Source organism: Peromyscus californicus, unplaced genomic scaffold (assembly GCF_007827085.1).
Source record: "Peromyscus californicus insignis strain IS unplaced genomic scaffold, ASM782708v3 Scaffold_7__1_contigs__length_154581171, whole genome shotgun sequence".
NCBI classification, from domain to species: Eukaryota; Metazoa; Chordata; class Mammalia; order Rodentia; family Cricetidae; genus Peromyscus; species Peromyscus californicus.
Window position 1 is genome coordinate 127,041,531 of NW_026294595.1, and position 265,817 is coordinate 127,307,347.

Genomic DNA, 265,817 nt, shown 5'->3' on the forward strand with positions numbered 1-265,817 from the left:
ACGTCGGAATGGGTTCTAATTCTTCGACTCCCTTTCACAAATGTGTTGTTTTGCCATTTGGGTTGGATGGTCAGTGGTGTGATATTTTGTGTTGTTCTTGTATTTTGATGGGATCTTGCTGTGCAGCCAAGGCTGCACCCAACTCAGGATCCTCCTGACTCAGTCACTTGAGTGCTTGGATAATAGGTGTGCAGCACCATGCCTAGGCCACTCTGTAGTGTTTTTAAGGTCCGGACACATTATTATGGGAAAACACAGCTTATTGCATTCAACAGCTGCCAGATATTCCAAGTTAAGTATTCCCTCTCTTTTTCCAGTCCTGATGATGGAAAGTTTGCTTTCAACCCTCTCATACCACAAACACTGCTGTGAGGAACATCTTTGGCCCCTGTGGACCCATGTGAAGATTCCTTTGAGCTCTGCCAGGAGTGGAATTAGTAGATCCCAGACACACGTGTGTAAATTTCACAAAACCCTTCCAGAATGGTCTATCCACAGCTTTCAAACAATGCTGTTGTCTTGCGCATCCATCTGTTTTCTCTAGTGCTTGGCTATAATATTTGTCTATCAGTTTGGATGTGGCATCTAAGCAGGACTCAGCCTCAAAATAAAAAAAGCCTAAGAAATACTGGGATATAGCTCAATAGAAGAATGTTTGCCTAGTATGTATGTGACCCTAAATTCAATTCCCAGTAACACACACAAACACACACAGAGACAGACAAATACACATATACCATGCACTCTTGCATTTCTGTGTTAATCCTGAGATCTGTGTTGTTGTTGTTGTTGTTGTTGTTTTGCTGTTAAGATAGTGCCTCATGTAACCCAGGCTAGCTTCAAACTTCTGATCTTCCTAAGTTCTAGGATTAAAGATGTGCACTGTATGCCTGGCTTGTGGAACGCTGAGCATCGTGAATGCCAGGTGAGCACTCTCCGAACTAAGCTACATCCCTAGCTAGCTCCTGAGATCTGAGGCCTCCTTCTGTACCTATTGGGCACTGGGCTTTCCCTGCTATGAACTGCTCCTTTACTGTTTGCTCACTTCCATTGGGTTTCGTGTGTTTTTTGCATTCATTTGCAAGAATAGCATTCAAATTTTAGATATCACTCCGGTGTCGGATGTTGGTGTTCCACATATCGTCTCCCAACATGTTGCCCATCTGTTAAGTTTCTCCGTAGCCTTGATTGACTAACTCCAGTGTGCCCTGGAGCCTCCAGGAAGGCTTGCTAGAACAGACTATTTAGCTGCTTACCCAGAGTTCTTGACTTGATACGACAGAGTTGGGACTGGAAGTTTACCTGGCCAACATGAGCTCTAGTGGTGCTAGTGACCAGAAAACTCACGTGGAGAGCAGCTAGTCCACGGTGCCTGCTGTGGAACAAATGTGTTCTCTTGAACATGCTCTTTAATTCTGATGTTGCCAGGTGTCTTTCCTTAGCTTGTGAGGAGTGGCCTGGAGATCAAGGAGGAGACCCCAAGAAGGAAGCCATGTTGCACAGTGAACTGCAACATGGACTTAATAACAGAGTTCATTTTTCAGCCTCCCTCCTGCCTTGCCTCCTACCCTAAAGGATGTGGCAAGGCTAGCTAGGTCACACTGGGATCTGAGGCCCTAGGAGTCTTAGGAAGATACTGAGGGAGGCAGCCTCTCTTAAAGTCTTCAGCTTCTAAGAACTCAGATTTTGCCCACAGTCCTAGCCAGGGTACCATGGCAACACTTTGAGAGGCACTAGAATGGTTCTTACCCCATATCCCTGAGGATGGGGCAATTTCCCTCACAGGCAGGGAAGTTCATGCTTGCCCCAGAACTATCGTATTACTAAAGTCATGTGACCACTTGCTGTCAGAAGGCCTACAGGTCTGGCTAGGGTAGCCTAATCCATGAGCCTAGGAACTCTGGCGACACTTCCTCCTGTGACAGGACACGCAGACACCCTGCCAGGGTCACTTCCCACCATGGTTCAGTTCCTGGCATCGTAAGAGGGGGAAATCCCCTAGGGTAGGGCAGCTGGCTCCCAAAGACCTCTGGGGTCATGCAAGTGTGGAACTTCATCACCAGCTGGCCCCTCTGGGGAGCTTGATCCAGTGGTAAGATCAGTAAAACTGTCTCTCAGAAAGTGTCCCCTACATGGAGATCTCTCCTACCTGAGGACTCTACAGCTTCCTCCTCCTTCCCTGCTTCTTTCCAGCTGGACACTCATCTTCTGGAAATTTCTAACAGTGTTCAGGGATGAGTGCTGAGGCCCCTGCCATTCAGGCCTCAGGCATTTAGAGAACACCCATTTCTGTGCCCAGTTTTGTGCTAGACACTAGAGGGAGACAGAGCACGTTTCCTGCCAATGACACTCCTGGGTGTGGGTGGGTTTGGATGGGTGGAGTGGGACATGGAGTCTGGAGGGAGGTCTCAACACAAGCTGAGAGTGGTGGCATATGATGGTAACTTCAGCATTTGAGAGAGTGGTGTAGGGGGATCATGAATTGAAGCCCACCAGGGCTATGGAGCTGTCGTGGAGGATGATGATGATGATGATGATGATGATGATGATAAGTGGCATTACAGAATTTTCTCAGTTATAAATTAAAGAGTGAGAAATCCCCTGTTCTTGGGGAATCTGGAAAGGACTTTGAAACAGAGGTGACTTAGGACCAAGACCTTCTATGACAAACAAGGCTTGGGGCAGGTGGACAAGGGAGAGGAAGAGTCCTCCAGGCAGGGAACTTAGCATGGGCAGAGGAAGAAAACTCAAAGGAGCATGGCAAGCAGTTAAATGTAGAGCAGTGAGTGGGTGCTATGGTGGAGGATCAGACTGAATGGGTTTGAATCTCAGAGCTGTTATCTGCTAGTCGGGTAAAGTTGGGGAACCCCTTGAATATCTGTGGTCCTTGAGTTCCTTATCTGTAAGATGGAGATAGCAACACATCACAATCATGGAGTCTTGTGCAGTTTGAACAAGATAGGTCCTACTATGTAGCTGGGCTCTCTGGGTCTCACGTTCAAGACCAGCCAGGGTTACATACTAAGAAATAGCTCAAAAATAAATAGATAGGCCGGGCGGTGGTGGTGCACACCTTTAATTCCAGTACTCGGAAGGCAGAGGCAGGTGGATCTCTGAGTTCAAGGCCAGCCTGGTCTACAGAATGAGTTCCAGGACAGCCAGGGCTACACAGAGAAACCCTGTCTCGAAAAACCTAAATAAATAAATAAGTAGGTAGGTAGTCAGGTAGGTAGGTAGGTAGATAGATAGATAGATAGATAGATAGATAGATAGATAGATAGAGAGATAGAGAGATAGATAGATAGATGATTACTCAAAAAATGTAGTAAATGCAGATGTTATTATTGCTGGAGGAGCAAGGGGGTGAGGTGGTATCTGAGTGGGTAGAGCTTATAGAAGAGGAAATCAGAGAAGCCTGAAGATTGAGGAGCCCTGCAGGGGCAGGCCAGGAACTGCTGGAGAGGAGGAAGAATCAGAGAGCAGAGGAGAGTGGGGGTGGGGCCGAGGCTGGAGCAGGGGTCGGGTGGTAAGATCTCAGACAGGGGAGAGGAAGAAAAGTGAGGGTCCATTCAAAGAGGAAAGAGGACTACTTAGCCCTTAGACGCTGACCTCTTGGAATTTATAGTCTAGTAGTTGACATTAATGGGTTTCAGTTTTTGGTCTTTTGAGGCAAGATTTCACTCTACAGCCCAGGCTAATGTCAAACCCTCAGCAATGCTCCTGCCTCTGCCTCTGGAGTACTGGGATTACAATTGTGAACCACTACATCTGGGTTCACTCTACTGTCAAATGGTGTTCCTTGGAAATTCTGGGTCCAACTACTCCTCATCCAGGCCCAAGGGACAGGTTTGAATGACCCCACTCTTACATTTCCATCCTCCCGGGGTGTTTCAGATGCAAGGCAAAGAAGCTGAGGCCATAAAGCCAGGCCAGCCTGTCCTGCCTGATATCTGCCATGCTGAGTGCACAGTCTTTAGCACCAGCCCCCGCCACCATGTGCAAAGCTGACAAGTGTCCCCATTCCTTCCACCACTGCAGGCTCCAGCATCACGTGGCAGGCTCTGCGCAACAATACGCAGACAGTGATGTGACCGTCAGAAGCTTCTTTAAACAGACAGCTGTTTCCAAAGAAAATTAATTTCTCGAGTTCATCATATAGACAAATGTGGCTGCATTCCTGCTGAGCTACTCCTGGCCCGGCTCCAGAGAGCAGCACCTAGCCCTAATCCATCCTTGGTTTAACCAAAACCTTTTGTTTCTCTTATCGCCCTATGTGAGTCTTGTCTGAGAGTCTCCCAGGGATCAAAGGCCCATGCAAAATTTGGTTCAGGAAACCCGGAAAACCGTGGTACCTGGGAAATCGAGGAATTTGCACTTGGCATTTTATCTTTGGGAGCTCCTTTCAGGTTGCTTTGAAGATACGGAAATTAACTGGCTAAACTGTAAATAGAGAGAAAATAAAAATGCTTTGGGCGAAGGGAAAGTGCTTCAGTCCTTAGAGGCTGGACCCCCCCCTGCAGCTGCAAAAGGCTAAATTCATTCTCAAGGTGCCTCTGAGTCTTCTTTGCACAGATCCGCGTGAACCCGCACACCCGTGCCGTGACAATCCACGACAGACAAGGGATAGAGCTTTTAATGAATAACGAGATCCACCAATATGTAAGATCCTAACAGAAAAGCAGGAGGTGTTTTCATACAGTTTGCGGAAAACAAACTGTGAGTGACCCTGAAGCTTGTGGTGAAATAGTCAACCTCACTCATGAAAACAGGTCAAAATAGATACTATCCAGGGAAGCCATTTGCCAGCTGTGGGATCCGGCAACGTTCAGAACATTTGGTGACTGCCTTTGAGGCTGCGGCTGTGAGGATCAGGCCCTGATGCCGGTGACCCAGGGCAGCTCCCCGCCTGGAAGCCCATTCTTTCTCATATTCACACAAGTGCATGTCGATGGACATGCGACTGACTGGATGTTAACATAAACCAAAGAGTGGGTGACAGGGGACTGGCTAGATAAACTGTAGGTCCTGAAGAAAATGGAATACCATACAATCATAAATAAGGATTTGGTAGCTCTCTGTGCTGACACAGAAGTATTTCCAACATAATGTAAGTGGGGGGAAAACAGACAAGTTACTGAACAACGAGCTATAGAGCATCGTGGGAAATACCTTCGTGTGTTGTGAAATGGTTCTGGACAGATACAGGGAAAAGGTTGCTGTTGTCAGCTCTGAGCTGGGACGTGGGTTGGCTGTGGAAGGGGAGGAAGGAGATTTTCTCTTTGTGAGCCGTGTATCTACATCATAGCGAAACTATCCTTAAGAACCACTATTCTGCTGCCGCCCCTGCAGCAGTGTGGGTGGGGAAGAGATGCCTCCTTTACCCTCTCTGCCTACGGCCTGCAACAGATGAGAGCTGACCCTCCCCATGACCAGCTGCGGCACTCAGGAAGGCGGGCCCTGCTCCTCACTAGACAGCACAGCAGAGCTGTCCAGGTACTTGGAGGTGAGATCGACCCAGCTCCTAGGTTGTGAGCAAAGGACAGCTGTGCCCCCATCTCCCATCAATGCCTGAGGCAGGTGGAGGAACTGGCCCTGGGGTCCTAAGAGCAGGAGAGCTGCCCCTGCCCCTCACCAGCAGCAGCACTAAGGAGAGTGGTCCCTGTACCTCAGACAACAGACTGGCCCTCATGGTGTAGATGTGGGAGAGCAGACCCTGAGAGCCTGAAAAGAGGAGAACTGGCCCCGCCCCTCACTCATTGCTACAAGAGGTGAATTAGACGAGGCGGGGGTGGGGGGGTGGTGGGGGGGGGGTGGCGGCAGTGCTGGAGAGCTCACCCTGGTGGTGAGGACAGGGAAGAACTGGCAGGCAGACCAACCCTGCAGCTGCCCAGGCCCAGTACCAAGGTTATGACTTGGCCCACCCCAACATCCACCCCATCCATGACCTACTAGAGCACGTGAAGAGGCCTGACCCATAGACCCAAAGCTGCAGGATCTCCACAACACAGGGCAACAACAGGATATCCAAGAATATTCCTAGTGAGGGCCTGCATCGAGAGTGTAGTAGAAACCAGAGGCCTGGAACCAGACTCTGCAATGAACACTTGCAAGTAAAGATACAAGGAAAAAGTAGTTTAATTCAAAACTCACTGTGTCACACAGAGGCTTCCATCATGAGATTTTAATTGTTTTCCTTTCCCTTTCTTCTCTAAATTTTATTTTATTTTGAAAGGGGATGCAGGGATGGAGGGTGGATGCAAAGGGACGAGGAAATGAATGGGATCAAGATACGATGTAAAAGACACATAGAATAAATAAAGAAGGAAAAGAACCACTATCCTACTGTTGAGCGGTTTATTGAGCTCGATAGACACCATCTGTTTCCATACATTGACTTGCCACCCCCACCCACAACTCGCAGGCTCACTTACATCTTGTAAGGGAGGGCTACTTCTGAGTCGCTCCTTACTCCCTGGAGCTCGGCATCACCCTTGGCACGCGGCAGACATTTGGGATAATTGAAAGTGTATTTACACAACCATGTCCTCCAGTTAATCTCACCTCCTGGTAGTCATGCTCTGTGCAGACCCCTCCTGCAACTGAACAGAGATGCCCTGTCTAGCCACTGAGATATTCCTTCTGGCTCTCGAGGCTCCCTCGCTCTGGGGGGAAACCTGACACCACCCAAGAACACATGCAGAGGTCTACCTGAGGAGGGACTAGGGTTTCCTGCTAACCGCCTTGTGACTGAGATATCTCAGAACAGCGAAAGCTTCAGACGACAGCGGATCAGCTTGACAAGAGACAGAGCCTCCCCCAGCCAGAACCACAAAACTAAGCTGCTTCCAGATTTGTGACCCAGAGACACTGGGTGACGGTAAACATGCCTACGTTAAGGGCACTAAATCTGGGGTAATTTGTTACACAGTGGTGTATAACTAGCACAGTCTTTTAAGCCCTCACTTCTCACTGGGTGGCTGGCCTGTGCTGAGTGCTGATATGAGCAACATGAACACACTATAGGACAATATGGAATGTTTTGGAGTCACGGAAATATATTGGTTAATAGGTTTAATTTGCAGAGCTTTATATGGATTTTTTAAAACTCAGCAAATGAACATTTACTGTTGTGTACTTGATTATACTGAAATAATCTACTATGGGGCTAGAGAAACGGCTCAGCAGTTAAAGAGCACTGGCCGCTCTTCCGGAGAACAGGGGTTGTGGTAGTTTGAATGTAATTGGCCCCATAATCTCATAGGGAGTGGCACTACTAGGAGGTGTGGCTTTGTTGGAGTGGGTATGGCCTTGTTGGAGGAAGTGTGTCACTGTGGAGGCGGGCTTTGAGGTTTCCTATGCTCAGGATACCACCCAGTGTCTCAGTCGACTCCCTGTTGCCTGTAAGACGTAGAACTCTCAACTACTACTCCAGCACCACGTCTGCCTGCACACTGCCATGCTCCCCATCATGATGATAATGGACTGAACCTCTGAAACTGTCAGCAAGCCACCCCAATTCAATGTTTTTCCTTATAAGAGTTGCTGTGGTCATGGTGTCTCTTCACAGCAATAAAAACCCTAACTAAGACAGGGGTCAATTTCCAGCACCCACATGGCAACCGTCTGTAACTCCCGTTCCAAGTGTCCTTTTCTGACCCCCATGGGCACTGGGTATACACTTGGTACACAGACATACATGCAGGCAAAACGTCTATACAAGTAAAATAGAAACAACTTAAATTTAAAGAAAGAATTTACTATGAAATGCATCTAAAAATAATATTAGCAGGGTCAGCAAAATGGCTCAGTGGGTAGAGAACCTGCTGTGCAAGCCTGGTGCCCCGAGGCTGATCCCTGGAGCCCATGGGAAGGTGGAAGGAAAGAAACGACTCCACCAAGTTGTCCCCTGACCTCCACGCTCGTGCTGTGGCATGCTACACAAACAACGCCATCATACACTCTCACAGTAATAATAAATAAAAATGCCGTTTAAAGAAAGATACATTGGTGCTGGAGAGGTGACTCTGGGACCAAGAACACTTGCTGTTCTTGCAAAGGACCCAGGTTAAGTTCCCAGCACTCATGTGACTATTCACAATTACCCGTAACTCCAGTTCCATGGGGTCCAACACCCTCTTCTCACGCCAGGGGCCCTACATGCATGTGGTACAGTTGCACACGTGCAGGTCAAAAAAACTCATAGACACAAAATAAAGACAAGTAAACAAAGCCAGGTGTAGCGGTGCACACCTTTAACCCCTGCACTTGGGAGCAGAGACAGGTGGACCTCTGTGAGTTTGAGGCCAGACTGGTCTGTATAGCAAGCTCCAGCCAGCTGGAGTATACAGTGAGACCCTGTCTCAAAAAAAAAAAAAAAAAAAGAAAGGAAGGAAGGAATGATAAATTGGAAGGGATGCTTGGCTCCGTGGTAGAGTCCTTGCCGAGTATTTAGAAGTTTCTTCCAAAAATGTTAACTGGGGTCTGGGGAGATGGTTCAGCCAGTGAGAGCGCTTGAGGCACAAAGATGAGGGCCTGAGCCTGAATCCCAGGCACCCACATGAAAAGCTGAGCATCGCTACGCATGTGCCTGTGACCCCGGCACCATGGTGGGACCTTGCTGGCTGACAATCTAGCTTCAGGTTCAGTAAAAGACTCTGCCGAAATGATTGGAGAATGTTCTCAAAGGTCAGTGGCCTCTGTGTACACAGAACACAGGCATACAAATGATGTACACACACACACACACACACACACACACACACACACACACACACGAGGAATTGGTGGACATGCATGTGATAAAGAAGGTAATATATTGATAGAAAAGAAGCAATAAGTATAGTACTGCAGAATTCTTTCAATTCTGTTGCATGTTTTAAAACTTCATAGTCAAGTATTTGGGAAACAGGACATTTTAATATCCATGTGCACTGGTTCCTTCGTTTATTTTTATTATTTTAATGGCACAAAAGCATTCTAGTTAAAAAGGAAAAATAAAAGCTAAATATAGGGGGCTGGAGAGATGGCTCAGAGGTTAAGAGCACTGGCTGCTCTTCCAGAGGACTTGAGTTCAATTCCCAGCAACCACATGGTGGCTCATAACTGTCTGTAATGAGATCTGGTGCCCTCTTCTGGCCTGCAGGGATACATGCAGGCAGAGCGCTGTATGTATAATAAATAAACAAATTTTAAAAACAAAAAAAAAAAAAGCTAAATATAGAAAAAGTCCCTCCCCTCTCTGACCCCACACTCGCTCCTCTTCGCTGTTACCTAGTTTCCTGTGGGCTGGGTACAGCTTCCAGACTTTTCCCTTGTCCCATACATTCAGAGGGCTTAAAGGACCTTAAAGGACTGCACTGTGTGCTCTTCCTTGTTTGGGGAAGGGAAGGAAAGTTGAGAAAGGATCTCATTCTGCAGCCCAGCCTGGCCTGGAACATGCGACAGTCCTCAGGGTCAGAGTTGCAGGTGTGAATGAGCCATCCTGCCCAGCCTTTGCGCGCTCCTCTACACACGTGCCCCTTGGTGTTAAGTCACACACATCACCAAGATGCCAAGTTGGGGAGGTGACTTCTCTAAGAAGCAGGCTGAGAGAAGAGGAGCTTCACCTGGCACACACAGCATGTTAGATGTGCAGACAGGGGCAAGAAGGTTATGGGTGGGCCTGGGCTTCCTGTCAAGACTGGACCCCAGTCTCCTACCCTCGCTGTCACCCCTGAAAATAAACCAAAGAGATGGGATTGTTCTCCCAGACCTGGCAGCCCTGCCAGAGGGTGTTCTAGCCAAATGGTAGTGGGGAACACGGCCATGCCCAGGCCCTTGTTGTAGAAGAACCTGCAGGCAAGTCTGGTTCTGCCTCTTCGGGGAGGAGCCTGGTTTGGTATGCCCTGACCAAGAGGAAGTCCACAAAGTACTTCCTCTTTTCTTGCCCTCTGGGGACACTGGGGGAAGGGGAGAGGGTGTTATGAAACTCAACCCTCCCCCAACCTCCTAGGAGGACCTATCAGCTGGAGGTGGCCACACAGATGGGGGCAGAAAAAGCAGTTTCAAGGGATTCCCCCAGCACTGTCCCCCCCCCCCCCCACCTCCTATCCCACCTGGCCCTGAACTGGCCCCTGTCCCAGGAGCTAAGCTTTGAAGATACCCTAGACCAGTCTCCACATCACCTCCTCACTGTGGCCTGTACCAGGTGGGAAGTGGGGAGTTCACAAGCAGACCAAGCCCCTCCCATTGCTAGACTTCCCAGGCTGCCTGTGACACCCTGTGACACCCCGACTGTCTTGTTATTTTACCATCACTGTGACTGAACACCCCAACTTCAGGGAGGAAGTTCCAGGGGAAAGCAGGGTGGCAGGAGGCGACAGGTCACGCTGCGTCCACAGTCAGGAAGCAGAGGGAGAAAGGCTGGTGCTCAGCTCCTTTCCTCGGTTTTATTTCATCTGGGACCCCAGCTCATAAAATGGCGTTGCCCACACTGAGGGTGAATCTTCCCGAGTCAGTGAACATAACCCAGATAATTCCTCACAGACATGTCCCGACATTTGTTTCAATGGTGAGGCTGGATCTCATCGGGTTGACAAGATGAACCCTCCTATCAAGCATCTGCCCTTGAACCTTGGCTCATCCAACAGACGTCTCAGGAACTCCTCCTTGGTGCGACCCAGGCTGGACTCCACGTCCTCCACTAACATCACTCATAGTGTTCGTCCCCCACCCCCACCCTGACACACACACAGTATTGTCCCCTCTCAATCTAGATTACAGATTTCTGTGTTCGCCTCTGTTATTGAATGGTTGGAGAGAAAGGTGGGAAGTTGCTTGGGCACCAAGACCATCCTGTCCATCTTTGTGCTCCCAAACCCCAACAGAAACACCCTGTGGGACCAGTGGGTAAAAGTGCTTGCTTCACAGCGTGATGATCTGAGTCAAACCCCAGAACCCATGTTTAAAAAGAAGAGTTGGAGGCAGTGATAAGCTTGTGTAATCCCAACAGTCCTACTATGAGATGGAGTCGAGGCAGCAGAACCTCCTGGAAGCTCGGGGCCAGCTAACCTGAATTATGAAGCATAGCGGAAAGGAGGAGACGCTGCCTAAGAAGGTGGAGGAAGGGAAGAATTGACTCCTGAAACGTGTCCTCTGACCTCCATTTGCACACTGGGGCACATGCACACACGATGATGGAAAAAAAGAAATGCATACCATAAGCCTCTAATATATATTATCAGAACTGGAGAGTGAAGAGTTGGGCTACCATCCTAACATTCACTGGTGACTCCTACCTAACTGAGCCTCAGTTTCTTCACCTGTGAAATGGGCACATGAATACTCCCCACACAGACCTTGAAAAGCAAGAGAGGAACAGGCCACCAACAGATGAAACATGTGACTGTGCAACAATGCCCACTGGTGACAGGTGACAAGTTCTATGGTGACAAGTGGAGCTGGGGATGAAACTTGGAGACAGTTGGAGGAGGGAGGAGCTTTTGGGGGAAGCAGGGTCAGAGGGTTGGTAGGGGTTGCTGGGAACATCTTAAAGCTTGTCTTCCAGGGCTAAGGCTTGCACCTCTTGTAAATGAGGGCAGCTGTGACCTTCTGCCAGCACGAATGTGTGCAAAGTGACTGACTGCTTTGCAAACAAAAGGGGAAATACCGGAGGCCTGAAGTAATGATTGCTGCACCCCTCACCCCACCCAGCTTGTTTTGAATAGGAGATAATCAACAATGGTCCCAAGGAACTTAAAATATGAAATGCAAATGCCCATGGACATAGGAAAATGTATTCTGGAAGTAGCCAGCATCCTGCCCACTGCTGGTGAAGCCTGTGCTGTTTCCTGGGTCCTGACCTTCTGGGATGAAATCTGTCAGAGTCCTCATTCACCAGTCCCCCGCCCCCCATCCCCTGATATATTGATTGTACACACCACAAAACTAGCTGTTGAAGGCACATTAAAGCATACCCACTGGCCATGAGAATGTGAGTCCTTGCTCCGCCACGTTTTGACTATATGACCGTTGTCAAATGCCTTTACCTCTGTGAGTCATCCATTTAGCACCATTTCAACTCATTAAAAATAACGAGCTAATGCAGCTGAAGGCAGAGAGATCCCGACTGGTGAGCGGCAGTGAGTCCCAGCCTCTGCCCTTCGCTCTGTCTCCCCGCCTCCCCCTGGGTCCAACTGTCAAGGACACCATCAGAGCAACTTACCTGATTCTTCATCCTCTGAAAATCCTGCCCAACCTCAATTCTATTTTGTTCACCCAGTCTCTGAGGTGTTTGTGTGTTCCAGGGTCTCTTGTAGTCCAGGTTGGTCTAGAACTCCCAATGCAGCTGAGGATGACTCATCATCCTCTGGCCTCTACCTCCCAAGCGCTGGGGTTACAAGTGTGCACCATGACACTAAGCAAGACGTTTCTGACTTGGTCTTTCTTTAAAAAGTCTATGGGCTAGAGAGATGGCTCAGCAGTGAAGGAGCACTTCCTGCTCTTCCAAAGGACCTGAGTTCAGTTCCCAGCACCTACACCAGGAGGCTGGCAATTACCTGTAACTCCAGCTCCAGGGGATCCAACGCCCTCTTCTGGCCTCCTCAGGCAGCCACACATGTGGCACACAGCCACACACACACATAAATAAAAATAAATCTTTAGAAACATTAAAGAAGGTTTTATGCTGTCTGAGAATAGCTAATATATTCACATGGCTCACAAGTGACACGTGAAAAGGGCGTCCTACAAGTCCCCTCCCAAGGCGGAGGCCATCCAACTGTTCCTCTGCCCATCCTAACTCAGCCCAGTATGGTCTTTAGCTCTTGCTCTATGTAACTAATAAACAGTATAACCATCGTACACTGTTTTGCTTTTTTCCCCAATTACCCACGTATCTTGTCATTTGGACTCTATTATTACATAAGAAGCTTCTCATTCTTTTCTTTTTAAAAAAAAATGTGTTATTAGGGCTGGAGAGATGACTTGGTTAAGAGTACTAGCTGTGCCTGGCAGCGGTGGCACACGCCTTTAATCGCAGCACTCAGGAGGCAGAGACAAGTGGATCTCTGAGTTCGAGGCCAGCTTGGTCTACCGAGCGAGTTCCAGGACAGCCAAAGCTACACAGAGAAACTCCGTCTTGAAAAAAAAAAGAGAGAGAGAAAAAAAAGAAAAAGAAAAGCTACTATCGATACTATTCATGCCCTTCACAATCCAGCTCCACTGCCTCTATCATAGTACCTCCCTCATTCTCCCCTGCCCCCCCGCACTCTGGCCATGCCGACCCCTTGTACTCACTGAACACAAGGGCTGCAATTCTTCAGGTCCCTTGCTAGTCCTGTTCCTTCATGGGACTCTGCTGGGTCCTACCTGCTCCACTTCCTCACCGCAGCAGGTCTTGCCTCAGAGAAGCCTTCCCTGACTTCGAGTCCCGCAGCCTGTGGCCTCTTGCCTTGGCCTCTCGTATTTTGTTATAACCCATATCATCCCCAGACAGAAGATGTGCTTGTAATCTCCAGTTCTTGTCTACCTTCCCCTCCAGAAGGTCAAGTCCAAGAGCACAGATACTGGCTTTGTTCACCACTTGCATCCACAGCATCCAAACTACAGTGCAGCATGTAGTAGGTATTTCACACACTGTTGAATGAATGACCAATGCTGCCCATCTATGTAAAACAATCCAGCAGCCTCCTATGGATCTTACTAAACTGGACCCTCCTGTAGAGGTCTACAAGGTCCTAATCGCTCAGCCAACCTTGTGGACTTCACCTTGGGCCTCTAGCAGTCACACTGGAGCTCTTCAGACACACAAAGCACCCTCCAACCTTGAAGATTGAATCTCACATTAGTTCTCAACATTGTACAACAAGTTATCCCAAAACACAACTGCTTCGAATCATAAGAACTTAACCGTCTTACCCAGCTCCCACAGTTCACGAATCAGGATGACTGCTGAGGCTTTGGCCAAGGTGTTGCCAAGACCACATCACTCCAAAGCTTCATGGAAGGATTCACTTACCAAGAAGCTTGGAATGTGGCTCCCAAGCTGCTTGTGGTTATTAGTGGGAGGCCTCATTCCTGCGCAGCTATGTGGAGTTCTGCACACAGCAGGGTGGTTGGCTTCCCCCAGAGGAGACAAACCAAGAGAAAGCCAGGCAAAAGCCATGTGGCTTTTACTGAGGGCGGATAGAAGGACAGGAACAATGCTAGCAGACCTAATTTACTGCTCCCTGGAGTACACTCAATAAACTGTTCTTCCTTTAAAAGATAAGAGAGAGAGAGAGAGAGAGAGAGAGAGAGAGAGAGAGAGAGAGAAGAAGAAGAAGAAGAAGAAGGAGGAGGAGGAGGAGGAGGAGGAGGAGGAGGAGGAGAAAGAGGAGAAGGAGGAAGAGGAGGAGGAGAAGATGAAGAAGAAGAAGAAGAAGAAGAAGAAGAAGAAGAAGAAGAAGAAGAAGAAGAAGAAGAAGAAGAAGAAGAAGAAGAAGAAGAAGAAGGGAAAGAAAGAAACTAATGAGGAAATCAAGGAGACCCAGGAAGGGAAGCCTCTTGCTTTGGAGTCTGGATGAAGTGTCTCTCTGGCTGCCAGTCAAGAATCCCAGCCAAACACACAAATGTGGTGTGAAGGTGGACTACACAGAGATCACCACATACAGATGCTTCAGAGAAGCATGCTGGACGCACCATGTGTGGGGCCTGAGTGTGGTCTTCCTCCCCAGCTGTAAACCTGCACTTTTCTAGGAAACAAAATTCCTAGAAAAATTCCATTTATAGTAGAAGGTGTCTTAACCCTCCTCTGGTGAGCCTGCAACCAACAGTTTCCCTTCTCAGACTGTAATCTCACCCAAGGCATCACAAGCCACTTTATAATCCCATTTACCAGGGAAGTTGGAAGGGCTCCTTAGCAATTCTTTGAGATGTAGCTTGAGAGACACCAGCTGTTGACATTTAAGTGCATCTCTCTTGGGAAGCCCCCATCCACACTTGAGTGTGTCTTTTCCTTTCCATTGCTAATAATGATAGACTCCAGTTCTGCTTCATGTTAACCCATCCCATGCTAGGCCAAGTCAGGAACCTCAGCTGCACCCGATGGGAGAATTCTATGAAGAAGCTAGGCTGCTCCTGGCCGCAGCTCGGAGCTGGGGGTTTCTGGCCCACACCCTTCACCAATGATGTAACCTAACCATAGAAGCCATAACCTAACCTTTCTTGATGTCTTGGTGACACAGTTCAGCTGTCTTCAGAGGGGCAGGGAATGCCAAGGGGGCATCTTGGAGAATGAACATCACATACCCATTGCTCCCATTCAGCCTTCTGGTCTCAGCTTACATGTTGTTTCCTCTGGGAAGTCCTTTCTTACTTCCCCTGTGGATCCCTGCATGAATTCCCACCTTCTGCAATTCTAATCTACCCTTGTTTGTGCAGCTACTTACACAAACTTCATTGAGACGAAGCTCCTGAGGCTCGGACTAGGAGCTGCCTCTTCCTCTGATTTCTGCAGCTCCCAGCTAGGTACTCATTACTCGGTGAGGGCTCCACAAAAGTGTGCTGATGGGCCAGGCGTGGTGGTGCACACCTTTGATCCCAGCACTCAGGAGGCAGATCTCTGTGAGTTCGAAGCCAACCTGGTCTACAGAGCAAGATCCAGGACAGGATCCAAAGCTACACAGAGAAACCCTGCCTCGAAAAACAAACAAAACAAAACAAAACGAAGAGTGTGCTGATGGAATGAACTGGAGACATTGGTGGCACACTCGAGGTCACTTCTGGAGACAGAAGGACACTAGAATCTAGTTTAGACACACCCAGCCAGGATGGCTTCCCGCCCCAGGTCTGCTTCAGTCACCAGACGTCAATGGCAGCAAAAGTCTTTGCAGGGTTCCCACAGCCCACGGTCCCAGGGCCCATCTTCCTCCTAGAGACAGCTTCTTGCTCAGCTGCATGCTGCTTTTTGTCATTGAACGAGGCAGGCAGGTCAGCACTGACTTCCAAACGCTGCTCCATTAGCAGTTTCAAGTCTCAACGGTTCAGGCAACTGTAGAAACCAGCCCAGGCTTTGACTCTTTGATTCTCTCAGTGACCTCCTTAGGTCAAGGCCATTTTCATCCCCATTTGACGTGAGGAGACTGGAGCTCAGAGAGGCTGATTATTACAGAAGCCAGTGGGCCGGCGGCAACGCTAAGGCCTCTGAGCTTCCCCAATTCTTCTGGTAGTCAGCCAGATTGTCTACGACAGTGACGGGATGGATGGATGACGAGAAGGTTTGCCACTTCAAAGACTGGATACACATTGCTTTACCATAAAATCTGTAATTGTATAAATGTTTTAATGTAAATATCAAAGTTAGGTGGGATTTTTTATTATACTTCGTGTGTGTGTGTGTGTGAGAGAGAGAGAGAGAGAGAGAGAGAGAGCGCATGCACATAAGGAGAAGAGAAGAAAACTTAAAAGAATCATTTCTCTCTCTCCACCACAGATCCTTGTGGGGTCAAACTTGGGCTATCAGGACTGGCAGCAAGCATTTTAACACCCAGCACCTCCATCCCCCGCCCCTCCCCCAGCCATCTCAATAGCCCTAGATGGGATTTTTAAAAAATAAATGATTGAACTAAAATTGTTATTGTTGTTGTTGTTAATGTTTTGCCTGCATGTATGTCTATGCACCGGGTGCATGCCTACTGCCCATGGAGGCCAGAAGAGGCTATGGGACTGGAGTTACAGACAGTTGTGAGCCACCTTGTAAATGCTGAGGATGGAAACTTGGTCCTCTAGAAAAGCAGCCAGCGCTCTTAGTCTCTGAGCCATCTCTCCAGCCCGGGGACTTTATTATATTAAAAAATGACAGCATCAAAGGGCAAGGATGTGAAGTGACTAAAATTCACACGCTACTGATGGAAACACGAGTCACGGAGACACTTTGTCAACTCAATAGTTTATGGTGCAGTTAGACAAGCACCTGGCTCCAGACCCAGCGAGTCCAGTCTGAAGGCACTCAGGAGAAATAAAAACAAGGCCTCTCAAGGCCTTTAACATGGCACCTATCACAGCTTTATTCATACGGTAAAAGAACTAAAGACAACACAAATTCTCCCGGCAAGTAAATGGATGGCCAGCGGCACATCTATGCTGTAGAACACTACTCAGCCATGAAGAAGGACAAACTAGTAGATTATGTGACAATGTGGACAATCTCAAGAGAGCAGTAAGTGAGCAGAGAGAAGGGAAACAAAAGAAGCATATCATGGTTATGCTCATGTGAAATTATAGAAAGCACAAAGCTAATCTCTAATAAAAAATGAGTTCACAGGGACTGGGGAGCTAGCTCTGTTGGTAGAGTGATGGTCTAGTACAGATAAAGCTCTGGTTCCCATCACCAGCACCCAATGAACCAAAAATACTGATGCACACCTGTAAGGCCAGCACTTGGGAGGTAGAGTCAGGAGGACCAGGAGTTCAAGGCCATGCTCAGCTACATGGTAAGTTCAAGGCTAGCCTAGGCTGCATGAAATCCTGTCTCAAAAAGAAAAAACAAGTCTATTGCCAGTTACCTGGAGTCACCTAAGAGCTGGAAGAATTGACTGGAAGAGAGCTTAAGGAAACCTTTGGGCCATAAAAATGTGTTTGCTTTTGAGGCAGGATCTCAGAATGTAACCCAGACTGGTCTCAGACTCACCATGAAGCTGAAGATAACCTTGGATTTCTGCTCCCCTCCCCAAGTGTGGGGATTACAGGTGTGTGTCTCTGTGCCCCATTTATTTGGTACTAGGGATCAAACCCAGGGCCTTGTGCATGCTAGGAAAGCCCTCTACCAACTGAGCTGCAACCCCAGCCCAAAACATTCTGTATTCTCACTAAGGGAATGGTTCCATAGCCAAGTATTGCTTGCCCAGATTTACCAATGCTTAATAGTTATAACTGTACCTTAAATTTATTTATTTATTTATTTATTTTGGTTTTTCAAGACTGAGTTTCTCTGTGTATCCTTGGCTGTCCTGGAACTAGCTCTGTAGACCAGGCTGGCCTCGAACTCAGAGATCCGCCTGTCTCTGTCTCCCAAGTGGGATTAAAGGCGTGTACCACCACCACCTGGCAAATTTTTTAATTATATTTATTTATGAGTGTGCATGTGGGTGGGCGTGACATGACATGTATGTAGTGCTCAAAAGACAACGTGTGGGAGTCTGTTCTCTTCCTCTCCCAGGATCCAAATCAGGTCATCAGCTTGGTGGCAAGTGCCTTAACCTGCTGATCCATCTTTTTTTGTTTTGGTTTTTCGAGACAAGGTTTCTCCGTACAGTTTTGGTGCCTGTCCTGGATCTTGCTCCCTAGACCGGGCTGGCCTGGAACTCACAGAGATCCGCCTGGCTCTGCCTCCTGAGTGCTGGGATTAAAGGTGTGCGCCACCACCGCCCGACCTGCTGACCCATCTTGCCAGCCCTAATTATGCCTTTTGTTTGTAAAAATTATGTCACAACAGGGTTGGTAAGATTGTTCTATGGCTAAAGGCGCTTGCTCTGCAAGCCTGATCACCTCAGTGCAGTCTCTGGAACCCACATCAAGGTAGAAGGAGAGACAGGGTTCCACAAAACTGTCTTGTATGCACACAGTAAATCTTCTGGGCCAGAGAGACGGCACGGCTCAGTAGGTTAAAGTCCTTGCCATGCCACACTGACAACCCAGTCCGATAGAAGGAGAGAACGACTCCCAAAGGTTGTCCACACACATGCCAAGGCTCTTCTGCATCCACACTCACATGCATATCATGCACACATACACACAGTGAGAACAAAATTTGAAAATATTTTTGAAACAGAGTCTCACTGTGTAGCACTGGCTGTCCTAGAACTTGCTGGGTAGACCAGGCTGATCTGGAACTTACAGAGATCCACCAGCTTCTGCTTCCGAAGCGCTAAGGTTAAAGGTATGCACCACCACACCCAGCCTAATAAAAATGTTTTCAATTATGCCACAATAAACATGATAGGAACTTTAGAGACATGAATGAGGATTTTTATGGCAAAAACTTCTGAGAAATGGTTTAAAAAGGGAACATGTTGGCTCTCCGTGGTTCTTTGCCATCAAATGGCACCTTGTCAACCGTGATGTAACTGATGCTGGTCACATCTAATATCCCCTGGACCTGCCCCAGGACCTACCTTTCTCTTCCTGGAGGCCCTGAGAGCAAGGTTGTGGCAGGCCAGAGGACTGGAGGCCTAATGCCCTCTGGGCATTCCCTCACCTAACAACCCACAAGAGTGTTCAAATGCCCAGGCCGTTATCAAAGCAGATAACGTGTGTGTGTGTGTGTGTGTGTGTGTGTGTGTGTGTGTGTGTGTGTGTGTACACTACACTGTCTCTAGTCTTAGCAGGACAGAATCTGAGTTGCAGGTGCCAGGAGTTAGCTCTGTGATGCTTCCTGGCTTCCTTCCCACCTCTGCCTCTTTCACTCCATCCATAACCCGTACTGTTTACTTCTGCACAGACCAATTCCACTTCTGTGTTGAAGTCAATTAAACCCGCTCAAAACTCAGTCTATTTTTATAAATAGGGCATACATACATTAAAGTACATAACAAGCACATCCGTGCAGAGTGAGTGTCTTTCTCAGTGGTTGTGTCTTGAGGGGAGGGGCAGAGGACAGTTGGCCAGGCTGTGAGGCAGCTCCTGCTGTCAGGACTGGGGGAAGAGTGCTAATGGGCCTGATGGGTGGAACTCAGGGGTGCTGCTAACACTGGGTGGTGCTCAGAAGAGTTCATACCCAATACACAGTACTGCTGAATGCTTGCATACACGCATACCTAAAGGAATGAGTAAGGGATGCTGGTGGTCTGGCCTGGCTGGAGTACCACGGAGTGTCGGACCCTGTCTTTTTGAATGGATGTTCTCTGCCCCTGTCTCCTGCCGGGTAGAATGCCATGCAAACAGGGCCTCAGTGGTCTGCCAGTCAGGCTTTCTTCCTCTTCAACTTGGGAGGTCCTCTGAGCAATCCCGAGTTCTGCCCAGAACAAGGCAGAGAACTCCCGCGTGTGGGCGCCAAACTTTGCATGAGTTTGAATAAGCACCGGGAGGGTAGAGGGAAAATCCGTTGCGTGTGGGAGGGACTGAAGGAATGTGGAGACCCACCAGACTCTCGAGGGGCGTGGTTAGACGTAAAGGAGGCTACATTCCTACCGTGGCTTGTTGAGAACCTTAAAAGTGAAGGACAGGAACGTTTTACAGCTCAAGTGCAGGATTTGCGATTTGGGACCTATGGGATTAGAATCCCAGAGACAGCTAGTGGTGTAGCACATTGTCTGGAGCGAGGCCCTAGATTCCATCCTGTACAACACACACACACACACACACACACACACACACACACACACACACACACACTCAAGATTAAAATCCTTTCAGAAGGTTGGATTACAAATCTAGAAAACAAGGATTGGGACCCTTCACTTGGGTGGATTAGAATCCTTGGGGGCAGAAGAGAAAGTGAGACTAAAAATACTTTGCGGGGGGGGGGGGGGGGGGGAAGGAGGCGGAAGGTTTAGCTTGTAAAGGCTCCTTCTGCCAAACCTGGCTATCCGAATTCAATCCCATCTCACCACGCTGAAGCACTAACGTACTTATACACGTACACGTAATCAATCAATGAATGTAAAACAATAAAATCCTTTAGGGCCTTCATGAGTCTTTGGGTATTGGGTCTCTTGGATGGGGAGTCTGAATCGAGGGGGTTTAGAGTTCTTTGCACCGATTCAGACCGTGAGGCGTGGTTTAAGTGCATTAGTTGGGGGACTGGGAATCTTTGGAGAATAGGTCAGACTTTGGGGTCTGATTCACTCCTTCAGGGACTGGTTAGGATCCTTGAGGACAGAGTTAGCAAGGAAATGTTGAAATTCTTTGGAGGTGGATTAAGAGCTGGGGACAAGAGGGCCGGAGTAGGGTTAGGCTCTTAGGGGGCGGAGTCTGGTCATTTGGGGGCGGGGTTTGCATCGCCCAGGGCGCGGCTAAGGCTCCCAGATGGCCAGTGAGCGCCACAGGGTCTCAGCTTCCAGCCTGTGCTCACCCTGGTGGCTCTCAGACGGGTGGGAGGGAAGCAGAGTCGTTGGGACAAGCAGCTTCAAGCTCCTCGGAGCGCCGTCGCAGCCTCCGCAGTCCTCAAGTCTTCGTCGTTTGCTCCAGGCTTGCGATTCCAGGGCCGCCAGGGACCGCGGAGCTGGGGGGTCGTTCGAGCTGCGAGGATCCGGGCTGCCCGCGAGGCGAGGGGCGGGCGCCCAGGTGAGTGAGGGTGTGGGATGGGACTCCGAGAACCCGAGGACCTTGAGCACCAGGAAGCTGGGGTCCCAGGCGAGCTGCCGGGGCGGCGAGGAGAGAAGGGACAGTCCCGGGAGCAACCGATTGGTGGTGAGATGCGCCGTCTACCGCTGGTGGGGTTGCCCAGGTAGCCAGGTGAGGCGAATTGCCGCGGCCCAAGGCGACCATGGGATAACCCTAGATAGAGGAAGCTCAGGCAGGGGAGTGACAATGCTGAGCTGACGCTTCTCTGACCGACCAGGTTCCCCTTCTGTACACACACACACACACACACACACACACACACACACACACACACACCAAGAAGAAGAAGCAGCAGGAGGGGCGGGAAATGCCCGTTCAGTTCCCAGTGGGGGTGGGGGTGTGGTAGGTCACGCAGGGTAGTCAGAGGGCAGGGCTAAATGAGCAGCTGGGGCAAGACATGCCCATGCCCACCACACCCAGGCCCGGCTGCAGCTGTAAGTCTGAGTCCCCTCTTCCCCTGCTCTCCTGGCTTCCCCTGCCCTCCTGGCTGACCTCTAACAGGTCTACATCAAACTCCAGAATCTCTTACACAAGGACCATAATCTACCGCAATCTCCTGCTTGTGAGACCCTGGGCAGGTCACTGGCTACTCTCTGGATTCCAGCTTCCTCCTCTGTAAAATGGGCTATTTAAGTCTCCTGTGGAAGCTGAGTGGTCCAGGGAGAGAAGCAGGTCTGCATGATATTGGGCAGGGAGTCTGGCTTTTCTGTGCCTCTGTTTCCATAGCTGCAGGATGGGAATGGTAATAAGATAGGTTGAATGTCCCCTATTCAAACTGCTTAGGATTAGAGGTGTTTAGGATTTCAGATTATGGCAGAATTCTGGCTATTAAGTGCACAGGGAGGCATCTGAGGGAAGGAACCTAAGTATAAAGGAAATTTGTGTATGTTATACATACTTCAGTGTGTGTGTGTGTGTGTGTGTGTGTGTGTGTGTGTGTGTATGCAATTTAGTGTGTGGTTGGGTGTTCATTCACACATGGAGGTCAGAGGACAACCTCTGTATTGTTCTTTGAGCAAAATCCATGTTGGTTTTGGAGACAGGTCTCTCATCGGCCTGGGGCTTGCTGGGTAAGTGGGGCTGGCTGGCTAGTGAGTCTCAAGGGTCCACCTGTTTCCACCTCCCTAACACTGGGATTAGTAGAACTCCCAGTTTGCTTTTTTCCCCATGGATTCTCGGGGTATAACCCCATTCCCCCTGTTTGCAGGACACTGACTTTACCAGCTGAGCTATCTCCGCAGCCCCTGATTTTCACATATCGTATATTCATTGCCCAGAAGTAACTAATGTCGCATTTTTAATAGCATCTACATTTTTATGTCAACTCATAGCCTCAGATTAGGTATAGACTTTCGCCTTGGATCATCCTGTCGGTGCTCAAAGTATCTCAGATTTTAGAGTGTTTCAAATTCAGGGTTGGGGATGCCCCCTCGCTTTTGAAGACGAAGCTAAGAACTGAAGGCAAGGGGCTGGGAGGGGGCTCTGTGGTCCAGAGCACACACTGCTCTTCCAGAGGACTCTAGCTGGGCTCTCACCAACCACAACAGCACAACAAACGCCTCCCAGCTGCCTGTAACTCCAGCTCCATGGAATCCCATGCCTTCTTTTGGCCTTGTAGGCACTAGCACACATGTGCTGTGACACATACACACGCTAAATCTGAGAGAGAGAGAGAGAGAGAGAGAGAGAGAGAGAGAGAGAGAGAGAGAGAGAGAACTGGAGGAAAGGCCCTTGGAGCACTGATTATCAAGTGTACTTTCCACTGTTCCCATCCAGCCCTGAGATTCTCACACCAGCATCACCAGGGAAGTGAGTTAAAATGCACATTGCTAAGGCAACCCCCAGAGGAAGGTCTGGGGCACGGTACTGAGGATTGGCAATCTCAGGACTGCTGATGCCGTCCAGGAATCCCACTTTGAGAATGCTGGCCAAGCCTAGCACTGACCCAGAGAGGCCTCACAAGATAGCGCTTACTATCTAGTGGCCTTCTCACTGCTCTCCTTTTCTGGAGGATGAAGGGTGCTGTTTAAAGAATGCATATCCCGTGTCCCAGGAACACGCCACCCAGAATTAACTAATGGCGGGGCATGGGCATGTTTGCCTTAGAATTTTAAAAGAATAAAATGGCTAAGTGTGATGGGTAAAATCCAAGTCCCCTGCCTGGAATCCCTTTCAGTCTTCTTTCTCCCTCTATAGGAAACCCCAATGTTGAAAACTAGTCCTTCCTGTCTTCGCTGTGATAAACAATACACAAACGTGTCCTCTGTGCTATAAAGATCACAGCAGAGCTGGGTGTAGTGGTGCACAGCTGCAGTCCCAGAACTTGGGAGAAGAGACAGGAGGAGCAGGAATTCAAGGTTGTCTTCGGTTATATAGCAAGAGTTTGGGGCCAGCCTGGGCTCTGAGACTTTGTCTGTAACAAAACAAAGCAATCTATAGTCGTTCACCTTGATCGACAAGAGATGCATTCCAAGATCCCAGCAGATGGCTGAACGGCAGGCAATACTGAGCTCTAAGTATATCTTTTGCAGATATATGAAAGCTTTTCTTTGGCAACTCTGAATTGACAGCATCACTGCTCCTGTGCCTGGGGCTATGATTTAAACAATGAGCGTTGATTGGACACAAGCATAGTAACTACCGAGTCGGCAGTGCATATAGCACGGATCCATTGGATAACAGGATGCTTCCATCTTGGGGAGGACAGGGGTAGACTGTGAGATTTCATCACTCTGCTCAGAAGGACATGCAGCTAAAAAGTTAGGGTTGCTTATTTCTGGAATTTCCCATGCAACAGTTTCAGGTTGTGGTTCACTCTGGGCCCGAAACTGTGCAGAGCTAATCCTCTGACTGCGAGTGTAGAGGAACTACTCTACATGAGTACTGATCTAACTGTGGGGTTCTTCTGCAACTTGTCTTCTCCCTACTGATCATCCAACTGGGATCTATCAAAGATGAGGACTTGAGGCCTGATTTATTCCCTGCTAGCTGTAGTGGAATCATGCTAGTCAGCAACGGCGGGACATCTTTTCCCCACTCACCCATTGTCAGACATTCAGGTTGCTGCCAGTGTTACTACAACAAATAATATTGCTGGGACCATCCTGTGTGTGTGTGACCTTGGGCATGTGTGCAGGTGTTTCTTGGGGGCAACACTAAGGGACTGGATGGCTCTCCGGGTGGTAGTGTCACCTGTCCCTTTTTATAAGAGTATGGGGGCTTGGACGGCCACTTGTGGAGTCTGAGGACCTCTCAGCTCAGCATGGCCAGTTTACCAGGCCACATGCGCTCTGCTGTGACAAGCTTCAGTGGCCTATTTCACTCTGCCTGGTGCACAGTAGATTTGCAAGAGCTGGCAGCGTGAATTTTGTTACTGCCAATTTCTTCTACACACCTTTTATTTAACACAACCTTTCCCGTGCGTGATGCTGTGTGTGCAGTTTTTGTCCTGCTTAAGAGTTTTAGCATTACACTGTTAACATTTTCCCATTCACTAAGATCCTGAATTTTGAAATGACTGTATAATATTCCAATATTTGGGGTGAATCACTTTTAATCTGTCTAGACTAACACAAGGTTTTGCAATTTTAATGTGTGTAAGTGTTTGCGGGCATGTCTGTGTGTGCCTGGTGCCCTCAGAGGCCAGAAGAGGGCATAGAATCACCTAGAGCTGAAGTTGCAGGTGGTTGTTAGCTGCCGTGCAGGTTCATAAAACTGAACTTGGGTCCTCCACAAGAGTAACAAATGTTCTTAACTGCTGAGCCATCTCTCCAGCCCATAATTTTTCAACACTTTTAATTGAGACATGAGCTGCCTTTCCAGTGGCTGGTTTTATTGTGGTTTGAGGGTGTAGTCTAGCATGGAGGAGCAGGCATCACAGCAAGATTGGCTCTAGCTGCAGTGGTAGGAGCCACCGCCACCTCGTCCTGTTCATAGAAGAGCCTAGAGAGGGTAAGTAATGTTCTCAGAGTTACACAGCCAAGTCAGTAACACAATCTCCCTCAGCCTCCATTTTTCAAAGCAAGCTTCGGTCCCCACCCTGTTGCTACAGGCCGGCGAGTGGAGTGAGTCCATTCCACTATAGGTGCAGATGATGATGGAGAAGAAGCCATTGTTCGGATTTAAAATGTGTCCTTGCTCTTGGCCTGTGGCTGTGGCCACACATCCTGAGTGTCACCATAGCGCTGCATGCCCAATTCCTTCTGTGATGCACTGACTGAGCTCCCAACACCACCCTGAAGTGCTTGGGCCCAGGAGAAATGGAGAGATGAACCATAGATAGATACACGGCAGATAGCCTGAGTTTGAGGGTCTGCTTGAGGGCCTGTCTTATACAACCTGCGGCTCACCATGCTAGCCCCTTCTCTATGGCTCAGTCTACTCAGCTGGAAAATGGGCACAAGAAGGATACCATGCCCACAACACACACGTGCACGCACACACGCACGCACAAACTCACTCACAATTTCAATGGGTATGCAGGCCTTAATGTGTGTTTTCTCAGAAGCAGACCCTAGGCAAAGTTTCAACTGCAAACAGTTTACTTGGGAGTTGATTCCAGAACCCTTGATAGAGGAGTAGGAAGAGGGGGCAACCCTGCAGTTCCCACCGTGGCCCCCAGAGCCCCATCCCACAGGCTGTCTGGATGCAGCACAAGGCTAGTTCAGAGGTGAGAGAACTGGGACGTTGGCCTCCTGCCTGTCAGTCCTTGGTTGAAGGCTGCTCCTGTGGCTGTGACGGTTTGCTGACTTACCAGCTTGTGAAGCTCAGACAGAGCAGGCACCTGTAGCCACAGAGAAATCTCTGTGGCACAGAGGTGCTGGGGCCGGCAGTTGGAAGTCCAGCCAGAGTGTTCCAGAATGGTTCAGTGCCGAGGGTCAAGGACAGGGCTTGCACAGCACCTGCTTCCACATCCAATGCACAACTGTCAAGAAGGCCCAGGCCAGATGTTAGCAGAGGTTACCCAGGTCAGGGAGTGGAGGGGTCCTGGAGGGAGTGAAAGGAGTGACCTGTAGAGGCCTCAGATTCACTTGTGATATTTAGACTTTGACCAGGCATGTGCTACTGTCTCATTAGAGGATAACAGAGAAGTTTCACTGCACTTGTTGATCTGCGTGTGTCTAGATACACGTATGTGGGTTGCGGGGGTGGAACTAGAGGACAACTTGTGAGAATCAGTTCTCTCCTTCCAACACGGGGGTCCCAGGGATCAAACTCAAGTCCTCAGACTTGGCAGGAGGTGCCTTTACCTTCTGAACCATCTCCCCAGCCCCAAGAGCTGATGTTTTAAACCAAACATGTCCATTCCATAGGATGAAAGTACATTATATACATGTATGAAAATGTCACCATGACACCGATTGTTTTGTGCAGTTAATGTATCCAACTAAAACGTTCTGAATCTATACCCTCCTTGGGACTGGAGAGATGGCTCAGTGATTAGGAGCATTTCCTGATCTTCCAGAGGACCGGAGTTCAGTTCCCAACACCCTCATCAGGCTGAAACTCTAGGGGATCCATCATCTCTAGCCTGCACAGGCATACGTCCTCACGTGCACATACCTACATGTAGATAATACATAATTAAAAGTAATAAAAATTGATCCTTAAAATAATAGCACACCCTCCAAAATATAAAGGAAACCAGAGCCTAGAGCTCTATCAACTGGAAGATGTAAAAATGTGTTCTTGTGACTTTCCCCCGCTTTTTTTTATATGCATGCGTGTGTGGGGGGGGGGGGGCTGGAGGTTAATGTCAACAATTTTCATTGAGGCAGGGTCTTTCAGTCAACCCCAGAGGTTGCCAATACAACTCGTCTCCCTACGCAGTTTGCTCCACAGACTCCCTGTTCCGACTTCTGAGGCTGGAATTACAGACAGGCTGCCACGCCTACTCTGCCTTTATAAAGGTTCTGGTGATCAAAGGCCAATCCTTCTTGCTCACATAGCAAGTGCTTTAACCACTGAGCCCCACCCCCAGCTCTTTTCTTTCCTTCCTTCCTTCCTTCCTTCCTGCCTGCCTTCCTTCCTGCCTTCCTTCCTCCCTCCCTCCCTTCCTTCCTTCCTGCCTTCCTTCCTTCCTTCCTTCCTTCCTTCCTTCCTGCCTGCCTGCCTGCCTTCCTTCCTTCCTGCCTGCCTGCCTTCCTTCCTTCCTTCCTTCCTTCCTTCCTTCCTCCCTCCCTCCCTCCCTCCCTGCCTTCCTTCCTCCCTTCCTTCCTTCCTTCCTCCCTTCCTCCCTTCCTCCCTCCCTCCCTTCCTCCCTCCCTCCCTCCCTTCCTCCCTCCCTCCCTCCCTCCCTTCCTTCCTTCCTCGTAAGGAGGGCCTTGAACTTTTGACTCTACTGCCTTCCCCTCCTGACTGCTGAGATCCTGGGTGCACGCAGCAACCCTCAGCTTCTGTGGTACTGGGGGTGGAACCCAGGGCTCTGTGTATGCTAGCTGAACACTCTACCAGCCCAGCTACATCCCCAGATCCTGTTCTTGTGGCTTTGAGGATCGCACCTATGAGACACGGTTGGATGTCTGACTTGGGAACAGCACGGCAGACGAAAGTGAGAAGTTGCCTGTCACCAAGCTGGCCACCACGTCCTGTGTAAAAGGGACAATCAGCTCCAGCCAAGGAGCACCTGGTTTTGCTAAGGAAAAATGAGCAAACTGGAAAGTTCTCCCCACCCAGACACCTTTTTAACTGTTGCTAAGAAACCTGGGTACTGAGGAAGCTTGTGTCCACTGGTGCCACAGAAATTGCCTAGGTTCACTGTGCTTTCTTCCCCCCCCCACCCCGCATTCTCCCCCTTATTCCCTTGAGGCAGGGTTCCTCACAGAACCTGAAGCTAAGCTGGTGGCCAGCATGCCCTAGAGATCCTCCTAGCTCCTGTCTCCCAAAACACTGGGGTTACAGATACGTGCTGCCATACCCGAGTGCTAGGGATTCGAACCCAGGTCCTTATGTTTGCATAACAGGTGCTTCTGCCCACTGAGCCATCTCTTCAGCCCTCTGGGCTACATTTTAAAGAACTCTTGTATTTTTAAGAGAAAGAATGGAGATTCCTATCCAAGTGATTTCAGGTCTCATCCTGTACTTCTCCAACTACTGGCCTCAAGACAGATAAAATGAGATGAAAAACATCCCAGGGAAGTTCACAGATGCTGCAGATCTCTGGGGCTGACCAACAGCCTAAGGGTGAAGTCCTAAGAATTTGATTGGCAGTTGAGCCAGCCAATGGGGCTCAAGCATCTCCTACCAACTTTCCAGCTGGGCCACTCTTGGAAGCAGAAGTCAGAGTCTTCCTCTAGGTGGTGGGGTCCCTGGCTTTCAGGGGACCCAGGGCCCACTGTGCATCTTCTCTGGAGATTTTACTTCACCTGAGAATGAAGGGCTGGACCTCCAAGACTCTTCCTGTATGCACGAAACTCATAGCTTGGCCAGAGGAAGCTAAGTCTCCAAAAGGAGGTATGTGAGGAGTGAGGCGTGACCCCCCAAATGTCCACCAGAGACAAGTCATATAGCGCAAAGGTGGTTCTCTCAGAATGTGGCCAGGATGCCTGAGGGGACACTGTACCCCAAAAACTGCTTTAGAAAGGAACTTCTGGTTAGAAAGATGCCCCAGCCCCCTGGCTGAGCTGTTCCAAGAACAGAAAGTTCCTCTAAGCAGACAGTTGTAAGCCACGGGCCCACAGTAGTCGCTGGCTCCCTGAGCTTCCTTTTTGGGTTCCTTGCTCCCCCACACCTTGTCCAGTAGCCTTTGTTGCTGACCCCAGGGGGAACAAGAGGAAAGAGAACTCATTCTCCCTGCCACTGCTCCTTGACACAGGAATCCCTTCTTTGAGCCTTCATTTTCTGATCTGAAGAATGGGTTTCTAATTCTGGTCTATGGGTTACAGTTATGTATGGTAAGACCTGTAGAGAGAAGAACACAATGTGCTCGATCCTCAAACCTGCATGGTGGGCCCCTCAAAGGCCAGGCACTTATTAGGTAGCTACGGCTTTAGTGCCTCCAGCTGGACAAGATCCATATTCCCCATCTTCACCGTCTGTGAGCTTAACTTCTAGTAGCTTAACTTCTCTATTACCAAAGCCTGCTATCAGAGAAGTTAATCAGCCATTTGCTCTTGAGTTTACATTGCAACCCCTCCTAAGAATCTCCTATGTTCTGGGCAGAACTCTATGTATGGTATTAAGGAGCAAAAATATAATTCAAATTGGCCCAAGCAGTAGAGGAGGTTATTGGAAAGCCCACAAGACCCCAACTTCAGGCCAGGTTGCACTTGAGTTGGGAGTCTGGATGTCTCTATTTCTTGGCTTTTTTCTGGCTACTGAAAACATCTTTCCCAGACAGAGGTCCCAGACTGATGCTCCTTGGTCAGAACTGAGTCACACCCAACTTGGCTTCTGTGGCTACAGCTCTGATTAGTCCAACTTGGTCACAGACCTGTACCTCCACAAAATGCGGAAGACTGGAGTCAAGGCTACCTCAGTCCATGAACTGAGCCTGAGGGAGGGGTCCACAGAGGAAAATTGGAGAGCTGCTGCTAACAGGGGCAAACAGGCCCTACGTTGGAAGAAACTACAGTCGTCTCCCTCAGAAAAATGTCTCATTTCACTTTGGAGAAATGGAGACTTGTCTTAGGCCACACAGTGAGCTTTTGGCAAAGGTGGGGCTAGAGAATAAATGCTTTCAGAATCCCATGCCCAACCCAAGGATGCTCAAGCAGTCCCAGCCTTCTCCTTGGCTTGGAGTCTGAGAGGACCTGCAGCCAGCATTATAGCGCTGGGAAATGGCCAGCCAGAATAACTGGCTTTTTTCTTTCTCTCCCATGGAGCCCCTACAGAACTGAGGCGTCTTAAGAGTAGAGAGGGCTAGAGGATTGTCCTAAACACAGTCAACAGTTCTGAGTCAGTGTGGGACTGGAGGCTACTTCCACTCTCAGTGCCTGATTGGGAACCACATTAGACAAGAAATGTTCATGTGGAGGTTTTGAAAAGTTTGTCACAGCTTTGTCTCAGGAGACCTCAAGTCCAGTCTGAGAAGCAAGTGCCTCCTAACTACAGAAAAGAAAATGAGGGGCTGGAGAGATGGCTCAGCATTTAAGAGCACTGGCTGTTCTTCCAGAGGACCGGGGTTCAATTCCTAGCACCCACAAGGCAGCTCATAATTCTCTGTAACCCCAGTGTCAAGTGATTTGACACCTTCACATAGACAAATATTCAGGAAAACACCAGTGCACATAAAATAAAAAATAAATAAATCATTAAAAAATAAGAACATTTTTAAAAAATGAAAATGAAAATCGGAGAGGGAAGGTGACAAGGTGACTCGTCCAGGCTCACAGTCAGTCTGCGGCAAAACCTTGAGACCCAAATTCCCAGGTTCAGCCTTCACTCCGCTACATTTGGGGGTCTCAGATTTCAGTGTTTCCTCAAACTGTTCCATAAGATAGAAAGGAATGAGAACTAATCTCACAGTACAAAACTAGCTTAACCCTGATGCAAAATGAGACACACACAGCCACGTTCTTCACAAACATGGTTGAAAAAAAAAAACCTCAATAAAACCCTTGCAAACCAAATTCAGCACACCTAACAAACCGTACACTACATCCAGGTTGGTTTCACTCCAGGGATGCAAGCATGGCTCAACAGTCACACGTCAGTAAATGTGAAATAATTCTATGTGTGATTAACACAAAGCTCATCTCACACCAGCATCTCAGCAGATTCGGAAAATGCCTTTAATGAAGTTCAACATCTCTTTGTGATAAAAACCCTGAAGAAACTAGGAGTAGAAGGAACAGTCCTCAACAGAACAAAGGCTTTATACCACAGATTAACAACCAACATGACATTAAGTAAGGGAAAAACTGAAAGCATTTCCTCCCAAATCAGGAACAAAATAAGGGTGCCTCTTCTGTCCACTCTTATTCAGTGTGGTGCTTATAGTCCTAGCCAGAGTAATAAGACAAGAAAAAGGAACGCAAATAGAAAGGGAACAGCTCAAATCATCCCTATTTGCTGATGACATGATCCTATACTCTTGGGTTTGTTTGTTTGTTTGTTTTAATTTGGTTTGCTTTGTACATTTTTTTCTTTTTTTTCTTTTTTATTTTATGTGCACTAGTGTTTTTCCTTGCATGTATGTCTGTGTGAGGGTGTCAGGTCCCCTGGAACTGGAGTTACAGACAGGTGTGACCTGCCATGTGGGTGCTGGGAATTGAACTAAGGTCCTCTGGGAGAGCAGTCAGTGCTCTTAACCACCAAGCCATCTCTCCAGCCCCCACTTTGTGCATTTTATGAAACAGGGTCTCTCTGTAGTGCCAGGCTGGCCTTGAACTCTCTGTGTAGCTCAGACTAGCCTCAAATTCATGGTGATCCTCCCAGCTCAATCTCTCAAGTGCTGGGTTTACAGACATCAGCTGCCATGCCTGGTTTATGGTCTTAGAAGCTTCTGTATATTCCAGCAGAAAACTCTTAGCACTTCTAGCTAAACTGCTCTAGCATGACAAAAGGTCAACATTAAAAATCAGTAGCTTTCCTATATCTGAATAATGAACTTATAGAAAACTAAATCAGGAAAAAGAATCTTATTCACAACAGCTTTTTAAAAACACCCAGGAATAAATCTAACCAAAGAGGTAAAAGGCTTCCATAGTGAAAAACTTCAAGACACCAAAGAAAGAAAATGAAGAAGACACACTGGAAGATGGAGAGACCCCCACGCTCAGGGTTAGCACACCCATGAAAATGGCTGTGTTACTGAAAGCAATGTATGGTTTCAACAAAATCCTCCATCAAAATCCCAATGCTGTTCTTCACAATGGCGTTTCTTTCTCCCCTTCCCATCAATGACCCCTTTCTAGTTTCCTGGATCCTACAGGCACTTCAAGTTAAACATACAAGTTTAAAGATTCAGGGCTAGGACCCACGTGTGAGTGAGAAAATTTGATATCTGTTTTTCTGGGTCTAGGTGACAATTTATAGCCATGGGGACAATAATGGTATAAATGGTAGAGGAGTAACCAAGAACTTTATTATTGGATTTAAAACCTGTTCTGCAAAAGGAAACGCATGCCTACTCTTTTGTGAACCTGGCCAAGAACCCACAGTTGGGGGAGCTCATAGGCTCCAGGGGTGAACATACTACTATTGTTTTGCTAATGGACACCAAACTACTTATAGATTAGTGCCAGGTCTCGTCAGAGAAGTTTCTTTGTTCAAGGTATGATGGTTAACGCTGAAACTCACAGTTGATAAACTGAGTATGCACATGTAAAAGAATGGAACTAGATCCATATGTGTCACTCTGTACAAATATCAACTTGAAATGGACCCTCATGCAAGACATGAAACTTCCAGTTAAAGCATAGGCAAAGCACTTCAAGGCAGAGGCACAGGAAGGACTTTCTGTAAAGGACTCCAAGAATTATGAATGGGCGCGTGTGAAATTGCTCTGCTCTGTGGAACTGAAAAGACATTTTCCAGCCATAAGTCAGAAAAGTGATTAGTAACTATAATATTAAAAACTGCAAAAGCTAAATGTCAAGAACCCAAATCTATAAGTGGGATATGAACCGAATAGGCATTTCTCAAAGAAAGAAATACAAGTGGCCAATAGTATTTGAAAAAAAAATCTTCAACATCTTTAGCCAACAGGGAAATGCAAATTAAAACTCTCACCCAATCTGTCATCAGGAAAACAAATGAGGTGGAGGTAGGAGGATTGTCACGAGTCCTAGGCTAGCCTGGGATACATAATGAGAGCCTGTCTCAACAAACGAAAACAAAAAGATGATGACATGCTGGTGAGGATGTGAAGAAAGAACCTCCATCACTGCTGATGGGAGTGTAAGCTAGTGCAGCCACTCTGGAAATCAATATGAGGGTTCCTCAAAAACACTCGAAATGGAGCTACCGTCTGACCCAGCTGCACCACTTCTGGGTATATACCCAAAGGGTTGTCGGTCAACACAGTTGCACATCCTTGTTTATTGCTGCACTAGTCACAGTAACCAGGAAATAGAACCACTAGAGGTCTATCAGCAACTGAATAGATAAAGAAAAAGAAATAGGTATACAGAATAGAGTATTACTCTGCTATAAAGAAGAATAAAATTATGCAGGTTTTAGGAAAGAGGATGAAACTGAAGGTGTTAAGTGAAATAAGCCGAACTTGGGAAGGCAAATACCATGTATTCTCTCAAATACAGAATCTAGATATAAATTTGCATATACATGTATGGTGGGGGGGGGGATGGAGAAGCCTAAAGGGAGGGAGGCGTGGGGAAGAGAGATGATATATGTGACATAGAAGCAAGCTGCAGTAAATACATGTAACACAGAATCTCTCACCATAACCATTTTAAATGTGTAGTTCAGTGGCATTTAAATGCATTCATAATGTACCCACCGTTGCCATCATCCACCTTCACAACCCCCATCATCTTCTAAAGCCAAAGATGCTTCCATTCAACAAAACTCCCCACATCCCACTCCAGGCCATAACCAATCTACCACAGTCTCCACCAGTGGCTTCTCCATGAGATGCCATTCTGTGTGCTCAGATTTCACTGCTCAGCTTGATCCATGGAGCGAAAGCCATATCCCGACACCTCACTGTAAAGAACGAGGTGCTCTGAGCAGGCGATCAGTCACTAGAAGATGGCTCAGCAGGAAAATGCTCACCAGCAAGCCTGACACCCTGAGTTTGGATCCACAGAACTCCATAAGGCTGGACACAGCAGCACATGTGTCTAATCCTCGTGTGCCCTTATGGGAGAATGGGAGGTGGAGGCAGGAGAATGAGTCACCTGAAGCTCTCAGGCCAGCTAGCCTGGCAGATACAGCAGTGAACAAGAGGCTATGAACATCCCTTTTGTAAGAGGTGAGTTTATTCTGGAGCTGAGTGACCATAGTCAGGAATGCAGATTAGGTCATCCCAAATTCCATGTTCCAACATGAAGCAGTCTCATGAAGTTTTTTATAGTAATGAGACAAAGAGAATTATGAATTGAGACACTTTTTAAATACCCCGGGGGGAGCATGAGTTAGGTGGTTACGGCAAAGCAGGAGAATCTCCACTGTAGGCTTCAGATGCTGTCGGCTTGCTTTCTTAACCCTTCAGTTGGTGGAAAAATTGAAGGGTTTTGTTAAGTCAATACATTGCAGAAGGTTTTTATCTGTTAGCCACAGGGTGTTAGAGGTGGTCAAGGAATGGCTATTTAGGAGACTCAAGTTAGCCTGTAATTAGGCGCAGCTGTTACTAGGCTCTGGCCCTGCTGGGCTGCAGCCTCTGAACATCACTGGGGATCTAATCGGTTAATCCGCCTCTGTAGACACCGCTTCTTTCCAGGAATACTCCTTCACAAGGCCCTGTCTCCAAACACAGTGGAGGGGAGTGCCAGTTGCCAGGGCTGTGCCCTGAAGCCCCTACACACACATGCTGTGGTGCATGCGCACCTGCTCCAAGGTGATGGGAATTCCGTCTCAAAAGTTCCTGCTGTGTGTGGTGGCTGTAGCTCCTGGCCAAAGGGACTGCAGACGCCCCTTGCCTCTAAGCCACTGGTTTGTTTCGGATCTGGTAGGGAGTGGGGCTTGAACCCAAGGCTCCTCTATGCCTAGCAAGTGCTACACCGAGTCACACCTCCCACCACACCCCCCCATTTCGTGGCACATTTGCTCGTAAATAGAAATATTAGGGCTGAGGTTTCTGTGGGGTTCACTGTGCCCAGTACTTTCACTTCCGTCAGCTCCCTTAGACACCCCCCCACCCCATGGGACAGAGCCTGCCATCCAAGCTGGGGACATAGCTCAGTGGTCGGGCTCTTGCTCAACATTTATGCTGTCCTAGGTTCCATCCACAGCACCAGGAAAGAAAGGAAAAAAAAGAGGACCCCACCATCCTTTCTGAGAGGGGCCTGAGGTGGGATCTTCATGAATATGTAAATCATCCTTGTAAATGATGCTTACTATGCACTCTGTGATTGAGGCATCCGTGTTGCATTGGTGCACACAGCTGCATCTGTCTACTGCCCATGCACAGGGGATGGAGCTGCCCTTCCTCACACAGCAGTTCCTCTGACCAATCAAAACATGCCAGTGTACTGTGATCTTATGCAATGTAAAACACACACACAAGATGCCGCTTAATTTCCCAGGGCTTTTTCTCACAAATCAAGAGATGTTGGTTTCAGGTTTAAATTATAAAGCAGTTGATTCATTGTGATGAAATTTCAGATTAATGATCTAGCATTCCAGGAATCTGAATGTGTTCTCTCCCAGGATAGACAAATACTGGTAAATAGAAGAACTCATACTGGGTTGGGTTTTTTTGTTTTTGTTTTTGTTGTTGTTGTTGTTTTGTTTTGTTTTTTGCTCTTGCTTGAGACTTAAATTGTTTGTTTTGAGACAGGATCTCATGTAGCCCAGGCTGACTTTAGCAACTCAAGTGTAACTGAATTTTCCCACCTGAATACTATCCAGGCCCAACCCTTCTTAGCTTCTGCGATCCGACGAGATGCAGTGTGTTTGGGTCGCGTGGCCACAATGGCGCCGAATTCTCTCTCACTGGCCCAGAGCCGTGCAGTGCCGGGAAACCGGCACTTCCTCCTATAGTGACTGGCAGCCTGTTTTCTCGGCAAACACGTGAGGGAAGAAACTCTTCGGCCACTCTGCGATGAAGTTTTTGAGTATACAGTGCTGGGATCCATCTCTGGGTCCCCATCCCAGGGCCTCACACATGCTAAGTCAGCCCTCTACCGCCAAGCGATGCCCTTAGCTCCCTACAGTTAAGGTTTGACTCCAGTTACTAGGTCAGCATCGAGGTGTGGTGACACACAGCTACAGCTCTTGCACTACGGGGCTGAGGCAGGAAGAATGTGAGTTTGAGGCTAGCCTGGGCTACATAGCAGGACAGTCTCAAAACAAACAGGTGAATGTGTTTCCTCTTAATACAGCCGCAAAGCTGGAGTGGTCTGCCTCTAAGAGGTAGGGTTCTATCCCCCCTAACGTCCCTCAGAGCTGCCATTACCCATGGCCAGACATCACAGCATTCTCCTCACAGGGTCCATGCACTGCTTCCATAATCCTCCACACTTCTCCCGGTAACCAGTGATTCATCTCAAAGTACAGCTGATGCCCTGGAGATACAGCTCAATGGGGTAGTAGCCAGTCTGGAAAATAAAAGTAAAGTAAAAAAAAAAAAACCCACAAATTGAACCCCAAAGTCTCCACGGTTCCCACCTCCTTAGAGTAAAATCTAATTCCTCCCTGGCCTGTGAGATATGGTGGCCTTGGCACATACCTTTCCTGCTTGGAGAGGTCCACCCCTCCAAGCACATCCTAACCTCAGGACCTTTGCACTTGCTGGTTCTGCGACCTGCCATACTCTACCTTCAGAGAGCCAGTTGTATTACTCAGAAACCTGGGCTAATGTCACCTAAGAGAGGCCTTCCCCAGCTGTTCTGTCTCCAGAGCCATGCCCAGCTGTCCCCTACAGCATCCTCTGTACCACTGCCCTCACACTTGTCACTAAATTCGTCATGTCAGTTTCCTGTTCACTAGTTTGTTGTCTGTGTCTCCTTTTCATCTCCAATTGAGCTCCAGAGGACGTGAACTGGCCTGTCTTATTCATGGTTTTAGAAAAATAACATAAATGTTGGCAGGGAATGGGGCTCAGTTGGAAGAGTGCTTACCCAGCATGCACAGAGTCCTGGGTTCCACATAAATTGTGTGTGATGCTGCATGCTTGTAATTGGCAGCACTTGGGAGGTGGAGGCAGGAGGATCAGAAGATCAAGGTCATCCTCAGCTACATGACTGAGTTGGAGGCTAGCCTGGGATATAGGAGAATCTGTCTTTAAAAAAAAAAAAAGAAGTGTAAACTTGAATGAACAAGTGAATGAATGAATGAATGACCAGATAAACCCACTAGAAAGAGGAGAAAAGGAAGGAAGGAGGGATGAGAAAGAGGATGGATGGATCTATAAGCCAATCATAACACAAGGAGTATGATGCTCAGTTATTTTTCTGGATTATTTGAGCCATGTTATACATTTTCATTGTTGGGACTTAACACACAGTAACAATATAGTTTTATCTCATGTCAGGCTCTTCGGGGGCTGGGATGCCATCCAGAGGCAGCTGAGTGTTTCCCATTGCCACAGGTTTCCCCATCCTTCCAGCACTCTGCAGGAGGGGTAGAGAGTTTGCTGGGGATGGGGGTGGGGATGACAGATGAAGTGCAGTGGTGTGCAGGGGTCAGGGATCAGCTCGGTTTCCTAACCCCAGGCCAACACTACCCACCACCCACATTGCCCCATACTGCTCCACAGCTCTGCCATGCTGTTTCCATTAGTCTTGTGATTTTCCTTAGTGGACTCCCCATTCTGCTGGTCCTTAGAGCCCAGGACTAGAACACCATGTGAGCTCTGACCAAGCAGCATGGCAGACGGGCCAGAGAGAAGCTGAGGACCCAAGCAGTTTCACTCGGGGCTGGCAGGCAGGGTGGGGATGTGAAGACTCCTGTCTTCCCTTCTTTTGGCTACAGGATGGGATGCATGAAGTCCAAGTTCCTTCGAGATGGAAGCAAGGTCTCAAAAACAGAACCAAGTACCAATCAGAAGGGTCCTGTGTATGTGCCAGATCCCACGCCCTCCAACAAGCCGGTGAGTAGGGCACCCAGGGAGCTATCCAGCACTTGCCATAGGGCCTTGAAACCCTTTCCTGCCCTGGCCCAGTGAAGTGAACTTGGGTGAGATGGAACCCGTGAGCCATTTCCAGGATGCTTCCCTAGGCATGGAAGCTGCTTCTTATGTGGCAACCAGGGCCTGGCCCAGGTCTCCGCCTCTTAATCAAGTCAGGTGTGGACCTTGAACCTGGACCCTGTCCACAGCAGTACAACAGCAGCAGCATGGCTGTCCATCTGCCTGACAAAAGTATAACAGCAATTCCAGCAAGGGGAGCAGCAAACAGCAATAGTAGGGGCTGAGGGATGGCTCAGTGGATAAAGTACTGTTGCTCAAGTGTGAGAACCAGAGCTTGGATCCCCAGTAGCATCTACGATCCCAGCACTCAGAGGCAGAGACACAGGCTCTCCAGAGTAAGCTGGCTAGATAGACTTCCCATCAATATATAAGATGGAGAGGGAGGGAGGAAGACATCAACTTCAGGGGCTCCATACATGTGTGCACCCACGTACACACATACCTGTACACAGATGTGCATCTACATACACATGAACACACATAAATGTACATCACACACATGCAAAACAAAAATAAAACCCCAGCAGTAGTGGCTATATTAGTTACTTTTCTATTACTGTGATGAAACACCACAACCAAGGTGACTTTTAGAAGGGGTTTATTTGGACTCATGGTTTTCGAGGGTTAGAGTCCATGATGGTGAAGCAGAGGCAGCAGGCGGCAGGCACGGCGACTGGAGCAGCAGCTGAGCACTCGCATCTTGAGCCATAGAGAAGGAATCAGAAATGGTATGAGCCTTTTAGCTCTCAAAACCTACCCCCAGTGACATACTTCCTCCAGCAAGGCCACACCTCCTCAGCCTCCCAAACAGTACCATCAGTTAGAGGCCGAGTGTTCAAATGCATGAGCCTATGCAGATCCCCACAGTGGCTGTAGGGGCATCAGTGAGAGCAGTCAATAAAATGAAGGTATATTACAGGAAGTGGGAGACAGCTCAGTCCATTCAGTGCTTTCCACACAAGCGCAAGAACCCAAGTTGCATCTCTAGAACTCATGTTTAAAGACAGGAAGAAAAGAAAAGAAGCCAGGTGTGGTGGTACATGCTTATAACCCCAGCACTGAGGAGGCAGAGGCATGCCGACCAGACAGCCTAATCTAATCAGAGAATGCTATGCCAGTGAGAGATCTTGCTCCAACAAAACAGAACAAGTGCATGGCCCCGGAGGAAGAATGACCTAACAAAGACCATGTGGTCAGCAAGAGCACAAAATCAAGAGCTGCTGAGGCAGAGGTGAGCACTCACTCTGGGTGTTGTGGTTGAGGTGGTGCTAGGGTAACAGTGGTCCCACACAGCCACTGTGACGGTCCCCATAGGCTCATGCATCTCAGAGCTCAACGGCAGGGATGACGGGAGCTACGGCCATGGCTGTAATCACAGCAGCATAAGAGGTGTAACTGTTGCCCTCTTCTCTAGACACCCACTCTGTTCTGGGCACAAGGAGCAGGGGTGTGTCCCTGAGAATCTTCACCCTAGCCTGGGAAGCAGGAGGATGCTGCTCACCATCAGGGTGACTCAGATCCAAAGAACTTGAGTGGTCCTGGGGTGAGGAGATCAAGCACCTGGGAAGCCATCAAGTTTGGGGCCTTTCAGCTCCAAACCTGGAGCTCTGTCTGCTTTGCAGCCCTTTGGTCCTTCCCTTCATTTGCTAGTGGTGAGGGAGCCCACCATTCTTAGTGTCTCCCAAAGTGGAGTGCATCCCTTCATCTGTTGGTCCCTTAAGAAGCTCTTCCTAAGTCTGTGAGGTGGGTCTGGGGAAAAGGCTCTTGCATCGCAGGCCTGGCAGCCTGAGTCAAAGCCCCATAGAAGTGCGAGGAGAGAAGTGACGCCACAGAGAGAGCTATATGCACACCATGACAGGGGCATCCACACTCACACACCATGCACTCACAGAACACACACAATAATATTTTAAGTTCTTCCTCAGCCGGGCGGTGGTGACACACACCTTTAATCCCAGCATCCTGGAGGCAGAGGCAGGTGCATCTCTGAGTTCGAGACCAGCCTGGTCTACAGAGTGAGTTCCAGGACAGTGAGAGCTACACAGAGAAACCCTGTCTCAAAAAAAAAAAAAGTTCTTCCTTATTTAAGGGAGGTCAGTTACACATAATCTTTATCCCAAGGCTGCCCCAAATGCATACAGTCGCTTCACCCAGTGACAGCCCACTGTGAAGGCAAAAGCTTGCCCCAGGTCCACCCCTCTGAGCCTTCTCAGGATGTGAGCCCTAGACTTCTGTCCTACGTGTCCTTCTCCGAGTGTGAGGCTCAGAATAGGACTATTCCTGAGAAGAGGAAATAATGCAATGGCCGCCCCCCCCCCCCCGTCCCTTTTTGACCTCTGTTAACACAGCCTGTGGTTACACAAATGTCTCACACTGGTGACATCCTGAGTTGGTTACATCCCTGGGTCTTTTCCTCACTTACGAAGCCCTGCTTCTGAAGGACAGCTTTGGGTTGTCCTTCCTGAGAAGGGGTGCAGTTGTCAGAGCTCACGCTGTTCCCTCCTCCTTGGTGCTGGCCCAGAGGTGGAGGTAAGTAAGAGAATGTTTCTAGGAGAAGGCGTTCCCAGGCCAAATCTGTTCGAGAAACCCTGGATGACACAGGCACCTTCCTTAAGGACATCTCGGAGCCTTTAAGAATCTTTCAAAACAAACATCAAGTATCCCTCAATGCTTCCTTAAATGAACGTGTAAGGGCATGTGTGACAGGAGGCACACTCTTATTGAAGATAAAAAGTCATGAATTGGGCTGGAGAGATGGCTCAGAGGTTAAGAGCACTGGCTGTTCTTCCAGAGGTCATGAGTTCAATTCCCAGCAACCACATGGTGGCTCACAACCATCCATAATGAGATCTGGCGCCCTCTTCTGACCTGCAGGTGTATATGCAGACAGAACACTGTATACATAATAAATAAATCTTTAAAAAAAAAAAAAAAAAAGTCATGAATTACGGAGCTGGGCAAGTGACACATCCCCTAAAAGCATCAATCATTATCAGTTTGATATGGACATTTAAAAACACTTTTTCATGCATTTACCAATCTACGACCAAGGACGTGTCCACAGGAAATATGTATCCGTGTTTGATATAAATATATAATGATTTGCTTGTTTGTATGCTTACTTTTGAAGACAGGATCTCATTCTGTAGTCCAGGCTGCTTGGCACCCAGTGTTGGCATTATATGTGTGCACCACCATGCCCAGCTTCAATAATGTAATGTCCAGCAGATGTCTTAGTTAGGGTTTCTGTTGCTGGGAAGAGACACCATGACCATGGCAACTGTTATAAAAGAAAAACATTTCACTGGGGTGTCTTACATTTTCAGAGGTTTAGTCCATTATCATCATGGTGCAACATGGTAGTGTGCAGGCAGACATGGTGCTGGAGAAGTAGCTGAGTTTCCTACATCTTGACTTGCAGGCAACAGGAAGTGGTCTGAGACACTGGGCATAGCTTGAGCACATGAGATCTCAAAGCTTGTCTCCTCGGTAACACTTCCTCCAACAAGACCACATCTACTCCAATAAGGCCACACCTCCTAATAGTGCCACTCCCTTTGGGGGCCATTTTCTGTCAAACCACCATAGCAGAAGAAGCTGTTTTCACTCAGCAATGCCTGTGAAGTCCTCTAAGTGATACTTAGAGCCCCACAGCCCTGGTGACCACGCCTCCTTCACTGGGCTCTCAGATTGCTCCACAAGCATGATGAAGTCTGTTCACGAGAAACCTGGTACCCAAGGTACCTTCAGATATCAATCAAAAACACTGAGGTGGTCCAGTTCTCTCACTTTGTGGGAGGAGCAATCCAGCCTTTTCCAGTATTTCAAGACAAAGGCCCAGGTCACAAGCTAAGAGATCTCCATCCTTGAGCAAGCTCTGCCCCTTATTAAGCCACGTGACTCCACCTATGCCTGTAATCCTCTCCTCTCAGGACCCAGGGCCAGAGCAAGATGTCCTTAGATATCCTTTCAATACAGGCTCCTCATACTTTAGACCCATGTCCTTTTCCTGTTTCTTCCTGCAGGGGTCAAGCAACAACAACAGCATGCCCCCAGGGTTTGTGGAGGGTGAGTATCTGGAGGCAGGGGTCACCGGCATCATGTACCATCTATTAGCTTGGGTTCTGAGTTGTAGCTGGTGGGAAAAAGTCAAAAACATCTGTAGTAGTTTGGTTTTCTTTATTTGGCTTAAGGGTTTTGTTTTTGTTTTTGTTTTTTTTTTTTGTGATGCTGTGAGAAAACACTATGATCAAAAGCACCTGGGGGAGGAAAGGGTTTATTTCATTTTACAACTTGCAGATCACAGTCAGTCACTGAGAGAAGTCAGAGCAAAAACTCGGCAGGAAGGTAGAAACAGGAACTGAAGCAGAGATCACCCAGGAACAGCGCTTATTGCTTGCTCAACCTGCTTTCTTATATATTTCTTATATATATCTAAAACCAGCTGTCCAAGGGAAACACAGCCCTTAGGGGCTGGACCCTCCCACATCAACCATCAATCAAGAAAAAAAATGCCCTACAGACTTGCCCACAGGTCAATCTGATTTGGGCAATTCTTTCTGTGAAGTTCCCTCTTCCCAAGTGACTCCGGTTTGTGTCAAGTTGGTGAAAACTAACCAGCACTCCATCCTTGAGTATCCTCTGAATTACTCCTGAGTCCGTTGCCGGAGCTCTTGTGTTTCGAGAACGTCACCCAGTGATGTGGACAAAGTCCTATGGACTTTAACCAGCATCACACCCAGCACTGGAGGCTACTCAGTCATCTATGAGACAGGCAAAGGAGTGGGTCCAGAGTGGGGTGCTGGGAGCCGGCACGGGGTCTCATCCTGGCATCTCCTTCCCTGGCAGGCTCTGAGGACATCGTTGTGGTTGCACTTTATGACTACGAGGCCATTCACCGTGAAGACCTCAGCTTCCAGAAGGGAGACCAGATGGTGGTCCTGGAGGAGTGAGTTCTAGCCTGGCCCTAAGACACACCCACCTGCGGGGTTTAGCTACACTCTTGCTCTGCATCATTAAAGAACCCGAGAGCCTGTCTAACTCTGGCAGTAAATGACAGATGAGAACTTGGGTGCATACCACAGAGGAGGAGGGCTTTGCCACCTCTTAGGTAACAGAAACGGTGACAGGGACTGTCCCCTTCCAGGCAGGCTCTCTGCAGAGCCTTCCTAAGGCTCCTGTGACTGGGCTCCAGGTGTCCCTGCAGGCCTGGCCCCTTCAGGAGGCTTTGCACTCAGACATCCCGGGGTCTCTGAGTTCCCCACCTGGGATGGTCACAGCTTTCAGCATCGGGCTGCCACAAGAGTTCAGATTGTACTGAGATCCCAGAGTGGGACCTGGCCATGCACAGTCAAACCCTGAGCCCAGAGCCTTCTCCTCTGGACCCCTGCTGAACCAATCAATGTGAGTGCTTCCTGGACACAGGTCCTGGATTGGGTAAGGGTAGTCCAGCCAAGGATAAAAGTCCAGGAAGGAGAAGGGATCCAAAGACCCAGGATGTAGTCTGTGACTCAGGGACAGACTTCACCCCAAATTCCTGTGGAGACTATCAGCTCTTCTACCCTAGTCCAGGCACATGCTGGGTGCCCTGTGCCTCACCCTCCTGGCTTCCTGAGTGTGGGGAGGGTGAGCTTTCTAGGCCTAAGTGGGGGCCACAAGGGACTGAAGGGTTCCTGCACCCACTGACCCTTCTTTCCCTCCTTTTCCTTAGGTCTGGGGAGTGGTGGAGGGCACGATCCTTGGCTACCCGTAAAGAAGGCTACATCCCAAGCAACTATGTGGCTCGTGTTAACTCTTTGGAGACGGAGGAGTAAGTGTTCTATCCCTGTCTTCCAGAAAGTGGCCTGAGCAAAACGGGCCGGCTCCCACCTCAGCACCATTGCACGATCTCTCCCCTGTTGGCACCCTCCTCCTGGGGCTCTTGGTTTGGCTGCTTCTTCTCTTGCTTCAGGCTTCGGAGGCCTGTCCCAACACCCTGTCCAAGATGGCTCCCAAGAAGCCTGTTTCTACTTCTTTCTGAACATATCCCACTGGCAAAAAGGAACATTGGGTTTTTTGGTCATCTGCACATGCACTATCTGCCTCCCTCTTGAGTATGAGCTCTCACACCTGGGCTCTGGAAGGAGACTGTCTGGGTTCTAATCCTGTCCCTTTCACTTCCAAGCTGTGTGACCCCAGACAAGCTACTTGTCCTCTTGGTTCTCCAGTTTGATCACTATAAAATAAGAATAATAAAGATGACAATCACATAGTGTTAGGTCTCTTGGTAAGCTGGGGCTGGAGGCTCAGTGGTTAAGAACACTGGCTGCCTTTTCAGAAAACTGAAGTTTAGTTCCCAACGCAGGGGTTTACAACTGCCTGTAACTCCAGCTCCAGGGGATCTGACACCCTTCTGGCCTCCATGGACACACCAGCTCTCTCTCTCTCTCTCTCTCTCTCTCTCTCTCTCTCTCTCTCACACACACACACACACACACACACACACACACACACACACACACACACACAAATACACGCACACATACACAAACACACACAAGAGGTGGCGGGAGAGAAAGAAAGAATTTATTTTTAAAAAACAAATGAGCCGGGCTTCGTGGCACACACCTTTAATCCCAGCAGTCAGGAGGCAGAGGCAGGCGGATCTCTGTGAGTTTGAGGCGGGGGGAGGGGGGGGACGACTGATGAATATTAGCTGTCTTTCTCCCTTGTTGATAACTGAGGAAACAGAGAATAGAACGAGAGTCACCCAGCAGGGTTGAGGCATGCTGACATCTCAAGGTTCCCTGCCCATTGTGGTAGCAAATTGCTCCTTATCCTAGTGAGAGTGAGAACTGCTTCAGCCTTTACAATAGGAACTTTTCCATCTGTACCCAGAAATAGCAGGGGGAAGAGAAAAAGGGAGGAAGAGAAAAAGGAAGGAAGTGAGGGAGAAAAGGAAGAAAGTGAGGGAGAGAGGGAGGAAGGAGAGAGAGACAGACAGAGAGAGAGAGAGAGAGAGAGAGAGAGAGAGAGAGAGAGAGAGAGAGAGAGAGAGAGAGAATAGCTGTTTCCCACCAGCCCACCCCCCAAAAGTAAGAAAAATGACGAAATTGCTTGGACCCTGACTTCTGGGTGGGCTCTTCAAGGTATGGCCTGGGCATCATATGAGCAGGACAGGCTGGTCCATCTTGAGGCTCACACTGTACTCATTAATTCCTGGCAGGTGGTTCTTCAAGGGTACCAGCCGGAAGGATGCAGAGCGCCACCTCCTGGCTCCCGGCAATGTGCTAGGCTCCTTCATGATCAGGGACAGTGAGACCACCAAAGGTGATGCCAGCCCTCCCTGCCTTCCTGTGCCCCATGGTGCTACCTCTGACCCCTAGGGACATTCTCTGAGGAGGGCTGAGCAGCCCTGTCAAGTGGCCGTGCTGCCAGGTGTTCTCCTGTCGTTTGCTGCTCTGAGCGATGGGAGGGCGAAGGGTCTTTGCTGGGTGGCTCTCCTCAGTCCTGGTAGATGCAGGCTGAGGTCACCGGAAGTGGTTTGAGCTCTGACAGCAAACAGACATCCTGCTGACCCTTGGTGCCCAACTTTGATGAAGTTCTGGGTTTAATTCTTTAAATAGCCAACCTACTGTGTCCTGCCCACAAGTCCTGTTTCTCCCTGGTGAGGAAGCAGTGTGCCGTGAGGTAAGGCTAGACCCAAAACAACCTCTGGGACTCACTTAAAGTTCTGTCTTGGTGTGGGCAGCGAGATGGCTTAGCCAGATGCCTGATGTCGAGTTTGACAACCTGACTTTGATCCCCAGGATCTACTTGGTAAAAGGAAAGAACCAACTCCTGAGTGTTGTCCTCTGACCTCTACAAGCATGACATGACCTGCATGTGCTCTATCCCATAAAGACATAGTGGGGGGAAGCTCTTGGAGGCATGTAGATAGGAAGATGTCATGGATGGGTAGATATCGGGGGTCTTGTCCTGAAATTTCTGTACTAAAAAGGTGGCATCTGGGCAATGGTGGCGCATGCCTTTAATCCCAGCACTTGGGAGACAGAGCCAGGTGGATCTCTGTGAGTTCGAGGCCAGCCTGGTCTACAGAGCAAGATCCATGACAGGCACCAAAACTACACGGAGAAACCCTGTCTCGAAAACAACAAAAACAAACAAACAAACAAAAAACAAAAGAAAAAAATAAAAAGGTGGCATCTTTAGTGGGTGACCAGAATTTCAAAAAAAAAAAAAATTACCTCAAATCACAGAGAATGGTTCCAGCTAGCACCGCCCAGGTGAGTTTCCCAGAGCGGCACACAGGTGCTATGTGAGTTCAGACTCCACGTGTCCAGCTAGCCTTGGGCTGTCGCTTGCTCTCAAAGTCACTTGAATAGGTCAGCCAGTTGTATAAGGTGTGGCCTGGTTGGGACTGTGAGGCACATAGGTTTGGGGACAGTGAAGGCATCTGTGTGTCTGGGATCAGTTCTTCCATCCACGTCTGAGGTCAGCAAGCACTTACACTGAAGGGAGGCACAGCTTCTTGCCTCCAGCTGTGCCAATGATAGCTTAGTGATTGGGCTGTCCAGTTCTGCAGGGAAGCAGAGAAATCAATGGCACCATGGCAGACCTATGGTTGAGGAAGGGGGCGGGAGGGGGGCTTGGCTAGCTTCCATAGCCCTCTGGGGAAGGGGGTATGCTGGGGATCAAATAGATTTAGAATGAGGCCCCGAGCACTTGGCAGCTTCCCAGAGCCTGCATATTCTGTCTAGCAACAGCTACTCCGGGCCGCCCCCTTGACTGGGACAGAGTGGCCAAGAAGGGGCCCTGGAGCCAACTGGCCAGGTTTGGAACCCAAATGAGCCACTGACCAGCTATGTGACTCCGAGTAAGTTATGTTGACACTTCAGTTTCCTCACCTATATAAAATGAGGCTGATAATACCTCAGGAGGCTATGCACTATCATGAGTAATATAATCCATGTCATTTTAATTCATTAAAATGCATACTATTCCCATTCATTCATCGTGTAATTTTAACTTACTGAAATGTGTACTATTCCTATTCATTTGCTGTTCATTTGACCAGCATGCTTAGAACAGTGCTTGGCATGTACAGTCAGCTGTCATTCAGCAATTTAAACCTCCCCCAAAGCCTATGACGTGCTATTAAAAAGAAAAAGAATGCAAGGCAGAGAGGCTGGTTAGCCTAGCTCACACATGGCAAACTGTGGCCATGAACTGGAAGACTTGTGTGTCTCTGGTCTATGTGACAATCTGTGTCATAGCTTACTGCAAGCTTGGTGATTTAGAGCAATGTATCTATTACCTCACAGTTCTGGAAGGCAAGTGTCTGCGCTCACTGGGCTCAAGGTGTCTGTGGGACTGGCTCCTTCCGGAAGCTTGCAGGGTGGGGGTGGGCCCCATATCACTTCTGTCCTTTGGGGCTTTGAGAGGCCACCAGCATGGCTTGGCTCGTGGCTTTTCCTCTTCAGCACCTGTTTCCACCTGTACGTCCACTAACCTCCTCCCTCTGACAAACACCCTCTGGATTCACTTGGAAGCCCTTGGATTCTATGTCATATATGGTCACATATTCCCAGGTGCAGGGATTCACATAGGACTATCATGGACCATGATGCAGCTGACCACAGTGCATTTTTCACATTTCATAATCAGACTAGGTTTTCTTTGTTCTTTCTTTTTATTTGTATATTTCTCTCTCTCTCTCTCTCTCTCTCTCTCTCTCTCTCTCTCTCTCTCTCTCTCTCTCCCAAATTAGTATGGCATCTGGGCTTTTTCTTCATTAAATAGATGATGGATGGATAGATAGATAGATAGATAGATAGATAGATAGACAGACAGACAGATAGGTTGATAGATAGCTAGAAGGTAGATGATGAGTGGATGGATAGATAGCTGATAAATCAGAAATAATGAAGTGGTAGTGATGACCAGCTTACTGACTGTCCCAAGTCATTTACAAGCATTACTTCTGTTTGCCACTGGGCAATGTGATGAGATGGCATGACTACTCTTGTTTTACAGGTGAGAAAACTGAGGCATAGGAAGGCCATGCAGTCATGTGTCCAAGGGCTCATAGCTGAGAATAGCAGAACTGGGATGGGAACCCAGGCAGCCCGATGCCTCAGCCCACTCTTAATGACATGAGCATCTGCCCAGGTGTGCATGTGCTCATGTGATGCCAGCAGAGGCCTCACAGGGAATCATAAGGATGTCAAGGAACTGACATCAGGGGGCCAGGCCTCTGAGGTACCATTCTGAGGGGCTTCTCTTGGAACAATGCAGGGAGCTACTCATTGTCTGTTCGAGACTACGACCCCCAGCACGGAGACACGGTGAAGCATTATAAGATCCGGACCCTGGACAGTGGAGGCTTCTACATCTCTCCGAGGAGCACCTTCAGCAGCCTACAGGAACTTGTGGTCCACTACAAGAGTGAGTCCTGCCCAAGGCCTTGCCCCACATTTGACTGCAGAGCCTAAGCAGGTCACCTCTGCACAGTGCAGCCCAGCTGGGATGCTATCCCTAGCCACAGCCTTTATTCCTCAACACCTTGGCTGTGTTTTACAATGGTTGTTTGGTTCTGGGGAAGGACCCAGAGTCTGGCACATGATAGGCAAGTACTGGATCACATCAGGCCCCACTAAGAAGGGCCTGTCTCTCAGAATCCCAGTCACATGGGATTCTGAGTGACAACCTTGAGGCACCCAGAGGTCTTCCTGTCCTTGTCAGGTGAACAGTCACTCAGGGCAGTCCTGAAGGTTTGGGCTTGTTGGACGTGGAAGTGGAGGTACACAGGTAGCATCTCATCATGCTCTGTTCTTTGGGGAGTGTACCACCTGCTGAATGGGCACTCTGTTTCAGAGGGCAAGGACGGGCTCTGCCAGAAGCTGTCGGTGCCATGCGTGTCTCCCAAACCCCAGAAGCCATGGGAGAAAGATGCCTGGGAGATTCCTCGAGAATCCCTCCAGATGGAGAAGAAACTTGGAGCCGGGCAGTTTGGAGAAGTGTGGATGGGTAAGGAGATGGGGCCGGAATCTCCAAGGCCGTGCTGCTGGGAGGGCCCTGCCAGTGCGGGAGAACACACAGCAGAGGAGATTTAAATAATAACCCCAAAGGGCCACTCCTCAGATAACAAACCAAATTGTCTACTGGGAAATCACTATTTTGCCTTTGCGGCCAGGCTTGAGGGTCAAGGAACTGCCCTCTAGGAGGCCGGAGTCCTGGGTGGCAAAGGCCCTCTGTTGTGTGGAGTTGGGCAGCCTACCATCTGGAGCTGGCATAACCAGCCTCTTGGGATGATGAAAATTTATAGTGGTGGAAAGAACTTGGGTTTTCAGATCCAACGCTGACAACTGAGGACTACGCTGTTCAGATCATGAGCCATGATGCCCAGTGACATTTCAGATGTGCTGGGGCGCCAGAAAGGCCTGGCACACCCCTGTGGTCCTTGCCCCAATACTTTAAGAGCAGCAATTCCTGTTTCATGGGGAGGGAGGGGGTCACAACATGTTTACACTCCCCTGTGTGGCAGATGGGAGGGAGGCAGCTCTTCCAGATAAAGTAAGTTGTTTGGTTGGTTGATTGGTTGGGTTTTTCAAGACAGAGTTTCTTTGTTCAGCCTTGTCTGTCCTGGAACTAACTCTGTAGACCAGGCTGGCCTTGAACTCACCTACCTTTGTCTCCCAAGTGCTGGGATTAAAGGCATGCACCAACACTGCCCAGCAATAAGTTTTCAAAGTCTGTGTTTCACTACATTTACTGCCAGCCTGCTATACGTCAGGTGCTGAATAAAGGGATGATCCCATCAGGAAATGCAGGGAGGAAAGGCAGATCTGAGTAGCAAAGGTGGGGCAAATGAAAACACTGTCCCATGAGGGCCCATGCTCTCACCACCAGAAGCCCACAGATCTGGATTTGAGCTTCCTGGCCATCAAAGCACATGTGGAAAGAAAAGCAAGAGCCATAAAATGAAGCAGGGTAGGATGGAGCAAGAGAACAGCGTGTGGCAAGTCCCCACAGCGGAGTACTTGAGGGACAGGTAGATGCAGGGTGGTTACTGTATAAAAGCCAGAGTGAGGCCAGTGAGATGGTTCAGCAGGGAAAAGGCTTGCTGCAAAAGGCTGATGGTCTGAGTTCAATCCCCAGAATCCATGGTGGAAGGAGGGAACTGGCTGGCAAAGATTGTCCTCTGACCTACACACACACACACACACACACACCCCACCACCACCACCACCACCACTACCACCACCACCACACACAGGGATGGGGGGAGGATTTAATTAAATTGTTAAAAAGAAAGCAAGAGTAATTTAGTGACCCAGACCTATAATCCCAGCTACATATTGAGACAGAAGGGCACAAGTTCAAGGCCAACCTGGACAACTTAGTAAGACCCTGTTTCAAAATAAAAAGTGAAAGGGGGCTGGGGATGTAGCTCGGGAGTAGAGCACTTTATTAGTATGAGGCCCTGGCTCAGTCACTGGTTGTGAGTGTGTGTTGGGGATGAACTTGGTGGAAGACAAGGATAGAAAAGTGGGCATGGCCAAGTCACACAGGGCCTGTGGGGCATAGTGAATCTGGTATTTGTTTCAAGGCAGAGTTAAACACTGTGTATGCAGGTTCATGTCATGTGGGAGCCCATTTTCGGGTTCCTCGTGGCTTTACTCAGCAGGTCTGCATAGAGAGGTTGATTGGACCATGGGCCTGAGTGCAGGTGTCTGAGATGGTCTGCACTTGGCTGTGCTGGGGGAGGAGGTCTTTTGCGCCACCCCTTGGCGTTTCTATAAATACCCTAGGGCAGAGACAGTCAGGGCCCATTGGAATAGGTTCAGGCCCTCTTGAGGCTATCCTGTATTTTTTATCTGCTTATCTCCACACTCTAAATCCTTCTATCTATTATTTCCTGCTGCTTGCACTCAAGAAAACGCTGGGGAACTGTGAGGTTGGTGGGTAAACGCCCCGCAGTGTCACAATCTAATTAGTGCTGCCAGTCCTTCTTCGTCACAGCCTTGGGAGTTCTAGGGTGACAGGTGTGTGCCCCAGGCCCAGATACAAGACTGTTTTTCACTCTTGCGAAAAGCCCTTCAGAGTGAGTTCTTATTTTCATTTCCACCTGGCAGATGAGGAAAACACAGGTCAGAGAACTGACGCCGTTTGTTCAGTCGTTCTCTCTCGGCTAGGAAGCAGGGAACCGGTCTCCAGCCCACAGCTGGTGGTGCCCTCTCTCTGTTTAAAGGACTAGGTGGGCGGGGAGGGTTCCTCCAGGACTGCTGGACCCTAACCCCACCTTCCTTGCTCCGTGCTTTCTCCAGCCACCTACAACAAGCACACCAAAGTGGCGGTGAAGACCATGAAGCCAGGGAGCATGTCTGTGGAGGCCTTCCTGGCAGAGGCCAACCTCATGAAGACGCTGCAGCATGATAAGCTGGTGAAGCTGCATGCTGTGGTCACTCAGGAGCCCATCTTTATTGTCACGGAGTTCATGGCCAAAGGTGCGTGGGCTAGGACGGACTGTGGTCCAAGCAGACTTCTTTCAGACTCAAAGATGACCTTGACCTGGCTGGCTCTTCGGGCCCTTCCAATAAGTCCTCGCAAAGCACCAACAGTCAGTCTGGCCTCCTGGCTCACAGAGTGAGACCATGTGAAGGGTGGTTATGGAGAGGAAGGGCAGGGGCTTCAGAGCAGGGAGCAGGCAGAGCCTCTGGGACAACAGAAGAGGTACATGGCTTCCTTGTGACTTGTACCTTGGAACCTTGGTACTGGACTGTAATGAAGCCCTGTTTGGAGTATTAAGGGACAAGAAGCCACATGGAGAGAGACCATAAAGATAAGACATCATCTTGAATGTTCCACTCTATCACCTCACTTCACAGTGTGGTCCACCTAGACTACTATGACCAATGCACAGCATCATGGGAAATGTTCATGTTGTCACTCCAGGGTACTAAGCTTTGGGCTACCCTACCCGTGATCATTCAGCATATCTCAGGAATGTTTGAGACAGGATTTCACTCTGTAGCCCAGGCTAGCCTCAATCTCACAGCAGCTCTCTGCCTCAGACTCTCAAGTGCTGGGATTACAGCCTCACAAATGCTTGTGTCTCCACACCTGGCTTTTCCAGGTTTCTTATTTATTTATTTATTTATTTATTTATTTATTTATTTATTTATTTATTTATTTATTTATTTTAAGATAGCTGTTCTATAGTCATTTTCAGCCCCTGCTCATTTTTGGATAAACATCTCACCCAACATCATCCAATGTGATTTGAAATGTCAAAACCTTTTCCATTTTCCAAATCTACAATCGGCCAGTTTTCTAAAGCCAGGCCCTGGGCACCAATCTCATGAGTCTACCTCAGTCAAAGAGTCCAGCTAGCAACCGAAAAGTCCTTTCAGAGAAATTCAGGCTCTAGCACTCGGACACTAGGAGCAGTAAGCAAGCATTCCTAACTCTAGCACTATGGCTGGGCAAGAGGAAAGCTTGTGGTCATGACTATTTTGCTAGCTGAAGTGGAAAGATAGCTGGAGCCCAGGAATGAGAGATCAGCCGGACAATATAGCAAGATGCCATCTCAAAAAGAAAGTCGGCTGGAGATGTAGCTCAGTGGTAGAGCACTTGCCTCTCATGTGTGAGGTCCTGGGTCAATCCTTGCACTACAAAGAAGAAAATCGTCTAGCGCTATGAGAAAATGTTGGCTGGTTTTCACTAAGGTCCGGTAGACAACGTTGCCTCTTGCTCCCCTCTGCAGGAAGCCTGCTGGAGTTTCTGAAGAGTGAGGAAGGCGGCAGGCAGCCATTGCCAAAACTCATTGACTTCTCAGCCCAGGTAAGCCTATGCCAGTGATGGTCAGGAAAGGTGGCCTCACTTGAGCGCTCTGTGTCTGTTATGTGAACACTTATCCCCTCCACGTGCACATGGATTGTTCCAGGACCCCACAGACACCAAAACCTTCTGTATGCTCAAGTCCCTTATAGAAAATCATGTATTTACAAATAACCTAGGCACATTTTCCTGTGTACTGCTTAACACATTTCTGGAGGCTTATGGAATCCAACATAAATGCATGTAAATAGTTGTATTGTTTAGGGGATAATGGTCATTTAAAAAAGTCTGTAGAGACTGAATGCAGATGAAATTGTTTTTAGAATATTCTTGATGTGCCGTTGGTTGATTCTGCAGATGCAGAACCTGCAGATATGGACTGTTCTTCATATGGACCAATTCATACAGAGCTCACATCAAAACTGTGGAATGGGTTTTTTAGAAAATATTTCTTATTATTATATGTATATGGGTCTTTTGCCTGAATGTAAGTCTATGTATGCCTAGTGCCCTCAGATGCCAGAGGAGGGCATCAGATCCTCTAGAACTGGAGTTACAGATGGTTATGAGCCACCCTGCATCACTGGGACCAGTGCTTAAGCAGCCAGTGCTCTTAACCACTGAGCTAACTCGCCAGCTCCTGGAATAATTTTCTTGGTTCGTTGGTTTTTGGTGTGAGGCATGAAACCTAAGGCCTTCCTTGTACATACCAGAGAAGGGCTCTACCTGTGAGTTTCATCACCAGCTGTGGAAGTTATCCATTCTTTATGTAACAGATCACCTCAAGGCTTAGTAGTCTGAAATAATAACTTTGAATATTTCCCATGATTCTCTGGACTGACTGTAACAGGCTAGGTGGACCACTCTGTGAACTGAGGGAACATGAGTAGAATGTCCAAGGTGATCCTTATAGTCTCTCTCCGTGGGGCCTCTCATCACCCAATATCAAAGCTCCAGGAGAACCCATTCCAGGAGCAACTGGTGCTTAAGCCCCTGTTTGCACTGACTTGTCAATACCCTGGCGGCCAAAACCAGTTGCAGCAGCCGAGACCAGAGTCAGTGCAGGACCAGAGGGATGAGTCCTGGCGGGCAAATAGAGCCTGGTCACTGGAAGGTAACTCATCCCATTTTACAGACCTGAAATCGAGGTGTAAAGACTTACGTACAAAGGGCATGATAGGGAATGACTAATCCTAACATTCAGGAGGCAGGAGATGGGTGGTCAGGAGTTCCAGGCTAGATCGATCTGAGCTGCAGACTGTCTTTAAAAAAAGTTAAACTCAAATGAGGAAACTGAAGCCCAGGGCTCTGCAGCTGGCCTGGGACTGATTAGGGGGAGGGGCAGGTGATGAAATGATGAAAATGGCAAGCACTGCTGGCCTCATACAGGTTGCTTGCAGGTGAGAGCATGGGTATTAAACAATGGGCTCTCTTGACCTACCACCCCATGGCCCTGGCTCGCAGTCTGAAGAGCAAGAATTCAGCAAAGAGAAAGGGATATGTAAGCCTTAGGGACAATCCTAAAAACCCATTAAAAATAACAAGCACAACAAAAATGACTCAGTGGTACAGAGCTTTGCTAGGTGCAGGGCACACTGGGTTCTATTCCCAATGATGTACAAAAAAAAGAAACAGTCATCTCATCTGCCCCCCGCCCCCCCCCACACACACACAAGGCACAGATGTTGTTTTTCTCCAACCCTGTCTCATGCTTTCTGCTCTCTGTGAGAAAACATGGCGGACAGTGGTGCTATGGGAATGCACGGCTCGGTCCAGGAGCCGTCAAAGAAGGACTCACCAGGAAGTGGTCCCTAGGAGGAACCTGGGGATTAGAAATTCTGCACATGCAGAGGAGTAGGGAGGAGGTCTAGACAAAAGAAACAGCCAGTACAAAAGCCCAAAGAGAAAATGAAGGGGCTGAGTCTGGTCAGGAAGGACACAGATGAAAGAGATATGGCGTGCAGCCTGCTGGGAGCTGAAGGAGTCTGCAGCTTAGCCTAGGGTTGAGCCTGGTGGAGAGGCCCAGGTCAGCGCTCATTTGAGTATGCAAATACCTGGGACTCAGAACCACTAGGGAGGTCTAAGCAGAGGCTCTACTTTCAGAGCCCTGAATGTCAGAGACATATGGAAATCAAGGCCTGGCGCTTCCGTCTCAGTGGGCCCCAGTCCTCAGGAAAACAATAGTGTGGCCTGTTACTAAAGTATAACCATCAAACCAGCAGGAAACTTGCTGGACAAGGGTCAAAGGCTGCAGAAGGAGCTATTGTTGGGGCTGGGGTCATAGCGGAGTCAGTAGAGTGCTTGCCTAGCATGCATGAAGTCCCAGGCTTGATCCCCAACCCCACCAAAAACAGATGCAGTGGTGCACATCTGTAACCTGAACATTTGAGGGGTGGGAGCAGGAGGATCAGACGCTCAAAGTTGTCCTCGGTTATTTAGTGAGTTCTAGGCCAACCTGGGCTACATGAGACCATCTCAGAAAATAGAGCCACACGCCCCCTACTTCACAGTTGAGGAAATCAAACAAGGCCAGAAAGACATTCCAGTCTTGGTACATCCAAAAGCAGAGGTTGATTCTGAGCCCGGGGCGAACAGGCTACTACCTGGGGACCTGGCTTTGTGACCTCGGTCCTAATCTACTTCTCGGTCTCCCTGTCCAATGAGGAAATTGCATCACAAATGTAGCTTTGTGTTTAATATCTGTTTTTAGTCCCAACTTTATTGGTGAAATAAAATTTTATATAGTAGATTTTTTAAAAGGTCTTAAGAGAGCTATTCCTGGGCTGGAGAGATGGCTCATCATTTAAGAGCACTGGCTGTTCTTCCAGAGGATCCAGGTTCAATTCCCAGCACCCACATGGCAGCTCACAACTGTCTGTAACTCCAATTCCAGGGGATCTGATACCTTCACACAGACATGCAGGCAAAACACCAATGCATATAAAATAAGAATAAATAAACTATTAGAGAGAGAGAGAGAGAGAGAGAGAGAGAGAGAGAGAGAGAGAGAGAGCTATTCCCATTGAAGTTGGCAGAGATCGGCCTTATTTGTGATCTTTCTTCTGACTACTCCTAGACAACCTGAGGACAAGTCCTGGGCTAGAGGCTGGGGATGTAGCTCTGGGGTAGAGTGCTTGCCCAGCACACAAGGTACTGGGTTTCATTTCCAGCAGGATACACATAAACACAAAAGAGCCTTGGATTAGACTCTGCTTACCAGTTCTTCTGGGACTCCCTCATGCTCTCAGAAGCAGATCCAAGTTCTCCTGCCTGACTTCATGGGGACCCGCCTGGTGGTTCTGAAACCTCATCCGCTCATCACCATCAAGTCCCAGGGGCACCTGGACCCAAGTCACCTATCCTTACATAGTTGACAAACATTTGAGAAGCAGTATCCCACAAGGGTGGGGTTTGAGTGACATGTAGGGTGTATGGGTTGGTCCTAGCTCTGCCGGTGAGGCTCTGAGCAAGACACTCGGCCACTCTGTTGGCATTACTAGCCACTTCTGAAGTGACTACTATATGGAAGACACTGTCCTTACCCGTGGTATAAGCTTAGAGGTTAATCTCCCTATGAACTCTGGGAGAAAGGCTTGAGGTCACAGAGCTTGGGGATCAAGATGAGCTGGCCCAACTCTGGAACCGTATAGCAATGATGCTCCGTTATCTCCCAAGTGGAGTTAGTTGTCCTGCCTCCGTTGAGCTCACTTAAGAACCACGGATGTAGGAGTGTCAGCCAGCAGGAAAGCACTAGACACAGAGGGTGAGTGGACTCAGCCAAGCCGTAGCTCATGGCCCTGGTTCTGGATCTTATGTGCTATGTAGCTATTGACTCGTTATTTACTTCTCTGGGCTTTCATTTTCCCTCCTGTGGAAAGAGATAACAAAATTACCTCCCCAAGCCCATAGTAAACAAACAAACAAAAAGTCTCTGTTTATCAGTTTATAGTGAATAAGCTGCATGATCATCCTAATAACTTTTGCAAACTAGTCTTCTAAGGATGCCCTATAAATTTCCCACACTCTCCAGGTCAAAACCCAGCTCATTCCACTACAACCTCTATTCCAGACAAAATCACTCTTGAGATTGCAGTCTGAAAATTGGACCTGTTTCCACTGCCTTTGATGCCCCCTGCTGTTCATTCTTTAAAAGTGCACTACGTGGTCCCTTCAGGCTTTGATCAGACTCAGCCACCCTGAGTTCCCCAGATAATCTCATCTGATAATTCAGTTCTGGGCTACCTAGAGTCAGCCTGGTTTGATGCTGATATTTGGGGCCAGTATCTCTGTGAAATGGATCATGATGAGTCTACCTTCACAAAGCTCCAAGGTAGTTTTGTAAATTGTACATGCTGCTTTCTGGACAACCGAGATTCATCTTCTGCCTCTTCTAACCTTTGTAAGAAAATCTCTAAGTCACAGCCATGAATCTTTCTACCAGAAGCTTCCAGATAAGAATTCTCCACACTGGCCAAATGCCATGGCTGGCCAACTCGACTGCCGTCTTGACTGAGATCTAGCGCTTTGAGTCGGTCTATCCCAACATCTACTCCATCTATGAGCTGCTGGAGCATGCGGAGGAGCTGGTGCTGCAGAACCAGATCCAGGAGCACGTCATAGCTATAGAAGATGAAAACTGGAAGCATAGCTCTGATCGAAGATGGCTATGGCCTCCAGCACCCGCTGCAGGACCATGGAGTAGCTCCAAGGAGCCTGAGAAACCTATGGAGGCTCACAGGGTAGACACATCAGTGCAGGAGGAGTCTGCAGAGCCCACGGTATCTGTGGAACAACTTAAAAAAGGCAGGTCCTATGGGAAAATGCTTTTAAAGAGTGGACTCATGAAACTGGAAGACGGCAGAGCAGAGACACAAGGAGAATGATAAAACTAAGACACAGAGATGAAGGGTACGGGAGCAATGTGGGAGAGAGCCACAGGAGCTACCACAGCTGCTTACCCTGCCGGGACAAGGAGAGTGTGTTGGCCGGGTGAGCCTCTGACCTGCCAGCATTGAGAGCAGGGAGGTGTGCAGTGGACTGGAGTTCTCTTGGATCCTGCCCCTGGATGCTCTGCCTAGCCACAAGATCATCCTGACTCTGAGCAACAGCTGGATATTCAAAACAAGTCTCAGTGATGGTCCAGTATTTATGGTGCTTCAGACCAATGACTCATTGCAATGAATATTTGCATGTAAAGCTGTCTGGAATATATATATATATATATATATATATATATATATATATATATATATTTGTGTGTGTGTGTGTGTGTGTGTGTGTGTGTGTGTGTGTGTGTGTGCTGTGTGACACACTGCATAGTTGATGCCTTCTGACAGGGGTTGGGGTGGGGAAGGACTCAGTTTTTTTTTAAGGAGCTGGCTGCTGGGTGTTTGACCATGCTACAGTGAATATATAGGAAACACAAATGGACTTGGGTTTTCTTTTTTCTTTTCTGGGAGAAGGTCACAAGGGTGGGGGCAGACGTGGAAGGACTGGGAAGTGAGTGATCAGGACGCATTATGTGAAATTCCAAAATAATCGACAAAAATATTATGCTGGAAGAAAGAATTCTTTACTAGAATTTAGTATGTGAGGGTGACACTGTCTCTTCCGGGCGCAGATCTCAGAGGGCATGGCCTTCATTGAGCAGAGGAACTACATCCACCGAGACCTCCGGGCTGCCAACATCTTGGTCTCTGCATCACTGGTGTGTAAGATTGCTGACTTCGGCCTGGCACGGATCATCGAAGACAATGAGTACACTGCTCGGGAAGGTAGGGAACGCAGTCCTCCCGGAAGGGCTGTGAGATCAGAGGGTGGACACCTGTGGGAGACTGGAAAGAGCCAAGATCTGTCCTCGACTAACTCTTGCATCAAGTTTGGCTGGGTCCTTCTGCACAGTGCATTAGTTGGCAAAATACTCAACAGAGGCTACGTAAGGAAGGCTTTAATTTGGTTTCTAGTTAGAGAGGACAGTCCATCCTTGTGGGTCAGTAAGGATATACAACTGGTCACATCGTATCCACAGTCAGAAGGCAGACAGAGAAATGCTGGTATTCAGCTCGCTTTTTTCTTTTTCTTTTTCCTTTTTTTTTTTTTTTTTGTTTTTTTGTTTGTTTTTTGTTTTTCAAGACAGAGCTTCTCTGTAGCTTTGGAGCCTGTCCTGGAACTTGCTCTGTAGACCAGTCTGGCCTCAAACTCACAGAGATCCACCTGCCTCTGCCTCCTGAATACTGGGATAAAGACGTGCGCCACCACCACCTCATGCTTTTTTTCTTTTTATGTGGTCCACAGCCCACAGTCAGGATGGGTCTTGCCACCTCAATTAACCCTATGTAGGAAGTCCTTCACAGACACGCCCAAGGGCTCTTCTCCTAGGTGATTCTAGATCCTGTCAGGATGATGATGTTAATGTCACATCAGACTTGAAGAGGAACATTTCAGATTAGACTGAAGTGACAGCTTCGGCAAGTACAGGTAGTGGTGAGAGGTGAGAGTAACTTTATTCACAGAAGACAAAGTAAGAGTGACCTAAATGTCCACAGACAGGGTGTGCATACCAACTGTATCACTCACACAGTGTGGCATCATACAGCAGTGGAAAAACCCACACCGGGGGCTGGAGATGACACTCAGTGATAGAGGTTTGACTGACAGACACAGAAGGCCACAGGTTCCATCCCCATCACACCACACACCAATGCCACCTGCAGCTAAAGGGGAGGCGTGACATCCAAATGAAAGAAATGAGTCTAAACAGAGCAGATGCTAGGAGGTTCCACAGACAGGGAATCCAAAAACAGGCAAAAGTCATTTGTGAAGTTCATGGTGTTCTTCATAATAGCCCCAGACTGAAACACCCTAACTGATGCCCATCAGCTGATGAACAGATGAAGAAAATGTTGAGTATCCATACCACAGAAGAGTGTTTGTGATAAAATGGAATGAAGTGTTGAAAGGTGCTGCAACATATGCAAGCTTTGGGAGCAACATATGCAAGCTTTGGGAGCATGCTCAGTGAAAGCCAGGCACAAATACAGATATCTGTTACCCTTGGTATGAAATTCCCAAGTGAAACCAAGACGGCTGTGGAGGCTGAGAGTGGAGCAGTGGTTGCCTAGGGCTGGGTGGGGGACTCAGGAAGAAGGGGTTCTGAGTGCTAGGAATGGGACTGGATGACATGTGATGAAACAGCCTAAAATTCACAACTCTTCCACTATTATGAAAGCCACTGGAGTACACACTTTAAATGTGTGGATTTTATGGCCTGTGAATTATATCTCATTAAAGCTGTAAAATTCACTTATGCTGACAAAGCTGTGAATAGGGGCTAGCTGGAGCAGAGAGGTACTACCTGGGAGGAGCCTTCTGAAAGGCTGCAAATGTTCTCTGCCTTAATCTGATGATGATCACAGGGGCTACTCAGCTATCAACTACCAAGTTAGACCTTAAGTGTCTGTAGACTTTAGCCGAGTCTAGAGGTACAGGCTTGTAACCTCAGCCACTCTGGAGACTGAGACAACAAGTTCAAGGCCTGCCAGGGCAAGTTAATGACCCTGTCTCAAAATAAAAAGTAAAGGGGAAGTAGTTCTGTGGCAAGAGCACATGCCTAGCATGTGCATTGTGCTAGACTCAATCCCTAGTAACACACACACACACACACACACACACACACACACACACACACACACACCATTCGATTTCTGTTATGATTGGATAAAGTTTAAACTAACTACAAAAATATAAAATGAAAAGTTGGATAATAATCTAAGTCTGTAGGGAATAAGTGAGATATGAAGAAAACTCTCTGGATATAAAAGATGGCAGTTGAGGATGTGGCTTGGTAATAGAGTAATGCCTACCAAGCATGTTCAAGGCTCTGGGTTCAAGCCTTAGTACCACACAAAGCAAAAGTATGAAATAAAGAAAATTACTAACTTAGAGTAAGAGCTGTAAATCCCAGCACTCAGAAATCTGAGGGTTATCATAAGTTGGAGCCAACCTAGAATATGTAGATCCTGTTTCTTGAAAAGAAAGGAGAGTTGGAGAGACGGCTCAGGAGTTAAGAGCACTGGCTGCTCTTGTAGAGGACCTGTGTTCAGTTCCCAGCACCTACATGGTGGCTCACAGCCATCTATAACCCTATTTCCATGAAATGGAATTTGTTGTTTGTCTAAATTGTTCTATTATTAATAACTTGGGAGTCAGATATTGGGGTAAAAACCTGATAGAACAAGAAAGCAGCAGAAGAATGACCAGCTGACCTGTGTCCACACTTCCCAGGTCAAAAGGCCTGCGAATCTTTCTAAGCCCCTCCCTATTTCTTCCTGTGTCTCTCTATTATATCCTATGTCCTCCAAAATCTCTATGGGTAATTCTGGTCAGCTAGTCATTGACTCTGCCCCCTAATTCAAGGTTAACTTTATTTACAGTCTCAGAGTGTCATAATGTGGTCAAATATCCTGAAACATTTCCCTCCTTTTGTCTAAATAAAAAGGAAAAGTTTCAACTCTAACACAGTAAAACTATATACAATAAGAAAAATTATCAGGTATTGTCTAAATAAAGAGGAAAGGTTTTAACTCTAACATAGCAAAAACTATATACAATAAAAACAATTATCAGGTAAGAATTACATTGACAATATCCAGTCCATCTGTATTTAGTAAATTCAGAGAAATTACTCCATTATCTATCCTATTTTGATGAGTCCTAAGTTTTATACCTAAACCACTTTCTATCATAACTTCTATTACCATCCTAAAAATATCCTTTTAGACCTTAAATCATTTTCTTAGATAAACAACTTCAGCTTTTATGTCTCTCAACCTTATAAACTTTACATCTCTTTTGTAAGTTCCTTTTCTGAATTTGATAACAAAGAAAATGGTATAACTATCTATCTTCAACCCCTCAGAGACCCAAGAAGATATACTATTACCCAAATAAACAGGAAGTACAAAGCAAACAACTTCCTAAACTATAGAAATGACAGGGCTGGCTGGCTGCCTGGACAGTTACCCAAAGTTCCTCTGCAACATTAGGGCATCTGTCTTTGACTTACAGGCCTAGAATATCTGATACACTTTCCTGTGAAGCAGGAATTTTGAAGGACTGTCCTACCTTGTCTTGGCAAAGTTTGGCAGTTAACTTCCTTTGTGTCCTGCTTGTCCAATTTGGACAGCATAGTGTCAGAAAAAAAGCTGCCCAAATGGCTAGCTTTTGCCACAAAGAAAGCAAACCCCATATGGAGGTTCTTCAATGCCCATCATCTTCTCTGAAGTAGTTTAGTGCTGTCAGGAGCAGATGTGTCTGTCATGAAAAGTCTTACGGTATTAAAACATCTTAAATGCCATTTTTTGTAGGTCTCTGAATTGTTTGAAGACTATCTACCTATTTAAAATATATCTCTGACCTTGAAAACATACCTAACATGACTACAAGTTTGATCATTATAGATGACTAACTACTAACCTGAATTTCTTAATTATTCTGAATAGTTTATAATAATAGCTTTCAAGAACTATAGTTGCTTTTTAGTTTAAAAGTAAATTCAACAATCTACACTTTTATCCCATCATTCTTATATCCTCCCTTTTTTATCTTTTCAAAAAGAGATCCCTGAATCTAAACTCCTTTCCTTAGTTTCCTCCCTGACCATGACCAATAACAACTTGAAACCCCCTAACTGATGATAAACATCTATAACCCACCAAACAACCCCACACACACCTCTTGGGAATGTGGGTGTCATGTTCTTAAAATTCCTTCCTGTCTGTCTGGGGGTGATGGTATCTTTAGGGGACCCTGAAAATTTGAGATAAAGATCAATTCCTGGGAGAGCTAGCTGTTGTCCGGTCTTGGTGTGATGAGAAAGTGCAGGGCTTATCTCAAGTTCTGGCTGGAGTAGTCTATGAGGCTGGACCATCTTAACTAACTGCCTTGGATTGTCCTGAGAAGTTTGTAGTCCAAAGCTGATCTTTGGGTTGTATTTGTCAGCTTAGTGGCATTATGACAATCTAGGTGGATCTGTCATTGCAGGGCCCCATCATCTCCTTGGAGACCTCAAAGGTCACTATCAGGGATGGTCATGGTTCACTGCAGAAAACTTAAACATGTTAAATGTCATATGCAGGAGATCTCCAAGAGGTTAAAGAACCACAATCTGTTAAATATATATGGGGTACACAAACTTAGTTCCTAGTTACTTGCTTCAGACTCAAGCCCAAAATGATGTAAGCTAGATAAAGTTTATTTCTAGAATTAGTTAATACTCTATATGACCATTAATATCATGAAAGTTTAAATATATGTATAATAATCTTATAAATTTTGAGATAATATTTATACCTTAAGAAAAGTATTAAATAGAAACCAAAGGATGATGAGATTAATAGCAATAGAATAGTCCCATAAATTTTGTTTTCTTCTGTCCCATACCAGGTGGCTCTTGTGACATGAGACAGAGATTTTGGATTTTCCTTTAACCAATGTGTGTGGGTTTAGAGAAGGAGAGAGCCATGCTCCAATTCCAAAGCCAGCTTTAATTTTTAATTGAATTGGGACCACAAAAGGACCACTTGCATTATATGTCTGTAGAGCAGCTGCAATGTTAGGGAGCACTAATTCAAATTAGCATCGTGTGACAGAGTCCTGAGGGTGGAGAGTGGCACGGGGGAAGAAGGCCTCAGTCGCTGGTGTTGGCAGTGACTCTGGCTCTTTCCACAGGCAGGATCCAACCCTAAGAGGAAGCATTAGAGTCAACATGGCAGTTTGGACTGCAGCAAGAGTCTGGGGCTATGTGTCCTCAGTTCCCTCCCTGGGTCCTGGTTAAATTGCTTTCTTCCCCTGATTCGGCTACTTCCATGATGAAGCCAGTCAGGTTTATTTGCGTCCAGCTCTGAAAGGCTCCCATGCTTGTGTGTGCCTTGTGGACATTAAACCTTTAGAGACGGTGGCCTAGCTTCTCAGCCCACAGGGCCACTCTGGCCATGAAGCCAAATGCCCTGCTGAAGTCTTTGAAATTGAACTGCTTGAAGCTTTCTAGCTCTTTCTACCCCACAGCCCTGCTGTTTGGCAGCTACTGGTCCTGCTCCTCAGCTTGCAGCCTATGTGCTCTGCCAGCCATGATGAAGCATGGACAGCAGGTGGCAGCAGAGAGTGATTGAGAGCTGGGCCATGATCTCCAACATTGTGATTTCCAACATTGTGATGGTGCAGAAATAGTTGCATTCAGAAGAAATGATGCAAAGGTGGGCGTGGTAGCACATGCCTCCAATCTGGGCAATAGGGAGGTGGAGGCAGAAGGATCAGGAGTTCAAGGCCATCCTCTCTATGTAGTGAATTGAGGCCAGGCTAGGCTATGTGAGAGCCTGTCTCATAAAAATGAATGAATCAATGAATCAATCAGTCAATCAATCAATCAATATGCTTCCCCTTTGGATATTGATCTCTTTTCCAGTCTGTTGATAGGCTGTCCCCCACCCCACCCCACCCCACCCCCCACCCCCGATGATGCTAAGCCAGAGCAGTGAGCTACAGCTCTGATTTACTCACCAGAGGAAACAACAAAGAAGCCATGGTGTGAAGTTCCTGAACTAAGTGTTAAGTGAGCCAAGTGGTCAAGGTGTTTCTGACTTCTGGTTTTTGCCTTACAATGGGTTTATCAGAGAATAATCCTAAATCAAGGAGCAACTGCAGACCATGTTCACCAATGAGACTGTAATTAAGACAAATACCCACCAACAGCTAACCAAACCCATCCTAGAAGGAAAGGGGGAGGGGTAGACAAGGAACATCCAGTGACTAGGTCCAGCCTCGGCCAGCAACTGAAGTCCTCTCCTGTAGCCAGAAGTTTTCCTGTGTCCCGCAGCTACTCGGTCCAAAATAGAGGCTTATTATTAATTATAAACTGCTTGACCTATGGCTCAACCTTATTGCTAGCTAGCTCTGACATCTTAAATTAACCCAACTCTATTAATCTATACTTTGCCACGTGGCAGTGGCATTACCAGTCTGCTGGCATCTTGTTCCTTGGGCAGCTGGATGGCATCTGCCCTGACTCTGCCCTTCTTCTCCCTGTTTCTCCACTTGGATTTCCCACCTGGCTCTTATCCTGCCTTACCATAGGCCAAAGCAGCTTTATTTATTAACCAGTGGGAGCAACATATATTCACAGCATACAGAAAGACCATCCCACAGCATTTCCCCTTTTCTGTCTAATCAAAAAGGAAGTTTTTTCATTTGAACATAGTAAAATTATATATAACAAAACAGTTATAAAGTAAGAATTACAGTTATAATATCTAGTCTATTTGTATTTGGCAAAATTAAAGAAAATATTCTATCATCTATCTTTGTGAGTCTAAAGTTTTATATCTAATTTACCTTTTATCATAACTAAGGAAAATTATAATTATAATTGTCTAGTCTTCAACTCCATCAAAGACCCCAGAAGGATATAATATTACCTAAGTAAACAGGAAGTGCATTGTAAGCAACTTCTAAAATTCTGGAAATGACAGAGACATCTGGCTACCTGGACAGTCATCCAAAGTTTCTCAGTAACATTGGGGCATTTCTCTTCAGCCTACAGGCCTAGAGTCTCTGGCATATTTTTCAGGAAGTGGGAAATTCGAAGGACTATTCTGTATAACAGCAAAGCTCATCAGTCACTTTCCTCTGTGTCCTGCAGAATGTCTGGCAGTTTCTTCTGCAAAGCAGGAACCTGAAGGACCATCCCACCTTATTTGGCAAAGTTCAGTGGTCATTTTCCTATGGGTCCTGCATGTCCCATACAACATACTGTCAAGCAGTTCAGGCAAGAGCAGTTTCTTGCCCAAATGACTAACCTTTTCTATATTGTAAGCAAACCCCATAACAAGTTTCTTCAATGCCCATCATTCTCTTTGAAGTAATTGGTGCTGCCAGGAGCAGACATGTCTCATTGTCCAGAAAAGGCTAAGTTCTTAAAATATTTTAAATGCCATATTCTGAATGCCATATTCAAATATTTTGAAGTATTTGAAGATAATCTATCTAATTGATATATCTTTATATATCTAAAAAACTTAACTAACATGACTATAAGTTTGATTATCATAGATGATTATTAATTTGTGTTTAATATTACAATTTTAAATGAGTTGCATTAACATAATACCTTAAATAAGAGCAGAAATACACATACAGTATAACAAAATAGACCTTAAATTTATATTAATAAACCCAATGTAAAGTATTTTGAGATTAACAGTTGTTTTTTGGATTAAAGTAGATTTAATTTTCTACCTTTTTTCATCATTTCTATATCATATCCCCCTTTAAAAAAAAACAAACATTCATAAACAATATTTTGGAAATTTAGGCATGGGCTTTCTATACTACTTCCTGCTGATTGGGAATGCTGGCAATCTTCTGGGGATCCTGAGAAAATTTAGGATTATGGTCAAGTCCTGCCTGGAATCATCTATGAGGCTGCATCATTTCAGCCAGTTGCCTTGAAGCTGTTCTGGATGTTGGATCATCCATTGGAGACCTCTCAGGGGGTCTTCCTTGATGGAACCATATTAACCTGGAAGGAATCTATAGCTTCTCATCTTCTGTCGAAACAAAAGCAGAACCTCTTTTCCAAAGCAACATATCCTTAGACCCAAATTTTGAAATCAAGATACCTTTAAGATATATATGTTGGTTTAACTTAGCAGCCCCTACAATCAAATGTCTCTCTGCAGTTAAAAAAAAAAAAATCCCAAAGATAACAGAATAATATACAGTATCCAAACTCTGTGTATTTTCCATCTTTATGTGTTTTTTTAATTTTTATTTCTTTTTAAAGGACTTTCTCTATCCTTTTTCTTTCTTCTCCCAAGTCTATGTATATTTTTAAATACATTGTAACCCATTTAGAGGTTTTTACCATCTGAATCTGTTTTATTGTGTATCTTTTAAATACAATGTAACCCATTTAGAAGTTTTTTTTTTTCCATCTGAATCTGTTTTATTGTGTATCTTTAATCCTTTTTTGACCCAGAGAGTTTTTAAACTGCTAAGCTGTGTGACTAAAACCCAAGCGGCGCCCTGCTGTTGGCTCTGCCCTGTTCAGCTTTTCAACATGGCAGAGGTACATTCACTGCCAATTCTGGGAAGCAGCAGGTCTATGCCACCATCAAGCAGCTTGCAGCACATTGCCCACAAACCCCATTTAAGTGTTCCACAGCAGAATCTCTAGAAAGAGCCATGAGTGCCGCCAGCATGAACCAGGAAGCCGTCTCTTAAAGGAGCCACACATCTGTTAGCCACCAGCAAAAGAGCCTATCTGAAAAAATGCAGCTACCAAGAAGCTGTGTTTGACTCATGTTTTTGTGAGTCTAGAATCCTTTTTTAAGCTTTTGTCAGTTTTTTTTTTTTTTTTTTGGTTTTTCGAGACAGGGTTTCTCTGTGTAGCTTTGCACCTTTTCCTGGAACTCACTTGGTAGCCCAGGCTGGCCTTGAACTCACAGAGATCCGCCTGGCTCTGCCTCCCGAGTGCTGGGATTAAAGGCGTGCGCCACCACTGCCCGGCTTTTTGTCAGATTTTTTGCAGAAATTCCAGCCCCATGTTGGGCTCCAGATGTAGCCAGAAGTTTTCCTGTGTCCTGTTGCTGATTGGTCCCAAATAAACACATAGAGGCTTATTATTAATCATAAACTGCTTGGTCTGGCTCAGGCTTATTGCTAGCTTGCTCTGACATCTTAAATTAACCCATTTCTATTAATCTATATTTTGCCACATGGCCATGGTGTTAGTGGTCTGCTGGCATCTTGTTCCTTGGGCAGCTGGATGGCACCTGTCCTGACTCCACCCTTCGCCCTGTATCTCTGCTTGTATTTCCCACCTGGCTCTTATCCTGTCTTACCATAGGCCAAAGCAGCTTTATTTATTAACCAATGGGAGCAACACATATTCACAGCATACAGAAAGACCATTCCATAGCACTCTCCTGCACCCCATGGCTGGAGGGTGGGCTGAGGTATCAGCTGTGAGCTGGACTCAAGCCCCCTGAAGCTCCTCCATCCCCAAAGACCTCTAGGATTCCACTTCCCAGAGTTATAATTCACCAGGTATCAGCTGAATCAAGGAGGTGGTCCCCAGAGTGAGCACCTGTATTACATCCCTATGCCCATTCCTCCTTGCTTCAGCTGTCTATCCTCAAGACAGATGTCTCTTGATACCATGGATCTGGGAGGCACAGTACAGGGCCATCACTGTTTGCAGGGGGCAGCATGTGTCCCTGTCCTGATTCCTCTACCCTAACGGAGCCCCAGTCCTCACAGGTCCCCAGATTCACCCTGATTCTGCTCTGTCTAACCCTGCAGGAGCCAAGTTCCCTATCAAGTGGACAGCTCCTGAAGCCATCAACTTCGGTTCCTTCACCATCAAGTCAGATGTCTGGTCCTTCGGTATCCTGCTGATGGAAATTGTCACCTACGGCCGGATCCCTTACCCAGGTAGGGAAAGGGACCTGAGTTTAGGGGTGTGTCTAGAGTTCAACCTGGTCATGGTCTATCTTGTCAGCATGTCTATTAAGCTCAGCTCTTGATCATCCCCCAACCTCTCTTCACCTTTCCCATTTCAATCAGAGGTACCACCATCCACTATTCCTCAGCCTGCACATAAAGGATTTGTTGGCTGTTTGGGTTGCTGTTTCATCTTTCACACACCCTATTGCTCCTAAGCAATCAGAGCTCAGAGCAGGAAGTGGATGCAAAGATCTGAAAAAGCCAGAACTGGCAGGGCCTGGGCATGGTGATGAATGTAGGTATTTGCTAAAGTATCTAGGAAGCCATAAGATGGCATGTGGCTGGGAGGAAGTCAAATGCTATTTTTTATTTTATTTTATTTTTTGAGACAAGGTCTTACGATGTAGCCCTGGCTGGCCTGGAACTTGCTATACAAACCAGGCTGGCCTTGGAGACCCATCTGTCTCTGCTTTCCAAGTGCTGGGACTAAAGGTGTACACCACCACACCTGGATGATTTCTCTCTTTGGAGAGATGGATCAAAGGTTAAAAGTACTTGCTATTCTTGCAGAGGATGGAGGTCTGGTTCCCAGTACACATGTGGCAGCTCACAACTATCACTCCAGTTCCATGGGATCTGATGACCTTTTCTGGTCTCCAAGGATACCAGCATATATATACACATGTACATATGCACATATGTATACAGAAAATAAAAATAAATAAATATGAGGGGGCAGGCTTTGGTTCAGTGTGAATGGATGAGAGTGCGTGGCCAAGGTGGCACCAGGCAGCAGAGAGAAGCTGATGAACTGGGCCACATTTCAAAAGAAGGAGAGAGAGTCAAGGATGGTTGTCCTGGCGCTGAAGTTGCTGTGGATGTCGAGTTGATTCACTTGGGGTGATATATAGACATCCAAGCAAGATGTTTAAGGTTTCTTTGTTTTTATTCTTAGTCATTGACCCATCTCTTCAAAAAAAAAAAAAAAAAAAACCCAAGTTAAAAAAGAAAACTAGCCGGGCGGTGGTGGCGCACGCCTTTAATCCCAGCACTTGGGAGGCAGAGGCAGGCGGATCTCTGTGAGTTCGAGGCCAGCCTGGTCTACAGAGCAAGATCCAGGAAAGGCGCAAAGCTACACAGAGAAACCCTGTCTCGAAAAACCAAAAAAAAAAAGAAAACTAAAAATAAAAGTAAAGTTGGTGATCACAGGTAAAAAATGTAAACTTAGATAGAATAAGGAAATGATCCTATTCAGAGTGACCACTTGTTTTGTGGGTATACTAGTAAAATCCAGGCAGAGGATTACATAACTACATCCATTCAGATGCTTGAGGCTGCAGTTAACAAAACTAATGGACAGCCAGCTGTGGTGGCGCACACCTTTAGTCCTAGCAGAGGCAGAGGCAGGTGGATCTCAGTGAGGTTGAGGCCTTCTGGTCTACATAGTGAGTTCCAGGATCAGAGCTACACAGTGAGACCCTGTCTCAAAAATAAATAAAGATAAGGGCTGGAGAGATGGCTCAGCCCTTAAGAACACTGGCTGCTCTTCCAGAGCATCCAGGTTCAATTCTCAGCACCCACACGGCAGCTCACAACTGTCTGTAACTCCAGTTCCAGAGGATCCGATACCCTCATACAGATATACATGCAGGCAAAATACCAATGCACATGAAATATAAATAAATAAATAAAGATAGATAGATAGATAGATAGATAGATAGATAGATAGATAGATAGATAGATAGATAGATATAGATAGATAGATGATCATTGTATGATACTTGTTTGTGTTCTGACAAATTACACTTGCCTAGAGATCAGAGAAGCAGAGCAGCCAGCCACCGGAGAGTTCTTACCTCTCTGCAATCTCAGACCAAATGCATGGGCTCCTCAGACTGAATGGGAGCCCCATCCTGTCTCCACCTCCCTTATATTCCTGTCTCCACCTCCCTAGTGCTGGGATTAAAGGTGTGTGCTACCACTGCCTGGCCCCTGTGGTTAACTGGTGGCTAGCTCTGCCCTCTGATCTCCAGGCAAGCTTTGTTTGTCAGAACACAAACAAAATATCCCACAACAGATAGGTAAAATGACGACCTACAGTGGCAGAAACAGTAGGTTGTTAATGCTCTGCCTCCTGCGAGATCTGGCATGGCTTGGTGGCTGGACAGACTCAACAACTGGACAGCTATTAGGACTTAGTTTCCATATCTTCCCCAAACAGTCAGATGGTAACTACAGCTCCATTTGCCCCTCCCCCCCACACACACACTAAATTCCACGCCTCTTTCTCAGGCATGTCAAACCCAGAGGTGATCCGCGCACTGGAGCATGGGTACCGGATGCCTCGACCGGAGCACTGCCCAGAAGAGCTCTATAGTATCATGACCCGATGCTGGAAGAACCGACCAGAGGAACGGCCCACCTTCGAGTACATCCAAAGTGTTCTGGATGACTTCTACACAGCCACTGAGAGCCAGTATCAGCAGCAGCCTTGATGGGCAGGACACGCCCCAGGAGTGCCTGTGGCATGCTTAACCTTCTGGGCTCACTCCCAGACACCAACCCCCACTTTACACACTCCAGCCACAGATTCTTCAGCTGTCGAGTGGGTGGGGTGGACTTCACAGTCTTTTTTTGACTCTAGTCATCCGCAATCTGCCGTTCTCAGGGACCCCAAGTTGGTATTTCTTATTTGCCTGAGATGATTGAATTCAAGCTATAGCTGTGGTTTAAGTGGGAAGCTTAAAATAGTATTTAAATAAAGATGTGAATGTCAAAGGTTTTTCCCAAAGGTCAGCTTCCCTGTTCCCAATGTCTATTTGCCTCCTTGCTGTGTGACATATCAGAGAGAAGAAGGACCTTCCCAGAGGCCAGAAGTATGAAGAAATGAGAGAATCTGGGGGGGCGGGGAATGGCTCACTCAGCAAAATGCTTGTCCTATAAGCACAGCGACCTGAGTTCAATCTCCAGAACTCATGTAAAAATGCTGGGTGTGGTGGTGTGCATTTGTAACCCCTGTGTGTGTGTGGTGGGGAGAACCAGAGGATGCCTGGAATTCAGTATCCAGGCTGTCTAGCCTAAGTGGTGAGTTCCAGGTCAGTGAGAGACTCATTTCAAAGGAGAGTGATGCCTTCTTGGAGAATGAATGACACCTGAGGGTGCCCTCTGACCTCTACATACATGTACACACACACACACACACACACACACACACACACACACACAACCTATAAGAAAGGGAAAGATTAGAAGCAATGCTCAAGCTTTTCTAACCATCCTAAAATACGTGCTGGCTCGACCAGCTAGCTTCCTTTTGTTTCCTTAACAAATCTCCAAAGCTCGGGTGGCTGCAAACACCACATGATTATCATCACACAGTGGGGAAGCCAGGAGTGCCAAATGGGCTGACAGGGCTTTGTTGCTCCGGAGATTCAAGGGGAGGGATTCCTTCCTTGCCTTCTCTGGCTTCCAGAGGCTGCCCTCTCCTGTGACTCAGGTTTCTGCACACCACTCTAAGCTCTACTTCCGTCCTGTGGTCTCCCCTGCATCTTCAGCTGCTGCACCCTCTAAAGTAATCACACTGGACTCACCTAAATAAGCCAGAATAGACCTTCCACTTCATGATCCTTAATCACATTTGCAAAGTCCCCTTCACCAGGCAGCATTTTTCTCAGCTTCTAGGGGTTCACACACGCACACCTTTGAGGGGCCATTACTCTGCCTACTACACTGGTGCCTGGATGCTATATGGTTTTGCCCAGAAGCTGGGTCTGTCAGGGCACCACATATGGTTTCTCTTCTGTTGAAGCCATACTGATCCGTAAGCTAGACCTCCCTCGGGGATGGTGGCCATTTCCCATGGCCACACAGCCATCATGATTACTAAGATGGTCTTCATCACTGCAGGAGATCTTGGGTCTGAAGGGGGGACTGCTGATAAGAGGACCTGGTACTTTGTAAGGGATGCTCTTGGTGACCAGGAGGGAGACCTGACAGGAAGTAGAGGGGACAAGAAGGTAGTGAACACTGTCTGCATCATCACCTCAGCTAAAAGTTCTTGGCAGTCAGCTTTTGTCATGGGGAGAAGAGAGGGCTGGTGACAGTGGGACATTGTGCAATGACATTCTGTATCACTGCATCTCCCAAAGGTCCTACATCACAGCATCCCCTAGGGTCACATGAAACCCTGAACTTGCCGAAGCCAGTCTGCATCATCACTGAGGAGCTCATGGGTCTACCCTTAAGAACTGTGTCTAAGTACCGTGGAGACCAAGGCCAGCTGGGTTTTAATCTACATTCTCGGGAGAGAAACAAAGTGACTGTTCTCCCATTTTCACACTACAACCAACGTTTCTATGAGCATGAAAGGTGCAGAGATCTCTCCTTAACAGCTGCCCTACAGCAAGGGTCACCCACTGGGAGGGGTATCCTTTCTTCCAACTCGGTTCTGACCCTAACTAGCTGGAGGTACTGTCAGATCCCACAGGTTGGGGACTCAGTCCCCACGATTTCCTCCCTTCTGCCTTAGATGGCAGATGAAATTGGCAGGTTGTTTTATGCAGGCTCTCACTGGCTGCCTGTAATCCAGGCTCCCCACGGCTCCCTCCTTAGGTCCCATTAATTTGCTCAAGATGCTCAGGGGACTCAGGATGAGAATGAGGTTTTACTGTTTTATCATAAACGATACAACGAAGGAAAAGATGACAAAATGCACGGTGGGAAAGGGGCCACGTGGCACTTCCGTGTCCTCTTTAGACCTGCCACTCCACAGAAATCACCACATATCCAGCTATCTGGAAGCTCTCTGAACCCTGTCCTTCAGAGTTTTATGTAGACTTTATTGTCTAGGTGTGATTGCTAATAAACTAGATGGGAAAACCCAGCAAGGCCTGTCTTCGATTTGTGTGTGTGTGTGTGTGTGTGTGTGTGTGTGTGTGTGTGTGTCCTCTCCACGGGGCTTTCCTACCTTCAGGCTATGGGTTAGGATCCCACTGGAGTGAGGAGGTCCTTATCACATACTACACAACAAGAGTATTTATGGCCAGCTCCCAAACAGAAAGGCAGGGGAATGATAAGGGTTGTTATGACCTACTTAGAGAAGACATAGTTTAGCTTTTATGACTTGATTTCAGGAGGGAGTTATAAAGTGGGAACCATGGACAAAATCTAAAACCAGCATATATATATATATTATATATATATATATATATATGTTTACATGTATATCTCATTTATAATACACACACACACACACACACACACACACACACACACACACACACATACACACACCACAACTTACCTCGTCTGTAACCTAATTGATTGCACTGCTGCTTTGTGGTTTGGAATACATACTTTGGAGTCTGAAAGCAAAGCCCAGGATCTTACTCACAACTTTGCAATAAAAATTTGTTCTCGCCGGGCGGTGGTGGCGCACGCCTTTAATCCCAGCACTTGGGAGGCAGAGCCAGGCGGATCTCTGTGAGTTCGAGGCCAGCCTGGACTACCAAGTGAGTTCCAGGAAAGGCGCAAAGCTACACAGAGAAACCCTGTCTCAAAAAACCGAAAAAAAAAAAATGTGTTCTCTTTCCATTCAGTAATCCATGTGAAGAGCACCCGTCCCCGTCCTGCTGATGTTGAGCTCAGCCATGAGACTTGTTTCAGCCAATGGAACATTAGCAAAAGCAAAGGAAACAGGTTTAGAATGTTGTTTCTGATCTCATCCTCCAGCCTTCTTCCTGATTAGAATGTGACCTAAGGAAAATGAGTGACAGGAGGAGCAAACCTGGACCAGCCTTCAGGCTGGCACCAAACCCAACCGAGCCCAGTCCAGGCTGAACCCCAGCTGGTCTTCAGACACGCGAAGGAGAAATAATTATCACGAGCTTTTGCTTTCTGGGGCTGTTTTGTTACATGCATATTATGGTAATGGCTGACTAAGACAGTCCCAGCTTCGTTTTCTTAACAATTTGTCCTTTGCAAAATTTTAAATTACTGTTTTTGAGACAGGGTCTCACTGTGTAGCCCACACTGGTCTCAAACTCCTGATCCTCCTGCCTCTGCCTCCTGAGGGCCTGGATTATAGGTGCAGGCCAGTTTTTAATTTTTTTTTTTTTTAAAAGATTTCTTTTTTTTTTTTTAAGATTTATTTATTTATTATGTATACAGTGTTCTGCCTACATGCATGCTTGCAGGCCAGAAGAGGGTGCCAAATCTCATTTCAGATGGTTGTGAGCCACCATGTGGTTGCTGGGAATTGAACTCAGGACCTCTGGAAGAACAGCCAGTGCTCTTAACCTCTGAGCCATCTCTCCAGCCCCAGTTTTTAATTTTTAAACCTATTTATTATTTATTTAGTTGACATGTGTCGCAGCACTCATGTGGAGGTCAGAGGACAAATTGTAGAAGTTGGTCCTCTCCTTCCACCATGTGGGTTCCAGGGTTGAACTCAGGCTTGGCGGCAACTGCCTTAATCTGCTGAGCTATCTTGCCAATCCCACTTTTTAATTGTAATGAAGTGCAGTTAACCAAAACATACTGTGTTGGGGGCTAGACAGCTGGTTAAGAGCTTACTGCTCTTGTGGAGGACCTGGTTTAGGCTCCTAGTCACAACTATCTGTAACTGCAGTTCCAAGGAATTGGATGCCCTCTTCTGGCCTCCTCAAGAATGGCAGGCATATGGTGCACCAGCATGCAGGCAAAACATACATACATATAAATAAAATCCTTTAAAAAATTGTGTGTCTGTGTTTGCGGGCGGGGGCACACCACAGCAGTACACATACGGAGGTCAGAAGACAACCTCAAGTGTAGGTCCTCACTTTGACCTTTCACCTTATTTGAGACAGGGTGTCCTCCTGGGCGGTGGTGGCGCACGCCTTTAATCCCAGCACTCGGGAGGCAGAGCCAGGCGGATCTCTGTGAGTTCGAGACCAGCCTGGGCTACCAAGTGAGTCCCAGGAAAGGCGCAAAGCTACACAGAGAAACCCTGTCTCGGAAAAAAAAAAAAAAAAAAAGAGACAGGGTGTCTTGATGTTTTCATCTCTGTGTGCCAGGCTAGCAGCCCTGAAAGCTTCCACAGACTCTGCTTCCATTTAGAGGGGTGCTGGGCTACTGATGCTTGCACCTACTTGCATACAGCTACTTTTTCAGCGGGGGAAGGATGTGGGACAGGGTCTCACTCTGTAGACTAGGCTGGCCTCAAACTCACAGAGATCTGTCTGCCTCTGCTTCCCTGGGGTTAAAGGCGTGCCCACCATGCCTGGCCCATGCCTAGCTTCTTATGTGGGTTCTGGGGATCTGAACTCAGATTAACTCAGTCTGTCAGGCTTGCACAACAAGCACTTTACTCAACACTCTGTCCCCTCCCTCCTCCTTTTTTTAGGCAAGGTCTTGCTATGTTGCTCAGGCTAACCCCAAGTTCCTGAGTACTAGCAATCCTCCTGCCTCAGAATAAATTTTCTTTCACAGACTATGCTTTTGGTATTGTATCTGTCTCCATGCTTTCATCTGTCTTTTCTGTGATCAGAGGGATGAGTCAATGTTAGATAAAATAGTAGGAAAGAAGGAACTGACTCAATGACCTTGTGTATAGTCGGAAGTTCTGATCCCTGTAACTCCAGCACTTGCAAGGCCAAAGCAGGAGGATTGCTATGAATCCCATGCCAGCTTGGGCTACAGAGCAAATGTCAGGCCAGCCTGGGCAAAAGGGAAGAAAGGAGAGAGACAAATCCTAAGCTTGAAGAATATGTTTTCAAAACATGTATCTAATGCAGGACTAGTATCTAAAATATGCAAAGAGTTCTCATGACTCAATAATAAGAAAACAACTCAATTTCAAAATGAGCACGATTGGAAAAGGCTCCTCATTGAAGGCACACATACAACAGAGAAGCATGAGAAGGATGTTCTACATCATGTGTCATTGGGGAGACAATAACTAAATGACAAGAACACACTTAGAGTGACGGAGACTCCAAACGCTGATGACACCAAACCCAGCTGCAGGACACAGTTGCCCAGTGCTGCAGGAACTCAGGACCCCGCAGTCACTTGTGAAGATGACCCAATATCTCTTCTACCAAAATCAAACAAGCTCTTAACTGCATGAGTCATCAGCGGGTATCCTGCTGTTTCACATGAGTCGAAGATGTGTGTCCACACAGGAATCCACACAGGACAGTCAGAGCAGCTGCCCTCATTGTTACCAAAGCAAGCAGATGGCCTTTCAAAGGGGAATAAGGAAACTCTGTAACGGATTAGTAGCACTAAAAAGAAATCAGGTATTAAACCACGAAAAGAAAAAAGGGAATCTTAGGAAATTCCTGGAAGAAGCCAAGTTGGTTCTGGGGATCTCAGTGGTTGAGCCTTTGCCTGGTATACACAAGGTCCTAGGTTCCACCCCCAGTACAACGGGGTGGGGGGAGAACCAGTCTGTAAAGCTACACTCTATAGATCTCAGCCACATGACATCCTGAAAATGGAAAACCTGGGAGACAGTTGCTAAGAATTTGAGAAGAAGAATCGAGGAACAAATAGAACACAGGCAGTTTTTAGGGCAGTGAACTGTTCTGTATGGTACCATAGCAGGGGCTACTTACCAATTAAGCCTCTGTCAGAACTCATTGAAAGTATGTCACAAAGAGTGGACCCAAAGCCAGGTGTGGTGGCGCACACCTTTAATTCCAGCACTCGGGAGGCAGAGTCAGGCAGATCTCTGTGAGTTCAAGGCCAGCCTGGTCTACATAGTGAGTTCCAGGACAGCCAACGCTACAAAGTAAGACCCTGTCAGGAAAAAAAAAAGGAGTAAAAGGACAAGGAGAGGAGGAGGAGCAGGAGACCCTGAGGTAATGTATGGACTGGAGTTGGTAATACATCACGATTGATTGATTAGCTTCCACAAATGGACCACCCATGCAAGGTGTTAATAACAGGGGAAAAAAAACAAGTGTAGGATGGAAAGTTACATGGACCTCTGTTCTATCCACTCAATACTCTACACTTAAATTTGCTTCAGTTCATTTGGTATTGCTCTAACAGACTTACTGAGGCTAAGTAATTTGTAAAGAGTAGGAATTTATTTCTTAGGCGTTCTAGGGGCAGAACTCTCACTTCAGCAACATGTATAATAAGATTGGAACAATAAAGAGATTAACACAGCCCCTGTGCAAGGATGGCACACATATCTGTGAAGCATTTCATGTCAAAAAATAAAAAGCTCTAGAGGCAGAGATGTCTAAGGTTGAGGGGCCCGCATATAGCAAAGGTCTTCTTGTATCATCCCACTGAAAATGGAAGTGCACCTGTAAAGGTGCACAGGTATGTAGGGGCCCAAAGTCATCCTCCCATCGGGAACCAACCCTCTTGTTTGTTTATTGAGACAGGAGCTCCCAGGGTATCCTGGTACTTGCTATGTAGCTGAAGATGACCTTGAACTTCTGGTCCTCCTGCCTCCACCTCCCGAGTGCTGGGATTGTAGGCATGCGTCAAAGGTTTACACAGTGTTGGGAAATGAACCCAGGACTTCATGCTTAGTAGGCAAGCACTCTACCAATTGAGCTATATCCCCTGCTCTCTTTCACCCCTTAAATGTCAGGTCTTTAGGCACTGTTGCATTTAGAGATTAAGTTCTCAACACATGAGCTTTGGAGGACACATTCAAATCATAGTACTGATGTTAAAATTAAAAAAATTAAAAATTAAGTCTAGGCTGGGTATGGTCCCAGCACTTGGGAGGCAGAGGCAGGTGGATCTTTGTGAGTTCAAGGCCAATCTGGTTTACCTGGTGTAGAGTTCCTGGCTATATAGTGAGACCTCATCTCGAAAAAAAAAACTTCTATCTATTAAACAAACCACAAAATGTGGGGACACATCTCTTGTTTCCCATTCTGCAGGAAAACAGTAAGCATTCATCCCCTAGGAGGTGGCGGCAGGAAGGAAAGTCACAGGTGGCCTACTTCAACTGAGTGCCACTGAGCCAAGGTGCAGGAGCAGCATTTGGTTCATCTTACCCTGTGATCTAGAACGAATCTACCTCCACATTCCCTACCTGGGGCCTCAATTTCTTCATGCATCTGTCCCCACCATGGTATATTGTGACATGAGGCTCTATCAGTTTTCCTTCTGTCTCCCTCCCTTTCAAGGGTTTGCAGGGATTGACTGTTGTCTTCATATCCAGTCTGGTTCTTCTAGAAAAAAAAAAAAAAAAAACATTTATTTTTCAGGGCCACGTGATCACCTAGGATGAAGGTCATACTGATTCTCCCTCTCAAAGCAAAACAAAGACGTGGAATTAATGAGAGATGGCTTAGCAGTGAAGAGCACTGGCTGTTCTTCTAGAGGTCCTGGGTTCAATTCCCGGCACCCACATGGCAGCTCATAATTGTCTGTACCTCCAGTTCCAGGGGATCCAACACTCTCACACAGACATAATGCAGGCAAAACACCAATAAAATAAATTTTTTAAAAAATGTGGTCAATGATTTTTAAGTAAAAGTGTATGCAGTCATTTTCAGGAGCCCCCCTCTCACCCATACCATCGAGACAGGAGACAGTAAGCGGCTGAGGCTCCTCTGGGAAGCATTATGTACTCCAAACTAGTGAGCTTCTTGGCTGATCCTCTTGAGTTTTAGGATTACAGGCATGAACCACACCCTATGGCTTCTGGAGTCTTTTTCTTGTTATTAGTTTTACAGATTTATTTTTAATCACAGGTATATGTGTATGTATCTGTGTATGACTATCTGCATGTGAGTTTGGGTACCTGAACAGATTACAGGCATTGGGTCACTGGAATTGGAGTTACAGGCAGTTGTGAGGCTGGTGGTACCTAAGAGAAAGTACTACTACAGTTGTTGTTATTGTTGCTGTTGTTTTGAGACAAGGTCTCTCTCTGTAGCTATGGCTGGCCCAGAACCCACTGTGTAGACCAAGCTGGTCTGAAACAGAGATCTGCCTGCCTCTGCCTCCCAAGTGCTGGGATTAAGATTGTACACCACCACACCTGGCTAAATAAATAAATAAAGATGTAGTGTGTGTGTGTGTGTGTGTGTGCGTGCGTGTGTGTGTGTGTGTGTGTGTGTGTGTGTGTGTGTGTGCGCGTGTAGTACCCACAGATGCCAGAAGAGTATATTAGGTACATTAGGTCCCCTGGAACTGGAGTTACAGGTAGTTGTGAGCTGTGAGTGGAAACAGCAGGGGGCATTCCTAACTTTTTTTTTTTTTTTTAAAGATTTATTTATTTAGTATGTATACAGAAGAGGGCGCCAGATCTCATTACAGATGGTTGTGAGCCACCATGTGGGTGCTGGGAATTGAACTCAGGACCTCTGGAAGAGCAGTCGGTGCTCTTAACCTCTGAGCCATCTCTCCAGCCCCATTCCTAACTTTTTATAAGTCAGCTGATATAGGCTGTTTGTCCCTTATTTTTTACCTCGGCCTTCTGCCTATAACAGCTTTCTTTAGCTGCCATACTAGACTCTGAGGAAGATGAATGAACCAACAGGCTGATAATGCTGGGTGGAGACTAAATCCCCGAGTAGAGTTCAGAGTACTGACACCATTTCAGCTTGGTCTGTCCTGCCCCTGGCTTTTACCTCCTAGGCCAGGACTCCTTTCTCTTAGAATGGGCTGGGCTTTCTTCTGCCTTGGTATGCATTACTGTGCCTGGGGTGTATGTATTATGTATATTTTATACTGCAAAAGCCTCGGGAGCTAGTGTTTCCAGAATGCTGAAAGTGCCATGGAATTAACACCCTTTGGGAGCAGTGCTCCTTTTTTGAGTCCAGCTTCCTCTCCTGGATGGGCAGGCTCTAAGGCAGCGGTTCTCAACCCGTGGGCCACAACCCTTTGGAGGGTCAAGCGACCCTTTCACAGGGGTCACTTGAGACCATCAGAAAACACAGATGTTTACATTCCAGTTCATAACAGTAGCAAAATCACAGTTATGAAGTAGCATTGAAAATAATTTTATGGTTGAGGGTCACCACAACATGAGGAACTTATTAAAAGGTTACAGCATTAGGAAGGTTGAGAACTATTGCTCTAAGAGATGTGTCTTCCCAGATTGCTCACTGAAAAAGCTTCAGATATTCATGATACTAACTTGCTTGATGCCATACCCTTTCTAGACAGAGTTCCAACATGAATACAGGTTTAGAACTTGTTCATATTCATGAATGATATAAGAGAGAATGCCAGGTATGGCAGCACATGCCTATAATCCCAGCACTAGGAAAGCTGAGGTGGAGATTGTGCAACTGAGGAACTGCTTTAGCACAGAGAACATCAAGAGACGAAACTCAAAATAATGAAGACCTGTCAGGACTCTGCTCATCAGTGACTTGAGCAACTATGTTAAGTAAGCTGAGAGTTTCAAACTAGCATATATGTTTGTGGTTATAATGTAACAGCAATAGACACTACATGCTGTGAACATAATCTACAATACTGAGCAGACCAGATGGTTCAGTGAATAAAGACACATGCAGTCAAGCCTCAAGATCTGAGTTCAATCCCTGGGCCCCACATTGTAGAAGGAGAGGATTAACTGCTGAAAGCTGTCCTCTAAATTCTGTATGTGCAACAAGGCATGTAGTCATATGTGCACTCTCAAACACACACACACACAAAATATGTAATATATGTAATAAAAATGTTTAAAAGTCAACAATATTGGAGCTGAGCAGTGGTGGCACACACCTTTAATCCCAGAATTCAGGGGGCAGAGGCAGGTGGATCTCTGAGTTTGAGGCCAGCCTGGTCTACAGAGTGAGTTCTAAGACTACACAGAGAAACGCTGTCTCGAATATATGTATTTATTGTTATAAATATATTCTTTTACATTATGTGTAGGGTATTTTGCTGCACATATGACTGTGCACCATTTGCATCCCTGGTGCCTGCGGAGGCCATAAGAGGGCATCAGATCCCCTAGAAACTGGAGGTACAGAAAGTTATGAGCAGCCATGTGGGTGCTGGGACTTGAACCTTGATCCTCTGGAAGAACAGCCATCTCTGCAGCCCTGTCAGTATTCTTCTTTAAGCAGATGTAGTCGTAAGAGACTTCCAGGATTTAAGCTGCAGTAGAACTGGTCACAAGTCTGCAGTGTTACTGCAAGACTCTGGTAAATCCTTCCCATTTTTTCTAGCTCCCTGCCCTTTGGGAATATATCTGCTCTTTGGGATGGTTGTGATGAGCACAACCATTTACGGGTTTGTGTTTCAGGCTACATGACAAGCCATCCCCTAAATCAACTAGGTTCAACCAAGTAGTTCTTTTGTTCTACACAGTGTCAATAAGGTTAGTCACATCACATTATCTTTAGTTAGTAGTTCAGCTAGGTTTGAACTTCCAAACTAATTTCATTCATATGTGTAATGTCAGGTAGAGCTTCTAGAATGCCTTGAGGAACAAAGAGGACCTGTCTCTTTATAGGGCTCTCCAGCAGGACACCTAGCTGTTGTTAGATTTTCTTTTACTCTAGCCCCATGTTGGAATGCCAAAATGTTGTTTGTTTTTGCTCTTTTGGGGGGGGCCCACCACCCAGCTCCCAAATAAATCACATATGAAGGCTTACTCTTAATTATAAATGCCTGGCCTTAGCTTGATGTTGTATGATATTTTGTTTGTGTTCTGACAAATAAAACTTGCTTGGAGATCAGAGGGCGGAGCTAGTCACTGGTTAACCATAGAGGCCAGGCAGTGGTGCCACACACCTTTAATCTCAGCATTTGGGAGGAGGAAGCAGGAAGATGAGGAGTTTAAGGCCACCCTGGGCTACATGAGATTGAGCCAGTCTGAAAGAGAAACAGAGCTGGGTGGTGCTTGGTAGCTCATACCTTTTATGCCAGCACTTGGGTCTCATGCCTTTGATCTCAGTACTTGGGAGGTGCATGTCTTTAATCCCAGCACTAGGGAGGTAGAGATAGGAATATAAGGTGGGTAGATACAGGATGAGCCCCCATTCAGTCTGAGGTAAGAAGGATCTAGTGACTGGCTGCTCTGTTTCTCTGAACTTTCCACTTTCACCCTCGATGTCTGCTTCCAGGATTTTATTGTTAAGTCTAATTAGGTTCATGCTTCAGCTTGGCTTGTTTCTTGCCAGCTTTTCTTAACTTTAAACTATCCTGTCTCCTTTTTGCCTCTGAGCTTTTACCTTTTCTTACTTCTGTATATTTTGCTTTCACTCTTACTGTGTGGCTTTTGTGGCTGGGTGGCTGGCCCCTCACATCCTCCTCTCCTTGTTCTCTTGCTTTCTTCTCCTCCTAGATTTCTCCTTCTATTTATTCTCTTTGCCTGCCAGCCCCACCTATCCTTTCTTCTGCCTACCTATTGGCCATTCAGCTCTTTATTAGAATCAGGTATTTTAAACAGGCAAAGAATCACAGCTCCACAGAGTTAAACAAATGCAACATAAAAGAATGCAACACATCTTTGCATTATTAAACAAATGTTCCACAGCATAAACAAATGTAACACATCTTAAAATAATATTCTACAACACCTAGCCTTATTTATACCCTTGGGTGGAAGTAGCTGCCAAATCTCTTAAAGCCTAGGTGCAGAACTGAAAGACACTTGTACCTCATTCTATTGAGTACTTGACCATCATATTCAACAAGAGGGAAAAAGTCCACCTTTTGATGGGAGAACCAGCATGCTCAAACAAGGAGGAGAAGACTGTCAGTAGACATTTATGCAAAAGAATCTACTACAGTGGTGATCAGGGTTGACCACAGTGGTGGTCAGAGTTCAACTGATCCCTGCCAAGATGCAGAATGAGATATCTAAAAATCTTAAGAACTGTTTTGGCACAGTAGCAAGAGCTATAGCATTCAGCAATGCTGAGTGTTCTTTTGGGGGGCATGGTTTTAGCCAGTGGCTTTCTCTATAGCTCAGGCTGGACTAAAACTCACTATCTAATGCATGCTGGCCTTGAACGCACCACAGCCATCTTTCCTCAGCATCCTGAGTGCTAGGATTACCAGTGTAAGCCACCAAACCTGGCTGATTTATCATCATCATCGAGACAAGGTCTCATGTATCCCAAGATGACTGTGAATGTTTCTTGCCTCTACCTTCAGAGTTCTGGAATTATAAGTGTGCTCTAGCATGCCACATTTATGTGGTGCTAAGGATTAGGCAGGCGCTCCACCAAGTGAACTATATCCACAGACGTCGTTACTACTCTTTTTTTTTTTTTTTTCCAGAGCTGAGGCCCGAACCCAGGGCCTTGTGCTTGCTAGGCAAGCGCTCTACCACTGAGCTAAATCCCCAACTCCGTTACTACTCTTTTAACAACTTTTTGGATCCATCTGAGAAGACAGCGCTCACTCGGTACACACTTTACAATGATATATGTGAACCAAATGAAGTCTTTCTCCATGATCCTGAGTCATTTCCCTCCCACCCCCAAGCCCCACCTCCACCTTTTTTTTGTTGTTTTTGTTCTTTTAAGACAGGGTGTCTCTATGGAGCCCTGGTTGTAGCTCTGTAGACCAGGCTGGCCTCGAACTCACAGAGATCCACCTGCCTCTGCCTCCCAAATGCCGGGATTAAAGGCTAAAGGCGTATGCTACCACCTACCCCTTAAGCCAATACTGGAACCTGAAGTTTAAGATGGTTAAGTGATTTACTTCATGTCATACATTAAGCCAGTCAGAATTGAGAAGTCCGCATTAAAAGATGTCTCCTTCCAAACTGGTGGTGCATGCCTCTAATCCCAGCACTGGGGAGGCAGAGGCAGGCAGATCTCTCTGAGTTCGAGGCCAGCCTGGTTTACAAAATGAGTTTCAGGACAGCCAGGGCTGTTGTTACACAGTGAAATCCTGTCTCAAAAAAAAAAAAAAAAAAAAATTGAACAAAGTAAAATAGAAGAATTTTGTTATCATTTAATAATCAAGAAAATGCCACACAGACATGCCCAGAGGCCAAACTGATTGAGGAAATTCTTCGGTTGGCATTCCCTCTTCCCAGGTGTCTCTAGGTTGTGCCAAGTTAACAATAAAAACTAACCAGGACATGTTAGTCCCACAGATAAGAGGAGAAAGAGCACCCAACCAAATCATCACGGCCAAATTAATCAAAGCAAGCCTTTTTTATTCGTGTACATTGGCGGTCTCTCCCTAAAATCAGGTCAGCATTGGACATGAGGAAGACAAAGGTTTTTACAGCTCAGAAGTGGAGGTTTCCAAACCGGGGAGCCGGCAGGTAAGCAGACGGGGCTACAGAAGCAGAACACAAGCAGCACAAGTTCATTATATCAACTTTCTGAAACGGCAACAAAAGATGTCTTTACAAAAGATGTCCTTCCGCTAACCCATTCACTCATTTAACAAAGTGCGTTGTTTGAGGGACCTACCGTCTGTGTGAGGGAATGTACACAATCACATAATAACATTTATTTATCGAACACTTCCTTTGTAAGATTGTATCAGTGAATACTCAACGTAATTCAATTATGAAAGTAATCTAGAAATCTCTGCCCCATTTTACAGATGTGAAAAAGGCAGGGCAAGGTAAAAAGATAGACTGAGTCCTACCTTCATAGGGATTACGACCGATCAGTATTATGGGATACATAATAGTCAAATAAATATTTAAACACATAATTACAAATTACTTGGAATCCAGCTGCTGTCAGAGACGGTTTACCAAGCCTTCTGTCTCACAATTAAAGTCTCGGGTAACCCTGGCAACGGATCTCTCTGCCAATAATAAAGATGGCATCCAGAGAGCGCGCATGTTTCCACACACCCCAATTACCCACAGTGCAAAAGGAGTAGGGGGAGGAGCGGTGTCTGCCAGGAGTTAATATGGCTCCAATAGCTGCACCGCCCTCTCTCTTCACCTAGTCAGAGACCTCACTGCTAAGACCAGTTTGTCAAGGAGAAATTAAGTCTCCTTTACCTCTTCACTGCTGCGGCTACAGAAGCAACCGAAGCGAGGCGACCCGCTCGTGGAGTTACAGTCCGTACCCACGGAAGCACCACTTCCGCTGACGTCATCACGGCGACACGTGGATCCAAGATGGCGGCGGCGATGGTGAGTGAAGGAGACTCCGGGAACCGGACCTGGAGCAGGGCCCCCTGGATAGCCCAGGACCTTCCGGCACCCCATGCCTGGTCCCCAGCCTCCTGCAGAACCCCTGCTCGGGTTACCTTTGACTGGGGTGGCCTCTCACAAAATCCCTTTTTCCAGCCTTGGCTTCCACCTAGGCTTGTCAGGGCCTGGAGTTTTAGGGGAGGTGCCGCTTGGAAGGAAGACCTCAGCTAATGTCTCCGCGGTTCTCATTTCGGCTTACGTTCCCGCCCCCTTGTCACCTCTATTTCCCAATTTTCACCTCCGGGCCTTGTCTCATTCCGAGAATCCCCCGTTATTTCTGCCTTCGCTCCTCCTCCTCACGTTCATCTCTCCCCACATGCCCATCATCTTGACCAGTCTGCGGATGCTACCTCACTTCGGAGCAGCCTCTTAGCCCAAGCCCTGTCCTTAAATGCACCCTCAGCAGTCCCCATACTGCACCCGGCTTGATTGCTGCCGTACCAGGGTATCCTGTGCCCATCTTCATCCCCAGGCCCTTCCCTCCTCCTGCCTTTCTGTCAAACTCGTTACCTCTCCTAAAGTGCTTTTATCCGATTGGTTCTTAAACTTCACTGTGCATGGAAATCTTGGGTTGTGGGTGAGGAGGCATGTTAAAATGCAGTTTCCTGAGCCTCACTCCCAAGGAGTGCAATTCCTTGAGGTTAGGCAATGCTCAGGAATCTACACTTTCACAAGTTGTCCTGTGATTATAATGGAGGTGGTGCCTGTACTACCGTTTAAAAACACCTCTGGCCCTACCTGTCTGCATCCTCTTCCCATGCCATGCCATACAGCTCCTTACAGGTGAACGGCTCACTCTCATGAAGCTGACTAGAATTAAGTCTCTCTACGGATGAGAGTGGAGGTAACAGAGCTGTGCCTGGAGAGTGGGTCACAACTTGCTGGCTTCTGTTATGGAACCACAGAGTTAAGTTTTTGAAGGACTGGCTTTTTTTTTTTTCCCTGAGAAGTTCAGCTCAAATTCTATTTGCCAAGGAATAAGAACAAAGATCCAAAGTGAATTTTCCTGGGTAGTCCTGTATATTGCTTCCTCAGAAGATAAATTTTGTTTCATCCTGGTAGTGAATGACAAGAAAGACTCAGAGAAAAAGCTTGTTGACATTTGACTCTACCAAAGGAAAATTCTTGCTTAAACTATTTGGTGTTGGTTTACTCTAACCAGGGCCAGGTTAATTAACTGAAAGGATTCCCTTCTGTTAGCAGATTGCTAATTTATCTTATTCTTTTTTTTTTTTAATAAAATTCTTTGTTTATAAACTCAGAAGTTGGGTAAAAGATTTCATAGCTTGGGGGAGTGTAGCTCATTGGTAGAGCACTTGCTGAGCCTACACAAGAGCCTGAGTTTGATCCTCTGGCACTGTTTGAGGGGGGAAATGTTTCAAAGCTTTAGCTGGTTTCTGTGGCCTCAGGCTTTAGTCTGAATGAATGAAGTGGGGCAAATCCTCAGAGTGTAATGTTGAACCTTTTTCTCCTTTATCACCTTCAGAGCAAGGCTGATGTGAGGACAGGAAGTCACACCTTTTCTTGGCCATAGAGAGTTCAATAAAGTGTCATTTATAGCACTGCACTGGGAAATTCCAGCCCTGTACGGAGTTTTAAGAGTTTATAAGTTAGCGATGTGTATTTCTAGTATGCATTTATTTAATCAGCAAATATTTGAGTGCCCAGTTAGTGCCAGGAACTAGGTGTATAGTTATCAGAGGGTCAGGGTCCCACCCTTGTGGGGTTTCTCTCATTCGAGGAAACCTGCAGTGAGCAGCGCCCAAGTAGAATAATGTCTGGTTCTTTGAAGACAGCACGGTGAAGTGGTGATTGGTGCTGACATACCTGGGATTGTCAGAATCTCCTCAGAGGAAGTGATAGGAATTGAGGCTCCGTTGACCACAGAGAACCAGCCACGCAGAGAATGACCCAGGCAAAGTGTGAAGATCCAATGGTACTCTAAGGAATATACAGAAGGCTAGAACACCAGAAACGTGGGGAAAGGTGGGGCAGGAGACTGTGATCAAAGACAAATTGGAGACAGATAAGAACAATGGTTCCTAGAAGTGTGCTTGTGATTGGTGTGGGTTGTAGCTCACAATTTGCAGTCCGTGTACTGTGTTTTGAAATAGATGGTTCTGTTAGGCTGGCTTCACTTCCTTCGGGGAACACATTAAGGGAGCCATCTTGTTCTTAGTGTACAGACAGACCATGGAAACTAATTTAATGCATTTCAATAAATGGAGAATGTAGCACCTGGGAGGCTGAGGCAGGTGGAGCTCTGTGAGTTCAAGGATAGCCTGGTCTAATGAGTTCCAGAAGAGCTAGTGCTATAGAGAGAGACCCTGGCTCTAAATAAATAAATAGATATATAAATGGAGACTATGTTGTATGCAGAGGCAGTTTAAAAGGCACACAAGAAACTGCATGTTTAGTGAAAAGGCACAGAAGCAAGTTTGTATAGAGGTGTATGTGGAGTCACAGGTAGGTGTGAAATTGGTCTGTGCCAAGCACTTTACTGCACAGAAGTCAAAACTGTCCCCACGCCCTCATACACATAAGCTATTTCACAACCATTTTGGGAGGGGCATATAGATCTAATTTGGGGTGAATCAGCTTCTGAGGCAAGTCATGCGAAGAGGAACTTAGCTAGTGGACTCAGTGGCCATGTGAACAGGCTAGAGTTTGGGGAGGTTGTTTGCTTTGAAAGTTAGAGATGTGGGTATACAGTCAAGGGCTTTCCCCCTCCCTCTCTTAACCAGTTGTGCAGATGTCTCCCAGGTCTGCTAAGCATAACAGTGTTTCCTGAATCTACAGAGTAAGACTTCTCTGGCTATAGGGAAAAGAAGCCAGGAGTTTGCCTTCTGCCCTGGATTTAGACCACCCTATAAAGTTACAGGATAGAATTCATCTGGCTGGGTCAGAATTGAGAAGCAGGCTCATATCTCATTACAGAAAACTGCTCTTGGGAATATTTTAATGGAACTTGGGAAATACCCATTGAGTACATTCATAGGCACATAATACTCTATTTCCCTTAGATATCTCCTCCCTCACACTGTATCAGCTTTTGTTATAGTTTTATCTCTATGGATATTACTCATATACCACAAAATCGCTCCTTATTAAAAGATCTTTTTAAATTTTATGTGTTTGCCTACATGTATATATGTGTACCATATGCATGCCTGGTGCCTGAGGGAACCAAAAGAGATTATTGGAACTGGAGTTACAGATGGTTGTGAGCCACCTTGTGGGCTCAGGGATGAAAACCCCATCCTCTGCAAAGGCAGTGAATGCTTCTAACACTGAGCTCTTTTAAAGTTCACAGTTCAGTGGGTTTTGGTGTATTTAGAGAATGACTGTTTAATTCCAGAACATTTTCATCAACCTAAAAAGAAGCATTCATAGTCATTCCCAGGCTTTGCTCCCCCTAGTCCCTGGCAAACACTGATTTTCTGTGTCTCTGAGGATTTACCTTTCCTCATTTCATATAAAGAGAATGTATAATATGTGGTTTTTCTTAGGTAGCTGCATTTACTTTCCCATGATACTTTCAAAGTTCATCATGTTGTATGTAGCATTCCTAATACTTTATTCTTCTTTTTAAATGGCTAAAACATTCTGTTGTATGGATAGAACACAGTTTCTTTATCTCTTTATCTGCTGATTGGGACTGTCTCATGTATTAGCTGTTTGGAATAATACTGCTGTGAACTTTGTGTGCATTTTTACATAAACATGTTTTCAGTAGTCTGGGATACATGCCTAGTAGTAGAGTTCCTGGGTCAGTTTATTCTATTTTGCAGGGTTTATTCCATGTAGGACAGAGTAATGGACTGACTGACACCAAGGTTCCTTGGAGCCAATAGAGGCAGTGCTAATAGTGCAGTTGGATGGATGTGTCCTGGAGCAGGAGGCAGGAAGTTTCATGTGGTGGCAGCTGCTGTCTCCTTTGGGCTTTCAGAGCATCAGTCAGCACTGGAGTAGGAGGCCACAGCCTGGCTCATTGTAGTCCAGTCACTGATTTCATGTGTGGCCTGGCAAATGGATTTGGCTTTCTTGGTCTGTTTTATGTATATGTCATATGTGTCATTAATATTTGAACTTCAACTGGGGGTGGTAGCACTCAGGAGGCAGAGGCAGATGCATTGCTGGGAGTTCTGCCAGCCTGGTCTACATAGGGAGTTCCAGGCCAGCCTGGGCTATAGAAAGAGATCTGCCTTAAAAAAAAAAAAAAAAAAAAAGACTTCATGATTTCTGAGTTCAAATGGAACGTTCTGCAACAAATACTTACATTGACGGCTACTTTTGCTAATGTCCTGTGCAGTTTGATTTGTATGGTACCTGTCACCATTCTTGTGCTCCCTCCAGGGTGTTGTGTTGGGGATATTTTCTCTCTGGTTCCTTGAGTTGCCTCACCTGGCACATATTCTGCAGGAACCACTGTATCCTGGGAACTGAGTGCCTGTTCCAAGCCTTGGTTAATGTGTTTCTCTTTTAAAGGAGGCCCTAAGCCCCCGGGAAATGCAGAGGAGATGGCATTTAGTTGCCTCTTGGTCTGTTTTACAACTTGGACAAAAGGTCCCCTTTGATCTTGGAATTAGAGAAGCAGGTTGCAGAATGTTGGAGAAGGTTGAGTTTTGATGTCTGGGCACTGGCAGGGAGGTGGGAAGAACCCAGGATGAGCAGGGCCATCTGGCCACAAATGGATGGTAAGGGCCACTACCTTCTAACTTGCTTTGATCCCTGAACCATTTGCTGTCACTATTGTTCCCCAGATGGAGTGGGGGGGGGGGCGCCCGAGACCTCTCAATTCCACCCCATTCCTCTTCATTGCTTCCTCTGTGCTGTCCAATATGTCCAGTATGATTTCTCACCTACATCCAATGCCTTAAACTGACAGACCTCCCAGGCTTTGAGGTTCAGGTCTAAGGCTGAGTATACAAACCAGGGGTAGAATTACTTTTGTGACTGAGCAAACTTCTTGCCTCTTTTAAGCCTGTTAATTTTTTCTTAATATTTTCATTGTGGTGAAATAGACATAACATTTGCCATTTTAACCATTCGGACAAGCTCAGGACATTCAGTATATTCACAGTGTTATGCAGCACCACCTCTACCCATCTCCAGCGCTTACCCGCTATCCCATACTGAATCCACTCCCATAGTTCTGAACTGGGCATGGGCCTCTCCTCTAAAGACTTGGTGTAATAATGAATCCTGGTGCCTAGCACTTTGTAGCCTTAATCCCAGATTTGAAGGTCGTAGGCCTGCCCTGTCTGGGCCAACTGCCTGCGTAGCTGAGAGCTCTTTGTAAATACCCCTGAGGGCAGGGAAGAACAGTAATTTCTGCACGCCCTCTCCTTCAGGAGTAAGTCTGGCTGCTATAGCTTTGTGGAGATAGTTGCTTTCACCTGGACTTCCTCTTGACAGGCCTTCCCCTAACCTTCTCCACCCCTCACTCCCCAGCAGTTTTTGTGTCTGTGTGTCCCTGTCCCACACCTGTCAGGTATGTGTTCTGAAATAAAGGCTGCATTTTCCTCACTAGTAGCTAATTTGGTTCTGGGTATTTTGTTTTGGTTTCATGTAGCTGGGTGAGTTCTTTAGCCCCACGGGACTTCTTAGTAAGTGGTCCTTAGCCTTCCTTCACATGTGACTGAATTCTTAGGGAGCTGTCACTGATTGGATAATTGATTTCAGTTAACTGTTGGCAAACAGTGCCTTGGAAGCCTCCCTGCCCCCACCCTGTGGCTCGGTTCCTTCATCTGTGGAGTAGTTACCAACTGACGTGAAAATGGTGCAGCGTTTCGAGAGGAAGAAGGTTTTGTAGCAGTCTGAGGTGGGAACAGCACTGCTCCCGCTGCAGGAAGGAGCAGGAATGGCCGGGTCAAGATTGGCCCAAGCTGGGTGGCTAGGTGATGCTATTTATAGGAAAGAGTTGGAGAGGCAGAGAGGGCTCCAGAAAAGAAGTCGTTAACCTCTGGTCACAGAAATGCCATTGAATGAACAGTTTTCAGTTCTCAGGAGAAGCTCCCGTTTTCTTTGAGAGAAGGTAACTGTCCACAGCTTTCAAAAGGGCAAAATTGGCAGGATGAATTTTTTTTTTCCTAGTATCCTTCCCTTGGGTTACTAAGGGGTAGAGGGGGGTGTTGTTTCTGAATGTCCAGACCCCAAGAATTAAAACAAACAAAAACAACAACAACAAAAACAAAGTCAGGGAGAAACTGATTCTTAGGTCCCTTGAGCTTCTCAGCTTCCCAGGTCACTGGTACTTTTGCCAGAGGTGGAGTGTTAGATTACCTGCAGAGAGTTCTCGATTCCCTTCATCTGGTTGCTTGATAGGCTGCCCCTGTAGTCTTGTGACTTGGACACCAAGTAAAGCAGAATGCTGTGGAGTGGGCTGCTGTTTATCTCTTAGAACTCACCCTCCTTTTAGGGCTCTGGGCACACCTGAGGCTTTATACTGAGCTTCATCACAGTTACTGAGGTGATCAATTAAAAGTCAAGGGACAGGGCTAAATGGATGGATGGCCCAGTGGTTAGGAGCACTTGTTCTTGGAGAGTACCATCCATATTCCAGTTCTGGGGGAACCAATGCCCTCTTCTGACTTTGGGCACCAGGTATACAGGTGGTATACAGTTACACATGCAGGCAAAATACTCATTCATAAAATAAAATAATCTCATAATAATAATTTTTAAAAAAAGGTCAAAGAACAAGACAGAGAAATTTCCCAATAAGCAGGGATTCTGCTATCTTTTACAGAAGTGAACTGGGAGCTACATCCTGTTAAGCTCTCAGGAACCCATAAACTGCTGCTAAGTCTTCAAGTCTCCTTAAATAATGTAACATCTTACATATTGGGACTTTGACATCAGGACTTGTAGCTTTTATCAGCTCTCATGGGAGTTTAGGACACTCTTCCAAGGTTAGAATTGCTGATTTAATTATGGAAAAAAAAACCTTCACACCTGGTGGCCAGATTTTCTATGCTGGACATTCCATATGTCTCCATCTAGGTATTTTTATAAGCAATGAATTTCCTTCCCTTGAAATACAAATATAAGCCAGGTGGTGGTGGCACACACTTTTAATCCCAACACTCGGGAAGCAGAGGCAGGCAGATCTCTGAGTTCCAGGCCAGCCTGGTCCACAGAGCAAGTTCCAGGATAGCCAAGGCAATACAGAGAAACCCTGTCTTAAAAAAAAAAAAAAAGAAAGAAAGAAAGAAAGAAAGGAAGAAAGAAAGAAAGAAAGATAGATAAATGTATTTACTGGGAATGTTGCTCAGTTGGTAAAGTGCTGACCTAGCAAGCATGAGACCCGGGTTCCACCTCCATCCAGCACTGTATAAACTGGTCACGGTAGTACACACCTGTAATCTTGGCATCTGGATGATGAAGGTAGGAGGATCACAAGTTCAAGGTTTCTTGACTATATAGCAAATTCAAGGCCAGCCAGGGCTATATGAGACTGTCTTAATTTTTTTAAATATGTATGTATTATAGATAATGATGACCCATGTATATGGGAAAATGCATATGAAAATATAAAAATATGAAGAAATACATAATCAATGTGTACATTTTAATTTGTTAATTTTTTTTAAAAACCTGGGTCAAAAAAGCTGAATAAATTACTTGCCTTGCAAGCCTGACTACGTGAGTTCAGTCCCTGGAATCCAAGCAAAGGTGGACGGAGAGAATGGATTCTACAGTTCTCTTCTGACCTCCACACACACTGTAGCACATAAGCACAGATATCATGCACATCACAGACACACAATAACAATAAAGGAGAAAACAGAAAAGCTAAAATAAGTCACTTGGCTGCCCGTAATACATTTATCAGAAGAAATTGTCTTTGATTTTAGAAACTATCTCTATAATATTTTATGCATATGTAATTCCTACTTTTAAAACCTTGTTGTAGGTTGGATGTGGTGGTACAAGCCTTTAATCTCTGCACTGGGGTTGGGGAGTGCAAAGGCAGGTGGATCTCTATGAGTTTAAGACAAACTTGGTCTACATAGGGAATTCCAGGCCAGCCAATACTACATAGTAAAACTCTGTCTCAAAACAAACAAAAATACAAGCCCAACTTGTTATAGTAATTTCAGCATACACCAGCATAGACGAGTACAGCCATTGTCACTTATCACCCAGCTTCACCAGTTGTAATCACATTGCCACATCCTTTCACCTCTACCCTTCCCAACTAGTTCCCTTTTCTTCAGGCATATTAAGCTATACTTTCGTACTACAAATCACCCTTGTGAATGTCCAGGGCAGTGACCTTTAGCTATGTATAAACTTATGCCCTTGTCATTACTGTGACACAATGTTATAGAACAGTTCTGTTACCCCAAGTTCCCTCACATTGGTCAAGGGAGTGATGCAATCAGGCCCTTGTTCCCACAGCCAAACCACCACTGATCTGATATCTGTCTCTGTAAATTTCCTTTGCTGGACATTCCATGGAAATGGAGTCATGTGTTATATGGACTTCTGCATCTGGCTTCTGTTACTTAGTATAGTTTTTTTCCTGGGTTGTTCCTTCTTGTAACCTGTATTGGCAGGTTTTGGTTTTGGTTTTTGTTTTTTTTCTTGCTGATAGTATCCCAATTCTTTTTTTCTGCTTTCACTAATGATTGTGTCTTTGAATTATTTTCAGTTTTGAACTATAGTAGTCCTCCCAATCTGAGGGTGTGTGTTCCAAGCCCTCTGAGGAGATGCTTGGAATGCAGCCAGTATGGAACTCTTTGTTTTTGCTGTTTTGTGTACTAGGAGTTGAACCTAGGGTATGTGCCAGGCAAATGGTATGCCCATACCTCTTTTTACTATTTTGAGAGTCTCACTGAGTTGTGCAGGCTGAGTTTGAATTCACTCAGTATGGAGGCAGGCCTTGAGCTTGGTGATCTCCTGCCTCAGCCTTTTAAGTAACTAAATTATAGACCTGTGCCATCAAGTCCAACCCCATACTTTTCTCTTTACTTGAATATCTTACAATAAAGTTTAATTTGTAAATTAGACACAGTAAGATCCAAAGAGCTGGTGATCTAAGTTGGGTGGTAGACTGCTTGCCTAGCATACATAAAGGATTGAGCAATAGTCCTCAGTACCACATAAACCAAGTGTGGTGGTGCACTTGGGGTAGAGGCAGGAAGATCAGCAGTTCAAGATCATTCTGGGGTACATGAATCCCTGGGGCAGGGATGAGCAAGAATGCTTAATAACAAAGTAGAACATTTATACTAATATATAGTAATAAGAGTTAAAGGATTGGGTATCATTTATCTCTGGAGTTTCCTGTTTAGTGTTTTCAGACCTTGGTTGACTGTAGGTAGCTCAAACTGTGGAAAGTGAAACCAGGGAGGAGACAGCTATTGTGGTTAAAGTTGCTATGAACACATGCAAGTCTGAGTACACATCTTTCTGTTCAGTTGATGCCTAGAGTTGGGAGTCCTGGCCAGTAAGTTTATGTCTAACTTTGTAAGCTACTACCAAACTTTGCAAAAGTGCCTGTGCCATTTTCACATTTTCATCAGTGAAATGTGAGGGTTTCTCTCCATGTCCTGGTTCACACTTGCCTGGTTTTTGTTTTGTTTTGTTGTTTAGTCATTCTGGTGTGTTGTGGTACCCAGTATAGCTTTGGTTTGCATTTCCCTGATGACAGCTGATAGTAAACATCTTCTAATGTGCCATTCGTGTATCTGTGCACATCTCTGGTGAAATGAGCGTGCAGATCTTTTATGCCATCTTCCCACTTCCCACTGAAGCACACCCCCAGGCCTTGCCCACTTGTTAACTGGGGCGTTTGCTTTCTTGTTAAGTTGTGAGAGTTCTTTACGCATCCTGAACTAGTCCCTCATTACATACATCATTTACAAAGATTTTTCACCTGTCCATGGCCTAGAAGTGTAAAATGTTTTATTTTTATGAAATGTATTAATTTTAATGGGTTATATTTTTGGCAGTATATTTAAAACATCTTTATTTTACTCAAAGTGACAGTTTTCTTCTAGGAATTTTAATTTCAGCTTTTGTTTTAATCTATGGTTCATTTTGAATTTATTATTTTTGTGAATGGTCTAATGTTACTTGTGAATATGGTTACCACATAGTTAAAGCACTTTGTCCTTGTTGGATTGCCTTGGCATCTTTGTTGAAAATCAAATGACTGTAAATGGAAAGACTTATTTCTATGCTTTTAATTTGGTTGGATTAATATATATATTTATATAAGCCTATCCTTACCAATTATCTTTTCCGTTTGTTTGTTTTTAGACAGAGTTTCTCTGTGTAACAGTCCTAGCTGTCCTGGAACTTGGTTTGTAGACCAGGTTAGCCTTGAACTCACAGAGATCTACCTGCCTCTGTCTTCCAAGTGTTGGGATTATGTGCCACCATACCCGGCTTACCAATTATCATTATTATTATGTTTTATGGTATATTTAGAAAATTGTATGAATTACCCAATTCTGTTTTTGGATCTGCGTTGGATATTCTGGATCCTTTCTATTTCTTTATCAATATTAAGGCAAATTTGTGCTTGGCATGGTAGTGCATACCTTTAATCCCAGCACACTGGAGGTAGAGGCAGGTGGATCTCTGTGAGTAAAGACCAGCCTGGTTTATATCTATAGCAAGCAAGACCCTATCTCAAAAAGCCAGTGTGTGTGTGTGTGTGTGTGTGTGTGTGTGTGTGTGTGTGTGTGTGTGTGTGTGTAATAGGGCAAATTTGTCAGTTTGTGCAAAAACCATGCTCAGATTTTGATGGGCATTAAATCTGAAGATCAATATGGAAGTGGGATTTTCTTTTCCTTTTTTTAGTTTTTATTTTTATTGTATTATGTGTATGGGTGTCTTGCCTGGATGTATGTCTGCACCACCATGCCTGGTGCCCACTGAAGCCTGAAGTTGTTGGCTCCCCTGGAACTGGAATTATAGGCAGTTGAGAGTCACTGTGGGGATGTTGAGAATTGAACCTGAGTCCTCTGGAACAGCAGGCAATTCTCTTAACCACTGAGCCATCTCTCCAGCCCTGGAAGTACAGTTTCCTATCTTATCTCTGTGGAGTAGTCCAGTTTGTCAACCTGGAATGTCTGTAGTTATTTAAATCTTTCATTTCTCTTGGCAGTGTTTTGTAATTTTCAATAAAGAAGCTCTTAAAAGTCATTTTCATGTACCTAGACATGGTGGTGCATGCCTGTAATCACAGCATTTGAGAGGCTGAGGCAGGAGGATTACCATGAGTTTGAGGCCAGCCCAGACTACATAGAGAGCACCAGACCAGCCAGGGCTACACAGCCCTGTCTCGAACCAAAACAAAATATGAATTTGTTTTCCTTTTTTTCTTTATTATTTGTAGTATTGAATGTAGCTTGTGTTGAGCATGCTCAGCAAGTGCTTTACTACTCTGCTTCATGTTGTGTAATAGTTTGTTTGTGTTCTGACAAATAGAGCTTGCCTGAAAGATCAGAGAAGCAGAGCAGCAACCACTAGAAATTTCTTACCTCTACCAAATCCTCAGACCAAATGGGGGGCAAGATCCTGTCTCTACCCACCTTATATTCCTGTCTCCACCTCCTTAGTGCTGGGACTAAAGGGTGCACCACTACCACCGGCTCTGTTTCTCTTTTAGACTGGTTCAGTCTCATGTAGTCCAGGGTAGCCTTGAACTCCTGATCTTCCTGCTTCCTCCTCCCAAGTGCTGGGATTAAAAGTGTGTGCCACCACTGCCTGGCCTCTATGGTTAACTCTATGGCTAGCTCTACCCTCCGATCTCCGATCTAGGCAAGCTTCATTTGTCAGAGCACGAACAAAATATCACACAACAGCTGCATCCAGCCCTAAGTCCTTTCTGATACATTCTTAGGGCTAGAAAGGTGTCGGCAGTTCAGAGCACTTGACTACTATTCAGAAGACCCGAGTTTGGCTTCCAGCACCACGTGGTGGCTGACAGTCTTCTGTAACTTAAGTTCCAGGGGATCCAACACCTCTTTAGAACTTCTTAGGCTCCCACACACATGGTACACAGACACTCAGGTGTGCACATGTACACATATAAGTATTTTTAATATATATTCTTAAATTTTTTCAATACTAAGTAGAACCATGTTTTAATTTTATTTTTAAGTTGCTTATAGCCAATATGTAGAAATACAGTTATTTTTTATATATCGATCTGATAGTCCATGCCTGTCCTCAGCTTAATTCTAGTTAGTTATTGCATAGATTTCTTAGAGTGTTCTAAATGCAAGGTAATATTATCTACAAATAAAAGCATTCGTTACTTTTTTTTCAGTTTGGATGTGTTTAAATTTTATTTCTTTTATGCACACTGGCTTATAGTATAGAATTGAATAGACATGGCAAGAGTGTGTATCCTCTTTTGTTCCTGATCTTAGGGGAACTTAGCATTTAGTTTTTCAACATTGTGATGATTGCCTGTGGGTTTTCATAGCTGCCTTTCATTTGGCTGGGGAAGTTCCTTTTTAGTTGTACTTGAAGTTGTTTTGATGACTGTGTTGGATTTTGTCAGCTGCCTTTTGTGTCAGTTGTGATGCTGGTGTGTTTGTCCTTATGCTGCTTCTATGGTACACCATAGTAATTGACCGGCTAGAAAGCCGTCCTTGCATTCTTGGGGTAAGTCAAACCACCACGGTACACAGGCCAGAATGACCTCAACTCATTCTCCTGCCTCTGCCTCCAGAGTGCTGAGGTTGCAGGCGTAATTCACCATACCTAGCTGCAGATGTTTTTAATGTGTTGTTAGTTACAGGACACTTTTTTTTTTGTTTTTCAAGACAGGGTTTTTCGAGTAGTGTTGGTACCTGCCCTGGATCTCACTCTGTAGACCAGGCTGGCCTCAAACTCACAGAGATCCACCTGCCTCTGTCTCCTGAGTGCTGGGATTAAAGGCGTGAGCCACCACCGCCCAGCTATAGGACACTTTCTTAAAGGTATTTCCATCTGTGTTCATGCTAAAAATTTTTGGTAGTTTTCCTTTTTGATTACTTTGTTTGGTTTTGGTATATACAAAAACAAAAAAAAAGGACGGGGTCTCATTGTGTGTTCCTGGCTGGCCTCTAACTTGCTATGTGAATCTGGGGCCTCAAACTCACAGAGATCTACCTGCTTCTGCTTCTGGAGTGCTGGGATTAAAGATATGCCACCAGGCCCACTGGTGTATGCTTTCAAACATTTAAACAAGAATAGGCTGGGCGTACATCAACTAGGATCATTTTTCATACACCTAAGAATTTGTGGTGACAGTACTTGAGAATAGCTCTGCCTCTCACATTGCCAATTCTCTCCTCAAAAATGATAGTTTTTCTCCTTCTAGCATACTCTGACGTTTTTTGTTTTGCTTTAGAGACAGGGTTTATTTATTTATTCATGTGATGTATATGCATCTATGAGAGTTTATGTACACCATGTTGTGCAGATGCCTAGGAGGCCAGAGGGCATTGGCTCCCCTGGAACTGAAGATACAGGCTGTTGTGAGCCTTCTGACATGGGTGCTGGGAACTGACCCCAAGTCCTCTGCAAGAGCAGTAAGTACTCTTAACTGTCTCCCTGCCACCACCACCCCTTTTTTTTAAGATGGGATTTTGCTATGTTGTTTAAAGGTTGGTCTTGAACTCAGGCTCAAGTGAGTCTCCCATCTCAGCAGCCTCCCGAGTCATTGGGATTGCAGGTACATACAGCTCCCCCTCTCTTACCCCCTAGTTATGAAATGGGAATACAGGTTTATACATAAAAAGAACCTAAAACTGTGCCTCACACATATTGGCATTCAGTAAATATTAGCTGTTGTCATCAGCCTCATACATTCATACATTTTAATGTATGATGCTGACCAGGCTATAGGCCAGGCTGGCCTCAAACTTAGAGATCCGCCTGCCTCTGCCTCCTGAATGCTAGGATTATAGGCGAGTGCTACCAACCACCTGGCTCATCATCTTATATTGAAACTCACCTGCCTCAGCAGGGGACACATATTCCATCATCACATTTGGGTTGCATGGCCTGGGATAAGTTATTATTTGAGGGAGGGGAGTGAGTTAAAATGGGATCTCACATAGCCCAGACTGGCCTGGAAATCACTTTTGTATCTGAGGATAACCTTGAACATCTATCTATTCCTCCTGCCTCCTATCTTCCAAGTGCTAGGATTAGAGTGTCTGCCATACCTCTAATGTGATGCTGGGAATCAAACCCAGGGCTTTGAGCATGCTGGGCATGCTCACTACCTTCTAAACCACATCCACAGCCCCCAAGTTATTTCATCTCTCTATCTCAGGTTAACGGACAGTCCACTGCAAAATGGTGTCAGAAGTGTACAGGTAGTTGTCATTGTGAGATAAGCAATGAGTGTGGGAGGTGCTTAGCACAAAGCAGCAGCTAGGTAAATAGAAGGAAGTTGCTGTGCCTGTGCAGTTCTGTGTTCTTCATGGGTATTAGTGGCTCTGGTTCCTTGTTGCTTTTTAATGTTACCTTCCTGCTGGGGTGAGCATGGATCTCACTGTTTATTTTTGGGTTTTGTTTGTTTGGGGAGGAGGAAGAACTTCATTGGTTTGAGACTTTGGAACCAAAGGGAATTGAAGTCTTCCTGGACTTACTTTTCATTCCTCTGCAACTCGAGCTCCCAAGGGAGCATTGTGCTCTGCGGGGCAGTGTTCTCAGTTCAGTCTGAGGGTTCTGTTTCTGAAGGAGGTAGAACGAAAGTAACCTCTTAGATTTAATTGACCTGATAAACTTGGAAGATTGTAATCCTCTGCCCCTGCTTCAAGTCCCCATCAGATAAGGCTAACGTCCGGTGTCAAGCTTCTTAGGAGGGACTTCAGAACACGTTTTCTTTACATTAACAGGAACAGTGATCTTGGTGCCTTACATGTGAGCATAGCGGCTTGGGGCTGGAGAGATGGCTCAGTCACTAAAATGCCTGTCGTGCAAGCATGAGGACCCTGAGCTCAGGTCCCCAGCACCCACACAGAAAGTGAGCAGGCACAGTACTGCATACCTGAGCTGGTCTAGCTCGGTCCATGCGCTTCGGGTTCAGTGAGAGATCTTTTTTTTTTTTTTTTTTTTAAAGATTTATTTATTTATTATGTATACAGCATATATGACTGCAGGCCAGAAGAGGGCACCAGATCTCATTACAGGTGGTTGTGAGCCACCATGTGGTTGCTGGGAATTGAACTCAGGACCTCTGGAAGAGCAACCAGTGCTCTTAACCTCTGAGCCATCTCTCCAGCCCCTCAGTGAGAGATCTTGTCTCAAAGAAAAGGTGGGGAACAATTGAGAAGACACCAGATGTTACACATATGTACACACACGCATGTGTATGAATACACACACACACAAACACAAAAGTTATTAAAAAAGTAGTTGGGACTAGAGAGAGAGCTCAGCAGTTAAGAGGTCTGTGGTTCATTTCCTAGCACCCACATGGCAGCTCACAGCTGTCTATAACTCTAGTTCCAGTGGTTCCAACACTATCTTCTGGCCTCCACTGGCATTGGGCATATATGTGCAGAGAGGTATATACAGGCAAACACCCATATAATAGTAATAATAATAATAATAATAATAATAAAGAGTGGTGACTTAAGAGGTCAGTAAGTGGTTTCAGGTGCATATAGATTCACCCCACTTCTCCTACGTGAATCCTTTTATAATAAATGAGGACACAGGAGCGTTGATGGGTCATAACTGCATACCTGAGGGGTAGGATACAATGCCCTGCCAATGTCTGAGGGCCCCAAATTTAAGTCCTTCTCTGCATATGGCGGCCACCTCCCTACTGATGGTCAGGATGCACTTTTAAACCTGACCAGAGAGAATTAGAGACCTATACTTCCTCTTTCCCAGTTGACTCTCGGACACTCCTCCCCACTCCCCCAGGAATAGTTCTTCACCCTGACTGCTAGGCCATCCTGCAGAATTTACATTGATTGCCAGGCCCAAGGCATAACCTGAGTGTCTGTGCTTTTAAGAAACTTCCAGAAAATGCTGTTTCTGCTGCTCCCCACAGATCTCACTTTGAGTGTGAGCACCTAGATACGCTTTAAACTTACTGAAACTCAGACACTGACTTCCAGACATCCAGGATGATCCATAATCTGGATGAAGCTAAATGTTGTGGTGCATATGTTTAGTCCCAGCAAACAGGAGGCAGGCAGATCTCTATGAGCTCAAGTCCAGCCCTGTCTACATAATGAGTTCCAGGTCAGCCAGAGTTATGCATTGAGACCTAAAATAACAACAACAGTAATAATAATGTAGCATTGGTAGGGCTTTTTTTGTTTTGTTTTGTTTGGAGGGCGGGGAGTTGAGACAGGTTTTCTCTCTACAGCCCTGGCTGTCCTGGACCTTGTTATGTAGACTAGACTGGTTTTGAATTCACAAAGATTACCTGGCTCTGCCTCTTGAATGCTAGCATTAAAGGCATGTGCTACCATGTCCCCTCCTACCCCCCAATCTCATGCAGTCCAGGCTGGCCTGGAACTCGGGATCTTCCTGCCTCTAATTGCTAAATACTGCTAGGATTGTAGGTGTACATTGCCACACCTGGCTAATTGTTTTTCTAAAGTAATGTAAATATATAATTCTATATAAAACATTAGAAAGAACACTATCACTCAATCCATTTAACATTCTGGTAAATGTCCTTCCTTGTATATTTGGTAGAGTTGCCATATCTTTCTTAACATGTCTAGAAATAGAGTCCAGGAGCTGGAGAGATGGTTCACTGGTTAAGAGGGCTTTCAGCTCTTCCAGAAGACTTTAAAAAAAAAATCTTAGGAATAGAATTGCTGGGGACTCTAGGAAGTAGGTGCTAAGTTGCCATCTAGAAATGCCCCCTGTTTGTAATGTGCCCACCATATCAGAGCACAGAGTGGCATTTTAATATCTCAGACTAGCAGCAGTCTTACTCTTCCTTCCAGATAGTAATAGCTTGACCCATCTTGTCGCCCATCTCTGGAAGTGCAGAGTCTTGTTCCCTGTAGCATTCTGGGAAGGCATTTGGGAAGCAACTTTACAATGACCTCAGGCTTCCCAGAAGAGAGGTGAAAACACTGGCCAGTGCAAGCAGATTGGAAGGTTCCCACTTGATCTGTCCTGCAGGAAAGTTGACTGCTCTCTCTGCATTCCAACTGTAGTCTCTCTCCGCAGCAGGTTTGGTGGCCAAGGTTCCTGCTGCTTCTCTGTCTCACATGTAAAACAAGCACCTTCTATGTCCCTGGAGTCGCGCCAATCAACTTCCACCAAAACGACCCAGTAGAGATCAAGGTGAGTGCTACTTGGATCATAGGAGCACCTGTGCCTAGCAGCCTGGCTGGAGAACTGTGTTGAGCTGTGTGTGTCCATCCTGAAAGGCTGCCTACAGTTAGTTCTACCTTTCCATTGTTCCCCTGTGCCTCTGGTCTCTGTCTCCTCGCTCTCGCTTTTACTATGAAGTGTGTCCCATGCCACCCCACCCATCTCTGTGTTACTCTGCTTGCTTCCTTCTGTGGCATCCCTCCTCATCTGCGCCATCCTCTTTTCATTACCAACTTTCTGAGTCACACACAGCAGCTGTTCAAATGTCGGTGTTGTAAGAAGTGCTCTTCCTTATATCTTGCAGGAAAAACATAAAAGTAACAACTGACTGAGGGTTAGTACATGCTATGCATTGGGCTCTGCTTAGGTCAAGATGCTCCCAAGAACCTTCTGAGGGAAATTTTATGTTTTACAGAGTTTCTGTGTGTTTCACAGATATGGAAATTAACGCATAAAGAAGTGAGCCAAGGTCCCATGCAGAGAAATGCAAATATTGACACCAAGTAAGATACATGGAGCTTTGAGAATGCCAGCTTTCCCACCGCAGTGCCCTTTTGACCTCTCAATTTTGACCTCTGTCCACAGCCCCGAACAAAGCTTGGTGCAGAGGTCCAGTGGTATCTGGTCTCTAACCCTGCCAAACCGGAGTCAGAGAGGACACCTGGGCTGGAGGAGAACATAAAGGTGGAATGCACCTCTTTGTAATGGGGGGGGGGGTTGTGACTATACCCCGCCCCAACCCCACTCCCATTGTCCAGAGAACAAAAAAAAAGAACTAGCAACAGTGAATTTGGGGGTAATTTTTCCTTAAGTAATTCGTAACTTGATTTTGTTGGTTTGTTTGTTTTGATTACTTGGTTTGGTTTTAAGACAGGGTCTCATGGAGCTTAGGTTGGCCTTGAACACTGGGTAGCTAAGGATAGCTTTGAACTCCTGATCTTCCTTCATTCACCTCCCAAGCTCTGGAATTATAGTCTGTGCCACTACACCAGTTTATATAACATGTATAACCCAGGTCCTTAGTGTCTTCAGGCTGATATCCCAAAAGCTCTAAAACCCAAGGTTTCCTAAGGGCCTTGGAGTCAAGAGCTGACCTCAGACTGATGTGATGCCATTTGTTCACTTCAAGTATTTCACTTAGTGTCAATATGTTTGCATTTCTCTGCAAGTGGTTATGGGATATGAGGTATTATTCCAGACCCATCTAGGGATGTGATACAACCCATGGTGTGTATACCATACTGCCTGTTTAAATGCCTTCAAATTTCTTAATTCCAAAATAAGAGTTTTAAGTAAGGGTTGTAGAACTATTACATTTAAAATTTAATAAATTATTTACACTTTTAGATGGTATCTGAGGAATAACAGGTAGTTCCTAAGTAGTTAAAAGTAATTTCTTTAAAGGATTTTTTTATTACATTTTATTTATTTCTGTGTGTGTGAGTAGGTGTGGGTTCATGCCACAGCACACATGTGGAGGTCAGAGGACAACTTGGAGGAGTTGTTTCTCTTGTTCCACCATGTGGGTCTGTGGGATAGGAACTTGGGTCATCAGGCTTGGCAGAAAGTGCCATTATCTACTCAGCCACCTCAGTGGCCCTAAAGTTTTATTTTTTTATAATATTTTCACTGGTTCTGTTTTAGCTATGATTTAACAGTTTTCTTTTTTGTTTGAGATGGGCTCTCATGTAGTCCAGGCTGGCTTCAAGCTTATGTAGCCAAAAATGGTCTTGAGCATTCTTAGAAATTTGTGTTTGTTATTATTAATGTCCACATACATAATGTATGTGGGGTAGGCTGGGCCACAGCAGGGATGTGGAGCTCCCAGTGAGTTTTGTGGAGTTTGTTTCCCCCTTCCGCCTTTCCACGAGTTCTGTGGATCAAACTCAGGTCACCAGGCTTGTGTGGCAAGCACCTTTACCCACAATGCCCTGGGTTTGATCCCCTGGACCACCATGCCTGGCTTGTAGCTAAGAATAACCTTGAACTTCTGATTTCTCCTGCCTCTACCTCCTGAGTGCCAGCATGCCCATTTTATACGATGCTAGGGATCAAACCTGTGGCTTCGCATATTCTAGTCAGGCATCCTGCCGACACAACTAGACTGTCTTTCTGTCTCTGTTCCTGTCTTTCCTCCCTCCCCCTGCCTTCCTTTCCTTTTTTCTTTTCTTTCTTGGTTTTACTCTGTAACTTGAGTTCACTTTCCTCCTGTCTCAGTCTTGAGTAAATCATGATTGATCAGTTTCCCATTGTAGAAGGCTTTCATTGTTTTTATGTTTTTCCTCTTTGGTCATTTAGCAGACATTAAATGAACGTCTACTGTGCTGTGATCTTAAGTGGGAAAAACTGATTTTTAAAGTTGTAGGAAAGACTAGGGTATGGTGGCTCACATTGGTAATGAGAGCACTGAGGATTTTGAATTCAAGGCCAGCCTGAGCTACAGAGTAAGACACTGTCTCAAAGAAAAAGAAAGAAATTAAAACAGTGTACAATAATCGCATTTTATGTGACATGCTCTGGTGGAAGCTGAGAGAGTTGAAATGGAATGATGGGGAGTTCATTTAGATACAGTGGATAGGGAAGGGCTCATGGGTTGAGAATTTTAGCTGACACCTAGATAGGAGAAAGCATCATATGAGCACAGAGGAGAGCTGAGAGGAATGGCAGGGGGGAAGCCTGAAGTAAGAGAGAGCTCTAGGCCCAAAGAACTGAAAGGAGAGGGCTACATGGATTGCAAGTGAGGTGCAGACCCCTTTGTTCTTAAAGCCTACTGCAGAAGGGTACTCAAGAGCCCTATCTTGTCCAAGGGCGACCACATGTTTATGACTCAGTGAATAAAACTAAATCTGTGGTGCCATCTACAGCAAAATCCAGAATTGTGGGCAGTACAGGAACGGCATGCTATAGTCCTATCTCCTGCAGTGAACTTGCTAAAGACATGAGTGCCAAGGAGACTTCTTGGAACAGCCTTCTGTTTCTGGTGGATTGAGGAATAACAGTTTCTCTCCTTCCTGTAGGCCGTGAAGCTTACCAGCTCTCGAACTCAGCTTCCTTATGAGTACTACTCATTGCCTTTCTGCCAGCCCAGCAAGATAACCTACAAGGCAGAGAATTTGGGTAAGCCTCGTGTACTGCTTCAGCCTGTCTCACAGGGGACCTGGCATGGTTTTCACTTGCTATGTGCTAGACACTGTTGTAAATAGTTTATGTGCGTGTTAGCTTATTGAGTCATAATGACCCTGCAGAGGTAGTGATTGTGTGTGTGTGTCTATTTTGTAGACTGACTTGCCATTGGTTATATTGTTCGGTAATAGCTAACCTGGGCTTTACCAGTTTTCAGGGTTAGAGTACTCAGCTTCTAACCATAGCAGCTTTCCCTTGGTTTCTAGATAGACATTTCTTTTCTAGTGACTTCTGTTACTTGCTCTGCCCTTATTCTGCTTTTGGTGTGTGTTGGCCAGAGGTTGACATTAGATGTCTTCCCGGGTTGCTCTCCACAATATTTATTGGGACGTGGTCCCTTGCTTGAATCTAAAGCTCACTGATTTGGCTAGTCTAGCCATCCAGGTTGCTCTGGGGATCCCCTGTCTTTGTTTCCCTAGTGCTGGGGTCACAGGCTAGCCACCACATCCACCCAGTATTTCTGTGCTGAGGAGCTGAACTCAGGCACTTCACCCATTGAACCATCTCCCCAGATCATTGCTGTACCTTTAATTAAAAGATTGATGTTAATACAGTCCTTGTATATGAAACTCTTAAAAAATAAAAGAAATGTAAAAAAGAAAAGTCTGGGCAGTGGTGATGCATAACTTTAATCCCAGCACTCAAGAGGCAAAAGCAGATTGATCTCTGAGTTTGAGGCCAGCCTGGTCCACATAGTGAGTTCCAGGACAGCCAGGGCTACACAGAGAAGCCCTGCCTCAAAAACCCAAAAAAGAAAAGAAAAGAGTGATTGTCTTTACCTTGAAGCAAGCAAAGACATTGACATTCTGCAAGACTTACTCAGAAAGTGTGTGAAACACCCTTCACAGTGTCTGGCACAAGTGGTAAATACGATTCTAGGTTAAATATTCTCTGTAACATGAATCTTTTTTTGTTTGTTTGTTTTTGTTTTTCGAGACAGGGTTTCTCTGTGTAGCTTTGCGCCTTTTCCTGGAACTCACTTGGTAGCCCAGGCTGGCCTTGAACTCACAGAGATCCGCCTGGCTCTGCCTCCCGAGTGCTGGGATTAAAGGCGTGCGCCGCCGCCGCCGCCGCCGCCGCCGCCGCCGCCGCCGCCGCCGCCGCCGCCGCCGCCACCACCACCACCACCACCACCACCACCACCACCACCACCACCCGGCTGTAACATGAATCTTAAAGGGTCTTATTAATAAAAACAAACCCGGAGCCAGGTATTGGGGTGAACACTGAAAGATCAGAGAGACCGAACAGGCCACAAACTAACCTTACCTGGCCAACTTCTCAGCCGATCCTGTTTCCTCAAACTGAAAGCTTCTGAGTCCTCATCCGGAATGAATCTCAGCTGAACTGCTGCTAAAAGTCTAAAAGCTTAACCAGGCTCTAGTTCCTGGTCCTCACGCCTTATATACCTTTCTGATTCTTGCCATCACTTCCTGGGATTAAAGGTGTGTGTCACCATGCCTGGCTGTTTCCAGTGCAGCTTTGAACTCACAGAGATCCATACGGTTCTCTGCCTTCGGAATGCTAGTATTAAAGGTGTGTGTGCCACCATTTTCTGGCCTCTGTATCTAGTGGCTGTTCTGTTCTCTGACCCCCAGATAAGCTTATTAGGGTGCAATATATTGGGAAACACGATATCACCACAATTCTCTGACTGAAGTTACTGAACTGTCTCTTCAGGACAGTTGACTAAATAATACATGCTAATAAAAAATTTTCAAAAGAACTAATTCTCAAGGGCTAGGGTGTAGCTCAGTAGAGCTTGTGCTTCCTCTCTGCCTATCTCTCATTAAATCCTAGAGAAGCAAGCAGACAGACACTCCTTGGACCTCAAGGGCCTCAGCAGATTTTCCTCTTCTGTCTTAGCAAGGAGAAGGAAGATGCTTGTTCTCTCTGGCTTTTTGTTGTTGTTCTTGCAATTGTCAAAAGGTCTGCTTTATTTAGTGTGTGCTCATCGGTGTGAGTTTATGTAAGTACACTTGGAGGCCAGAAGAGATGCCTCAGAGCTGGAGTTACAGGCATTTTGTGGTACACGTGGATTGTGATGTGGGTGCTGAGATATGAAGTCTAGTTCTCAGGATTGTGTAGCATGTGCTGTTTTCTGCAGAGCCATTTCTTTGGTCCCTCTTTTTGTTTTTTTGAAATAAGATTGCCACCTTCCGAAAGCTGACCTGGAATCTGCCATGATGCCCATTGCCCAGACTGTCCTTGAACCTATGATCCTCCTGCTTCAGCCTTCTGAGTGCTGGGATCTGAATCCGGTCTTCATGATTGTGCAACAGTTGTTAACCACTGAGACATGGTGTGCTGGGTATCAAACCCAGGGACTTGGGTATGCTAGGCAGGTGCTCTACACTGAGCTACACCCTAGCCCTTGAGAATTGGTTCTTTTGAAAATTTTTTATTAGCATGTATTATTTAGTCACATCATGGCTTCTGGTACATTGTTAAAAGGAAGTGACACAGGCCTGCTGTCCCGGCTACTTGAGTACATAGTGAGACCTTGTCTCAAAAAAAAAAAAAAAAAAGAGGGGGGGATTTAGCTAGGCATGATAGCCCATGCCTTTAGTCATAGCACTCCAGAGGCAGAGACAGGTGGATTTCTAGGAGTTCAAGGCCAGCCTAGTCTACACAGTCAGTTCTAGATTAGCCAAGGTAATATAGTGAGACCCTGTCTCAAAAAAAAAAGAGGAATAGTTCTGTGTTTTTCAGAAATGAGCCATGCTAGCCCAGGATGTCCTCTCTCTCTTTCCTTCCTTCCTTCTTTTTTTTCTTTCTTTCTTTCTTTTTTGGTGGTGGTGGTTTTTTCAAGAAAGGGTTTCTCTGTGTATGTATCCTTGGCTATCCTGGAACTTGCTCTGTAGATCAGGCTGGCCTTGAATTCACAGAGATCCACCTGCCTCTACCTCCTGAGTGCTGGGATTAAAGGTGCGCCCCACCCCCGCCCAGCACCTTCTTTCATAATTCAATTTACTTTCCAGATTTAAGAAGTGGCACAGCCTTACTTAGTGTGTGGCTCTTCTGGCTGCAGTTCCTCCTCTCTTCAAGTCAGCGCCTTACTGACCTGCAGAGAAATGAGCAGTAGGACATGGTGTAAGGAAAGAGCCCACTCCAGGGATCATGTTGAGCTGTTGTCTCTCTGGTTCTGGCTGTCTATAAAATGTCCTCAGCCATGAGCTGTGCAGATGTCCTGTTGATGTCCTCACTCTTCACCACTGACCCCAGACTTTGAGGCTCACATGCACTGTCAGGCATCTGATAGCAGCTGAGGGACAGAGGCTTCACCTTCTTCACTCTCTGCCTTTTCCTCTCCTGCATGGCCTATGCCATACTCAGGACACCACCTAGGCCTTCTACCTTGCACAGCTGCGTGCTCTCTTGAATACGGTAGAGTTTGTGGCTCTGTCACTTGGCACTTACCTACCAGCAACTCATAGCATCCAACTGCCTGACCTTTCCTGTGGACAACTCACAGAGCTTGGTCATGGAAACCTTCGTGTCTTTCCTGCATGCACCACTCCTTCCTCATCCCTAGTATCCAGTAAGCAGCTGGTTCCCACAGCTTTACCACCTTCACTGCTCTTGAATCTGTGTGCTGTGATGGTGGCCTCTGCACACACTCTCTTCTTTGTTTGTTCTTACTCCATGACTGGTGCCATCACTACTGCCAACTTCTTACATCCCTTTTTCTGCACGAAGCAGTGAGAGTGATCTTTCCATAACAGCAGACAGGTAATGTCTTCTCCATCCCTGTTGGAACCCCTCATGAACTTGTTTGTTTTCTGGACAAAGATCAGATTGTGTGTGATCCACCCTAAGGCTAGCCCCTACCCATCTCTTAGCCATCTCTCCAACTCTCCCAGGTTACTCCCCCGCCACTCTGCTTTGCCACCACACAGGTAATCTCAGTCACCGCCCCCTAAGCAGCCTTTGCCTCTGTGTAAACTGTTCTCCATCTCTTTGCCAAGTTAGTACTGCTCCTCCTTCAAGCACTACTAGCTCAGTAAGACTTCCCTAGATCTACTCCCCATGACAGTACTTACACAGTATATTTTCACTTTGCTGATTATTTAATCCATCTGTTTCACTAGAACTTAGGGTCATGAGTTCCACAGATATGTCCGTCCAACATTGTATCTTCTGGCCTGGCACATAGCCAGTTCCCAGTATGTGTTGGTGAATGAATGAGTAAGTGAGTAGATAAGACAATTTGAGTGTGTCAAGTAGATCCACAGGCATATGTGGAGGTGGTAGTCCTGCCTGTTGTCATGGTGTGTCTCCTTCAGCCTGCCCCAGTTTCATATCATTACTGTTGAACTAATGAGCTGCTCAGAGTGAAAACACAGTTGGGTTTAGTAGATGCTTCCCAGCTGCTCAGTGCCTGTGAGTGTAACACTTGGCTTCAGGTTCCTTGGAGGAAACAGGCATGAGATGCCAGTACATTAAGACGTAGGTTTTGGCTCAGAGAGCTCCCTGGTGGTAGGGGAGTCAGACCTACACTTATTAACATACTGCAAAGTAATGTCATTGATGTAGAGGAGCTTCACAGAGATAGAAAGGTCGTGGGTAAGAGGCCAGCTGGCTGCAGAGGTGATGCCAGTGATGCAAACGATGTTCTTTGTCGCCTACCTGCTCTGTGCCTGGGAGGGGATTAACCTCTCAGTTCTTGGTATGTCTGTAAGGAGAATACATACAACTGCCGTCTCATTTTCTGGAGGAGGAAATTGAAGCTCAGTGAAGTGACGTGTGGGGACTAAGCTGGTAAATATCAGGCAGAGTGCATTAGTAGGTAGCCTAGAGTTAGAATATTGTCTTCACTGTACAGTACTGTCACTGTACAGAGCGGGGAAAAGGAGGTCAGCAAAGGCTGCTTAGGGGGCGGTGACTGAGATTACCTGTGTGGTGGCAAAGCAGAGTGGCGGGGGAGTGACCTGGGAGAGTTGGAGAGATGGCTAAGAGATGGGTAGGGGCTGGCCTTAGGGTGGATCACACACAATCTGATCTTTGTCCAGAAAACAAACAAGTTCATGAGGGGTGGAGAAGACATTACCTGTCGGCTGTTACAGGGTCAGGAAGGGTTATCCGAAGAAAGGGGAGCCTGGGGCAGGATGACACATGAGGCATAGGAAGCCCCCCAGGGCTCTAGTGGCATGGGAGGATGTGGAGCATCTACCAGCAATGGAACACCGAGTAGAGAGGGTGGTGGGACCGTTGAAACAGTGGGGCAGAGCCTGACAGCTAGTCTGTGGCACTGCTGACATCCTTGGAGCTCCATTTTGTCCTGCTGTCTACAGCCCTGTGACTGCTGACCTCAGCCACCACAGGGCTGAAGCTCTGAGCTCCATCTGTCTCTCTTATGGCAGGAGAGGTGCTGAGAGGGGACCGGATTGTCAACACCCCTTTCCAGGTTCTCATGAACAGTGAGAAGAAGTGTGAAGTTCTCTGCAGCCAATCCAGCAAGCCAGTGACCCTGACAGTGGAGCAGAGCCGGCTGGTGGCTGAGCGCATCACGGAAGACTACTACGTTCACCTGTAAGTTACCCACTACATCCTGCTGGTCTTGAACTCAGCCCAGGGAGGGTCTGGTGGGAGTGTGGTACTGAGAGACTGAGTGAGGCCTTCCTTGGGTTTCTAGCATTGCTGACAACCTGCCTGTGGCCACCCGGCTGGAGCTCTACTCCAACAACCGTGACGGTGATGACAAGAAGAAAGAAAAAGATGTGCAGTTTGAGCATGGCTACCGTCTTGGCTTCACAGATGTCAATAAGGTAGAGTGTCTGGCATGCTCAGAGGCTGGGTCAGCAGGTTGCTGAGATGGCGCAGCAAGTGAAGGTGCTTGTTCCCAAGTCTGATGACTTGGGTTCAGTCCCTTGTACCCAAGAGGCCGAAATCACATGTGCTGAGATGTGTATACACACACATAAATTTATATATTCTTTTAATGGGCGTCAACCAGAATACATTTCTGCCAGTGCCTCATGGTGTATAGCCTGTGAGAATTCTGTGGCTTTGGACTGGCTCCAGCATACACTATAAAGAGATAAAGGGATTGACACTAGAATATTAGATTCTGTTTCTGTAAGATTAAAACTAGAAAGGAAACCTGGAACTTCTAAAGTGCATGGGAGAGAAGACCACACGATGATCAAGAACACACTGTAGGCTTCCTGGGCTGAATCCTGCATCCACCTTTGGCTAGTGATCTGAGTGTCCTTAGCCCAGTGTCTCAGTATCTCACTTGTGCAGTTTTGACAATCAGTCTGTATGTACACTTCATGACACAAATCCTGGGAGTAAGCTAGTAATGACATAGACATAACTGTGTCCTCTTCATCTGATTTCCCAGGGAATAAAAGGCTGACATTCCTTTGTGGCATAGAGGCCTTGTCCTAATTTGGCGAGAACTGGTGGTGTGAGGCCCTGAGTCTTGATTCCTGGTTGCTTTCCACTAGCCAGGGAGCTGTTGTGCATTCGGGGCCTCGTGGAGGACGGAGGGGCTTAGAAAAGAGTTGGGCTGAGTAGAGTCGAGGAAGGACAGCATCCCCCAATTGCTGGGATGCTGTGGGTAGAAGTACAGGGTAGGGACTGCTTGTGAGGCAGGGACAGGCTGAAGAGCCCAGGTGAGCTAATGTGACAATTGGTAGGGCATTGGTTGAGTAAGACAAGAACAGAATATGTATGAAAATGCCATAATGAAACCATTATTTTGTATGCTGTCTTTAAAAAAAAAAAAGGACAGTTGACAGCCAGGCCAAGGAAACTTGGTTTTTTTTTTATCTGAGTCCTAGGAAGCCATAGTAGGTGTCAGAGCAAGAGTGGAATATGACCAGAGCAGTGTTTTCAGAAGGCTGATCAGTCATGAACTGGACAGAGGAAGGCTCTACTGTTTGGGGTGGGCTTCCTGAGTAACTTTCTGGTTTGGGGCTGCTAGCTCTTTGTTATTCTCTGTTCTGCTATAGATCTACCTGCACAATCACCTCTCATTCATCCTTTATTACCACCGGGAGGACATGGAAGAGGACCAGGAGCACACATACCGTGTCGTCCGCTTCGAGGTGATTCCCCAGAGCATCAGGCTGGAGGGTGAGTGGGGAGGTGTCACCAGAGGGGCAGGGCTGGATGGGCCTGGGCTTCCGTACAGAGGGTCTTCTCACGTTCCCACCACTTCACTGGCTGGTAGGCCCAGGTATGGCACATAGGTTCATCCCGAGAAGGCCACTGTACCCCAAGAGAGCAGGTTGGGAATGAGGGAGAGATGTACCTGCTGTCTTGTGGGCTGGGGACCATGTAAGCCTACCACCTCCCAGCAACTCCAGGAAATTAGAGGTGCTTGTAGATGAGGAACCAGAGGCTCACGAGGTTAGTGACTTGGCCAAGACCAAAGAGCAGATTAAGGCTTTGTGGCGCCTCTTCCCAAGAACTAGTGTGCCTGGGTGAAGAACAAGGGATGAAAGTACAGGGAAAGCCCCTGGGAAGCAGGTCGCAGGTTACTGTCTCCCTCCATGTGGGTGATGGGCCAGACGAAAATTGCCCAGGGTCAGCAGTAGACCAGGAATTGAAGAGCTTAGCCCAGTCCCGATGGCCACACAGGATTTGGTAGAACGTTGCTTTTTTGTTCTGCTGCTGCGGCCGCCGCCTCCTCCTCCTTCTCCTCTTTTTTTTATTTTTACTTTTTTTTTTTTGGAGACAGGGTCTTTCTATATAACCCTGGTTGTCCTGGATCTCACGGAGGTCTGCCTCTCTCTACATCTGGAGTCTGAGATTAAAGGCTTGCATCACCGTACTCTGCCTTTTGTTTTCTTCTCACCATGGTGAGCAGGGTCTCACCATGTAGCCCAAACTGGCCTTGAACCCATGGATCCTCCTGCCTCTGCCTTTTCTTTTTGTGTGCTAAGAGTCAAAACCTGGGGACTCACATATTCTAGGCAAGTGCTCTACTGAGCTCTGTCTCCAGCCTACCTCTGGGATCACAGGCATGAATCACCACTCCAAGCCTTTTGTCCACAGTAGTGATTTTCTGGCTTTTTGAAAAAGTGTGGAACATGACTTTCCACATGAAGCAGTCATAAAGCATGGGACCTGATCTCTAAGGACTGTCCTGCCTCTCCTGTGAATGTCACAAGCACAGTTCAGCATTTACAGATTTTTTTTTTTTTTTTTTGAGGTCTCTTACGTCCTCGGTAGCTCTTCAGGATTACACTCTGTCCTTTTCTTGACAGCACGGTGCTGACCCATGGTTGGTGTTCATATGTTGGTTGACTAGATGAGGTGATGAATGGCAGCAAACAAATGAGTGAAAGAGGAAGGCATGGGAATGTTGGGTTCCTGAAGTAGTAAAGATGACTGAGTGAGTGAGCAAACAGAAGGAGCCACAGTGGGCGTGCTGAGTGGGCCTGATTGAATGGCGATGAGTCAGTGGAGCTTTGGGTCCAATGTAGAAGGCTAACCGCTTTTTGGATGGAGGGAATTAGACTCTCCCTCCCTCCCTCCCCCATGTAGATACCTTTTTACTCCTGGAGTCCCTTAGGAAAGCCAGGGCTCCAGGGAGTGTAGCTATAAAAGTCAGTTACCTTTATGCTCACAACTTCCACTCAACCCTGAAGGCAGGGCCACCTTGAGACCTCTGCAGAGCAGCCCTGTCTGGGGAGTAGCACTGGCCACTGTGAGAGCAGACTGGATCTCTGTCTCTCACAGACCTCAAAACAGATGAGAAGAGTTCATGTATTCTACCTGAGGGTACCAGCTCCTCGCCCCAAGAAATTGATCCCACTAAGGAGAATCGGCTCTACTTCACCTACTCTGTACACTGGGAGGTGAGACAGAATGCCTGCTCTGGCCAGGGAGGAGGCTTTGCTCTGGGCTGGGATTCTCTGCCCAACAGTAGGCCTGACTCTGCTTCCTCCTGCCTGCTAGGAAAGTGACATCAAATGGGCCTCTCGCTGGGACACTTACCTAACCATGAGTGACGTGCAGATCCACTGGTTTTCTATCATTAACTCTGTCGTCGTGGTCTTCTTCCTGTCAGGTGAGAGCTCTGAGTAGTGAAGGTGGAGTGGTGGGTCTGAGGCGGCCCATGACTTAAGGGGAATTTCTAGGGTGTTGTCAGGGTCAGGTGTGGTCAGACGCAGTCAGTCACCATGTCCCTGTGCCAGGCCTCATGTGTACGGCAATGCACAGGAATTGGTCTCTGCTCTGATGAGCTTGCTAGAGAAAAGCAGATACGTTTGTCTGTGCAGTCATTGACTCATTCAACAACCCCCAGAAGCGTGGTTCTGCCGTGAAACAAGCTTGGCAGACAGCCGGGTGGAGAGAATGCTGGGCAGAGGTAGAATGAGGACAATTGTTTCCATCCTGTGAGAGGCAATGGGAGCAGCAGCTCCTGCTTATCCACTGCCTACCCAGGGGCTGGCTGCCGCCCTGGCTTTACGAGCTAAGCCTAAAAGCATAAAGTGAGCTCGGGGTCATGAAGCCCATTTCCTGTCCATGCTGCCACCTAGAGAGGGAGACAGGACAAATAAGGCAGTGTGATGGTGGTGTACCCTGAACTGTTGAGGGATAGAGAGAGGTAAAGGTACCCCAGGTGAGTCTTGATGCATGGGTGGAAGTCCATCGTTCAGGACATTTCCAGTCAGCTCTCCTCCCTGACACAAAGAGCAGCATCCTGCAGCCATCTCTCCCGTCTCAACAGCCTCCTTCTCTTCACACCCCCTTCTCAGCTGGGGTGGACTACTTGTGTGGGAGGGTTTGGGGTGGCCTCCTGACCAAGCCCTGTTGGAAAAGGGCCTGGGGCTAGACCACTGTTAGCAGTGCTTCCCCCCCCAACCCCTGTCGTTCACAGGCATCCTCAGCATGATTATTATCCGGACCCTGCGGAAGGACATCGCCAACTACAACAAGGAGGATGACATTGTACGAGGTCTTGGCTGGGGCGGGATGGACTGGAAGAGGGAGGCCGAGCTAACAGTAGGGCTCTCCACCTGCCAGGCCTGCGTGCTCGCATGTGCATGCACACGTGTGTGAGAGAGATCATAGAATAAACCTCAAAGGCATTGAAAAGGAAAAACAAAAACGTTTCCTAATCGCCCAAAGAGGTAGATTTGGAAGAATTCACAGAAAGAAAACTTGGTTAATTTGTCATTTTAAATTTTTAAAGTAGTTTTTGAGATGGCACATCATGGTAAAGGTGCTGGCCCCCAAGCCTGACAACCTGAGTTTGAGTCCTAGGACACACATGGTAGAAGGAGAGGACCAACTCCCACAAATTGTCCTCTGACAACATTGTTATGCATACATGTTCCCCACACACAATTCAGTACATAAATAGAATCTTTTTTTTTTATTCAAAACTAGAGCCAGGCATAATATTATATATTGTGATCCTAGCACTCAGTAGGCTGAGGCAGGAGAATCTCTAATTTGAGATGACTTGGCTCCATAGCAAGACCCTGTATTAAAAACAGCAAGGCCCAGCATGGTCATTCATGCCTATCATTTCTTGGGAGTCAGAGGCAGATGGAGCTCTATGAGTTCAAGGTCAGCCTGATCTCTATAGTGAGTTCAAGTCAACAAGTATCCAAAAAAAGAAAAAGACAAAAAAAATCACCATCACCATGACCAATAAAAAAAAATAAAAAATCCTAAATTTCTTATGTACTGAACATTTCTTACGTATTTACAGACAAGAAATTACACATAGACAATAATGACATGATGCTTCAATATTTGTTGTTGAGATTAGTATTGGTGGTGTTATTATTACAGACATGAGCCAACATGTCTTGTTTAAATTTTTTTTTATACTTCAGGAATAGCGCACCCCGCCCCCCCCCCCCCCCCCCCCGAAAAAAAAATTCAGATTCAAACTGTCATAAGAGTGGTATTGGGACAGGTAAATAGCACAGATTTTTTTTTTTTTTCCTTTTCTTTTTTTGAGACAGAGTCTCACTACGTTACCTGGGCTCTTTCAAACTGGAGATCCTTCTGCCTCAGCCTCTGAATGCTGGACCACAGATATACACCGCCACATAAGCCGCCTTCTTCTTTCTTTTTTTTCTTTTCTGTAGTACTGATTGTGGGGCTGGGGGGTGACTTAGTGGGTAAAGTGCCTGCTTTGCCACACAAGCATGAGGACCTGAGTTTGATCCTCAGTACCCACGTGAAGCTAGGGGTGGCAGCATGCATCTATAACCCTGCTGAAGGGTCAGACAGGTGGGCCCCGAAGTCCAGAGAGAGACTGTGTCTCAAAAAATAAGGTGGAGAACAGTTGAGGAAGATGCCCGAGGTTGACCTCTGACCTCACATGTACACACAGGAACATATACACCCAAACAAAATCGTTAGCAGAATTGATATGAGAGCCCGTGGTGGTACACACCTTTAATCCCAGCTCTCAGGAGTCAGAGGCAGACAGATCTTTGAGTTCCAGGACAGCTGGTCTACAGAGTAAACTCCATACAAAGTGAGACCCTGTCTCCAAAAAACAAAAAGAAAAAAAGATTAATATGGAGAAATGTTCAAAATCATATATCACTTGAAAGTAACAAAGTACATGGTATGACCCTCTTTATTATTTAAAACTATTCATGTATGTACATGAATAAACATACATAAAAGAAACAAGACTAAAGAAAACAATGGTATCATTTTATGTTAATGTGTAAACATTACTTACATATATAGGTCATTTTATTGTTTAGATCTTTCTACCATATAGAAAAGTATGCGTCTGTGTGAACATATAGGTTGGGAAACAGTCTCTTGTCACATTGCCCAGACTGACCTTGAATTCTCAATCCTTATGCCTTACCCTCCCAAGTGCTAAGACTGCAGATGTATACCACTGCACTTGGCCTTTTCTGTGTTTTTATTTTTTTTTATATACTAAACATTTTCTGTTTCTTTAAATTCATTTGAATTTCATGACATATACCACTTTTTATACAAGTAAATACATCTTTTATTTATAATCAGAAAAAATAAATTACTTCAGACTCTCACCAACCAAGACTATCAAGTTAACATTTTAGTGTGCTGATATTTGCATTGTTTCCCATTCTCTTGTTTTGTGGAATTAGGGAACTTTTTCCTGCAGCTTCAAGCATCCTGTTCTTGACCTCCTTTCCCCATGTAGCATTCCTCTGAGAAGCCTGTGGCAGACTGGTGCTGGTTTGATGGAGCAGCCTGGGTCTATGGGGGTGTTCCCTGCAGGAGCCTCCCTGTCCACACAAACCTACCTCGCTCTCTGCCCTTTGCTGCAGGAAGACACTATGGAGGAGTCTGGGTGGAAGCTTGTGCACGGTGATGTCTTCAGGCCACCCCAGTACCCCATGATCCTCAGCTCTCTGCTGGGCTCAGGCATTCAGCTCTTCTGCATGATCCTCATCGTGATCTGTGAGTGGGCCATGTAGGCAGGGTATGGGGGTCAGAGGAACGTGGCCTGATCCGGCGGCATAGCCACCGTAGGCTTATCTCCCAGGAGCAGGCTTTCTGGACAGCAGCCCCAAGCCCTGGTAGTGGTGACTCTCCTCCCTGTTTTTCAGCTCTGTTCACATAAGAGCCATCCTGAGAAGTTGGTCAGGGAAGCAAGCGCACATCAGTGCTAAGAGGCTAACTTCAGTCTGTCTAGCCCAAACTCACTGTCAGGAGCAGGGCTAACTCAGGTCTCTCCCTCTCCCTCTTTTTTCCCTTCAAGGCTGGGTCTTACATGTAGCCCAGGCTAAGATGAACTCTCACTTTTTCTGCCTGTGCCACCGTACAACAGGACTTTTCTCACTAATATAGAAACCCCTTACTAATCTCTCGTACTTACAGACAGGTCTGAAGTCAGTCTGCCTAAGTGTGTACCTCACCCTCATGCCTTTAAGTTTTGTGACCAGACAGCCGCTTCGTCTTGTTGGGCTTCAGTTTCTTTGTCTAAAACATGGAGAGGCTAACTTCCGTCTTTCATAGTCAAGTTACATTCAGCTTGTAGACATTCAGAATGCTCTCAGCCCATTATGTGGTTCATTCCAAGGACTCTTAGGACTAGAAGCTGTGGTTAGATTCAGACAGCCAAGGCCTAGCAGCTGCTCCAGCCCCAAGCCCAGCTACAACCCAGTCTTTTTCTGAAGAGAACCGTGCTCTTACAAAGGCCAAAGAGGAAGGGGGTCTCTTCTAGCCCCGTTTGTCTAGCATCCTGTGAGTCTGCCCATCAGAAGCTTCAGGCCAGACAGACACCCTGCTCCTGACTCTGCCCTCTGCTTCCCTCTGTAGTTGTGGCTATGCTTGGGATGCTGTCACCCTCCAGCCGGGGAGCTCTCATGACCACTGCCTGCTTCCTCTTCATGTTCATGGGGTAAGTGTATGTGAGGATATTCCCAGGGGCTGGCACAAGCCTGCTTCACACCATTTACAGGACCCCTCGTTGTGGTTTCTGCCTTTTCCCACAACAGGGTATTTGGTGGATTTTCAGCTGGCCGTCTCTACCGAACTCTAAAAGGCCATCGGTGGAAGAAAGGAGCCTTCTGTGTAAGTGTCCTCCTCCTCCTCCCAGCATTTGGTAGGGCCTGAGACACTCTCCCTACACTGCTCAGGAACATAGGCAGGCCCCAGTGGGGATTTTTTAGGTTAGGGCCCACAGTCAACAGTTCTAGAAGGCTCTCTTAAGCTTATAAAAGGATTTCTCAGAGCTGCAGATGTTTCCTCCATAAAATGATAAGGGGATTGAACTTGGGTGACTTTTAGCTTGCATTGTCCAGTGGCTCAAGCAAGAGAATAGCGGATTCAGAGCGATGAGCAACATCGCAGGAGGATACCATGCCCAGCAGACTAGAAAGAATTGCCTGCCAGAGAAAGAGACCAGGCTTGTGTAACAGCTAGCCGACATGCCGACCACCATAGTGAAGAGACATCTTGTGTAACAGCTAGCCGACATGCCGACCACCATAGTGAAGAGACATCTTGTGTAACAGCTAGCCGACATGCCGACCACCATAGTGAAGAGACATCTTGGAGGTAGAAAAGTCCATAGAAATGGGGTGGTGCAGGGCTGGGGTTCTCCCAGGAACTTTCTTCCTCTTTCTGCGCCTGATATCAGACCTGGTGTCCAGAGTATAAGTTTCAGCCAGAAAGGAAGATAAGGAATTCTCTGCTATACAGCAGAATGAAAAAGAACAAAAAGAAAAAGACATCTTGACATTCGTACTGGGCCTTGAAGATTTTAAGTAGCACCCAAGATTCTTGAATTGCCAAGATCCTAGTCTTGACTTGGCTTTTCTTGACGGATAATCACGAACAGCCTCTGAGCCTCTGCTTCCCATCTCTCCAGTGGCGTGGTTGCATCTACTTTGCAGCATATAGCCCCTGGTACACTCACCACAAGGTGTTGATGACCTACATGAAGGCCCAGGGACAAGAATCTGCAGGAGCAGTGACAAGCTGTTGGATGGGGACAACAGTGAGCCAGAGAGGAATTAGTGCAGTTTGAGTGCTGGTTGCTCAAGATATGAGGGCCTTGGTCATTGTGCTTAGTGACCCACCTGGATGCCTAGATCCTAGTGTGGAAGAATGAGACTCAAGTATAAGCCTGAGGCTTTGGTGCTCTGTGCCTGGCTTCTAGCCCAAGACTGATGAGATTACATTGCAGGATATCAAGAGTGGCTTTGGAGGCAGGCTGTCTAGATTCCCACCTCTGCTCACCATTGATAAACTGTGGAGTGGAGGGATACCCTCATCTTTTAACAGAGTCTCTTCTAAACCTGTAGTGAGGGTCAAGTGAGAGGATACGAGTGGAGCCCACAGTTGCCAGCCTTAAGATGCCATTAAAACTGAACCGTTATTTTAAGCGGTTTGGAGTTGGAGCCTAGACATACATATTTTCTAATAGTGTTATATTAATTTATTTATGATGCAAATACTTAATGAGTAGCTCCTGTGTTGTGTGATGAGAATACAGTAGAGGACAGGATTTGGAGTGTGTTGGGGAGACAGACATTGATCGGGCAGCAAAGCTGCATGCAGGTGCTCCTTTGTCTCAGTGAGGTTTCATCTCAGTTGATGGTGTCCTGAGGTGAATGTGCATCTAACACACCAAATGTAGTGTGGTTGCTACTGAATGCCTTTAACTGTCAGTCCATCACCAATTCAAAAGATCCTAAGCAGAACCTTACTAAGTTGGGCACCATCTATAATTAGAAAGTGGGATGAGGCCGGGCGGTGGTAGCACACACCTTTAATCCCAGCACTCGGGAGGCAGAGCCAGGCAGATCTCTGTGAGTTCGAGGCCATCTTGGTCTACAAAGCAAGTTCCGGGAAAGGCTCAAAGCTACACAGAGAAACCCTGTCTTGAAAAGCTTAAAAAAAAAGAAAGAAAGAAAGTGGGATGAGGACAAGGAAAAGGCGGTTTCAGGGTTCTACAAAGTGTCTCATAGAGCAGGACCTGCTTGAGCTGAACCCAAAGGACCAGATGTCATGAAGCCTCTGGTCTTCTGGTCTGTGAATCCCCCAGAGACCAAGAAGGAGCCAACCTGTCCTTCTTGCTCACAGACGGCGACACTGTATCCCGGTGTGGTGTTCGGCATTTGCTTTGTGTTGAATTGCTTCATCTGGGGAAAGCACTCATCAGGAGCAGTAAGTGCCTTCCCCCACTGTCCTGCCCCCTCCCTCCTTGCTCGAACTGTTCAGCCCTACTCCCTAAGGTCACTTCCTGATGTTCCCTTCTTCCCTTCCCTTTTCTGAGTCCCCGGAGTTCTGTTCCCAGCTGTAGGGGTGGAGGGTTGGCTGGGGTTTCCCCAGCATTGCCCGTCTGTCATCTGCCAGTGCCCTGGCCCTGGCCCTGGCCTTTCTGCAGGCTTTGAAACAGCTGGCCATAGCTCACTTCTCTAAAGGGAGGTTTCCACACTCCAGGGGCCACTTGGGGAATTCCCCATGTCTCAACCAAGTGAGAGCTGCTGGGTGTGAGTGTCTAAGGTCGGAGGGCTCGCCTCAGCTCCTGTCAGCACACTCCAGAGTAGAGCACCCATTAGCCCCGGACTGTGCTGTTGCCAGCAGCTTCTCGGACTCTGAATGGAATTCCAGGCTCTGTGGCTGAGGGCTTGTGGGAGTATGGTCCCTTGGTCAATGCTCAGGACTGCAGGAGAAGTGGGACAGGTGTTTGCCACCCTTGCTTAGTGTGCTGAGAGTGTGTGTCCACTAAGGGCTCTGGATAGGGTTCAAGTGCAGACGGCTTCTTCCCAGCAGCATAGGAAGCCTCAGTATTCATGGTGGACTGTCTAGAGAGCACAGAACCCAGGGGAGCCACTCAGGCAAACACTGCAGAGGTCTTTGATAGATGTTCTTTCAGTCTTTTTCCTTCAACAGGGATGTTTCAAATGAGATTGTGATTTAAAAATTATAACAGACAGATTATGCTATTATAATAAACGCTGTTCTAAACATGTAACATGCTCTCTTTTTTATTGATTTTTAGGTTGGCATACAAAGTAATACATTCCATTATGGCATTTTACACATATGTATCACTATACTTTGTTCTCATTCATTCCCCTCACCCACTGCCCTTCTCCTTATCCCCTCCCCCCTCTGGCTGGTCCCCTTCCTTCCCCCACTAACTCCCAACTTCTGCTTTCTTATCACATGTATTCCATTACCCTACTTCCCCTCCTTGAAGATCTCTTCCTTCCGTCTAATGATCTCCTTTCTAGTTTCACAAGTTACACACACACACACACACACACACACATATATATATACCCACGAAATTTCAAGTCTAGGTCCTACATAAGAGAAAACACTCAGTATCTGTCTTTTGGAGTCTGGCTTATTTTAACATAATGGTTTCTAATTCCATCCATTTCCTGCAAATTGTCATTATTTCATTTTCTTTATCTTCTGTACAGTTCCATTTCCTGGCTATTGTGACTAGTGCAGCAATAAATGGATGTGCAAGTATCTCTGTGGTGTTATGACTTAGAATCCTTTATGTGTATACCCAAGTGGTATAGCTGGGCCACATTGTAGTTCTATTTTTACTTTATACTGATTTCTAGAGTGGCTGCACAGGCTTCCATTCCCATCTTAATACGGGAATGTAAACACTTCTTTTTGTACAAGTCTTAGAGAAAATGACCGTACAGATGAGGACGATGAAAAACTCAGTTCAACCCCCATACCCCATTCAAGGAAGTACTGTTAACTTCTTATTGTGGGGGCATTGAATGTGGGGCATAGGATGTAGCTCAGTTAATAGGGTGCTTGCCTAGCATGCTTGAAACCCTGAGTGCCATTCCCAGCACTTCATGAACTCACCGTGGTAGTGCATGCCTTCTAATCCCAGCACCCAGGAGGTGGAGACAGAGGATCAGAAATTCAAGGTCATCCCTGGCTACATAGTGGGTTCAAGGCCAGCCTAGGGTACATGAGGCCCTGTCTAAAAATGAATTTTATTAAAATGGAGTCCTTTTTATAACTCCAGGCCTGTGCCCTGCTTTTCCCCAGTTGGAAGAATTTGTGGTGTTTCATTTTAACCAAACGGGAGCAGTTTTGCCTTTTCCCTTTTTCTCTTCACTCAGCAGACCTCATGTTGTGTCCGTTCCTTCTGGCCCCTTCACAGCTCCTTGGAGTTCTCAGTTCCCACTTCCCTGGATGATGAGCTCCTGGGATGCTGAGGTTCCATCTTCACTGGAAGCTCACATGGCCCCATCTACACTCTGCTCTCCCCACAGGAAATTCTTGGCCTCAAGACATTCAGGCCAGGAGCCCTGTGGCGGACCTTCCCCACCACAGTGGCCCTGCTGCGCATGTGGCTTCTCCTTCCCTGGAGCCCAGAGCTGCCCATCCTCCCCACCACCACTTGCATGGCTTTTGTGCTAGGTACCAGGGCCTATGAGGGCCTCACAGCACTGTGTCCACAGGTACCATTTCCCACCATGGTGGCTTTGCTGTGTATGTGGTTCGGGATCTCCTTGCCCCTCGTCTACTTGGGCTACTACTTTGGTTTCCGCAAGCAGCCATATGACAACCCTGTGCGAACAAACCAGATTCCCCGACAGATCCCTGAACAACGGTGGTACATGAATCGATTTGTGGGGTGAGTTTTGGCAGAGGTGAACCAGGGACTTCCATGGTGGGAAAGGCCCAGTCCTCTCCTAAGACATCTCCTTAGGAGAACATAAAGAGGCTACTTCCCAGAAGGGTGCTGAGATCACCCTGTACCAGCAGCAAGTGCATTAGTGTTGGATGGCCTGCAAGCTCAGCTTCATGCCACAGTGAAGGCAAGTGCTGCAGACTTGATGTCTACCTAGAAACTAGGTCAGAGAAGCAGAGGTAGAAAAGCTGGGGGTATAACTCAGTGCAGAATACTTACTCACCCAAGTTACATACTACCTTCGGTTCAATCCCCAATATCCCAAAACCAAAAGGCCACATGGAATAATTGTATTTAAAAGAAATAAAAAAGATGACCACCTGAACCTTGGGTAGGTCACCCACCTGAGTTCTACCTGAGGTCCCACCTATGAACTGAAGAGAGTTTTGCCCACCGTGCTCTTTTCTCAAGAAGAAATAATGGTGTCACAACATGACAAAGCCTTAGCACTGCCACCATGTAGGCATTCTCTGTCGTGTGCACTATTAACATTCCTCCTCTGTTGCAGCATCCTCATGGCCGGGATCCTGCCCTTCGGTGCCATGTTCATCGAGCTGTTCTTCATCTTCAGTGTGAGTACTGCTGACTCCTCACCTCTCCACATGCAGCCTTGCCACAGGAGCCTGACCCCTTGCCCTCACGTAGGCACTCTGCTTCTTGCTCTCTGTGAAACTGCAGGAGCCCTCTTCTTCACCCTTAAATTTGATGATGGTCCTGACTATCAGGACAGTTGTGAGGGATAATGGAGACATGCTGTGCATGAGGGGCTGGTGCATGGAAAAGGCTCAGCACATGGAAGCTGCTCCAGTGATGCAGTCATTTGCCACGGTGATTGATAGCACTGTTGCATCTGCTTCCATTCCTGAGTCCCTCACCCTCTTCACCTGCCAATCTCTTACCCAAAACTTCAGGCAAGCAGACAGAAGGATCCCCAACTGTCAGGATCATTGTGAGACTGGAACAAATGGAAACAGGCTCAGCATTCAGAAAATGCTACCACCATGATGGTGAGCACTCCTGCCTAGAAGTACCAACTTGAAAGCTAGCAGGAGGGTTCCAGAGCGTGTGCGCAGCTGACTCAGCTGTCCAGCCCAGTGGTGCCCTGTCAGTGCTCTGTAGGTCTCCGCTGCCCCACACGAGTAGTCCTTCCCTTCCCTACCTAGGATGGACAGAGCAGCTGTTTGCGGCTCTGTCCCCAGAGTAGGTTCCATGGGCTCTCCTGGTGTCTTGGGACCCTCAACCAGTCACCAGAGCTTTGACTTCCTCAGCTATAAAAGGCCAAGCTGGGGCTGCAGAGGTGGCTCAGCGGTTAAGTTCCTCACCGGCCGCTCTTCCAGAGAACTTGATTCCCAGCATCCACACAGTGGTACACAACCATCTAGAATTCTAGTTTCAGGGGATACAATGCTCTCTCCTGGCCTCTGGGCACCAGCGTGCACGTACAAGCAAACATAGAAACATACAGGCAAAACATTCATACCTACGGAATAATGTTTAAACTGTGTTTTTGTTTTTGTTTTTTTTAAAGAAAGGCAAGGACCAGGTATGGTGGCACACACCTTTAATCCCAGCGTTTGGGAGGCAGAGGCAGGCAGATCTCTGGTCAGCTTGGTCTACACAGAGAAACCCTGTCTTAAAAAAAAAAGAAGAAAAGCCAAGGTTAGGAGTAGTTGACCAACACAGAACAAACTCAGTGCTATTTTTATAGAATCTTTGACTCATTTTACTTTATTTTATTTGGGCTTTTTTTTCCCCCTTTAATTGGTTTATTTTGATTTTCATTGCAGGGGTTGGGGGTGTTTCTTGTTTTTTTGTTGGTTGGTTGGTTGGTTTTGGTTATTGTTGTTGATGTTTTGTTTTGTCTTTTTGTTGGGTTGGGGGGGTTGTTTTGTTTTTGTTTGATTTGGTTTTTCAAGACAGGGTTTCTCTGTGTATCCCTGGCTGTCCTGAAACTCTCTTTGTAGACCAGGCTGGCCTTGAACTCAGAGATCCACCTGCCTCTGCCTCCTGAGGGCTGGGATTAAAAGCATGTTCCACCACTGCCCAGCTGTTTTTAAAGAGAGACACAAAGAACATAAAATTAGGTGGGGAGCATCCAAGAGGAATTGAGAGAGAAGGAAAACATCAAAATATATTGTATGAAAAAATTTTTTTCAATAAAAAGTTTTGTTTTGTTTTTTTTTTTTTTTTTCAAAGAAGGCCAAGGTTACACAGGTCTGTGTGTGGTGATAAAGCATGCACCTGGTGTGGGGTGAACTGCGCCTCAGTGGTAGCAGTGCTGTATAATTTTGATTGGGGTAGTGATTATCTTACATGCCATCAGGGTTAGTCTGGAGTCCACCCAAACATTAGTCACCTGTGCCACCAGCCCTCCCTAGAGGAGCCCTGGTGGAGGTGTTCTGGGGAAGTGGCTGCTGAGCACAGGCCATTGAGGCCATCTCTGTGCCCACAGGCAATCTGGGAGAACCAGTTCTATTACCTCTTCGGCTTCCTGTTTCTCGTCTTCATCATCCTGGTGGTGTCCTGCTCACAGATCAGCATTGTCATGGTGTACTTCCAGCTGTGTGCAGAGGTGAGGGGGGTAGACCAGTAGGCGGGGGTGGGATGGGACAGATCCAACACTGATGTGAGTACCTCTTCGGGCTGTCTTGCTCCCCTGCCCAAACCATTTTCCTCTACACTGGAATTCATGATGCCCACCTCTTTGCTCGGCTGTGATTTGTTGGCACCACATCCTTTGCAGTCAGGTGCAGATTGTTGGCCTGTCTCCCCTGTGTGCAGAAGGGTAGGCCAGCCCAGACCAACTACCAGCCTGGACTGAAAGCCAGGTCTTCCACTAAGAGACTAGTGTGGGGGTCACCACTACTGACTGACTGACCCTTACCCATGAGAAACATTTGCTCAAGCAAAGTTACTTGTTATTGTTTTTTTTTTTCTATTGATCTTTTAAAAAGTTAAGATATGATTTATAAGCAGTAAAATTTACCCATTTTAGTTTGTAATTCTGTGGTTTTTAGAAATTAATCCAGATATGGGACTTCATCATAATCAAGCTTCCAAATGTGACTTTTTTCTTTTTCTGAGACAGGGTTTCTCTGTGTAGCCCTGGCTGTCCTGGAACTCACTCTGTAGACCAGGCTGGCCTTGAACTCAGAAGATTCACCTGCCTCTGCCTCCTAAGTACTGGGATTAAAAGTGTGAGCCACCGCCAGGCGGTGGTGGCACACGCCTTTAATCCCAGCACTCGGGAGGCAGAGCCAGGCGGATCTCTGTGAGTTCAAGGCCAGCCTGGTCTACAGCACGAGATCCAGGAAAGGTGCAAAGCTACACAGAGAAACCCTGTCTCGAAAAACCAAAAAAAAAAAAAAAAGTGTGAGCCACCACCACCCTGCCAAATGTGACTCTTCTTACCCAGAGTCTTGAGCCCCTCTGTTGACCATGAGATTTGTGGGAAGATACCCTGGAGCCTACGGTGGTGACTCTTCCTCTCTTTGCTCCTTAGGATTACCGCTGGTGGTGGAGGAATTTCCTCGTCTCAGGGGGGTCTGCATTCTACGTCCTGGTCTATGCCATCTTTTATTTTGTTAACAAGGTACCACCCTCCTTAAGATCCCCCTTAACCTTCTCTGGGGCAGGATGGTCGTGGGGGAGGAGGCTGTTGAAAGGAAGCCAAGGGTCTGGATTGTGCCTTCATACCCAAAGTGGAAATGACCAGAGCCATTTAGAGCTGTCTGGTGTGTTTGGGAAACAAGCCTTCAGTCTGGACAACAGTGAGAGTGCTGTGTGCAGAAACCGTGAGATACTTGGAACATAAAGGCAATACAGCTTGTAATCTTAGCACTGAGAGGCTGAGTCTAGAGGGGTGGAAGTTCATACGTGGCAGCCTGAGGTATGTGTGTAGCAAGACCATTTCTGCTGTGACCCATGTGGCTTGAGTCCTGGAACCCTGGCTAGGGCAGTGAGGGAATGAAGAAAGGACAGACACAAGTACTGGAAAGCCAGGAACAGGTGGGGTCTACTGCCACTGTCAACCGGATCTCGGTGCATTGATTACAGCTGCAGCACAGGGGACGGGTTGGCTAGTCTTGGTAGGAGGTCTGTGTGGGCAAGCAGTCTAAGGTTGGAGGAGGAGGCTGCATGCAGTTGCTAGTCTTTGCACACACTGATTAAGCATTCGGAAACACTCAGACTCATGAGGAAAGCTTTGCCATTCCTCTTGAGCCCAGCGTTGGAGTCCTTGACATGGCTGTGCCCATGTCAACATGCACATTCACTCAGGACTTCACTCACTCCGGGCTTCCACCACTCTCTACACCTCAAAGGCAGAGAGTTACCTGCAGTGCTGATAATACAGTGTTGACCTCAAGACACAGGGGAAAAGGACAACGACGTGAAAGTAAAAGCAGTTGAAAGAAGTGAATAGAGATAAAAGCCAGTCTGGGGAAATGACTCGGTCCATAAGGTGTTTCTGTGTGAGCGTGAAGACCTGAGTTTGAGACCCCAGAACCCACATAAAAGACTGAGAACAGCAGCATGCACCTGTAGACACAGTGCTGAGGAAGTGGAGACAGTTGCCTGGAGCTTGTGGGCAGCCAACCCAGTCTGGTGAGTTCCAGGTTTTGAGAGGCCCTGTCTGAGAAGTAAAGTGGAAAGTGACTGAGGAACACGCCCAGTGTTGACTTCTGGCCTCACACCCATGTGCACACACAAATACATACACAGAAAGACCAAGGTAGACTGTTTACACACCCATTAGAAACCACATCAGCCCTCGTGTGTCTGGGGCCTCCTTCTCTTCACTCAAGTACTCTTGGCCTCTGCCTGGTGAAGAGAGAATGAAGCGGCACTAGCTTGTGTCTTGGAGGCCTGCTTGCTGTATGAGTTCACAGAGGTTAAGCGTGGGCTGGTAATCAACAGGAGTCTGGCTTAGCAACTAGGGCAAACCGGATGGGCCAGTTAGAGGAGTTTAGGGAGGATTTGGTGAGTACCTCACCTCCAACACTGAAGGTTTGATTTTGCATGCTTTACTTGGGGTCTCTAGAGCCCAGGGCAAACAGTCCTCTGCCTGCAGCCAGGTCGTATTTGCAAAGTAAGAGCTGCAGGTCCAGTGGGTGAGCTCGGAATGGCCAAGTTTCCCCAGAATACAGGTCGTGGAGAGGGCTTCCCAGATCAGCTAATGCAGTGCTCCTCGGTGCTGCTTCTGCAGTCTCAACAGAGACTCACATCTGCCTCAGAGGTCAACAGACTAGCTCACAGGCCAGTGGTCTGCTCTTGGGAGAACATTTTATTGGAACACAGCCATGTACATTCGGTCACGTGTCTTCTGGCTGCTCTCACACCACAGTGACAGTTGAGTGGTTGTAAAGCACATTAACTAGAAAACTGAGGAAGGAATAAAAACACTCTCTGGCCCTTCAGACAAGGTGTGCTGACCCTGCGGAAGCCCTCCAGTAACAGAAGCTCTTCCTCCAGACACTCCCATTCTCTGACTGGATAGCCCCTGTCATTGTGATGGGCTCGGTTTCACACCTCAGCCTGTCCCTGTGTGCCTTGTATCCTGACCTTATTCCTAGACTCTTCCCATCTCAATAGCCTGTTTAAGTCCAGACCTTTGTGCCTGTCAGGTAACCGAAAGCTAATTGAAACTGACTCACACAAAAAGAATCCTTGGGCTGATGTTGCTGCACAGTTTAGGAAGTTGTTAGGTCTCAACTTGGGACCCTGTCAGCCCTTTCTTCTTGCTCATTCCCTTCCTGGTTTGCCCATTGTCCTGCTCCCTTCTCCTCCTACCTCCTTCACCCCATCTGCAGGTAGGCGCGCATGCACACGCGCGCGCGCACACACACACACACACACACACACACACACACACACACACACACACAAACACACAAGAGATGGCAGGGACTTTTGAGGGGAGCCTATAAATATGGCCTTCGCCCTTTAGGCTTAGAAGATCTCAGGGACCTATATTATTTTATTTCTCTGATTTTATTTTTCTTTATTGTTTTCTTCTGGGCTTGTCACATTTTGTGGCTGTGTATCTGCCCATGAGCCCTAGAACAGACCCCTTCAGGGCCTGGTGCACTGGGCACATACTAAGGTTCCAGATGGGCTGTATTCTCTTCTACCAGCAGACGTCACACCACCAATCCCTTTAACCTCTACCTTAGTCACAAAAGAAACCAATGTACTCCAAGATAAAAAGCATTGTGAGCTATTTGAGATACGCCAAGCATTCTTAGGGTCACGGGAGTGTAGACTGAGGCAGACTGATGATGGCTCCGTAGTCCTTAACCTGGAGGAAGTGAGAACCTCTACACACCTCCCCACTCTAGACTCTGATGTTGCTCCAGCTGTCCAGGAATATTATGGTACTGCTTTGGGACAGTGGACCAGGAAGTGGGGCAGCTGTGTCCGTTCCTACCTATAGAGTTCTTCCCCTGACCCCCAAGGTCACGAGGTCCAAGGCAGTACTCTAGCCTTAGTACAGTTGGAAGTTAGTCTTTACTGTGAGCCTTTTTACCTTGCCAAGTGTCAGTTTCATAAAATTCGGGGAAGGGGATGTTGGTGTATGTCTTAGTTATTTATCTACTGCTGCGGGAAACACCATGACCAAAAGCATCTTGCGAAGAAAAGGGTTTATTTGGCTTACACTTCCACATCATCGTCCCCTCACTGAAGGAAGTCAGGATAGGAGCTCAAACAGGGCGGGAACCCAGAGGCAGGAGCTGATGCAGAGGCCATGGGTCTTATGGAGGCATTTTCTCAATTAAGGTTCCCCCTTTCAGATGACTATAGCTTGTGTCACGTTGACATGAAACTAGTGAGCACAGGGTGGGTGTCACAGTTTGTCATAGCTCATAGCTGCCTGGCATTAAACATCCATCCCTCTTTTCTCTGCCATCACCACCCCAGCTGGACATTGTCGAGTTCATCCCTTCTCTCCTCTACTTCGGCTACACCGCCCTCATGGTCCTGTCCTTCTGGCTGCTCACAGGGACCATCGGCTTCTATGCAGCCTACATGTTTGTCCGCAAGATCTATGCTGCTGTGAAGATAGACTGAGTGGGTGGACCAACGCTAGGCCCACTCCATCCTCGGACAGGAAGCCACCCTGCGTGGGGAACTGCAGGCACACAAATAAAATAACTCCTGCTCATTTGGAATGTAACTCCTGGCACAGTGTTCCTAGATCCCCAGGCTGCATGGGGGGCAGGAGGGCCTGTAGATTGATTCCTTTGCATTTCCTTCATCTTATTCCAGTCTGTAGGATACGTTTTCCTGTGGGTTTTCCTCAGCTGAGAGTCGCCTTCAGCAGGAGTCTTTTGACCTGTTAATTCAGGGGTTGTTTTTTTTTGGTTTGGGTTTTTTGGGTTTTTTTTTTTTTTTTTTTTTTTAAACAGATCCAGGATGGATAAATGTGGGGTTTTAGTCACTGTCCCCATCAGCTCTTCAGAGCTCTTGGCTCCTCCACCACTAACTGGAAGAGGGATCACCAGGGGCTGCAGTGAGGGCTCCAGGCCTCTCATTGCCATCCTTTCCACTGATGCCACGACACAGCACAGCTCCAGCCCGGACAGTAGCCTCAGTGCCAGCCAACCCCTGCCGGCCCCTCCCCCATTCTCTTCCCCAGCCTGCCCTCTGCCGCCCGAAACAGGGCTTCCAGCCAGGCCTTTGGTCATCGTTTTGACCGGGAGCAAGCCCCGGCCTTGGTTACTACAAGGACATGTCCTGGTTCCCTAGGACAGCAGGATTTCCCTCATCAAAGCAGCCAGAGTTTGCTGGCCACCGAGGAAGAGATGAGACCTGCAGTGAACTGTTCTCGTGCCAAGAAGCCCTGGGTCAGGGCCAAGTGTTCCTAGAGCCAAGCACCCATGTGTGTGTCTGGGAAGAGGTGGCTAAGGCCACTAGGGTGCTCGCCCCTCAAGATTGTTCCCCAGTCCTTTCCTTAGGGGGCACCACTCTTTCTAAAGGGTGATGGTGGACCTCCTCTTCCCTCACTTTCAGGTCTGGAGTCCTCAGATCTCTTCCTTGAGGTGGCCAGGGAGAGACGCTCTCTCCTCATGGCCCCTGGCCTCAGTCAGCATTTTACTCAGTTCTTTTAGCCAGACCCATCCCCTCTTCCTCCCATGCAAGTTCTTTTGGGGATACCCAGAAAATTCTCTGAGAAGGAAAATGGAAGGTAAGTTGGATTGCTCCTTTCCCAGTTTCTAGGAATAGGCAAGAAGCCAGTCTCCCCAAGTTGGAGGGAGGCTCACATACCTGGCCTAGCTCCTCCACCCCACCCCAGCCCCTATGAACCCTGTGCAAGTCATAGAAGAGACCGAACCCACCCTGGGTGTAGGGTCAGTAACAGCCACTTGCCCTTGCTCCAGTCCTTTGGGACCCTGCTGGGAGACAAAGCTCAGGATGCTGCTTATGCTAGGAACACACCCTGCCCTTCACTTTGGTCATCGTTTTGATGCCACCATCATCAGTCAAATCAGTGAACCTCTCAATCTTGCCTCACAGTGACTCCACAGCACCAAGCGGCATCCACCACGAATCAGGCTGGAGAAAAGGGAACCCAAAAAGTAGAAAGTGATTGGGAGTTACTTGTTCGTTCAAATCTTGCATTTTCCCCCTAAGGTTCTCATTTGGGGGGTGGGTTTCAAACATTGTCAATTTTTCTGACTTTTTAAATCATCATCATTATTTTTAATTAAAAAAATGCCTGTATGCCTTTTTCTGGTCCAATTGTAAATAAAAATGCCATTGTCCTGTTACATCTTGACTCATGCAAGAGTGTGGGGTTTGAAGTATGACCATTTCACCTAATGGATTGAGTAGCTGCTTTTGAAGTTCAGTCTCCCGTCCAGGTTGTCTAGGATCAGGCTGTTTGTGCCTGCTGCTAGCCAGCCTCTTCTGTTCAGCCCCTCCATGTGGAATTGCAGGCATTTGCCCCTCTGAATAAGTGGGAAGTGGCAAACAAGTATGGACTCCGATAGTGTTGAAACCTGGTTTGAAATTCCCAACTTGCTTCACTGTGTCAGGTAGGATGCTTTCAAAGCAATAGAAATTTAGGCTCAAGCATCCCAGAACTTGGGAGGCAGAGCTGGCTTTATTCTGATTTACAGTTAGAGGGGGTATATCCCATTGAGGCCAAGTCCTGGCAGCAGGAACTTGAGGTGGCCGGTCACACCTCATCACAGTCAGGAAACGGCTGTGAGCACCGGTACTCCACTCCCTTTCCCCTCCTCAGTTCAGTGCAGCACCAAAGCCCGTGAGGTGATGCTACACACAGAGTGGGTCTTCCTGCCTGGCCTAACCTAGATGATCCTCCAGGGCATCCTCCAGTGGGAAGGCTTCTCAGATCTTCTCTTACTGCTAGATTTCCCGAACTGTTGAGCACAGTCTTGGAGGTGCCAGGCACTGCACAGGATAGTCAGCCACTGCCAAGTCAGCTTCCTGGCTGGCTGTGCTGATGCCATGAACCATAGCCAGCAGAGACACCAGAGCCCCAACATGTCCTCTGTCTCTGAGGTCACTGTGACTCCTGCACTGCCATTGTAGCTTTTTAAATGTGTATTTATTAAGTGTGTGTGAGGGAGAGAGAACACCATGACACACATGGAGGTCAAGACCACCTTGAGGGAAAAAAAAAAAACACTACTTGCTTGCTTAGTTTGGTAGAGATTAGTGACGATTTAAGGAATGTTTTAGAAATCAATACCCTGTAGCCCTGAGGGCCACGACACTGCAAGTACTCCCTGAAGGGTCCCAGGAAGGACTAGATTATAGCCACCTCCCCTATGCTTACTTTGAGCAACTTGCAGTGCCCTCTCCCCTCTGTTATAACAGACTCCAGAGTGGGACCCAGTTCTAGCCAGCAAGCTACAGGAAAGCACCGAGGCCCCTGGAAAGGGCTATCTCCCTTTGGAACAGAATCTGGGTAGTTCCCGATATATCCCAGTGTGACCCTTGGAGCTACTGCCTTGGCCCCAATCTAAGAGCGAAACCAGCATGAAGGGTGGCAGATAGGACAAGGTCCCCGTCCTTGAAGACATCAGTGAGCTGATAAATAACCCCAAGCCTGTCTTACCTAAGCAGACTCATGTAGGAAAAAGCCTACTGTGTGAATCAATTAGACCTGTTAGATGCCTCCAAAAGCATTGCTGCTGAGTCAGTCTCTTGGAGGGTTGGAGGTGCATATAGAGAAGGGACCCTCTAAATCAGTGCTTCCCAACCTTCCTAATGCTGTGACTAACCCTTTAACACAGTTCCTCATGTTGTGGTGACCCCCAACCAGAAAATGATTTGTGTTGCTACTCTGTATCTATAATTTTGCTACTGTTATGAATTGCAATGTAAATATCTGTGTTTTCCAATAGTCTTAGGTGACTCCTGTGAAAAGGTCATTTGACCCCTAAGGGGTCATGATCCACAGGTTGAGAAACGCTGCTCTTCTACTGGAGACACTGTCTTCCCACTAAGGAATTCCCAGTTCTCTGTTGGGGTAGAAAATTGGCTGAGGGCTGTGAAAAGACACCCAAAGACATATAGTAGAGGATGATGGAGGGCAGGAAGGGCCTCCCAGCTGTGCCCATTGAACCACAGCTCACCACCACCCCACATCTTACACTACTACCCCAAGGTTCCATACACACCCCACAGCTCACCACCACCCCACATCTTACACTACTACCCCATGGCTCCCATACACACCCCACAGCTCACCACCACCCCACATCTTACACTACTACCCCAAGGCTCCCATACACACCCCACAGCTCACCACCACCCCACATCTTACACTACTACCCCAAGGTTCCATACACACCCCACAGCTCACCACCACCTCCCCAAAGCTCCCACACCCCACAGCTCATCGTCACCACCCCAAGGCTCCCACGCCCTGTAGCTTCCCACTACCACCCCATAGCTCACACACTCCATAGCACCCCACCAAACCCCAAGGCTCCCATACCCCATAGCTTCCCACTGCTGCTCCATGGCTCCCACTCCCCATAGCACCCCACCATACCACAAGGCTCCTATGCCCCACGGCTCTGCACCATCACCCCACACTTCAGTTCTAGTGGGGCCATGGGTGGGAAGTCCACATTCAGACTCTAATCAATAGTTCTATTGCTGAGCAAGGGGCAAGCTGACATGGTACTTCCTTGAATTTTTGTGCTGAAATAGTATCCTTGAAGGAAAATATCAAAGTCCTTTGGGCTATAATCAAGGCAGTTGCTGATTATGAGCAATTGCCATAGTTTAGGGGCAGGTTTTTCCCAGATTGAAAGTAACTTGTCCAGAGTTTTATTTCTAGGCCAAAAGAACAGGGTAGACACCTGAGATGAGGTGAGAAAACCTGGGCTCGGTCTCTTCTCCATACTGGAGCAGAAGCCGCTGCTCACTCTGGCCTCTTTCCTCATGCTTGGAAGCCTGTAAGCTCACAGCCATCTCTGCAGGAGGGGCTGGGAATGGGCCCATGGGCATTTATCCCTCCAGTTCCCAGGCTGCCTGGAGAGTTCCTGTCCCTGAAGAGATTTAAGCCCTGAAGTGCCTGTCTGCAGTCCTCTGGCCGAGGTGGTCTAGTTTCCCTTTGCCCACCTGAAAACCCCTCCATGTAGAACGGCCTGATTTATTCCAGGTGAGGGGAGACAGCAGTGAAGAAGTCCCCGAGAGTCCCAGGGGAGCAGTTGTTTGAACAGTGTGCTGTAGGAGGAGGAGGTGATGGTGCACTCCTTTAATCCCAGCACCCAGGAAGCAGAGGCAGGCTGATCTTTGTGAGTTGAGGACAGCCAGGGCTACACAGAGAAATCCTGTCTTGATTTTTTTAAAAAGCAAACAAATAGGGAAAAAAATGCAGTAGAGTCTTAGGTAGTGTAAACCTCCAAAGAAGACTCCAGCCAGGCCAGGCGGTGGTGGCGCATGCCTTTAATCCCAGCACTCAGGAAGCAGAGCCAGACGGATCTCTGAGTTCGAGGCCAGCCTGGACTACCAAGTGAGTTCCAGGAAAGGCGCAAAGCTACACAGAGAAACCCTGTCTCGAAAAACCAAAAAAAAAAAAAAAAAAAAAAAAAAAATGTGTAGGTAAACAAACATGTTAGAAGCAAGAGTTCTGTGGGCAAGGCTCATGCTCCACAAGGGCAGGGCACGTGGCTGAGCAGTGCAAGGGAAGCCTGGCACAAACTATGTAATAGGTAAAGCCCATGTTTCACTTTAGTGCCACCGCCCAGGAACTGGGGGCACAAGGCTGCCAAGCCCTAAATTAGGCAGGAGCCAGAGTATGCCTGACAACCAGCAGGTACAATCAGACAAATCCCACCAGCAGGCACAATCAGGCAAATCCCATGGTGTGCCAGTCCCTACAATGCTTCCCTCTGATTTCCTTGCAAACAGCAAGGACATGTTTAGGGCATAAATGAGAAACCCAGATGGTAGAAGCCAGCCAGGTGCCAGCGTTTATGTTGTACTTGGGAGGTGGTAAGATTGCTGTGAGAATCACCAGGTGGTGGCGCACACCTTTAATCCCAGCGCTTGGGAGGCAGAGGCAGGCAGATCTCCATGAGTTTGAGGCCAGCCTGGTCTACAGCTCAAGTTCCAGGACACCCAGGGCTACACAGAGAAAACCTGTCTTGAAAAACCAAAAAGTAAAAAAGGTTTCTATGGGAATCATGGAGGCTTCCGAGAAGAGCTACAGACTGGTGAGGATCTGGAGTGGCACTGTCCTCTCCTTGCTTCCTGGCTGCCCTGTGAGCCACACCTCCTCCAAGCCACACCTGACACTCCTCGCTGCCATCCACAGAATAAAGCTTCGGCCTGGCATTCCACCCGGCCCGACCCATCTCCAGCAGGCAGTTGTGTTCAACACACTGCATTTCCACACATCAGTGTCTGCACACTTACGCTGTTTGCCCTGCTAGAAGGTCCCTTCTCCAGACTCCAGGTATTTTTTTTTTTACATAGCTGGGATGGAACCAGCGCCTCACACAAGTAGGTTCCTAAGGGCTCTCGCTGTGCTACAGCCCCAGCCAGAGCTCTGCTTCTTAAACTTCTGCCTACTCCCCAAAGGCCACCTCTAGGCCAGGCATGGTGGTACACACCTTCAGTCCAGCACTTGGGAGGCAGAGGCCAGTCAGATCTATATTAACCACTTCCAGGCAAGCCAGGGCTACATAATGAGATACTGCCTCAAAAGTGCAAACAAACCAACAGGCCATCTCCAGAATTCCTATACCAGAGAAGTGTCCCTATTCCCATCACCTTCAGCTGGGGCGAACTGCTAGTCATGCTGGACTGAATTAGGTTCTCTCCTTGGAGTGAGCGTTGTGTAGCATGTGGCCTCTTGTCTTGGTGATTTCTAGGAGTGACTTTTCACTTGCATATGTGTTCCAGTGGGATGACAACTGTACAGTCACCTCTCATCATCCTGCCCCTCTCCACCCAACTGCAGTCCTTTGGGCAGGAGCCATGCCTTGTTCTTTATCTTGTCAGAACCTCACCACAGCACTCCAGCACACTCAGATAAGGCCACTCATTCATGCTGATAATGGGGGATGTTGGACAGTGACCCATGTGAGCAAAACAGCAGATGCGTCCCTGGTTTCCTGATTCATGGGAGCGAGGGAAGAAAGAAAGCAGGAAAACACCATTGTAGAGTTACATGTAATAAAGAGAATATCCCCCAAGGTGGTTGCAGGGAAGGTAGGAAGGGTATTTGAGACTTGAATAAGTTGAAGTAACCAGATCTGTATCTGAAGAAAAATCCAGAAAGAGGGAAAAGCAAGTGCAAAAATCTTCTCAGGAGCGACAAGATGTGTGTGTGTGTGTGTGTGTGTGTGTGTGTGTGTGTGTGTGTAAGTGTGTGCATTGGGGGAGGGGGAGAAACCAATGAGCTGAGGGAGGTGGTGGAGAGGCCACAAGGGTCAGCAAAGGCAGGGCTTGGGCAGCGATGATAAGGGTTGGGAGGTTCATGTGTTTGCCTGTTCGTGAATAGAAGCTTTTAGAAGAGGGAATAACATGGTCTATTTCCTCTAGATCGAAAGGTTTTTACTCTTTATCATTATTGTTGGAGATAAAATGCCACAAATCCTCTTCTGACTACACAAAGTCACCTGGGAACATGTCTCCATTTGGAAACAAAGATGTCAGTTGCAATATGGTCTGCAGGGCCAGGAGACCATCCATTCCAGGGTCCTTCTGGGGGTTATTCTCACAGAACACAGTAACAATGCCCAGCATTGTCTTGCAGAATCACCAGATTCAAGCTGTATCTGTAAGGTGAAATTATAGCACCAGGCCACAACTTGATAACAACCGTGAATAATCACAAATGTCCAAGTGCTACAGAGCGGTTACAGTGGCCATCTTATAAATGTCCTCAACTAAACACAAGCAGGACTGCACAGTTCAATTTCCCAGTAGGAGCAGAGAAGGAGATGCATGGGTCATACTCAAAAGGTTCAAAATGAAAAACACATTAACTTTCTGCCCATACAAGCTCATAACTGGACCAGAAAACAGCCCAAAAGTGACAGTATTATGTTTCTTCTAATTTACAAAATATATTGGTGAATCAAAAGAAAAGAAAAGGAAGGAAGGAAGGAAGGAAGGAAGGAAGGAAGGAAGGAAGGAAGGAAGGAAGGAAGGAAGGAAGGAAAAGAAAGAAAACTAGCTAGCAAAGACTGAGGGTTCTCCATCCCCATTTATTTTATGCCTCCAGGTCCTAGAGAGCAGAAAGTAAGGCCTTTCATGAGATAGAGACAACCTGGAGGAGACTCATGGGCAGGGCAGTTTGGTCTTTTTTATCTATAAACCCACAAGGGGTGGGGGTGGCAGCGGCGGCGGCGGAGGGGAGACTGGAGTTTCTTTAAAAGAACACAGTGTAAAATGAAGTGATTAGCTGTCCCTGCCCCAACCCTGCACTGCACACTCTGACTAGTCTAAGTCTTGCAAGGAGCAAGGGAGCACAGAGCACTGGCAGCTCAGAGATCAGGGCAAGGGGGCACAGGGCACTGGCAGCTCAGAGATCAGGGCAAGGGGGCACAGGGCACTGGCAGCTCAGAGATCAGGGCAAGGGGGCACAGGGCACTGGCAGCTCAGAGATCAGGGCAAGGGGGCACAGGGCACTGGCAGCTCAGAGATCAGGGCAAGGGGGCACAGGGCACTGGCAGCTCAGAGATCAGGGCAGGGGGCACAGAGCACTGGTAGCTCATAGATCAGGACAAGGGGGCACAGGCCACTGGCAGCTCAGAGATCAGGGCAGGGGAGCACAGAGCACTGGTAGCTCATAGATCAGGGCAGGGGCACAGGCCACTGGCAGCTCATAGATCAGGGCAAGGGGGCACAGGCCACTGGCAGCTCATAGATCAGGGCAAGGGGGCACAGGGCACTGACAGCTCATAAGACAGAGTCTCCCTCTCTGGACACAGGCAAATTCAAGAAAGTGTCTCCTTAGCTATTTGGAAAAAAACTGCTTCTTCAGTTACTCATTTCAGAGTTGTCCCATTAAAAACGATGTGAGATCTATGCCAGTGTAAACAGGCCACGTGGCCCCTCTCCAGCACCTATAACCTGGCAGCTGACAAACGGGTAGATATAGGAAAAGCTGATGAAGGGTCTGGCTTCTGGAGGGACTCCCATCCTTGCTCCCACTTTGAGCACATGCCCAGATATTCCAGCCTAGTGCAATCTCTGGAATTAGGAGCTCTCACTACATTGACAGGTGGCCCTTACAGACCTGAGAACAGGCAACAGGGATGATGGTGGATTGGGCAAAACTCAAAAAGGCTATAGCCAGGCATGGGTGGGGCACAGCATGGGTCTTCACAAGCTAACAGCAGTCTATGAGAGGGGCACACATAGGATAAGAAGAGCAGGGAAGATCAAAAACAATACACTGGCCACTGCTTCAGGCTTGGCCTCACCCATGTCTGATCATCTGGCTGCCCAGGTTGCAGATGCCCAACAGTCCAGTGGGTAGGAATTGCTCTGTGGTCCTGAAGCCATGGGCTATCCCAAGTCTGGTTGACCACCAAGACCAAATGTACCCACTTTATCTTAGACAATGAGACAGTCAACACAGTTGTGAAGGCCAGCATATTGTAGCTTTGAAGCACTAGTCCTCAAACAGGCACTGGTCCTTGTGAAGCCTTGTAGGTAATGGTGCCAAGTGAGTAGAAAAGCCACGTTTTACAGGCGGACCCAGGCCACGCACACAATGGCAGTACAAGTCCATAGCACTGGGCGCCCATTATAAGTGCAGTGGCATATGAGAATCACATGATGTTGACATAGAACAGCATGAAGGTCACAGCCTTAGCCCTGAGTCCACCAAACATGCTGAAGAACCAGAATTCACAGGAGAGCAGATAGCAGAGCTCTGGCCTGAACATAGGTAGGTTCACAGGTAGAGGAATCCTATGTAGGCACCATGTATTTGAGCAGAACTTAGCCAGACTGGAACCCATAGGGCCTAGGTAGAGCCTCTGGTGACCACCTTGCAAAACCTGGTCTAGCTCTGCAGGGCCTTTGCCCCAGAAAGTAGTATTGCAAAGGGTTGGGCCATAGGTCATCTTTAATTATATGGGCTCCTCTGTCAGCTTCCGGGAGGCTAAGCTGTGAAAACCAGCTGAAGAAACTTCGCATGGTGTCCCGGTTGCTGTGCACCAAGGCCGGGGGTTCCTGGCCTCGGCGCCAGCGGATGCGAGTGGCGATGGACACCACCCGACCTGAAGATCTGCATTCGTACTCCTTCACTATCATCTCATTTCGGAAGTAGGGGTTGCTCCCAAACAGGAACTTGAACTCGCAACCTGTTCTGGTGTGTCTGAGCTCCCTCACCTCCAGATTCATCAGGTAGCCAAGCATGTCTTCATCCCTAGGGCTGATCATGGTTGATAGCTGTGGGTGGTTCAGGAAGACAGTGACCCAAAAGCCCGGAATGTTTTGGATGATGAAGCTCCTGCGGGCCAGGTGCAACCTGTGCATTCTCCCAAACTTGCGCTCCAGCCGGAGGTAAGCTCCGTCAGTCTGGGCACTCATGGCCTCTAGCTCCCACTGGATGGCCTCCAGCGGGTCCAGGATGAGGGCCCCTAGATCCAAAGGCCTTAGGCTTCCCTGGGCCTCTGTGACCCCCTCCAGCTTCTCCCCCACCTTACAGGGCTCTTCCTCAGTCGTCACTTCCTCGGCCTTCCCTCCGGTATCCACCTGAATCCCCCAGTCCTGCATACAGCCCTCCGGGTTCAGAACGCTGGAGGTGGAGGCCTCTCCAGTGCTTTCTAGGGCAGGCAGTGTGGTCCCAGCGCTGGCTGCGGGGTCGGAGGACCCGTGTGCCCCGGTTCCGAGGGCGCTGGATGCCGGGGCCAGGCGCTCGTCTTGTTTTTGCCCAGGTAGTGGATGTGCAGCTGGGTCCAGAACCCCAATTCCCTCTTCTGCCATCTCCTGCTGAGTCTCTGGATGGAGAGGCCGGGAAAGCACCGGCAGGACTGTGGTCTGTTTCGGCAGTAGGATGCTGGCAGCAGGCAGGGTCTCTTCTCTGGGGCGAGCTCCGCCCCTTGCACCCCCCTTGCCGGATGTGACTTGCTAGGGTCCCTCCACTGCAGGGGACGGGGAAGACCACCCGTGTCAAACAGAACTGGTTCCAGGTTAGTAGGGCAGGTGACGAAATGCAGGGCTGGTGTGGACTAGGCAAAAGGACAACTGGGGCGGGCATCAGGGGACAGGCCCAATCCTCAAACACGGTTATAACCTTCCATCCATCAGCAGGGGAGGACTGTTTCCCTTGCCGGGCTCTTTGCAGCTTTAGAGCAGGCAGCTAGGACACTTGCAGCCTCGCAACAGGATATTGGCACAGGCAGAGGGCTGCCAGATTCAAACTGGGAACTAAAGATAAGCATAATTGTCAGGCAATCAAGCCGCTGGAAAGGAAAGCCCTAAAAGAATTGAAGGCCAGGAAAGATCTTAAATTGCTGCAAACCAGGAAGCAATCGTCACTAGCCTAGTTCCCATAGGAGCGGGATCCTCCTGGGCTATTGTTGGCTGAAATCAAGTGGACCTTGCTTCACATGGCCCAGGCTCAAGGCTCAGCGCCAGCCATTTCATAAAAGTGGATTTTAAAGGATACATACATGCTGGGCAGTGGTGACTCATGCCTTTAATCCCTACACTCAGGAGGCAGAGGCAGAGCCAGGTGAATCTCTGAGTTTGAGGCCAACCTGGTACAGGACAGCCAGGGCTACACAGAAATTCTGTCTCAAAAATTCAAGGGGGGTGGGGGCGGGTATGTACAAATTGAGGTCTTGACTCAAAACAACAAAAAAGGGCCAAACAAGGTGCACTACACTCAGGAGGCAGAGGTGTGGCATCTGAGTTTGAGGCCACACTGCTCTACATACTGAGTTCCAGGCCAGTTAGGGCTACATGAAACTGTGATAGCTAATCTTAGCCATCAACTTGACACACCTGGGAACCTCAGTTGAGGAACTTTCTCCATCATATTGGCCAGTTGAACACTTTCTTGGTCACTAATAGATGTGGATGACACAGCCCATCATGGGCGGTACCACCCCTAATCAGGTGGGCCTGGGCTGTGTAAGAAAGGCGGCTGAACACTGGGAAGCAGAGGAAGCCTTGAGTGAATGTGTATTGCTTCTAAGGAGCAATGCATCAGATCCACAGGAACTGGCGAAGCCTTCCCCTGGGTCCTGTGTGGGAATGCTGACAAAGTTCAAAAAGCGTCAACTTCAGCTTCCTCCTCCAGACATTTACAGCTTGAGATCTGAGACCGCTCTCCCACAGACCTCATACCAAGACGAGCTAGCCCTTCCTTCTCATGCTGTACATAATAAAAGCACTGAGGTTCCAATTGCTGCAGCTGGTTTGGCCCCCTATGAGGGAAGGCCAACCTAATCCCAGCTTTTCCTCATGTGTCTGTCCTTTCTTCATGCCGATTCCCTCATCTCCAGTCTTCCTGGAAACCCATTTCCAGGACCAAGTTGTGCATGGTCTCTCAGTTCCTGCCCTGCTTGAATTCTTACTCTAACTTCCCTCACTGATGGCTGGTAACCTATATGATGAAATAAACCCTCTCATCCCCAAGCCGTCTTTGGTTGCTGTTTTATCGAAGCAACAGAAAGCAAACTAGGACAGGGACCCGGTTGCTTTAAAAAAAAAAAAGAGGGACTCAGTGCAGGGCCTGGGTGGAACTGCTCCTGTGCTCCACAATCCTTCAAGTGTGGCTGCATTCCTGTGATCTCAGCTCCCAAACTATGGAGGTCAGTACACCAAATGCCTCCATCTCTGCCTACAACATCCTCCAGAAAGCCTTCAGCCTCGTCCTGTCAAAGACATCACAGTGCCTTCAGCTGAACCCCCTAGTCCAGTGGTTCTCAACCTTTCTAATGCTGTGACCCTTTAGTAATTTTGCTACTGTATGAATCATAATGTAAATAGCTGATATGCAGGATATCTGATATACAACCCCTATGAAAGGATTGTTCAACCCACAGGTTGAGAAACCCCTGCCCTTGACCTCTCCTAGATTGAATCCCTTGGGGTCCTAGCTGGGTTCCTGACCCACTGGGGTGGGCAGTGGATACTTGTCAAGGGAGAGGCTAAAATAAAGAATCAGCCCCCTGCCTCTGTGTACCAAACACCTGCACATTGATTCTTCCTGGCCCCATAGCATCTTGGGCTAAACTCCAAGTAACTGTTTGGCTTTGGACACTGGCTCCCAGATGGGAAGATGTCAGTGCAAGGGATGGGGCCTGGGATGGTGATGACAATCTGTTAAGAGAAGGCCAAGCAACAGTGTCAGGTGAGCCCACCTCAGCCTGGAGCACTATCTAAACACGGTGTTTGAGCACGGGGTGTAAAGCTGGGTCCTAGCTGTCAAATGTGTGTACCTTGGGGAGCCTAAAAAGGGTTCTCTTCCTGTCAGAACTTCATGACATCTAGAATCACCACCCACTACGAGATTGCAAAGGTTCGCCTTTGTTGGGCCTGAGGACAATCACAGCTGCACAAGAGGGTCAGAGAATTAGGAATGCCGAGACTGAACATGTTTGAGCCTCTGCATCGAAACAAATGTGAAGACTGAACTCCCTGACATTTTCAGTTACCTAACATTTTAGTGTTTAAAGCCCATTTGACTCTCACGTCCAATGTGAGTTGATACAATGAAGCACTTACCTCAAAGACACTCAGTTAAGACCCACTGTTTGCCCACCCCCCACCACCAGCATCACCTTGGATGCTAAAGAGGCCTGCAGATCCCATTCTTCACAGTCCCAGGCTCACTCCAACCCTTCCCCAATAAACAGGTTTGAAACTGCAAAGCACGTCATTCAGAAGTTTTTAATAAACAACTTCATTATAAAAACTTTTTTTGAAAATTAATTCTGTAAAACATTGAAAAATCTACTTTAACAAAGATATGCCCTGTGCATTTTCTAATGGCACTTATATTTTACAATTAAAAACCTTGTTTTATATAAAGCCAAAAATACTCCAAGAGGTTATTCACTGTGTTTACAAAGTGCTAAAAGGTTTTTGTCTTGTAATTTTTTTCTTTAAATAATCTGGCATTAAGAAAGAGTGGTTCCAAAGCTTCACCAACTGGGAGTGAGAGAAGGGTGTGAAGTAGTGTTCAGGAATTCTAGTGCCAGACACGAAGAGTTGCGCATGGGAGAACTGGCAGATGACGCCAGGCAACACCTGAAGAAGTTGATAGGCACAACTCCACACAGTCCAAGATTACACAGTGAACACCCTTTCCACACCACAGACCCCACTCTCCAGTGGTCAAAGTCACAGCCACTTCCTTCCACAGCAGGTTCAGAGCTCCAGGAGAGGCCAGGGTGAGGTCCCAGAGAAATCTGGACTTTTCTGGCCAACACCTGCCTAAGGCAAAGTTTATTACATAAATATCCTTGTTAAAAAGCAAAATATTGATCCTGTATAATACAACCTGTTGGGTTTTTTTTTTGTTTTGTTTTTTGTTTTTGTTTTTTTTTTTTTTAATTCGTGGAGAAGGGGTGGGGAAAATAGCTACCAAAAAGGGATGGGAAACTTAAAGGTTCCTAAGGGAGGTTTAGGGAAATTTCAACTTAGGATAATATCTACGAACAAAAGCAATCACACCTGCTTCCCCAGATTTGCATTAACAAAACACCATGTAAAGTCGGGGAGAGAGACACTGGTGCGCCCTTCCCTGCCTCCCACCTGTTTAAGACAGTGCTAGGATCCTCTGAGCCAACACCTGGGCAGGCTAGTTCCTGGCCCCAGGACAGTTTCAACTCTGACAAGCTGCTGTGCAGGCTGAGGGGCGCTTGTCCCCTGTGCTGTCAGCGCATTGCTGACAGGCTAGAGTACGTGGCAAGGAGAGGGGACATCATTCTTTTCTGGTCCCTGATTAGTCTGTGCCACATGCCATGGCTCCTGTCCTGGGCAGATGCCCCTCTGGCTCTCTTGGCCTCAAAAGGGGTACTTCAATGAGTTTGGGCACCGAGTACAGAGTAAATTATTCTTATCCTTTTAACAACTGGCCAAAAAGGCTCTTTTGGGTGGTAGGTTGGAGAAAGGTTTAAGAAACTGCAGGGTGGTTTGTGGTCCAAACAAGTGAAGGCAGATAACCAGCAAAGTTCACAGTGACAGGAAAATTTCTTAGAGTGAGGACACTGGAAAAGTCGAGAAACAGAGAGGATGGATGAGAAAAGGCAAGGAGAAAAGACTGGAGGTGGGAACAAGGCCCCAGTTACAAGATTTACAACAGGTGCTCTGCTGTCCTATGCGCACCAAGGGAGGGGCAAGCTCAGGAGGACAGGCTCCTCAAACAGCCCGGTGCACTATACTCGGGCTGGAGGCTACTGGTTTCTGAAAATGAGGCAACAGGGAGGTGGCAGGCAAAGGGAGAAGGGCCTGGGTCTAGTGAAGACCAAACACAAGGAAAACGGCAGCAGTGAGTTCCACTTGGATTCTCACATGCCCCTTCCTGTAATACGAGTCCCAACAACATGCATAGCATGCAGGAGATGGTTGCGTACCAAGGCAGACGCTTTTAAAAACAAACCTTAATTAGTCCCTGGGACTCACTGAAACTAATCTTTAGAAGCAAATCACCTAGTCTGATTCCAATCCTGTCAGACATACTTATATCCAGTTTTTTTTTTTTGTTTTTTTTTTAAAAAGGTATTCCAAGCTACCTTGCTTAAATCAAAACATCTTATTCACTCCACATTGCTTCCAAACAAGGGCCAGGGAGTTAAATCTGAAGGCTTTCACCTCAAACAAGGAGTACTGGCCTGGGCTGAAGCAGGAGTCCAGGTCTTGGACCTGCACAGTTCCCAATGATAAACTGGAGTGAATCTAGACAGAGGGGAGGGGCAGGGAAGAACTGGTGGGAGATTGAGGCAGTTCCTAGGTAGTCTGTCCTGAAACCCTAGTGGAGAAGCCAGCAAAAGGCACCACTAACAGAAGTGCCCAGGCTGCTGGCTACATCTGTAGGAGTTAACAGCAAAGAGGTAGAAGTGTGTTTCTGAATCAGAGAGGTGTCTCAAAAGGTTCCACAATGGTGGTCCCTGAGCTGCCTCCCTTCCGTGCATGGGAAAAGCCCATACAGAACCGAGATGAAATGGGATTAGGGATTCGGCTGTGCTCTCTGTGGCAGGGAGCCCCAAGTCAGCAGAAGAACTAACAACTTCTTTCAAGAAACATTGATAGATACTAAGGGCAACTGAGGGGACCATGACAGGTGGCAGGTCCTCAACGGAGAGCAAAGGAGACAATGCCCAGTGCCCAGAGTCCTTGGGGACTGCAAAGCAGGGAAGGCAGAAGGGACACTGTAGGTAAGAACATTTTGGTATGAGAGGCAACAATGATTTGATAGACTAGGACTCAACCATCTGCCCAATCCTAACTTTCTAGAAACTCTTCTGACAGTTCCACTATGTCCTGGAAGGACAAGCAGGAGGAAACAAACCAAGGGTGAATTCCCTCTTCTCTGCTATCCAGCCCAGAGCCCAGAACCCTTCCTTCCAAGACAAATAACAACAGCTCATGATGTCCAGGGTGGGGCTGGGGATTGGGGAATGGTAGATATTGGTGCCTTTCATTTCTTCCCCTCTCCAGTTCAGGAGGACGAAGGTGTCATGATGTACTTGGAGAAAAACAAAATTGCAGACCTGTGAGAAAGCTGCTCCAATCTTCTTGCCTATCTCCTGTGGACACTGCCATGGAAGGCAGGAATAGAAGCAGTCATGGAAGATGGCAGAAACTGAAGCAGTCCAAAGTCAGTTTATTTCCCCACGGGGGAAAAATGTGACCTCAAGTGAAGAGAAGTCAGCAAGACCCGACTCCGCCTTGTAAACAGGGCTCCAGTTAACACCAGGTACCTAGTGGCTCAGGCTGGTGGCAACTGAAATGGACTGGTGGGAATGGATTCACGGTGTGTAAACAGTGTTCACTGCAATTACTCTAAGGCTAACAGTGTGGCAAGGGAGGTGAAATGGTGTGTCTGAGGAGAATGTGTAAACGGTACCGTTGCTGGACAACACTGACTGAAATAGAGCTGCTGGTAGAGTAGGGATGGGATTGCTGAGAAGAGAGGCCCTCTTTCCTGCTTGGTAGCTGGAAGCAGGTAATAGTCAAGAGACCTTCCACAGCAAGGACTCAACAACCAACTGCTGGAGGGTCTGCAGGCTGGGACCAGAAGACGGGCTTCTTAAGCTATTTCTCTTGAGGTCATACAAGGTGAAACCCTCTGTCTCCAAGAGGCTTCCCCTTTTCCAGATTGAAGGTGGTTCTGACACTCTGGAGAGGCAGAGGGCTAAAAATAGCTCCCAGTTCAGATCAAAAAATAAAAGTAAAAATACCTGAAAGTCCTATGATAGATTGTTCACGGGGCTGGGTTCAAGGATCCCTCTAGATTGATCCTGGAGCCTGAGCCCCCAAACCAAGTGCTCCATATAGACACTGGAATTTTCTTTTTGAACCCAGCTCTGAAAGCTCAGCTGCCTTCATGGGGGAGGTTGATAGGGTGGGTACTTAGGCTCCCTTGTAGAACCAAAAGACTGAGTGGGGGACCTCCGTGGGGGCTACTGGAATGCTTGGTGGAAACGAGGCAGGGTGGTGGTACTCAGGCCAGAGGTGAAGACAGGAGGCAAGGAGTGCAGAGGCCCAAAGTTCAGGGGTCCCCCAGCTCCAGGGGAATCTTGAGGCTGAGCTTGCAGAGTGGTGAGCAGAGGCTGTGCCTCAGCTTGGGAGTAGCCCATGACCAAGCCTCCTGTGGCCCCTGGTGGGTTACATGGGGGTAGGTTGAGTGGAAGAAAGCCCAGTAAATGAGAGAAGTCCATATTAGCAGCGCAGAGGGCCTCAGAGAGGTTGGCGGGACTCTTGGTGAGCAGGGCTTCATCTAGGAGGGCTGCAGCTGCCGCCGGCTGAGGTGAGGCGGGCTGGGGTTCAGCTGATGAGAGAGACAGACTTCCAGGAAGCTCTGTCAGAAAACTATCCACCTCCACTTTGGGCAGTTTATCAGGCAAGTATGAGGTAGATCCAAGCTGGTATTTTGGAGGGAGCTGAGCTGAGGAGGAGAGAGGAGAAGATTCCAGAGGGTAACTCATACCCATGGGCAGCGTGTTGTGCACCAGGGAGTGTGGCACGCCCGCACTGGGCATGGTAGGGATGTGGGCACCATACATGCCCATGGGCAACATGCCAGGGAAGGCCTTGGCCCCCATCACGTCCCGAGAGGCCATGCAGAGCACAGGGCTCAGCTCTTCCTTTACACTGACTGTGGAGCTACAGCTAAGTAAGCCTAACATATCCACTGGCTCTGTCTTGATCTTGAGCAGCTCCTGTGAGTGGCTCTTCTTGACATGCCGTGTCAGGTGATCCTTACGGCCAAACCTCTGGGCACAGTACTGGCACAGGAAGTCTTTACGACCAGTGTGCACCACTAGGTGCCGTCGAACATCCTTCCGAGTATAGAACCGCCGGTCACAGTGATCACAGGGGTGCTTCTTCTCCTTGGCACCTCCTGCTACCCGGCGTGAGTGAGCCTTCAGGTGCTCCAATAGGGCCTGGGTACTCTCAAAGGTCTGCAGGCATACCTTGCAGCTGAGATCACCACTGCTGGCAGCATGCATGGCCAGGTGGCGGCGGTAACCCAGCTTTGTATTGTAATTCTTACCGCACTCAGAGCAGTGGAGGGCCTCCTTGTTGGGGTCGTGGGTCTGCAAGTGGTTCCGCAGATGGTCCTTTCGGTGAAACATCTTGTCACAGTACATGCACTGGTGGGGTTTCTGGGCCGAGTGGGTGGCCATGTGCCTGTGGGTAGGGATGGAAGATGGGTAGAAAGCTGAAAGAGGGAAGTTCAAAAGGGCTAACTAGACAACCAGATGTCTACGAACAGGAAACTACATATAAAAATTTCAATAAAGCAATGCAACAGAATACCATATTGACTATATTCTACCAATATCCCTACAAAATCATGTATGTATTGCCATTCTTGGCAGCACTGGTTTTAGTAGCAAAAAATCAAGAACAATCTGAATTTACTAATAGGGAACTGGTTATACAATTGCTAAGTCTGTAATATAACTCTGGTATTTAAAAGGTGAGCTTTATATGTACCTTCAAGGAATAAGCTTCTTAGAGACATTAAGAGGAAAAAGGTGGGGGGCAGTGGTGCATGCCTTTAATCTGAACATTTGGGAAGAAGAGGCAGGCAGATCTCTGAGTTTGAGGTCAGCCTGTTCTACAGAGCAAGTACAGGGCAGTCAAGGGTATACAGAGAGAAATTCTGTCTTGAAAGAAATTAAAAAAAAAAAAAAAAAAGAGGAAAAAGCAATAGTACACAAAGAATGATATTTGCGACATAAAAAATAATGTATTGCTTGTATATGCTTGCAATAAGAACCAGACATCACTGGGGCACGGGGGGGGGGGGGGGGGGGGGGGGGGGGCAAAAATCAGAGTTTATAAATGGACCTGATGGAGAACTTTCATTGTAAGCCTTTTAATACCTCCTGAATTCTCAGTCATGTGAATGATTTCCTCTTCAAAAGTTTACATTTAATTCTTTTAAATGTTACAATAAAGGGAAAAATGAAAGATGAAATGTATGTAAACTTCCTGATCTGTAACAAGTTCCCAAGATACACAAAGACAAGTCAAAAAAGGAAGTTCAACAGTGCACATTAATACAACCCCCTTTGAAAACCAAAAGAATACACATTTGAATGTCTCGAGGATTCCTAAGAAATGAATCTCACCAGCTGCCTTTGGGAGAGAAATAGCTGTGATGAGTATGAGAGCAATTCATTTTCACTACAGACCCTTTTGTATCATTTCAACTGCTTAGTTCCTCATTGTCCCTTAGTTCACATGTCTCCTGTCTGATTGGAAAACAGCCCAGAGACCAGGAACTGGACCTATAGCTTCATATACCTTCAGAATCAACTTACCAAGACTTTAAGGCCTACCATTTGCCAAACTGTGGGTGAGCTGTCATTAACATTTTCCAGTTAAGGACAGGAAGCACCAGGTAGCCCCACCCATCAGTCAATGGCAGAGGCTGTATTTAAACACTAACCCTCTTGAGATAACACATCATAGCTGTGTCTAGTACCCCATGACCTATTCTTTCTTTTTTTTTTTTTTTTTTTTTTTTCCCCGAGACAGGGGTTCTCTGTGTAGTTTTGGTGCCTGTCCTGGATCTCTGTAGACCAGGCTGGCCTCGAACTCACAGAGATCCGCCTGGCTCTGCCTCCCGAGTGCTGGGATTAAAGGTGTACTGCCTGGCGCCATGACCTTTTCTATATAGAGAATCACCTTGTGTTATGTGTGTGCATTCATATTTATGGGGTTATTATCAACCTCCTGGCATGCTGACAGGATGGCACATTAGAGGCAGTGCTGAAGGACTCAGTCTGTTTCCTTCATTTCGCAGGTAGAAAACTAAAGCCTAAAGAAGTCCAGAAACTCACCAAAGATCATATGTCAGGGCTCTTACCTCGTGGACTAGGATTTTTCTATCAGCCTCCCACTGGTACTCAGACCACCACAAAAGAGTCCAAGAGGATGTCCCTGACTAGGGTCCTCTAAGAATCAACACATTCCACACAACCCCTGATACCTATCTTGGTTCCTTCCTACCAACTGCTTTCCAGATGAGGAACTAGGGCTTTCTGTGGTCATCTCACTGTATTTATGGGTTTGTTGTCTGTCTTCACTATTGAGAAAGGATACTCAAAAGTTTTCACTGTGTAAACAACAAATAGACAGCTAGCCCCTCCAGCCTTCTTACTCACTATCCTGCCCCTCCCAATGAGCACTGTTTGTAGTGCATAGCAGGAGATTCACAAATAACAGACAGATGAATGGCTAGATGCACCAGGTCAGTCTACCTCATTTCATCAGGACAAGTTCACGGTTCCTTTCCTGGCAAGGCAGGGGATCAAGTAAATACAGGTGGTTCTCCTCAGATCCTTTCCCTAACAGAGCTGCTCTCATCTGCCCTAACAAGGGCTTTCACATTCTCTTTCACTTTAAGTAAGGGTTCTTGGGCTTACAAATTTCAGGAAAGGAGCTGACCCACTGAGCAGCAGGGACTCTACAGAAAGAGAAACAACCATCTGATTAGCAGGCTGAGTCAGAAGCAGCAGAACTGCAGGACCAACAACACTCTGACCCTGGCGAAGTCACAAGAGCCCCAGTTGTAGAATGGACAGATTAGACCAGAGGATCTCCTTGTCCTTCTGAACTTCTAAGACCAATTTCTAACTTCTGGCTAAGATTCTGATAATTTACCTGACAGGAATGGAGAAAGTACTGAAAAAAATGTTAAGTCTAATTTGTTCATAGCTGCCTTACACTATACTCCTCAGATTCTACTGTCTCAATAAAAATACCACCATTTTTGATGAGGAAGGAATTTTCTGAATTCCAGGCTAACCTGGGCTACAAAAGGAACTCCTGTTTCAACACAGACAAACACTAATTTTGTTTGCTGTTGAAATTTTTTTGGGGGGTGGGGGGTTTCGAGACAGGGTTCCTTTGTGTATCCTTGGCTGTCCTGGAACTAACTCTGTAGACCAGGCTGGCCTCAAACTCAAGAGACCCACCTACCTCTGCCTCCTGAATGCTGGGATTAAAGGCATTCGCCACCACTGCCCAGCTTAAACAAAATTTTATTACATTTATTTTGTGTGTACATGTATGAGTTTAGGGGCCAGAGACAACTTGCAGAAGTCAGTTCTCTCCTTCCACCATGTGGGTCCCAGGGACTGAACTCAGATTGTTAGGCTTGGCAGCAAGCACTCCAACCCACTGAGCTAGCTCAATGGGCCCTAAGTGGTTTGTTTTCAAACAGTCTCACTCTGTAGCCCAAGCTGGCTTTGAACTGGTGTGATTCTTCTGCTTCAGCCTTGCAAGTGCCAGAATTACAGGCATGCGCCTCCATGCCCAGCTAAACACTACCATTACTTAGTAGTGACTTCAAATGGTTAGAGTTCAGAGTACACTTACAGGACAACTTCGTCTTTTACTCTTTTGCTACCAATAAAGACCCACACTCAGCTGAGTCTCTGGTTCTGACCTCTGGGAAGCTGGGGGCTAAAAGAGGTATGGGAGTGTCACCTACCTATACAGCTTGTACTTGGAGGCAAAAGCCTTGCCACAGTGCAGCTGAGGGCAGCTATACGGTCTCTGCTCCGGATGGGGAAGGCTATGAGGCCTTAGCTTCTCCCCATTTGAGAAAGGTGTCCCCGAGATTTCACATTGGCACTTCACTTGACTCTCTGCCTCCCGGCCCCGAGGCCTGGGAACTAGTTTCCAGCCCACTTCCTCCTCCTGCTTTGCATCTTGAATCCAGGGAGGGACGCTGGTGAAAAATGTGGTCATGGCAAGGCTAATGGCAGAGGGCCATGTTATTCAGAAAGCCTCCCCATCAGTTCACATAGGCTCTTTGCTCGGTCACAGCCTCCAACGCAGCCTTCAGAAAACAGTCTCTTCACCTGAAACAGAGCACCTGGTGTTAGGAAGCCCCATACCAAGAGCACACAGGCTCTGCAGACAGCTCCCAAGCCTACTCCCAGCCTTCTCCTCCCACTCACTAGTGGTGTGACTTTCAAACAAGCACTTGCTTCCCTGACCTGCTTCCTTATTTACAAAACAGACACAACCTCCAAAATCATGTTTTAGAGGTCAATGCAGCCATATGTACAAAGCTTCCACTGGTACTTGGTGCTTACCAGTGCTCATCAGGGTTATTACTAGTAACTCTAGACTATAAGAAACAAGGTAATCTGAGGAACCAAAGCTCAAAGCACTAAACTTTCTCTTCGTTTTTACATCCCTCCCTCAAAGGTTAGACAGCTTTCCTCCTCCTCCTCCTCACCCTACTTCCCTCCATCTGCTGTTATTCCCCTCACCAGAGGTGCTAAGGAACAATAAAAGATCTAAAAGGCAACAGAGTTAGAACCTTTCCATAGGAAATTCAGACCCAAGAGCAAGGCCCTGTGCACATGCATTTCTTAGCAGAGCACTGACGTCAGGAGGTTCCTTCTGGAGAAGCAACAGTAGCCTCCAAGAATTTTCCCTAAACTAGTGCCAGTCCCATCCTGACCTCCACCACCTTTCTGGATCTTTTGTTCTCCATGGCTTTTTGTTTTCTTTTAATCCACAAAAACCCAAAGTGCTGAGTGGTTCATCCTACAGACTCAGAGGACACACATGCAATTCTCTACTAGGACAGATAACATTCTTGATTCGAATGTAAGTCTTCTCCACCTGATGATCCTCTGAGGGATCCTTCTGTATCTCTTTCATTTCCATATACCTAACATCTAGAGAAGGAACCTCAATTTCCTTTTAGATGAGTAAATTACTCATTAAACTCAAGTTGATTCTCAGGGGCTTAACTTATACCCATAAGTTCTAGTTTAAACTGGGTTCTCCACCCTCCACAGAAAAGAGCCAAAACCTGAAATCTGATCCTTCCCCTTGTTGGTGAAAGTGGTATAGTAAGGAGAGGAAGACAGAGCAACAGTAACACGACCCCTTCCTGACACCAACTCAAGAGACAATCCCAAAATTCAGTCATGAGGATTTTCCATGTAGAGAGCAATGATGGTGTATCTGGGGATTGGCTACAAGACTCTGGGGAGAGCTTCAACTGCATAAACTAGCTGTGGACCATGGAATGCTTGCTCAGCTAATTAGCACCTGCTGCTTACAGTGACCATTCATCCAACAGACTGGCCATGAACGAGATGATAGTATCAGCGGGTTCATGCCCCAGAGAGCTTTGCTCATCATAACATGAGCTACATCCTGTTCAGGAACCATTCCTTTTGTTGAAGAAACATTGCAATGTAATATGACAAACATTTCTCCATCACCAGTGGGGATTTGCCTAGAATCATCAGCACAAAAGTGGCAATATTTTGTACTAATCATGTACTGGGAAAGGCAAGAAATTACTGAAAACTAGACTCACTTGAGTTATCCTGGCACATCTCTGGCATATCTGCCTGCTCTCTATACACCTCAAACACCTCCTCCAACGGCTGGCTTTCATTGTTCAAATTCCCTCCCTTCTGCACAAGGTGGAATTACCTGTTTATAATACCAGCGATTACTATGTACCCTGGAACTAAAAGGAGTGAGCTCCAAGTATGCATATCTAGTTTAGAGAGAATTCCCCATACCTTCAAAGTCAAATTCTGCTCCCACTTCCTATCTAAATCATGCATCTTAGCCTTTGGAAGTTGGGAATGGCAGCTAGAGGAAAGCAAGTCACATCACTCTGGCTGATGTGAGGGGAGCCTAGCTCTGGAAATTCCGCACAAACTCAGAAAGAAAATGGTACATCCCCACCTCCCACACGTCCACCTCATCTGTTCTGTTGAACATGCACAAACAAGACACAGCAGTTTAGCTACTGAAAGAGTGAGTAATGGGCTTCTAGGAAATAGGCTGCCAGTGGCGAAGAAGAGCTCACGAGGATGCCCAGATAGAACCAAAGGAGGAAGGAGGGAACCATGTGCTCCACTTGATCAGCATTCATGAGGTTATGGCTTTAGAAGAGCCAACACCTTGATCCTACTCACCTAGGCCTCTGAAAAAGCACAGCAAGATCCTTACCTACAATCAGTGGCCACCATAGCCACAGTTGCTGGTGTTACCTAGGAATCTTTGGCGATCTAGTCTCACGTTCTCTGTGTCCTTTGTCTGCATACTCCTCTGATCCAGAAAAATTCCTGGGTTTGATTCATACAATCAGACCTATTCCTTCAGACTTCCTGTCAAAACTGTGAAAGAATTTTGCTTCTCTTTCAAAGCTGTTCTTCTAGTCCCATAGTCTAACCGTAGCTATGGAGAAGCTGACAGAACCTGTTTCCATAAAACAAACACAATCCCTCCCAGTTACTGGTATAAGTGTATTTTCAGCCCAAGACTCTTCTGGCATCTGATCTGAAGGGGGAGGCAGCATGGAAAGAACCTTGGACTTGCTATCAGAAGAGCCACCACTCACTGGCTGTGAAACCATAGGCAGGTTACTTCACTTCTCTGAACCTCACTCTCCTCAATTTCTGAAAGAGATTCATTCTCTAGACCTGTAAATATTTTCTAGAGGATGAAGTGAAATGGTACTGTTGAGAGTGACATGAAACATGAACACACGAAGCCCATGAGGGCAGTATCGCTGCTGCCACTCTTCAGCAGTGCCAAGTATAACTTCTCTCTCTCCCTCTTAGTGTTATTTCTCATGCCTCAAAGTCAGTTTCCTTCCCTTCCCAACATCTCAGAACTCAGCCTTCCTCTTTTCCCTCACTGTTAAGCCTCAGCACAAGCCAAAGCTTTACTTTCCTCCAGCACATCTGGGCCAGAGTTTTCTCTTGCCTGGATGGCCACTTTATTACACCCTCTTCTATTATTAAAGCTCCATACCCAAAGTAAGAATGCTTGCTCAATACTCTGTATGGCCTTTGGAAGCTCCGGTCTGTCTTCTGTAGTGCTGTGATGTAGGCTGTCCTCTGATGAAACTATAGTTTTTATGGTGTTACATCATCTCTATAGAAACTGCGTTCTTTCTCCATTATTAGCCTGTTTCCTCATCTGTAAAGCTAAAAATACTTACCTCACAGTCTGGCTATAAGGATTATTTTAGTCAGGTATGCAAAAAGCTCAGCACTGGGTTTGGCCTGCTCAAAGTGCCCAGCAAAAGAAAGCTATTATCTTGGTCTTTGTACTGAATTTCGTGTTCCCACCTTCGGCTGCCACAGTCCTGTTTTCCCAACTCTCCCCATCAAATAATGTTGAGCTAGCCAGCAGTCTCTACAGCAAGGAAAGGGTTAATCTCTGAGTGTTCTTAACTAAAGAGACCCACAGAGGATTAACAGCTCCACTTCAGTGACTACCCTAAAATAGCTTTTATCCCTCCTGCCCAAGAGCTACTTGGGGATCTGAAGAACTCAATTCAACACCTGCCTAGGAGGAAACACACCCAGAAAGGTTCTTGGAGGTGGAATCTTCCCTCAAAAGAACTTAAAATAGCAACTGGGAAATTATAAATAGCGTTAGGGAAAACATATATAAATAGGGAAAACAAAACAGGCCTTGACCTGGGCAACAGAAACAAATCCAAAGGCACACTGGTCGGCTGGAAAACACAAGAAGGGAAGGAGGGATGGGAATAGCTGCCCACTTCCCAAGGCCAGCGCACACACACCACTCCGGAATGGTGGGAGAATTAAATTACAGGGAGGCCTGAGAGTCTCAATGACTTGCATCATTCCAAGAAACATCAAACAGGATTAACAGGGGTAGGATTTACTCTCGGGCTGCTAGTTCTTCTGTCAGTGTAGATGGGCCTCTTTGGAGTCCCTTTGATTCCCTATTTCCTCAGATTCCCGCTGCCTCCCACCCCTGGGGAGGCCTTGAGCAAATGGCTGCAACTCACTCCAGCCTCATTTTCACCTACCCCCCCTCCCCAACTCAGCCGCCTTTCCTTGAGAGAAGAGGGTTAGACACCCAAGGCCAGACTTATCAGGCTCCAGGCTGACAGGTGGAAAAACACACAAGTCAGGAGTCAGGGTATGCTTGCAGGTGAAAGCACCAACTCGCCGCCGCAGCAGCCAGGACCCCTTCCCCTTCTGTCCCAAGGTAGTCCACAGCATGGAGCTGGAGTTGTAGGAAAACAGTCCGGCCCTCAGGCCAGCCGCTAGATCACCCCATTTTGTGGTGTGAAATGTTAAATTCCCCCTACGATCGGAAGGTGGGAATGGAGAATGGGGAGAAAAGACGAGAATTCAGAAAGAAGTCTAGATAGGGTCTGAGATGGGAAGAGCAAGCATGCACGGTAAAGAATCATGAACACACTATTTGGGTCTCCAAGAGACCACCGCGAGAAAGAGGTAGGTAGGGAGGTTCTAAAGGTCGGAAGAGGCTGGGGGGGGGGTGCTGAAGACACGAGTGAGTTTCAAGAAAGTCTAGAAATGAGACCCTCGCGATGGAAAAATGTCTGAAGTTTACTCAATATGGTCACCGGGGAGGCAACTACAGGTAGGACCTTATTTGGGGTTCTTCACTCAGACCGAGGTATTGGAGAGAAGCCTCAAAGTAAGTTTATGAAAGTCTGGAAAACGAAAGAGCGAAGAGAGGACTATTTGGAGCAGGAAAGGGGGTTATGTGGGTCGGGGTAGGCGTGTCCGAGGGAGGGAGCAGGTGCAGCTTATCTATGCCCCCCAGACCGCGATCCCAAGGAAGGGCAGCAGCGTGTTATCTGGGTCTCCAGGGAGTCGGGGGCGGGGGGGTCGACAGTGGGGGACCCTCGGGGCTGAGTCTCCAAGTCTAGGAATGGAGTGAGCCTAAGGGCTTCTTCCGGTCCCCCGGGCACAAGTCTGAGGTCCGGGGAGCGTTTTCGTCACCACAGGGCCTATCCGGGGCCCGGCTGGCGCAGAGGGGGCCCCCAGTCAGGGGTGTGGGCGACCGCGCTGGGCGGCCCGTGGTGAGGGGCGCCGCCGCTCCGAGTGCCGGGCGTGTAGGCACAGCGCGACGGCCTCCCGCCCCGCTCCCCACCATCCCCCAGGACCCTCGCCGGCACTCACTGCGCTCGGGACCCCGCGCTGGGGGCCGGGCCGCGCTCGGGCTCCGCCAGGCCCGCTCAGGCCCCGGTAGTGGCGGCGGTCGGGCCATTGTGCGGTGCATTGTGGGAGCCGCGCGAGCGGGCGCTCGGGTCGTGGAGGGGGCGGTGCCGCGGGCTCTCTATGGTCCCGCCCGCCCGCGGGCTAGAGCGGCCCAGCCGGCGCGCGGGCGGCGCGCGGGGAGCGTCGGGAGCGGGGCGGCCACTCGCGCCTCTGCATTTCCCCCTCCCCGCCTCCCAGCCGCGACGCTCTGGGGCTCCGCCGCCGACATGGGCGCCGCCGCGTGGGCACCGCCACACCTGCTGCTGCGGGCGTCTCTCCTGCTGCTGCTGCTGCTGCCGCTGCCGCTGCCGCTCCGGGGGCAGGCGGCGGGCTCCTGGGACCTGGCCGGTTACCTGCTCTACTGTCCCTGCATGGGTAAGGCCTCCCGAGCCCCCTGCTCTAATGGAGAAACTGAGGCCCGGGAGGCGGAGCCACTTTTGCGAGGCGCCTACTGACGCCTCGTCAGGTCCAGGAGAGACCTCCGCAGCGGGGCAGGGCATGCTCTTCGCTGCCGTAGTTGCATGGGTACAGAGGGGCCACCGGTGTTCAACTTGCCATTCGTCGGACGGGAGAAAGCTAAATGACTCACTCGAGGTCTAATCCGACTCCGAGACCAGTAAATGGAGTTTGTAGGGCAAGACTTGCCTGCGCTGTCTCGTGGCAGCTTACATTTCATTTAGCAAATATTTATGTGCCACCTTTTTTTTTTTCTTTTTGTCCCAGACGCTGCCTTCTGTGCCGGTGGTGAATGAGACAGATAAACCTCATACATACCCTTGTAGATCTTTCATTTTAGGAAGACAGACAATAAAACAAAGTGTCTTTTTTTTTTTTTAAGTACATGAATAATTTGGTACAAGATGATGAAAACTGAAGTAACAAAAGATAACAAGGACTCTTAAGAACCAGTCTAGGGATGCAATTTAAATGGAATAGTGGATCATCACTGTAAAATTCAATTCTTCTGACAACCCTTCAGTGGCTTGCATACCTGACCATGGCCGTCATCTTGCATGATTTGGCTTCCACTCTGGTCTTCTCCACACCCCTTCTCCTTGGCCCTCCAGCTATAGCCACACTAACTTGCTTTCTTCTGTTCCACACACACACACACACACACACACACACACACACAGGTCTATGAGTTACTCCTCCTTCCTGGAACACCTTCCTCTAATTTTTGCACCCCACTCCCACACCCCCTTCTCATACTTGAAGTTTTAGCATACTTGTCACCAAAGAGGACTCCATTGACCTCTACTCAAGTAATTTCCTTAGTCTCCCCATCACCAGACATTTTCATTTTCTTCCTTGCAACTATCAAAATCTATCGAAATGAATTTGTTTTCATGTTTAGTGTCTCCTAACCTGAATTAGGTATGAGTGCCTGGAGGGCAGAGATCTTAACCTTGCTTGATTTTATATTGTAACAATATCTAACTTTTTTTTTTTTTTTGGTTTTTTCGAGACAGGGTTTCTCTGTGTAGCTTTGGTGCCTTTCCTGGATCTCGATCTGCAGACCAGGCTGGCCTCGAACTCACAAAGATCCACTTGGCTCTGCCTCCCGAGTGCTGGGATTAAAGGCCACCATCACCCGGCTCATCTAACATTTTATATTGTTGCATCTGGAACATTTTTGGAATGAGTGAATGGATGCCATATTGATGATAGCTAAGTGTGGTTGCATACAACTTGAATCTCAACATTGGAAGCTAGAGACGGGTAGATTTCTGTGAGTTTAAGGCCAGCCTGATCTACATAGAGCGCTCTAGAGCAGCCAGGACTACATAGTGAGAACCTGGCAAAAACACCAAACAACCAAAAAAAGGCCTTGTGTGTGAGACATTCACAGGCTGAATAAACAGCCAGTGCAAAAAGCCAGAAAGTGAAAAAAGACATTTGAGGGGAAATGACAAAAGTAAAAAGTAAATAACCCAAGTTGTGGGTATAGCTCAGTGGTAAAATACCCAGCATGTTCCACACCCTAGGTTAAATCCCCAGCACATAAATAAATACGTAATCTGATTACACAGCTATAATCCTAGCACCCAGGAGGTAGAGGCAGGAAGATTGTCACAAGTTCAAGGACAGCCTGGTCTATAGAACAAGTTCCAGACCAGCCAGGACTACACAGACCCTCTCTCAAAAAGAAAAAAAAGTAACTCAAATCCATGCTGAGAGCAAGAGAACTGGATAGGAGTTGACGAAAGTGTCTTAGCAAATGAGGTATCAGGGTCACCCCCCCCCCCTTCACGTGTAATTAAGTGGAAACAGGTCAAAGGACACTCCTGGCAAAGAAAACAAGTAGAATAGGGATTATAGAGCATGTTAGAGAAATAGCATGGAATCTGGGGTGGCTAAGGAATGTCAAACCTGGAAGTCTAGACTTTCTCTTAGGTGCCAGTGTTACTAGCTCACTTTGGTGACTTGCTCGGGGGCCCCACACACACACTTCTTGGAGGCACATCTTTTCTGAGCCCTTCACACACCGTGCCTTTAGTACCCCAGGCCACTCTACCCACAATGTACCATTTCTAGGGCGCTTTGGGAACCAGGCCGATCACTTCTTGGGCTCCCTGGCATTTGCAAAGCTCCTGAACCGCACCTTGGCTGTACCTCCCTGGATTGAGTACCAGCATCACAAGCCTCCTTTCACCAACGTAAGTACTTGTGCTGACTTCGGCCCCTGTCCACCCTTCCCCGTGCTGGCTGATTTGCTTGACTCCAAGGCCTCTGGGTTTTTCTTCCTCTCTGGGCTTGTCTTGTTCTCTACCTAGAATTGTCTTCCTTGAAATGGCAACTCTCTCACCCAGCACCTGCCATGTGCTGGCACTGTCTGAACACTGCAGGAGGATTAGCTCATTCTTTCCACAGCTCATCCTCGAGGAAACCCAGGTTTAGAGGAGTGAGGTAACTTGCCTGAGATTGCACAGCTTCTAGGTAATACTTGAATTCAATCCCAAGGCTGCCTACTTCTGGAGACTGTGTCTTAAACCGAAAGCCTCCATTTCCAGTCCTGATTACCCTACCTTAAGTCCATCCGATTGGTCAGTAATAGGTGATAAGTGCTCTTACAGTTTTAAAAGAGAGACTGAGGCATGGCTTAGTAGTATGTCCAAGGCTACCAGCCTAGGCAGTCTGGCTCCAGTGCTGCCACTCATCCCATTGAGGGGCTCCCTGGGCGTGATGTTCTCGTCGTCCTCTGATACTTAGCTTATTCTTTGTGTCTTCCAATGGCCCTCTGTTTCGTTTTATTCACTGTGCTGCCAGAGACCTGGATGTAGGAACTTAATATTTAATGAATTGACTTTGAAAGTTTAAGTAGTTAACAAAATTATACTTAGCATGAACAAAACACCATATTTAATTACAATGCTTTTTCTCTGCATATATTTTATTTTCTCCTTTGCAGGCATACCTCTTTTTGGAAAGGCTTCCCCATTCCCTGCAGTGCTATGGATTAGACCCAGGTCTTAGGGAAATGTTCTACCACCAAGCTGCACACCTATCCTTGAACAGCTTATTAACAGAAGCTAAAACCCAGACTGCAACTTAACTTAGTCATTTCCTAATTGTATAGCCTCACTATACACAGAAAGATACTTAACTTTTCTGTGCCTCAATTTCCTCATCTTTACAGTAACCTGTGATGACTAGCTACCTCTCATGATGAGGACTGAATGAGTTACTCATAGTAAGTGCCTAGACCCTGCCTCATGCCTTCCTCTTAGAATCAGCTGGGCTCCTCAGTATACAGAACTAGGACACAGGAAGTTCCTCAGCTTTTGGGATCCTCAGATCTGACTTGTTAGGCTTTGCTGATACATTTAAGTATTGCTCATCTGTCTGTCTTGCTGGCTTGTTGCATCCTAGCCTTCTCAGCCAATTGTCATACTGAGTCTCCACTTCTTTGCCTTCTATGGGTTTCTCAACCTGTCTCAAATGAGCTTCCAGTTCCTAAAGTGACTATTCTCACTGAGGTCACCAGTGACCTCAGAATTGCCAAATCAAGGTTCATTTCTCAAGCTGTGTCTTACCTGACCACCCAATGGCTCCTTATCCTATGAGCCTCTTTTTCCTGAATTCCCCCTCCTCCCCTGGCTTCCAGGACATTGCTTATTCCTTCTGCAGTCCTGGCCTCAGCGAAGAACTATTTTTTTGTACCTCAGTCGGAGATCCCTCTCTTCACCCACAGTTCTGCTGGTGCATATCCTCCCTCTGCTTGGTGTTAGCTCTGTGGCTCAAATGAGTCAGATGAGCAGATCCTTATAAAAGACCGAGTACAGCACCTGGCACTAAGTCAGCACTCAGTGAGTAGTAACTGCTGCTGTTACCATTACCTTGCTTTGTTATAGGTTCCTATCGACTGGCTTGGCATTAACTATTCTCCTTATATCTCCAGTACACCTCCGGTACAGGTTCTACTCTGACCACAGGCTTGTGTTTCTTACTTTTAGACACTCCAGTCTGCTTAGTTGTCACAGAAATCTCAGATTCTGAAAGCTGGAACTGAACTTGCTATCCTTACCCACAAACCTGTGTCACCATCTGCAATTCCAGCCTCAGCATACACCACCTCCATTCCCCCGGGCACCAAGCTAGGACTCTAGATTTCATCCTGAATGCCGCTCCTGAATACACACTCAGCCCTCAAAGCCTCAGCTGCATCTTCTTTGCTATCTAGACCACTTCGTTTCTCACTTAGACGTATAGGAGGTACATATTAACTGCATGCTTAATACACTGGTTCATGCCTAAAATTCTGGCTCTTGGGAAGCTGAAGTAGAAAGATTGCTTTGAGCTTAAGTCCAGCCTGGGCTACATGGAGATGTCTCCAAAAATTTTTAAAATACAACTAAGTGAATAAATAACGCATTATTGAACAAACACAAGGATCATTATAGTAGTTTCGTAATTCCCCTCCCTCTTCTGATCTTATGTAGTCAGTGTATTTTCTTCTCTGTCAGCAGATCAGTTCTTCCAAAAAAGGCAAACCTTGGCAGCTGTGATGAAGGCCTTTAAGTCTAGCACTTGGAGGCTGAGGCAGGAAGATTGTAAATTCAAGGCCAGTCGGAACTACATACAAATACCAGGCTAGCTAGGGATATGTAGTGAGATCCTGTCTCTTAAAAAATTCCTGTCTAGTTTCAGAAATGCTAGTTTCAATTCCCATTCTCCTAAGCTTTTAGATTGAGAATATACAGTAGCATAGCAAAGGCCCTGAGAAGTCCTGCTGCAGTAAAGAAGCCAGTTTAAAGCAGAGTTTCCTAGATCTCTTCAGCTCTGGAACCCGATTGATTGATTGATTGATTGATTGATTTTTTGAGACAGAATTTCACGGTGTAACCCAGCTGTCCTGGAACTCAGTGTGTAGCCCAGGCTGGCCTCGAACTCACAGAAACACCTGTCTCTGCCTCCTGAGTGCTGGATTAAAGGCATGCACTACCACACTTGCAGCTCTGGAACATTTTTACTGCAGCTGAACTATTGGGATATGCTTGAGAAACCTTGACATGTAGAATGGAATCCAAATTTTGTTCCATGGTGTTCTAAGAATATATTTAAATTAAATTTAAATTTCTTTTTCTTCTGTTTGGGTTTTTTGTTTTTGTTTTTGTTTTTGGGTTTTTTTTTTTGGCTTTTTCAAGACAGGGTTTCTCTGTGTAGCTTTGTGCCTTTCCTTCAACTCACTTGGTAGTCCAGGCTGGCCTCAAACTCACAGAGATCCACCTGGCTCTGCCTCCCGAGTGCTGGGATTAAAGGTGTGCGCCACCACTGCCTGGCTTTTTTTTTTTTTTTTTTTTTTTTTGAGACAGTCTCATGTAGCCCAGGCTGACCTCAAATATACTATATAGGTGTGAATGACTTTGAATTCCTGCCTCTTACCTCCAAAGTGCCAGGATTACAGGTATACACCACAACTGACTCACTATTTTTTTGAAAAAAAATCTAAAAAATTATGATGATGAATATAACCGTCATCCATGAACCCACTTGATTAGAAGTAGTCCTCATGAGCATATTCCTCTCCTTCTTGCTTCATCATTTCTATTTTTATTTTCCTTTCTTATTTTTATTTTCTGAGACAGAAGTTTATAAAGCCCAGGTTGGCCTCAAACTCCTGCTCTTTCGCCACCATCTCCAAGTGGTCAGATGACATTCATGCACCACCATGCATGCTTTTCTGATTACATGCATGCCTGGCTTTTCTGTTAGGAAAAGAAAGCATGAATTGCAGGTAAATTCAGTGAGAAGTGTGCTAACCCTGGTCTCGGCCCTGGAAGCAACTACCCTCCTGGCCTTTCTGATTTGACTCCTACTTCATTCCTGTGCTTCCATTGAATCACTGAGTGTTGCCATCCACGTTTCCTGTAGAAAGTATCAGAGCCTCTCCAGGGTAAATTCTTTTATAGAAGGAGCACGTGGTACGGACCCCACGTAGTTGTCCCAAAGCAGGCACTTCTACCAGCAGCCATGTGGGCCATAGAGCTCAGTTTAGTACATTTGTTTCAATGATGAAAGTTTACTTTAAAATTCTGCTCTTATGAAAGAAGGAAAGCCCTTAGCTGCAGCCTACCTTTTCAAAGCTACTGGGGAGGCCACACGTCTTTTGTATGTATGGGCTATTTGGGTTTCCTTTGCTGTGTGATATTCACTATATCACTTGCCTCTTTCCTTGTAGATCATCAGGCATTTTGAACACCAGAGATGTTGCTGTTTGTTCTTGAGCTGGAAGATAGCTTCTCTCAGTTTGTCTTTGTCCTAACTTTGGTGTCTTGTGGCTGTTGTAATGGGGATGAAGCCTAATGCCTCATGCATGCTAGGCAGGCACTCTACCACTGAGCTTGATCTGAAGCCCACCACAGGTCTCATCTCACGTAGTCTGGGTCTTAGAGTTTATAGTTTTAGCAATGCCAGTACTATGGAGATCTGTACTCCTCCATTTTCTCCTTTAGCTCCATGTGTCCTATCAGAAGTACTTCAAGCTGGAGCCCCTCCAAGCCTACCATCGTGTTGTTAGCCTGGAGGACTTCATGGAAAAGCTGGCACCCACCCACTGGCCCCCTGAGAAGCGGGTAGCATACTGCTTTGAGGTGGCAGCCCAGCGAAGTCCTGATAAGAAGACATGTCCCATGAAGGTAGGGCCTGTTCTGTATCCTCTAGGCCCTTGAGGTGGCAATGTAGGGAAAGAGGGAATTTGATCTGTTTCTGGCCTTTGTTGGTAGTGTCACCTTTGGCACACTCTTCTCTGAGCTTTGTTTCTACCTGCTGTACCTGGCTCATAGAGAGTAGGCCATATGTAAGAGCATCTGGGAACTAGCAGGGCGGTGGTGGCATGTGCCTTTAATCCCAGCACTCAGGAGACAGAGCCAGGTGGATCTCTGTGAGTTTGAGGCCAGTCTGGTCTACAGAGCGAGATCCAGGACAGGCACCAAAACTACACAGAGAAACCGTGTCTCGAAAAGCAAAAAAAAAAAAGCACCTGGGAACTGAAGTGCTCTCGGTAATAGTAACTAATGCCCACATAGCAGTTCCACGTGCCAGATACTATGCTGGCAGCTGGATGCATATTCACTCCTTTACTCCTCAGAGTGCTCCATGCAGAAGGTGCTGGTGATGTCCTCGTGGTATAAGGGAGGCATGGCCAGCATGGTATAACTTGGCTTGTTGTACACTCTCTTAACTTGAATGCTCTCCCACTTCTCAGCAGTTAGACTAGGAGCTGTCATGGATAATTAGTAGAAATTTGCATTTCTGGTACTTTGTGAGTATGATACACCCCAACATTTTTTGGTTCAAGTGGTAGAAAAGCTATAAATTTTGAAAGCACCTAGCTTGTACCCCCTATATTGGTTGCCCTTATCAGCTGTCTGACCTTGGGCACATGTCTTACCTTCTGTAAGTCTGATTCCATCTTGAAAAATAGCATACTGTATTAGCTTAAAGCTCTGGTTCAGTGGTTCTCAACATGTAGGTTCCAACCCCTCTGGGGTCAAGTGACCCTTTCACAGGGATCCATCCGTAAGACCATCAGAAAACACAGATACTTACATTACGATTCATAACAGTAGCAAAATTACATGAAGTAGCAATAAAAATAATTTTGTGCTTAGGGGTCACCACAGCCTGAGGAACTGTATTATAAAGCGTTGCAGCATTAGGAAGGTTGAGAACCACTGCTCTAGTTCATAGTTCCAACTCACGGTCTTCTTTGCCCCACCACTACAGGGTTAGTGGAACATGACATGGGAACAGAATCCATTCCTTCAAACACAGCTGGAAACCAAAGGAGGCAGGAGCACTCCCCTCAGCCCTCAGCCAAGGGGCCATCCTATAAGAATTCTTCACCAGGTGTCACACCATCCATCTCCCAGGGCCCTCTCTCTGCAGTTCCTTGGCCTCATACCCCAGTAGCTTTCCCTCCTGTTGAGTAAGCTTTCCACCATTCTCTTTTTGCAGGAAGGAAATCCCTTTGGGCCATTCTGGGATCAGTTTCACGTGAGTTTCAATAAGTCGGAGCTGTTCACAGGCATTTCCTTCAGTGCCTCCTACAAAGAACAATGGATCCAGAGGTACGTGGAGGGGAGAGCAGTACTGAGTTTAGGGAGAGCTGGGGCTCAGAGCCATCCCGCTCCTTTCTGGCCTTGCTGCCTCTACTCCACCCTCTTGTAAGAGACCAAAGGTGCAAGCCCTGTGTTCTGTCTGTTGAACTTGGGATCCTGTGTGATCTGTTTCCATCTCATCGCCTGACACAGCGGGATGTTGACCTGCCCCAAGGTTGAGCAAGAGTTTCTTGGCTGATAAGGGATGTCATAAAAAGAACATTGTTCAGTCACATGCATGTCGATTTCCTCCTCCAGGCGTGAGAATCACTCCCCTGTTGTCTTCCTTTTCACAAGGTGAAAACTGGAAGCATTACCTGGAGAACAGCTCAGGTGCAGACTGAGAAGTGATGTCACCCTCATAATTACTAGCTAGGCTTTATTAATTGTGTGCCATAGGTTAGCAGGACACAGGCACAAGCAGTGAAATATTTATGGAGCGTCTGTCATGTGTGAGACACAGTATTCAGAGACCAAAGGTGTATGTAAAAATGAGGATGGCCCAACCCTGGTCTTTGGAGAACCACAGTCTAGTCAGATTGATAAACTTAAGTGAGGAATCTGTCATTGCTCTAGCATTGCAGAAAAGAGCCTGGGCTTAGATATCAGAATGAGGGCTGCTACAGACCTTGCCTAGCATGTGTGAGGCCCTGAGTCTGTCCTTGGAACCACTACCACTACCACAAAACAAGTCAGATTAAAAGCCAGGCATGGTGGTGCATGCCTGTAATCCCAGCACTCAAGAGGCAGATCTCTGAGTTTGAAGCCAGTCTGGTCTACAGAGAGTTTTTCAGAACAGCCAGGGCTACCCAGAGAAAGCCTGTCTGGAGGGGTGGGGGTGGGGAAGCAGATTAGGTTCGGAGGTAACAGGAACACGTGGCTTCCGAGTGGTCCTTTAGTAGACCTGCAGTAGGCTACAGTAGACAGGGGTGAACACTGTGAGCTCAGACTCAGCTTTGCCTCTTTCTTTAAAGATCTGAGGGGCTGGAGAGATGGCTCAGCAGCCAGGAACACTGACTGCTCTTCCAGAGGACCTGGGTTCAATTCCCAGTACTGACCATGGCAGCTCACAACTGTCTGTAACTCCAGTTCCAGGGGATCTGACACCCTCACACAGACATGAATGCAGGCAAAATACCAATTCACATTAAAAAAAAGAAAAAAAGAAATGAAAAGAAAGATTGAAAAATCATTCCAGGTCTCTGGTCCCAATTTCTACCTTGGTTTAAAGAGCACTAAAGTATTTGCTTCCTAGCATAGAAAGTGTATGGTGCATACTAAGCAACCAGTCAGCTGTCATTCGCATGCTTTTTATGTTAATTATGTCTATAAGAAAGTTCATGAATGGCTATTATTATCAATTTCATCTTGAGAATGTTGGGAGTTAGTCTCAGGACCTGACACGTTGTTAAGCCCTGTATCACTGAACTACCCATTCCTTCAGTCCTCAGTTTTACAGAAGGAAGCTGAGCTCCATGAAGTTCAGTAACCTACCCGAGGTGGTAAGGCTGGCACATAGCCAACTTGGGTCTGTATGTGAGTCTTCTAAATATAAGAGCTAACACATATTTCATGCCTGCTGTATGCCACATGTTCCTAAGCCTTGGAAGGTTTAAACTCAGGATTAATGAGTCTTTGGGATGATATTGTCGTCTAAGATGTACACATAGAAGAAGCAGAGAAGAGTGAAGTCACTTGTCCAAGGTCATGAAGCTTGAAGTAGCAAAGTTGTACAAGTCTGACTCAAAAAAAACTCCCCCTTTTTTTTTTTTTTTTGGTTATTTGAGACAGGACTTCTCTGTGTAGCCCTGACTGTCCTGGACCTCTGAAGACCAGGCTGGCTTCAAAATCACAGAGAGCCTGTCTCTAACTCCTGAGTGCTGGGATTAAAAGCCTGTGCCATCACCGGCTTGGACAGTTCTTTTGGCTTGGGCTGTTTTGTTTTGGGCTTGTTTTCCGTTTTATGGGGTCTCTGCTATACAAAGTTTAAATCCAGGTTAACGTTTAATATCTTGGAATGAGTGATTTAGAATATCCACCACAGACTAGATAGTTTTTGTTTGTTTTGTTTTGTTTTGTTTTTAATAAAGAAACAAATTGCCAGGCATGGTGGATCACATCTGTAATTCTCACATTCAGAAGGCTGACATAGGAGGACCAGGAGTTCAAGGCCAATATGAACTACGTCAGTAAGTTTAAGGCCAGCTTGGGCTACATGAGACCCTATCTAAAATCAAAACAGCAAAATTAAATTTATTTATGATCTCACTGCCGCAGGAGCACCATTAGTCCTTTAGTAAGTGCATTTGTCCTTCTGCATTTTTATATCCATATACACATCTACATATATTAACAGAACTTGCCGTTTGCTCAGGCTGGTCTTGAACTTGTAAATAGTAATACTAGCAGGGTCAGTTTCAAACATGAAAATATGAGAGTTCAAAAGAGTGACTAGCATTATATGTATGTATATTTATGTTGATGGAATTTTTGAGTTTTTTTTTTTTTTTTTTTTTTTTTTCGAGACAGGGTTTCTCTGTGTAGCTTTGCGCCTTTCCTGGAACTCACTTGGTAGTCCAGGCTGGCCTCGAACTCACAGAGATCCGCCTGGCTCTGCCTCCCGAGTGCTGGGATTAAAGGCGTGCGCCACCACCGCCCGGCTACGCCACCACCGCCCGGCGAGTTTTTTTTTTTTTTTTTTTTTAAAACCACGGTAAGTGTACAACTCAGTGACACTTTGTGCGTCGCAGTGTGCAGCCATTGCAACCCTCTGTCTCCAGAGCTTTTTCCTCTTCTTAACCAGAGACTCTCGGTAAAGGCTAATTTTCACTCCCCACTTCCCCTGCCCCAGTATAAGTGATTCTACTTTCAGTCTGAACTCACCTATTCTAGGAACCTCAGGCATTGGATGGACAGTCATGTAGTATTTGCTATTTATGTCCAACTTGTTCATATAGCATCTTGTCTTCAAGGTTTGTCAGTATTGAAGCATGTGTCCAAATCTCACTCTTGCTAAAGCTGAATGGCACAGTTTGATTAGCCATTCATCTGTTTTTGTCTCCCACCATGTGGATTCAGAGGATCCTTCCAGCTCTGCTGGTTCTCAGTCTGTGAATCCTGTGGTAGAGCTTCAGTTTGACAGATAACGTTGTATGTTTATTTGCTCTTGGAAGTTTGTGGGCCATTGTGTTAAAATTATCCTCATGTATAAAGAGCAGGTGTCTAAGTATATGGTGGTAGCTTTCTGTCCTGTGACAAAAGCCTGAGAAAGAAGGAAAGGTTCATTTTGACTCATGGTTTCAAGGGTTTCGATCCATTGTCACTTGGTTCTGCTACTTCTGCACTTGTAATTATAGCATGGAGCATGTGATGAAACAAATCAGCTCACATGGTGGACAGGAAGCAGAAAGAGCCAAGGAGAAGGACCAGGGACAAGACAAGACCCTTAAGGGCATTCCCTCTGTGTCCTACTTTCTCTAAGTAAACGATGCCTCCTGATAGTCCATTCAACTATGAGTCCGTTGGGAATTAATCCATTGATAAGGTTGGCAATCTCATGTTCTAGTCACCTCTGGGCAGTGTTGCACTGGGACCAAAACTTCAATACATGAGCCTTTGAAAGCTTTCCTATCCAAACTGTAGTACATTGCTGGTCTTTCTCCCAGGCTGTAGCCTCTCTGAGAAGACATAGAGGTCATATGTTATTGGCAGGGCCTATGTGGCTAAATCTATGAAGACCTGAAGGCTAACCCAGACCTCCCATGCAAAGAGCAGGAGGGAAAGTGTCTTTCATAGCAGGGACTTTGCGAGCAAGACCCTGCCTTGTTTGTGTCTCTGTGTCCTCTGTACTCAGCCTTGCATCATCTACTGGTCCTGTAAATGTATGCTGAGCCTAGAGGACCTCAGTAGCCAGGGTGTGATGGTGGTTTACCCCTGAAGTTCACCAGGTCCAGCAGCAGGAAGCTACTAGCCTTCCTCTGCAATAGTGGCCAGGCTAAGACTGACCTAGAGGGAATGGTCGGGTTGGCTGGTGGAGTTGGTCAGATTTTCTTTGCAACCTAGACACTCCTCCAGCTCTCTTTCTGATCAGTTCTCTCAGACAGCACTGAAGGAGAGTGAGCAGCTGAGTCTTGACCTATTGTTGCCTGTTAAGCCACAGCTGATGTGGTCCTACTGAGACAGCTTTGTGCTGGCCCAGGTCCAGGGCACAGGGATAGACATTCCAAAACTGGAATTCACCAAGGGTCAGTTCCAAGCTCTTCCCAAGAGAGCAGGAAGGGCATGAATCCCAATTTATCCTAGTGACTCACTACTCATCAGATCAGAAAACCTCTTCCTTTTGGAGGTCCCCGAGGTGATGTCTGAAAAGAGCTTAGCCTAGGGCCTAGCCCATAGTAGCGTGCTCAAGCAATATTAGTTTCTTCCTCCTCTACCCACTTCCATCAGCATGCCCTGGTATTTTTATAAGGCCCCTGATCCCTCACATTCAATTCTAAAAATATTTATGGCACCTGCTCCCTGTGCTAGGGGCTACGGCTCAGAGAAGTAAGCCTCATTCTCTTATGAGGAGGTGCTCCTGGACTGGGTAGAAGATGAGAGTACAATTTAGGAGTCAAGAACATGGCCAGTAGGACTACTTAAGAGCACTGGCTGAGCCAGGCATGATGGCTCCTAGCACTGGGGAGGCAAGGGCAGGAGGATCTCTGTGAGTTCAAAGCCAGTCTAGTCTACATAGTAAGTTCCAGGACAACTGGAGCTACACAGTGAGGCTCTATAAAACAAAAGCTCTTGCAGGGAACCCAGGTTCAGTTCCCAGCCCCCATATCAGGCAGCTCACAACTGCCTATCTAACTCTAGTTTCAGGAGATCTGGCACCTTCTTCTGTCTTTCACAGGCACATGCATACACATGATATACATACATACACTCAGACACATATACATACACATGCATCTTTAAAATTCACAAAACAAAAACAGTGAGGCAGACTGCCTAAATGCAAACCCTGCTCCACCAGTTCCCACCCTGTGACTTTGCATGTCATTCAGCCTCTTTGTGTCTAGTTTCTTTATCAGTAAGATAATAGTAGGCACACTTCCCTCACAAGGCTCTTATGGGAATTAAATGAGTTAATATTGCAAGTAAAGCAATTGCTTCTCACATAATATGACTCAGTACATTATTGCCATGTATTATACGTATAAACAGAATCAACCACACATCATACAGAGCCAGGCTGTGGAGGGACACTTGCTTGCTGCTTCCACAACGTAGGCCTCTGACCAGTATCTGGGGAAATCATGGTAAAGAGACTGCTAGGGCCACTGTCTTTAGTGCTTTCCAGTGCTGACAGCAGAAATGATGGCTGTTGAGCATGTCAGCATGCAGAGGACAAGGAGTTGAGGCCTGTGAGTGGGGACCCAGTGTGAAGAATGGGTGCCAGGTGCATTGCATTTCTGTGGTATGAGTGGAGGGTGAAACAGCCTCACTGGCTGACAGAGGATTTACTCACGCAAACTGGAAATTTTCAAGAGATGTCATCATGACCCTGTGATCTCCATGATCAGCATGGTCCAATCACCAAACATAAAGTTAAATTTTTTAAAAGTTGAACTAGGTTATTGCAACATGACGATGATGTGTAGAATTTTATAAGACCTTTCTGTATACCAAGCACTGCTCTAAATGTTTTACATAAACTAATCCACTTAATCCTCTCAATAGCCCTGTAAATGGGTATATTAATTAGCTTGATTGTGCTAATCATTGCATACAAAACATCATGTTGTATACCTTAAATATGTAGTTGTGTTTTTTTAATAGCATTATGAGGTAGGACTATTCTCAGCTCTGTTAGACAGACTAGGAAATTAAGGCATGGATGCATGGATGGATGGATGGATGGATGATGGATAGACTCATACATGAAAACGTTGTCTTCAGGGGGGGAGAAGAAAAGAAGGGAAAGAGATGGTGACGTAGGGCTTTTATTTATTTATTTTTAATTTACTCTGGAGAATGTGTGTATGTGTGTCAGAGGACAACTAACAGGAGTTGGGTCTCTCCTGCCTTCAGTGTGGATTCCAGGGAACCAACTGAGGTCCTCAGGTTTGGTAACAAATGCCTTCACCCTCTGAGCCATCTCACCAGCCCTAGGCATATATGTTTTTTAAACTCTGAAGCAAAATACAACATTAGTGTCTCTTGATGCTCTGTATTTATTTGAGGGTTTACAATATTCCATGATGTTTTACATTTCTTTTTGTTTTACTTTCATTACATTTATTCATTTGTTTGGAAAGGCAGCACACAGAGGACAAATTACTGGAGTCAGTTCTGTGCTTCTATCATGTGGGCCTGGGACTTGAACTGAGCTCATATGGTTTGGTTGGTAGGCACCTTTATCCCATGGGTCATTTTGCCAGCCCTTTCATAATTTTTGTTTGTAAAAAATTTTAGGTGATTGTAGATCCACATGCAGTTGTGATGAACAGTACAGAAAGATCTTGTCATATACCCTTGACTCAGTATTCTAGGCAGGATTTTGACAGTGATGTAATCCTATCTGGTTCGAATAGTATTAAAAAATTATACACAACTCTGTGTGTGTGTGTGTGTGTGTGTGTGTGTGTTAGTTCTGTGTAATTAGTGTGGGTTTATATATCCAGTACACAGTTAAGACACTGAGTGGTTCTTTGAATGTAAATATCTTTATATTGCAAGCTTATTACTGCACCTGCCTCCCTAAACACACACCATTCCTAACTCTAGCAGCAATTGGCCTCTTCTCCCTTTGCCCTTTCAAAGTATGTAAACGGAGTCATATGTTTGTACCCTGTTGGGATTGGCTTTTTTCACTTAGAATAATCCCCTTAAGAGCCTTAGCCTGTGTTGATAGCCCATGCTTTTTATGGCAGTGGCAGTTCATAGTGTGGATGTGCTGTTGTTTCTTCCTGGGTTGTTTCCAGTTTAGGGCAGTTAGAGTAAAGCTGCTGTTAACATTAGTGTACATGTTTATGTGTGAATTACGACTTTTCATTTCCCCAGAGGAATGCCCGTAAGTGCTGTCACTGGGTCATATTATAATTGCATGTCTGATTTCATGAGAAACTAACTACAAATGTTTCCAGAGTGGCTGCACTTGGTTGTAATATCTAGAAGGGATTTCAGTGGGTGGGGAAGATGTTTCAGGGGGAGACGGATGCAGAAGTCTAGAGTCAGAAAGTGCATTGCAAATTCATGGGCAGCAAAGTGCTTTATGTTGCTTTACTGGAGTCTGGGTTGAGCTGAAAAGGAAATACAGGTTTATTACTCTTTGGCTTACTGGAGCCTAACCTAACAGAAGAGAAGATGTGGAAAAATTGCAGAAAAGATTTTGTGTGCTATGTTTATCTGCAGACCTTTGGTGTTCCACATAAGGGTAGGGACCATGCTGGTCTCATTCTTCCTGGGTCCTGACATAGTCAGTATTTGCTAAGTGCTGAATGACTGGCCTGATCCCATGTGTACAGTCCTTACGAGTGGGACCAACATTGTCTGTGTAAGCAGCTTCATGTCTCAGTCCCGCCATGTGGGTAAAAGGGCAAGGCTTGGTCCAGACACCCCACCCTGGAATGAATTACCACACCACAGATTGGAAGCCAGCATGATATAAAATGTTGGAATGCTCTACTGTAAATTTTTAATTGTTAAACAAGCAAAGAAGGTTGTAAATTCTGTGCAGCAGGAACAGTATTGCATATTGTGCCTGCTGTCTCCACCAAGGTTTCTTATCAGCCCGTTGAGATTTCACAACCTTTGCGTCTCTTGCTTGTTATAAGGGCCTCTCCACAGGGTCTCTGGGTCATGGTGCAATGCCATCCTTTTTCCCGTGGGGGTAGCAGCAGGGCTCTCTGTGTGTTCTGTCTGACTTCCCCTTGTCCATTTTATGCCTAGATTTTCTCCAAAGGAACACCCAGTGCTTGCACTGCCAGGGGCCCCAGCCCAGTTCCCCGTCCTGGAGGAACACAGGGCCCTCCAGAAGTACATGGTGTGGTCAGACGAGATGGTGAAGACCGGAGAGGCTCAGATCAGCACCCACCTCATCAGGCCCTATGTGGGCATTCATCTGCGCATTGGCTCTGACTGGGTAACTTCCTCTTCTCTTTCTGGCTGACATTTGTCTAAGCAGAGCCCAGGCCTGTAGTGATTGGTGGAAAGTCTCAGCCTGGAGCAAAGGCAGCTAACTCCACCAAGTCTGTATTATATCTCATGGTGTTGCTACTACAGCACATATCAGAAGTATGTATCTAGAGCACCTGCTGGAAAGCTAGCATTTAACAGCTACCATTTGTACCCTTGTGTTTGCAGATGGGTAAAATGAGGCAGTAAGTCAGATCCCAAACTAGGCAGAAAGCTAGAGAGAGGCCCTTGGCCTAGGAGTCCTCTGTCCAGCTTTAGTTAGCCAGTAGATGGCTGTTGAAAATGAAATGTGGCTGGGTGGTGGTGATGCACGCCTTTATTCTCAGCACTCAGTGAGGCAGAGGCAAGAGGATCTCTGTGAGTTTGAGGCTGGTATACAGAGCTAGTTCAAGACAGCCAGGGCTATACAGAAAAACCCTGTCTCAAACCACCACCACCCCCCCAAAAAAAAGAAAAGAAAAAGAAAGTGAATTGTGGAGCCTGGTGATGGTGGTACACATCTTTAATCCCAGAACTCAGGGACAGAGGCAGCAGATCTCTGAATTTGAAGCTGTCGTGGTCTACAAAGCAAATTCCAGGACAGCCAGGGCTACACAGAAAAACCCTGTCTTAGGAAAAACAAAAGAAAGAAAGAAGGAAGGAGAGAGAGAGAGAGAAAGAGTGTGTGTGTGTGTGTGTGTGTGTGTGTGTGTGTGTGTGTGAGAGAGAGAGAGAGAGAGAGAGAGAGAGAGAGAGAGAGAGAGAGAGAGAGAGAACTGTGGCAACCACATGGGTCTCCTCAAAAGTTAGGGTGTTTTTATCCTTCCAGAATTTGGAATCTGTGTAAATGCGTTGAAACCTCATCAGATTATCATTTATTCGAAACCTCAGAACCAATACGAACAGTCTCTTTCATTTACCTAGGGAGATAAATAGATGTGTTATGAGATGCACATAATTGAAGAGGGAAAGGTTCTGAAACAAAAATTAGGTTAAGTTCATTAATAGGACTGGAAGTATGACTGAGTGGTAGAGCATTTGACTAGTAATCTCACAGTTAATCTCTAGATTCTCTCTGGCCCCTCTATAAGGAAAAGGATCCAAGGATTAGGCTCAGAATATTCTGTGAGTGATCTGAACCATGCACATGTTCATATATGTATAAGGAATAGCTACCATCTATATTTTCCTGGAACATAGAAAGATAAAAGATGCTTAAGACTGGGGATGAAGTTAGTGGTAGAGCATTTGCCTAGTATTCACAAGCCCTGGGTTCCATCCCAGCACTGCCAAAAAAACATGTGTGTAAATGGACATTTCTTATCCTGACCACCTGTTCCCAAATACCCAGTAGCCACTTCCCAAATTACCACACAGAGGCTTATATTATTTATAAATGTTCGATCAATAGCTCAGGCTTATTACTAGCTAATTCTTACAATTAACCCATAATTCTATTTATCCTTTGCCACATAGTGGTACTTTTATTAGCATGGCATGTTCATCTCCTGCTCCCTCTGCCTCTGGCTGTCAACTCCTCACTCCACCCTTCTCCTTCCCATCATCCTTTGGTCACCCCACCTATACTTACTGCCTGACTACTTGCCAATTGGCATTTTATTAGACCAATTTGAGTAACAAATCTTTACAATGTACAAGAGGATTATTGCACAGCATTTCCCCCTTTTTGTCTAATTTTTTTTAAAAAAAAGTTTTTAACCTTAACATAGTAAGATTATGTACAACAAAAACAGTTATCAAGTAAGAATTACAATTATAATATCTAGTCTACTTGTATTTGGCAAAATTAGAGAAAATACTCTATTATCAGTCTTATGTGGATAATTTGGAGAGGTCATCAAGCAGATGGGTTGATGTGGAGTTGAAGAAGAACCACTCCTCCCAAGCAGTTCCAAGCTGTAGTACACTGCAGTGAAGCTGGCAGTAGATTTGTGACATTCAAAACCACAGACTACACAACACTACTACTAAATCAGATCAACTGTGAATTGGAATGCAAAACTAGAGAATGCTGCCCAAAATCCACCATATTCTAAAAGCCAGTCTGTTTTGCAGCAGTTTTTAATGTCTTCCACAACTTCTCAAAGTTCTTTCAGCTGTCTCGCACATAACCAAGAAGCATACATGTATCCCAGTAATTCAGATTCAGCTTCAGAGCCACTTCTGAACGTCAGGAATTATAGAACTCCTCAGATCTCTGTTTCTAATACGCATAATAGGACCGTTGTGGCCTCACAGTCTTCAGTAGAAAGAGTCACGTGCACAAATGTTAAAGGAGCCCAACAACCAAACCACAAACTGCAAGCAATGTCTTCAGGAGTTCCACAGAGTGTCTGGATGAACTCACCAATGAGGAATTTTACCCCTTCTCATACAGAACCAACCATATACCGTAAACCTGATGGAGGGACTAATATGCTTTATATTTATGCACCAGAGTCAGCTTGTCATATCAGGTACCTATTCTGTACAACTACAAATGACTCCTTCAAATTCTGTAAGAGTGCCTATAACTTACCAAGGAAATTATCAAGGAAATCAGGGACTTCACCACCCAATACCAGATCAGCTGGTTGACTGGACACAATACACATCCAATGAACTTACTTACCCAGATTACAGGCCACCTCCAAAGCAGTATCCTTATTCACCACAAAGCTTTGTGTAAGACCCTTCTGTTCAGAAACAAAACTTTGCGCCATCTACATCATTACAAGTTAAAAATAATCAGCTTCCACCTTCTACACAGACCTTACAGTCAAAGCATCCTGTACCTGTGTCATCACAGCAGAATGCTGCAGAAGCCAGCAAAAGACTCCCTGCCCGCCCTTACAGCTGTAACTATGGAAGCCAACATGTGCAAAATTCTCAGCTTGTTTCTAGACACTTGCCTCTGGAAGTTGCTCAGAGTTCAGAAATGTACTCATCTGAAAAAAAGAAAGAGCGGTGGCAGAACACTAATGAAAATGTCAGCACCACTGGAAAATTTTGTGAGTTGAAAATAAATACAAAACAGTCTTACGATGACTCTGTTAGCTCTTCTGGAGGTGGTGTACACTCTTGTTCAAAATAATCAAGAGAAAAGAAAGTATTCTTGCAATCCAAGTACAAATCAAATACTAGACACAAATGCCATAAAAGAAAATTAAAGGAGGAATATTAAATCACTAGTAGAAATCAAGAAGTTTTCAGAACTTGCAAGAAAAATTAAAATTAATAAAGTTCTTTTTTGATGGCAGCTGGTTGTAGTAAAACAGCGAATACCTCTTATACTGAACCAACTCAGCATTCTGAATTTCCAGCAAAAGAAAAGTCTGCTAAAAGTGACAGTCACTGCTCCATGGCATTGCAAAACCAACCTCCAAAAACCACAGAAGAAAATGTTCCAAAACCTTTAGAAGAAAAATTGTGTCCTATATCAAGAACCAGCACGACAGCACTTGGCAGTTCAAATCCCACGGATGAAGTTCATGTTAAGAATTTTTGTTCAGGTGTTAGAAATTCTCAGAAAATGACCAGCTCGTCACAAACAGTCATGTCCATTCTCACACCGTGTTACGAGTTTTCAGATGTAGCTGTTGTAAAAGGAACAGAGCTTCACATTGCTGTGGTGTCTCCTCAGTTCTTTTGAATATCAATACCTTACCTGGGAAAAGAGCACCTGTAGTTTTACCTGAAACTGTGTATCCAGTTGTTAAGGAAGGCAGTGTTTGTATCTTACAAAACCAGCAGCCAGAAAATACAACAGTAACTGCTGCTTTGCCCTTTGATGTAGCACGTACTACTAGATCAGCTGAGCTTTCCCTGCCTGTGCATAAGGAAAAGCAGCACAAACCAACACAGGGTACTCTAGACATAGCTGATAGCAGCCTAGGCAAACACTCTCCCCCGGGCACTGAAGCTTTGCCAAACACTAGGGACAGCTCCATTGTGATTGGGTCCATGTTACAGATTGAAAGTATCTGTTCTCTTGCAGAAGGTGATGTGTCTTATAATTCCCAGGTAGCAGAGAGAGTCAACTCCGTACAAAATGAGCCCCAGAAACCTTCACCTAGTCAGCAGGTAATTAATAGTCAACAAGAAGAACAAGTAGATAACACCACTGAAAATAAAGTCTTGGTTTTCAGAAAGATAAGTGTGTGCAGTGTACAGATGTTCCTCATGAAGTCATTGAGCAGCCAGAGCCGCTGCAGCCTTTAGAGCCAACATCTCGTGAGTATGTTGAAGCAAACAGAGAAATCCTAGAGGAACGCAGTAAGGAGAATTAGTGGTGGAAAGAAACAACTAAAGATGGCGGGAAGGAGAAGGACAGAGTCAGGAGATGCCAGCCAGAGGCAGAGGGAGCAGGAAATGAAGGTGCCATGCTAATAAAGGTACCGCCACATGGCAGAGTGTAAATAAGGAATATGGATTAACTTAAAATGTAAGAGCTAGTTAGTAATAAGCCTGAGCTATTGGTTGAGCATTTATAATTCATATAAGCTTCTGTGTTTATTTGGGACTGCGCGGTCAGGACAGAAAACATCTGACTGTGTGTCTTTGTGTGTGTGTGTGTGTGTGTGTGTGTGTGAGATTCTTTTTTTTTTTAATGAAGCTAACCTAAACCAATACCAAACAGATAAAATTTAATTGATAAGCATAGGAGCACAGATCCAAAGTAAAATATTAACAAGAAAAGTCTATCCCAGGAATTAAATTCATTGTTCTAATACCCAAAGAAGAAAAGTCATTAGAGGGTAAGAAAGAGCTTGATAAAAGTCAAGTGCATGAGAAAAACTCATAACCAGCCAGAAATAGCCTGGACCCACCTTAGCCAGATAAAGCCTATCTCTCTGGAACCATAGCAAACATGTGCCTCAGGGGAGTGATCAGAAGTCCCACCTCATCAGGAATCAGATAAGCCTCCCCTTATCGGCAGTGCTGAGCTCCACTGAAGTCCCAGATAACAATGAGAGCAGAAAAATGCTTTTTAAGCCCTACTCAGAAATAACCAGTGTTGCTGTCTTCATATGTCCCCCAATTCCAGAGTCCCGTGTAGTCCAGGGTGGCCTCAAACTCACTGTATAGCCAAGGCTTGCCTTAACTTCTTGATCCTGCCTCCGCCACTTCCCAAGTGCTGGGATTACACAGCCTCGCCACTCCTGGTTTTCCCTTAATGCTGTTAATATATATGTATGGAGGGGGCAGTGTAGCTCAGTGGTAGGACATGGTGCTTAGCATGCACAAAGCCCTGGGTTCAGTATACATGTACACACGTGTGTGTCCAAGCTAGACTCCTCCTGTGTAGTCCTTTTACCCGTTTCTGTGTTGGGGTCCAAGACAGCTGCTTCTCTAACTTTTCGCTGCCAACCTCTCCCTGTAGAAGAATGCCTGCACCATGCTGAAGGACGGGACTGCAGGGTCACACTTCATGGCTTCCCCTCAGTGTGTGGGCTACAGCCGCAGCACAGCGACCCCCCTCACCATGACCATGTGCCTCCCCGACCTTAAGGAAATCCAGAGGGCTGTGAAGCTTTGGGTGAGGGCACTGGATGCCAGGTCGGTCTACATCGCCACAGATTCTGAGAGCTATGTGCCAGAGATCCAGCAGCTCTTCAAAGAGAAGGTATGTCTGGCCTGCAGGGAGCAGGGTGGGGAGGGAATAAACAAGGGTCTGCTAGTTCCACAGCTCTAATAACTGCTTCATGCTCCCCCACCAGCCCTTTGCCTGGCTACACACTCCTCTCTGATTCTTAACCTTCCTTCTGTCCACAACTCAAACATCTCTGAGTTCTTTCCAGTTTTCATTCCACTCCAGAAGCACCTGCATCCCTCCTGGAGCCTCCCATGGCCCTTTCTTTCCTTAAGACACTTTCTAGACCACCCAAGACTAGCATAGATCCACTCTTCTGTTCTCTGAGGGTTATCCTAGTGCTCTGACCTCTGGAGGCTATCACCTGCCTCATCATGGTGTCTAAGACAGTGCCTGACACATGGTGCAGATGTTTTGTTGAATAAAGACACAGTGGACTCTGAGAAGGGATACACAGTTGCTGAGAGGTTAAGAGCATATACTCTGTTTTGGTTTGGTTTTATTTTTGAGGCAGAGTCAGGTCTCACATAACCTAGACTGGCTAAAAAAAAAAAATGTAATATGTAGCTGAGGATGACCTCGAACTCCTGATCTCCTTGCCTCCACATTTAAGTGCTGGGTTATAGGCCTGCACCATCACACCTGGCTTAAGAAATATACTCTGGAGACTTGAATTCTACTCACTGTGCAGCTTTGCAAAAGTTACCTGAGCTCTCTGTGCTTCTGTTTCCTCATCACTAGAGTGGGACCAGACAGCACCTGGCTCTGACAGCATTTGTAAAGATCTGTCTTTGCAAAGAAATGATGACGCTTCCCACTCTAATAATGCTCAGTAAGTTAGCCCTTGTTAGCACCAGAAATGAATGGAGGGGAAGATCTTTTGTGCTTAGTGACTGTTTCAGGAAGTGCTGCCCAACAGCAGAACTTGCTTGGCAGATTTTTCCAGTACCAGGGAGCAGCAGATGATAAGTGAGTGTGCCTCTGTGTGGTGGCTGAGTGGCACGTGAGCATTCAGGAGACCAGAGTGACTGAGGACCTCAGATGCTAGGCAGGCCTTAAGAGGAGGATGGTAGAAAGATGATTTTTTAAAAATGTGTGACCAAGAATAATTTAGAGGTTGTCAAGGACCTACATAAAAGTGTTGTCAAGTCTGACCAAGAACTCCGGCAAGGCCTTAGGAGAACAGTGCTGTTTTATGTTAACCATTCTGAAGTTACTAAAACTCCATGGCCTACTTAGAAAGAGGTTACAAGACAAACAAGGAGAAAGAGAACAAAATAAAGAATGGTATGAATCCCTATTTAACTGGTCACCATGGTTAACTACCCTCCTACCAGCCTTAGCTGGGCCCTTAGTCCTCTTACTGTTGGCTCTGTCCTATGGATCATATATAATTAATGCCTTAGTCACGTTTACCAAAAAAAAAAAAAAATGTATTTCCATGACCCAGCTGATGGTTTCAAAACAACAATACAAGCCTGTAAACTTAGAAGAAACATCTCCAGGATTTGAGATGATGTACTATTCAAGGGGGGGACTGAGAAGGTCAGGCAAATACTATGACAGTTAAGAACTAGGCCTCGCCGGGCGGTGGTGGCGCACGCCTTTAATCCCAGCACTCGGGAGGCAGAGGCAGGCGGATCTCTGTGAGTTCGAGGCCAGCCTGGTCTCCAAAGCGAGTTCCAGGAAAGGCGCAAAGCTACACAGAGAAACCCTGTCTCGAAAAACCAAAAAAAAAAAAAAAAAAAAAAAAAAAGAACTAGGCCTCAGTTCTTGCACTTCTAGGCCTAGGACAACAACCCCCCCCCCCCCCCCCCCCCCCCGCGTGCCCTCTCCCCGCTCCCCCCCCCCAAAAAAACACACACACAGGTAATAACCAAATAAGGACAAAGCCTGGGATTTGTTCAGACTTGCCCAAGAACGGAAAGGCTATAGCCTTAGCCCACCCCTGCTGGCCCTAACCAATTAGAAACATACTAATATGATTGCCACTTGTGTGAACCAATCCTAGATAGAATGCTCTCACTGCCTTAGGAATTCCTTCAGCTGTGTATAAAAGGAGCCTTCAAGCTTCTCTCAGGGTCCCATTTTGCATTTTTGTCAGACATGTGCATCAGCATGCTGGTACTTTTACTCTAGAGATAATGAACACTCTTGCTGATTGCATATGTGGATGGTGGTCTTTGTGGGACTTCTTCAGGACCCTAACAGAAGTAGATAGGAGGAGAATATTTATTTTATTAATATGAATGTTGATATCAGGAGCTCTGGCCTTATGTCATTGGGGCCTTTCTGTCCTTTCACTTGCTCCACCCCTAAAAAAAGATGCCCCAACCAACGAGGAAGTGTGGGGCCGGTGCCTTCTGGTCCGCCCTGCCCATTTCCTAGATAGAAAATCAGCCGGGAGACCTCAAGTCTTCTCACTCTACCCCTGCATGCTGTGGTTGAGGAGATCTGCCTAGAGTGACAGAGCGGGTAGGTCCAGGGAGTGGGTGGGATTGTTTGGGGGGTTTGGGCTGAGATTACAATGATAGTGTCTTTACTACAACCCAGGCAGCAGGGCTCCTGATGTCAGAAACCTTGACGCCACAGCAGAGCACTTCCAGGCAGCTCTGCCCACCCTCACCTCCACAGAGCCGAAGCGTGGAGAGTCCCAGGGAGTTTTCATGAGCTTTAGGGTTGATGCACTTGTTAGGCCTTGAGCTTCTTGATATTTCCTACTTCCTGTTCCTGTGCCGCTGTTCTTGCCCCACCCTCACCCCTCAGCTTCATTTTCTGTGAGCTCATTGCCCCAACCCACCCCCACTCCTCAGCCCCATTTCCCATGGACTCACATTCTGCTCTCCTCCTCCCCTTTTGGATGTGTGACATTTGCGTGTGTGTCCACACACTGTAGAGGTCAGAGGACAACTTCAGGCACTTACCCTTTGTTTTGAGACAAGCTCTCACACTGGCCTGAAACTCAGCAGGTAGGCCAGGCTGGCAGGCCGGCAAGCCCAGAACTACCTGTCTCCTCCCCAGTGCAGGGAGTTTTGAGCACACATTACTAAGCTAGCTTACTTTCTTTTTCAAAAAAACAAAGAACCATTGTGTAGCTGTGTATGGCTGGTTTTAAACTCAAGATCCGCCTGCCTCTGCCTCCTGAGTGCTGGGATTAAAGGCACCAACTGGGTGTAGCAGTGCTGATTTTTAAATATGCATTCTGTGGGGGTTGAACTCAGATCTTTCTGCTTGCAAAGCAAACGTTTTTCTGACAGAGCAACCTCCCCAGGCCCCTTTTTATTCTGAGTGATGCCTTACACCTTTAAGCTGGGAACCCAGATGAATGAGATGTGGTCCTGCCTTCAGGGCCACAGCCTAGACTGGGAAGACTTTGTGGGTTCTCAAACAGGAGTGAGGACAAGGTTTATTCAATCAGTGTCCATTGAGACTGAGCAGAGCAGCAGAGGTCCAACTCAGGCCCAGCAGGACAAGATGTTAACAGAGAACCACTGAGGGGTGAGAGCTACAGATAGCCATGTGCTGGGGTGGGGGGAGAGCACGGGGCTCCAGCCTGGTGCGCCTTGGGAAGGGCTTCCTCAGAGGTGGGACACATGATTTGAGAAGTGAAGGGTGATCGGGAGTTACCCAGGTACAGATAGGTTTGTCCCCATGTCTTAGTTACAGTTACTAGTGCCATGGTAAAACACCATGCCCAAAAGTAAGGTGGGGGTGGTATTCGGCTCAAGCTTCCACACCCCATAAAGGAGCAGTATTTGTAAAAGTCCTGAGGAGAAACAAAAAGGAGGGAGGGAGCTTGGCAGATGGTAGCTGTCGCTCTGAGGACAGTGTGTAATGGGAGAGCCAGCCTGAGCAGGCTTTATCGGGTGCGTTGGTGACATGCCATCCTTATCTGAAAGCCCCAGGGCACCTGCAAAGGGTATGCAACATGGATAACATGAGGACAGGGAGATGGGTGTCTTAGAAGTTTCTTATGGCAGTTCTGTAGTCACCAGACCGGAAGAGGCAGTGAGACAGGAAAGAGGCCATTGAAGCTGGTCAGGCCCAGGGAGAGGTAGCTAGCCCCTTACAGGAAGTGACTTGCCTTTGCAAAGGTCTCCGCTTGGTAGATTGGATAGGACGTCGGGCCTGGGAGTGCTGCTTGAAAGAGGAGGGCATCTTGGCAGCAGGACGAGGTGATTGCATGTTCCTTGCTCCCGTGTCCAAGCAGGCAGCAGCACATGAGCTGGCTTGAGGGATTTCTTGGGAGGATTGTTTGATGCTGAGGGTAGAACCCAGGGCCCTGTGTTTACTGAGGTCATACTGCACACGTGAGTACACCTCCAGGCCTGGGCAGCCTTTTAATGAGTTGTGAGGACACTGTAGGGTAGGCCGAGGAAGGACACCAGCAGGAACGGTGCTCAGGGAACTGGGCTGGAAGACCGGTGGGCACACTTCAAAGACACCAACTTACATCGTCATCATCTCCATTCTTTCCTGGCCTACATCTTCATCCTCTCCAATCTTCCCTTTGTCTGTGAAAGGTTTCTGTACCCTGATACTGGGTTTCTCCACCAATGCAATAAATCAGATCAGATTTAATTAGTAAGGTTTAATCTGAGCAGAGCAACTCCCGGATGACTCTCGGGGAAAGGAAGCAGGAGAGAAATCACATAGCAGGTCGAGAGACCATGTCTTAAATACCCTGTAGACGTGGTCTTGAGCATCTCTGGGGGAGGAGCCGACCCTTGGTGTGCTTTCTGAGGGGCAGGGTCTGGAATGAGAGGAGTGGGGCAGTAAAGAGATTCCCAACAGTCCAAAACTTCAGTCAGGAGAGGACCATGGAGACTGTGGCCTATTGGCCTTGGCTCATCTGCCCTTGGCCTGAGGCACCTGCTCATGCTTTTAACCTTCCTCTCTACAGGTGAAGGTGGTGAGCCTGAAACCTGAGGTGGCCCAGATCGACCTATACATCCTTGGTCAGGCTGACCACTTCATTGGTAACTGTGTCTCCTCATTCACTGCCTTCGTGAAGCGGGAGCGGGACCTCCACGGGAGGCAGTCATCCTTCTTTGGCATGGACAGACCCTCTCAGCTGCGGGATGAATTTTGATCCCCCCTGGAGCCCCCGGCCAGGCGTGGCAGCTAAGGGTGCTCCTGGGACTGCAAGCTCCTCTTCTCTCCTGCCAGAGATGGAGAACAGTACCAGGGACTTCCCAGAAGAAGAAAGCATTCCATCGCAGGCATGGGCTCCACAGCTCGTCAGAGCTGCTCTCAGCTGCGTGTACTCCCAGGGAACACACACACAAAGCAGCCCACCTCTGGCTTGGGGCCTGCCCTGCTCTGTGCAGCCCTCAGTGCTGAACTGTCTGTCAAGCAGTTCCTTTATAAAAAGGAAGATTTTTTTATAGCGTTTCTTGGCTTGGGGTTGGGGGTCAGGGAGGGAGGAAGAAAGGAGTGAGGTTAAGATGATCTCTTATAGCCCAGGCTGGCCTTGAACTCCTGGTCCTCCTGCCTCTACCCCTAAGTGCTGAGGTTACAGGTGTGTACCAGGACACTCAGCTGATCGCTATAGTTTTGATGCAAAACCATGACTACCTGAAACCTCCCCCCCTTGTTTTTAAAAACCAGTGGAATCCCTTAGTACAGATACCAAAGTGACCTTACAAATACAGACAAAGCCAAGGAGCAGGTGGACCTATTAGCCACTTTTCCAGGGATCCCCTAAAGGACTCTTAGACTCGTCCCCACTGCCAGACCCAGCCACCTTCAGCCCTGGGCTCCTCTGGTGACCACTGCAGGCTGCAGTTAGTAGTCCTGTTGTGCAGTGCTCTGCAACAGGTAAGTGCTCACACAGCAGGTGACGGATGGACAGACGGACGGACGCTGTTAGGTCCTCAGCACCATCACTGGGCTGGTGGGGCTAGCTAGGCAAGCAGGGTGCTCTCAAGGCTGCTGTCTATAAGATCCTTCTCCCAGCCTCTGCCTGTGGTCTCGGCCCTCACGTAGCTATTCCCCAAGGACTGCTCACCAAGCCTCCATTAGTGCATAGAAGCCTTGTGAAGCCCCAGCTTGGAAGCAGCAGTGTGGTGAGGTCCTTCTGAGGCTGCAGTTCTCATTCCTGAGAGCCTGAGAGTCTTGATTGGGTAGATCTAGATCCTGCCCTACACAGGGGCACTGAGAGACTGGGACTTCAGTGGGTGGCCGTGCAGACCATCCTGACTGGCACAGTGTTCCTGAAGAGCAGGCGCTGGGGCTCTTGCCTGTGGCGAGCACTGTACTCTTTGTCCCAGTTTCTCCCCTGTAAGTGTTGCGTCTGACAGGTTATAAGCTTCTAGTCAGCTCGTGTGCGTTATAAACGTGAAAGAGACCATGTCCATGTGTGGCCATTCTGGAATTTAACTGCTGCTTATTGCCGGCTCAGCCAGGCCAGGCACTGTGCTGGTGCCTTGTGGGCATCCTCTTGTTTATTTTGGCCCTGGTATTTTCCCTCTCTTTTTGATGAAAGAGAGAATTATTCTCCCAGGGCTGCACAGCTGTGGATGCTAAGCCAGATCTGACCTTAGAATTCAGTTCTCTCCACTCCTAGACTGTTGCTACCCAGGACACTGCACTGTAGGACACCTGGGGAGATGGTGGGCCACCCTGGCTGCTGCTGCTGCTGCATACCTGCAGTCGGCTTCTGCTGCCAGCTCTAGTAAGAGACACGAGAAACAGGAAGCCCAGTAGCTTCCAGCCCTCGGGGTACTTCCCTGATTTCATTCAGGAAGTGTTTACTGATCACCTACTGTGTGCAAGGGAGGAGGCATGCAGCAGAGAAAGCCTCAAAAGAGGATTGCATTCAAAAGAGAGAAGTATTGGGAAGAAAAGCCAAGGGTATGGGGACAGGGAAGCCATTTTAAGTAAAAGGAGAACTTCCTCAGCTCAGGAGGCTGCACATTCCCAGCAGCAAGCATGGTGCCTGCCAAGGCCCTGAGGAGCGAGCGAGACAGGGAGGGAACAGCAGTAGACAGACAGAAAGGACATCCCATACACGGAACTTTGGGGCCACAGGGCCTCCTCACGGGTTTTGGACAGAAGGAGGACCTGGCCTGTGTTTATGAGGAAATGGAGGGGAGGAGGGGCGGAAGCGGAGCTGGTGCTGGCTTGAGTGAGTGAAACACAGCAGCCCGTTGTGCTGGAGGTGGGAGAAGAGCCACATTCTGAGTGTGTCGAGTTATTTTTGTAATTCACTTTTTTAAAAAGATCCCAATCTTCATAACCAGGCAGTATATTCTGTTTAATGTCGGGTTTTTACTTAACCACACATCATGTTTTCACTGTTCACACATAGCTGAGTAAATGCTTTTAATTAGGTAAACTTCCACTATTTTCCATAGTTTGTGATTCACCTACTATGAGACATTCAATGTGTTCCCAGTTTTTACTATTGTGATTTTTAACATAGCTACCTGCAAAGCTTTTTCTTTAAGATACAAATTATGAGCTGGACGGTGGTAGCTCATGCTTTTAGTCCCAGCACTTGGGAGGGAGAGGCAAGTGGATCTCTGAGTTCTGAGTTCAAGGCCAACCTGATCTACAGAGCAATTTCTAGGACAGCCAAGGCTACACAGAGAAACCCTGTCTCAAAAACAAACAAATTATGATAAATTCCCAGAAGTGAATTTATTCATTATAAGACTTTATATCGTAAGAATATTCAACTCTGCACAAAAATTGTGAATCTAATAAACTGAGCTCACAGTATTAACAGTTGTCAGTATTTTACTAGCTAGATTTTTGTTGATTGTTTCATTTTGTTCTCCGTGGGAGGGTCTTCTATCACCCAGGCTGGCCTTGAACTCGATGTAGCCTCACAAGTGCTGGAATTATAGGTGCCCCGGTCCCCTGGCTCCCCTTGAGTCTTTGAATGAATCGGCATGGATGCCCAGTGAAGCGCCAACAGGATCTGCTGAAGCATAGTGAGGGAGAGGGAAGGAAGAGCCTCCCCACTCCTCAAGGGCCCAAGCCACAGGCTGAGCTCAGGTAGGGCTGTTTTCGCCCATATTCCAGCTCCAAATTCCAGGCACTAAAGCAGTGGGTATCCTTTCTGTGGAGTCCCGCAGGACCAGGCACTGAGTCCACTCACATCATTGGCCCCAGAAGCCTAATCCTCTTCAGGCAGGAGGGGGTTCCTCCCCAGGTGACTAAGCTCTCAAGTTCCTGTTTGCTCTCTGGCAACAGCTGGGAAAGATGGTCTCACCTTGAGCAAACAGTGTGGGAAAGCACAAGAACACTTCTGGAAGGCAGTGCCCAGCAGAGTCACAGACTCCCAGGAGTCTTCAGCCCCTCCTGAGGCCCTCCCAGACTCCCCAGGCATTTCAGGCAGGATGGCTTGACCTCTCTGGCAGCCCTGTGCCCACTGCTCACAGTTGAAGGAACAGCTTCAGAAAGGCTGAGCAGCCTCCTGGAATGGCGATGCTGTGGCATCACCAAGCATCAGCGATGCGTTGGCTAGGACTGCAATTTCAGTGCTCACAGTGACCTGACAGGCAGAGTGGAGTGACGTCACACAGGCTTCACAGGCTGGGGCGGCGTTAGTAGGTACGATTAAAGATTTTTATTATTATTATTATTATTGTGTATGTATGATGGGGGAGGGGAATGGGAGGATGTATAAAGGCCAGAGGACAGTTTGTGGAGTCACTTCTCTTTGGCCCTTACATGGGTTACAGGGATTAAACTTGGGGCTTCAGGCTTGGGTGGTAAATGTCTTTTTTCACCTGCTGAATCATCTTACTGTCTCCAAGTATAATTTTTATGTTCCAGTACAATTAAATTTCATCTGACTGGGGAGATGGGTCAGTAGGTGAAATTCTTGCTGTGCAAATATAAGGACGTGAGTTTGAACCTCAGAACCCATGCAAAAAAGCTGGGAAGAGGCCTGGAGAGATGGCTCAGCAGTTAAGAGAATGGGCTGCTCTTGTAGAGGACCTGGGTTCAATTCCCAGCACACACATGGTGGCTCACAACTATCTGTAACTCTAGTTCTAGGGAATCCAAAACCCTCTTCTGTCTGATGTGGTATGCAGACACACATGTAGGCAAACGCTTATACATTAATATAACAACAACAATAATAATAAAGCCAGGAAGCACAGTGCACGCCTGTAATCCCAGCACAGTGCAGGGGAGTCAGGGACAGGAAGGTCCCCAGACTCACTTGTCAGGAAATCTAGTTTAATTGGTGAGAGGCTCAGTGATAGACCCTGTCTCAAATAGCAAGGTTGGAGGATGGGCAGGTACTTCGGTAGGTAAATCTGTGTGTAGTGCAAGTCTAATTACCTGACTTGGGATCCCCAGGGCACCCCTAAAAGCTGGACACAACAGCACTTGTCTGTAATCTCACTATGCCCTGTAAGAAAAGGAAGGGGTTAACAGGAGAACTGCCCGAAGTTCTTGGGCTAACTGGCTGGGCATATGCAGCAGTGAACAAAAAGAGAGACCCTGTGTCAAACAAGGCTTGGGTTCATCCTCTGACATGTTACACACACACACACACACACACACACACACACACACACACTTATATGTAATAAGTCCTTTTTGTCCCACCAGCCAGCTCCCAAATAACAACACAGAGACTTATAGTAATTATGAAAGCTCAGCCTTAGCTTAGACTTGCCCCACTAGCTCTTATAACTTCAATTAACCCATATATATATAAAATTATTTCTTTCAAGACAGGGTTTCTCTGTGTAGCTTTGTGCCTTTCCTGGAACTCACTCAGTAGCCCAGGCTGGCCTCGAACTCAGAGATCCACCTGCCTCTGCCTCCTGAGCGCTGGGATTAAAGGCATGTGCTGCCACTGCCGCCGCCGCCGCCACCACCACCACCCGGCCTTAACCCATATTTTTATTAATCTACATTCTACCATGTGGCTTTTACCTCTCTCCCATTCTATGTGTCTGACTCTTCCATGTCTGGCTAGCTTTTCTGCCTCTCTTCCCAGAGTCCTTTCTGTGCTTGGAAGTCCCACCTATACCTCCTGCCTAGCTATTGGCCATTTAGCTCTTTATTAAACCAATCAGAAGGTGTCTTAGCAAAGACACATCTTCACAGTGTACAAAAAGATTATTCTACAACACTTATATATATCAAAAACACATAATACATACATAACACACACACAGAACACACATATATAACACACACATTATACACATATGCACACAAATCCAGAAGAAACTAAGATTCCCAACATTGATCTCTGGCTTACACACACACACACACACACACACACACACACACACACACACAAAAACACAAATATGTACACATATACCATGTATACATGCAAAAAAATTAATTTAAAACAGAGAGTGGTTTAATACTATGGGATGCCTGGGAAACAGAGGCACATGGATCTTTGAGGCCAGCCTGGTCTACGTAGCAAGTTTGAGGCCAGCTAGGGCTACATAATGAGACCTTATCCAAATTTTTAAAAATAGAAAAAGTTGTGAATGCAGAGCCGCTGCAGCCCTCTGGGAGGCAGCCAGGAGTGGGCCTGGTCTGCAGAGGATTGCCCCCAGCAGTAAGAAGCATGAAGCTCTTCCTAGTCTCTCCCTGCAAGCTTCATAGGTACCCTCGGTGAGGGGACCTTGGCAAGTGCCCAGTGCCCTTTGTAGGGATTATGTCCTTTTTCCTGTGCTGTAGGGCAGTGAGCAGGGTGCGGTGTGCAACCAAAGAGCAAACCTCTCCTTTAGGATGGACCCAAATTCATGAGTAAACAAAGGGAATCATTTGTTGTTTTTAATTTTATATGTATGCATCTGTGCATCACAGGCATGCCTACTGTCCACAAAGACCAGGAGAGGTGGTTGGATCTCCTAGGACTGATTTACAAGAGGATGGTAGCAACTATGTGGATGCTGGGAATCCAACCCAGGTCCACCTGTGGTTCCTTCAACTGCGGAGCCATCTCTCCAGCCCCAGGGAAACACAGAAGGGGTGGTGCAGAGGAAGGAAAAAGGAAGAGGGGGAAGGGATTGAAGGAGAGTTGAGCCCTTCTCCGCACTTTCCATTCACTTCAAAGAAGCCTAGCGTACCAGCCTAACGCCCTCGGTGAGCTAGTGCCCACTGACCTGAAAGCAAAGCTACCTTCCTCCTCCTCTTGCTCTCACTGGAGTTGGGGGAGGGGATGGCGATGGGGGATACTTAAGGTTGGGAACCTGATTGGGCAGAGCCATGACCAGGTGACGAATTCTATGTTACGAGATTTTATTCAAATCTCTGCTTGGGAACTGATTCATTGAGGGTTAGGACACTTCTTTTGAAATGTTGGCTGCATCGTAGGCAAGAATGGCAGGTTTCTACATATAAGCCTTTACTAATTAGCAGTCCAAGGCTGCAGGCATCTCCAGGTAAACAGTGAGGAGAGCAGCAACAAAAGCCCTTACCCAGAAGCCTCTCTCTCTAGGGGCGTGACTCAGCAGACTTGGAGGAGGACCGCTGTCTAGGAGTGGTGGCCTGGGGAGGGCAGCCCAGTATTTCTGAACCTCCAGGTCTGATGAAAATGGACCACGTCAGGCCATTTGATTCCTTCAGATGTTCAGGGCTGGATGTTTTCACTTCTCTATGTTTTCACGTGCTGTGGGGAGAAGGTGCTGGACTTAGATTTGAATGTGCGGATTTCCACCCCAGAGCTGATATTCCTGGCTAGTGTAGCTTGGGAAGCTTCAGATGAACCCAGGTTCAGTCACTGGCTAATGTGAAACTCAAGTAAGTCACAGCCTGTGTCCATAAGGAAAGGATGTCTTTGGCAGACACCCACATCCCCTTAAAGTCAAGTCCAAAACCATTAAGACAACATTTATCTTGTTTTTTAATTTGCTTTTTGTTTTGTTTTGTTTTTTTAGTTTTTTGAGACAGGGTCTCATTATGGAGCCCAGCCTGACCTGGAAATCATTATGCAGGCCAGGCTGGGCTTGACTTGCAGCAATCTGCTTGCCTCTGCCTCTCTAGTATATTACCACAGCCAGCTTCTTGCTTTTGTTGTTTGGGGTGTGTGTGTGTGTGTGTGTGTGTGTGTGTGTGTGTGTGTGTGTGGGTGGGTGTGGGTGTGTGTGTGTGGGTGTGTGTGCGTGTGTGGGTGTGTGTGTGGGGGGTGTGTGTGTGGGTGTGTGTGTGTGGGTGTGGGTGTGTGTGTGTGTGTGTCTGTGTGTGTGTGTGTCTGTGTGTGTGTGTGTGTGTGTGTGTGTGTGTGTTTGCATGTGTATAGCATGCTTGTCGAGGTTAGAGAACAACTTGCAAGAGTTGGCAGCCATCATGGCAGCAAGTGCCTTTACTCACTGAGCCGTCTCCCTGGCCCTTGAATTTGTTTCCAACACAGAAAAACTTAAAAACTGTACCTACTAAGGCCGCCCCAGCCTGTGAAGCCTGTGTGACGTCACTCCACTCTGCCCTGCCAGGTCACTGTGAGCACTGAAATTGCAGTCCTAGCCAACGCATCGCTGATGCTTGGTGATGCCACAGCATCGCCATTCCAGGAGGCTGCTCAGCCTTTCTGAAGCTGTTCCTTCAACTGTGAGCAGTGGGCACAGGACTGCCAGAGAGGTCAAGCCATCCTGCCTGAAATGCCTGGGGAGTCTGGGAGGGCCTCAGGAGGGGTTGAAGACTCCTGGGAGTCTGTGACTCTGCTGGGCACTGCCTTCCAGAAGTGTTCTTGTGCTTTCCCACACTGTTTGCTCAAGGTGAGACCATCTTTCCCAGCTGTTGCCAGAGAGCAAACAGGAACTTGAGAGCTTAGTCACCTGGGGAGGAAGCCCCTCCTGCCTCCAGAGCTCAGAGGGCCCAAGGCCTGGGGCCAATGATGTGGAATGAAAGGGATAGTGAGAGGTAAAAAAAAGCTTCTTGCTGGTAACGGGCTCTGTCCACTCTGAACCATTGTCTCTTCTTCAACTGTGAAATTGAGGGTCTGAGACTGGATGATCCTTTGGAAAGGACACTAGGCTTGTGACCCAAAGGCTTGTGCACATGGCCCAGCTTTACCACTAACCAGTGTGTAACTACTTACAACTGGCTTGATGGTCTCATCTATACAAAGTACAGGGCCAAGGAAATGGCTCAGTGGTAAAGTGTCTGCTGTGTAAGCATCAAGACCTGTGTTGGGATCCCCAGCCTCCATATGGGAAGGCCTATGTATGGCAGTGGTCACCTGTAACCCCAATGCTAGACTTGTGAAGACAGGTGGTTCCCTTGCTGACCAGCCAATCTAGCAAAACAATGAGTTCCAGAATCAGAAAGAAATCCTGTGTCAAAAATTATATGGAGAATGTCCACCATGGTGCACATCTTGAATCCTAGCACCCAGGATGCAGAAACAGGTAGATGTCTGACAGTTTGAGGGCAGTCTGAATTAAACAGTGAGTTCTAGACCACCCAGGGCTACATACTGAGACCCTGTCTCAAAACAGCAGCAACAGAAAATTAAATGGAGTGTAGCACAAATTCTAATTGGTCTTAATAATAAAAACCCGGAACCAGATATTGGGGGGGGGGTTTATAAATGCTGAAAGATCAGAGAAGCAGAGCAGCCAGCCACTAGAAAGATTTACAGAAGTAAGAGAACGGGAAAAGCCCAGAGGCAAGAGACAGACAGGATAATTTAAGGAAAGCTGGCAAGAAACAAGCCAAGTTAGACCAAGCATTTATAAGTAAGAGTAAGCCTCTGTGTGTGCTTTATTTGGGAGCTGGGTATCGGACCCCAGAAGAGCCAAAACGAACAACAACGATAGAGGGACACCTCTGGTCTCCACGTGCATACATACAGGTTGAAACCTTGCACACACACACACATACACACACGAATCAATATGAATTAAGTCCCTGCTCCCATTTTTAATAGGTAAGAAAGAGTTTGGAAGATTACAAATTTCAAGACAGACTGAACTACATAAAAAAGAAAGGAAGAAAGAAGGAAAGAAAGGAAGGAAGGAAGGAAAGGAGAGAGAGAGAGAGAAAGAAAGAAAGAAAGAAAAAGAAAGAAAGAAAGAAAGAAAGAAAGAAAGAAAGAGAAAGAAAGAAAGAGAAAGAAAGAAAGAAAAGAGGAAAAGAAACAAATGAATCATGTATTGTCTCTCAGTTTATACCCGCCAGGAATTCCAGAGCATGGCCCAGTCTGTGGTGAAGCCACAGTCAGATGCTGGCTGGGGCCCAGGCAGTTGCCTAGAGGCTTAGCCAGCGCCACAAGCTCTATTTCCAAAGTCTCCAGCTGGTGGGCTGGAGCTGGCAATTGGCTATGAACATGGTTTCTTCCCACAGGGCCACTCTGGAGTCTTTGCAGCAGTGGTCCAACTTCCAGAAAGTGCATGGCTCTAGACATCCAGAAAAAAAAAAAACTGACCAGCTTCAGAAGTCACACGCTGTCACTTCTGTAATTTTTCTGGATCCCTAGGCTAGCCCTGGTTAGTGGGAGAGAAGACACCTGGTCACAAATACAAGGAGGCGAGGATGGTTGTGGATCAGCTGAGAAGCTGGCTCCTAGAGGCCGTTGGTTTGTCTTAGTAGACAGTAAAATTCACCCTGTTCTTTTTCTGCTGTGTACAGATAGTTCTATGAATTTTCACACATGCAGGTTTGCATAATCAACACCACAAACAGGATACAGAGCAGTTCTGTGGCCTGAAAGAAAAAAAAGGAAAAAAAAAAAAAAAAAACCTCGAATTTCCCCTTTGTAGCGACACAGTCCTCCCACCCCCAACCTGGGCAAACACAGACCCATCGCTACGGTTTCACTTTTCACATAAGTGACATCCTATGGTAGTAACCCTTTTAAATGTACTTTTTGTTTTAGGTATGAACTTTTGCTTGTGTGTGCGTCTGTGTGCCATATGCTGTGTGCAGTGCCATTGGAGGCCAGAAGAGGGCGTCAGATACCCCATCTCTCTAACCCTTCTTTAGTTCCTCCTCCTCCTCCTCCTCCTCCTCCTCCTCCTCCTCCTCCTCCTCTTCTTGTACTTTTGTTTTGTTTTGTTTTGTTTTTTTGAGACAGGGTAGTTTTGGTGCCTGTCCTGGATCTCGCTCTGTAGACCAGGCTGACCTCAAACTCACAGAGATCCGCCTGGCTCTGCCTCCTGACTGCTGGGATTAAAGGTGTGTGCCACCACTGCCCTGCCCTTATTATACTTTTTATATATTTTTAAACTTTTATGGTTTTTTGGGGTGTTTTTTAGATAGGCTATCATGTATCCCACGTTGGCCTTAAATGTATGCTGTTGCAAAGGATGACCTTGAACTTCTGATCCTTCTGCCTCCACATCACACTGCTAGGATTATGCCTGTGTGCCACATCTAGTTTATGTGGTACTGGGTGGTGTTGTTCGTTTTTTGCTCTTTTGGGGGGCCCACCACCCAGCTCCCAAATAAATCACACACAGAGGCTTATTCTTAATTACAAATGTCCAGCCTTAGCTTGGCTTGTTTCTAGCCAGCTTTTCTTAACATAAATTATCCTGTCTATCTTTTGTCTCTGGGCTTTTTCCTTTTCTTTCTTTCTTTTTTTTTTTTTTTTTGTTTTTTTGTTGTTGTTGTTTTGTTTTGTTTTTTCAAGACAGGGTTTCTCTGTGTAGCTTTGCACCTTTCCTCAAACTCTCTCTGTAGTCCAGGCTGGCCTCGAACTCACAAAGATCCGCTTTTTCCTTTTCTTACTCCTTGATCTCGCTCCCTTCTCCAGATTTCTTCTATTTATTCTCTCTGCCTGCCAACCCCGCCTATCCCTTCTCCTGCCTTACTATTGGCCATTCAGTTCTTTACTAGACCAATCAGGTGTTTTAGACAGGCAAAGTAACACAGCTTCACAGGGTTAAACAAATGCAACATAAAAGAATGCAACACATCTTTGCATCATTAAATAAATGTTCCACAGCCTAAACAAATGTAACACATTTTATATAATATTCTACAACAACTGGGGATTAAATGTAAGGCTCAGTGTATGCAGGGCAAGTACTCTATCAACTGAGCTGCATCCCTAGCTCCAGGGGAATTCTCAATTTCAACATGTAAGTTAGGAGTCATTGACGAGAGCCCTTGAAGGGGACCATTGGTTTCAAGCCCCTTTCTACTTCTCATGCTTGCCTCCTGGCCACATGTGCACTTTTACTCTACCATGAGGTCCGGTCACAATGTGTTCCCTCAGCACAGCTCCCAAAAGCAATAATAGATCCAGGGACTTTTTGGGTGTTTTTTTTGTTTGTTTGTTAAAAGACAGGTGTTCTTTGTGTAGTCCTGGCTGTCCTAGAACTCATTCTGTAGACTAGGTTGGCCCGAAACTCAGGGATCCACCTGCCTCTGCCCACCTAGCCAGACTGGAACTTCTAAACTGTGAGCCAAAATGAACCTTTCATATACATAAACTGATTTATCTTGACTATCAGTTTCCAGTAATGACATTCTGCCCAATATACTTCAGCCAGCCTCAAGTGAAGGATGACAGTCTGGGGCATGGTGAAGGCCAAACACTGTGAGAGAAGGCCATGGAAGTCAGGAGCTGGAGCCAAAGTTAAAAGGTAGATCTTGAGCTCTGGTTTCTATAAGTTAAAGAAGAACAGGGCTGAGGAGATGGCTCAGGGGGTAAAGTGTCTGCTACACAACCATGAGAACCTGTGTTCAGATCCTCAGAAGCCATGAAAAAGATGGTATCAGGTTAGTGAGAGGCCTCATTGGTAAAGGCACCAGCCAGCAAGACTGACGACCTGAGTTTGATTCCTGAGACCCACATGGTAGAAGGAGAGAACTGACTCCTGCAGGTTGCCCTCTGACCTCCACATGCACCATAACATGCACACACCTCCCCATAAATATGTGTGTGTGTGCGCGCGCGCACACACACACACACACACACACACACACACGCGTGTGAGCATATACACAGCCAAAGTAAGCAAATTTGATTTAAAAAAGTTAAAAAAGCTATGTATGAGAGGTCATGCCTATAACCCCAGCCTGGGCTGGTGCAGAGGTGATGGGAGGCTTGTGGGGGAGGGGCAGGGAGAGATTGATAAGTGGATCCCTACAGTCAGTCTAGCCAAACTGATGAACTTCAGATTCAGTGAGAGATTTTTGTCCCCCACCCCCAAATTGTTGAGCCATTGAGGAAAGACACCTGATGTCTACCTTGGGCCTTCACACACACACACACACACACACACACACACACACACACACACGAAAAAGGACAAGTGATATTTTCCACATGTGTGAAGAGGGGAAGCCCCCACCCTCAGATGAGAGACAGGATGTGGGGATACAAGGGGGTGATGAGAGCTGGGCAGGGAAAGGTGGCGTCTCTGGGGAAGGAGGGGCTTGTGTTCACAGCCACCCAGCTTCTCTTGGGCCAGGAGCTGTGAGAGTGGCCCAAGCTGTGTCATCTTATTTCCAAGGAGCACATGAGATGCAGCGTATGGGAGAGGATGTGTCACAGATCCAGATGTGGGTGTGACAAAGAGCCCCAGCTTCTCTCCTTTTTTGGACCGTGTGTTTTGCATATTATCACAAACACACACACACACACACACACACACACACACACACACACACACACACACACCTGCCATCTCAGCAGGGAAGGCAGCAAACAATGCCTGAGGGTAAGGGATCTGGAATCAGCCTTGCTGGGTGCTCTGGCTCAAGTTTCTTTCGTTTTTTCTTTTTTTAACGTGTGTGTGGTTCTTTTGTTGCTGTTGTTTTGTTGTTTTTGTTGTTTTGTCAGTTTGTAGTGAAGATGTTGACTGGGGCAGGAGATCTACTTTCAGGATGCTGTACTCAATGGCTATTGGCTACTGAAGTTCCAAACAGGCTGCTGTTCAGAGGCCTCAGTTATTCTTCGTTTGGACCTCTCCACAGGGCTGTTCCCAATATGGCAACTAGCCTTTCCCATAGCAGAGGGTCTGAGAGATAAGACACCAACATGGAAGCTGAAATATCTTTCTTAACTGAACCTCACAAGTGGCTCATAACTTCATTTCTGCCATATTTTATTAGTCACACAAATCATTCCTGGTTCAGTGTAGGAAAGGACCATACAAGGTGGAGATCATTGAGAACCATCGTGGAGGCTGGCTACCACAATATGTTAATGTGTTATCAAATTGAAGTTATTCTGTAAATTTAAATGGATCACTGAGACATTCATGGGGAAAAAAGGACAAATTACCTTTTCTCTGCACGTGTAAATGTGCATGTGTGTGCATGTTTGTGTTTGTGCAGTCATGTGTGAGCATTTGTGTGGAGGCCTGTAGTTGACATTGGGTGTCTTCCTCAATCACTCCCCACCGTATATATCAAGGCAGGGGCTCATGCTGAACTCCGAGGTCACCATTTAGGCTAGTCTGGTTGGCCGGCTTGTTCTGGGTTCTCGCCTCCATCTCCCCAGCACTGGGATTACAGATTTGCTGTCATGGTGCCGGCTTCTGTGTGAGTGCTGGGATCCGGATGCAGGAGGTGCTTTACCCACTGAGCCATCTCTGTAGCCTTCCGCCTTCATTTTCGAGATGGTCTCTCACTGACCGTGGAGCTCACTGATTAGACTGGTTCCAGGAATCCTGCTGTCACCATCCTAGCTCTGGACCCTGCCTTTTACATGGATGCTGAGGATCTGAACTCTTCATGATTTACAGCAAACACTTCACCAATTAAACCATCTCTCCAGTACTGGGATGAACCACCGCCCCTCCCCCCCCAAAAAAAAAACAGATACAGATTTAAAAAATCCATTTTAGCCGGGTGGTGGTGGTGGCGGCGGCGGCGGCGGCGGCGGCGGCGGCGGCGGCGGCGGCGGCGCACGCCTTTAATCCCAGCACTTGGGAGGCAGAGGCAAGCGGATCTCTGTGAGTTCGAGGCCAGCCTGGTCTCCAAAGCAAGTCCCAGGAAAGGCACAAAGCTACACAGAGAAACCCTGTCTCGAAAAAAACAAAACAAAACAAAACAAAAAATTCATTTTAAAGTCTAGTGTGGTGGCCAATGACTTTAATTGGAGCAGAGGCAGAGGGATCTCTGTGAGTTCAAGACCAGCCTGGTCTGTACATCGAGTTCCAGGACAGCCAGGGCTCTGTAGAGTGACCCTGTCTCAAAAAACAAAAACAAAAGAGAGTCCACTCAAAGCAGTGGTTCTCAACCTGTGGATCTAAATCCTCTCGGGTGTTCAAATGATCTCTTCATAGGGGGTCGCCAAAGACCATTGGAAAACACAGATATTTATGTTACAATACATAACAGTAATAAAATTACAATTATGAAGTAGCAATGAAAATAATTTTATGGGGGGCTGGAGAGATGGCTCAGAGGTTAAGAGCACCGACTGCTCTTCCAGAGGTCCTGAGTTCAATTCCCAGCAACCAACCACATGGCGGCTCACAACCATCTGTAATGAGATCTGGCGCCCTCTTCTGTATACATAATAAATAAACAAATCTTTAAAAAAAATAATAAATAAAAGAAAATAATTTTATGATTGGGAGTCACCACAACATGAGGAACTGTATTAAAGGGTCACAGCATTAGGAAGGTTGAGAACCACTGATCTAAAGCAAAGAGTCAGGTGGGTAAAACCCAAAGACACAGCAAGGGGTGCCCAGGTGCACCCCTCCTCACCCCCCCTCACCCCCCCATTCCTCCCAGCTGCCACCCCAGACTGAACTCCTTACCACTTCTCCTGGAGCTCAAATGTCACAGGGAAACTAAGGCAGTTGGAACTTAGACTTTTATTTCCTTTCAGCACCTGGAACCAAGCCCTTGAACAAGTATTTAAATAGAGGTTTATTTGTCTTCCATGCCTAGTCCCAGAAAGGATTTGAGGAAGCTTACAAGAAAGCTTGTAAGAAGTCAGACAGTAAACTCTGCAAACAGATGAGAAACAAGGGTGATTGGAAAGGAAAGCTTGAACTAGTAAGTTGAGACCAAAGGGGAAGGTAGTTACTCGGTCTTCAGCCAGCCTTAAGTAAGCATTTGCCAATGCATGCCTGGGAGGAATGGTGTAGCTCTGAGTTGCTTTCTTACCTGGCTTTTTGAAGACTTTTATTTATCGTTTGAGAACTTCATGTGTATATACAATGTGTTCTGCAAATGTATTTCCACTCCCTCCCTTCCAACTCCTCTTTCACCTCTTCCTCCCTCTCCCTCCAAACTTCATGGATTTTTTTTTAACCCGCTGAGTCCGTTTAGAGCTGTCAGTATGTCTTTGGGGGTGGGGACGTCTGCTGGAGCGTGGGCAACACCACCAGGGATGGCATCCCTGAGGGGGACGGACTCTCCTTCCTCATCAGCTGTGGGCGGGAGTTCGTGAACCTCACTACCTCACTCCCGTTCGGGCTGGGACTTTGGCTAGCTTGATCTTGTGCAGTGATAGCCCTTGTGAGCTCTTATGTGAAATGTCCCTGTCATGTCGGGAAAACATTGTTTTGCAAGGCTCCTCTGCAGCCTCTGGCTCTTACAGTTCTTTCTGCCCCTGTTCCTTGATGATCCCTGAGCTTTGCGAGGAGAGGCTGTGAAATTGATGTCCCATTTAGGGCTGGGCATTCCACTGTCTCTTATTCTCTGTATTCTGACCAGTTGTGAGTCTCCATACTAATTGCCGTCCACTGCAAAAAGAAGCCTCTCTGATGAGGGCTGAGAGCTGCACTAATCTATAGCTATAAAGATAGCTGATACATCCATTTAGCAAAATAATAGCAGTAGGTTCTCCCCTAGTGCCTATGACCTAGCCACCCGTGAGTATATATTCGATAGTAATATACATGAGTTCCTTTTCTTTTCTTTCTGGTGTGTGTGTGTGTGTGTGTGTGTGTGTGTGTGTGTGTGAGAGAGAGAGAGAGAGAGAGAGAGAGAGAGAGAGAGAGAGAGAGAGATGAGAGAGATGTACTCCTGACTGGCCTGGAATTCACTATGCAGACTAGGCTGGCCTTGAACTCACAAGACCCATCTGTCTTGGCTTCCCAGGTGCTAGGATTGAAGGCATACATTACCACATCTGGTCTTGATTTCCTTTTCCTGAAGCCGTTAATAAATCCATCAGAAAGTGGTTGATTACTCCCATAACGTTCATACCGTTATTGCACCAATGGACAAGTCTCTCCAAGCTAGTTGTTGTAGCTTCCAGGGTCACAGCTTCACAGCTGACTAAAACTGTTGATTATTTTTCTACCCAGCAGACTGTGTAGCACCTTTCGGCAGTAAGAAAGCCAGCCAGTAGGCATGAAACTTCTAGGTCATTACCAACTTGATTTCTCCATATCCTGTGACACAAGTATGTGGTATCTTTAGCAATAGGGTCTTACTGTCAAGTTCTGAATGGTAACCAAGAGCAGTGGCAGTACCTGCAATGCTTAGAAGCGGAGGTTGTCTATGGGACCTCCCTGGTCAACAACTCAAAGAGAGGTAATCCACATCTAACACTGATCTTTTTGTTTGATAGTCTTTGGCATCTGGGAGCATTAGCACCCCGCCCCCAGTATAGGGTAACTTCATTTAAACTCTTTTTACATATGTACACATACATACTTTACAAAGCTTCTAAAAAAGATCTTTAGTGTTTATCCCTCCTGATAGGCCCTTCTCTGCTCTGTCCTTCCAACCCCTTCCCAACTTAAACCTCCCTCTTTCTCTCTTCAGACCACTGATGTTTCACTCTCTTCACCCCTTAAGAATACTCTGAAAAGTGCTGAATAAGTATTCACCATTTCAGCCTGGAAGGAACTACATATGCATTCTGTAATCTAGGTTCTCTAACTGCATTTGCTTTTGTTTTGTTGTTTTGTTTTTAAGACATGTGTCCCAGGCTGACCTCAAGTTTGCCAGGTGGCTGAGAAGAAGATGGCCTAGAACTTCTGGTCCTTTCAGGCTACATCTCCTGAGAGCTGGGATTACAGGCCTGTGTCACCGTGCTCGTTTTTATGCTGTGCTAGGGTTCGATCCCAGGGCTTTGAGTATGCTGGGCAAGAACTCTTATCAACTGAGCTACATCTCCAGCTACCCCTTCCCAGGATTTTGAAATCCCTCCCTACGACCTCTAACAAGTATCTCCTGAGCCTCAGCTTGTATAAGTTCAGTGTGAGGGAGCCAGGACCCGGTCATTCCAACTGATAGGACCCCAGCATGGCAAAGTCAAATGCTTCTAAGAGCCAGGCGGGTGATGAGAAGGAAGGAGACAGACCGGGTGAGAAAACATCAAAGGAAGTGCACATTTCCTGCTTAGTGGGGGTATACTGCTCCGTTCTGCCACTGGCTGTCATGAGAAGCCTCAGGGCCAGTGTAGGCAGGTTTAGGGATTTGGGGTTTTTATTTGTGTGTGTGTGTGTGTGTGTGTGTGTGTGTGTGTGTGTGTGTGTGTGTTAGTATGTGCATATGGATGCAGGTGCCCATGGTGATCAGAAGAAGGCATCAGATCCCCTGGATCTGGCAGTTGTGAACTGCCTAATATGGGTGCTGGGAACCTAACCTGGGGCCTCTGGAAGAGTAGTCAATATTCTTTTTGTTTTGTTTTGTTGTTGTTTTAAGACAGGGTTCACGTGGGTGCCAAGTGTTGTTGTATGGGTGTCGGTTCACTGGGGTCTGTGGAAAGAAGATACAGTGCACTTTTAGGATGTCACTAGCCTTTCCAGCTGCAGGGGAATCAGTCTCTCTCCAGACTGAGACATCTTCCCTCGGCCAAGGGACTTTTTATTGTCCTCCAGATTTACATTTTTAGCAAGTTGATATCCATATCCCCAAAACACCTTGAGGAAATTTCCAAAGGGACAGTGCCAAATGCAAATTCTCAATTAAGGAATATCACAGTTTGCTGGATTTTTCCCAAACAAGTTTTGCATGTGCTTGTACCCTTGGGAAATTCTCAGACAAGACTCACATAGAGAGCAACAAGAGAAACAAGGTAACCAAGAAACAAAAGATGGATTAAGGCTGGGTGCTAGCGTTTTGGAGCCAGGCCAGGTATAACCCAATGGGAATTCTCCTATCAGGGTTTCCCTGTGTAGCCTTGGCCATACTGGAACTTGCTCTGTAGATCAGGCTAGGCTTGAACTCACGGAGATCCACCTGCCTCTGCCTACTGAGTGCTGAGATTAAAGGCATCTTGATTTTGTTTTTGTTTTTTGAGACAGGCTCTCACTTTGTATGCCAGGCTGGCCTTGAACTGGCAATTCTGCTTTAGCCTCTTCAGTGCTGGGGTTACATGTATGTGCCACTCTGCTCAGCATCTTACCCTCGTACTGACATCTCCCCATCCCCCTAATGTTGAACATGTTTCCCTGCTGGAAACTGGAGTCAGGATGGGGATGTAGCTCAGTTGGTAGAATGCTTACCTAGTTAGTACACATGCAGCCATGGGTTCGATCTCCAGCACTGTATTAGTGCCAGGTATGGTGGTGCATGGCTTTAATCCCAGCATTTGGGAAGTTGTGGGAGAGGAGCAGGAAGATCAAGAGTTTAAGATCAGCCGGGTGGCAGAGGCAGTACACTGAAGAGGTAAAGGTAGGTGGATCTCTGTGAGTTCCAGGCCAGCCTGGTCTACACAGTGAGTTCCAGGACAGTCAGGGCTACACAGAGAAACCCTGTCTTGAAAAACAAACACACAAACAAACAAAGAGTTCAAGATCATCTTTGGTTACACAGAGATTTCCAGACCAGCCTGGGCTGTAAGAGACCTTGAGACGGAAAGAAAGAAAAAGTTGGAAGGAAGGAGGAAGGAGAGGAAGGAAGGGACAGAGGGAGGGAGGAAGAAGGGATTGAGGTGGACATGATTGTGTCTAAATCTTTGGGAGTATGTCTCATCATTTTCTGAAAATAAAATCTAAAACGAAAAAGGTTCAACTCCAGTGGCTTCTCATGGCTGAGTTTTCCTTACTGTCTGGACCAGTTTCCCACTGTCATCCTCAGGGGACAGAAGCACTTCGCTCTCCACCCTTTACAATACTAATATTAGGCTTAAAAAAAAAAGCTGCTGCTGAGAAATAAAGGATGGCTTTTTCTTCCTTTCCCTCTGTAGCCCAAGCTGTAGCTACTCTTCTTGTGTGATCAACTATCTGCTCAAAAGCAACCTCAGGAAGGAAGAGTTTATCCTGGCTCATGGTTCAAGGGGACACAGTGTACCCCCGTGGGGGAGGCATGGTGGCAGCAGCAGGTGGTGGCTGGTCTCACTACATCTGCAGCTAGCAGAAACCACAGCTGCTACTCCGTATGATTTCTCCCTGTTACATCCATAACTGAACCCTGGGTCGTCCCCACTCAGTCAAATCTTTCTGGAAGCACCCTGCTAGACATACCGGAGGTAGGGCTCTGTGATGATCCTGAGGGAGTCGGGTTGACAAGGACAATTAACCATAGCATTGACCTTGAGCTTGCAAGCCTCCTGCCTCAGGACTCTAGGAGCCAAGATCACAGATATGTGCCACTACCACACCTTAAATAGTATACTTTTTTGCCTTGGTTTTTAGAAACTGCTTTTCTAATTGTGTGTGAGGGTGGATGGGTGGGAGAATATGTGGTGTATGTGTACATGTATGTGTTGGGGTGGGTTGCACATGCCTGTGCATGTCCACATGGGGAAATTAGAGGAAGATATCAGATAATCCTGTATCACTTTCTGCCCCATTCCTTTGAAGCAATCCTCCTGTTGCTGCTGCCCACAGCACTGGGGTTATAGGCTATCTCAAGACCGTGTCTGGGTTGGGTGGTACATGGGTGCTGGGATCCGAACTCAAAGTCAGCGTGGTTTGCACACTAAACACTCTTAACCACTCAGCAATCTCTCCAGGCCTCCATAATTTATGTTTTTTAACATTTATTTATTATGTGTGTGGGTGCACATGTACCATGACATGCATGAGGAAGTAAGAATTTGGGAATTCTATCCTTCCACCATGTATATCCTGAAGACTGAACTCAGGTTATCAGTCTTAGCAGCAAACATCATGCTAGCCCTAATGTGTGCTTCTCCTTGTTTTCTTTTTGACAGAGGGCCTCACTCTGTAGCCCAGGCTGGCCTCACAGAGATCCGCCTGCCTCTGCCTCCCAAGTGCTGGGATTAAAGCCTTCTAATGTATGGTTTTTTCGGGGGGGGGGGGGGGGGAGGTTTCGAGACAGGGTTTCTCTGTGTAGCTTTGCGCCTTTCCTGGAACTCACTCTGTAGCCCAGGCTGGGCTCGAACTCACAGATATCTGCCTGCCTCTGCCTCCCAAGTGCTGGGATTAAAGGCGTGCATCACCATCGCCCAGCCTAATGTATGTTTTTAATAGGTGTCTTTGTGTGCTGCTATGGGCTGGCCACTGTGATACAGAGATGCACATACAAAAGACAAAATCCAGTCCTGGCAGCTATGTACAAGCCCTGGTTTGGTTACCTGCGTTCTGTGACTCCTGGCTCTGATGTTGACACATTACTCTCACCATCCTTGTCCTTTAGTGTGCCTTACATTCAGGGTAGTGTTTCATGCTTATTATCCCTTCAGCAAATCCTCACAGGAACCCTTCAAGGAGGCACCATGGAAAATGAGGTCCAAGGGTTAGAGATTTAGATCAGTGTAGAGCTTCCCTAGGAAGTTCAAGGCTGTGGGTTTCATCCCAGCACTGGGGGTAGGAGCTGGGGTGGGAGGGAGAGAGGGGTGAACATGATCAAGGTCACACAGCCATTAAGTGCCTGAGGAGGAAGCAATTATCATCTAACTCTTGCCTGGCTTGCTTCAAAAACATCAAAGATGTGAATTTAGAAGCTGTTAGCTCCATTCCCAGTCTTCTGAGCCTCTCAGGTCACACAGTCTCATCCATGCTGAACCTGGGCACCTAGCCAAGTGACAACCATTAAGCCTGTCTCATGTACTTGGCCTCCATCCAAGCTCAACGTCTTATTTCCTCTTGAAAGGGGCGCAGGGATACCACCTCCTTACCATGCAATAAATAATTCCCATTCCTTTACCATCTTTTTACACAACCCCCTTCCAGCCCTCTTCCCCAAATAGCATCAAATTTCAAAGAACTCTGAGCTCTATTACCAGCAGGGCTTCTCACCTTGGCAGTTGATGCTTCCCTAGGACACCAGGGGCCTATCTAATAAAGTTTTGTGTTTTTGTTCTTTCCTGTCCATGTGGTAGGGATTGGAATCCAGGGCCCTGTGCTTGCTCGTCAAGTGCTGTAGCACTCTAGCACTCACTCCATAGTTCAAGCTAGACTGGAACTCCTAATGCCCCTGCTTCTGCCACCTCCCGAGTGCTGGGAGGAGAGGCATGCTACACCATACCTGACTCCATATTTTATCTACTATGTATGACAAACCTGGACAGTGTCACTTATGGATGTATTTTCCAAGTGGAGAAACTGAGTCCTTTTTTTTTTTTTTTTTTTTTTGGTTTTTCGAGACAGGGTTTCTCTGCGTAGCTTTGCGCCTTTCCTGGAACTCACTTGGTAGTCCAGGCTGGCCTCGAACTCACAGAGAGTTGCCTGGCTCTGCCTCCCGAGTGCTGGGATTAAAGGCGCGTGCCACCACCGCCCGGCAGAAACTGAGTCCTAAAGAGGCAAGTGACTTACATTGGGTCACCGGCTAGATCAAGGACGGAACTGGAATTCAAGCCCCAACTTGTCTACACCTGAAATCTCTGTTGGATAGCTTGGAACTGTGCTGTGCAGTATGACAGCCAGTAGTCACAGGTAACAACTTAAACATGAATTAATCAAAACTAAATCAACAGGACTCAGGTCCTCAGTAGCTCTAGTGTTGTTTTAGAAACTGAGCAGCTACATGTGACTGCTGGCTGCCATATTGGATGGTGCCAATATAGAACGTTCTCACCACAGCCACAGATCTGTCAGCCCTGTTCTAGAATGTCAGAGAAGAATGGAAATGGTCCTTTTGCCATGCCATGGAGAGCCAGGCCATGCTACTGGTCAACTCTGTAGGAAGTTCATTGGGAGTTCCTTCCTGTAGGCAAGTTCATAATAAAGACCAGGGATGCTGGCACAAGCCTTTAATTCCAGTGTTCAGGAGACAGATGCAGGTGGATCTCCATGAATATGAGGATAGCCTGGTTTATACTGTGAGTTCCATACATAGTGAGACCCTGTCTAAAAAAATCACAGTAAAGCCAGCCATAGTAGTCTAGGGTGATAGCTCAGTGAGTTGTCTCCACGAGAGATCATGGAGATCTGAGTTCAATCCCCAGCACCCACATTAAAAAGCCACATGGGGGCTGGAGAGTTGGTTCAGTGGTTAAGAGCACACTTATTGCTCTTGCAGAGGACCAAGGTTCAGTTCCCAGCACCCACATGGCAGCTCACAACTGTCTGTATCTCCAGTTCCAGTGGATCTGATACCTTCTTCTGACCTCCTCAGGAACCAGGCAATCACATGGTGCACATACCTACATGTAGGCAAACACTCATACACATAAAATAATAAAATAAAGAAGTCTAGCCGGGCGGTGGTGGCGCACGCCTTTAATCCCAGCACTCGGGAGGCAGAGCCAGGCGGATCTCTGTGAGTTCGAGGCCAGCCTGGACTACCAAGTGAGTTCCAGGAAAGGCGCAAAGCTACACAGAGAAACCCTGTCTCGAAAAACCAAAAAAAAAAAAAAATAAATAAAAAAAACAAACAAACAAAAAAAGAAGTCTAAAAACAATTAAAAATCCATGTGGTAGCATGCATTTGTAATCTGAGTGCTTGAGGGCAGAGGCAGATCCCAATAAAATCCTCTCTTTTATAAATTGCATTGGTCATGGGGTTTTGTCAGAGCAATAGAAAAATAAGTAATACAAGGTTCCTGTCCTTTCTGTAATGTGAAATGGATTAATCATCTCCCCCCATCTAGGAAGAATCACCCCTTAATTGGTTCAAACTTAAGAAACATCCTATGGATTGCCCCTACATACCTCTTTCCCAGAGTCTCAGGAAGAAAGCACCTTTAGACCACGATGCTTTCTTGACATCCGTGATTGGCATGTGGCCGGCTGGGACCCTATCATGATGAGGATTACAATTATAATAAGCAACTGTTCCTAACTATAAATACAACTTCTCCACAACCTTCATTCAGGCAGTAACTCAGCACAGGGAGTCAGTATCTTTAACAAGAGGCTCAGTGGCAGGAGACACAGTTCTCCAACTGGAGGTGATACAAGAGCCAGTGCTTGCCCCCAGAGCTACCCAGCTGCAAGGAGACGTAAGTCCTGAGGAACTCAGTTCTAAGCTAAGGTGGCATCGGTACCTATCCAGGCCAAGGCACTAAAGATGTTCAGTATTCTAAGAAGGGGTTCCACTGGGAGATGCTTTGGGAATCCACATACACAAACCCTGCTCTCCTTCTTAAGGGAACACACTTTTGGATGAAACAGACCAGCAGTTCTCTGTCTTTCCCTCCTTTCTCCGTTTTTTCTTCTTTCATCTTCTCTCGTCTCCATTGCAGGCCATCATGGAACACTCCCCTTTTGTTCTACCGGCCTCTCCCTTTGAATGTACCCCTAACCACTGTTCTGCTGACCCATATGATCTCAGAAAAAAAGCATATTATATTTTACTGAAATACCGTGTGATCTCAATACCAACCGGGAGATAGAAAAAGACAGGCTTCCCATGGCAGCTTTAACTATAACCCTGCCCTTCAGTTAGATATTGACTGTAAAAGGCAAGATCCCACATGTCCAGATGTCCATGGCCCCATCACCGAGATATCTCCAGCTACAATAGAACCTGGAAGACCAAAGGGGTTTCAGAGGTCTAGTCCATTCTCATCACGGTGGGGAGCATGGTGGCACACAGGCAGACATGGTGCTGGAGAGGTAGCTGAGAGTTCTACATCCAGATCAGCAGCCAGCAAGAAGAGGGAGCCACTGGGCCTGACTTGGACTTCTGAAACCCTGAAGCCTACCCCCAGTGACATACTTCCTCCAACAAGGCCACATGTCTTAATCCTTTCAAATAGTGCCACTCCTTATGAGCCTATGGGGGCCATTTTCATTCAAACCACCACACACCATCTTCTGACCTCTGTGGACACCATGCATGTACACGGTACACATACATACATACATGCAGGCAAAACACTCAAGCACGTAAAATAAATAAATGCAGCTGGGTATGGTGGCACAAACCTTTAATCACATCACTTAGGAGACAGAAGCAGGTTATCTCTGTGAGTGCAAGGCCAGCCTGGTCTACAAGTTGCAAGCTCAGATGAGCATGCTAACTTGATGTCTAAGAGGTGAGACCAGACTCTTTCCACAGAAGAGGCAGATGGGCACAAAGAAGTCACGGAGTAGAACACAAAAGCTAAAAAGAGAGAGGTGAGGAGAAAAACAAGGAGAAAAATTATAAGCTGGGTTCACAAGAAACAACCCTAAATAATGAAGGTATAGAAGGGTAAAAAATGAGAGAAGAAAATTACTAAAGAAATAATACATTTCTAGATCAGAAGAATATAAATCTCTAAATGAAAGAACCCAACTAGCCTTGGATGTACAAAATGGAGAAGTATTTCAAATTATTATTATTATTATCATTATTATTATTATTATTATTATTTTTTGGTTTTTCGAGACAGGGTTTCTCTGTGTAGCTTTGCGCCTGTCCTGGAACTCACTTGGTAGCCCAGGCTGGCCTCGAACTCACAGAGATCCGCCTGGCTCTGCCTCCCGAGTGCTGGGATTAAAGGCGTGCGCCGCCGCCGCCGCCGCCGCCGCCGCCGCCGCCGCCGCCGCCGCCGCCGCCGCCGCCGCCGCCACCACCACCGCCCGTCCTCAAATTATTTTAATGTCATGGATAAATAGAAATATCTGGGGGCTGAGGACATGGCTCAGTGAATAAACTGCTTGCCATGTAGGCAGGAGCACCAGAGTTTAGATCCCCATGACCCATGTAAAGTCATACACAGTAGTATGCATCTGTAATCTTAGTACACCTGAGATGACGTTAACAAGGCAGCTAACCTGTATACTCAGCAGTGAGCCATGAGTGAACTGCCTCAAGTAAGGAGAAAACAAACTTTAGCCGGGATTTCTATACTTGCAAAGCTGAGTCAGGCAAGTAGATTGCTGCCCTGGGACTCGCTTGTTCTTAGGTATGCACACATCCCCATTGTAATAATGCATTTGGCATCCTAGTTCCATCACTTGCACACACAGCCATCTGTAAGCAATGCACTGAGCAGTTCGGAACTCCCATGAACCCCTACCTTCATGGTCTACACATATGCCCATCTCTGAATAGTCTAAGTTTTCCTACCCCTAGTAACAATCAAATCTAGACAGTTTATTATATTCAAATGTGTTTCCAAGGTGTCCTGATATGAAGAGTAGAAGGGCCAGTTGCATCTCAACTGGTTTTGGCTGCATACACAGTCAGGCAAAAGCATGTCCTTAATAAACTTTTAGGAAGAATTCTCTGCTCATCATCTTATGCCTATGCACAACTGGACATGCGTATGATTAAAATAAGATTCATTATGGAAAGGCACATTTGCGATAGATTAAGATGACTTAATTTATCAAACAAAAATAGAGAAACACTCACGCTCTACACCTTAGTAGCCAGCTCCTCCTTTTCTTGAACTCCATAAGAGGAAGCTTCCAACAGAATTGGGGTTCTTGAGCATCCTGACTTATGCGCTTGCCATCTACCTTGACAGTGTCTCCCCCTATAATTTGTGCCTTTGCTTTGTTCCTAATGAAGTCATCTTGCTTCGTTTGCATACAGCCAGGTGGTGGTGGCACACACCTTTAATACCAGCACTTGGGAGGCAGAGGCAGGTGGATGTCTGTGAGTTTGAGGCCAGTCTGGACTACAGAGAGAGTTCCAGGACAGCCAGGGCTGTTATACAGAGAAACTCTGTCTCAAACAAACAAACAAATGAATGAATAAAATGAAAAATAGGGGCTGTGTTGTTGGTTATTGCTTTTGTTCTTTCCTCTTTTGGTCTTTGAGGGCCTGCCACCCAGCTCCTAAATAAATCACACAGAGACTTATTATTACTTACAAATGTCCAGCCTTAGCTTGGCTTGTTTCTAGCCAGTTTTTCTTAACTAAGAAACCATTTACCTTTTGCCTCTGGGCATTTACCTTTCTATATTTCTGTATATCTTTTCTTTCCTTCTTATTCTGTGTCCTATTGGGTAGCTGGGTGGCTGGCCCCTGATGTCCTCTTCTTCTTTTCTCATCCTTTGATCTTCTCCTCCTAGGTTTCTCCTCCTTTTTATTCTCTCTGCCTGCCAGCCCTGCTTATCCTTTCCCCTGCCTTGCTATTGACTGAATGGCTCTTTATTAGATCAATCAGATGTTTTAGACAGGCAAAGTAACACAGCTTTACAAAGTTAAACAAATGCAACATAAGGGAATGCAACACATCTTTGCATCATTAAACAAATATTCCGCAGCATAAACAAATGTGACACATCTTTAACTAATATTCTACAACAGGGATGGAGAGATCTCAATAGTCAAGAGCACTTGCTGTTCTTGCAGAGGTTCTAGATTTGGTTCCCAGCACCCACAAGGTGGCTCACAATTGTCTGTAACTTCAGATTCAAGGGATCCGATGCCCTCTTCTGGCCTCCTTGGGTACTAGGCACACATGGGGTGCACAGGCATTCAAGCAGACAAAACACCCATACACATAAAATTAGAACAAAACAAAACAAATAAAAAGCCCTACCAAAACAACTAGTCTGAGTGTGGAGCTCAGGTGATAGAGTTCACATCTAGCATTCATGATGCCCCAGGTTCCATCCTCAGCACCAGCATAAATGGGACGTGGTGCAACATGTGTCTGTAATGTCAGAACTTAGGCAGAAGCAGGAGGATCAGAAGTTCCAGGTTATTTTTGCTTACATAGTGAATTTCAGGCCATCCTGGAATGGGGGAGGGTGCAAATAGCAACAAAAAGAACTAATGAAAATGGGGGAAATTTTTGGTAATTATTAGCTCTAGAAAATACCAAAGGTTGTATGAAACATAAGCGCATATATTGCATTATGTGTTATTTGCTTGGCACAGTAAAGCATTTGTAACCAATACAGGTAAGCTTTACTTTAAGTCAGTTTAGTATCTTTTTATTACATTCAGCGTGTGTGTGTGTGTGTGTGTGTGTGTGTGTGTGTGTGTGTGTGTGTGTGTACATGTGCTGAGGTCAGGGGACAACTTTAGTTGTTTCTTTCCTTCTGCCCTGTGGGTCCCTGGGCTCTTCAAGTAGTCAAGAGCCTTTATCCATGGAGTCATCAGAGATGCCATCTTTTCCCTACAATTGTATGTTGTTTTTGTTTGTTTGTTTTGTCTTGGTTTTGGAGACATATTTTAAATAAATTTTTAAAAAATCTTATTTATTTATATTTTATATATGAGTGCTCTGCATTATACCTGCATCCCAGAAGAGGGAGTCAGATCCTATTGTAGATGGTTGTGAGCCACCATGCGGATGCTGGGAATTGAACTCAGGACCTCTGGGAGAGCAGCCAGTGCTCTTAACCTTTGAGCCATCTCTCCAGCCCCCCAGACGGAGTTTGTGTATCCTTGGCTGTCCAGGAACTACCTTTTTAGACCAAGCTGGCCTCGAATTCACAGAGATCTGCTTGCCTCTGCCTCCGGAGTGCTGGGATTAAAAGCATGCGCCACCACCGCCCGGCACAACTATGTATATTCGTTTTGATATTTGGGGGCGGGGGGGGGGGGGGTGTCTCGCTGTGTAGTTCAAGCTGGCCACACACTTGCTCGAAACCTGTCTCCACTTCCCAAGTGCTAGGATTACAGGCACGAGTCATCATGCTCAGCCAAGGTCTTTTGTTTGATGGTGAGAGAGTAGCAGGACTCCAAAGATGCTATCAAGGGAGGGTGACGTGAGGTGTTTCAGGTTTTAAAATTATTATTTAGGTCATCTCGTCGGGAATGGACTGTCAGAACAAAAAGTCTATAAACAGAGTAGGAGTAGCAGGTTAGGCTAAAGATGACGGTGGCCTGGCCTTGTTTGTGCTGCTATCCCTTGTTGGCGAAGAAATGCAGGGATATTTGAAAGGCAGACCGAGGGACGCTGTGGCTGAATGGAAGTGACAGACAGAGCAGAGTCGAGGATTTTCCTAAGGATTTGGCTTCATCCCTGGGTGCACCCTAATTGGGAGCCGCTCGACACTAATCTGAGACCCAGATCAGAGAACTGACGCAAAAGAGCTCTTGGAATCGGACGATGAAATCGCGTAGTGCAACCAAGGCACCGAGTTCCGTTTCACAGACGGAGACGCAGAGGCACAGGAGACCCGCGGATGAAATCGGGGCCCCTGGGTGGGTCAGAGTGTGGGCGCGCGCAGGGAACCTGGGAAGTGCCACTGCACACCGGGTCCCGCCCCTCGGTGGGCTGTCTGCGTCCGAGGCCCAATAAAGTTATTGAAATTGACGCGGTTGCTAAGGAAGTGGGTCGCCGAGCCGGGTTGCTAAGGAAGTGAGCGGCCGCGTTCTCTCCCCATCCGGGGCAGCGGGGAATGGCTGAGCCCGGGGTTCGCCGCCGCCGCCCGCTCTCGGCTGCGGCTGCAGGTGAGTTCGGGATGCGGGGTCCCCGCGGGGCGCCCAGCGTTGTCCCGGCGTCGCTGCTCCGCGAGCCGCAGTATCCTCTGCCCGGCCTCTGGGTTAGCTGATCGCCAGGCTCCTTCTCGGGCGCTGCTGGCACGACCCCCAATCTCGGCCGCCCCTGCTAAGTCCTCACTGCGGTTCCGCGGCCGTAGTCACAGGGTCCGGCTGGGAAAGCAGCCCAGGAAGCATGTACCTGAGGTCCGAGCCTCGGAGCTATGCCTGGCTTGCTGTGTGACCTTGGACAAATCCCCTTGCCCTCTCTGGCAGCAACAGACCTCTCTGTTCAGTGGGGTCCTGACACTTGCAGAGGAGACGTGTGCGTGAAAGGGCTCCAGGTGGGAAGAGGGAGAGCGGCCAGGGTACTCTACTTGGGGACCAAGAGTCGTGTTTGAAGTCTGTGCTTGAGTTTGAAGCTGCATCGCGTGGCACTGCTCATCTGTAAAGTGGGATAATGGACTGCTGTGGGAAGCCAGTGGGGCAGGGCATCTGGAGTAGCTTGGCACATCTGGCTTTTTATTTATTTATTAATTAGCAGATGTTAATTGCACATAATAACGGGTTTCGTTTGTGTATATAATGTATTTTGGTCATGTCCCCCTCCCACTGACCCCCTTCCCTTCTTCTGGCCCCTTCTAATTCCATTCCCTAGAGCAGCGTGCAAAAACTTGGTACAGGGTTCTTTGCAGGAGCGTGGGCTTTTTACCCATGGCTACACTACAGAAGAAAATGCCTCCTACCCCCTCAATCACCATTAATTCGTTTGAGGTGCCGGGTAGGATGGGGGGCCAACAGGGCACCTCAGGAATGGGCGGGGTCTTGTGAGCCCCTCCCCCTAGCAACCGTTAACTGCCTATAAATCCTCGTGTAGGCGTGGGTACTTGTGAGCCCCCCTCTACAAAACACCTGGTTAGTGCGTAACACACTATAGTGAGGTATTTGGAATGGGTTGGAGCCTTCCAGGAGGGGAAAGATGTCTTGGGACCAGGGAACTTAGGTGTGTAGCTTGCCAGCTCCCGGGTATTCCTACCACCCTGGCCATTCCCCACACACAGTTGCACTTCTTGATCTGCTCAGAGAAGGGGAGTTGTTGACCTCTCAAGAGGTCCTGGTGGGAAGAAACCCAGAGATAAGACTTTGTAGATGGCGGCGGGGGGGGGGGGGGGGGGGAGGGGGTTATGGTTTCGTTTTGTCCTTGGGCCTTGTTCGTCACCGGTAAGTTTATAAGAAGAACAGGGGTATAGCTCTCTCTTCTGCGAAGTGCTTAGAGAGTAGTGATCATTTAGAGCTTGAGGATTAAGAAGTTTTTTGAGGCGTGTTATCTCATTTAATCCTCACAGACTTTGTCAGGCAGCCCATCTTGTAGATGAGGAACCTGTGCCTGAGAAAACTGAGTTGGCTTGCCTAAGAATCTGAGGCTTCCAGAGCTGGACATGCATTTTATGCCCTGCTCCCCAATGCCTCTGCTTTCTCAACAGTATCTGTTAGGAGGCCACAAGGGTATTTTTGAGTTGCTTCTAATTGCTTCGGCTAGAGGTTGTTCTCGCCGATGGCATGGAGACACGATCTCAGAAAAAAACTTGGTTGCGTTTGTTGCTAGCATATATTCATTTTGTCTAATAAATTTCGTTGACCTTTAAAAATACCTTTATTGCTGTAGTTTGTGTGTGATGTGTATGTGTGAGTGCCGGTAGGTGCTAGGACATGTGGAGGTGAGAACTCAGCTTCGTGGAGTTGATTCCTTCCCCCTTTATGTGGGTCCTGGGGATCAAACTCAGGTTGTCGGGCCTGCGTGGCAAGTGCTGTACCTGCTGAGCTGTCTCCCTGCCCCACTGTGACACTTTTATACATGAATGTACTGTGTTTTGCTCATATTCACCCCTGTTATCCTCCCGTTCCTGCTGATCTCCTTTCTCTCACCAAATACTCCTCCTTCTACATCTCCCCATGCCTTTGGCAACCCAGCCAGTTTAATTAGGATTGCTTCTAGGAACGGGAGCGAGGGGTTATCTATCTATCTATCTATCTATCTATCTATCTATCATCTATTTATTTATTTACTTACTTATTTTTGAGGCAGGGTTTCTTTGGCTGGCCTTGAACTCACATAGCTCCTCTGCCTCCTGAGTGCTAGAATTAAAAGCATGTGCCATCACCGCCTGGCAGTGAGGGGTTATTTATAAGAGCACAGGCAGCTAACTAGTGTTTTGGTGACTGAAGGAAGTGCCTCTTCCTCAGCAACCATCAAGTCCTATACACCCTCCCGGAGGAGTGGGCCTCATGGAGCCCTTCTCCCTCCATGACTGAATATTGATGGACTCAGTCTCGTGTGTCTCTACACAGGTAAGCACAGCTACTGAGAGTTCAGGGGGCCACAGCCACGTCCTACCCAAAGACAGCATTCCACTCACTCCGCTCCCTGTCCTCTGCCTCTTACATTCTTTCTGCCTCCTCTTCTGTGACGTTCTCTGAACCTTGGAGGGGGTAAATTTCCCCCTTAGGCTGAGCACTCAACAGTCCCTTACTTTGAGCACCTTGACCAGTTATGAGCCTCAGTCACCACTGCCCACTCCCGAAGAAGCTTCTGTCAGCAAAACTGACCTCATCACCAAATATTTAGAACTTAGTTTGGCAGATACATCGTGTCCATTTAGTAATGCAATAGTCGCTTCCCACTAGGGCCTATGTCTCCTCCAGCCACGGCCTTTGACAGGGTTGCAGTACCGGATGGGAACACTCCTTTCTGTAGAGCGGGCCTCAGAGCCAAGCGGAAGCTGTTGGTTACCTGTGACAGTCCCGCCTCTGTTGCAGCAGTGGGCACATCTCCCTGGGCATCCACAGCCGGTGACACTGTTGGTGACAGTTCTTCCCCAGCAGGCTGCAGCACCTTCCAGGCCTGTGAACCACAGCCAGCAGCAGGGAAAGCTTCCAGCTCAGTTTCAGCTTGGGTTCTCTGTGTCAGGAGACCAAAGCTTATGTACCTTCAGCATTAATTCTTACCATCTCATTCTGGTGGGCAACCAGCGGCTGTGGCATTAGCCTGTTTTGGGTCCCTCAAGGGCATCTCCAGTGATTTGAATGGGGACTGCTGAGACATCCAGCCCTGTGGATTGAACAACTGCCTGTTTCTTGGCCACTACAGTGAATAACAACCATTGCTGGACTACTGCATCCCGTAAGCCAGTCTAATAAATTCCCTTTTAATAAATACGTTCATTCTCAGTTCTGTTCATTTAGCAAACCCAGACCAAAATAGCATCATTCTCCAGCAGCTCATGGTGAGGTAGCCCACTCCTGGTACTAAGGTTTTCCTATAATAATTTATGGCATTTCAGGGGGAAAGAATCATTGAAATAGATAGCATTTAAAGTACGAACCCCCCACCCCATGCTGGAATGTGTAAGAGTGCCATTCTATGTCTCTTGGCCCCTCTTTAGTGAGGGGTTTTGGCTGGATGGTACTAAAGGCCCCATCAGTGCTGTTGTGGTTCAAGTCTGCAGTTGGCCTGCTGGGTTAAAAGCTTGGCCAGCCACCTTCAGACTGCACGCCACCCAGCAACGCTTACCGTGTGTATCACCGCTTCCTCACCCACAGAGCAGAGGATAACATCTTGCAGGGCTATTAGGAAGAGTGACTTGAGCCTGATCCATGTGAACTGCCTAGCACATTTGGTAAACGTTAGCCGTCATTATTTGGGTTTAACCTAGCACCTGTACTACATTTCATAGCCTATTTGTGGTTGATGAATGAGTACAGTGTGTGGTTATAATCTCAGGCCTGTCAATCTTACAAGATCATCATAAGCATGAGACACTTGCCACCGTAGCCTTATGTAAATGTTGGTGTTATTGCAGGCTTTCTCCAGGAACCAGGACTTCCATGCCAGGATGGGCTGCAAAGAAAGGAGAAATCTGGGGCAAGGGAGTGTAGATCAGTTGGTAGAATGCCTGCCTAGTATGCATGAACCCTGGATTTCACCTCTGGTGCCACATAGAGCCTGGCATGGTGGTGTGTGTCTGTAATCCCAGCACTCAGGTGTTAAAGGCATAAGAATCAGAATTTCAAGGCCACTTTGGCTACATATCATGTTTGGGGTCAATCTGAGCTACTCAAGGCCTTGTTTTGGGTTTTTGTTTGTTTGTTTGTTTTTCTGGAGCTGAGGACTGAACCCAGGGCCTTGACGCTTGCTAGGCAAGCGCTCTACCACTAAGCTAAACCCCAGCCCCTCAAGGCCTTGTTTTTATTTGTTTGCTTTAAGGAGGAAATTAGCCATAGAAATTGAGGTTTTGTTGTTTGGCACCAAATTCAGTAAATCTCTATCCCAGGGATATACAGAACATTGTACCCTACAACCTTCAAGGAACCCAGAACTTCATTTGTAAGTAACTGTCATTTGACAGAATTTGATCTCACCACCCGTTCGGTGTTAGGGGTTTACCAAGGCCATGTGCGCGCTGGGCGCTCACTCTACTGACCGACCCCATCTCCAGCCTCTTGGTTTTTGTTCCTCGATAGGGAAGGTCACCCTGTTGCTCTGCCCACCCTCTCATTTCCAGGCTCAAGTGATCTTGTCACCTTAGCTTCCCGAGCAGGTGAGACTGTGGGTATATGTCTTGACTTTCTGAAGGGATTCGTGTGTTGTGTTTGTCTGGCCACAGAGTCAGGCCACTGCTGTCTACTGTGTCCTGAGAGGTCTGCCAGGTACCTGGGGGTGGGAGCAGCGTGGGAGGGGTGGGGAGCCTCAGGTTGAGTCCACACCTCTTTATTTCCCTGTTTTCTTTCCTTCCCCTCCTTTCCCTTTCTCCTCTCTCTTTCCTTCCATTTCTTCTTGTCTTGCCAGGGTCCTGTCATGTAGCCCAGGCTGGCCTTGCACTTGCAGTCCCTCCTGCATGCCGGGATCACACCCATTTCATCTGTGGATTTTCAGGTCACTGAGGAAGAGCCTTGTCTTGTGGTCGTTGACACACTGCTGTCTGTATGGATCTTGATGCTTGAGTTCTGAAATGGGCTTTACTCGGGCTCACTGGTACTCTTGAGGAAGGGGAGGTGCAGATTCAGCTCTCCATTGGATGATGGGGAACCCCGAGGAAGAGAAGCCTTGCTGCTGGGAAGTGGCCCACCTCACATTGGTGACCAGGTTGTCGGACTCGAAGCACAGTGCTCTTGCTGCTGTGCTCTTGGCTTCATTTGTGTGACATCTGCTGAGCAACTGGTATGTGGCAGCCCTGTGCAGTCTGGGGATGACAGTGAAGAGATGGGCCAGGTCCTTGGTCCCACGGTTACAGTTCAGCAGGTGCAAACTGAAAACCAAAGAGTAGACAGACAAGGGAATCTGAGCAGGATGAGCACTGTGGACACAGTAGCTCAGTGGTGGGTTAGAACGTCACTTCTGGGGGGCGGGCGCTGCTGCTTCAGCTGAGTGATCAGAAAGGTCATCTGTGAGGTGGTGACATATTTGTTGAGGCTTACTTTCAGGAAGGGGCTCACGCTGTTGGAAGGTATATACCAAAAGGATAAAGACTCCAAGGTGGGAACAAGCTTGGTAAGTTCCGGAAACTACAAGACGTGGCTGTGATGGAGCGAGGTAGCTGGGAGTGCCAGTGGGAGTTTGACCACAGAGGGACTTACAGGCCGGAGTAGTCCAGAAGCAGTGGGGACCATCGAAGGCTTTTGAGAAGAAGGTGTCATGATGTAGGTGTTTTCGTTTTTGTTTTTTTTGGAGCCTGTCCTGGATCTCGCGCTGTAGACCAGGCTGGCCTCGAACTCACAGAGATCCTCCTGCCTCTGCTTCCCCAGTGCTGGGATTAAAGGCGTGCGCCACCACTGCCCGGCTTGTTGTTTTTGAGTGTGTGTGGATGTTTTACCTGTACGTGTGCCGATATTTCACTTTCAGCATGTCTACAGAGGCCAGAGGAGGTGTGTGATCTCTTGGAAGTGGAGTTACTGAGGGCTGAGAGCCACCATATGGGTGCTGGAACTTTGGGAAAAGCACTTCTTAAGCCATCTCTCCAGCCCCTAGCTGCTTTTTAAATTTATTTAATTTTTTTTGGAGACAAGGTCTCATGTAGCCTAGGCTAACCTTAAGCTCTCTATGTAGTCAACTAAGGATGAACTTGAACTTCTGATTCTTTTGCCCGTCTCCTCTGTGCTGGGGTTATAGGTACATGCCACCACATCAGCGCATATGGGGCTTGGGCTGAACTCAGAACCTTGTGTATGCCAGAGAAGCCCTCTACTAACTGAGCTACACCCCCAGCCCCGAGTTTTTTGTTTTGTTTTGGAATCACTTGGAGGGCAGATGGTGAGGTCCAGTGCAGAGTGCTCCCCTAGTGTGCTCCGCCCTCTGTTCCGTCTCCAGCATTGCAAAAGGAAACACAAAAGAAAGTGAATTCATTCTGGCCTCTGGCTTATGAACTTGAGAGAGCTTTCAGTGGCAGCCAGAAAACTAGGTAGGAGGTTAGTAAGATGGAGGTGGCCTTCTAGGGTGGTGGCAGCAGAAAGACATGTTTTGGAGGTAAGGCCAGCAGGATGGGAGGATTAAGGATGACTCCTAGGTTTTTGGCCTGAGCAGCTAGGTAGATGTTAGAGGGGCCATCTGCCTCCAAAACATTAGAGGACTTTTTGGAGAGGTGCCCTGAGAGAAACAACTGAATTATTCCCAGAGGCCTAAGGTGTAAACAGTACCTTAGGCCCTTGGAAAGAATCTCCAGCTTCTGCTGAAGGAAGACAGCCAAGAGCATCTGACAGAGCTCCACCTTGGGCATCCAGAAGACCTGCTTTCTCTAGGCTGGCCCTGTGTCAGTCTGTGGAGCAGTAGGTGTGGGCTCTGCTAGGGTCATGCTTACCTGTCTCAGACTGTTAGCATTGCTGTCCTGACTTGTGGATCTTGGCTGATGGAGGCTGGGATGAGCCTAGCCAGCCAGCTCTGGGGGAGAGCATAGACTCACTAGCACAGCTCACTCCCAGTGCCTCAGATGGTCATGTTCTCCCTGCCAAAGTGCCTCTTTCCTGGCCGCTGGACAGTAGGTCTAAAGGTTCAGAGCATGTTAGATGGGGGGAAGGCTTTGAAAAGCTGCTATGTTCTGCCAGAATTCCTAGAGGACTCTTGAGAGTAGTAGCTCATCCAAGCAAGAGATCCAGGCCTCATTTCACACGTACCAGTAACAGCCTTTGTAAATTTGGCATTCAGTGGTGCATGTTCAGCATCGTGGACAGTGAGACTTATGACTGCACCATCTGCTACGTGTAGCTCTGGTGTTTATGGTGCTCCTTCCTGGGCTTCTCGTCAGCTGATTCCCAGTCAGTCGTGGTCATGTGGAGTATGGGTTGTCCTGTTTTCAGGTGAGGACATTGAGATACGGAGAGGTCACTCCTGTTTGTTAGTGTGTTAGGTGCCCGCAAGTGCTGAGGTAGGTAGATTCTCCCTGGTCCAAGTGTGTTGTGCCTGACAGAAGTACCCTTGTTACTGGGTGCTTCTTGACAATACAGTCTAAGCCTAGATCGGAAAAAATCAGAGTCTGGATTTCACCACGGTCCCTAGGTACACTTGCCTACAAGATCTCTAGTATACTCACCTAGGTGATCGGAAGCAGAACTAGGGACTCCTTCCAGGCAGGCCACCATAGCTGCAAGCAGTGCAGCCATGACCAAGAAGGAGGAGCTACTGGAAGATCTGAGGGTGGAGCCACCCAAACAGCTGGATGAATTTTGGGTGGAGCTATTCAAACAGCTAGATGATCTGAAAATGGAGCTGCCCCAGCTGTGGATCACTAAAATAACTGTTGTTGTCACCGTTATCTGTGTATCCAAGATCTGAGTTGTCAGATCCATCTCCGGTGTCACCATGGTGAACCAGACTCAGAAAACCCTGTAAGGAAGAAGTACAAACCCTTGACCTACAGCTGTAGATGATGAGAGCCATGCACATGCCCCACCTCCTTTACCACGGAGTGGCTGTGCCTGTGCAAGGATGGGGTCGTGGCCTGAGGTTGCCCCATTGATGAAACACAAAGCTGGCTGAAAAAAACCCAAAACCCTCGGACTTGGTAGTGATAACAGCGAGGTGATAGTGTGTCGTGATAGCTAATGTTTGCTGAGACAGGCGCTTGCAAGCCCTCTTTCATTTCAGAGCAGTCTTGTACAGGAACTGTTCCTCCCAGTTCCCAGAAGAGGGAAGTAGAGACACCAAGAGTCAAATACTTCCCACATATGCTGATCCAAGTCCACTGCTCAGCCTATTACTCACTTCTCTCTAAAGAAAGCTATTTATGCTGGGCGGTGGTGGCGCACGCCTTTAATCCCAGCACTGGGGAGGCAGAGGCAGATGGATCTCTGTGAGTTCAAGGCCAGCCTTGAGTTACAGGTGAGTTCCAGGACAGGCTCCAGAGTTACACAGAGAAACTCTGTCTCGAAAAACCAAAAAAAAAAAAAAAAAAAAAAAAAAAGCTATTTATTATTTATTATTGTGTATGTTTGTGTGTGCATGGTGTGTGTGTAGATGTGGGTGTGTGTGCCACAGTGCACCTGTGGAAGTCAGAGGACATTCTGTAGAGTCAGTGTTCTCCTTCCACCTTTATATGGGTTTCGGGGTTCAGACACTGCTGTCCACTGAACCGTGCGGCTGGCTCTACTGCCCTCTCTCCCTTCCACAGAGCCCAGAGCCTCTTGCATGCCAAGCACATACTCTACCACAGAGCTCCATCCTTGGCCCCATCTGTTCTCCCGTGAGCAGTGACCACAGCACACATGAGGTTTGTCACAGGGCTCTCTTCTGTACCTGGGTAACTAATTTGAAATGCTAATAGAAACAGGACACCAGTCCAGGTACAGTGGCACTTGGTTATAATCCTAGCACTCAGGAGGTGGGCGCAGAAGGGTCAGGTGTCCAGGGTCAGGGCTACACAATTCCTTTGAGATCAGCTGGCCTTACAAGAGACCCCCCCATCCCCCATCTCAACACACAAAGGAACAGACCAAAAAGTAACTTCAAAGGCTGTTTGAGGAGGTAGGAAACTCCTTGGGCTGTTTTTAGAGTAAAGTAGAGTCTCAGTATTTGATGGCTGAGGCTACAGAGACCCAGCTGTGGGCTAGCTAGGCTAGCCCTCATGCTTTGTAGTAGTCTAGCTCTGGGCCTCTCACAGCTGGAGTTGGACCCCTCAACTGGTTCTTCTTCCTGCCAATCACATCTGCAGTGGGAGAGGAGAGGGCGGAAGTCCTGCAGCACCTTTAGAAAGTTTCCTGTCCGGGGCTGGCAAGACTCAGTGGATAAAGGTGATGACCTGAGTTCAAAGTGGAAGACACATTTAGTGGACAGAAAGAAGCAGCTTCTGCAGGTTGTCTTCCAGCCTCGTGTGCGCGCACAGTGGCGCTCACCCATGGGTGCACACACAAACAGATCACCACAATATAACAAGCGTATTTTTAAAAATTGAAAACAACACAAAGCAAAACTGGTGGCGCACACCTTTCACCCAGCACTCAGGAGGCTGAAGCAGGTGGATCTCTGTGAGTCCAAGGCCACTGTGATCAACATAGCCAGTTTTAGGCTAGCCAGGGCTAAATGGCAAGACCCTGTCTCAAACTCATCTCCCCAAATTTAAAAATATTTCCAAAGATTTATTGGCCAAGCCTCTGCTAGCACAGAAAATTCTGGCAGGATTGTAGTGGTAACTCTGCCACCTTTTTGTGACGTGGTAAATAAGTCAACCTGTCTGGACCTCAGTGTCTGTCTCTCTCTGTGTGTTTATGTATGTCTGTAGCTGCACACACAAACACACGGCTGGGCTGTGAGGTGGACATTTTCTTTTCTCTTGGCGCCTCTATGCTGGTCTTTCTCCTAGACCTTCTGGGGGGCTTTCAGGGCACATTTCTTAGAACAGTCGGCTCTTCTTGTCACTGCCACCAATCTGCATCTTTATTTATTTATTTATTTATTTATTTATTTAGGTTTTCGGGACAGAGTTTTGCTGTGTAATAGCCTTGGCTGTCCTAGAACCCACTCTATACACCAGGCTGGCCCCAAACTCCCAGAGATCCGCCTACCTGCCTACCTGCCTCCTGAGTGCTGGGGTTAAAGGTAGGCGCCACTATCGACCGGCAGCATTATATCTTGAGGTGGGAATGTTTAAGGATCAGTTAATCCTGGTGACACATTGTGTCTCCTCACTTTGTCACCTGATTGCAGACGCTGAGCTCTTCACTGCTGGCAGATCTATCTTTAGCATGCTGTTGTATTTAAATCATAGTTTGCATTAGAGATCTCTCTCACCAGTGATAATGGGTTTTTAGTTTGGGCACTAAACTTTCTTTTTCTTACACTAGAGCACAGTATAGATGTGGATGTGGTCCAGGTGACATAGAAAGATGACTGGGATTTGGGACATGAATGCACTGTCACCCACACTGGGGTCCTTCATAGCACCTTCAGCACTGGTATCAGTGGGGCCGTGGGGCCTTTTGTGTAGGACACAGACTGGGCAGAGTAGGAGCTCTGCAGCACTCCCTAGCAGCCCAGGCTGATGACTCAGGAACCTGAGCACAGAGCTCACTGGTAAATCGTGGAACACAGTGTCTGCTCGGGTGACTGAGATGACCACAGACGATGCTCTTCGGTTTTTCAGGAGGAGCGGTGAGGAGTTAGAGACGCCCTGAGAAATGGCGCCTCTCCTCGATGCTTCACCCGGCAGCCTTTGTAAAAAGGGAAAATTTTCCTGTTTATGAAAAGAAAAATTATTTCCATTGAGGAAATGTCAAGGAAATCATGAAAAGATCAAAGTAAGGTTCACCCCAAGTCCTATCACCTAGAAATAACCCTGTTAGCTGTTACTGCTAGCTGTTACATGGGTGCAAATGTGTTCTGAAGTGTGTTTTACCTTCGAGATCTGCAGGTTCTGCGTGTGTCCCCTACTGTCCCTAAGGCTGTTTCCAGGGTTTAGAGACTATAAATAATGCTACTGAGAAAACGAGGTAGCGAAGGTTCTCCCCCTGCAACTGCATCCTTTGTCCACATTTCTGGTTTTTGTTGTTGTTGTTTGTTTGTTGTTATGGTGTTGGGGACTGAAACTAGTGTCTCTTGCACACTCGATCACTAATCTGTGTCCCCAGCCCATTTCTTCCTTTTATTTTGAGACAGGTTCTCACTAAACTGTCCTTGAACTCAAGCTGGCTTTGACTTTCCAATGTTCTTGCCTCAACCTCCCCAGTGAGACTGCTGGTGTGTTCTACTGTAGCTGGTTGTAAGTATTTATATTTTCAACCATAATTAAAAGAAATTATTTAGTGAAAAGTCGTTGGCTAGAGAGTGTTTTTCCCCTTTCCCATTTTGGAAACCTCAAGCACAGAAAGTAGAAAGGGGCTGGGTATGGTGGCGCATGCTTTTAATCCCAGCACTAGGGAGGCAGAGGCAGGCAGATCTCTGAGTTCGAGGCCAGCCTGGTCTACAGAGAGAGATCCAGGACAGCTAGGACTGTTACACAGAGAAACCTTGTCTCAAAAAAACAAAACAAAACAACAACAAAAAAAAGAAAGAAAGGAAAAGAAAAAGAAAAAAATAAAGTAGAAATTAACCATGACCTGTCTCCTCCAGCCTCTACCATCACCAGGCAGGCCCTCCACTGGCCCCATCTACTGCACCCTGATTATTTTAAAACAAATTATAGATCATTTAACTTTATCTGAAAATATGTATATCTATCTAAAAAGATAAACTTATTTTTTTAAACATTGACTTTTATTTTATGTGTATGTGTGTGTGCCTGCATGTATGTCTGTGCAGCACATGCAGAGAAGTGTTGCCCATGGAGACCAGAAGATGTCAGACCTCCAAAAACTGGAATTACAGGTGGTTGTGAGCCATCTAATATAGATGTTATGAACCAAATCTGGGTCCTGTACAAGAGCAGCAAGTACTTTTAAGTGCTGAGTCAACTCTTTAGTTCCTCTTTTAAAAAACATTTTATTTTATTTTATGTAGTGTGTGTGCTCACAGGTATGTGTGTATATGGTGTATATGTGTGTGCAGGTATGTGTGTGTATGTATGGTGTATGTGTGTGCATGTGCAGGTGTGTGTGTGTGTGTATGTGTGTGTGTGCATGTACATGTGCAGGTATGTGTGCACCAAAGAGTGAATGTAATAGTCAGAGGACAACTTATAGGAGTTGGATCAAATTCAGGTTGTCAAGCTTGCTGACGAGTGCTTTTTACCTACCGAGCATCTCAGTGACCCTAGAAACTTCATGTCTTCCCTGGATCAGTACATGGAATGAGAAGTTTTCGGCTGGAAGGCTTTCCCAGTGCAGTGGGAGTTCAGAGAATGGTTCTGAGTGTCTGGGGACTCGGAGAATGGGGTGCACTGTGGGTGAGTTGACAGATGATACAGCCTGGAGAAGGGACAGGGCAGTGCCTTCTGTCAAAAAGGAATGTGTACAGCATTTTCACCTCTAGGAGTGGCTCCTACTGCTTCCTCCCACCCGTCCTCAGGTGTATGCCTGGGCAATCTTGATGACACTGTTAGAGAACAGCCACACCATGGCATTTAGCCATGATTAAAAAATCGGAAAAAAAAAAAAAACCCTGAGGTGATCTGTGCAAGAAAAGTAGAATTGTTTATTGTATATGCCACCTGAGGTACTATTGTTCGTAAAGAAGTAGGGGACGGGATTAGGAAAATGGCTAGGTTAGTAAAGTGCTTGTCATACAACCATGAGGAGATGTGTTCTGATTTCCAGAACCACGTAAAAAGCTGGGCATGGCGGTGTAAGTGCAATCCCAGTGCTGGGGATGTGCTGACTAGCCAGGCTAGCAAATCAGTGAGCTCCAGATTCAGTGAGAACCCTGAATAAAAAAATAAGGTGGAGAAGTGATTAAGGAAGACCTCTAGTTTCCAGTCCCACACCCATGCACACCCACACCCACACACAAGAAGTAGGGGAATAGGGCAGGTGTGGTGATGGTGATGCACACACATAATCTTAGCACTTGGGAAGAGAATGCAGGAAGGACAGGAGTTCAAAGTCATCCTCAGCTACATAGCTCATAGTATGGGGCTAGATAGCCTAGGCTACATGAGACCCTGCCTAAGAAAAGGAGAAAGAAAGGTGAGGGGAATATGAATGGAGCTTTGCCACACTGTGAGTGGGGGCTGCTGATTGACACAACACCCAGGCTCCCTGGAAGGTGTCCTGGAAACTTGAATCTATTTGTAGTAATTTGTGAGTATTTCACTGTTAAGTACAAAAAGGGTTTCTGCCTTACCTCCAGGTAAATGCTTCGTTTGTATCACCAGATGACAGTGTTCAGCACCACTTTGGATTCAGGGCGGGCGTGCACTGCTGATCTGACTGGCTGCGCTTTCCAGTTGCTTTCTGAGAATGTGTCTGTCTTCAGATGCTCAAATCCAAATCAATATGCTAGCCTTGTTTCCCCAAGCAAGGAATGGCTTTATTGTGTCCTCTTACCTTGATTAAAAAAACAAATAGGGGGCTGGAGAGATGGCTCAACTGTTAAGAGCACTGACTGTTCTTCCAGAGGTCCTAAGTTCAATTCCGAGCAACCACATGGTGGCTCACAACCACCTGTAATGAGATCTGGTGCCCTCTTCTGGCCTGCAGGTGTACTTGCAGGCAGAACACCGTGTAATAAATAAATAAATATATAAACAAATAAATAAATAGATTCTGGCTTGCTGGTGTACATGCAGGCAGAACACTGCGCAATAAATAAATAAATAAATAAATAAACAAACAAACAAATAAATAAATAAGCGAATGAACGAATAAATAAGTAAATAAAACAGATACATGAACCCATCAAAAAGTCCAAAGAATAGAAAGACAGACAAAAGAAGACATGTAAACTCACTAACCAGAGAGCACTGTTGCCCCCCCATCCCACCCATGACCACAGTTCTTCAGGGCATGTTTCTTACCAGCATCACTCAATGGAAGAACTTTTTGTTTTTCAGTCAGGATCTGATAGTAGCACTGGATGGCCTGTCATTTGCTATTTAGACCAGGCTAGCCTCAAACTCACAGAAATCAAAATCACAGAGATCCACCTGCCACTGCCTCTACTGGGATTAAAAGTGTGTGCCACCACTGCCCGGCTTACATAAGATTTTTTTTTTTTTTTAAGATTTATTTAGCCGGGTGGCGGTGGTGCACGCCTTTAATCCCAGCACTCGGGAGGCAGAGCCAGGCGGATCTCTGTAAGTTCGAGGCCAGCCTGGTCTACAGCGCGAGATCCAGGAAAGGCGCAAAGCTACACAGAGAAACCCTGTCTCGAAAAACCAAAAAAAAAAAAAAAAAAAAAAAAATTATTTATTATGTATACAGTGTTATGCCTGCAGGCCAGAAGAGGGCACCAGATCTCATTACGGATGGTTGAGAGCCACCATGTGGTTGCTGGGACTTGAACTCAGGACCTCTGGAAGAGCAGTCAGTGCTCTTAACCTCTGAGCCATCTCTCCAGCTCCTACATAAGGTTCTTAAGCCCGAGAGCTAGTGAAAGGCGGCACAGATGCTCATTCCCCTGGAGCTCTAAAGCTCATGCTTGATTCTTCTTTTTTTTAATCACAGTAGGCAATTTTTTAGATTTGTTTTTATCTTACGTGTTTGAATGTTTTGCCTACATGTGTGTCTGTACACCATGTGCACACCTGGTGCCTACAGAGGTCAGAAGAGGGAGGTGGATCACCTGGAACTGGGGTTACAGATGGTTGTGAGCTGCCGTGTAGGTGCTGGGAACTGAACTCAGGTCACTGCAAAAACCTGTGCACAAACAAGTGCACGTAACTGCTGAGCCATCTCTCCAAATCCTACCTACATTTTTAAAAAAGATTTGTCTTATTTGTGTGTGTGTGTTTGTGAGTGTGTGCTGTGTATGTTTAGTTGCTCAAAGAGGCCACAAGAGGGAGGCAGATCCCTGAAGCTGGAGTTACAGACCATAGTAAATCACCATGTGGGTCCAGGGAAATGAACCTGTGTCCTCTGGAAGAACAGGCAGTTCTCTAACCACAGAGACATCTCTTTAGCCCCCTCATTTAATTGTTTTAACTAGGTAATATATTGACATTATTCAAAAACATTTTTGTTTCTGAGATAGGAGCTCATGTATCTCATGTAATTTAGGCCAGCTTCAAACCCGGAATAACAGGATGATTTGAATTCTTGACTTCCTTGCCTCCACCCCCCCAGTGCTGGTATTATAGCTGTGCACCACCATGTCTGGGTTTATTTGGTGCTGGGGATCAAACCCAGGGTTTCTTTTATGCTCAGCAAGCTTCTACCAACTGGGCACATCCCTAGCCCACAATTTAAAAAAGGTTGACTAGATAATATATTTCCATACGATTTAAAATCCAGAAGGTATAAAAGTCACACAGTGAAGTTCTTCTGCCCTTAGCCTTGCTACCTGGCTCTTTCAAGGAAAACCAGCTGTACCTGACAACCATTATTGGCATCTGGCTCTTGTATCTGCCTCCAAATATTTGGAGGTTGAATTTGTTGTTATTTTTGGTATTTTGAGACAGATCACTCAATGTTGTCCAGGCTGGCCTTCAAGTCACCATCTTTTTTTTTTTTTTTTTTTTTTTTTTTTTTTTTTTTTTTTTTTTTTTTTTTTTTTTGGTTTTTCAAGACAGGGTTTCTCTGTGTAGCTTTGCGCCTTTCCTGGGACTCACTTGGTAGCCCAGGCTGGCCTTGAACTCACAGAGATCCGCCTGGCTCTGCCTCCCGAGTGCTGGGATTAAAGGCTTGCGCCACCACCGCCCGGCTCAAGTCACCATCTTTAACCTTAGCCACTTCAGTGCTTAGATTACAAGTGTGTGATACCACACCAGGCTGCCCTCCAGCTGTGTTTTATGCACTCACAAGAAAATGCAGATACTACTTTCTTTTAAATCTTCTGCAAGGTGGCTATGGTTTGTAACCAGAGATGAACACACACACTGTGTGTGTGTGTGTGTGTGTGTGTGTGTGTGTGTGTGTGTGTGTGTGTGTGTACTGATCTCAAACCCCTGGGCCCTGGTCATCCCCCCACCTTACCTCCCTAGAGCTGAAGTCACAGGTGTGAGTCACTGTGCCCATCTGGAAATCTCCCGTTGTGATGATGTCATCCTAGGGACCAGGGTGAAGAATGTACTGCCACGGGTGTGCGTCAGGATTTCAGAGTCCTGATACAGAGACTAAGGAGGTGGCGTAGGCTGGCTGACAGTGTTGCTTTTATCTTCCTGTGGTGCTTTTCTGACAGTGCTCATGATCTATGGCACAGGCTGCATTTCTGACACTCCGTCCTTGAACCCTGGGCTAGGCAGTTGGCCGGCGGTTCCCTGGGCTCTTAGAGGACCCGAGTTGCAGTGTATTGATTAGAGATGCATTAGCGTGCGTCTGTGTGTCTGGACTGCTTCTTGCAGGGCTGCTTCTGTGGAGCTGCCATTTGTTTCTATCCCCATTTGAAGAGGCCACACGCCCATGAGAGGAGATTTGGAAAATACAGATATGTTGAAAGAACAGAAAAATCTCCTGCATTCCCATCACCCAAAGTGGACCACTGCTGATGTTCAATGAGTGTTTTTGTTTGTTTGTATGTTTTTTGAGACAGGGTTTTCTCTGTGTAGCCCTGGCTGTCCTGGAACTCACTCTGTAGACCAGACTGGCCTTGAACTCACAGAGATCTGCCTGCCTCTGCCTCCAAGTGCTGGGACTAAGGGTGTGCACCACCACCACCCAGCAAGTGTTTTATTTTTATATAATCGTGATGACATGAAATCATTCAATTTTATAAACTGCCTTTTCATTTATAACCATTTTCCAGTCATTCTAGAGCTTGGCTAAATGTCTTTTTTTTTTCCTACTTTAAGATACTTTATTAGAATCTTTTTGATAAAACCAGTACTCATGAGACAAAATAAACTTAAGTAACTGTTTTTTTGTTTTGTTTTGTTTTGAGGGGGGACAAACTCTCACTGTGTTGTCTAGACTGATTTTTAAACTTAAGCTCAAGTGACCTCTGGCTGAGCATCTGAGGTCAGCCAAGACCAAGTATCTTTTTAAAGATGGAATAGTGTGGTGGGCTTTTCTTTCTTTTTTCTTTTTGAGACAGGGTTTCGACGTGTAGCCATGGCTATCCTGGAATTTATTATGTAGATCAGACTGGCCTTGAACTCACAGTGATCCATCCGAGTGCCTCTGCCTCCAGAGTGCTGGGGTTAAAGGTATGTGCTACATGTTCAGCTAATGTCTCATTTGCTCACTTTAGTTTTAAAAGAGAAATTACAAAATATTGCAAGTTAAGTTGAATCTGTTTCCCTCTCTAATGCATTTTCTCACTGGTTTCCTCCACTGTCCAGTTTGGATAGCCAGTGATCCTCATCGGTGTACCACCTTCTCTACGACTTGGTGTGCGTTTTTTTTGTTTGTTTGTTTGTTTTTTTGTTTGTTTGTTTGAGGCAGGGTCTCATTTTGTAGGTGAGTCTGGACTAAACCTTGCCAATTCAAGGACTGTCTAACTTTCTCTGCGAAGTCCAGATTGGTAAATATTCTGGGTTGGGGGAAACCTTATTTTCTCTGTTACAGCCACTGCACTCAGCCATTTCATAGCCATTGTAGATCTAGGTGTGTGCAAACAAAGATTATGGCTATGTTTCAGTGAAATGCTATTTACAGAGATGGCTGTGGGCCAGATTTGGGCTGTGGCTTGTTTTGCAGACCTCTTATTTATTACTTTACTGACTGCTGTACTGGACTGTCTGTAATATGGATGTACTGTATTTTAATTTTGATTCCCCTATAAAGCAATGTGTAGGTGCCCATTTTTTTCCAATATAACATTGCTGGGGGCTGGAGATGTAGCTCAGTTGGTGGAGTATTTGTGTAAACTAGGCATGGTGGTACATGCCTGTGATCCTACCACTTGTGAGGTAGAGGCAGGAGAAATCAGAAGTTCAGGTTGGTCTCAGTTATATGGTGAGTTGGAGGTCAGCCTGGGCTACATGATAGCCTGTATCAAAAACAGAAAAGAATCATCCTTGCCTTTGTTTCCTTCTGCACATGTGCAAGGGTCCATCAGGACAGGAATTCGTGGAGAAGGTGGAGTTGCTGCGTTTTGATGCTGGAGACTGAACCCTGGAATTCCCACATGCTAAGCACAGCTGTACCACAGAGCTGCATCTTATCATTCGGTTTTTTTGAGATGAGAGTCTCACCATGTAGTCCTGGCTGGGCTAGAACTTACTATGTAGACCAGGCTGTCCTTGAATTCACAGAGCCCTGCCTGCCTCAGCCTCCTGAATACTGGGTTTGTTTGTTTGTTTTTTAAAGTTACAATTATTTATTGTGTATGGATGTGTTTGTATGTATGTGTGCATGCATATGCATGTCTTTTATGTATGTGTGGAGGTTAGAGGACAACCATTGGGAATCCATTCTCTTCTACCATGTGGGTTCCAGAGATTAAACTAAGGTCAGCCTTGGCAGCAAACATCTACCCAATTGGTCATCTCATTGGCCTTCCCTTGTTTTATCTATCTATCTATCTATCTATCTATCTTTTCTTTTTTTTTTTTTTTTTGGTTTTTCAAGACAGGGTTTCTCTGTGTAGCTTTGCGCCTTTCCTGGAACTCACTTGGTAGCCCAGGCTGGCCTCGAACTCACAGAGAATCCGCCTGCCTCTGCCTCCCGAGTGCTGGGATTAAAGGCGCGTGCCACCACCGCCCGGCTATCTTTTTTTTAGAGATTGGGTCTAACTATGTAGCCCTGGCTGGCCTGGAATTCACTATCTAGACCAGGCTAGCCTCAAACAGAGATCTACCTGTCTCCACTAAGTGCTAGGATTAAAGGTGTGCACCACCATACTCTGCCTCCCCCTTTTATTCTTTTAAATTAATTAATTAATTACTTAATTTTACATCTCAACCAAAATTTCCCCTCCCTCCTCTCCTTCCACGCCCCCTCCTTTTTTTTAAAAGCACACTGATCAATAAAATGTAAGCAGAGGGCTGGGAGTGTGGTTTGGTGGTAGAGCACTTGTGTAGCATATACAAAGCTGTGGCCTCAATGACCACACATACACTTTAAAAAACAAAACATTTCATGTAGAATGTGGCCAGTTTGTGACCTCTGTCCTAGTAACTGATAGTTGCTCAGAATGTAGGCCACACTAAATTCTAGACTTTGAGGTGAGTCTCCATGACAACCAGGAAGGGCAACATGAATCCAAAATGAAGTACTTAGTGAAGAGTGTGGAAGACTGTGGCCCTGCTGAGAAACAAGTAACTGATCTTCTCAGCAGGCACAAGCCACGAGGTTGGAGAACTCAGCTTTGCACAGTCAGCCAGACAGTGGGTCTTAGCCTGGGATGCTGGTTCTGACAGAAAAGGTTCCTGGGAAGCAGGTGACAGACTGCTGACCAAACTGCTGGGTTTCTCTCAAGGTTTGTCACTGTGATTAGACCTACAGGAGAGCAGAAGGAAGATAATAGAGAGAGAGTCCGGCATCTTCCTGACAATGCCCTCTCTGCTGAGGAGGACCCAGAACAAGATTTGAAGCTCCGGAGACAGGAAATTGAATTAGTCTGTCTTCTTGAAGTAAAGCATCAATAATAATGGCTACTCTAGCCGGGTGAGTGAAAAGCTCTAAAAGAAATGTGGTAAGAGTTAAGATTTGCTGGGCGTGGTGGTGCAGGCCTTTCATCTTAGCAGAGGCAGACACAGAGTTAGAGGCAGAGGCAGAGGCAGGCAGATCTCTGTGAATTCCAGGCCATCCTGGTCTACAGAGCGAGTTCCAGGACAGCCAGGGCTCTTATATAAAGAAACCTTATCTCAGAAAACCAAAACAAACAAACAAAAAAAACAAAAAACAAACAAACAAAAAAGGAGTTGAGTAGATTTAATGAGAGGACTCATCTTTAGGAGTTTCTTCCTTTGTCAGGAGTTTTGAAGGTGAATGTGGATCGTTAAACACATTCCTTTGTTTTTATCACATTTTACAGCTCAAAAAATATAGTAGCCAGGCCTGTAGGTCTTTGCTATGGGCTTTTTATGGAACAGGATCAGGCCATGTTGTTTCCACAGGTGTGAGTGGGGACAGCCTGCATCCTCAGGAGGACGTGATACACAGGAGCCTGTCCCCTCACAGCCCTGCCCTTCACCTCCACCTCCTTGAACTCTGCAGTCTAGGTGTGTGGCTGCCAGGCGCTGCAGCAGAGGCCCTCCCACAGGAGGCTCTGGGCCAGTGTCTCCTTGGTGCTCACACCAGCTTTGGCATGCCTCTGTTGGAGTTCCGAGAGAGTGGCATGTCCTAGTTTGCTCTGTGTCATTGTGGCTAAAACACCACCATCAAAAGTCACTTGGGAGCCGGGCGGTTGTGGCACACGCCTTTAATCCCAGCACTTGGAAGGCAGAGGCAGGTGGATCTCTGTGAGTTCAAGGCCAGCCTAAGCTACAGAGTGAGTTCCAGGAAAGGTGCAAAGCTACACAGAGAAACCCTGTCTCGAAAAAAAACAAAAAACAAAAAAAAAACAAAGTCACCTGGAGAACAAAGAAGATTATTTGGCTTACAGGTTACAGTCCATCAGGAAGTGAAGTGAGGCAGGAACTCAAGGCAGGAAGTAAAGCTGAGGCCATGGAGGAGTGCTGCTTACTGACTTTCTCCCCCGGCTTGCTCAGCTCGCTTTCTTTAACAACCCAGGGATGACACCACTCACAGTGGACTTGCTGGTCAGTCCTGAGCTCTGAGTCATGAAAATGTCCCATGGGCTTGCCCAGGAGGCTTTGATGGGGGCGTTTGGAACTCTATGTAGACCAGGGTGACCAAGCTGGAGTCAAAAGAGATCTACCCAAGTGCTAGGATTACAGGTATACACTGCAATGCCTGGCTTCAGCATCTGGTTCTTTCTTCCCATCTGACAACATTTCCACTTTATTTTATTTATTTATTTATTTATTGGATTTTTTTTTTTAAGACAGGGTTTCTTTGTATAGCTTTGGCTGTCCTAGAACTAGCTCTGAAGACTAGGCTGGCCTCAAACGCATAGAGATCTGCCTGCCTCTGCCTCTTGAGCGCTGGAATTAAAGGCATGTATCACCACTGCCTGGCTCCTGTATTTTATTTTGAGACAAAATCTCAATATGTGGTCTTGACTGGTATCCAACTAACAATCTTACTGCCTCACCCTCCTGAATGTTTGTTTGTTTGTTTGTTTTAAAGATTTATTTATTTATTATGTATACAGTATGCCTGTGTGCCAGAAGAGGGCACCAGATTTCATTACAGATGGTTGTGAGCCACCATATGGTTGCTGGGAATTGAACTCAGGACCTCTGGAAGAGCAGCCAGTGCTCTTAACCTCTGAACCATCTCTCCAGCCCCCTGAATGTTTTGGTTATCGATGCTTGGTTCCATGTGATGAAATCCCAAATTTTGACTATAAGACTGTATTGAATGGACTAGCCTTGTGCAATTTTCTTTAACTGGCTTGAGATTTAGTTCTTATTGAGTGTCAGTGGGTAGGTATTTCTATCTCAATTTTTCTTTAAGAGGAAAACTACAAACTAAACAGTAGAAAATGGTTGTCTTGTGATGTTTAATGGACAGAATTAAGGTTTAACCATAGTCTCTGTAGTGACCATTGATGTAAGTTTTAGAAGAATTTTTTTTCTTTCAAATTCTGAGAACTGAACCCATGGCATCCCACATTCTAGGCATGTGCTCCTGTGCTGAGCTACACCTCCAGTCCCCAAACCCTTTCATAGTAATTTTAATCCATCTTTATATTAGCATACAGCTATGGTAGAGTACCTTTGTTGGTGCCTTGTAGTTTAACAGTTATCCGTAGGAAAGGAGAGTGACTCCAGTTTTTGCAGAACTTACAGAAAACACATTCAAAGAGAGTAAGAGATCTGGCTCTTCATTCTTATTTTTATTTTTACTTTTTATATAATATTTTTATCAATTCTTTGAGAATGCTGTGTAATGTGTTTTGATCATATTTACCCTTTACCCTACCCCTCCTTTTATTTCTTCCTAGATCTACCTTCCCTGGTCCCCTTCCAACTTCATGTTCTGTTCTCTTTTTTTCTTTTTTAATAGTCCACCAAGCCCAGTTTATGCTGTTCATATACTTGGGGGTATAGGGCCATCCACTAGAGTGTGGGTGACCTACCAGGGGCCACACTAAAGAAAGCTGACTCACTCTCCCTCAGAAGCCATCAGCTGTCAACAGCTCCTCAGGTAGGGGTGGGGGCCTGAGAGCCCCGCCCCCACACATACTAGACTGTCACCTGGCTTGATCTTGTACAAAAAACCACAGCTGCCGGGGGTCCGAGGCGGGCCTGCCATGTCCCGAAGAACCTGCCTCACCCCTGTCCTCCCTGACCTCTGACTTCGAGTGTCTCCTTTGCCTCTTCTTCCACCGTGGTCTCTGGTCCTCATACTGGGGGAGGAGGATGTAGATGTCCCATTTGTGGCTGAGTACTCCATAGGACTCATTCTCTGCACTTGGCCACGTGTGAGTTTCTGCATTAACTACCATCCATTGCACAAGAAACTTCTCTGATGCAGTCTGAGAGCTAATATATGGGTATAGAGATGCAAATGCAGAGTGCAGTTTGATATTATATCCATTTATCAAAATAATAGTTCTGCAACTATTGGAGTCTGTGAGCTCCCTCTCTGTGGGTTCTTGGCCGGATTTACAGAACTAGGCATGCATTTCCCCCGTAGAGTGGACCTTAAATCCAACCAGAAGTCAGTTGGCTACCTCCATATTATTCCTGCCACTATTGCACCCCTGTGCACAACTTACCACACCAGTCACTGTCGTCTGCAGGAGTCACAGCTGAGTAAGACTGTTGATGACTTCCCACCCCACCCTCAGCAGCCTACACACACCTTCAGGATTATGGAAAGTAGCCTGCAAGAAGGATGCTTCCGGATTAGTACCAACTTGATTCTCCGTTCCTGTGACCCAGTGTGTAGTGTCTTCAGCAGCAGGATCTTCCCATTAAGTTCTGGTGGGCAAGCAAGAGCAGTGACAATAATCTTTGTTTGGGGGAGTCTCTGGGACACCCCTGACCAACCACTTGAAAAGAGGTTTCCTGCATGTGGCACTGGGCTTTTTCATTTGGCAACTATGGCTTCTGGGAGGAGCATTGTCCTCTGTGTAGGATGACTCCAGCTCTTCTGTATGCTGCAATTACAAATGCATGCATCCTTTGATTCAGCAATTCAGCTTCTGAGAATTTATTTTTACAGGTATATTTGTCCACAAATGAAATGATTATGTATCCTAGGTTTTTTACAGTGGACTGTCAGAAACAGCTAAAGTGTGTTATTTTGTTTGTTTGAGACAGGTCTTACTATGTAGCCAAGCCTGGCCTCAAGCCCATAATCCTCCTGCCTTTGTTAGGTAAGTGCAGGGATTACAGGTATGTACCGCCACATCCAGCAACATAAGTGCGCCTGTAGCAGAGGTTAAATAAGTTAGATGTATCCGTACAGTGGGGTAGTATGCTGCTGTCATAAAAGAAAAGGCTCAATTTGTTGAGGATATGAACTTCAAGATCGGTTGTAGTAAGAAAGAGCAAGATGCAAACCATTGTGTATTGCTGAGCATAACATCACATTATTAAAAAAAATTAGATTGAAAATCTAATAATGGGACTAGAGAGCTGGCTCAGTGCTTTAACAGAACTGACTGTTCTTTCAGAGGGCCTGGGTTCAATTCCCAGCACCCACCAGACAGCTCACAACCCTCAGTAGTAACTCCAGTCCCAGAGGGTCCAGTGCAGCCTTCTGGCCTCTGTAGGCAGTGCATACATGCAGTGTGTAGACATACATGCAGGCCAGACACCCACACACATAAAATAAGGCAGAAGGAAAAGATCTAATGACATTTGTCTGTGGACAGGAGAGCTGGGTGGCTGGAGAATGGCAAGGGAGTGACATCTGTCTCTAAAAAGGGCTTTTGAACACTGATTTTTAAAACATGAATCATCTGTTTTTTAAAAAATTCCCTGCCCGGAGGTTATCAGGAGCTTGCAGTCTTTGTGTCCCTCTTGGCTCTGATCTAGTCTCTCCTTTGTCTTTCCTAAGGCCACATCCGGCCACCTATTCTGCCTTCTGAGTTTCCTGGCAGCAACTGAGCTTCTGTGTTTCTCTTCCTTTAAATTTCTCTTACCCTTTTCCTCCTTGCATCAGAATCTATTAAATTGATGGCTGAATGCACTGCACCATTCCACATCCCCACTGACGAGCACATTTTACATAAACCGTCTTTTAGTGATTCTTAGAATTCCAGCACAAGCTAAGGTATTGAAACATCCGAGCCAATGCACAGTGAGTCTTCTCTCTAAAGTGTCCTGTGGACCGATGGCTCCCCTCTCAAGGCTGTGTGACACCAAATGCCCATCAGGCCTTGTCTATGCATACCCCCCATTTTGGGGTGCTGGAGTAGATCTCACAGTCTTGTACATGGTGCCTGAGCCACCCTAACGAGGCCGTGCTATGAAGCACAGACTGGCCTCTCACTAAGAATCATGCTGCTTGAGTCTCAAATGCTAGCCCTACAGGCTGCCACTGTGCCCAACTTCTCCCTCCCACCCCCTTTTTTTACTTCTTTACCTATTCATTTCCTTGTGGGCCTTTCGTGTGTTTATTTGGTGCTGGGTGTTGAGTCAGAGCCTTTGTTTGCTAACGTGTGCTCACTCTATTGCCGAGCTATTCCTCAGTCAGTAGTTTCTATTAGGGTTCACTCTTCTGGCCCCTGTTAAGCTCGTATTGTGTAAACTACACCCCATGCTTCACTTATTTACTTACTAGGTTTTGGTATGAATTAGGGACTTAGGAGTTCATAGGATATAAAGTCACCCAGGCTTTGAAAAGACTTCCAGTGAGGGCTAGAGCGATGGCTCGGGAGTTAAGAATGTTGGATGCTCTTCCGGCAGAGTATAGTTCAGTTTCCAGCAGCCCTGGTCAGGTAACTCAGAGCCATCTCTAACTGCAGCCTCAGGGGATCTTCCATTCTCTCCTGGCTTCCATAGGCATCCTCACTTGTGCATGCCCGCCCCCTCCCCAAGACACAATTATATATAAAAGCAACATAAATCTTAAGAAAAGCAAACAGGGCTGGGCGGTGGTGGCGCACGCCTTTAATCCCAGCACTCGGGAGGCAGAGACAGGCGGATCTCCGTGAGTTCGAGGCCAGCCTGGGCTACCAAGTGAGTCCCAGGAAAGGCGCAAAGCTACACAGAGAAATCCTGTCTCGAAAAACAAAAAAAAAAAAAACCAAAAAAAAAAGAAAAGCAAACAAAAAACAAAGGTGTGATACTTCATCCATGGAGATGGAGACAGGAGGATTAGGAGATAAGGCTGAGTCCCTTTCTCTAAAAACAAAGGTAAGGAAGGAAGCTTCCTGTAGTTTCTACTTATAATATAAATATAATATAATAGTAATATAATATAATCAAATATTGACTGAGGGTGGATAAGAATTAATATTAGTGGACTGGAGTCTTTTACTATGGAAACGGGTTACGGTCTTGTGAGGAGAAATACTCAGTATACTAAAATGATTAAATATGGCAGTTAGCAAGTGAAGATGGCGTATGTGCCCGCAGATGGCAGGCAGCCCTGGACGATAGCTCTTCCATGCTCACTGCTTTTGTTTTTTTTCTAGGACCTTAGCATCCTGAGCCATTCTGGATTCATAGCCCTCAAGGCTAAGCTGGTCAGAGTTCATCATGTCCAAGTTAAAAAGCTCAGAGTCAGTCCGGGTGGTGGTTCGCTGTCGGCCCATGAATGGTAAAGAAAAGGCTGCATCCTATGACAAGGTGGTAGATGTGGATGTGAAGCTGGGGCAGGTGTCTGTGAAGAACCCCAAAGGCACATCCCATGAGATGCCCAAGACCTTCACCTTTGATGCCGTCTATGATTGGAATGCCAAGCAGTTTGAACTCTATGATGAGACGTTCCGGCCACTTGTGGACTCTGTCCTACAGGGATTCAATGGCACAATTTTTGCCTATGGACAAACGGGAACTGGGAAAACCTATACCATGGAGGGAGTCCGTGGCGACCCTGAGAAAAGAGGGGTCATCCCCAACTCATTTGATCACATCTTCACCCACATCTCTCGATCGCAGAATCAGCAGTACCTGGTCAGGGCCTCTTACTTAGAGATCTATCAGGAAGAGATCCGAGACTTGCTCTCAAAGGATCAGACCAAAAGGCTGGAGCTCAAAGAGAGACCCGATACAGGTGTATACGTGAAGGATTTGTCTTCCTTTGTCACCAAGAGTGTGAAGGAGATAGAGCATGTGATGAATGTGGGCAACCAAAACCGCTCTGTCGGTGCTACCAACATGAACGAGCACAGCTCACGGTCGCATGCAATCTTTGTCATCACCATCGAATGCAGCGAGGTGGGCCTAGATGGTGAAAACCACATCCGGGTAGGAAAACTGAACCTTGTAGATCTTGCCGGCAGTGAGCGGCAAGCCAAGACTGGCGCTCAAGGGGAAAGACTGAAGGAAGCGACCAAGATCAACCTGTCCCTTTCAGCCTTGGGTAATGTCATCTCTGCCCTGGTGGATGGCAAAAGCACCCACATTCCATATAGAGACTCGAAGCTGACTAGGCTTCTCCAAGATTCCCTTGGTGGCAATGCCAAAACTGTGATGGTAGCCAATGTGGGGCCTGCCTCGTACAATGTAGAAGAGACCCTGACCACTCTGAGATATGCCAACCGTGCCAAAAACATTAAGAACAAGCCAAGGGTCAATGAGGACCCAAAGGACGCTCTGCTTCGAGAATTCCAGGAAGAAATTGCTCGGCTCAAGGCCCAGCTGGAAAAACGCTCCATTGGCAGGAGGAAGAGGCGAGAGAAGCGGAGGGAAGGTGGTGGCAGTGGTGGGGGTGGGGAAGAGGAGGAGGAGGAGGAGGGAGAAGAGGGTGAGGAGGAAGGGGATGATAAGGATGATTACTGGCGGGAACAGCAAGAAAAACTGGAGATTGAGAAGCGGGCCATTGTAGAGGACCACAGCTTGGTTGCAGAGGAGAAGATGAGGCTGCTGAAGGAGAAGGAGAAAAAGATGGAGGACCTGCGGCGAGAGAAAGATGCTGCTGAGATGCTGGGTGCCAAAATCAAGGTACTGTACCCTTCGTAGGCCCTTCCCTTTCAGTGCCGGTTCACTGATCAAAGAAAATACAGTGGGCGCTGGGCATGGTGACAAACACCTTTAATCCCAGCGCCCAGGAGGCAGAGGCAGGTGGATGGCTTGTGAGGTCTATATAGTAAGTTCTAGGACAGCCAGAGCTATAGCGTGAGATCTTGTCCTTCCATCCCCCAAAATCGAAGTCAAAATCAAAAACTAATAACCGAGCATCCTTGCTTCTAGTAAGGAATAGTACAACCCTCTTTTCTTCTTTCTCTCTTTTTTCTATGAGAAAGAAGGTATCATTTTAATTATTTGATGTTTCTGTTTGTTTGTATTTTTGAATCAGGATCTTGCTATGTAGACCAGTCTGGCCCTGATCACAGCAGTTCTCCTGCCTCAGCCTACCAAGTACTAGGATTATAGGCATGCACCGCTGTGCCCAGCATTTTTGTTTTGTTTTTTGTTTTTCAAGACAGGATTTCTCTGTGTAGCTTTGGAGCCTGTCCTGGATCTCACTCTGTAGACCAGGCTGGCCTCGAACTCACAGAGATCCGCCTGGCTCTGCCTCCTGAATGCTGGGATTAAAGGCGTGCGCCACTGCTGCCCGGCAGCATTTTTTTTTTAAAGGCAGGGTCTCATGTAGCACAGGCATGTGTCCCCATGCCCATTTTATGTGACGCCGGGGCTCAGGGCCCTGGATTATGCATGTGGAACAAACACTCTACCAATTGAGCTGCAGCCTCAGCGTCCGTTTCCTCAGGTCTTCTGTGTTCACCCCTCCAAGGGTGATGTCTTGAATCCAGTGTGTGCTGCCTTGCTTTTTTGTTGTTCGTTTTAGCCCGTCTCCCTGGTTTCACGTGGGCTTCAGGTGCTGCCACAGTTTGCTTTTATTTCCTGATGTGGGTCCCTAAGAACCTGTGCTGACCCTGTGCTTGTGTCCATCACTGTTACTGTTCTGAATATTCTGGGATGTTTCATTCTCCTCTTGTGGGCCATGTCCATGTTCTGCTGTGACCATTTTTGGCTTGGCTCCAGGAAACTTGCTTGTTCCCTTAGGTTCTTGAGTGAGTTTTTTGTTTTGTTTTGGTTTTGTTTTTTTGAGACAGGGTTTCTCTGTGTAGCCCTGGCTGTCCTGGAACTCATTCTGTAGACCAGGCTGGCCTTGAACTCACAGAGATCCATCTGCTTCTGCCTCCCAAGCGCTGGGATTAAAGACGTGCGCCACCACCGCCCGGCTCTAGAGCGAATCTTTTGAAGTATCCATTTTACTCCTCATCCTACCAACAGAGGTGATTTCCAGACTAACTTTTGTACACTAGTGAGAGTAAACAGTGTCTTTGTGTGATTTTAGCCCAGTGCCCTGGTTTTACACTGCTGGTTAGTTTTACCAACCCCCACCCTGCCATTTCCCTGTGCTGTTCTCTTAGGGGGACTCCGAGACCTATTACTTACATACTTCTGACAGCTGCTTTGCTTTGCCTCAGGCGCTGGGTAATATTCTAGAGTATGGAGACTCCTCAGTGTTATTCCCAGCCACTTCTGGAGTCACATGACTGCGCATGTGATGTCAGCGGTCAGGCAAAATGCTTAGTCACTCCAGGGCCTTACGTCCTACATAATCCATGTGCAGCGTGGTCACGTCATTTATGTGCATGCGTGGTGTAGCTACGTAAGCCCATGTACACATGCTCAAGGTGACCTATAAAAGCAGGCTCTGCCTGCTCCCCACTCTCTCTCCCTCTCACCAGAGGTAGCTCACATCTATACCTCTCCCTCTCCCTCTCTCTCTCTCTCTCTTCACACGCACACACACATGCACTCGCACACACGCACACACACACGCACACACGCTTTCTTTTTGGTAGGCCTATCCACCTCCACTCTTCCCCTTCCCTAATAAAAACTCTTACAGTGGGTTCCATTGTACCTCGTGTTTTCTCGTCCCGGTAAATAACACGGACAAATAAATAGCCGTCAGTTTTGTGTCTTCCATCTAGTGCAGTGTATTGTTCACTTGGGTGCCCACACTAGGGCCATCCGTTGGCTCTTTCTTACTGAATTTATACAAATTTTAATTTCTACTCTAAAATATGTCCGTGTTCTCGCCCTCTCCCTCCCCCGCCCCCTCTTCTGCAATGTGGTCTCACTGTGTAGCTCTGGCTGGCCTGGAGCTCACTATGTAGGTCAAGTTGGCCTTGAACTCACAGAAATCTGTCTGTCTGCTGAGATTAAAGGCATGCACCACCACCGCCCGGCTAGCTAAAGTTTCTTAAGAGCAAGGCCAAGGAGTTTATGGTTTCTGGGCTTTCGTTACTCTGGCCTTAGCCCCATCTGCACGCGGAAGGCTCTCAGTGTGTATAGCCTGCCCACAGCTGTCCTCTAGCCCCACAGCCTGCTTCTGACCACGGCCATCAGAATAGCCCTCCACCTTCCTTACCTCAGTGAAGCTAGACTCCTAGGAGTTATCCTTGCTTGCTCTTCCCTCCCTTTTTCTCGTCTCCTCAGTCCCAAGGCTTCTTGCTCTTACCTCATCAGAGCCTTTGCAACCCAGCTACCACCACATACACACACACACACACACACACACACACACCCCGATGTGCAGTAGCCTCCTGCCTGCCCTCTTCCAGGAATTCCTCCTGCTGCAGGGGTGCAGTCTTAAAACACAGTTTGACTGTGTGCACGCATGCTCCCTGAGGCTCTTAAGATCAAGCCTGGTTTTCTAACAGGGCTTTGAGGCTTTTGCATCAACCTCTGCTGGCTTTGTCTACTTCCTTATTCTACCCGCTTGCTAACAAAAGCCTTTTATTTTAAAGCAAATTCTTATATTCTTATTCTTTACTTCAGCTTTTTGTGTAGATGTCTCTTCAGACAAGAAGCTATCCCCAACTTCCTCCAAAAGTCTGACTCCTCTCCCATTAGTTCCTCAGACTTCCCTCAGGATAGCATCCCATACCATCTGGTTAAAGGCTGCTTGCTTGTCTGTGTCCCTTGGTGGGCTCTGAGCCTCGCAGTCCTCACTGACAGTAACATCTCCGGCCTAGGTTTAATATGTCTAGAGTGGGATTAGTATTCTGGATAAACAACCCAATAAAGGACTTGCTTAAAAAATAAACAAAAAACCCTGAAAGCCGCAGATGTCTCAAATAGCAGACCTCCGGAGTCGTCAGAGTGAAGTCCCATCCCGTTATGGCCAGGGTCAAACAGCAGACCTCCGGAGTCGTCAGAGTGAAGTCCCATCCCGTTATGGCCAGGGTGCATTTATTGTTCCCCAGAGTAGTTTCCTGCTTGTTTTGGGAGAGATTTTTTTTTTTTTTTTGACAATGTCTCAATATGTAGCCCAGGCTGGCTTGTAACTTGTAATCCTCCAGCCTCAGCCTCCTGAATGTTGGGACCACAGGCATGCATCATCATGCTTAGCTAGTCATGAGAGTGTCTTTCAGGTCTCCTGTGAGGGGTTCTGTTCTAGGAGAGACCACGGGATGGATTTTGCTTTGTTTCTCACTCAGGCCATGGAGAGTAAGCTGCTTGTTGGAGGGAAAAATATAGTAGATCATACGAATGAACAGCAGAAGATCTTGGAGCAGAAACGCCAGGAGATCGCAGAGCAGGTAACTTTGCGTTCTTGTGTGGGGAGGAAGGCGTGGACTGACGTGATTGAGGCCACAGACCTGACACCTGTGGTGTGAGACCAGCTCCAGAGGGAACGGAGAGGAGCTGTCAGCCCCATACTAGCCGGAGACCGACTGGGAGCATCCAGACCCATACTGTGTAGACGTGGTCGCTAGGGCAAGCTGATGAATTTTGTGGTATCGCTCAGAAACGTCGAGAAAGAGAAATCCAGCAGCAAATGGAGAGTCGAGATGAGGAGACCTTGGAACTAAAAGAGACTTACACCTCATTGCAGCAGGAGGTAGACATCAAGACCAAAAAGCTCAAAAAGGTAAGAGGTGGAGGTGCGGGGAGGCCTGGGGGAGGGGTCTTTGGACCCCCGGGGGAGGGGCCTTTGGACAGCCTTTCCTCATCTGTGTCTCCCCTGGCTCCAGCTCTTTTCCAAGCTCCAGGCTGTGAAGGCTGAGATCCATGACCTGCAAGAAGAGCACATCAAGGAGCGCCAGGAGCTGGAGCAGACGCAGAACGAGCTCACCAGGGAGCTCAAGCTCAAGTGAGTACCTGGTCGGCAGGGTCCTGCCGTCCACTCGGTCCGGGAAGACCTGTCCAAGGACAGCCCTCCTGCTTCCCGCCAGCTCACCCTCTGCCACCCACTGTCCCCTGCTGCTCCTGACAAAGGCACTTCATTTCAGCCTGTTTCTGTGAGGTCACCACCACACGATCTCCCGTTCCCTCCCCCTTATCTTCTCGCCCCTTTGAGAAGGTCTCCCTGTTCCCTCTCCCTCACCCTTCTTGCTCCTTTGAGATTCTCTGACCTCACCTGTCACTCAAGAGAGAATCTTTAATTACCTTTGTCATGAATTTTTTCCTGATTGGTCAAATGAACACCTTTGTCATCGATCAGAACACTATAAGAACGATTGTTCTTGGGCTGGAGAGATGGCTCAGAGGTTAAGAGCACTGGCTGTTCTTCCATAGGTCCTAAGCTCAATTCCTAGCAACCACATGGTGGCTCACAACCATCAATAATGAGATCTGGTGCCCTTTTCTGGCTTGCAGGCATGTTGTATACATAATAAGTAAATCTAAAAAAGAAAGAACCATTGTTCTCACGAAGTCTAGGCATCTTTTTTTTTTAAGACAAGGTCTCATGTCGCCCATTCTGGCCTCAGATTTGCTATGGAGCCAAGGATGGCCTTGAACTCCTGGTGGTATGCACCATCACACCTAGTTTATGTGGTGCTGGAGATCAAATCCAAGGCCTCGTGCAAGCACTCTACCAACTGTGCTGCGTCCCCAGGCCCCTGAGCAATGTATTTTTTAATGCTCTGTAGGTGATAAAGCAAAGCAGTATATGTCTGTCATCTCAGCACCTGGAAGGTTGAGGCAGGAGGATCACAAGCCCAACCCAGACTGTACAGTGAGATCTTGTCTTAAAAACAAACAACAACAATGAAAAAATCAGCTCTGAGGTGATGTTAGTGTTTCAATCAACCAACAAGCCAACAAGATGGATCTCTGGATCTTTTTTTTTTTTTTTTTTTTTTTCCGGAGACAGGGTCTCATGGTGTAGTCCTGGCTGACCTGGAACTCACTAGGTAGACCAGGCTGGCATTGAATTCACTGAGCTCTGCCTACATCTGCCTCTGCCTCATGAGTGCTGGGACACCTGGTCCTTTACCTGATACCAAGAGGTAACAGTACACACTGACAGGTGCATTCAGTATTATGGAAGGCCCACCTGCAGATACTTTGGGTAGCAAATGTATGCCCTAGGATGGATTCTGTGTCACCTCCCCCCTGCCACACACACACACACACACACACACACACACACACACACACACACACACACACACTTTTTCCACTCACATCCTTACTCTGCCTGAGTAGGAGTGACCTTTCCATATTTCTGGGACTATTTGTTTATTTGTTTGTTTATTTATTTTTTGGTTTTTTAAGACAGGGTTTCTCTGTGTAGTTTTGGTGCCTGTCCTAGATCTCACTCTGTAGACCCGGCTGGCCTTGAACTCACAGAGATCCGCCTAGCTCTGCCTCCCGAGTGCTGGGATTAAAGGTGTGCACCACCACCGCCCAGCTTCCTGGGCCTCTTAGCACCTGTCGGCGTGTACTGTTACCTCTTTGTTCAGGTAAGGACCAGATGTCTTTCATGTTTGTATCTCAGCTCTGTGGGTGGTGTCAGCCTATAGTACTTGCTCCGTAAATGTTTTCGGAGTGACTTGACTCTTATTTTTATTTTGTTGTTGTTGTTTTTGGAGAAAAGATCTCACTCTGGCCCAGGATGGCATCATAGACTCAAGGGAACCTCCTGCCTCAGTTTCCCAGGTAGCTGACGAAGTGTGCCACTGCCTGGTTCTTTGTGCATTCTTCATCTGTATTTATCTGTGTATTCTTACAGGCATCTTATTATAGAAAACTTTATCCCCTTGGAAGAGAAGAATAAAATTATGAATAGGTCCTTTTTTGATGAAGAAGAAGACCACTGGAAATTACATCCTATAACTAGACTGGAGTAAGTCACAGTTGACCTGAAGTAGACTTGCTGGAGGGAAAACAGAAAGAATGTTGCACAATGGGACTGGGCCACTGAGATGTGGAGAAAATGTACTGGAGCCTGCTTGCCTGATTTTGTGGCAGCTACAGGCCCAGGAGGTACAAGCTGGGTCCCAGTTGTGATATTAGAAACTTGGAGGCTTCATCACCCGTCAGCTAGTTAGTTATAGCCTTTCCCATGACCTCAAATTTTCCTGTTCCCTGTCAAGTGAGATGTGCTAGGCCATAGGACAGAGGGGTTATTTTGTGTGTCAGTCTATACCAGGGCCATGCTGGGAATGTGGAACTGTCTGTCAAGGATGCAGGGATGTTGGTGTGTTGGTGGATATGCTTGTCTGCTGTCTGAGAACAAGACGGTGACTGGGGTCCCCTCCAGGTTAGAGGAAGCCTGATGCCCACATCTGGATCAGATGGCACCTCAGGTAGAAAACCTAAGCAGTTAGCACCCGGCTTCCGGTCAGCCTTAGTCCTGGAAGTTACTGCTTTCAGTTCTCTCTGGCTTGGATTACTTCTCAGAGTACTCAACGAGTATTTATCCCATGGACCTGGGCCTGGCCTGTGGGGCATATTCCAGCAGGGCCTTAACCACTGTCATCCGTTTTCAGGAACCAGCAGATGATGAAGCGGCCAGTCTCTGCCGTGGGATACAAGAGACCCCTGAGCCAGCACGCACGGATGTCCATGATGATTCGGCCAGAACCCCGATACAGGGTGAGAAGATTATAGTTTTTTGTTGTTTTTTTTTTTTTTTTTAACTCTTTGTCTCTCTGTTCTTTGCTCTTTTGGGGGCCCACCACCCAGCTCCCAAACAAATCACATGGAATCTTATCCTTTTTTTTTTTTAATGAATGCCTGGCCTTAGCTTGACTTATTTCTAGCCATTTTTTTTCTTTCTTTTTTCTATTTAAAGATTTTTTTCATTTATTATGTATATCGTATATGTATTATGTATGCCTGCAAGCCAGAAGAGGGCACCAGATCTCATTATAGATGGTTGTGAGCCACCATGTGGTTGCTGGGAATTGAACTCTGGACCTCTGGAAGAGCAGCCAGTGCTCTTAACCTCTGAGCCATCTCTCCAGCCCTAGCCATTTTTTCTTAATTTAAACTATCCTGTCTACCTTTCGCCTCTGGGCTTTTATCTTTATCCTGTATACCTTTCTTTACTTCTTCCTCCGTGGCTTGCTGTGTAGCTGGGTGGCTGGCCCCTGGAGTCCTCCTTCTCTCACTCCTCGAGCTTCTCTTCCCAGATTTCTCCTCCTGTTTATTCTGTCTGCCAGTCCCACCTATCCTTTCTCTTGCCCCACTGTTGGCCATTCAGCTCTTTTTTTTTTTCAAAGATTTATTTATTTATTACATATACAGTGTTCTCCCTGCATGCCAGAAAGAGACACCAGATCTCATTACAGATGGTTGTGAACCACCATGTGGTTGCTGAGAATTAAACTCAGGACCTCTGGAAGAACAGCCAGTGCTCTTAACCCCTGAGCCATCTCTCCTCATTCAGCTCTTTATTAGACCATCAGGTGTTTTAGACAGGCAAAATAACAGAGCTTCACAGAGTTAAAGAAATGCAGCATAAAAGAATGCAACACATCTTTGCATCATTAAACATTTGTTCCACATAAACAAAGTAACACATCTTAAAACAACACAAGACTGTTCATGGATTTTAAAAAATTGTTTAAATGACATTCATTTTTTTAAATGTGTGCATGTGTGTTTGTGGGGACGGGGAGGCATGTACGTGCTTGCTACATACAGCAAGTATCAGAAGACAACCTGTGGAAGCTAGTTCTCTTCTTCTACCATGTGAGTCCCAGGGACCAAAGTCAGGTTGTCATGCTTCACAGCAAACATTTTAACCCACTGAGCCATTTCACTAGCCCCAGTGTGTGTGTGTGTGTGTGTGTGTGTGTGTGTGTGTTTTCTGAAGAGCTTAAGTTTGAGAAGTCCTCAGACACCATTATGCTAAGACACAGGGTGCGTACCTGACTTCCCCAGAGATCAAATAATACATGAAAGAACAAGCAGATGATGAATACTGAATGGAAAGGCAAGGAGGGTTGGGGGTGACTTACTCAGTAAAGTGCTTGTCTTTTGAGCAGGACCTGAGTTCAAGCCCCAGAAACCACACTCAAGCACACCATGGTCAGCGTGCAGAGGTCAGAAGACGACTTGCACCAGTCAGGTCTTTCCTTCCACCGCGTGAATCCTGGGCATTGAGCTTAGGTTAACAGGCTTGGTGCCATGCACCTTTACTCACAAACCACCTTGCCAGCTCTGGCAGTGTGCCCTGTAATCACAGTACTGTCTCTAACAGGAAGATTCCTGGGTCTTACTAGCCAGCCATTTTAGTCTAAATTGTGAGCTCCAGGTCAGTGAGAGACCCTGTCTCAAAGGAGGTGGGCAGCATTCCTGAAGATGACACCTAAGGGTGTTCTCTGCCCTCTACAGGCATGTACATACACCAGCGCCTGCAGTCACACACAGAGAGATTAAAAACAGGAAAAGTAGATGAGATTTAGAACCCCCAGACAAGGCGGCGGTGGGCAACAAGCTCCCTGTCCGCAGAGGCCAGTGGACGTTAACAGTTAAGGAAGCACTGACAGTTCTGTGAGACCTTTAGGAAGATGCAGATGTTTAATGTCGTGACATGGGCCTGTCCTAGGGACATTTAACCTGTATCAGTTGCATAGTCATGTAAAATGACATAATTGAGCACTGTTTAATGACCCCAAATACCTTGCAATAAAATACTTCCTGTCTGCTGGGTCTGTACCTGATGTCTGACTGTCCTCTCTAATTGAACTAGCCAATCTTCCCTGTGCAGTCGGTCCTGTTGTTTAGAGCACAGGTAGCTGGTAAGTGATGAACTGGGGGACACGATTATTGCTAAGTTGTAAAGCAGTTTGTACTATTCATGATGGCACACATCTGCAATTCAGCATGCAGGAAGTAACTAACTAAAGGCCAGCCTTGTCTATATAACATGTCCCAGGTAAGCCAAGGTTACATATAAAGACCTTATCTCAACAAACAAAACAAACAGAATTTTAAAAAGTTTGTGCTAGAAGTGTATATATGAATTAAAAATCTGGTGTGTGAAATATGTGGAAATGTGAACTGCTTACCCCGATTGGTAAAGTGTACTCAATTTAAACCTTCCTTCATTTTACTTAATTGTATTTTTGCAACTATCCATGGACAATCTGTATTAGTTTTGTAATGAAAGATTTTCACAGGATCAGTTCTATAGCTTATCCTGGCCTAGAACCGATATGTAGCCCAAAATAGCTTCAAACTCATGGCAGTCCCCCTGCTTCAGTCTCCCAAGCAGTGAGATTACAGGTGTGAGTCATCATAACTGGCTTCATTTAAAAATTAAAAAAAATTTTTTTTTTATCTCCTTCAAGCCAGAGCCAGACGAACTCGGTGCTGTTTGTCCTGGTGCTTAGTCATTTAAAATTGAGAAAGAAAAGCAAAAACTGCCTGTTATGTGGGGTTTTATATGAAGGAGGAAGGGCGGTGTCAGGCAGAAGCCTCAGAAACATTTTTCTAGCAGTTTCAGATGGTGCATAACTTGCCAGGTTTTTGTAATTGAGCCAAAAAAAAAAAAAAAAAGTCTTTAAAGTGCACAGATAAAATATTCGGCTTCCCAGGGGACAGACATAACCAAAAGTGGACTTGAAAGCAGTAACTCCCGGAGTTTGGTAATCAGTCTGCTTCACTGGAGAAATTCGGTGCACAGTCTGGATGTTGAAAACTGATGAATGGGGTTCTCTGGAGTCCTAAGGCTACACTTCCTGGAGGCAGTGGGCAGCAGCTGTGGGGGGGTGTGCTCTGTTCTCTCTGTACACTTGTCTTTGGAGCTAGGAAGGACTCATTCACCACATGATGTCTGTGATGGAGGCTGTTCACAAACCAGTTAGGAAGCAAGGCCAAAAACTGGTCCCTCAAGTGGAGCTCAAGCACATACCTTGCCCTGCACCTGCTTTCCAGGAGCACACAGATGCTGCTGCCTCCGAGCAGCTGGAACAGCTGTGACAACTATTAGTGATGACTGTTTTTCATCTTTGTACCTTTTCATATCTTTTTTTTAAAAGATTTATTTATTTATTATATATACAGTGTTCTGTCTGCACATATCCCTGCAGGCCAGAAGAGGGTGCCAGATCTCATTACAGATGGTTGTGAGCCACCATGTGGTTGCTGGGAATTGAACTCAGGACCTCTGGAAGAACAAACAGTGCTCTTAACCTCTGAGCCATCTCTCCAGCCCCCCTTTTCATATCTTATATGAGACATGCTTATTGCAAAAAAAAAAAAAAAAAACCAAACAAAAACAGAAAAATTCAGAAAAGCAAGGTAGAAAATTAAAATTACCCATTTTGAGTATGATGGCTCATACCTGGGAGGATGAGGCAGGAGGACTGCCATGAGTTTCAGGCCACTTTGTGTAGATAGGGTGTTTGATAGGGTAGAAGGAGATCACGCACATGCACACACATAGAGAGTTCAGAAGACAGCTAGAATAATCCATAAATAGCATTGAAAATAAGGCAAAATTGTTATGTGACAAAGAACATTATATAACCATAAAGGTTCTGAGAAGATACTAACACTTACAATCATGTATACTGCAAAACCCAGATACACGAAGCCAGACTGAATGAACTGAAGGAGAAACAGACAGGTCAAATGTAATCATTGGCAGCTTCACTACTCCATTTCCACTAATGGATAGAACAACTCAACAAGTAATTAACAAGGCAACAATAGAGCTGAACAATATCATAGACAGATTAAGCCTGATACCCATCTGTGAACACTTAACTCCCCACACCCCCCAAATAATTCAAAACATGCATATTTTTGTTTGTTTGTTTATTTGTTGTGTTTTTGAGACAGAGTTTCTCTGTAGCTTTGGAGCTTGTCCTGGAACTCACTGTGTAGACCAGGCTGGCCTGGAACTCACAGAGATCTGCCTGCCCCTGCCTCCCGAATGCTGGGATTAAAGGTGTGCACCACCACCATCCGGCAACAACATGCATTTTTAAAATACACACTGGATGTTGTGTTTACACCAAAGAATTGAAAATACATGTCCTAGTTAGCTTTAATTGTCAACGTGGCAGAGCTTAGAGTCAAAGCTTTGCTTAAAGAATTGTGTAGCTCAGATTGGCCTGTGGGCATGTCTGTGGGGAGTTATCTTGATTATTAATTGATGCAGGAGGGCTCATCCCACTGTGGTTGGCATTATCCCTAGGTAGGTGTCCCTGGGCTATATAAAAAAGCTAGCCAAGTATGAGACAGTGAGTGAACTAGCTGGCCAGCAGCATTTCTCCATGGTTCCCACTGTACTCCCTCACTGTTACTGCGTTCCCTGGTCAGTGTTAACGCTGCATGGACTAGCAAGCAGGCCTGCTTTCAGGTTCCTGCCTCAGCTTTCTGCCCCGACTTCCCTCGGTGATGGATTATGATCTTGAAGTGTAATATAAACCCTTTCCTCCCCAGGTTGTTTTTGGTCATGGCGTTTGTCACAGCAACAGAAAAGAACCTAGGACACATGTTCACATAAAAACTTAGATGTGATGAATTGTCATTGTAGCTTTGTTCAGTATTCAAAGGCCAGAACCAATCAAATGTCCATCAACTGATGAATGTACATGAATTGGGATATTTATGCAGTAACTTTTATTGGACATTAAAAAAAGGGAATGAAGCATTGGTCTGGATTGCAATATGGATGACTCAAACATAATATTAAATGAGATCTCTGAGTTTGGGGCTAGTCTGGTCTACAGAGCAGGTTCCAGGACAGCCAGGGCTACACAGAGAAACCCTGTCTTAAAAAAAACAAAACAACAACAAAAACACAAAACAAATGAAACAAAAACAAAATTAAATGAAAACACCAGACATCAAAGACATTCAAGATGTGAAGCATCTTGAATAGGTCAATCCTTAGACATGGAAAGCTTGCTAGTGTTTGCCATGAGCTATGGGAAGGAGGATGTAGGGTCAATATGTCATAGATAAAGGATTTCTTTTTAGAGTGAAAAAAATTCTGGAAATACCTTGTGATAATTGTACAGAATTATGAACATACTAAATACTACTGAATTTTACATTGTAAGATGGCTAACAGTGTATAGTATGTTTGTAGATTTTATTTTATTGTGTACAAACAAATGTATACACATGCAACTCTTTCACTTTAGGCAGGCTCTTTTTAAACATTTTTTTCTGTTACAGTTATTTGTGTGTATTTGGATGCACGTGTGTCATGACATGTGTGCAGCTCAGAGGACAACTTGTGGGAGTCACTTCTTTCTTCCCACTATGTGGGCTCCAAGGATTGAACTCAGGGCATCAGGCTTGGTAGCCAGCAGCACCTTTTGTTGTGAGCCATTTTGTCAGCCCTCCTGGGAGGCTCTTAATGGCAAGTAGTGGCAGTTCTGTTCTCAGAGGTTGTCTGGGTTCCTTGTACTTGCTGATGGCTGCTGTGCTTCTGCAGGCGGAGAACATCATGCTCTTGGAGTTGGATATGCCCAGCCGGACGACCAGAGATTATGAGGGCCCAGCCATTTCCCCCAAGGTCCAGGCTGCACTTGATGCAGCTCTGCAGGATGAAGATGAGATACAGGTGGATGCATCATCCTTTGAAAGCACTGCAAACAGAAAACCCAAGGCCAGGTGAGTGGCTTCTGGTGACCGGTTATCTGAAAGGACATATGAGCCAGGTATAATAGCGAATACTTTAATCCCAGCACTCTGGAGGCCCTGGTCCCAGCCCTTGTTTATTTTGGCTTGCATCCAAGTCCCTCCTCTCAGGTTTCATACCTCTCCTGGAAGGTGGGTTGGCCAGGCCTAGAGGGTCATGCTAGTCTAGTCTAGTGGGTTTATAGTTCAAAGAATTCTGGTTTTCAGGCCTTTGAGGAAAGGCCACCTTTGAATATACATGCTGCTTGGTAATGTCCATGTGTTTGACTTTTGCAGGCCTAAGAGTGGCAGAAAATCAGGATCCTCCTCTTCCTCCTCAGGAAACCCTGCATCTCAGTTTTACCCACAGTCTCGGGGGCTGGTTCCCAAGTAACCCAGCACCCCCTCCCAGGGGGGGAACAGCATTGTCTTCTGAGAGAAGAGCGAGCACAAAACTGCAGAGATGACTTGAGCCTAAACGCAGAACCATTCCCCTGAGGAGAAGAGATGGCCTCTGCAGATTAACCAACTCAATCTGCCCGAACATACTGGTCCTGATTTGGCACTCAGCTCCTCTGGGAAGTGTCCTTGAATTAGCATCTCAGAAATGCATGGGTAAGGTAAAGTGCAAAGTCCAAGTGGACAGCAAGAGAATGACCACAACCTTGCTTTCCTTCTTCCTCCCTTCCCACCCTCCCTTCCTCTCCTCTCTTCTAGCCTCTTCCTCACACCAGGTTCCCTTCTTGTTAAACAATATGGCGTTGAGGCCTCCTTAGGACCACATGTGTGGAGCCTTGGAGTAAAATGACAGTGGAATTGGGACAGAAAGCCCTAGAACTTGAACAGGTGCCTGCTTTTGTCAGGGGAAATGCGAGGTCTCACTTGGAACCAAGTCCCAGGACGGCACAACCAACGATCCAGCGTCCAGGCCCCGCATAGGAGTAGATCTGCCTGTGGAACCTGATGAATGAGGCACTGACTTCCAGTTCCTGTTCCAGAAGGACTTGGTGTTGGAAGCAATAGAAAAGACATTCCCTTTGCCTCCTGGGAGAGTTTGGGGAAATAGCTTTTTTCAAACCTCAAAACCATGACCGTCCTGTTAAAGAGATAAGTCTATAAACAGTGCCATGTCATCTACCATGTCACTTTACTCCTCGTTTGTCACCGTCTTTCCCCCAGTACACATGCTCTGAGCGGCCTTGTGTAGACAGACACACCTTGAGAGTGTGCCTGCAGGACGTGCTGCAAGGTGGGCCTCTGTGTGGGAGAAGGGAGGCCGGCTCTGCCTTCTCTGATGGGACTAGAGTTGGGGGAAGGCCTCGGGAAGGGGCACTCGTGAATTCCCCATTTGGGTCCATCCTGTCCTAAGAGCAGAAGGGTGAGCAGGCAGATGCAGAGCTGAAGGCAGGAGACCCAGAGCAAGGGGAAGGGAAGACAGAAATGGAAGCAAAGGAATCCTGTCTGCCGGGAGCAGAAAACCCCCCGACTCCTAGAAGTGTGGCTCCCCTAGGTGCTGGCATGAAGAGGCTCTGAGGGAGCAGGCTCAGAGGAGAGTTCACACTTCCAGTTTACATAGACTAGTGTGCTTTGTAAGTTTTAGTTCTTCATATTACGGCCCCTCGAGCTTTGTTTTATGTTGGTCCTTAGGTGACAGTTACTCATTTTTCCCAAGAGAAATGCATGAGTGTGTGGGGCTGTGTGTGCACAGTGGTGCCTGTGCTCTGGGTGTGTCTGTAAGAGAATGAAAACTTGCTCAGTTTTAGAAATACTCCAGCGTGCAGTCTTTGCCTTTGTCTGTGGTGAAGGCTCAGTGAATGGCTGATCCAGGCTAGAAGCACGCCCCCATGTGTGTCTGGGTCCATGATCCAAGCCTGAGAGGACAGTCTTGAGTCCCCAAGTCTGCCACACTGGTGCACCTTGCTGGCACGGTGCCAACTCAGGTGGGCCTTGAGATGCATTTTTAACTCAGCTGCTCAGTCTCCAGGTACACTTCTGGATCAGAACCCAGGGAGAGGAGGAACTAGCAAGGGCAATGTCTTGACATTCTCCAGAATGGAGATCCATTTATCCCTATGTTAGTGAGCATTCTCCTGAGCCCAGAGCCCTATTCAGCAGTTCCTGGGGTATAATGGAACCTGTCCTTATCTTTTCTGGGGCTCAAACCCTGCTTCTTCCTTATGTACTAAGAATTTGCCTGTTTGAATAGGAACCAAATGATGAGATGTGTCGTCTAAGGTGACTGGCTGCTGGCGACACTGTCTCTCTTACCACATTTCCTCACAGCTAATCTGAATTCTGTAGACTGAAAACATCCGTGTAGCAAAGCAAAGGATTGTAAACTTCAGGTAATACCATACCTTAATACTGGTGTCTTGAAGTGGCTAATGTGATGGGGGGTGGTTAAGTGATAATAGAACTTTCCAGCCCAAAGAAGAAAGCCAGCCGACAGCCATGAGGATTAAGGCAAGCTTTGCCCTGTCCTCCGCTGTGTTCCTACAGTGGTCTGTGGAGACCAGGTAGAAGGGCCACCCATGTGGCAATGAAGCTGTCTCTTCCCGGTAGCCTCTGGTGCTTCTCTTCTCTCAACATGGATCCGATACTGAAAAGAGCAGATTTGAAAATGTCTGGCTGCCCCCAGAAGGATGCTGCTTTGAGTTCTGAATCGAGCTGAGAGGAGAGGACATATCAAGCTCCCTGAGGGACCAGAGCTTTATGCTGATAGTTATCTAGAATGTTCTGGGATGCTGGAAGGCCTTCATGCCTGCAGCAGCTAGTGTAGTCTAGAAACAAGTCTTTAAAAGGATCTAAGAAGACCATCTGGAAGGTGTTTGAAGCTGCGTATACAATCCTCATCAGACTCTCTTTTCCTCTAATCAGTAGAATGACACAATTTCCAGACCCCTAGATTCAGAATCAGAGGCCACAAATCATAGGCATGAAGCACTTTCTTAAGACTGACCCGTGTTGAATTGCTCCCTGTCTGATGCCTGCATGCTGCTTGAATTGCTCCACCTACACTTCCGTGACCAAGGGTGCCAGAGTGTGGTACAGCTCAGGCACGGACCACTGTCTGCCCTCCTGACTCTTGTTAAGTCCTCCTTCACTGAATGTAGACTCTGCCAAGTTCCTGAGACACATCGATTCCCTGCTAACATAGGCTATCAGTTCTGCCTCACTTTTGCCTCTTGAGTTTGAGGAGTACCGTGAACACCTTGGACCATCCAGACACCATCCGTGGATGAAATGGGCTACTAATGTACTCTGAAAGCCATAATGCAAAAGCTCTGAGGGAACAAGCTGAGAACAGCATGCCCCACAGTTGCCAGGCAAGTCTTGGTCTGGTACTTTGGGATTCTGGCACCTTCCTCTCTGTCCCGTCTCTTGAATGAAATGCTTCTGAGGTGATTTATGAAAAGAATGATGTGGGCAGGCAGAAGGCGGGGGCTTGACGGCTCTTTGGAGTTACTGATGATCTTGACCTTCTCTTTGGCTGTCTTTAGACAAAGGAGCTGCCAATACTTGGGACTCTTAAGTTTTACAATTGATATTTATTTGTATTATCTCTTTGTCTAGCGATGTACAAGTGATTCTAAACTAAGATGTGTAATAAAAATCAATCAGATTTATTGGATCTACAAAAAGGTGTCCTTGTAAATGATTAGTGCCTTTTAACGAGACTTGCCTGTAGCTGATGTGCTGTGATTCCCTTTCAGTGTTTAGACCGTTGTAGTTAGAGGAGGAGAACACCAGCACTGAGTTGTAATACTGACATTTGAAAAATAGAGCTAGGAGGCGAGAGTGAGGCCAGGCCTGGAGGTGGCTTAGTGCTAGAGCTCTTGCCTACCGTGCAAGGCCCTGTCTTTGATCTCCAACATCACCAAAAGGAAAGAAGAATAGAAGGAAAGGAAGAGACAAAAATGTGTGTTATGTTTTTGTGGCAGTTCCTGACCTGAAGTACTTGGGCCTGGGCGAGAGGCATAAAAATTTTCGACTTCATATTTTGTTTTTAAAGTTCTTTTGAAGCTATTATACTTTATACAATTTATTTTAAAATATATCCATGTCTCTCTTAAAAACAAAATGTCATGTTGTTTACCATTAAGAAACCAAAATGTCAAAATCAGAATCAGGCCTCATGTCTTGTAGATTCTTGTATCGAAAGGCATGCTGGGTAAACTTGAGCAAGTTGAGCACCTCCTCCAGAGAAATGGGACCAACAGAAGGAGCCTTGGGTTAATTCCTCTGCTGTTGCTGTGATAAAATTCAGTGGCCAAACACAACTTATAGAAGAAAGAGTTTATTTTGACCTGCAGTTTCAGAGAGTAAGAGTCCAATATGGCAGGAAGCTCAAAGATCACATCTCAGCCACACACAGGAAGCAGAGAGGAAGAACTGGAAGTGGGCAAGGCTATAAACTCTCATAGCCAACCTCCAGTGACCTACTTCTTCCAGCAAGGCTCCTCAAAGTTCCTAAAGTTCCACAGCCTCCCTAAACAGCTGCCAACTGGGGACGGAGTTTTAAATCCATGAGCCTATGAGGGACGGTTCTCATTTAGACTACCCACCAAAACCCCAGACTTGGGACTCTGAGCTAGGTTTGAATTCTAGCACTGACATTGCTCTCTAGCTCTGTGAGTCTGAGGAAATGAATTCACTTCTCTGGATTTTGGAGCCCCTATCTGTCAGGTGGGGTGAGAATATCCTTACAGGGCCCTTCTGAAGATTAGTAATATAGTGAAAGCAACCAGCACAGTGTGTGCCCCAGAGCAACATTCAACAGTGTGGTCATTGCCACAATAAGGCCATTTGTTTAGAAAGATGTGATAAACAATCTATATCCCAGGAAACGAGGAGCCAGTACTGAGCAAACCAGCTTTACATTTGATATTAACCGAAGACTTAGAAACCATCTAAAGAAAAGCAGCTAATCATTTAACAATTATCAAGTACCTATAGTGTACCAAGCTAGTGTACAAGTGTAACACTAAGAGTGTTCCTAGCACATAGAAAAGGGACAGTGTTTGTACTTTATAGGGAAAGTGTTAACCAAAAGAATATAATTAAAGGCTTTAATCCCAGCACTCAGGAGGCAGAAGCAGGTCGAGTTCTGTGAGTTCAAGGCCAGCCTGGTCTACATAGCAAGTTCCAGGCTAGCCAAGGCTGTTATACAGAGAAGCCCAGTCTTGAAAACCAACAAACAAAAAAACCCAAACAGTAACACCAAAACCCAGAATTTTCATAAATTCCACGAAATAGCATGACAATATAGACTATAGTTAGTAAATAAAGGATGGGCTTCTGAAGAAATGAACTGGCGGTGAGGGCTGGAGCACAGGAGTGAGCTGGACACGGGAAGAGGGCAGGTGGGCGCAGCACTGGTGGAGGAGGTCCTGTAGAAAAGTGCCGATGCACTTCTGGTGGTGCTGAGGCGCATGTGCAGTCCTTGCGGGTGCTGAGCAAGCACTCTTCGACTGAGCTGCTACCTCCAATCCCCTGCAGTCCTTTACCCTCACCAGGGGGTAAAGTCTACAGAACTTCTCCCGGAAGGTTATGTAGCACAGAACTCTCAAAATGCCAACAAGAAATTCACACGTGAGCTGGAGAGATGGCTCAGCAATTGAGAACACCATTGCTCTTCCAGAGAACCTGGGTTTGATTCCCACCACTCAGTGGTGGCTCAGAACTGTATCTCTACTTCTGGGGGATCCAAGGCCCTCTTCTGGCCTCCCCAGGCCCTAGGCACTCAGACATATATGTAGGCAAAATGCCCATTAACATAAATAAAAAGTTCACACAGCACTAAGACAGTGACTTGTGTGACTTAGGCAAAGTTTGTTTTTCTTCATAAAATATACTCAAATTATGTGTAGTATGCTTTTACTTCTCAACCCATTCCATAAAGGAAACCCACCCAGACCCTGCCCTGAATAATAAGTATTAATGGAGAATAGTCAGAATCTACTAACTAGAAATCAAGTGCTTGAAGGGCAATCTGAATTGTGTGTTCGTAAAGTATATTAGAACCCTGAATTGCACCAGGGACTGTCTCAGTGAAGATAGACGTAGGACAGGGTACTCAAGTGACTTGGATATTCCTGCCAATTTAGTTGTATTTTCATCTTAGACATTGTTTTAAAAATTTATTTGAGAAACTACTAAATCTTGGAGACTGCTTTGAATTTCACACTGGTCATTTAATCTTGGGGCTTCTGATTTTGGCGGGCCCTCTTAGACTAGAGTTGCCATCTGATTGACGTTTACGCTGAGAATTTGGTATCCAAGAACCATGCAGTGGTCACATCTGCCAGCGGAGCTGTTGGTGACATTTGTCACGTACGTAACTGTGGCTCTTGCAGCTGCTGTCGCCTCAGCCTTGGTTTCTGTCACTAGGTTTGTGGTTAACCAGCCCCTGGCCGCTTCAGTTAGGCAAGCCAACTGGGGACGTGCTGGCCGGGTGGACGTGTGCAGAGGCAGAGGTCTCTTGCTGCAGCTCTGGGGACCATGCAGCCCATCGGTACCTGGTATCTACACACTGTGTGCTAGGAGTCCTGTTGCCCAGGACACAGGGAGAGCAAGAGATGTACTGTGACCCTTCCGAGCAGGTCGGGGTATGTGTCAAAAACAAAGGGCTTGGAGTTTGAGTGACTGCTACCTTTGAGATCTGCCCCTTGCTTCACACTGCCTTCCCAGACCTTTGAGGCTAGGTGGTACAGTCTCCATTTGGCTCTCGTTCTGTTGGCAGTTTCATACATGTGCTCTCTGCCTAAAAACATTCTTTCTACTCTGCATAGATAATCCCTACTCATCTCTTAGGTACCAGGGTAGGGTTTTTTTTGTTTGTTTGTTTTGTTTTGTTGAGTGTCCATATGTAGCTCAGGCTGGCCTTTACTTGAAATCCCCTTGCCTTGGCCTCTGAGTGATGGAATTACAGTATGTGCAAGCATGCCTAGCTCTCAGGAACCATCTTAAGTCACCTCCACAGTCATCTTGGTTTCCTCCTATCTCTGCCTGGCTGGAGGGTCTCTTGTACCTTCTTCTTTTCTTAGCCCTTTTAAAACTTTGCATTTGTGTATCTGTTGGCCAAATTCCCTGAAGGGGTGACTTGATGACCTTCTCTGGGTCTGGCATTTAGATGACTTGGTAATTACTGACACCTGCAGCAAGTGTCATCTGTCAGAGAAGAGTGATGTGCTCCAGGAGTGGACAGAAGCTTTGCAGAGGAGGTGGGTGACAAGGACTGAGTAGGTGTTGCCCACTGGGCCAAGAGAGAAGAGCATGCCAGATGAAGGGAACATGAACAAGTGCCTGGAACACTCCTGGTGACTGGGGAATCTGTAAGGCTTGGAGTGATGGAGGACCAGGTGGAGAGCCGCTCAGAAGAATGGGAACTCCACAGCACGTTCTGTAGTTACTGTGTCAATGTATATACATCCCATGAGGAAAGCACAGCCCTGGTCATACCCAGCATGCTCTAATTAAGCCCTGAAGGCTATTAGTTCCCTTGGAGATAACAGAAAGCAATTCTGTTAAGTGCCTACAGTAAGCCTGTCTGCCATTCACACGGGTTTTCTGGACTTGGTTGGCAAATTCTCCACCAGGAATTTTCTCTGGCACAGCTCACTATGCAAGGCATTATTCCAAGGACTGCTTCAGCTTGACACCACAGTCTTGGTCCCCTAGGAATGGGGCCAGGTCACTCTTAAGCAGGGCCTAGCTTTGAAATGTACCTTGTCCAGACAAAGACAAACAGGATTCCAGCTGCCATTCATAACTCATGGGCTACAGCCATGAACCATGTCCTTCCCAAAGCTGATAGGTGAGTAGTGGCACTGATATGATTTCAGATTTTCATAAAGGACATCCTTTTTGCTTCTTTAGGTTTTCTGAGACAAGGTTTTGTTATGTAGTCTTTCCTGGCCCAGAACTCACGGTGTGGACCAAACTGGTCTTGAACTTACTATGTATCTCATGCCAGTTCTGAATGTGATCTGTCTGCCTCAGCCTCCAAGTGCTGGGATTATAGGCACACACCACCACAATTGGCTCTAAAGGATAACACAGTGATTGCTACCTTTGCATGTTTATCCCAGTAGTAATGAGAGCAGACAGGGCTTGGTAGCAGGGTCATGTGTTCATTTGAACACTATACACAGTGAGTAGTGTCCTATGCTCTAGGCAGGCAGGGTGAAGCTTCTGCACAAAGGGATGTCACATCTAGTGGTGAAGCCTAATGGCTAGCAAAGTCAGTTGTAGAACTATGCCAGGTGGACAGGAGCTGGATGGAAGGCCCCAGGGCACCTCACAGCCAGGCTCATGAGAGCTAGACTAAAGTGCATGGCTGCCAAGTAATGATTTTACTCTGCCAGATGCAATCTGAAGGTGGCAGAGCTGTGTGAAAAGTTGGCAGATAAGTAAGACTTCACCACATTCTCATTTACATACTATATGGTATGTATGCTTAAATGCAGTATGCTTAAATGCATAATTTATATTTCAGCACTGCAGTCAAACCAAGTGCTACAAGATGGAGATGTCAGGGCACCCTGATGAGCAAAGACTCTCAGTGAAGGGAGTGTGCCACTAGATCAATGCTATGAACGGGGGAGGTTTGACGCCACAGCATCTCTTTGGGTCGAACAGATCCTCTGGAGTTGCTGAACAGATTAAGCAGCCATCCTTCAGGCATGCAAGAGAAGGAACATATTACCAACTAGCACATGGTACTAATAGTAGTGGTGCAGCAGTATGGAAAGTCCCTGTGTCGTCCAGACCCGTGTTCAGATCCTGATATGCCCAGAGCAAGTGGCTTAACTTTCTTGAGTCTTGAGTTGTCTCCTCACCTCTATTGTATTGAGGGAGGATCCTAATGTGATCTTATGCATCACTGTATCTAGTTATATATTCTGATAGTAAAAGACACAAAGGCTGGGTGTAGTGGGGTATACCAGTAATCCTAGCACACAAGAAGCTGGGCATCATGAGTTTGAGCTAATGAAGGCTACATAGTGAAAGCCTATCAAAGATAAAAAGAAAAAGGAAAGAAAACAATACAGAAACATTTCAAGAAGTAAATCACCGGCAAGTCCATTATCCAGAGCTAATGATCTTTTGAGTACCTGTACATAATCTTTTAGTTTTGCCTTCATAATATATACAGGGGACTGTGAGTTTAGTTCAGTGGCTGGGTGTAGTTAAGGATATTCAAGGCTCTGGGCTCTACTTGGATCACCTAAAACAAAACAGTATACACAGGTTCATAGTACATTATTGCTTCTACTCAATAAAACTTCGTGGACACATAAAAACTTAACGTAGACTTATTATTTTTTACTTATTTAATTTTTGTTTTGTTTTGTTCAAGACTGTTTCTTTGTGTAGCCCTGACTGTCCTGGAACTCACTTTGTAGACCAGACCTGCCTCGAACTCACAGAGATCCACCTGCCTCTGCCCCCTGAGTGCTGAGATTAAAGGCATGCACCCCCACCACTAGACTGACTTATTTTTTTTTTTTTTTTTTTTTCGAGACAGGGTTTCTCTGTGTAGCTTTGCGCCTTTCCTGGAACTCACTTGGTAGTCCAGGCTGGCCTCGAACTCACAGAGATCCGCCTGGCTCTGCCTCCCGAGTGCTGGGATTAAAGGCGTGCGCCACCACCGCCCGGCCTAGACTGACTTATTTTTAATAGACACCTAACACCTGATTGTATTGCGCCAGGATTTAACAACCTTGCTGGTCACTGAAGGGGTTACCAGTTTTTAAGCTATTTTATGCAATGCTGTATTAGCAACATTGGACACAGATTACTGTTCACTTATTTACTTATTTATTTATTTATTCCCTGGGGCTAATCCTCGGTATACATCACAGATATCTGTTAGCTGCATCTGTGTTCAAATCCCATTCGCTCAAAACAAGTATGATTCTGTTATAGATTGCCAAACTGCTTCCTCCACAAACAACTATATAAGCTTAGGCACCCAGTAGTAATTTATGGTCATCTTCCTATACCCTTGGTAAAACCAATTTCTGCCAATAATTTTAACCCTTGCCAGTTTGACCTATCACCATTTGAGATATTTCTATTAACCTTTAAGAATTATTAAGGCAAGCGTGCTGGTGCACGCCTTTGATCCCAGCACTCAGGAGGCAGAGACGGATAGGTCTCTGTGTGTTCGAGGCCAGTCTGGTGAACACAGTCATTGAGAGGCCAGCCAGGGCTGCATAGTAACCCCATCTCAACAGAACAAGAGCTCTTTGCTAAGACTGTTTGCTGTTGTTAGGCTGGTGAGATTGCTCTGTGGGTAGTGTTGCCAAGTTTGATGACCTGAGCTTGAGCCCCAGAACTTACATAGTAGAAGGGGAAGCAAGTTGACCTCTGACCTCCACACATGTGCCGTGGTGTGTGTGCTTCCCCTCATGCACATACACAAATAAATATGGTGACTCCTTAATTTCTAGAAAAGATTTTAAAAATTCAAAAAGCAAAAACCAGTCTCATATAGTCCGGGATGACTTCAAACTATGTGCCTCAAACGGATACTCTCGCTTCCACTTCCCAAGTATTAGGATTCTAGGTGTGTGACACTATGCCTTGATATATTTTTTTTATTTATTCATGTATTTTATGTATATTGGCTCTTTATCTGCATGTACATCTGCACACCAGAAGAAGGCATCAGACAGTTGTGAGCTGCCATGTGGGTGCTGGGAATTGAACTCAGGACCTTCGGAAGAGCAGTGAATGCTCTTAACCACTGAGCCATCTCTCCAACCCCATGCCTCGCTACTAAGAATTTTAAATTCATCACATGGGTAGGAGATATTTCCCCCCCTTTATCATCTTTACCTTCATGTTGTTGCTGCATAGGACTCAATTTAGGTAGTCAAATCAACTGAGTTACTTGATAGAGCTCTTTTGAACTTTCATATTTAGAAACATTTCAGATCCAGAATAGGAAAGATTTTTTTCTTCCAATACTTTCATTATCACATGTAAATAAAAATATAAGTTGTATGCTGGAATGTATTTAGATTTAATAAAGGTGATGGGATCCCAGCTTGTTTGCTCTTGCTGACATCTACCTTTTCTCCAGTTTATTTTTAAAGGTTTGTTTCTGTGCTATGGGTGTGTGGCACGTTGTGTGGGGGTACTCATGGAGGCCCAAAGAGGGCTTTGGGTCCCCTGGGGCTGGAGTTAAAGGTGGTTGTGGGCTGCCGTAGGTGCTGAGAATGTAATTGCTCTGCAAGAGCAATGGGTGCTCTTAACCACGGAGCCTGTCTTTCGCTCCTCCTCAATATACCACTTTTCATCACGCACTACAATTCCTTACACACCTGGCCCTCTTATCTGTACTGTTTGGTACAATAGTTATGTCTGCCCTTTGTTGAAATCGCCCCATTGTTGGAGCTGCCTGGCATATTTTAATATCTGGTTGAACAAACCAGATGACTGACCGCGAGCCTTTTCTTGGCAGTAGAACAGGAACGGCTGAGTTCCTGGAGCTCGACGCCTGACCTTTGGGCCCTTGGGCTGGTTTGTTTTCTCTCTGACTCTGTGCTCCCTAATCTATTTGTTAATAATCATGGTCCTTAAACCTCAC

At 46.8% G+C, this 265,817-nt stretch overlaps 6 protein-coding genes, 1 long non-coding RNA gene and 1 other non-coding gene across 17 annotated transcripts; 5 read left to right on the forward strand and 3 right to left on the reverse strand.

Annotated features, from left to right (window-relative positions):
• Positions 1 to 20,974: 20,974 nt before the first annotated feature.
• On the forward strand, positions 20,975 to 71,159 carry Hck (HCK proto-oncogene, Src family tyrosine kinase). Of its 2 annotated transcripts, XM_052722578.1 has the most exons (13): positions 20,980 to 21,240; positions 37,840 to 37,957; positions 42,082 to 42,124; positions 42,905 to 43,004; positions 43,767 to 43,865; positions 45,261 to 45,364; positions 48,332 to 48,481; positions 48,911 to 49,063; positions 51,364 to 51,543; positions 52,803 to 52,879; positions 58,497 to 58,650; positions 68,234 to 68,365; positions 70,670 to 71,159. In XM_052722578.1, the coding sequence occupies exons 2-13, from the start codon at positions 37,841 to 37,843 to the stop codon at positions 70,870 to 70,872; spliced, it is 1,512 nt and encodes a 503-aa protein (XP_052578538.1). In that variant the 5' UTR covers positions 20,980 to 21,240; position 37,840; the 3' UTR covers positions 70,873 to 71,159. The 2 variants fall into 2 exon arrangements, with proteins under 2 accessions (XP_052578537.1, XP_052578538.1); XM_052722577.1 differs by lacking the exons at positions 68,234 to 68,365; positions 70,670 to 71,159 and having other exon boundaries at positions 20,975 to 21,240; positions 58,497 to 64,325.
• LOC128100429 (uncharacterized) lies at positions 58,442 to 85,118 on the reverse strand. Its single transcript, XR_008214790.1, has 3 exons — positions 84,920 to 85,118; positions 78,426 to 78,564; positions 58,442 to 58,677 (listed from the first exon to the last, which is right to left on the reverse strand). It is a non-coding gene; the product is annotated as an uncharacterized LOC128100429 (long non-coding RNA).
• On the forward strand, positions 77,481 to 77,584 carry LOC128102725 (U6 spliceosomal RNA). The gene has a single exon (XR_008215491.1). It is a non-coding gene; the product is annotated as a U6 spliceosomal RNA (small nuclear RNA).
• Positions 85,119 to 85,292: 174 nt separating the features above from the next.
• On the forward strand, positions 85,293 to 132,869 carry Tm9sf4 (transmembrane 9 superfamily member 4). Of its 5 annotated transcripts, none has more exons than XM_052722574.1 (18): positions 85,293 to 85,421; positions 102,651 to 102,767; positions 105,815 to 105,914; positions 111,344 to 111,512; positions 111,616 to 111,748; positions 112,940 to 113,063; positions 114,675 to 114,793; positions 114,894 to 115,005; positions 115,819 to 115,889; positions 118,238 to 118,370; positions 119,232 to 119,313; positions 119,411 to 119,486; positions 121,503 to 121,586; positions 123,869 to 124,044; positions 124,610 to 124,673; positions 126,554 to 126,673; positions 127,604 to 127,693; positions 131,020 to 132,869. In XM_052722574.1, the coding sequence occupies exons 1-18, from the start codon at positions 85,407 to 85,409 to the stop codon at positions 131,167 to 131,169; spliced, it is 1,935 nt and encodes a 644-aa protein (XP_052578534.1). In that variant the 5' UTR covers positions 85,293 to 85,406; the 3' UTR covers positions 131,170 to 132,869. The 5 variants fall into 5 exon arrangements, with proteins under 5 accessions (XP_052578534.1, XP_052578535.1, XP_052578531.1 ...); XM_052722575.1 differs by having other exon boundaries at positions 102,654 to 102,767; XM_052722571.1 differs by lacking the exon at positions 85,293 to 85,421 and adding an exon at positions 98,891 to 99,025.
• A 3,661-nt stretch (positions 132,870 to 136,530) lies between these two features.
• On the reverse strand, positions 136,531 to 144,311 carry LOC128100824 (putative testis-specific Y-encoded-like protein 3). The gene has a single exon (XM_052723485.1). It carries the CDS (start codon positions 141,532 to 141,534, stop codon positions 140,545 to 140,547), a length of 990 nt encoding a protein of 329 aa, XP_052579445.1. The 5' UTR covers positions 141,535 to 144,311; the 3' UTR covers positions 136,531 to 140,544.
• Positions 144,312 to 144,435: 124 nt separating this feature from the next.
• Positions 144,436 to 158,351, reverse strand: Plagl2 (PLAG1 like zinc finger 2). 2 transcript variants are annotated; one of them, XM_052723482.1, is made up of 3 exons: positions 158,208 to 158,350; positions 152,738 to 153,110; positions 144,436 to 149,418 (listed from the first exon to the last, which is right to left on the reverse strand). In XM_052723482.1, the coding sequence occupies exons 2-3, from the start codon at positions 152,995 to 152,997 to the stop codon at positions 148,188 to 148,190; spliced, it is 1,491 nt and encodes a 496-aa protein (XP_052579442.1). In that variant the 5' UTR covers positions 152,998 to 153,110; positions 158,208 to 158,350; the 3' UTR covers positions 144,436 to 148,187. The 2 variants fall into 2 exon arrangements, with proteins under 2 accessions (XP_052579442.1, XP_052579443.1); XM_052723483.1 differs by lacking the exon at positions 152,738 to 153,110 and having other exon boundaries at positions 158,208 to 158,351.
• Positions 158,352 to 158,436: 85 nt separating this feature from the next.
• Positions 158,437 to 188,366, forward strand: Pofut1 (protein O-fucosyltransferase 1). Its single transcript, XM_052723484.1, has 7 exons — positions 158,437 to 158,660; positions 160,824 to 160,945; positions 165,242 to 165,424; positions 166,746 to 166,858; positions 174,824 to 175,016; positions 180,432 to 180,674; positions 185,545 to 188,366. Exons 1-7 carry the CDS (start codon positions 158,513 to 158,515, stop codon positions 185,731 to 185,733), a joined length of 1,191 nt encoding a protein of 396 aa, XP_052579444.1. The 5' UTR covers positions 158,437 to 158,512; the 3' UTR covers positions 185,734 to 188,366.
• A 25,647-nt stretch (positions 188,367 to 214,013) lies between these two features.
• Kif3b (kinesin family member 3B) lies at positions 214,014 to 255,355 on the forward strand. 4 transcript variants are annotated; one of them, XM_052725679.1, is made up of 11 exons: positions 214,031 to 214,145; positions 225,310 to 225,412; positions 233,623 to 233,792; positions 239,848 to 241,318; positions 244,837 to 244,938; positions 245,148 to 245,270; positions 245,374 to 245,492; positions 247,359 to 247,472; positions 248,119 to 248,224; positions 254,034 to 254,212; positions 254,516 to 255,355. In XM_052725679.1, exons 4-11 carry the CDS (start codon positions 239,912 to 239,914, stop codon positions 254,610 to 254,612), a joined length of 2,247 nt encoding a protein of 748 aa, XP_052581639.1. In that variant the 5' UTR covers positions 214,031 to 214,145; positions 225,310 to 225,412; positions 233,623 to 233,792; positions 239,848 to 239,911; the 3' UTR covers positions 254,613 to 255,355. The 4 variants fall into 4 exon arrangements, with proteins under 4 accessions (XP_052581637.1, XP_052581639.1, XP_052581641.1 ...); XM_052725681.1 differs by lacking the exon at positions 233,623 to 233,792; XM_052725680.1 differs by lacking the exon at positions 225,310 to 225,412 and having other exon boundaries at positions 214,036 to 214,145.
• The last annotated feature ends 10,462 nt before the right edge of the window (positions 255,356 to 265,817 follow it).

Excerpts from the sequence above, each read along its gene's own strand:
- Tm9sf4 (XM_052722571.1), top strand. The coding sequence starts at position 98,897 with ATGTACACCATGTTGTGCAGATGCCTAGGAGGCCAGAGGGCATTGGCT. Across the intron at positions 124,045-124,609 it reads TACATGAATCGATTTGTGGG|CATCCTCATGGCCGGGATCC; the intron begins GTGAGTTTTGGC and ends CCTCTGTTGCAG. Across the intron at positions 124,674-126,553 it reads AGCTGTTCTTCATCTTCAGT|GCAATCTGGGAGAACCAGTT; the intron begins GTGAGTACTGCT and ends CTGTGCCCACAG.
- LOC128100824 (XM_052723485.1), bottom strand. The coding sequence starts at position 141,534 with ATGGCAGAAGAGGGAATTGGGGTTCTGGACCCAGCTGCACATCCACTA.
- Hck (XM_052722577.1), top strand. The coding sequence starts at position 37,841 with ATGGGATGCATGAAGTCCAAGTTCCTTCGAGATGGAAGCAAGGTCTCA. Across the intron at positions 42,125-42,904 it reads GCCCCCAGGGTTTGTGGAGG|GCTCTGAGGACATCGTTGTG; the intron begins GTGAGTATCTGG and ends CTTCCCTGGCAG. Across the intron at positions 51,544-52,802 it reads CACGGAGTTCATGGCCAAAG|GAAGCCTGCTGGAGTTTCTG; the intron begins GTGCGTGGGCTA and ends TCCCCTCTGCAG.
- Kif3b (XM_052725677.1), top strand. The coding sequence starts at position 239,912 with ATGTCCAAGTTAAAAAGCTCAGAGTCAGTCCGGGTGGTGGTTCGCTGT. Across the intron at positions 244,939-245,147 it reads GCCAGGAGATCGCAGAGCAG|AAACGTCGAGAAAGAGAAAT; the intron begins GTAACTTTGCGT and ends GGTATCGCTCAG. Across the intron at positions 247,473-248,118 it reads CATCCTATAACTAGACTGGA|GAACCAGCAGATGATGAAGC; the intron begins GTAAGTCACAGT and ends ATCCGTTTTCAG.
- Pofut1 (XM_052723484.1), top strand. The coding sequence starts at position 158,513 with ATGGGCGCCGCCGCGTGGGCACCGCCACACCTGCTGCTGCGGGCGTCT. Across the intron at positions 158,661-160,823 it reads GCTCTACTGTCCCTGCATGG|GGCGCTTTGGGAACCAGGCC; the intron begins GTAAGGCCTCCC and ends TACCATTTCTAG. Across the intron at positions 165,425-166,745 it reads AGAAGACATGTCCCATGAAG|GAAGGAAATCCCTTTGGGCC; the intron begins GTAGGGCCTGTT and ends CTCTTTTTGCAG.
- Plagl2 (XM_052723482.1), bottom strand. The coding sequence starts at position 152,997 with ATGACCACATTTTTCACCAGCGTCCCTCCCTGGATTCAAGATGCAAAG. Across the intron at positions 149,419-152,737 it reads TCCAAGTACAAGCTGTATAG|GCACATGGCCACCCACTCGG; the intron begins GTAGGTGACACT and ends CCCTACCCACAG.